The sequence below is a fragment of the Durio zibethinus genome, chromosome 12 (assembly GCF_047325235.1).
Source record: "Durio zibethinus cultivar Kanyao isolate XHJ-2024 chromosome 12, ASM4732523v1, whole genome shotgun sequence".
Classification (NCBI taxonomy): Eukaryota; Viridiplantae; Streptophyta; class Magnoliopsida; order Malvales; family Malvaceae; genus Durio; species Durio zibethinus.
Genome location: NC_143173.1, coordinates 15677727 through 15911138, shown reverse-complemented (window position 1 = coordinate 15911138; position 233412 = coordinate 15677727). Strand labels below are relative to the sequence as shown.

The window sequence follows — 233412 nt, the reverse complement described above, 5'->3', positions numbered from 1 at the left end:
GTAGATTATAATATTTTGATATTAATATTCTCCTTGAAAATTGCAGGTTCCACACTGTTTTAAAAAAGTTTGATTGTGAGGGCAGTGAGTGAATTTGACTTCGAATTGAATTTTATATTAAAAGAGTTTAATTTTTATATTTGTTTTTTAATTTAATTATTTACAGTTGAATTTGACTTCGTATTGATATATAAAATAAAACAATAAATTTTTAATTAAAATATTAAAAATTTATATTAAAATATATAAATTCGATTAAAAATTTATTTAGATATATAATGAGATTTGTAATGATATTATTAAAGATAGTAATGAAAATAAGATTAATTATTATAATAATAAAATTAAAATTAATAATAAGATATGTATTTAAATGAAAAGCAATATTGACGATAAAATGAATTATGATAAAAAAATTAAAAATATTAAACTAAAAATTGTATATGATAAAAATTTTAAATTACTTAATATTCATAAATTTTATTTATTATATAAAATTATTTATTAGTATTAAATAATAATTTTTATTTATTATTTTAATTAAGAAATTATTTTATAAATTTTAAATAAAAATCAAAATAAAAAAAAGTAAGACATTTTTGGTATAATTATAAAACTTCAAAGATAAAATTAAAAAAATAAAAAAATTTCACTGATTCGTGATAAAAAATAATCTATAGGTGATCGACCAATTTATAAATGCATCATACACGGTAAAGTTGATATTCACACATCTTTTAATCATAATCTCTTCGTTATCATATACAATTCAAAAGAACTCTAAGCTAATGAGCTGCTCAAGTCAACCAAATACTAAGTATGATAATAATCAAAATAAATTTAAATTTTATTTGAATCACCAGCTTAAATATATAGGCTACACCAACAGTCCGATCCCCTCTTGACCGTTCTGGTCTTGAACATTCGAAGCGAAAATATAAAAGATGAGAGGCTTTGGATTTTCGTGAATTGGATAAGTAACGGAGATAGTGATTTGGGCACTCAGCAACAAATCGATAAGTAATGAAGTTCGATTCCATTAGATGTAACTAAAGCAGAAGCATCAACTTTGGGCCACCATTTGGAAAAATAATAATGTTACAAGACACAGCACAGTAGCCATATAGCCTGTACCCGTCCTTTTTTTTTTTTTTCTTTTCAACATGAAAAATTACCGACAAAAAATTCTCTCTCTTAAAATCTATCCCCACTCAAATAATTTTGATTTGTTCAAATTTGGTCAAAAGTTTTAACTTTTATAAAGAAAAAACGTGAAACATGGAAATTTTTATCTCATTTTTATATAAAAGATAACACAAAAATTGCAATGGATGGCTCTGAAATTCCAAAAAAAAAAAAAAACTTTTTGATATAGATATTTTATTTAGAGTTTAAATTAATCAGTAAATTCGCATAATAATTATTCCTTCAAAGATATGACGAATATTAATTTATAATTTAATCGTCTTTAATTATTTATAGCAATTACAATCCAAAATATTACTTATATAAAAAATTAGTTTGCATCATATAATTTTTGTTTATTCTCAAAACATGAAATTTTGTATTTTATTTTAAATTATATTATGCATGGATTTAATCTGATTTTATATTAAACTTATTTTATTATATTAATTTATTAGTTAATTTGTTTGATTTAATTATATAATAATGAATTTATTTATTATTTTATTTTTAATATATTCATAATATAATTTTTTTAAATTTTTATAAATGAAATTAAAAATTGTAATTTTTTAATTAATTTTTTATTTTATAAATATATCTTAAAATATATTTTTTACTTTATTAATTTATTTATGAATTTTAACAAATTTGTTAGGTATAAGTGATAAAAAATTTTTATATTCATTTGTTGATAAAAAGTTTCTACGTGCGTTTCACTTTCAACGGTCACTTATTTATTCATAATTTTTGTACCAAAAAAAAAACTATAATTTAGTGACAAAATAATTATAAATATTAAAATTTACATTTTATACTAAATATTGCTTTTTAAGAGTAGATTATAATATTTTAATATTACTATTTTCCTTAAAAATTGCATGCCCCATAATCATATAAATATATAAAATTTAAATATTTTATAATAAATGTCAAGTTGTTTATACATAAATTTTAAGTTTATATATCCTAATTTTATTACATAAAATATAATAAAATTTTTGTTGCCTAGCATTTACATAAATTGTTGAGTTTTGATTTTCTTTTATTCGTGTTTTTCAAAATCATTATTTGCTAAATTTTATAATATCTTTGGTTTTCTAATTTTTTTTTTTTTACTTTTAATTTTTTTATGATTTATGATTTTTTATATTTTGTATTAGAGATGAGAGAGTTATGTAAATGTATTTCATATATGTATTATATTTTATTTTCTCTGTCACGAGGTTTTTTTATTGTGTTTTACTTAATAATTTTTATTATTTAATCATAATCTATGATTTTTTATTTAGCATTTCATGTGTTTTAGTTGATTGATATATATTTTTCGTGTTTATGTTTTTATTATTTCTTATGTTTTGTCATGATCATGGTTTTATTTATTTTAAAGATTACTTTTAGCCAATTAAAATATCTTATCATTGCTAAATTGAGTTTTGAAAAAAATGATTGGGTAATTAAATTTTTGTGATTGTCGATTGTGAGTTGTTTATAATTGTAAGATTAAGCAATGTGTTAGTGTATAAATGATGTTGGTTGACAAAAAAGTATATAAACACATTTATTTTTATTATATTTATGTTTTTATTTTTTATTTATTTTACTTTTTTTTACTTATGTAGAAATTTTATATTTATTATTATTTTTTGGGGTCACAATGTAATCAATTAAAAATAAAATTCACGAAAAAGGTTTATATTATATTAAAAAAATTCTATTGTAAAAAATAAAAATAAATATAAGGTAATTGATGCAAATGATATGATTTATTTTCTTACTAATACTGTCATTAAAAATAAGCTTAATAAATAATAGATGACAACAGGTCGGATTAAGATAAATTTTTGCTTACTTTGAACCGAACTCAATTATATTCAACATTATATAAAATCGTATCTGATTTGACCTAAAATTAATAAAATATTTTTTATATATAAATATAAAATTAAATAAATATAATATATATAATTAATTAATTAAAAATAAAATTTTATATATATGGGATCTGATCCGATTTGTCTAAAATCTGATATTAATATTTATTTTTTATTATCTGACTCAATCTAATATTTTATTTAAAAAGAATCCTAAAAGATGGATAAGGTTGAAACCTATCGGGTATGAATTAAATTACCTTTCTTATAATAAATGTATAAATATTTCATGACATATTTTTTGTTCGTAGTTTATGATTTTTTACATTTGTTTAACTAAGTGCTTAATAATTTCATTCTTTGATAATTTATTATAGATTTTGAGTTTTTGTGCTTTTCTTTAAAAATATTTTTTATTTCAAAAATTTTTATTAGATATTATTGATATCATTGTTCATATAGATTTATTTTATCATCAAACTATTGTGATGAGTCCGTAAATTATGTAGTGGCCTTTAAAATTTAAAGTATTTTTTAATATTTTTATATAAACAATATTATAAGAGCAATGATTTACTAGTACAAAGTAAATAATTAAGATTGATTTAAATAAAAAATATTAAAAAATGAAAGCCTAAACAATAAGTGTTACTTATACAAATAACTCATAAATTTTTATAACTGATTTTATCATCATTTTAATTATAAAAAAAGAAAAAAGTTGAGTACAAGTAATTTTAAATTAATAATAAATGACTTAAAACTCAAAAATATTATTTTTTTTATTTTCTTTAAAGACTCTTCAAAATATGTTATATTTAAACAACGTATTGCAATTAAAATATTTTATTCTTTTTGTATGTTTAATATAATTTGTTATTAGAAAATAAATATTTTGTTAAAGGTTAAAAAAATAATAATAATTTTATATGATTATTTAATATTTACTTATCTTTTTGTTGAGTTTCACTGATTTTTTTTATATAATAACATTAAAATATTAATAGAAATAAATAAATGCCAAAATTGAAAAAATATTTTAATAAATATTTTAAATTTTTCATTAGAAACTCTTCCATTAAATATTCATATTAAATTTACATGACTGTTTGATGATAATTAAGTCAATTTGAATAATGAGCTTTTTTTTTATTAGTTTTATAATTTTTTATACAAATACGAATGTTTTGCTAAAATCTCTTATTTTTTAAAAAATTGTTTCTACCTTAAATAAGTTGGATAAAATTTTTGATTTATTTTATTTTTTAAATTTCAAACTAAAGAATTTAATAAAAATAAGCATGTAAAAAATTAATGATTAATTTTTATTTTATTTTCTATTTTTAATTTTTACTTTTTATTTTGTTTTAATTTTAAAATTAAATTTTTGATAAAATGATAGGACACATTTCACATTTTTATTATCAATTTTTATCATAACAGAATTTTGATTAAATCATTATTTTTAAATTCTAAAATGATAAAAATAATATAATTTAAGTATCAAATTACTAATGCTTCTCTAAAATGTTCATAACTTCTTGTTTGTTTGCTCTATTTTATACGTCACCCTTGAAAAAAAAAGTAAAGTTCTTATTATTATTATTATTATTTGTTATGTGAAGACGAATGAATTAGGACAAATTTGAATTGTTTCATAATCACGTAGGTCCTACTATAAATGTAAAAAGATTCCCCAAACAAATCTTCACCGACAAACAGACAGTTTTATAGTCTCTGTAAATTGAAGCTAACCACAAAATATTGATTCACGGAAGACACGTTTTTAAGACGGTCAAATATAAAAGACCAAAGATTCTCAAAATCTTTTGACATATCATTTCATAAGAAAGGTTTTGGCCACTATTTGAAAAAATAATAATGCACTTTTGGCCCACTGTTCGGAAAAATAATAATCACTTACTGTGCCCATGGCCGTACTTTTCAACATCGATACTTTCAAAGAAAATGACACAAAAAAATCTCTGACAAAATATTTTCTCTCTAAATTTTGGTACGTTACTGATATAATCACTAATCAGTAATTTATTTTTTAATTGAAACTTTTTTCATTTAATAATAAAAGGAAATATAATATAATAACCGAACGTTTGGTTCTACGAATTCACTTTTTTTTTTTATTGTCAAGTATTTAGTTTTAACATTTAATTTAAAATAATTAATTTTTTTTTAAAAATTAACAAGTTTTTAATAGTATTTAAAGTCCTGAAATAAAAATTTTATATTTTTTTATGTTATTTTAAGATTTTGAAAAAAAAAAGTAAGTGTTTTTTTTAATTTGATTTGGTTAAAAATTATGAAATTATTATTATCATTTTAAAAAATATATCTAAAAATAAATACAAGTTAATTGTAAGTTTTTGCTAATAAAAATTTTAATTTATATATGACATTTGGTAAAAAAAATCCTTTCATTAATACTTTATAAAAAATTAAATGAGTTATTTAAAGAGTTTTTGATAAAAAAATGTTTTGAATAATTTTTAAAAAATTTTACGAATAGATTATTAAATATATTTTTTGTCAAAAAACGTTTTGAATAACTTTCATTCAAGTTTTTGTAAATGATTATTCAAGATTTTTTTGTAAAAAATATCTTAAATAATTTCCTCGTATTTTTTTAGATTATTTAAGATATTTTTTATCAAAAATAACTTAAATAATTCTCTCATAAAAATTGAAAGAAATTGTTTAAGATGTTTTTAGCCAGAAATATCTTGATTTAACCCTATTCAATTTTTTAAAATGAATTATTCAAAATATTTTTTGAAAAAAAAAAAAGAGACAAGATCATTCAAAGTGTTTTATGGATAAAAACACATTGAATAATCTCTAAACACTTTTAATTTTTATGAAGAGATTATTTAAAGTGTTTTTTTTTTTAAAGAGAATTATTCAAGGTGTTTTATGAGCAAAAATATATTGAATAATGAAAAAAATTAAAATGAATTATTAAAACATTTTTTACTATAAGTGTCTTAAATAATCTTTTTTTAATTTTTAATTAAAAAGAACTATTTAAGGTATTTTTTACCATAAATATCTTGAATAACTTAATTTTATTTTTGGTAAGAGATTATTTAAAGTATTTTTTGACAAAAAATATATTAAATAATCTCTTTTAATTAAAATTTTGATTATTTAAGTTATTATCATGTATACTAAATAGATTATAATAATTATTTAAAATTTAATATATGTGGTTTTTTTCAACTAAATAAGTAAATTTGAATACAGGATATCATAAAAATGAAAAATTTTTTTTGAAGACTACACTGTTTTTTCAAAAATTATGATTTCATGAAATGTTTTAGGTTTTTTATTAAGATAGTAAGTTTATAACTCATAATTACATTTATAAGTAATTTTAATTGGTTTTTGGTTTAAAAAAGGGCGACTCATTTTCTTTTTGTAAAATTGATTGTGAAATTTCGATGCATTTTTATCAGTAACGAATTTTTACTATATTGTAATTTATTAGTAATTAATTGTAAATGGGTTATTAAAATTATTATTAAATTAAATCTCATAAAAGTTATAAAGTTATTATATTTTTATATATAGTTTTTTCTTATTTAAAAAAAAATATATTGTTATTTTATTTTATTAATTAATATACTTAAAATTTTCTATTAGGAAAATTATAACAAAATAAATTAATAAATTGATGGAATTTAAAAGAATAAAAAATTTAATAATTAATTAAAAATTACATAAAAATGAATTTTTATAAATGCAATCGTTCTTAAAATATCAACGTAAAAAATAAATATATATTATTCAATATTTATTTTATTTTAAAATGCACCACATTTCTATTCATTGGAGGAAAATTGCAAAATACACAAATAATCATCCAAGTTTAAGTTTTAATTTAAGTTTAAATTTTTTTAATCTAATCACTTAAATTTATTTATTTTTTCACTCAATTATTAATATCTAATTGCATGCTAATATGATAATGTCATGCTTATCATGTGTTGCATAACGTTATGATAGATTTGACAAATTATATGATATTGTTGACGTGGTATTTTAAATTAAAAAATTTAATTTTTTAATTTTTTTAAAATTTTTATTCTGATCATTTTAAAAATTTGTAATTTAATCACTAACAAATAAATTTTTAAAATGTTTAAAAAATATAAGTATTTAATATTTTATTGCATTAAATTAATTTATAAATTTTTATTATATTGTAATTATACCATTTAATTTGAAATTTTGATGAATATTATTCAACTGCCGAAATTGTTAAAATAGTATTACTTCAAATTTTTGTGATTCATTTATCCAAATAATTTTAAGTAAGTGTTTTCATATTTTATAATGTCATAATTTTAATTTCATATAATAAAATATTAAAAAAATAGATAACATAAATTTAATGTAATTAGAACAATGACATTATGAAATATGAAATTTGTTAATATTTTAGTTTCCATTGTTAATAGTTCATTGTTAATATTTTGGTTTACAAAAAATTTTAATAGTTAATTAAAAATTTACTCAATAAATACTTTTGTATAAAAGCGCTCGTTCTTACAATATATTCAAGCATTTTAACTATTTGTGTTTTTTAAATAGAATATTTATTTTATTTTAAAATGCACAGCATTTCTATTTATTTAGGAAATTTATAAAATATAGAATAATCATCAAACTTTAAGAATCATTTTAAAATGGTCTTTAATTTTTCAATTTAATTATTTAAATTTGAGTTAATATTTTTTTAACTCAACTTCAATCTCTAACTACAGATATAACAATACCACATTAGTTGTTAAGTGCCACATGACACTACTGTGTCTCATACAAGCCACATGATACTGCTAGCATAATACTCTAATTTTTGAAAAAAAAAATTATTCACTTAACTTTTAAAAAAGTTTTTATTTTAATTATTCAACTTTGAAAATCTACAATTTGATCATTAATAAATAAGTTTCAAATTTTTTTAAAAATAGAAATAATTTGTTGATTTTTTTATTGCATGAAATTGAATTATAAATTTTTTATTTTGTTATAAGTAATACCATTTAAATTAAAAAAATGGATGAATATTATTAAATTATCAAATTTTATAAAATAGCATTACTTCAAATCTTTGTGATTCAATCCATCTAACTAAATTCAAGTAAATATTTTCATATTTCATAATATCTATATTCTAATTCCAATAAAAGTTCATAAGTTTAATTTCATTCAATAAATTATTTAAAAAAATATATAGAATATAAATTTAATACAATTAGAACATTAACATTATAAATATGAAATTTATTAATAATTTGATCTCCACTGTCATTATAAATTTATAATGAGTTGATCACTAACGTTTATAAAATTTAATATAATAAATTATTTTTATTATTTATTATTTGTTAAAATATATTATGATAATACTCAAATAAGTCATTGAATTTTATAAAAAATAGAAACAACCATTTAATTTTTTTGCATGAAGTTAAATTATGAACTTTTATTTTATTATAAACATACTATTTAAATTTGAACAATAGATGAATATTAGTCGATTGACTAAAATATTATTACTTTAAGTATTTGTCATTTGGTTAATCTAAACAAATTAAAGTAACTATTATATTTTTATATTTTGATCATCAATATTTTTAAAATTATTATTTTATAACGATTTAATCACTAACGGTTTATGAAATATAATATAATAAATTATTTTATTGTACTTTGTTATCTATATTTTCCTCAATATTTAATTACATGAAACTAAAACTAGATATTGTAAAATAAGAAATACTTACTTTAATTTATTTGGATGAGTTGAATAACAAATAATTAAAGTAGCATTATTTTATTAATTTTTAAAAAATGGATAATATTAATCTATTTTTCAAATTTAAATGGTGTAATTACTATAAAATAAAAAATTTATAATTTAATTTTATGCAAACCAAATATCAAATATTTATTTATATATCTTATAAATTTTGAGGGTCTTTTTTTTTGTTAATAATCAAATTATAAATTTTTTAATTCGAGTAATTAAAATATAACTTTTTAAATTTTAATTAAATAAAATTTATTTATTTTAAAAATTTTATAATATCGCATGATTTATCAGATGACGTGATAATATCACGTAACATCTAATAACTAACAAAGTATTGCCGAGTCAATTTACCTTTAGACATTAACAATTGAATGATAAAAAATACTTAAATAAACTAAGTAAGTAAATTAAAAATTTAATGTTTAAGTGACATTTTAAAACAATCCCTAAATTTTGGTGACTATTTATATATTTTATCATTTTTTTTTAATGTTAATTGGTATTTTATCCTATTTTTAAAGTGACCATTCGAAAGTAATCCCAAAAATTTGGTGATTATTTATGTATTTTTATCCTATTTTTTAATGTTAATGGTATACACTTTTCTTATATCAACAATCATTCCAATTAACAAAGATTAGAAAAAAAGTTACAATGCATTTTAGATCGATAAAAAAAGTTAAAAAGCCTCACATAAATTATTTTAGAAGAGATAAATTTATTACTAAATTTTCATAAACTCTATTGATTAAAAAAATTGTTTAAACTCCTAATTATTTTATGAACACTGAAATAGTTATTCATTTTAATATGCCAAAAGTTAACGTGCTTTACTTTTTGCAGAACAAATCAATTGTAATAACTAATAGAGAAATGTCGAGTTAAAATATTTTTGAATATTAAAGCAATATTGTTCTCGTACCAATTTACTACATAAATATATATTTATTAAAATTAAACTTATTTTGAAAATAAATAAAAGTTTAGGATTACGTTACTTAAAAGTCTATGTTAATTTATTGGTAATTATTTACTTTGAAATACCAAAAGGAAAAAGGAAAAATCAAATTGATATATAGAAGAGGTTGGAGAAAGAATTTAAATTTTTATTGAAAGTGAACAAGAAATAAAATTGTGAAAGACAAATATTGATTGGAGAGGCGCATGCAAGTTATAGATTAAGATGTTCATGTGCATCTCAAAATTAAAAAATAATAAACTTTGAAGGTTTATTTTTTCTTAGACATCTTCAAAAATTTTTTATGGATATTTTAAAATTTATGATTCTTTGTTGAATGATTGTTCTCTCATATATATATATATATATATATATATTGAAATGATATATTTAAGAGTATTAATAATAATTTAATTAATTTTTTTAAGATATAAGAATTCGTTGTTGAAAATTATAATATTACAACGAAATATTACTTTAAATTTTTTGTTTATAATTTTTTATATATTATAAATAGACACATAAAAAGATTTCTTTCGAATCCTTCATAGGTATAATTGATCGTACAAATCGATCAATTATTATATTGAAATAATGACTTATTTGTTTGTAAAATATATTAACTTTTGGTGCTTTTCGTGAAAATATAATTGTTAAATGTTTGTTAAATTATTATTGACAATCGACAAACTAGATGATCATGTTACTTAAATAAATGAAACATAAGTAACAATAAATTAATATTAATTTCTGTTCAATTAAAAAAATTTGTTAATCTTTTTCATATTTGATTTTATTATTGTAAAATATATTTGAACTCAAGGAAAATAAATACAATTGTGGATGACATCACAATGCTATCATCTTGCTTTCAAAATATACTTCTGAAATTAAATTAAAGGAATTAAAAAAATTAATTTTAGTTTAATGATTTTTTATCAAAAAAATTTAGTTTAATGATTGGTTAATATGTAAAATGTCCATGTATATTTAATATTTAAATATACTCTCTTGTTTTAAATTATTGGGTTCTTTTTTTTATTTTCACATAATATAAAAATTTTAATTTTAGTATATTTAATATTAAAATTTATTTTTTATAAAATTAATGTTTCATGCTTTTTAATATTAGAAAATAAAAAAAATAAAAATTAAATTCAAAATAAAAATTAAATATTAAAAAATAATCTAAAAATATCTCAAAAAGTTAAAAATAATATCACGAATTATTTTTGAATTATAATAAAATATTGAATGTGATACTTAAATAAAATTTTTTAATAAAATATCTAATTAAATTATAAATTTTTTAATAAAAAATGTATAAAATTTTTTCATCGATCTCATTTTCTTATTTAAAATAATTATATTAAAAATAAGTGTCACATAATTAAAAAATATATAATTCAAATATTACATTAAAATTTTTTAAAATTTATATATCATATTAAATATTTAATTATAATTAAAAAATTATTAGTGATACTAACTAAAAAAATAAAAAAAGGAGGAATAATATATAATTATCTATACAACTAGAATCTTATTATAGAAGAGTTTTCAACATATTTTAATATGTCGATAATATTAGAAAAAATTTTTTCACATAAAAATTTCTTTAAAATTACTACTCAAATTTTTTTAAAATTTTATTATTGAAAATTCATGTTTATTTTTCTATAATCAAGTAATGCACATGAGATGCAAATAATGAAACATAATAATCATGCATAAATATGTAAATATTTATTTATTTATTTTTATTCATATGTTTTTTTAACAAAAGTTTGTTTGTTGACTTTTTTTTTTATTTTAAAATCCTATTTATGAGTAGAAGAAAAATAAACTCATTTTTATATTGAAAATTTTTTTATAAATATTTCAAAATTTTAGTGTTATTAAAAAAATCTTTGCATTTGAAAAATTCATAAGAATCATTATTTAAATTTATTTACAATCTCATTATAAAAAAAATCTTCCCTTTTTTTTATTTATTTAGGAAAATTTCCTTTTTTGATAAAGTATAAATAAGTTGAATTTATTGTTTTTGAAAGCTAAAATTTATCATTATAAACAGTATTTTATTTTCTAAAAATGATATTAGATATTTATTTAAAAAATTTAAAATTTAAAATATGCATAAACTATAAAATGAATAATTTAATAAAAATTTGACATACAGTTTACAGTTATATAAACAAATAAAATATTTTTAAAATAAAAAATAATATCAATAATTATGAATAAAATTTTAAATATATAATGTTAGTAATTTGTGGTATTTATTTTATATTAAATACATATAAAATATAAAAATTATTATATCATAATTAATTATTAATGTGTTTAACATAAAATATATATTTTTTATTTTTTTAAAATTTATATTTTAATTTTTATTAAAAATTTAAAATATATTACTTGTATTTTCATATGTTTTTGTATTATATTATTATATTGAATCTGCAACTGTAACGTACACTTGTATAAAAAGCATACAGGTGAGACAGAATATTTCACACGCTTGATGTAACCTATCAATCGTAAAATCCCAACCTTATCTCCTTTTTTTTTTTTTCTTAATAATAAACATAAAAAATATTATAAAAATAATTGGAAATAAATGCATTAATATGCTAGTTGGCATAGGATTCTTCCCATCCTAAATTTAATTATCCATACATATCTATACAATATGGTTGTTGGTGTAGCATCAAGATGAAAGGGACATGACGGAGTCAGATGTGACTCATCACTACTTAACTTTTATGGAGACTTCACGCCAAGGCTTCTACAATCACTCTGTAATAATATAAGATATTATTCAAACTAAATATAATCACTCTCTACTCTACAGTGCGTTCTTTTTATTACTCTTCGCCCCTACCCTGAACCAATTTCACCGAGCCCTTTCACTTGAGTCTGAGCACCCTTCTTTCCATTGTTTGCGTTCACTTCTTTTGATCTTCTTTAAATTTCCTTGTCAAAAGCAAAAAGAAAAAAAAAATGGCCTGGGCTCTGGTAGGTGGAGCTTTTCTCTCTGCTTCCCTCCAAGTTATTTTCGACAGGTTGGCTTCTCGTCAGTTCTTGGACTTCATTAGAGGAACGACATTCGAAGATGGTCTTCTTAAGAAACTGAAGCCAACGCTCATGTCAGTTAATGTAGTGCTGGGTGATGCTGAAAATAAGCAGATTACCAACCCATATGTCAGGAGCTGGATCGATGAGCTCAAAGATGTTGTTTATGATGCGGAGGACCTCCTCGATAAGATCGATGGAAGTCACTTTTCTTCTTCTCCCAGTCCCAATCCTTTTGAAGAGGGGATAGAGTCAAAGCTGAACGATATCATTGGGAGACTGGACTATCTAGTCAATCAAAAAGATATCCACGGTTTGAAAGAAAGTTGCGGAGGAGAAAAGGCATTCCAAAGATCACCTGCAACTTCTTTGGTGGATGAGTCTGGTGTTTATGGCAGAGATGATGAAAAAGAAAAAATAATAAAGTTGTTGATCCCAGAAAATCCAACTAAAAATCGGATAGATGTGATTCCAATTGTGGGTATGGGCGGGGTTGGTAAAACCACCCTGGCACAATTGATCTACAATGACAAGAGAGTGAAGAAATCATTTGATCTCCGAGCTTGGGTGTGTGTTTCAGACGAATTTGATGCTGTCAGGGTAACCAAAACTATTCTTGAAGAAATCACTTGTAGCTGTGATGGTAGTCAGAACTTAAATCAGCTTCAACTGAAACTAAAGGAGAAGCTGTTGGGAAAGAAGTTTCTATTTGTATTGGACGATGTTTGGAACGAGAAATATGAAGACTGGGAAGAGCTGAGAAGACCTTTCACTTCTGGGGCAAAAACCAGCAAAATTATCGTAACAACACGTAGTGAAAGTGTTGCAGACATTGTGAGGAATGTTCAAACTAATCCTCTTGATAAATTATCTGATGATTATTGTTGGAAGTTACTTGCAAAACATGCATTTGTTGATGGAAGCCCAAGCATGCATCCAGATCTGGAGGTAATCGGTGAAGCCATTGCCAAAAGATGCAAAGGCCTCCCTCTAGCAGCAAAAGCACTTGGAGGTCTTCTGCGTTATAAAGAAGCTGATGAATGGAAGGAAATATTACAGAGTGATTTGTGGAACAAACTAGAAGAGGAAGGTACTACTATTCCTTCATCTTTAAAATTAAGTTATTATTATCTTCCTTCACAGTTGAAGCGCTGCTTTGCATATTGTTCTATTTTTCCTAAAGATTATGAATTCAAAAAGGAAGAACTCATTCTACTATGGATGGCTGAAGGTCTTTTGCAAATTTCCAAAAAATATGGCAACGCAGAAGGTAACAAATGCTTCAAAGATTTAGCAATCAGGTCATTTTTCCAACAATCAAAGGAAAAATCTTGCTTTGTCATGCATGACCTAATTAGTGACTTAGCTAAATCTATATCTGGAGAATTTTTTTGCGGATTGGTAGGTAGTGGTGGTGGTTCTTGTGAAATAACTGAAAAGACTCGTCATTTGTCCTATATCCCAGAAAGATATGATATGAGTGGGAAATTTAAGACATTATCGAGAGCAAAAAGTTTGCGAACATTCCTTTCCATTAACCCACCTGCATCGGATTGTTATGTTACCAGCCAACTGCTTGATTTGATAACAAATTGTAGATGCTTGCGGGTACTTTCTTTGGCTAATTATTATAATATCATTGAGTTGCCAGACAATATTTGCAATTTAAAATATTTGCGATATTTGAATTTATCCAAAACTAAAATTAAATGTTTGCCGGACTCTTTGAGTGCATTGTACTGTTTGCAAACATTAATATTGTTCAGATGCGTAGACCTTGTTAAGTTGCCCAAAGATATGTGCAAATTGATCAACATGCAACATCTCGATATTAGGGGCACAAGTTTAATAAGAATGCCAGAAGGAATGGATAAGTTGAAAGATCTTCGAACATTAACAGATTTTGTTTTGGGCGAGCAAAATGGTTCAAGCATTAATGAGTTAGGAAAGCTCAAGCATCTACATGGAAGACTTGCCATTTCAGGTTTAGAAAATGTTGCCTGTGAAAGGGATGCCAAAGATGCCAATTTGAAGGATAAGAAGGACCTTAAGGAGTTGGAGTTGCTGTGGAGTTCAGGTCATGATATTGATGATACAACACGTGAAAGAGAAATACTTGAACAACTGGAGCCCCATACAAACTTGGAGCGTCTTGTCATTAGTTATTATGGAGGTACTGGATTCCCGGAATGGGTGGGGCGTTCTTCATTCTCACATGTGGTATCTGTGGAGTTAAGCGGCTGTAAATATTGCTTGTTCTTGCCACCGCTTGGGCAATTATCATCTTTGGAATCTCTCTCTATTTCAGGGTTTCTCAAAGTAGAAACAGTCGGTGATGATAATAATGGTTTCTACGGGCCTTGTGATGCATCGAGGAAACCATTTGGATCTCTTAAAACTTTAATCTTTTCAGATATGCCGGAATGGAAAGAATGGAGGCTTTGCTCGAGAGATGATGCTTTCTCTAGTTTGCAAGAGCTAAGCATAATAAAGTGTGGCAAGCTAACCAATTTTCTGCCCAAGCACCTCCCATCTTTAACGAAACTTCGGATTGAACGATGTGGAAATCTTCGTGGCTTGCTTCCTAGTGCACCAAGCATTTGCAAACTTGAGTTATTGGGTTGCGATGAATTGCAATTGGGGTCATTGCCTTTTGGGCTTCGAGAGTTGGATATTTGGAATCAGGATATCAATGATTCCCAAATGGAGCGGATGATGGAACACTGCACTCTTCTTGAAAAGTTAACTATGTCTTATTGTTCTAATCTCAGATCCTTTCCTGAAGGTATCAGGCTGAAGCAATTGAGAATCTATTTTGGTGTCTTGGATTGTTTCAAAATCCCCTTGTATAAATCCCTTGAATCCTTGGAGATAGAAGGCGGAAGGTGTCGTCCCCTAGAATATTTTCCATTAGGATCATTTCCTATGCTAAAAAGTCTTTCTTTTCAGAGTTGTGACGACTTGAAGTGGATTGGTTCATCATCAGAGGGGCCTCACCACCAGCATCTCGCATGTCTCAATACTTTGCGAATCAATAGATGCCCTAATTTGATATCTTTTGAAATATCTGCCACCAATTTAAGGAGACTTATGCTTTCAGATTGCCAAAATTTGAAGTCATTGCCAAAGCATATGCACTCCCTTTTCCCATCCCTGGAGCAATTGGAAATATCAGATTGTCCAGAAATAGGGTCATTAGCAGGAGAGGGCTTGCCCTCCAAATTAAAAACTATTTCTATGAGAAGAAGTGAAAAGCTGATTGTGAGCATGACGAGGGGGGAATGGAGTTTGAAGACACTCCCTTCACTTACACACCTCGTAATCGAGAGTGAAAAATTGGAGTGTTTTCCAGATGAACATCTGCTGCCCTCTTCCCTTGCTGATCTTGACATTTTTGGTCTTCCAAATCTTAAGCTTTTGAACAACGAGGGCTTTCAACGCCTCACCTCTCTTCGTCGATTGCATATCAGCCATCCTTCGGAGCACGATTACTTGAGGGGAACTAAGTTCCATTCACTTACAGTTGCAAACGAGCCTTTTCCAGATGAACATCAGCTGCCCTCTTCTCTTACCGACCTGAGCATATCTTCTTTTCCAAATCTTGAGCTTTTGGACGACAAGGGCTTTCAACACCTCACCTCTCTCCGCAAGTTGCATATCAGCCGTTGTCGAGCACTCAAATCCATGCCGGCACAGGGGCTTCCTGACTCCCTTTCTTTTATTTGGATTTACGGTTGTCCTATGCTGAGTGAACGTTGCGAGAAGGGGAAAGGTAAAGATTGGCCCATCATTTCCCGCGTGCCTGTCATTTTTATTGACAATAAACTCATTTCATAGCAATACTCAGAAGCCAAATTTGTCAACGTGTCCATTTGCCATTATTAACGCAATCTAACTCAGGGTCAGGTACTCCTTCATTTTCATTTTATTTAGCTACTTATATTACTTAATTATTTATTCTTTTTTCTTTCAAAAATTCTTAATCGATTGAAGTTTGTGGACTGTTTTCTCATTTTTTTCTTGAATTCTAATGCCAAATTCTTCATTACTTTTATGATAAAAGGGTTGACTATTGCTTAATTTGCTTCAAAATCTTTTATAGGCTTCCTGGATTCTTTTTTCTTTTTAAGAATCAATTGCTCTTTTTTCTTTTTAAGAATCAATTGCAAATTCCAGTTTATGGTTCTCATTAAAGCGTAGTTCCCTGTTGTATGATTTGCTTTATTCTAGAGATTAATGGCCTCATTTTTCTATCCCAGAATTATCTGCATGAAAGTTTTCAATACTTGGATGGATTGGCATCAAGCTCTGCAAACTTCACTTGAAAATTTGGTTTCTTAGAGTTGCAATGTTGATGCGCTCAGATTTTTTGTCAGTAAAGAATAAGGATTTCAACTCCTTCCTTCTCTTGTCACGAAATCAGTGGCAACCATATTTTTTAATCAGACGGACCAGAATTATCATGATGTGCTTATCATGATGAGTCATTGAGTCCAAGGACCGTTCCTTTTGAAAGAGCTCCGAGTTTGAAGGTTTTCGATGGTGGTAACTGTGGATCCCAACTTCCATAGGCATGTCCTTTGTGCACCTAAGCCATCTAGATTCCATCAAATTTTAGATTTCATTCGAAAATCTCCATTTCATGTGGTAAGGCTCAAATACATGACTTATGTAATTCCATTTAAATACATGGATTTGTAAAATTTCTCTTGAATAATGAATTCCATATACATCTTTTTATACTCTTTTAGTGTAATGACTACAATAGTCGGTGAAAAAGGAACAACAAATCAAATTTATAATTCACTCTCTGATACTTGTTTACAAATGAAAACATTAAGGTTCTAACACATCTTGAAATGGTAGGAATGGCTTTTTTCTGAAGACAATAAAGAATGTGGGGCATTCTCACATGTTGAAGAATGGTACTGTCATAAGCTACTCGACATCTAAACCTTTCAATGAACTTGAGAATAATGGAGGACAAGTTGTGGGTAAACTTTGAATTGCGGCAATCCATGAATTGAAGTTGATTGAATTTTGATTTGTTGCCTTTTGAGAGACTGCTTTGTGGTCTGCACGAGGTGAAAATTAGAGATTGCAGTACTCCCAGCTCAAGGAAGTAGTATAGTGTCATTCAATTGAAGAGGTGGATAGCTCCATAATTCACTCTTATGTTGGCTGTCAATTGTTTAGTCATCACTGAGGTGCATTATTTCTCTATTTTTGTATAGCAATTTTAAAATTTATTGAATTGGAGTTCTTCAATCTTCGTAAAGAGGGAAAAAAAAGTACTTGTTGAGTATTGTTTTGGGTAGAACAAATCAAATATTGCAAATGATTTTGTGGCGTATTGTATTCATTTCAAGCACAATTAATGTAAATACTGATGATTTTGCCTTTAGATGGAATTAAATCTGCAACTGATACTTACTTTATGGCAAATTGCTTTACTTTCACGGGCTACCATCAACCTAGCTACTTTTGAGCTTTGTTGCAAATTCTAATTGATGATTGCCATCAAAATGAAGTTCTTCTTCCTAGAGTTGCCTTAGGCTGGAGGTGCAATAGCTCATTTTTTTATCCCAGAATTATCTGCATGACAGTTTTTGATGGTTCCAGAGCTTTGTCTCAAGCTTCGCTTAGTTCAATTCAAATTCCTGGAGCACCAATGCTGATGTGCATAGATTTTAAATCAATAAAGAAAAATTACCTTTACTCCATTTTTTTGTACCGTATGAAATCAGTGACTGCCATATTCTCTAGTTCATACCAGAAGACCTCTCTTCCTTTTCATGATTCATTCAGTCAAGGACTACTTAAACAACTTGAAGAGCTGCTTCTCTTAAAAGATCTCTCCACTTGAGGGTTTTCCTGAGTAGCAAGTATGGATCCTAACTTTCTTGGGTATGTTCTTTTAGCCAATAAGCCATCTAATTTCATGAAATTTTATGTCACATTTGTAAATTTACGGTTTAGAAGATATCAAATGTAGTAGAAATTATGCAGTAATACTCACGAACATATGAGTTGTATAATTACATTTAAATATATGGATTTATAGAATACCTCAAGGTAATGAATTTAAAATACCCAGATAACAAAGTGAATTCTAAATGCATCCTTCTATACTCCCTCAAATATAATGACTACACATCCTCAAAAAATTGACAACCAAATCAAACTTAAATTCATTATCTCAAATACTCGTTTCGAAATGTTAGAGTAGTATGTCTATGCTTTTTGTTGGTTCACTCTGCAACCATATGCTGTGTTTTGTATCATTAGGCTCACAACTAGTCCCCGATAGTGTCTCATCAGTAGCTGTTTATTTTCTCTTTTTAAAATATTAATAACTAAGAAAACTGTATTTCATCTCTCTTAACAGATATTCAATCCAATATGTTCCTTTTTTGGTCTTCCACTAAACGACGTACAGGGCTACAGCAGATCAACTGCAGCTATCTTGTGCCACTTATTTCTATCATAAAATTTGTGAGGGTCCTTTTAAAAGGCTTTTGTTCTAGTTTGAAAAAAGCCATAGCAACTAGGTTAAGCCATTAGTACACAGTTTACAATTATTAGAAGAAATTTTGTAACTTGCACCAATGCTTTTGTGGTTGATCTAATGAAGTCATGCACAACTAAGGCTAACATTAATGCTTTTCTACTTAGTGTCTTTTGCTTTCTGGGATACAAAGTAGACCTGCAACTATTGATCTTCAATTGCGGTGCTTCCTGTTCCAGGCTATCAGTTAATATTTAAGGAATGCCTCACCACTTGCATCCTGTTGCTTCTGAAATTCTATTGCAAATTTTAGTTGATTATTTTCATTTAGTTGAATATGTGGTTTTTCCTCTTATTTGACAATCTTTTGAATCCAATCCTTCTTATGATTAACCTGGTTTAACTATAAAATGTGTAGTGAGTTTTTATGATTTTTGCAGTAGGAGATTGATGCCGGATTGTTGTTCTTCTTTTCAAAGATATTAGTTAATTTGCACGAGCTAAGATAACAAACGGTCGCTAAAAAATTTTTAATATTTGCTTTTCTCTTTCTGGAGTAGAAATTTTTGTTAATATCATTACTTTGATTTGCTTTTCTTGATGAGGAATAGCTTGTGTATTTGGTATAGGGGATGGTATATGGAAGAGTATGAAAATAAAGTACGGGTAGATTTAAATATCGGTAGAACGGGAAAAAAGCACTTAAACTATGATTGATGCATTCGTGATAAAGATAATGGATTTATGTTGTGTAAAATTTTGTAGAGGAGAAGCTTCTCTATGGCACTTCGGCCTACAAATTCATCTCCAATTATTGGGTTATGCTACCTTGTTAATATTGGAAGTATGAATCTTTTATGGGCCCTAGTAGAGAGACTATTTAAGTTGGTTAATGATTTGATTTTCAAACTATAATGTACAATAAAAAATAGTTTTCTCATTTAATTTTGATTACTCAATTCTTCTTAATTCTGCGTCTGGAACCTTCAAAATATATTTTCTTCAAGCATGCAAAAAGTAGCATATTCTGTTATACAAGATTTTGCCAAATTTGAGTAAGTTGAAAAGTCCTTAATTCAAAGTAAACTAATATTATTTCTGGAGAAGGGGATGTGACATTAGCAACTGTTGTAGAACCTTTAATCTGTGTAGTATTGGATAGTTGAATCAAGTTAAAAAAGTGTTATTTAGTCACTTATTTGAGGCATTGCTTGCGCTACTAGCTTCAAATGCTTTTGCCTTCTGTTAATTTTTCTGGCAATCTATTGATCTGTATGGTAGTGTACCATCTCTGAATATCAGGTTTTTGGGTACTCCTGCACCTTCAAGTTTAGGCAGTTCGTTTCTTTCCTCATCGCCTCTTGGGCATCTCTACTACCAACAGTAGATGATCAAATGTAGCCTCAAAGACATGGTTCGCACTCTCTGTTACATCTGATCCATCAAGGAGACAATCTGTAAGAGTAAATGAGAAAACATCAAAGGTCTTCCATGAACATCCAGAGCTCATATGAGCAAGCTGTGTTAAATGGTTAGTTTGCATAACTTTGGTCCATCCCTCGAATTTTATCTATCATCTGGTTACATAATAAGTTATTATACTTAATCTGTCTTACAAAATTTGTAGGCATGGCAACTCTGACCCACTCATAAATCCTTCCAAAATGATGTCTTTCATTTGGGCTTGGCTTTAGCAAATATTGATGCTTCCACTAGTTTGAGAAAATTAATATCATAATGCAAGGATTGACTTGTGCATTTTAACTTTTAGATGGAATTAGATCTACAACGGATGTTTAATTTGTGGAAATATTTTTACAGCCTTCCATCTCCTTACTTCTGAGTATTGGTTGCAAATCCTAATTGATGATTTCCATCCAAATGAAATTCCTCATGCATGAGCTGCGATAGCCTGGACCTACAAGAGCACATTTTTCTGTACCAGAATTATGTGAAGGTAAGTTTTTTATGGTTCGACAGCTTTGCATCAAGCTCCACTTCATATGAAATTTGGATTTCTTGGTGCAGGGGCGGCAACAATGTGCACAGCTTTCAAATCAATGAAGAAAAACTTATTTCTTTCCTCTCTCCTTTATTGTATGAAATCAGTGACTACCATATTCTCTAGTCTATACCAGCAACACTGTCTTCCTTTCCTTGATTCGTTCAGTTCAAGGACTTCTCAAAACAATTCGGACAGCTGCTCCTCTGGAAACATCTCCCAATTTGAGGTTTTTCCTTGGTGCTAATTTGGACAAGGGTACATTCTTTTAGCTACTAAGCCATCTAGATTCCTTGAAATTTTTTGGATTGTAGTTTGAAATTCCTCTTTAAGAAGATGTTGGATTTCACCTGTAGAAGAAATTAAGTGGTAGTACTGATTAGTAAGTGAGTTATATAATTACACATTAATACATGGATTTATAGAATGATTCAAATAGTGAATTTAAACAACCTAGATAACAAAGTGTATTCCAAATGCATCCTTTTATTCTCTCGCAATGACCACCCTCATCCTCACAAAAATGAAAAACAAATCAAATTCAAATTTACCCACTCAAATACTTGTTTCAAAAGGAAGCATTAATATTTTAACAAATCTTGAATTGGTAGGAACTAGGTTTTCCTGAAGAGAATGAGAAATGTGGGGGCATTTTCTCGGCTTGAAGAACTTTACTTAAGATTGTCCTAAGCTAATCGACATCTTGCCCTCTTGATGAAACTTGAGAATAGTGAAGGGGGACAGTTTGTGGATTAACTTTCAATTACAGCAATCCATGAATTGGAGTTGGTAGAATATGATTCCTTGGTTATTGAGGGAAAATTAGAGATTGCAACCTCCCAGGTCAAGAACTAGAATCATCTCATTCCTATGGAGAGATGGATAGTGGAGAGATGGACAGTTCCCTAATTAACTCTAGTAATTTTGTGCACTCCTTGTTCTTTTTGTTAATCATCTTTGTTTCATTTCTGCATCACTTTCCAGTTTTTCCCAACTTAATGTCCCTTTGGTTTGTTTGCACCTTCTACACATGAATTTTTTCCAGGCTTTTTGTCCAACTAAACAGTTCAAGAAATAGAAGCTACATATTCAGATATGAAATAAAAACAGGGTTTTTTTTTTTCTTTTTTTCATTCCAGCTTTCTAATGGATCAAGAAATTTATCTATTAATAATTCATTATCATGCATCACAAACACAGCATTTCTGTTCACATGCATCCCTTTGTTAACATGTGAATATTGTCCTCTGCTTCATGAGAATTTGGATATTTAGTTTTTTTCACTTCTAAATTCATCTGGTATACTTGCATAACTTTATAGTATGTTAATTATTTGTTGCATTATATGTCGGAAATGGAAAAGGAGGTGCATTAGACATCTGTTCCCTGAAATGATAAAGTCAATAATTGGTGTCAAAGACTTGAATAAGAAGCATTAATTGTTGTCAGTATGGAGAAAATACTGTATGTTCTGTTTCTTCATTGGAAAACCATATTTGGTTTACTGCGTATACTGATCATTGCTATCATTTATCTCATGATCTTTTTCCAGGTTATTTATCCAAGTGTTCTTGCCAGATTTGAGGTTTTTTTGCAACAATCTTGTGTTAGAAACTGTGATCCACAAGCACTGAAATCAACCTCAAATTTCTTGTAATCTCTCTGAAGATTTGCTTGCCTGTTTTGTTTAACCCATTTATTGTACTGTTGTAACATAAAAAGTCTAAGAAAGAGAAGCTGTATTTTCAGATATGTATGGAGTAAATCAGGTAGCTTTTCTTTCTTTTTTCCTTTTTTCCTTATAATTCCAGCTTATGTGATGGATCAAGAAATTTATCTGGAAACAATTGATTAAAATACATCACTAACACAATGTTTTTTTTCACTAACCTTGTGATGAAAAAAAATAGACTTGGACACGTCCTTGTTCCTTTTATTTGATAAGTTTTCATTGAGATTATATCATTTGGTGGTTTCCATTATTTCCTTATTAATGGTGACTCAGAATTGCTTAGCTCTGTTAATACTGTTTCTATTATCCTTTCAGAGTTTTTCAAGTTATTGTGACGTATTATCAGAGTTTGAACTTTGTAGATCTCAGCAACTTACAGAACTTGACAAATGTAGGGTAATTTTATCCTTTCTGTGGGTTACTCTATAAAGATGTGATTTTTTGTTGTGCCAGAAAGGCTTTCGACTGTGTGTTTTATCACTTGCTGTTTATGTTTTTCTCTTTAAGTTCTTAATGGCCAAGTGAAAAGTATTTCACCACATTATTAACCGGTACTCTATCTAGCTCTACCAGTATAGGACTTACAGCAAAGGAAATGCAGACAACTTGTGCAACTAGCTAACTATTATTATCAAAATTTTGGAGGTCTTTTTTTTCTGGAAATTTTATACTAGTTTGAAGTTAAACCTATGCCGAATAGGTGAAGTCATTTGTGCACCATTTTTAGGACATTTTGTAACTTGAACAAATACATTTCTGATTGTTTTATTGAAGTCGGGCATAACTAAGGCTAACATTGTTGCTTCTTTGGTTAGTGCTAAAAGTAGTTTCCATAATACATTTGGTGACTTCTGCTTTCCGGGATACAAATTGGATGTGCAACTAGCGATCTTCAATTTTTATGCATTTTGTTCAAGGCTGCCTGTTGCTATTTGAGGTATGCCTCAACAATTGCTAGAAAATTTTGTGTTGATTGTCTCTAGGTAATTAGGACCCCCTTCTGATTTTCTTAGTTTCTCTTCATAGTGTTTCTATTATCCTTTCAGGGTTTTTGATGTTATTGAGATGCATCAGCGGAGTTTGGACATTGTAGATCTAAGTAACTCACAAAACTACGAAGGGTGGACAAGTTTGTGCTTTCTGTAAGTCTACTTTGTAAACATTAGCCTTTTATATAAAGGCTCACAGCTCCTATTGTCTCATTACTTGCTGTTTGATGATTCTTTTTAAATTCTTAATAGCCATTTAAAAGGATTTTACCACATTCTTACAGATACCTGATCCAGTATGTTCTTCTCTGATTCTTCTACTAAAGAACCTGCAACTAATCAAATGCAGGTAACCCTTGCAAGTAACTAATTATCACTATCAAACATTGAAGGTCTGTTTTCAAGAAATTTCATACTAATTTGAAGTTGAACATGTTATACAGTAAACTTTTGGCTCTACTGATGTCAGCCATAACTAAAGCTCACATTGGATGCTTTTATGGTTAGTGCTGAAATATATGTTCCATAACACGGAGGTGACTTCTACTTTCTGGGATGGATAGTATTTAGACCTGCAACTAGTGATCTTCTATGTTTGTGCATTGCTTTCCATGCTGGCAGGTTATATTTGAGGTATGCCTTGCTTCCTGTTATGAGAAATGAATGCAGATTTTAGTTGATGATTGCTGGTTAGTTAATAGGTTTTGGAGCTAACATAGAATCCTGTTTTTTTCAAGATTATACACCATGAAAATTTCGAGTGGTCTACTACCAGCTTCAGCAAGAGGTTGAATGCGTTTGCAGCATGTTGGATATGCTTCATCTTAAGTTTTGGATTTCCAAAAGCAACCTAAAGGATGATCTTACATTGTTCGTACTCTTCGTATTGGGATATTGTTCGTACTCTTCGTGTTGGCATATTGATTCCTTTCTCTTTGAACTATTAGAGTTGAATAACAATCACAATCCCGAGTCCACATCCGGCAAGCATTTTCAAGAGTGTTCTACAGGTTCAACAGAAAGGAGGGAAAGGAAGGTGTGGAAGAAGACTTTCTTAAACACGTTGTGTATGCAGAATCGTAAATGAAATGCTTTAAGTGATTAAAGTCAGATATCGATTATAATTTCTGGATTTTGTTCATGCTGTAGTTCACTTCATAAATTTTCATTATTTCCCCTTTTAATTGTTAATTTCTTGTAAACTTTTGGGCGATTCGTTTCTCCAAAGCAATTGGTATAGTTGGAGCTTTCAAGAACAAATGAATTATATCTGATAATTATCAATATGTTTTTTTTAATCCAGACTTGCGTTCTGTTTTTCTTTTCAGAGTGGTTAAAGGTAACAACTGAGCAAAATTATAGTTGGTAGGACTTGCATGACAAACAAGCTCATAATCAAACTGAAATGGTACTTGTTGAACTTCAATTGTTGTTCTCTGTCGTGTTCCAGGTTGCCACTTGCGTTCTGTTATAAGGTTTTATTGCAAATTCGAGTTGGTTATTGTCGTTTATTTAAGTTACTTCTGCATCAAAATCTACCTTTTACTTTTTCTTTTGGTTTTTTTTCAGATAGGGAAGTTAGATAAGGTATTAAGAGGGTAGAGTATTTTTTATTATAATCTTCAGATTTTTATGTTATATATTCATATTCAATCGGTGTTTTAAATTTATTTTTTTCTCATTTTTGTAGGTATTAAATAGATATGAATAATTATCATATTTGCAATTTTTTAAAAAAGAAATAAAAATAAAAAATATATTTTTATTTTTTTATCTTATATTTTAAAGTAATTTTTTATAAATATATATAAATATATATTTTTAATAAAAATATATTAATTTTAATTAAATTTTAAAAAATAATTTATCTTATTTAATAAAAGTTATATATATATATATGGGTATAAGGGGAGTTAAATTATCCGTTCGTACCTAATAAAAATTTAAAATAATATCAATTTTTATACTTATAATGTAATATATATATCTATCTTCATTTGGATAAAAAATTAAGTTTTTCGTTGGATAGAGATAAAATTGACATTTTTATTTCTAAATTATGCATCATGTCTGTTTTAATTGCAACGGGAATTTTTTTTCCCACTACAAATTTCTGTTGCAAATAATGGTTATTAATGACGTATTTATGATAAAAATGATGATTAAATGACTTCAATTAATGCAATGCGTAAGGCATGGCAATAGGTTGGTTCTAATGTAATGGATTATTATAGAATGCGCTAGAATTTTGAACTCCTTGAATAAGTTTCAATAATTGATGCGTTTTTCCTTTCGAAAAAAAGTGTAAAGATTAAAAACTTGAAACTGAGGTTTTTTAATTTGAAGGTTTCAAATTTAAATTTTCAAAAGATTAAAATATATCAGATAAAAATAAGTTTTTCTCACATTGTGTTATCTAAAATTATATATATCTATTCTAATAATTAGGATTATTATTTATATATAAATAATGAAAAGTTTTAATTTTATTATCTAGAATTACTAAGAAAAGTTCACTATTAGGCCCTATATAAAAGATCAATTTATATCAAGGTAAAGCTTTTTAATTTTATATTTTTTTAAATATTAATTTTAATAAATTCAAATAATGTTTTATAAATCCAATGGACGAAATTTTTTTATATTTATTAAAATTAATGATTAAAAAACCGTAAAACTTTTTAGTTTTCCTTTTATGTAAGTTGATCATATATATATATATATATATATATGAATAGAGATTTACTTATATTAATATAAGTGTTATATATTTTTTTGATCTTTTACATTTAACTATTTTGATTTAATAGTTTAAAAAATATATAACATTTATATTAATGTAAGTAAATTCTTTTTTTACACACACACACACACATATATATATATATATACATATATATATATATATACATATATATAAACTTTCCTTGCATATCGTTAATAGGAGTTGATTGAGATGATAAGAAAGGTAAAAGTTTGATTTTCACTATCAATAATTTTTTTTAATGAATAATTTGTAAATTCAAAAATTTTTTTTTATGAAACCTGCTGTCTATTTAATTTTTTTTAGAAATAAAAACTTTCATTGCACATCGTAAATTGAGATGGATGAGAACAATAAAATGTATATTTTTATTTATTGTGGCAAAGAAATTAGAATATTGGTGGTAAAATTAGTGTTGAGTTGGGCAGAAATAAAGGGACAAATGTGTTTTTCCTCAAAATATTTGTGGTTCTAGCGAAACTTTTCATGATGAGTCTTTTTGTTTATGTACTTTTTTTTTCTTTTCTTTTCATTGTTTTTCAACCTGTTGATGTTCTTAATTATGCCTTTGGGATAATTATTGGATCATTGGAGCAATGAATATTAAATTCGAAAACAATTGATTATATTTTATTTGGTCAAATACAGTTAATTTGGTCTTCTAGGAGATTTGCTAGAAAGGTCGGTGTTTCAGTGATTTCCTACTTGAAGTGGCGGGATCCCTAACCCTTGGGGCACAATTAATTGGAGACCTCCAAAAAAAAAAAGAAGATGCTATTAAAAAATTGTAAATTATGAAAAAACAAATCCCAAATCATTGTATGTGTTTATGAGATTTCTTAAAAACTCAAAATTATATTCTCACAAAACTAATAAACATTGAACGTTCAATTTTTAATTTTAATAATCAAAATTTAATCTCTAATTATCTCAATTATTACAAAAATAATATTCTAACAAAAATCCGATATTTTTGTCAATTAATTAGCACACACATTTTTTGTTTTATGAGTTTTTATATGTGGTAAATAACTATTTAATATGTTGAAAGTCAAATTTATTTAAGTTTATGACCATTCACAATAGTTTTAAATTATGATAAAAGACGGGAAAAGTTAGGCTATAATTTTTGTTACAGTAAAAAACTACTTGCTACCATCGATTAAAGAAAATAATAATATACAATTAATTTAGAAAGGATATAAAATTTAATTTAATTAATTTATACAATTATTTTTTAAAAATTAATATATAATAATTTTAAATTTTAATATTTATAATTTTTTTATTTTCAAATTACGACACTTTTTATAAAAAAAAACCACTGTATAAACATGAGAAAGCTGAAAAATAGACGATTTAGATGAACAATAAAAATTTAAAATGACATTCGCTTAGTTTTCATAACAAGATAAAATAAGCAATTCATTATCGAAAGTTTGATCCAAATGGCAACCCTTATTTCATTGGAAATTTGGTTTGAGCCCCAGGATGAACACATTGTGAGGCTAAACCTACTCCTCTCTATTGAAAGCTAAACACTATGTATTCTCTGCTTCCTATAGCTTCTTTAAGTTTATATTTTTCTAAGTTGATGGCTTATATTTTTTAAAGATTTAGTTTGAATATAGTTTCAATACAGAAACAATCAAATTTTAATTATATTCAATAATTATGTGGTCTGTTAATGTAAAGAATTAAAATTTTATTTTTATGAATAAATTAAAAATCAATCAAATGACTATAGGAACACTATTTTGCTAACCTTTTGTACATTAATTTAGCCTATTATTCCCATTTTTCTTTTACTTTTTTTCCTGTTGCTTTTATATGTTGTAGGTTTGTAGCAGACACTGGCATAGAAAAGGCTTACGACAAAACTAAACTTGGCTTTTTAAGATTTCTGTTTCCAACCAAGAAGCTAAGATATTCGGACATGGGCCCACCACTTTTGGGCGCCACGTATCATCTCCCATCACGTCCTCTCCTTTGGCGAGAACCACACAGTTGCTTTGTGGGGTCCAATCACACGGAGTTAGCAGAACCGGTTGTGGCAACGACTGCTAACATGACGCGTCCGTCAATTATGAATAGTGTCAAACGTCTACAATTAATTTAAGGACTTAAAAAAGATAAATTTACAAGAAAAGGTTATTTATACGATCAGTAATTTTCACCTTAGTAAATGTAGATAAATTAATAATGCTACATATATGGTTACCAATATTTGTTACTTCGAGTGACAAAAAGCTTAATTTTTTTTAAAAAAATTTTAATTTCAACTTTTATAAATAAAAAAATAGACTTAAAATAATTTATTTTTTTTATGAAATTTGATTTGATTCAATTTTAAATTAATCAGATCTCAAAATGATTATCAAACATCAAAAGATTTTAAATATAAAAAATGCTACATATAAGGTTACAATCCTTGAGAATAATATAATGTGTAAGTTTATTTTTTGGCTTTATTTATATGGTTAAAGATAAAAATTTTGATAATTTATGTATTTATATTTTATTTATTTTATATTAAATATATGTAATTTATAAAAATTATTGTATTATAACTTATGTTGACATGTTAAATACGATACATTTTTTATTTTTGTCAAAGACATATTTTTTTATCAATTTTAAATTATATAATTTATATATTATTTTTATCTTGTGTTTAAAATAATCAGGTAAAAGATTAAGACCAGTAGTGATGAATTTTCTATGTTTTCATAAGTTCTTTTTATGATCATATATATTATTCTTTACCAAAAAAATAAAAATAAAAATAATCATTCTTTATTTTTTTTATATATAAGCATAAGAATTTTAATAATTTTTCAATATATTATATATTATCTTAGATTATATAATGGGATGTAACACTCTTTATTATCATAAATTAAACCATTTCTTTCTCATTATTCAAATTAAAGATTTTTAAATTGAAATTTCAAGTTTCAATAGTTAGGGTATTTGTTTAAGAATAAGAATATGTAATAATTTTGCTTTGGGTAGATTTAAAAATAATAATAAATTTGATTTTTTAATAAAGTTTATATTAGTGGATCTTTTTTTTTATTATTTAGTGCCCAAAAAAGCATAATATAAAAGGGAAAAACAATCAATTGCAATGGACACATGTAAATTTTTTTATATTTAAAATATCAATCATTAAACTGAAACTAAAACTTCAATGTTTTATAAATAAAATACACGACTGTTAATATAGATAAAATTTTGCCATAGTGTAAATTGGAATCATCGAAAGCCCACTTCAAGAAAGACAATCAAAAGACAGTCCAGGATTGCGGTAGGGTGGTGCGAAGTCTAAGAAAAAACAATAGGGGAAAGGAAAGCAGCCTACCATTTTTTTTTAATTAAGTTTTGTTAGTGAAAAAGCCCACCTATATTGAAAGAGAGAGCGTGACTTAATAATTAATTGATGGGTGAAGGTTTTGTTGGGGAGGAGTTCGGGCAAGACAAGATTCATGTCATTTTCAGTGTTTGTTTCACCTCCAACTGCTTCTATCTGATCTATTCATGTTTATTTGTAGCAGATATGTCTGGTTAAAAGGTCACATTCATATCGCTCTGGATCAATTATGAGATTGTTTAGAATGTTTGATGACTTTTGGTGAGATTATCCCCTTCTAGTTACTTGTTAATTCATTGGAAAAAAGTGAGAAAAAATATTAAGAATATTTGCAAGTTATTATTATTATTCAATTTAACAATTTATATGTTTTTCACTTTAGGCTTGAGTGTACAAGTATATCATTATAGGATAAAAGCCCACAAATTTCATTTGATTAAAAGAGAATTTTTTGTTAATTAAGATTTTTTTAAGATATATTTTGAAAATAAAATTCTAAATGTATCAAATTAATATAAAAAAATACGCTTTTAAGATTACTTAAAATGGAATTAAACCTAATAGAATCTGAAAATACTTCTAATTGTGTTGTAAAAAACTTTAAAATTAAATAAATTATTTATAAGTAATATTTTCAATTGAAGACTTAGTTGGATCCTCTATTCTCTAAAAAAAAGGAATCTTATCAGAAAAAAAAAATCACAAATTCATATCATTTTCCAACTTTATTTTTAGTTATAGATGTTATTTGAAACATTGAAAGGGGCAATTGGCTTACCTTTTCCACGACCAATACTATCCTAAATGTTCATTTATAGTTTATATAGATTGGTTCTTGGTCTGTATCAAACAATTAATATTTGTAAAAATATGTTAATTTGTAGTTCAAGACTTCAAGTTAGCCTTTCATTAAGCAAAATTTGTAAAATATTATTTCATTTCATAACCAATAATGACATTTATTTATATGAATACTTAATATTTAATAATTTTTGAAACCCTAAATTATAAACTCTAAACCCTAAATCATAAAATAACCCTAACCATAACTTAAGGATTTATATCAAATTAATCTCTAACAACTAGCTTTTTTTATCTGAAAATAATCAAATTCAACCTAATATGAGTTTAGATCTCAATATATTCCAGAATTCACACATTCAACCTCAATATAAGTTGAACAAATTGCACAACAACTATATTTTTTATTTGTTGCCTCAAATTTTGATAGCCTAAAAATATGCTCCAAAACTAGACCGACCAAGGTCTTAATTAAGTATCGAATAATTTGGTTTTTTAATGAAACGCATGTCATCAAACATATTAAATTGTCCTAAATCTCAAAGTCGGCATCATATTACCAACTAAATTCCCTGATCCAAGCGTAGTATCTCGTTTTAATCTCTAACCTATAATCAAATATTAGCACACTGGTCTCTAGTTAGACTAAGACAAATTACCCGATTGAAAAAGTCTAAAGATAATTGCCTGTATGTTTGATCCATTTAGATTACTACAAGAGCTCATTCGTGTGACGGTAGCACGATTCAGCTTACATTTCATTCTATTGCAATAATTAAATAAGATTTTAAACCAATCCAATATTCAGTTGTATACATAATGGTTAATAGAGTTGAGTTAGTATATAAAAATCGGATATTTTATTTGTAAGATTTAAATTTTATTTTTATTATTAAGAGTTCTTTTTTTTTTTTTTTTTTTTTGTAGATTACCTGTAAGTTCAATATCAATTCTCTTTTGATAAAAGCTCTTGGGAATCATCGGCCTGTTATCTCCAGCATACCTTAGATTCGTTGAGTGGGAATTCTTTCACATGGGACTCCCAGATCACTATGGCTAACTTTCGTCCTTGTTCGAGCAGTCAATCTCACAATCAGGTAGGCTTATACCAATACGTTTACATGCAAAATCTTAGCTTGAGTCTACCTTGACACACTTTTATTATTCTTTAGGAGGCATCAGTCCCAGATAAATTACCTGTCTCGCAATGTCCCATCCTCCCCCAATTCTTGGTATAGTAGTTAGATATCTTTAGACAAAAGATTGACTTTTTTAAGATGAGATTTAGTGTATCTTCTGACCTTGAAATGAGACGATCTTCCTTTATCTGGATTTTTTTATTAAAAAATTGTATGCATGACGAATTTCACATTCGTTAATTGAAGTATATATATGTATATAATTTGTGATACTTGAGACCTTACCTAATTGAACATGCCCTAAGCTTTGAAATTATTGAGGAAGGAAACCTTAATTGCTGACTTTGAATGATAAATTTGTAATTTCACATTCTATATTAAAGTAAAAGTGTTTTTTAATGTTAAAGACAACCGAAATCTTGTCCCTAAGACCAACTGATCCGCAAACACACAAACAACCAGTGAAAAGAGCAGTCATGACGTTGACCAGTGAACACAAACCATGGTTAATTAATTGGTTTAATTAAAGTTTAATAAAAAAAAAAGTTAATTAACCATGGTTAGTCCCGAAGAGTTAGGGCCTCTGACAAGATGAAAACTCTAACTGTAGTCAGCCTGGATTTCAGAGCAACATGAAACTCGTGATATCTTACACCAAAATATCGTGATATTTAAAGGCGAAAACAAAATCTGTATTTTTTGGGATTATCCAAATAATTAATTTAACAGAGATTTATTAAATATAAAAATAAATTCTCTGATTTTTTTTTTTTATTAATTTGATGTTTCCCACTTACTTCTTTGACGCGTGGTGGATACTCTTTGTCAAAGAGTGGCCACAATCATGTGCTAGTTGAGTTGTATTTTAGGTTTTTTTTTTTTTTCCCTTTCTTTTTTTTGGTTAATATTTAATAGATTGTTTTCCTTTATATCATTAACATGTTAGGATAATATTAATATTTAAAATAATAATACCATTTATTCCAACAAAACAAATAATATTTATAGTATATATATAAATGTATTTGCGTTTTAAATCAAGTTGAGCGTAATTTCTTTAAAAATTTTATGAGAATTGAATATAAATGTTAAATTAATATAAGTGCAAAATAAGTTAACATTTTTTGATTAAGTAATTAAAAGTAAGAGTTATGACATATTATAAGATTTTGATTCGAGCAAAAACAACCTCAACCCTTATTCAAATATGAAGAAATAAATAAGTGTAGCATAGAAAAATATAACTAAATTATTTTTTTAATACAACAATAATAAATTAATTCTTAAATCTTATAACTCTAAAGTCGACTATATAATAAACCAAAAAAAAATTCATGTTAGGTCGTAGTTTTAAATTTTCTTACATAATTTATTTTTATCAAGTACAAATCGTGTTAAATCATAATTTTGAAAAAAAAAATTTAATGCTTAAAATTTAGATGTTGTACCCATTCAATGAGGATAATTTATCTTAATTATTAATATAGAATTAAAAATTTTATTAATTACTGGAATCTAAAGAAGTTGTGCTAGTTAAAAGAAGATTAAAAGTACTCTAAAAAATCTTCATAATTAGAAGGTGTACTACATTATACATATGTGTAAAACGAGACCTAAGTTTGAGATTTGATTAACATATATTGTAAAAAGTAAGAGAAAGTGTATATTACATAGAGTATATAGTACTTGAAATCCAAAGAATTAAAAAGAAGAAAAAAATTTTAAAAAATAATTATAAAAATATCATAAAAAGAAATTGAAAAAGATCCAATCAACTAAATTTTAGTTCTTTGGTGTTGTGCATATTTTAGTTTTAAATAAATCAAACAATTAAGGTGCAAAGATAAATAAAATTTAAAAAAGCACCAATTTATTTATTATACCTCATATAAAAAATGAAGGGATATTTTGAATAAAATTTTAATAAAGCACCAATTTTATTTATTATATCTCATATAAAAAATGAATGGATATTTTCAATCACTACAATTAAAAGCTAGCTAAAAAAATTTGTCATATAAACAAAAATAGAATAAAGATTAATGAAGTTCATTTAATTAATTAAACTTTGTCATCAATTTATTGCATAAAATAATTATAATTGATAAGGAGATCAAATTATTTGATACATCAAATTTTCAATTTCATTAGTGAGATTAAAATGATGACTTACATTCTATTTCATTTTTAAATTTATTTTTTTATTTTTTAAATATATATTAAGATATATCATATATGTATTATCATCTTAACTTCATTTGTTAAATTAAAAAATTTTACCATTAATATATTTAATAATTTCTCATTAATAAATTCAATAAAATACTTGGATAGAGTTTCATAAGTAGAGTTCCTTATATTATATGATGAAATTATTATATCATATATTAGAGTTTCTAATTCAACATTGACTCACAAATTCTTGAAGTTGGGATGCCAATTTTGACATAGACTAATGTATTTTATTGAAAAACTAACAAATTCCAATCGATAAAAAAAATATTTTGAAATAATTGAAATAGTGTAACTCATTCGGAGGATTCTCGGGTAATGAGTGTGGAAGATGAGATTTGTGTATTTATATTATATAAAATATTAAAATTTATATATTTATGTTATATTTTATATAAAAATTATGTCATTATTTATATTAATATAAAAATATAAAATATATATTTTAAATTTATTAAATTTATATATAATTTTTATTAAAATTTTAAATTATGTTATTTTTATATTTATTTTATCATATTGATATCTTGTAATGATGTTAATTTTAGGTTACGAGATATATTTAAAATATAAAAAGCAAAATGTAAAAGATAAAATTATATCGAAGAAAAGAAAAAAAAAAGCAAAATCACCTGAGTTTGTCTTTAGTCATGGAAACTTTGCCGTTCATGTCCACAAAAAAGAACTCTATGCTTTTTCTTATTTATTTTTATATATAAATATATTCCTTAAATGGGTTTGTTTTTTGGTCTCTACGACAGTCCTCCGGTCGGCAAGTTACCCAAAATCTTCACTGTTAAAGTCTCTCTTGCTTCTTTTTTCTTCTTTAAAACTCTCATCACTTTCTCTTCACTTTCCCTTTAATTCCAAGACTTTTTTTTTCTTTGTTTTTGAAACTGCGTTGTCTTTTCTTTTCTTTTCTCTTCCTTCCCAAAGTCTTTGAATTGATATACCTCTCATTTTCTATTTTGGCCTTAAAGAGTTTGGTTTCCCCCATTGTTGTGCTTATCTGGGTTCATTTTAATCTGGGTTGTCTTTCTTTTGGTAAAAAAATATCTCCTTTTGTTTAAAGGTAAGGTTTTTTAAAACTTTTTTTCTAATTACTCTTTTTTTTTCTTTCTTTTAAGTGATTTCTTTGAATGGTTTTTTTTTTCTGTGGAAAAGACGGTGTAATATAGCTATGAAAATTTTTGTTTTTCTTTGTTTAGTAACTTTTTTTTCGGATTTTGTTCAATAGTATGTAATTTATCCGTCGCATTTACTAAGATATGCCTTTTAATTTTCATTTACTAGCAGAACAATCAAGAAGTGAGAAAACAGAGCAAGGGAAGGGTAATTTTTTGATGCTTTAGACCACCGGAATTGGAAAATGATAACAATCATGGATTCTAGGAAGGAACTCATTAAGAATTCAGAAAAATGCTTAGATCCTCAACTATGGCATGCCTGTGCTGGTGGCATGGTGCAAATGCCATCAGTGAACTCCAAGGTGTTCTACTTTGCTCAAGGTCATGCTGAACATGCCAATGGAAATGTAAATTTTGGGAGTCTTCTGATTCCTTCACTCATCCTATGTCAAATTTCTGCCATTAAGTTCATGGCAGATCCTGAAACTGATGAGGTTTATGCTAAAATTATGTTGGTTCCTTTGAGAGAGAATGATTTTGGGCATGAAGATGATGGTTATGATGGAAATATTGGGATGGAGAGTCCTGAGAAACCTGCTTCCTTTGCTAAGACACTGACTCAATCTGATGCTAATAATGGTGGGGGTTTCTCGGTTCCTCGCTATTGTGCAGAGACTATATTTCCTAGGTTGGATTATAAAGCAGAACCTCCTGTTCAGACAATTCTTGCAAAGGATGTCCATGGTGAGGTTTGGAGATTTAGGCATATATATAGGGGAACACCTCGTAGGCATCTTTTGACCACAGGGTGGAGTAATTTTGTGAATCACAAGAAGCTTGTGGCTGGTGATTCAATTGTGTTTCTGCGAGCGGAGAATGGAGATCTTTGTGTGGGAATTCTGAGGGCGAAGAGAGGAATTGGGAGTGGATATGAGTATCCATCAGGGTGGAATTCTGGGGGTGGAAGCTGTGGTTCACATTTTGGGGGTTATACTCCCTTCTTGAGGGAGGAGGAGAGTAAATTGATGAGGAAGGATTCTAATGGGAATCTGAGGAGAAGGGTAACGGCTGAGTCTGTGATTGAAGCTGCAACTCGGGCAGCCAATAGGCAGCCTTTTGAGGTTGTTTACTATCCACGAGCAAGCACTCCTGAGTTCTGTGTGAAGGCCTCATCTGTTCGAGCTGCAATGCAAATCCAGTGGTATCCTGGGATGAGGTTCAAAATGGCTTTTGAAACTGAGGACTCTTCACGGATTAGCTGGTTCATGGGAACAATATCAACTGCTCAGGTTGTTGATCCTATCCGTTGGCCTAATTCTCTATGGCGTCTTCTGCAGGTATTTTGAATATTCTCAGAAGTCATCTTCATAGTTTTACTCCATAGATTGTCATTGATTTAGCATTGCTATGCACTTCATGTCCTTCAGAATTCAATTTAGTCCTCAAAAGTTAGAAACATCCATATTTTCTCAGCATTTTATTTTGCTCATAGGTTTGCTTCTAATATCTTTTTCTCGAATTAACATCTTTCAGGTAGCATGGGATGAGCCAGATTTACTCCACAATGTGAAGCGCATTAGCCCATGGTTGGTTGAATTGGTCACAAACATGCCAGCGATTCATCTTAATCCTTTCTCACCACCAAGGAAAAAGATGCGGCTTCCACAAGACTCTGACTTTTCTTCACTTGGCCAAATTCCAATGCCATCATTTTCCGGCAACTCTTTCAGGTCCAGCAGTCCCGTATGTTGCATTACAGACAACATTCCTGGAGGTATACAGGGAGCCAGGCATGCACCATTCGGATTATCTTCATCAGATCTCCCCTCCAACAAGCTGCACTCGGGTCTGTTTCCACTTGGTTTTCATCAACTTGATCATACTGCCCCACCTGCTAGACTCTCCAGTGACAACCTTTTTAGTGACAATGGGAATAATAGGAGTATATCTTCCTTGCTAACAACGGGAAATCCTACCCTTAGTTTGAAAGAAAGCAATGAAATAAAGACACCGCATATCTTATTGTTTGGTCAACCCATTTTCAGTGAGCAGCAGGGTTCTCAGAGCTGCTCAGGTGATACAGTTGGAAATAGTTCATCAGACGGGAATACAGAGAAGACCGCAATTTCTTCTGATGGCTCTGGATCTGCATTACATCAAAGCGCTCGGGAAAACCCTTCCGATGAAGGGTCTCCTTGGTTCAAAGAGCATAAAAAAACTGATCTAGGCTTGGAGATTGGTCATTGCAAAGTGTTCACGGAATCAGAGAATGTGGGCAGAACCCTTGATCTTTCAGTTCTTGGATCATACAAGGAGCTGTATGGGAAGCTGGCCAACATGTTTGGCATAGAAAGTTCAAAGATGCTTAGCAGTGTGCTCTACCGTGATGCTGCCGGTTCTGTTAAACACACAGGGGATGAGCCCTTCAGGTACTGGTGGTTCCTTAGCTTCACTTCCTTTTGCTTACTAAACATTTGCTTTTCATATGTTTTCTTAAAATGTTTTCTGTTTTGCAGTGAGTTTCTGAAGACAGCAAGGAGGCTAACAATTCTTATGGATTCAGGAAGTGACAACATAGGAAGATAGAGATCAAAGAAACTTCACTAATTGTACAGTTTCCAATACTTTGGTTTTTATTTTCATTTCATTTCTTCTCAGGCAATTGTGGGAAAGCTCCACTTCACTCATTTTTGGCATACTGTAAACCACATTTTGTTCCTTAGCTTGAACTTTTCTTTGGACAGAAAGGATCCATTTCCTTCATCATATTTCCTAATTCGAGTTCTTAGCTGCAAAATGCTGAATAAATGTTACCAGTTAAGGCTTTGTTGCATATCTGCTTGAGAAATGGAAATGACCTCAAGTTATTTATCAGTTTTATGATTAACCTGATAAATTATACATCAATTTCTTTGTTTCTCAGAAGAATTCATGCCAGCTTCTTCCTGTGCATTAAGGATGGAGTTTCTGACATTTGATTCAGCAGAGACATGTTGTATGAAGAATTTAGAACTCCTGATTGGTAGTTTCAATGTACTTGGACTATAGTAAAAAAAAAAAAAAAGTCATAAAAACTCGTAATATGATGAGGTTATCCTTTGTCAGTCTGAACATTTGATGGTCATAGTCTGATAAGGTGTTCTACTTTGAACATTGCAAGAATCAGACACAGCATCCATAACCACCTGTTGTTAGGTTGTCTTAGATTTTGAAATAACCCCCTAACAAGCACAAAAGTCAATGTTTTTAACAACTTAATTCAATTGAACCCTAGAGGACCTAGACCTATAGAGTGAATGGATTTATATTTGTTACTAGACGGGCGATACAGTTTCTATTGCCTAGGGTGGAATGTCTTATTAGCTTTTTCTTGCCTTTCTTTGAATCACTTTTTTTTTTTTCAGATTAAGACAAATAATTAATAGATATGATAATTTTAAATGTGATAATATGATATGATACGAAAAAAAAAAAAAAAAAAAGATAAGAGTTATGATTTTGGTAAAAATTAAATTTAACTTTAATAAAAACAAAAAAATATATTTCGTATTTATCAATACAATTTATAACAACAATTTTAACATTTTACGTACGTTGAATATAAAATAAATAAAAACGAATATACTAATTGTTTAAATAATAATCACATTTTTCAGGGACCTTCTTGTCCATGTCTTATTATGGAACAACTTGCACAATTCTAGATAACCCAACCACTCTGCATGGTGTTATCATTTCTGTCTGAAACTTCCCAGATTGGGATAAAAACCAATCCAAGAACCTTGCATAGAAAGTGGTCATCTGTTTCACATTTAGTGGGAACCATGGAGCTCGAGAAGCACAAATTAGACTGTTTATAACTTGGATACTCCAGAACTAAAAGGGGGTGAAATTTGTTAGGTAGCAACAATTTTTTACATTGACAAAATATTTATATGGATCTTGGCAAGAGTCGATATATAAATCAAACAAAAATATAAAATTTAGAATTTGATTCATGTGATTTTTTTTTATATAAAAAAATAAAGTAAAAACACTGATCCAATTTGAGTTGATAATTATTGTTCCAATTATTTTCATTTGTTATAAAAGTCTTATCCCTTATTAACAATGATGATTATATCTAAAATCAGGGTCCGATTAGTAATAGGTCTCAGTATGGTGGGATGCAAAATTATCTTATTTCCAAAGTTAAGACAAACTGTTAATCTATAATGGGATTTACAGATTTTTTTTTTTTTAAATTTTTTCGAACTTACAGATCGTCTCTTAATATGAAATTATGAAAGCTCGAATTTGCATACTTTTCATATAAATTCTAAATCTTAACCACTTGTGTCAATCCTAATTAGCCATTACACTACAGTTAATCTATCAAAATTCAAAATTATGTATTGAATAAAAAAATTCAAAATTACATAGAATTTATCAAAATTTTATATGAAACTCACACTTAAAAATGATGAATCCTATATAATTTTTTTAATTGTGATTGGATAATTATAATATTATAATAAAACATTGTAGGTGAAATGTTCCTTTCTGCATTGGGTTCTATTACTGAACAAGTTGTTAGTTGAACAATTTTTCCGTATCAAAACAAACAAATAGTAGGGATAAAAGTTAAGATCTTTACAAATCCTATATCCTTTTATATTTTAAGTTGCCATCCTCAAATGTGTGAAAGAACCAAGTTGGCGGAGAACAGGAAGTGGGGGTTGTCTTGGATCGAAGCAAACAAAGGGTTTTGACGTTAAGACATTTCAATATTTTAGAGGCTAAAACTTGGATCCTGTGTTGACCAAAGCAACAGATTGATGTGGGAGGTTTGAAAATTGATAGTGTTGTGAAAACAAAGCATGAAGATTCTGCGGAATTTCTGTTGAGATTATGACACAACACAACAGGAGGTGGATGAGCCAAGCCGGGTCTCAAGGCATTGGATGTGCAAAGATTATATTTTGCTCATACATCTCCTTGGGATTGTTAAATAAAGCATTTTAAACTAAGTCAACTCCCATAAGCCATGCACACACACTCTCTCACATGCACTTGATTTTTTCTTTTCTTATTTTTACATAAAATTTGAGATTAAATTCATTATTCAGTTTTTTTAAATTTAACATCAATAAAAGTTATCATCTATAAAGTTCAACTCAAAATCGATTATGTATAAAAAACAAACTTATTAATTAAGTTAATCCCTCCTGATTATGATCATGCACACTTGATGAAATTAATGCTAAGTTGGTAATTTTTACCATTTGTTTATGTCAATTCTGGTATATATTAGCAACCATAATTTCTTCTTACAAGCATATAGTTTCTTTTTTAACTAGGTTTAGGGTTTGAATTCATCTAATGATTAGATTGAAAGAATGGGACAAATTCCAAAAATGACAATCTTCATTGAATCCAAACTTAGTGAAATGGGATTTAAAAAAGCTTTAGATTTTCGACTCATAAAACAAAATCCATTTGAATCAATCCAAATAGACAAGTATTTCCTATGATACTTATCAAGCGATAATTCAAGTTGCAAAATAGACTTTATTTTTAACTTGTTATAACTTTTTTTGAATGATGAAAGATTCTTAAATTTCATTTAATACATTTTTATTTTGAACCGATTGAAAATAAATTTATTTATATTTAATTTAATGAATTCATCAAAAATTATCTTTGTTATAATCTGTTATTATATTCAAACTCAAGGCAACAAAAAAAACAAAAAAACTTTTTTACCACTTGTGCCAATACTTATCTACACAGCTATAATTTTATCCCTTCATTTTATTCACAAAATTAAGATAATGTTGTTATGTTGTATCATTTTTTTATATGTAGTTTTAATGAAATTATTAAACAATTATGTGAGATCCATGCAAATGTAAGCACAACCAAGCACGTAGACTTGGGATAATTTTAAAGTAAAAAAATGGTTTAAAAATTTCAACCACAAAAGTTTGACTCTTGTGGTGTACAACAACATGAACAAAACCATTGGGATTTGAACCCAAAAAAAATTGCTTAACCAGCTGGGGTTAAGGGTTTTAAAGATGGTTGCCGGTCAAAGCATCGAACGGGCTTCACTAGGAAAATGCACAAGGCAGACAAAGATTCGTGAGTCAAGGAATGCCGGCCCCCTTCTTATTGTCAAGTGATACTCTTGACATCAGAAAAAATTAGGCCGAAATCCAATATCTGTCTTCATATTATTGTGTGTTTTTCTCTTTTCCCTTTCATTGACTTATTACTCTTCTTAATCATTTCATATTCTACTCACATATCTAATAAAGAAAATTAGTTGAAATTCTTTTTATTTTAAAAGGGAGAATTTTGAATTTACTTTCTTTAAGCATAAGATATAAGATATATATATATATATATATATATCTGTTCATATGATAATGAAACTTTGTCACGAGTGCATGATAAAAGATTTTGAAATCTTAAGTATCATATTCAAATCTTATTATACATAGATTTAATCTAATTTTATGTTGATTTATTTGTTTAATTAATTTGTTTTTTTTTTCTCTATATATTAAAGATTATTTAATTGTAATGATGATTTTATAAAAAATAAATATGTATCAATGAAAAAAAATAAGTGAAAGTTGATTGATTTTGTGAATGATGGGACTTTTAATTTCAATAACCAAAATTTATTATTTGATAATCATTTTTAATATTAAGATTAATTATTCAAAATAATATTAAAATAAAAAAAATAAATCATAGAATTTAAGCAAGATAATTGAGGTACCAAAGTGAGTAAGGTATATTGTGGTGATTGCAATATGCCTTTAAAGTCAAAAGGCGAAATTATATAAAATAATTGTAAGACATATATTGTTATATAAGCTTGAGTGTTGAGTTGTTAAGAAACAATATAATAAAAAGTTGAGCTAGCTTAGATGAGGACATTTATATAGATATGTGATAAGATTAGAAAAGACAAAATAAAAAATAAAGAGAATTGAAAAAAAAATAGAAATAGTTTGAATTGAGGAAAAAAAAAAAAAGAAAAGGTCATTTAAAATGGTTTGAAGGTGTGAAGCATGGATTTATTTATGCATAAATGAAGAGAAACGAGCTCTTGGATTTGAAAGAGATAAAAACTTCTAGAAATAGATATAAGTAATAAAAAAAAATAATATGAGGATTAGGGAAGTAGATGAAAATTTTATTTTTAATAAAAATAAATGATATAAAAAAATTTAAAATTACGATCTAACAAGATTAATTTTCTTTCTATATAACTGATACTAAAATTATGAAATATAAACCTTGGTTTATTGTTATTGTTTATAGTCTCAATTGCTACGAAGTTAGATTTTAGGGAAAAACGAAGGGTACGTCCTTTTTTTTATAATGGATATTCTAAGTACTAAATTTTACTTCTTTGGCTAAACTGAAAAAAAGAAAAAAGATATTTTTCCTCCTAATTACACATCAGAAATATATTAATTATGAGTATCAAGCTTCATATCATAGCCCTTAGAACCAAGAAAAGCAAATTGTATTACCTTGGTCATCCATTTTAGAACAAACTAAATAGAATAGTCATTTTTTAGAACAAACTTTTGGGTTTGAAGTATTTTATAATATGATGTATTTGGAAAAAAAATAAAATTCATGATGTTTGGCTTTAAGTTTTACATAATGTGACTTACTTTTTTTTCCTTCTTTTTGCAATAGATATTTCAAATTTGGAGCAAGTTTTTTCATAAACGATCATGATTTTAATCAATTTTTACTTTTATTTTCCAGAAATGAGATAAAGTTAGCTTTTTCTAGAACAAAAAAAAATGTCAACAGATTATAAATGGTAATTATTATAGGTTAGACAAAGTGTTGAATTTGATAACTCATTGTTGATTTTTTTAGCATGAAATTAGAGACATTGGTGTTTATTGTTTGGTTTCAGAGGCCAAGATCCAAGAATTTCCATTGTTATATATGGTGTAGGAGTCAACTCCCTGGAAAAATTATGCTACTTCCGACATGGGATTTGAAAATTCTCCAACTTGCAAATAAACAAAATGGCGTGGGAAAACACCATCAGACCATCAAGATTTGATCCAGTTAAAAATGTCTTAAATTGGTTTAGGTTTATGAGTTGTGGCTTTGTTTGGGGCAAAAGTAAAATGCTTTCGGGTTATGCAAAATTACAACTTTAAGACCTTCCTACTGCACTTGTTTTATTTTATTTATTTTATTTGTTTTTCATTTAAGGCCCTCCTTTGCATCTTTCTCGTTGTGAGTAGCAACCAACTAATAAAAGGGATAAGAGTAAACTTGAATATTTATATATTTATGTCATGTAAAATATTAAAATTTATATATTTATATTATATTTTATACAAAAATTATGTGATATAATTTGTATCAATATAAAAATATAAAATATATTTTTTAAATTTTGTTAAATATATAGCTATTATTAAAATCTTAAACCATGATATTTTTGTATATTATATTTATATCATGTTTTAATTTATTAGGTTTAGATAAGAGGACATTAAACTTAGGAACCCTAATTAAAATTTTTAAGTAATTATTGATGAAATTTTTTTAATATAAAAATGGATATAATCTGAAAAATAAAAGAATGGATCATAATGATAAATTTTAAAATTTAAAGTTAAAAAATTGTTATGTCGTGAGTCAAAATTCAACTTTCAGGTGTGCGTGACTTCAAGATTCAGATATGTATTTTTTCGACTTCTTAAATCAATTTATCTGTCACGATTCATATTTTTATGAGGTATTATTCGTTCTAGTTCTCTTGATCTCATAATTTTGTCTTATAAAAGGCCCTCACAATGAGGAGAATGTGTGAACCATTATATTTTACAGCTAATTTTAATACACAACCGATAAGAGATTCGAGACTCTTTCTTAAATCCGTGACATCCTCCTTTACTCTAACGAAGACCCACCATCCTCGGTGGCATATCGCTAGTACCTCCAGAGCTAATTTTGATACCATTTATCACGGGCTGAGACTCAATTTCTAGACCTACGAGGCTCCATGACTCGGACATGCACTATTTCGACATCCTAGATCAATTTACCTATCACAGTTTACATCTTTATGAGATATTATTCGTCCTAATTTCTCTAGTCTCATGATTTTATCCTACAAAAAGTATTTCACGAGAAAAAAAATATGTGAACCCTTATATTCTATAATTAATTTTAGTATACAACTGATATAAAATTTAAAACTCCTCATTAAGTTTGTGACAACTACATCAACAAACTAAATAATAATATTTGTGAATTTCAATATTCACGTCTCTTTTTCAAGTGCCAAATTGTTGGATACAACCCATTGATTAAATTTATGAAGCCCAAACTGGCTGTCTGGCTCTTTGGGGTTTAGTTTTATATACGACTTCGACTTGGGTCACTGATTAAAGATTATCACTTAATAAGCCTAATAATAAAGCCACAAGCAGGCCCATAATCTTGGATTAATTCCACTGAATCAACTTTGGAAATATATTTTTTGGGCACATATTACATTTGTCTACATAATGCATGGTAATTTTCTCTTATTCCATAAATTTCATCATCGAATTCAAACTTTTAATATCAAATCTTCTCTCATTTCATAAATTTCATATTTAAATTCAAATGTTCAAGATAAAATCTTCCTCTCTTACTGCAAAATTTCATTTTCCAATTCAATTTCGAATTCAAAACTTTCAAGAACGAATCTTAAAACTCTAAATTATCAAAACTTTCAAAATCAAATCTTAAGCTCTAATAGAAGGATGCCTCCTCCTAAATTGATCCTATTAATATCAAATAATTTCTTAAAAAAATAAATGAATTTAACACTAAAATGTGAAATAAAAGAAACCCAAATCCATAACTATATTATTCCATTAAGATTGCTTAAAAAAGTAAACACCATCATCCACACATAAAATTTAAACCTTGTTCATACAAAAACCATACAAAATTACATAGATAAATAGTACTAATAATTATAAAATTTTAATTATAGTAAAGTTCGAGGCCCATGCCGTCGTGGATCTCGTAATCTTTGAGGGTAATATGATCCTTATAAACCGTATACCACTTCTGGATCCGGATCTTGTCGGCTCGGGTACCCGTTTGAGCCGCCACCAGCTTCTTCAGGTCTCCGATCGTGTCGTCGTCGTTGCACTTCACGCGCACCTTCTTCCCCAGCCGATCGTTCAACACCACCTCGATCATCTTCGATTTCTTTCAAGAGAAAACCCTAATTCCTAAATTCGCTAACCCTCGAAGTATGCGATAATTGAAGCGGTGGGTGCGGATTTATGTGGAAGTTTTTAAGGCCGACTCTCACCGTTGACTAATAGAGCTTTTATGCTTCGAAACGGTGCCGTTTATGCTTTTTATGTTTGATTTTACTCTTTTGTCCTTTGTTCTGTCCTTTATGTTATTGTTATCCATTTTTGTCTACTTTTAATGTTATTTACTATTTTCAATTTCATACATTTTATCATCAAATAGTTTTAATTATCTAAAAGAATGAAAAATGGGAGAGTAATTTTGAAATAATTTACAAAAGACAGAATAAAAAAGGGAAAATTTTTTAAAATGCTAGAATTAATTAGGAAATTTGAATATTCCGTGGAATAAAAGATATTTATAGATATTTTTTATAGGAGTAAAATTTAAAAAATATATTTTGATAAATTCATAATATGCTTTTAAATCAAGCCATAACATTTCCAAGAATCAATTCTAATTATTCTCAGATTTTCTTTATTTATTTATTTTTGGTTCAGAAAAGGGTAATACTCTATTACAAAAAAAGAATTGATTCCAATCAAATTTTAATATCTTTTTAAAATTTTTATTGTCGTTAAATCAAAAAATGAAAAACAAATTTTTTTATTATTTTATACTATAAAAATTAAAATATATTAAAAAATTATACTTTTAAACAAAAAATTTATGAATAAATAGATCATTCGATTTTCGTATAAAAATAAAATATGTCACACTCAATAATAATTATAAATTATATATACCAAACCATCTCAATAAAAAATTATCAATTAAATTCAATCTCAAAATCACTTTTGTTAAAAAAAAAATATATTGTATCGATAAAGCCGATTTTTCATCAGTTATATTAAAAAAAATATTTTGCAATGGCAAAAATATCCATGGTTGCTAAATTGTCTGTAGAAATATTATTAGCAAAATCCAGCAGGCGACTGCTGGGCATGTGGATTTTTTCACACACCTAACTCCTTCTTCCACATCTTTTTATTTTTGTTTCTTTTTCTTCTCTTTCTCTCAGCCCAATTTGTTTCTTCTCTCCCAGACAAAACCTCCCGCCTCTTCAAATGGCAGGTAAAAAGGATTCGTTTTCCCCCTTATTTTAACACAAAGAAAAAAAAAAGGGTTCTTTTTTTTTTTTAATCACATTTCCTATGACTAATTTTTTATGGGAATATGATGCCATCTTGTTTGTTGAGTAAATAATGATCAACCCTTTTGAGTTTATGAATTATATCTTACATTTGTTTAGTGTTTGAATTGATGTTTACTTTGTTTCAGAAATGGGTTTGGATTAAAATATTGAGCTTTTTTTTTTTTTAATTTGGATTTGTTGTTGATAAGTATTATGAATTTGGATTGAACTCCTGCTTATGATTGATTCAAAGTTTACGGAAGTTTAATAATGATGGGTGGTGTATGGTTCTTGGTTTTCTTAAAGATGCTGTCTTTGGATGAAGGTTTTGCTCATTGTTAGAGTACTTGCTTAGAGACCAGCACATTTCTTGTTGTTGGTTTTTGTTCCCTCATTCATTGGGATGGAATGTGAAAAATGAACTTTTTAATGAACACTTAAAAAACAAAGGATAGGAAAATGAAAGGATGACAGAAATGACAATTTTGATTGTTTAGAATAATAATAGTTGATGATGAGGTTAGGTAAATGCTAAAACCCATTGAAGGAACATGGTCAATAAAAATTACGGTTTTTAATAGGAGTTAAAAGAATTAGTAATTATTTAGATGAATCTGAACTATTAATTAAGAGTTTACCCATGTGAAATCTGATAAAATTGCAAATTTTATGCAGCAATGTCAGGGAAGATTGTTCAAAATGTTTTTATAGCACAGTTCTACCAACAGAATAGGCAGTTCGGGACCCAATATCAAAGGGACAGTTGTGCCCCTTATATGCGCACTTTGCCTCATTTAAATGGAGGGAAGTTAGCACGGACTGGCATCTCCTCCATGCAAGTGCGCGACTTATCAAAATACCAGAGTGGTTTTGTTAACCTACTAACAGTTAACTGCAACGGTCTGTTCTAGTCTCTCATTATCCAGGTTGATTGCAAATGCACCAATTGCATATTAAATGAACCCAAAGCACTAATATTCTTTTCCTTGCTATCATCTGCTGCTTTGTGTTTCTTTTTTACATTTCCTGTATGCTTTTTTTGGTTGTCAGGGCGGATTTCATTTGTTGGATGTCATTACAACTTTGAATTTATATTACATACAGTCCATTGAAATTTAAAATCATCTCTTTCTTCTTAAGTCTCATATTTCATTTTGGAATTTTTGCTGCAGCAGCTTCGTCTGCTACTACAGTTCCATCTCTGGACAAAGTTGATTTTCTGAAGCTTCAAAATGGCAGGTGAGGAGTCCATCCCATTGTGTCATGCATTTAAATTTATAATTTTCTTATTTTCTCTCAGCATGAAAGTTCCTCAACCACTAGTTTTCATGTGTTACTATGCTCTCAACTGCAGTAAAAGTCTATTGGAAAATCTTTTGGAATGATTTTAAGTCAGTTTTCTGTGGTTTGAATCTTAAAGATTGAATTGTTGTATACACTGTTATTAACAGTGGTGGGGTTTTAAAGTTGTAGTAGGATGTATGATAACTCCAAATAGCCGCAAGTTGCCAATGGGACTGACTTTGATGTGCAAGCTTTAACCGCTGGTACTGATTTGGAAGAAGAAAACCTTAATTAGCATTTGAGGTTTGCCTTACAGATTGAACTACTATATTTTTAGAATTCCTCAAACATGGGTTCACTATGTTAAGACTGTTGCAGAAGACTTGTGAATAAGGATAAAACGAGAGGGGAGAAAAGTATTTTCCATCACTTATCTATTTCTAGAGTACTGTATTATTATTATTATTATTATTATTATTATTATTGAATACAGCTGCTTATTACGGTTCATTTATTACTTAGATTCTTTTGCTGCAAGCATTTCTATGTAGAAATATTATTTCATTGAAACTTAAAAGAAAATTCTATCATTACCATCAAACCTAAATATTCAGTTCACAGCTTGTTGCTATCTTGGAAGCATAAAAGTTGTTTAACTAAAGGGTCTACGCTACGCTAAAGAGTGACATACAGCCTAATTACAAAAAATTATATGCCATGAACATAATTCTAAATGCCAAAATGATGCAGTTAATGTAATATAGCTCGACTGTAATACAGCCATTTGTATAATCTCCACTACTTTGCTTCTGTAGTCACTTTTTACACAGTGCTGCCACTTGGATTGACAGATCTATAGTAATTTTGCTTGGTGAAGCAAAAAGCCTTAACATTATTTTTGTTTGATTTTGTCATTTTTAGCTATGGTGATCAAAGAATGCTTTTTCATTCATTCCCCTGATGACCATGCAGTGATATTCGAGGTGTGGCTGTTGCTGGTGTTGAAGGAGAACCAGTAAGCCTCACTGAGCCGGTTACAGAGGCAATAGCTGCTGCTTTTGCTGCATGGTTGTTGGATAAGAAAAAGGCTGACACATCAAGACAGTTGAGAGTTTCAATTGGTCATGATTCTCGTATATCTGCACAATTGTTACAGGTATCTACCTTACGTGGGTACGTCTGGTCATGTTTGGTATACAAGATTATGATAGGACAGGATAAGCTGATATTATCAATAGAATTAGAGTAAATAATTTCATCCTATCTTATGTATGATATGTGTAAGGATTAAGATAGGGTAATTTATTTGTTGGTCAAAATTATCCCTCTTCAAAGTTTATACAATTTAAATTATTGATGTAATTTTTATGGGTATAATAGTACATTTAAGTCTAATCCTATGGATTAAAAATAATCCTCTCCACGTTGGGAGGATTGAATTATCCTATACCAAGAGGATAATAATCCTCCTTGAAATCCTATCCCTTTCAATTAGATACAAACCAAACATAATATAGAATGATTGTCATATTATCCTATCTAGCATCCTATGCACCAAACATGACCTTTGAGTCTAACATAAAATAAGTGTCCATATGAATCTTATCCATCTGCAATTAGTAGATCTGATAATTTACCTGTTTGTTAAGGTATCTTTTAAGGCCATTGGATCTTCTTATTGTTACGTTTATCATCATCGGTAGCATATGAAGTAAACACATACTTATTTAGATATGATACAACCTACAGTTGCAGTCTTTCGCACAGCTTTCTCATGTGATATTGGTAGATCTTTCCAAATTTTGTGTATTTTTAAAAAAGAAGAATTGTTGTTTTGTTAGGGATGGTACATGCTTTTCTGAATGCTAGTTCTTTTGTTTTTCTTCTATGGCAAGACTGTAGTTTGATTTTGTAAAGCATTAATGCTAGAGCAACTTTTTCCCAGAAAACTGCTGTGAATAAATTTCTTTGATTACTGAGAATTGGACAATTGGCTTTCCAGGATGCTGTTTCTCGAGGCATTGCTAGTGCTGGACTTGATGTTGTTCAATATGGGTGAGTGATGACATCCGATTTTTATGTTAATCGAGTAATTCGATGACATAAGCACTTATGATACATGTGATTGTAATGGGTCTAAACAGGTCTAGTAACTGTGCAATTACAGGTCTCAACCAAATCCTTGGATTGGATATTTGAAACTCTTGATTTCTTGTTGGTGACAGGCAGGTTTTATGTCGTGTTTTAAAGTGGTTAAGAGTAACCAATCTGAATTGTTTAAGCTTGTCTGAATTGTAACTTTTAAGACTGGAAAAAGTCATTCCTGTGAACTTTTATACTAGTTGTCTGAGCTGCTTTTGGTTTTTATGTACATAATTATCTATCTTACATTTGGTTGACTTTGCAACCTAGGTCAAGGTCATACTAGTCAAACTGTGGCTATGAATTAGGTGGCTCAGATATGAAATACTTCAGATAGTAGTAGCAAGAGTAGTTTCTCTGCTATTTCACTATGATAGTTGAGTACCAGTCTCGCTGTAGTTTATTTAGCCCTCATCATCATCCAAAATACTTGTTTCCCTTTTGTTGATTGATGTAACTTTTCCTTGTATTATTGTTTTTCTGTTCGCTGGATTAGTACTGGTGGTAGTGCATATTACTATTGAGAACAAATGTTTTCCTTTTTGATAGATATATACATAACTAATTGATATCTTTTTCCTTTTTTGTAGTTTAGCATCTACACCAGCAATGTTTAATAGTACGCTTACTAAAGACGATGCATTTTTATGTCCGGTTGATGGGGCTATAATGATAACAGGTAGTTTATGGCTATGAACTTCTGTTGATAGCATTCTTGAATATATAAAGAGTTCACATGCTTGAAATTCGGGTGCTGACTAGTCATAATCATTTCCTTGGATGAACTATTTTGTGGAATCAGGATTTCCTTTTGTTTAAATTAGACTACTTTTCTAAGATCACTTTTGCCTGATAAACTTTTATCTTGTGAACAGCTAGTCACCTCCCTTATAACAGGAATGGGTTCAAGTTCTTCACTAATGCTGGTGGTCTTGGGAAAACTGACATAAAAGACATCTTGGAGCGTGCTGCAAATATATACAGTATTTTCCTAGCTGAAGGGTATTCGGTAAAAAAGGCTTCAGCATTGCTTAAAAAGGTCGACTATATGTCTGTTTATACATCTGATCTTGTGAAGGCGGTCCGTAAAGCGGCTGGGAATATAGGTAATAGCTTCCTGAAATGTTTAATTAAGGGGGAAATTATTTATAAATCAGTCTACATTTCTTCATCATTAGAAGTGCAATATAAGCAGAAATGCATGTCATTCTTTGGTATTTATCATCTTTCACAAAGTTCGCTTAATTATATTTATCACTTCTCAAGTTCTTTCCCTTTTCTGCTGCTGAAAGTGCTTTGGTGTGCTTACTAATTGTTTTTTGGTGTTATCAACTTTTAGAGAAGCCATTGGACGGATTCCACATTATTGTTGATGCAGGAAATGGTGCAGGAGGATTTTTTGCAGTAAGTTTGATTTCTTAATTTATGTTACCTCTACAATTGAAACATTCCAATGTTTTTAATAAGATTTTATTGCTAAAGATAAGTCAAAGGCGAAAGGTGCAAACTGCCAAGCCCTGTTTTATATAAAGCATTAGGTTCCACTAAGACACCTTGCCTGAGTAAATCTGACTGCATATCCTTCATTATTTAATTGATATTATTGCAACTGCAATTTGTTTCCCTGTTTGGTCATAAGTTAATTCCAATTGCTTTTCCAGGCAAAGGTACTTGAGCATCTTGGTGCTATTACTGCTGGTAGTCAGTTCTTGGAGCCAGATGGTACTGTTTTATCCTGAAAACTTTCCTTTATGTTTTAATTTTGGTTTTACATATTAACAATTTTAATGATATGTGATTATGGGATCAGGAATGTTTCCAAACCATATTCCAAACCCTGAGGATAAAGCTGCAATGAAAGCTATTACCCAGGCAGTTCTTGACAACAAGGCTGACTTAGGGATCATCTTTGATACAGATGTTGATAGGTAATAGGTTCTCTACCTATATGTTCATATTATACTATTCAAATATTTTTTATTTTTCCTCTCTTATAAGCATTTTGTTGAAGGTCTGCTGCTGTGGATTCCACTGGTCGTGAGTTAAATCGAAATCGTCTAATTGCTTTAATGTCTGCCATTGTTCTCGAGGAAGTAAGATTTTTCCTGAATCCACTTTTTCAATGCCCCTTTATAGATAATTGAAAGTTTCAACCTTTTTTTTTTATCATTCAGTTTTCCTCTCATTTAATCTCCTCATGTTCTTCTCTTCAGCATCCAGGAACAACCATTGTTACAGATAGTGTGACTTCAGATGGGCTTACTTCATTCATTGAAAAGAAACTTGGTATGATAAAAACTTAACTGACATTTATGTATTTGCTTTGTTTCTTCTGGAGCAAACTTATAACTTGCAATTTTTTTTAGGGGGAAAGCACCATAGATTCAAAAGAGGCTATAAGAATGTCATTGATGAGGCAATTCGTTTGGTAAATTTCATTTTCTTTTATCTTGATTTTATTATTATATTTCTATCAGTTACGTGGGGTGCTAGAAGATGAATAAAAAAGAGCTTGGATCTGAATGACTTAATGGGATATTAACAACTTAATATGAACCATTTGTTTTTGCCCAAACACTATTCTGAGCATTAGTTATATGATCCATTGGCATTTAAAGGAACTTAAAACTTAAAAGATTGATATTGCTTTATACAGGGGTGAACAAAATTTCATCTGCATGCTTCATACAATATTTGTTGATCTTTTTCTACCATTAGTCATTGACAAAATTCTTGATCCCAATTTTCATCACTTGCTATGTTCACTTAAGTATGTTATAATTTCTACATAGCAACAGAATGCCTGAACATAATGTGACATATCCTGCTGTCATTGTTTGGTATTGGAGATCCTTGTCACCTATTATACCACAGCTGATCATCTTGTTTAACTTTCAGTTCTTTGTTATGTGTTGAAAAATTTTGAAACTAAAGTAAAAGAACTTCCCGCAGAATTCTGTTGGAAAAGAATCACATCTGGCTATAGAAACCAGTGGCCATGGAGCTCTCAAGGAGAATCACTGGCTCGATGATGGGGCATACTTGATGGTAAGCTTTTAATCTAGGTGGACAAGCCTCTTCTCGCATATTATTTGGACTGTATATTTCAACCAATGTATGAACTTAAATGCACATGGACTTATCCATCTATGCCATTTTATTTGACCTGCTGAGTGCAGGTCAAACTCCTAAATAAACTGGCTTCAGCAAGGGCTTCGGGCAGAGGTGATGGAAGCAAAGTCTTAACAGACCTAGTTGACAGTCTGGAGGAACCAGCTTTTGCCATGGAACTGCGACTAAAGATTAATCAGAGTCATCCTGATCTTAAAGGAGGGTATGGTGTTTTATATGGCTCCAATCTTTCTGTCTGCCTGATTTCTGTTAAAGTTGCTGAGAGTTCGAAACTTGCAGATCTTTCCGGGATTATGGGGAAGTGGTGCTGAAGCATTTGGATAACCATATTGCTTCAGATCCCAAGCTTCAGAAAGCACCTGTTAACTATGAAGGGGTAAGTTTGATATAGGCTTCAGACATCGAGTTGTCTAGGCTTCTTTGTTGAAATAATCACTTAAACTGAATGACAAATGTGGCCACAAAAAATAGACAGTTATAAATTCCACCATTTTACCAAACGGGTTTCACTAACTTCCTTCTGAAAACAGGTTCGAGTTTCTGGCTATGGAGGGTGGTTCCTTCTTAGGCTTTCACTTCATGATCCTGTCCTTCCTCTTAACATCGAGGTATGAAAGCAGTATCAACTTTAGCATAAGATGTTATAAACACTGTAATTTCTAAGCTGGATGATAATAAACACATTGCAGGCACCAAGCCATGAAGATGCTGTGAAACTTGGACTCGAAGTGGCAGCTGCTGTGAAGGAATTTCAAGCTTTGGACACTTCTGCATTAGACAACTTTGTCCAACCCTAGTAAACTGAGTGGCTACCTCTTTGAGCTCTTAAGAGTTTGTGTTGCAGTGGATGCCTCCTGTTTTGCAATGAGCTGACCTGCTAATGTAAGAATGGTAGTTTTGAGGTTTGAGTAAGTCTTTTTACACTTCTTTTCGGAAAGTGACTAGAAAATCAGTCAAGGACTTGTGCAAGAATACACAATTTTCGAGGTTCCAAATAATAGAGATGAGTCTGCACACGTTTCCAATCTTAACAGCAACATCTATTATCGTGCCTTACACTCTGAAAAACTTGCGAATTACCTGAGTTTTATGTACAATTTTTTTATTATCAATAACAATTAAGCTTTATATCTCATATTCTGAAGTTGATTGTATAAAAAATTAAATAAAAAAATCAAAATAGGTTATAATTAGAATCTTTGTGTCACATATCTCTGTCAATAAATTATGTTATAACAATTTTTTATTATAATATTATAATTCTAATTATAATAAAAATTATATAAGAATTCTTGTAAATGTGAATTTCATATTTGATGATTTTAATATAATTTTAAATCATAATTAATTAATTTTATCACAATTATTATAAATGATATGTTCCTTCAAAAGATGATGTTGGACCAGGCCCGATATTCCATCAACGTTGAACGGTGAAACAAGTGGAAAAGCGCTCGTTGGTGGTGCAGTCAATAAAGGGTGGAACATAGGATGGTGAATTAAGCGATATGCATTATCATTTAATTTGTTTATGTCATATTTGAATATTTATATGTGATAGATTTGAATAGATTTTAGATAATAGTTTTAAAAGGATTTACAACAGAATCAACCTTATATAGTTTGCTATAAAAATATATTTATTATATCTTACTTGAATATTTAATAATTATGTGTAATAAAATATATTAATAAATTATATTAAAAATATAATAATAAAATAATTATTAAATTAAATGAATAAAAATTTCATATTAAGTAAAGATGCAATTCTTAATAAGTTGACACATATGGTGTATGGTACTTTTGTAAAATGTACAAATTTTCAAATCAATTATCATATCTTTACACTCCATAAATGTAATTTTTGTACACTCAAATGATCTTTTATCGAATTTTATATAGATATTTTATCAAGTGTCAACTATCAATTATTTTAGTCAAACTATCACCTTTGATCTCAAATAAGAGATAAATAAAAAATTAAATACTCAAAATAATAAAGACTGAATTTCTCGTCTTTTGAACTTTTTTTCCATTAAAACTCGTCTCACATACTTTACCAGCATGATCTTCTTTTTTTATCTTAACCTTACCTCAAGCATAATATTAACTTAAGCGTCAGAGCACACATCGGATCAACAACACCAAACCCATTAATTATGTTTTCTGAGGTCACAGTTGTCTTGTCCTTTCTTAGATCAAAGACATCCAAAAACACTATCAGATTTTTTCAGAAGTTGATAATCTGAATCCTATACAACCAGCAACTGGAACCTCAAGTGAACCAACTCATTCTATTGCTGTAATGTGTACTATAGTTAATTATCGTACTAACCAGTGAGAAAGATACGCATGTCCCAAAAAATCTGCCGAATCTAATCGGTGAAGGCTAAAAGTGTCGATTTTGAAACTTTCGTTAATCATTTCTGGCACTAATTTGGAACCCCGTAACTATACACATGCTCATGAATATCGTCTGTGTTCCCCAGTTTAACCGGAGCTGGCCCATATCATCCCAGGTTGAAAACAAAAACGGATCAGACAGCTCAATTCTACTTGTGAGCAGTTGAGTAAGAGCTGCTCAACAAGCTGCTAGAGCTTAAGCCAATAAAGGGACGATTAATAAAATGTTGAATTTTTAATTTTAATGATTAAAATTAAAATTTTAATATTATCAAATAAAAAAAAAAATTTGCGAGAGTTTTGAAGAAGTGTCACCTGCCCTACAGAAAACTGATTTGTAGCATTAACATTACACACACAATAAATACAGTCACTACTGCAAATATTTGAAGCTAATTCCCATCAGTTTAAATTATATACTACTAATTCCAGACATCCTACGTATTTGCATCTTTGATGAGTTTTTTAGTTGTCTTTTTGATGTTTGTAAAGAATTAATATATGCCGTGGCAGGGGTGTTTTAGAAGCTTAATCATGAAGTTAAAGTTCATATCTCTTGGTGAACTTTTAATTAAATAAATTAATTTTATAACTAAAAAATAAAATTCTTCAATCTTAATTCATTTATAATAATTTATATAAATCATGAATTAAACTATAAATCTAATTATTTTATCAACTAAAAAATTTCAAATAGTACTAAACAGCTGACTTTTGAATTAAGAACTAAATCGTTCGCATTGCCCTGACCCTATCCACCTTCGACAGTTGGCGCGACAATGATAATTCGCGAGGGGTGGGCGTGTGGGGCCTGGATATTCTAGAAAGATCGGCGTTCAACGGGAAAGAAGTAAAGAAATCATTCTTTGGCGGCGAAATTAATTTGACCATTGATAAGCTATATGGAGATTGGTTAATTGGTGAAGAACGCTGTCTTACCAGCCATACAAGAAATCATTTCACAAATTATTTTTCAACGTTTTTATTTATTTATTTATTTTAAGCGTAGCCTAGAAGAAAGGTGAATATGTGGATATTTTCAACATATTTTGATGTATGAATCAAAATATAAATATAAAATATAAAATTTGAGTAATTAATATAATTTATTTGAAATTTTATCAAATAAAAAATTTAAAATAATCACAAAATATAAAAAAATAAATATAGTAAACTGAAATATATATATATTTTATGCTTGGTTGCAAATTTTGAAATATTGCTGAGAAAGTTAAAAAAGTTAATTATATATTTAAAAATAATATGAGTTTGACTTAATATTTATGATAGGTCTATTATTTTTAGATAATGTTTTATATTATTTTTAAGATCACTATAATAATGTAGCCATCAAGATAATTTTATTATCAAAATGATTTTATTACTCATGATTTGAAATTATTTTAGTTGGTTAATAATCATTAATTTATAAAAATTAAAGATTATTATATTTGATATTATTAAAAATTAAATATTATTTTATTTAAAAATACTAAAATAATCATGAATATTGTAATAATTCATAAGTTAATAAATTTAATGTTGTTTAATGATAATAATTTATAAAATATAGTAATATTTTATTTATTTTATATAATAAATATATAATAAAATTATTAAATTAATAGTTATATTTATTTATTAGGTAAATTAAATTTATAATTTAAATTATGTAAAAAAATATTTGTATTAGAAAAAAATATTCTATTAAAATCATACTAAAAGAAAAACAAAAACTATATTATATAAAACATTAAAAAAATAAAAAATACACAAATTATTTTTGAACATGTTATCATGAATATTTGTTTAAAAATATAAAAATTTATAACGTAAAATAACTATAATTTTATGAGAAAACAAGTTTTAATTCACATATTACATGAGTAATATTGACTATTATTAATTTTACATATTATTTCAACTGAATAATAAAAGTTTTTCACTCTTTTATATAAGAATTAAATCACTCTCCAAGGAAGTGACCTAATTATTCTTAATGATCCAAGGTCAATGTCACATATAATCATTAAATACTTATCAAACACATGATATAATTATCATATGTAAATCATAATGATATTTGGAGTGATTATTTCATATCAAACATTACCTTAAAAGTGTGTAAATAATAATTTTAGATATGATAGATAGACAAATAATAATATGATTTTAATTCTTCATAAATTGCAATACATAGAATTAAATTAAAAATAAAAATAAAAATAACAATTAATAATTTTAATGTGAAAGCAAATTTTTTTTTTTTTGCAAAAAAAAAAATCAAATGAACTAATTATAGGATATCATATATGTATATATATTATATTACAAGATATATGAATATCTGATAAGGTATGTCATGAAAATGCCTACATAGATAATCTATATTTTAAACTCATAGGACAGTAATTAATGTACCAAATAATCCTATTCAATTAATTATTTAATTTAAAAATATTTGAAATTAAAAAATTAGACTTATTCAAATCTTTCAACTCTTTTATCTTAATTTAAATTAAATAAAATTTATCAACTCCCTTTTTTTCAAATATATATGCACAATATTTAAAATGTAAATAACTTTTTTATATTAAATTCCTTAATATTTTTTTAGTTTCAAATGTTTTTATATTAAATAAATAATTGAATAAGATTATTTGATGGAGAATTAAAATTAATTACTGTCCTATATATCAAACTACCGAATTCATCTTAATTAAAATAAAATTGTCCATTCTGCTTAATTACCATCCAAGAAAAAAAAATTATCCATACATTATTTTAAATTAAAAAAGAATATCTAACATATGTGGTACATATAAACTTATTGTTTCCTTTCATTAATTAAACTCAATACATTTATTCTTACGTCTAACTTGTAATATTACGAAGCACTCTTTTTCGCTTTTTTTTTCTCTTTTTATGTTCTCAATAAATCATGTGAAAAGAATTACAGCTTTGATCAAATATTTACTAAAAACAGCTTATTTCTTATAGCTTTCTCACAAGTATAGTAAATCCACTTTAACGTGTCTCAGGTAATTCAATTTTAAAACCTTTTAGTGTTCTTAATTAGTTTTTGTACTGTCAATTTTCTTTTCCTTTTATTTTTGATTCATCTATTATTTTTCTTGGTAATGTCTTTCTTTTTATAGACGTGTTTTAGGTTGAAAAAGAAAACAACTATAGTTATGATTCAAGTAATGAGGTAAAATATATTTTTTTACGAAAATTTATCGAAGTAATTTTCTTATCTTTAATTATTCTTAGGTATAACTTTTTTCTTTTTTTTTTTTTTTTATATAAACATGTTATGACGGAGGTATAACATTTTTTTTTCTTATATAAACATGTTATGATAGAGGTATAACTTTTTATCTTATCACTAATGATTTATTAACAAATCACACATATTTATTGATTTAAAATTAAATAAATTTATTTTATCTTATCAATTATGATTTATTAACAATATCTTTTTTTTTAATGAAAAATCTTAAATAACTATAATTTTCTATATATTTTTTGATTTGTTTTTTATTTGTATCTTTGCGTCAAACCAATACTTTTAAAGATAAATATACAAAAAATTTTGACCTTTTAATTTAATGATTAAAGAAGTTTTATAAAAATATAAAGATTTTGATTTCGAATTTGGATATTCTTCCTTTTCCTCTTTGTAAGAACTATATCCCTTGGAACAGAAAAAAAAAAAAAGAAAGATAAATGTATAAATCTATAATGATCAAATCCCATTTTTAATATACGGTAAGTTAAAATTGGACATCATCTTTTTTATTATTTCTACAAACCAAATTAAATGTCGTATTTATATATTTTTACTCTGTGTTGATCATGAACTTAATTGATATTCTTACTCTAAGTGAATCAGAATTAGCAAGAATTATAATATTTTTTTTATTCTTTTTGGACAAATGAGATTTTTTGAAAATTTCATTTAACATATTTTTGTTATCTCTATATTAAATGAAAATTAGTCATGGAAAAGGAAAAGAGAGAGTATGTAATTATTACTATTATACTATTATATTTTTATATTTAATAATTGTTCTTATTAATTCATATTTACATTTTGTCATGATTATTTTACCTTTAATAAATTAACTCGAAATTATTGACCATCTTTTAGATTAGTTTGTATATCATTAAAATTAATATTTTAATATTGCAAGTTCAAAAAAATTTAAATGTGTAATTTTTTTTATCAGGTATATAATAAAAATTTAAAGATAGATTATAAACTTAACAAAAATAAACTTTACTTAAATTAAGTTGTAACCTAATTATTATATGTATTTTATGTGTACATTATACATGTAAATTAAATAATATTTATTTATATATTTAAATATATTTAAATAGGTCAAATGAATACAAATCACATGCTAATGGTGTGTACAAATCACCGACCGCTAGTTGAACGTGACCGTATCTTCGGTATTAACGTTTGGCTTGAGTGTCGAGCAAACAACATATTATCTTAGAAATTCAATAAAACATAGAAGGAGATACATGAGAGTAGGCTAATTTGGGTAAAAAAAGGCCTCTATGTTTCGTTTCAAAATTGAACTTAATTTGGGTAAAAAAAGGCGTCTATGTTTCAAAATTGAACTTGAAAAAATAATAGAAAGCAGATTAAATCAAATTAATCAACGTTTTGATCAAAATCTGATTAATTTATAAATATTATCTAGTGAAAAAGATTTTCTGAACATTGGAAAGGGTCTGTTTCTCTTGTCACATATAGCGCTTTAGAGACCTAATTCCATTGCCTCGTTAATCGAAGAAGAAGGAAGAACTTGAGAGATCCAATCTCATTGTCTTGTTAATCGGAGAAGAAGAAGAGAAAAAAAAAAGGGTAATATAACCTTTTTTTTATTTAGTATTTTTTTTTATTGAATCGATCTTGATAACTCTGTTTGTAACGTGGGTTTTGTTAAAACATGTGACTTTAATGTTGTTTTTTTCTTTCCTTTTGATTGCAACTGTGTACCAAATTTGTAATGAAATTGTCAATTTTTAAATTGTAGTGATGTAGATTTTTTTTTAATCAAAATTTTGGATTTGGCAATGACATTTTTGTCTTAGTTTTTATTTTTATTGGATGATTCTCTTTTATTTTAGAGCTTGGCAAGATGACAAAGATGATGAAGGATTTTTTATTCGAATTTCTTTGATTTTTTAAATTTCCTTTCTTATTGCTGTAGCAAAGGCTCAAACTCAGAACTCATCTTCCTTCAAATCGACAGGAATATCAAACAACTGCCTCTCTGCGCCCTCTATTTTACCGTCCCCTTTCTGCTTCTGCTTTTCTTGACAGTTCCATGAAGGGGCGATCATGGCGGATGGGTGGCTCTTTTGGGCCAGCCATCATCATCTATCTCAAAAATTTCCCCCAAACTTTCGATTCCCTAATCATTTCCGAACTCATTTTCCGTCAAATCGACAGGAACATCGTCATCTGTTTTACCGCACTAGTCCCCTTTTCTGCTTCTGCTTTTCTTGACAGTTTCATGAAAGGGCAACCATGGCTGATGGGTGGCTCTTTTGGGCTAGCACCATCGTCACCTGTCTCAAAAATTTCCACCAAACTTTCGGTTCCCACATGTACGAACTCATCTTCCTTCAAATCCACAGGAACATCGCCCTCTATCTTACCACACCGATCCCCTTTTCTGCTTCTGCTTTTCTTTTCCTACCTCCAATAACTCTTCCTTTTCCATACCTCTCTATCTGATATCCTATCCCAACCAGAATTCCATTTTTTTTTCTTTAAAATTCTTCCCTCTTTTTTTTTTTGCAGACTGGACTAGCTGTTTTTCCCAAAAGCATGAAGAAAGTTAGCAGTTTTGAACTCATGGGAGCCACGGCTTTTGCTTTGACTTTTCTGCTACTATGCCCATCAGTGAAAGCGGCTGACAAACCACCAACATTAGAGTATGGCATCATTAGGGGGAATAATAATGCTCCTCCGTCGACGTCAACGCACCCTCCACCAGTTAATGTCCCGGAAAGGGGTTGCAACGCCGTAAACTATTGCCGCGGTTTTACTCTGAGTGTTGAAAACCGCAGGTGGGTGTGAGAAATCGATTTTGTTTTGGTTGGGTAATTTCGAGTCTGATTTTTCATTCATTCCCTTAATCATGTTGATACAGTGGAACTCGAGTAGAAGCTGTTGCTATCGTTAAGGCAGGAGCACCTTTAAACAGCAGTGCGGCAGGTACAGAGGCAATAGCTACTGGCATTGCTTCATGGTCGTTGAACAAGACAAAATCTGGAATGTTAAGCGTTTCAATCAATGCAACTGCGGGTGCTGATTCTGCACAAATGTTACAGCTAAAGGTATAATCTACCCTCGCATGCATGAGTAATTATGTGTAATTTCAAAGGCATGTTTCTCCTAGGATAGAAAGGCAATTATGATATTTGGTACTTTTCTGTGAATTTGTTTATAACTCTAAGGAAGGAAGAATCTTGGATACTTTTAGAAAGGTATTTACTTTTGTCAAGTAGAATAGAAGCTTGGAAATAATTGCTCTCTGGGCCCTGTAGCTAAGGATGTTATGTCAGTGCCTTAGATGCTATGTGGTCTGAAGGGCCGAACGGCAGGTCCCTTCCTATGGGTTGGGTTAAATCAGGACACCCACGGCTGACCTCCGGTGCTGGTCCTAAATGGTGCTATAATGACACCCCACTGATTTACCATTTTTTATTGGCCAAAAAAAAAATGCTTACTGTAACACCATGAATGCAATTGTCACATAAATTTGTTTGATTATTGACTTTACAGGCTGTGTCTAGAGGTATTGCTCGCATGGGACTGGCTGTTCAATATAGGTGAGCATGATTTTTCCATTTTTTTTATGTTAATGATCTGTCATTCAATGGTAATGGGTCCAAGCAAAGTCTCTACCTAGTATGCAGTCCCAACCAAATCTTGGGATTGGACGTTTCAAGAGTTTGATTTCTTGCTGGAGACTTGTGCTGTTGGTTTAAAATGTTTATCAGCAACACATCTGAATTCTTAAAGCTTTGTCTGAGATGTACTTTTTGGCCTTGGGAAGTCAATTTCCAGCCAAACACTCGTTTTCTTTCTGAAAAAACATACAAAATCATATTGCCATTGTGAACAAATGTTAATATATATAACTCTTTGTACATATTGGGATGTATAGGAAGAGCGGAAATTCAAACTTTGGATCTCAATAACAACCACTAGGTGAAGTCTGAGTTATTAATATATATACATGTAACTAGGTAAAGGTAATTGACGTGCTTCTTTAAAATCGTCTGGAAAGAAAGTTAGGCATAGGTAAAATATGATGATACACTGATCATATTATATAAAAAAATTGATATCATTTTCCTTTTTTTTTAACAGGTCTGCGTCAATGTCTAGTGAAAATATGGCATCTTTACATCCAGTTGATGGGAGCATTACAATAACAGGTAGTTTACAAATATGTTCTTCTGTTATGTTTGGGTTTATGTGACTACATTTGCTTGAATGAACTATTGTGTGAAGTGAGGTGTTTCATTTTGTTTACCTTATTATTTTTTTCTAAAGATGGTTTTTAATTGTTGAACTCTTATCCTGTGAACAGTTGATGCTACTTCTAACCAGGTGGATTTGAAGTTCTTGACTCAAGTTAAAAGGTTTGGAGAAACTGATATCATACAGATCCTGGAGTATGCTAAAGCTATATTACCAGCCATTCAAAAATAAACATCTAGGATTATTTTGGAGGTTCAGATTTGGCTTTTAAATTATCTGAAATTTTTTTTAAAGTGAGATGTATGACCTTTATTATTATTATTTTTTGTAATTAAGATTGTTAGGATTTGAATTCTGTTTGTTAAAATCTTAATTGTAGTATTTATGAACATTGGTAAATTTCTTCCCCTTTAAGTTCCGCTGCTAAAAAGTGCTTTGCCAAATATCAGATAAAGCATTAGTTGGATACGATATTGGATACCTTTGGCACCTTAATGCAGTGGAAACATTGGAGGGATTGTTCAAATCTGGGTTCAAAGCAATGCCATGGCAAACTCCCAGCTCCTGGTTGAACCTCTGACTTGATTATATATTTTCACATGGATTATCCAATTTTTTATGTAGGTCTTTGGAGATATCAGGGCTGAGTTAGGTCTGAATCAAAATAAATCTCAAAAGTTAATAAAACTTGGGCACTATGTGATCGAGTACATGGATAGCAGTGGATCGGAACAAAACGGGTTTTTTGCTCGACTTGCATATATTTAAATTCATAACCGATCCAATCATAAATTAATAAAATATTAATTTTTTAATATAAAATATTATTTTTAAAATATAAATATGAAAAATAAATATAAATATAAAAAATAAAAAATAAAATAAAATATTTATTTATATATATACCGAGTTGAATAGGAGTGGGTTTGTATAAAATCCAAGCAATATTTTTTTTCAAAAATATTCGATCTGATATAAAATTTGATTAAAAAAATTCAATCTTATAAAATTAAAACGAATCGAAATCCGTTCGATCGCAATCCTAATTGAACGAGGGAGGATCTCGTATAGGAAAAAGATGAGATAAGTCTTGGACTTAAAAGTTAGGGCCTTTATCCACCTAATAAGCATATTTTTTTTGGGTTAAAAACGTTGGCACTTGACATGGACCAGTCCAAGAAATGAATTTAACTCTTCGACCCGTCATTCAACAAACCGGGTTCATTAAGGTCCAAAGCCGGTTTGCATATTGATTCTATGAGGACAATACAGTGGAAAAAATTCCATTTCTGAAGTCATTCAATCTGAAGGAGTTCGCCTCTGTGTATCCTATATTTGATGCAATCTTGAGCAAATTCCACGTTTTTCTTCAGTCTTGGTTGATATTTCAAAGTTGCGCATTAGCATGTGGCTTGGCATATTTGAAACTTGTGCCAGCATTTGACAGAGGCAACGTTTTATGGCCCTGTTTTGCACGTATAGATGATATATTTAAGGATTTCACAGATTACAAGGTTCGAGTTCTGTAACAGGAGCAATTATTTTGGACAAAACGTATGAACGGGCGAGTCGCTTGTGCTAGTTAGAAACAAGAAGAGTCTTTTGTCCTTTTCATTTTTGAGTGAATATAATCACTTTTTATCCCTCTGTTGTTTCCAATGCCCTTTTTGCATCCATGTATTAATGTTTAAGAACGTAAAATTTGCTTCTATTTACTTTTTTAATCCCACTTCGCTCTCTATCCCCATAACTCCAATCTCTTGATATCTTTGTCAGAGATTTTGTGTTAGTTTATCTTTACTTCTTGGGTCTTTTCATTCATATGTCGTTTTCCAATTGATGGAACTTCAATGAATGCTATTCCTTGCAGTTCAGGATGTTAAATTCAAATTGTATAACATTTTCCAGGATTATCTTATATGTTGAAGTGAATTCACTAAGCTTCCAGCTTACGAGTGTCTTTACTTTCTGTTTGTTGCTGCAATTAATAATGCATCGTAGCGAAGGGATAGAAAGGGACGAACTGGAACTTCCCACATGGGAAAAGAACAAAGATGAGGAAGACCATGTATGTGCCATTAGAGAAGTAAGCTTCTTTCTCATGGAAGTTTTCGTGCACATTCAACTTATCTGTATTTTAGGGCTTCTCCTCAATTTTTGTCTATGCTTAAATGAGCATGTCTGATGATTTAGTGGCAATTAGGCTTTATTATTGTTGACCAATTTAGTGTGAAGGACTGGAAACTGATTCTTGACTAATCAGATTGGAAATGCATTTCCTTGAACAAGTGGTTTAACCTTTTGCACACAAGATGAATTTATGCAGTGTTTTGTGTTCTTCAGATGGTTACAGAGTCAAAGATTACTTCAGAATGATCTTGCTTTCTTGTTGTGAGTGACAGGGACGAGGAAGCAATGTGTAACCTACATGAGTTTATTAACTAGTTTCCCATGTCTCTTCATTCACCCCTCAAAAGGAAAAGCTAGAGTAGGGTTGCCACTTGCCAATCTCTCTATTAAACCTGTCATTAAACTTCATCAGCGGCATGGAGCCGTCGTATACATATATTATTATCTGTCATTTATTCACTGCATGTTTCCCTTCTAATTTGCAGAAACAATAGAGTTTATGGTACCCAAAATGATGTGTTCAGTTTCTGATAATGGAATCCAAATGATTACTGATTACACTTTGAGTTCTTTATCTCCCTCTTCTCTCTCTTTTTTTTTTTCTTATCTATGATTATGTACTTTCTATGAAAATAGGGGTCTTAGAAGAAACTGGCTTCGATGTTTCAGGCTCCTAAACAAAGATGAATACATTCAAGTAATATTTGGGCAGCGGAGGGTGCGGATCTATATAATTTCTGGTGTAAAGGATGATACTGTGTTTGCCCAACTTACAAAAAAGGAGATCAGTTTATGTGTTTCTTTAATTGATAAGTGCAATTTATTTGTTCATAATATTTTGGAAGGTTACATAACATCAATGGCCTCGTCGGAATCCAATTTTAAGCAACCTTCTATATGTAGTTGCAGTTTTCCTCAACTTGGGATCGTATATCTAATTAGCTTGTGTTTAGTATGCTTGATTCTAAAAGCAACTTCACATTTGGGCTATTTTTAGTGCCTAGTACCTGTCAACAATAGAATCAAACCATCTTATTGGCACATTCAGTCTGCAATGGACTCCAGATATTAGCTTTGCCTGTCATTACTCGGTCTTTCTCTGCAATGGAAATGAAGAAATTAAAAGAGATGTTCACAAAACTGACGCTTTCATCCAAAGTTGTCAACAATTGCATATTGCTCTTGTGTGTGTGTGTGTGTTTGGATGCTTTTTTATTTTTATTTTTATAAACTGCATTGTTTGCTTTATATATGAATTTTGCTGCCTAGGAACACTAAGGCAGAATTGCTTCATCGATATTTATTGCATTCTTCCATAATGACTTTTGATAACTTTTCATATAGCGTAAAAGAAATTATAGTAATAGCCTCGAACTCGGGCAACACTCCCAAATGCCAAAACCTCATGCCGCTGAGCCAAGGGGTTGCTGGCGGCTCGATAGATCATCTATTGGTAGTAGCCAGTTGAAGCCTTTTGGTTTTTACTATAAAAAAAGGGGAAGGGGGGGGGGGGGGGGGGGGGGGGGGGGGGGGGGGGGGGGGGAGAGATGCTATTTCTATGATGGAAATGGTTAGGCAAGTGCTCTTATAACATTGTGGATCCTACCATGATTAGATGGTGGTCTGTGGCACTAACTTTGCTTCCTACTTTTAGGAAGTAAAATGTAAAAGCTATAACCAAAATTTTTTCCCTTGAACTTTTTGCTTTCAGAATTAAAAGGCCCAAAGTTAAATTTGTTATGATGTGATAGTATCTACTTTTTGCATGTTAAGAAATGGTAAATTGTACCTTAGTCTCATGGGTACAATGATCAGAAATTTTAGATCCAAAGTATAGACAAAATATCTACTATCAAGTAAAATGACCTGCTGCAGAATAGGATTTTCAAGTAGTACTTGATCTGTAACTTTTTCTCGTGGCTATCCTGCATATCTAGTTCATCTGTCTTTGCCAGGTGATGAAGAGGATGTCTAAGACCTTGTACCTTTTAGAAAGCAATAAAATTGACATTTAGCCTGCTATTATCTGGTTGCAGGAAATTGCGTGGCGCGGCTTGATGATCTACAAGCAGCAAGCAATGACGTAAAATCTCGTGGGATCACTGGCCTAAAGCTTTATACGGTGGCCCCCTTTTTAGTGTGAGTCTGTATTATTACATTATGATTATTTTTCAAAAGCCTTTACATTGTTGGCTAAATTGCGCAAATATGATGTGCGCAGATCTTTAAAATCATGGATTTCAAAGCATCCGTCTCCGATACCTCTTGATAGGAAGATGATTTAGAATAGGAAGGGGATTTTCAAAGCATCCCCTAGAATCCGTTGAGCTAACTGCACATTGTTGTCAACGTACAATAAGTTTATCATATACTTTATCAAAATCAATCAAACGGCCATTAATTAACTGGTTAAACTGTGAAATGGCCTCTGGTTTGTGTCTCTCTCTGGGGAAGTTTTGAAAACCACTGGACAGAGAGAGATTTGACAGTATAAAGCTGGTTATGTATGTCTTCATGCATGTCTTAAACAGAGTAAAAAACAGTTGAATTTATCTTCGGACAAATTCAGTCTTCTATAATGTCCGCATGAAGTATAACTTGAAGAAAGTAAAAACTGAAACAACTTGATATTGCATCTGGAAATATATATTTTAAGCTACCTTTGACCCCATGAAAGATAAAGGTACCATGGAAATCTTTTGGTCTGTGTTTTCTGATGAGTTCCTTTTTAACTCTTGTCAAGGGATCTGTGTGTGGAAAGCAAAGAACAGTTCTATAGGAAGATTGAAAAAAAAAAAAAAAAAAAGAGAAATTGATCTCTTACTCCATTATCTGGAAGGAACAAAACAAGAGAATAATAGCATGACAAACGATTCGGTTCACGTGCCATTTAGGTAAGAGTAGGATCAAAATTGAACCTATCATTAATTAAAGATATTTATAGGGTGAATACCTAGTTTATTTAATGTTAGACATTACGACTATAAGGATCCCAAATTTTCATTTTTCGTCTCGTAAATTTTAAGGTATATGAAGTTTTATTTTTGATTTTTTAATCAGGATAACAGAGACTTGTTGATTTAGGTCAGAAGCAGTCCTAGGTCAAGATAAATTTTTTCATTTTTGAAACATTTTGATAATATTTTTATATCAGCAATGAATTAGAGCACGTGGAACCATTTTACAAACAGTGAAAAGATTGAAAAAAAAGTTGGAGAATTTTTTTTTGAACATTTTTAATTTTTTAAAAATATTTTTTTAATGAATAAAATTAATAAATTTATTGATAATTATATATATATATATATATATATATATTATAATAGATGCTCTTAACGAAATTTTGGAACCACAACTAACACTTTGCTCAACCACTATACTTTCAAATTTGAAAAACAAAACTAGTTAAAAGTAATAAAAATGCAGTGCACAACTGCATTTTGGAACCATTACAGAAGTTATGAGCTTATGTAAACCTGACAACCACAACTGCATTTTGGAATTATTAACAGGTTCCCAGGACATAGAGCACATAAATCATTTATTGATAACATTAAAGTGGCAGAAACAAATTAAGACAAAGCTATGGTAAATTTGTTGAGGATGCGCTTGTTCAAACTGAAAATTTTCAGATATTTTCATCTTGCAGCATAACTAGTAAATGGTTAATAAAAAAAGTTTGACTTAAATATAAAAAAAATCCATTGAAATAAAATTAAATAATTATCCAAGTATCTATCATTTTATTATAATTAATTGAATGTTTATATATTTATTTTCATTCAATTGAATTTTTAATATTTATTTTTACACAATTAAATTCTTATTAGCTGAAAATTGATAATAATAATTGATAATTGATCAATTTTCGTCCAATAAGAGATAAAAAAAATAGATATGTAAAAACTGCAAAATTTTAAATAATTATTTAATTTTAATTCAAATATTTTTTTTACTAAAGCCAAAAAGTTTCTGTATAGTCATTTTCAAGTTGAATGTCACGTCTTTTAAGTGACATTAGTTAAACTAGTAGTTTAAAAAGGCAGGAAACATTAGTTAAACTAGTAGTTTAGTCCTTTCCCACGAAGAAAACCAAGAATGGTCTAAACTGTTTAATAACACTTTTAGGAATCTTTGATTCTTTCAGATTGAACATCCTTAAAAAATCAATTTCTTGCTCTGGAAGAATCAATAATTCAACATATATAAAATAATAAGCTCATTTATTAAAAATATTATTATTTGATTAGCAATTTATATATATATATATGTCAATAAAGAAATATATATTTTTTTACATAGGAACTAAAGCCTACGAGAAATTAAGGGAAAAATTTTTGCACCTGTTAGGGATCAAATTTTTGTTTTTTTGAAAATTAATTTGTGAATGAATAATTTAAATTAAGCTTTAGATTTAACAAAAAAAATTTACTTGTAATTGTAGTTTAATCTCATAAATTTATTTTTGCACATACAATAATAAACCAATGGCAGATGCAAATTTACATTTTATATATTTTTAATGATTAATTTCAACAAATTTAAGGATGAGATTAAATTATTTTTTATGTTTTGGATATTTAAAATTAAAATATTTTATATCAGTATAAATTGATTGTGTCCCACACTTAATTTATTGTTAATTTTTCAATAATAGTTTTCAATAGGTATTGTTAATTTATTCTCGAAAATTTAGCACGAAGTGATCAATTCACACTCCAAGACGTGCTTGAATCCAAACAAAGTTTTAAAATATTTTTAATGTAGAGAGTAGAAAGAGACATTGCATTTTATAACATTAAAAAGCTTTTAAATAAATAAATTTAAGCTTTAGTCTTCATGATTTGGTCACGGATTAAGCTACCAACCTTTCCTTTTTTGTTAAAGATCAGGTAATCAATGGTTTTCAAAAGGTATTGTTAATTTGTTTTTGTAAATTTAGCAAAAAGTGCTCAAATCACATTCCATATCAAAATGGGTTTGAATCCAAACAGATTTTAAAAATATTTTGATTGTAGAAAGTAGAAAGAGACATTTCATTTTATAATACTTGAAAGCTTATAAATACTTTATTCGTTTCTATTTATTTGTTTTATATTGATTTTCAGAATTTTAAAAAAAAATTTTTGATTTGAATAATTTAATATTAAAATTAAATTTTTTATAAAATTAAATTTTCATAATTTTTAATATTAAAAAGTAAAATAATTTTAAATATTAAAAAAATAAAAAATAATTTTGAAACATCTAAAAATTTAAAAACAAAAAGGAGACAAAGAGAATAATTAAATTTAAGCTTTGGTCTTCGTAATTAAGTCAAGATTAAGCTACCAATACGTTTCCTTTTTTGTTAAAGATTAGGTGCCAACTTTTCAATGCTGGATTTAGATTTAATAATTTGAAACATATAATACAAAAATAATGCGAATATAAAATACGAATATAAAACGATTTAAAATTTTAAAAAAATATAAATAAATTTAATAAAATTAAAATTTTATATTTTATATTTTTATATCAAAATAAATTATGATATATAATTTTTTTTATAAAATATAATATGAATATAATATTTTACAATATACGATAATACAAATTATCAGGTTAAGCTAGATTGAATCAATGATTTCCCAAAATTTGTTTGTCTGTCAATTAATTAACCATTTCCTTTACTTTATTTCTCAGGCAATCCTCATCCATAAAACCTGGCAAGTTTTAATTTTTGACCAAAGAATAGTTTAGCCTATACTAGAAGAAAATATTCAAACGAGAACAAACATTTAAAAGCTAATTATTTGTATATTTGTTTTTATTTATTTAATGTATAACAAGTGTAAAATATGATTCGAGTCAACATATTAAATATAAATTATATTTTTTTTTTATTAAATTTATGTATAATTTTTATTTAAATTTTAAAACTTATCATTTTAATTTTTTTCTATAATATTTTAATATTTTATAACTATGTTTTATTTAAAATTGTTAGCCCTGTTAATTAGTTATGGAAGCAGAGTAAATTACAGCATTAGTTTTTTTTTTTTTTAATATTCTGTTTTCATACGAAAAAAATAATTGTTTTTGTTTGTGATTTTTTGAATTTGTTTTAAATAATCCATAGGTCAATAATGCATACATCTATTTATTTTATTTATGCCAAAAATTGTTTTAAATATTTTTTGAAAAAATAATTATTATTTTTAAATAATTCATACATCTATTTTTTTTAATCTTAAAAATCAAATTATCATTGTCAGATGAAATTTATATTAAATTTATAAACCATACAATATATAATGAAATTCCAAAGAATAAAACGATAAAAAATCTCTGAACTAGATAATTTTATTTAAATAAATATATATTTTTTGCATCAAGATAAATCCTATATTTCTAGAAAAAATCAAAACAGCAAAACCCCATCTCAATTTACCATATATCATATTATATCATATATAATATTACATTGCAACATATATAGAAATTTGATAAGATTTGTTTATATAAATATTTAGGTGGATAGGATTTTTTGGATGAAACATAAAATAATAATAAATAATTATATTATATATTATAATCAAATATTAAAAACTTTTAAATTAAATCATTAAATAATAATAAGTATTCAAATATTAATTTGAAAATGGATAAAAGGATATATAATTATTTACTTTATCTAGTATTATTCAAATCCATTTAAAATATTTAAATTTATTTAAATTACTAAGAGTATGCATGAGTTATTATTTAAAAATTTTGGTTTAAATACTTAAAAATATCGATCCTAATTCATTTTTTAAATCTTTTTAAATAAGAGAATAAAAACAACCATTTAAATAAATGGATAAAAACATACTCAATTATTTACATTTTAAAGAATTTGATAAAGAATTGAAAACATAATAAATTTTTATTATTCTATTTCATCGAAACCTCAATTCTTTACTCTTTCTATTATAGAGTTTTTCAAATTATTCATTTAAAAATATTTTTTTTATTCATATTTCTTTTTTAAAACTCTATTTCCTCTCGTAAATTTTCCTATTTACATTTTCTTTTTCTTTTTACAATAATTTATAGGATCAATAAAAATAAATAATGGATATTTTCAGAAAAAAAAACATTTTTTTTCATTTTCTTAAAGTATGTGATTTATTTTTAAAAAAATTTTCATTTCTTTATTTTCATGTAATTTTTTATTAACATATATAAGTTTTATTATTCTACTCTAAACTAAATTTTAAATTGGAGTTTTTTTATTTTTTTATTATTATTATTATTTTTTTGTAATGAATGGAACTTTCTTATCATAGGCGTATGCATAGATAAGATAAACATTTAGGGAATTAATGAATGGTTTAGAATTTGACAAACTTTTCTCAATTTGACTTCCTAAATGATATTTTTGTTTTTAATTTCAAATTTTTTATTTTTTCATCAACTACATTATTAAATTTCAGTTATATTTAATTATCTATTTGTCTTATTTTTCCTCATATTTATAAATACTTACTACATTTGGATTTTATGTAAACATTTTTTTTATAAAAAAATTATTTTTTATATCAATTAAGCAATTAAATTTATGAAATGAATTTAATTAAAAATTTCAATGTCTTAAATATTTACTAATATACTTTTCTGAAATAAAATAGAGGTAAAAAAGTTATGTGAAAAATTTGTTGCTAAATTATATTTTTATTTTAAATTTTTTGTACTTCATATTATGAAATTAAAAATCAAATCAAAGATTTTAGTATTAAATATATAAATTTAATAAATAAATATAAATATAAATATTTAATGATAAAAACAAAATTTTGAATTTAAAAAATTATCTCTAGATTTTTAATGAATTAAATTAAATATTATTATAAATATGAAAATACCGAATCCATTTTGTTCCTATCAATTAAGCAATTAAATTTTTTTTTTATTATTCAGTTTTTCCTCTCATTTAATCTCCTCATCTTCTTCTCTTCAGCATCCAGGAACAACCATTGTTACAGATAGTGTGACTTCAGATGGGCTTACTTCATTCATTGAAAAGAAACTTGGTATGATAAAAACTTAACTGACACTTATGTATTTGCTTTGTTTCTTCTAGAGCAAACTTATAACTTGCAATTTTTTTTAGGGGGAAAGCACCATAGATCCAAAAGAGGCTATAAGAATGTCATTGATGAGGCAATTCGTTTGGTAAATTTCATTTTCTTTTATCTTGATTTTATTATATTTCTATCAGTTATGTGGGGTGCTAGAAGATGAATAAAAAAGAGCTTGGATCTGAATGACTTAATGGGATATTAACAACTTAATATGAACCAGTAGTTTTTGCCAAACACTATTCTGAGCATTAGTTATATGATCCATTGGCATTTAAAGGAACTTAAAACTTAAAAGATTGATATTGGTTTATACAGGGATGAACAAATCTCATCTGCATGCTTCATACAAAATTAGTTGATCTTTTTCTACCATTAGTCATTGACAAAATTCTTGATCTCCATTTTCATCGCTTGCTACGTTCGTTCTTAAGCATGTTATAATTTCTACTCAGCAACAGAATGCCTGAACATAATGTGACATATCCTGCCGTCATTGTTTGGTATTGGAGATCCTTGTCGCCTATTATACCACAGCTGATCATCTTGTTTAACTTTCAGTTCTTTGTTATGTGTTGAAAAATTTTGAAACTAAAGTAAAAGAACTTCCCACAGAACTCTGTTGGAGAAGAATCACATCTGGCTATAGAAACCAGTGGCCATGGAGCTCTCAAGGAGAATCACTGGCTCGATGATGGGGCATACTTGATGGTAAGCTTTTAATCTGGGTGGACAAGCCTCTTCTTGCATATTATTTGGACTGTATATTTCAACCAAAGTATGAACTTAAATACACATGGACTTATCCATCTATGCCGTTTTATTTGACCTGCTGAGTGCAGGTCAAACTCCTAAATAAACTGGCTTCAGCAAGGACCTCTGGCAAGAACTTGAGAGATCCAATCTCATTGTCTTGTTAATCGGAGAAGAAGAAGAGAAAAAAAAAATGGTAATATAACCTTTTTTTTATTTAGTATTTTTTTTATTGAGTCGATCTTGATAACTCTGTTTGTAACATGAGTTTTGTTAAAACATGTGACTTTAATGTCGTTTTTTTCTCTCCTTTTACTTGCAACTGTGTATCAAATTTATAATGAAATTGTGAATTTTTAAATACTAGTGATGTAGATTTTTTTTTTAATCAAAATTTTGGATTTGGCAATGACATTTTTGTCTTAGTTTTTATTTTTATTGGATGATTCTCTTTTATTTTAGAGCTTGGCAAGATGACAAAGATGATGAAGGATTTTTTTATACGAATTTCTTTGATTTTTTAAATTTCCTTTCTTATTGCTGTAGCGAAGGCTCAAACTCAGAACTCATCTTCCTTCAAATCGACAGGAATATCAAACAACTGCCTCTCTGCGCCCTCTATTTTACCATCCCCTTTCTGCTTCTGCTTTTCTTGACAGTTCCATGAAGGGGCGATCAAGGCAGATGGGTGGCCCACAGATGGGTGGCTCTTTTGGGCCACCCATCAGCATCTATCTCAAAAAATTTCCCCCAAACTTTCGATTCCCTAATCATTTCCGAACTCATTTTCCGTCAAATCGACAGGAACATCGTCATCTGTTTTACCGCACTAGTCCCCTTTTCTGCTTCTGCTTTTCTTGACAGTTTCATGAAAGGGCAACCATGGCTGTTGGGTGGCTCTTTTGGGCTAGCACCATCGTCACCTGTCTCAAAAATTTCCACCAAACTTTCGGTTCCCACATGTACGAATTCATCTTCCATCAAATCCACAGGAACATCGCCCTCTATCTTACCACACTGATCCCCTTTTCTGCTTCTGCTTTTCTTTTCCTACCTCCAATAACTCTTCCTTTTCCATACCTCTCTATCTGATATCCTATCCTCAACCAGAATTCCATTTTTTTTTCTTTAAAATTCTTCGCTCTTTTTTTTTTTTTTTTTGCAGAATGGACTAGCTGTTTTTCCCAAAAGCATGAAGAAAGTTGGCAGTTTTGAACTCATGGGAGCAACGGCTTTTGCTTTGACTTTTCTGCTACTATGCCCATCAGTGAAAGCGGCTGACAAACCACCAACATTAGAGTATGGCATCATTTGGGGGAATAATAATGCTCCTCCGTCAACGTCAACGCGCCCTCCACCAGTTAATGTCCCGGAAAGAGGTTGCAATGCCGTAAACTATTGTCGCCATTTTACTCTGAGTGTTGAAAACCGCAGGTGGGTGTGAGAAATCGATTTTGTTTTGGTTGGGTAATTTCGAGTCTGATTTTTCATTCATTCCCTTAATCATGTTGATACAGTGGAACTCGAGTAGAAGCTGTTGCTATCGTTAAGGCAGGAGCACCTTTAAAAAGCAGTGCGGCAGGTACAGAGGCAATAGCTACTGGCATTGCTTCATGGTCGTTGAACAAGACAAAATCTGGAATGTTAAGCGTTTCAATCAATGCAACTGCGGGTGCTGATTCTGCACAAATGTTACAGCTAAAGGTATAATCTACCCTCGCATGCATGAGTAATTATGTGTAATTTCAAAGGCATGTTTCTCCTAGGATAGAAAGGCAATTACGATATTTGGTACTTTTCTGTGAATTTGTTTATAACTCTAAGGAAGGAAGAATCTTGGATACTTATAGATGTATTTAGTAGAATAGAAGCTTGGAAATAATTGCTCTCTGGGCCCTGTAGCTAAGGATGTTATGTCAGTGCCTTAGATGCTATGAGGTCCGAAGGGCCTAACGGCAGGTCCCTTCCTATGGGTTGGGTTAAATCAGGACACCCACGGCTGAGCTCCGGTGCTGGTCCTAAACGGTGCTATAATGACACCCCACTGATTTACCATTTTTTATTGGCCAAAAAAAAAAATGCTTACTTTAACATCATGAATGCAATTGTCACATAAATTTGTTTGATTATTGACTTTACAGGCTGTGTCTAGAGGTATTGCTCGCATGGGACTGGCTGTTCAATATAGGTGAGCATGATTTTTCCAATTTTTTTTATGTTAATGATCTGTCATTCAATGGTAATGGGCCCAAGCAAAGTCTCTACCTAGTATGCAGTCCCAACCAAATCTTGGGATTGGACGTTTCAAGAGTTTGATTTCTTGCTGGAGACTTGTGCTGTTGGTTTAAAATGTTTATCAGCAACACATCTGAATTCTTAAAGCGTTGTCTGAGATGTACTTTTTGGCCTTGGGAAGTCAACTTCCAGCCAAACACTCGTTTTCTTTCTGAAAAAACATACAAAATCATATTGCCATTGTGAACAAATGTTAATATATATAACTCTTTGTACATATTGGGATGTATAGGAAGAGCGGAAATTCAAACTTTGGATCTCAATAACAACCACTAGGTGAAGTCTGAGTTATTAATATATATACATGTAACTAGGTAAAGGTAATTGACGTGCTTCTTTAAAATCGTCTGGAAAGAAAGTTAGGCATAGGTAAAATATGATGATACACTGATCATATTATATAAAAAAAATGATATCATTTTCCTTTTTTTTTAACAGGTCTGCGTCAATGTCTAGTGAAAATATGGCATCTTTACATCCAGTTGATGGGAGCATTACAATAACAGGTAGTTTACAAATATGTTCTTCTGTTATGTTTGGGTTTATGTGACTACATTTGCTTGAATGAACTATTGTGTGAAGTGAGGTTTTTCATTTTGTTTACCTTATTATTTTTTTCTAAAGATGGTTTTTAATTGTTGAACTCTTATCCTGTGAACAGTTGATGCTACTTCTAACCAGGTGGATTTGAAGTTCTTGACTCAAGTTAAAAGGTTTGGAGAAACTGATATCATACGGATCCTGGAGTATGCTAAAGCTATATTACCAGCCATTCAAAAATAAACATCTTGGATTATTTTGGAGGTTCAGATTTGGCTTTTAAATTATCTGAAATTTTTTTTAAAGTGAGATGTATGACCTTTATTATTATTATTTTTTGTAATTAAGATTGTTAGGATTTGAATTCTGTTTGTTAAAATCTTAATTGTAGTATTTATGAACATTGGTAAATTTCTTCCCCTTTAAGTTCCGCTGCTAAAAAGTGCTTTGCCAAATATCAGATAAAGCATTAGTTGGATACGATATTGGATGCCTTTGGCACCTTAATGCAGTGGAAACATTGGAGGGATTGTACAAATCTGGGTTCAAAGCAATGCCATGGCAAACTCCCAGCTCCTGGTTGAACCTCTGACTTGATTATATATTTTCACATGGATTATCCAATTTTTTATGTAGGTCTTTGGAGATATCAGGGCTGAGTTAGGTCTGAATCAAAATAAATCTCAAAAAGTTAATAAAACTTGGGCACTATGTGATCGAGTACATGGATAGCAATGGATTGGAACAAAACGGGTTTTTACTCGACTTGCATATATTTAAATTCATAACCGATCCAATCATAAATTAATAAAATATTAATTTTTTAATATAAAATATTATTTTTAAAATATAAATATGAAAAATAAATATAAATATAAATATAAATATAAAAAATAAAAAATAAAATAAAATATTTATTTATATATATACCGAGTTGAATAGGAGTGGGTTTGTATAAAATCCAAGCAATATTTTTTTTCAAAAATATTCGATCTGATATAAAATTTGATTAAAAAAATTCAATCTTATAAAATTAAAACGAATCGAAATCCGTTCGATCGCAATCCTAATTGAACGAGGGAGGATCTCGTATAGGAAAAAGATGAGATAAGTCTTGGACTTAAAAGTTAGGGCCTTTATCCACCTAATAAGCATATTTTTTTTGGGTTAAAAACGTTGGCACTTGACATGGACCAGTCCAAGAAATGAATTTAACTCTTCGACCCGTCATTCAACAAACCGGGTTCATTAAGGTCCAAAGCCGGTTTGCATATTGATTCTATGAGGACAATACAGTGGAAAAAATTCCATTTCTGAAGTCATTCAATCTGAAGGAGTTCGCCTCTGTGTATCCTATATTTGATGCAATCTTGAGCAAATTCCACGTTTTTCTTCAGTCTTGGTTGATATTTCAAAGTTGCGCATTAGCATGTGGCTTGGCATATTTGAAACTTGTGCCAGCATTTGACAGAGGCAACGTTTTATGGCCCTGTTTTGCACGTATAGATGATATATTTAAGGATTTCACAGATTACAAGGTTCGAGTTCTGTAACAGGAGCAATTATTTTGGACAAAATGTATGAACGGGCGAGTCGCTTGTGCTAGTTAGAAACAAGAAGAGTCTTTTGTCCTTTTCATTTTTGAGTGAATATAATCACTTTTTATCCCTCTGTTGTTTCCAATGCCCTTTTTGCATCCATGTATTAATGTTTAAGAACGTAAAATTTGCTTCTATTTACTTTTTTAATCCCACTTCGCTCTCTATCCCCATAACTCCAATCTCTTGATATCTTTGTCAGAGATTTTGTGTTAGTTTATCTTTACTTCTTGGGTCTTTTCATTCATATGTCGTTTTCCAATTGATGGAACTTCAATGAATGCTATTCCTTGCAGTTCAGGATGTTAAATTCAAATTGTATAACATTTTCCAGGATTATCTTATATGTTGAAGTGAATTCACTAAGCTTCCAGCTTACGAGTGTCTTTACTTTCTGTTTGTTGCTGCAATTAATAATGCATCGTAGCGAAGGGATAGAAAGGGACGAACTGGAACTTCCCACATGGGAAAAGAACAAAGATGAGGAAGACCATGTATGTGCCATTAGAGAAGTAAGCTTCTTTCTCATGGAAGTTTTCGTGCACATTCAACTTATCTGTATTTTAGGGCTTCTCCTCAATTTTTGTCTATGCTTAAATGAGCATGTCTGATGATTTAGTGGCAATTAGGCTTTATTATTGTTGACCAATTTAGTGTGAAGGACTGGAAACTGATTCTTGACTAATCAGATTGGAAATGCATTTCCTTGAACAAGTGGTTTAACCTTTTGCACACAAGATGAATTTATGCAGTGTTTTGTGTTCTTCAGATGGTTACAGAGTCAAAGATTACTTCAGAATGATCTTGCTTTCTTGTTGTGAGTGACAGGGACGAGGAAGCAATGTGTAACCTACATGAGTTTATTAACTAGTTTCCCATGTCTCTTCATTCACCCCTCAAAAGGAAAAGCTAGAGTAGGGTTGCCACTTGCCAATCTCTCTATTAAACCTGTCATTAAACTTCATCAGCGGCATGGAGCCGTCGTATACATATATTATTATCTGTCATTTATTCACTGCATGTTTCCCTTCTAATTTGCAGAAACAATAGAGTTTATGGTACCCAAAATGATGTGTTCAGTTTCTGATAATGGAATCCAAATGATTACTGATTACACTTTGAGTTCTTTATCTCCCTCTTCTCTCTCTTTTTTTTTTCTTATCTATGATTATGTACTTTCTATGAAAATAGGGGTCTTAGAAGAAACTGGCTTCGATGTTTCAGGCTCCTAAACAAAGATGAATACATTCAAGTAATATTTGGGCAGCGGAGGGTGCGGATCTATATAATTTCTGGTGTAAAGGATGATACTGTGTTTGCCCAACTTACAAAAAAGGAGATCAGTTTATGTGTTTCTTTAATTGATAAGTGCAATTTATTTGTTCATAATATTTTGGAAGGTTACATAACATCAATGGCCTCGTCGGAATCCAATTTTAAGCAACCTTCTATATGTAGTTGCAGTTTTCCGCAGTTTTCCTCGACTTGGGAGCGGATATCTAATTGGCTTGTGTTTAGTATGCTTGATTCTGAAAGCAACTTCACATTTTGGGCTATTTTTAGTGCCTTGTACCTGTCAACAATAGAATCAAACCATCTTATTGGCACATTCAGTCTGCAATGGACTCCAGATATTAGCTTTGCCTGTCATTACTCGGTCTTTCTCTGCAATGGAAATGAAGAAATTAAAAGAGATGTTCACAAAACTGACGCTTTCATCCAAAGTTGTCAACAATTGCATATTGCTCTTGTGTGTGTGTGTGTGTGTTTGGATGCTTTTTTATCTTTATTTTTATAAACTGCATTGTTTGCTTTATATATGAATTTTGCTGCCTAGGAACACTAAGGCAGAATTGCTTTATCGATATTTATTGCATTCTTCCATAATGACTTTTGATAACTTTTCATATAGCGTAAAATGAAATTATAGTAATAGCCTCGAACTCGGGCAACACTCCCAAATGCCAAAACTTCATGCCGCTGAGCCAAGGGGTTGCTGGCGACTCGATAGATCATCTTTTAATAGTAGTCAGTTGAAGCTTTTTGGTTTTTACTATAAAAAAAAAAGGGGGGGGGGGGGGGGGAGGGATGCTATTTCTATGATGGAAATGGTTAGGCAAGTGCTCTTATAACATTGTGGATCCTACCATGATTAGATGGTGGTCTGTGGCGCTAACTTTGCTTCCTACTTTTAGGAAGTAAAATGTAAAAGCTATAACCAAAATTTTTTCCCTTGAACTTTTTGCTTTCAGAATTAAAAGGCCCAAAGTTAAATTTGTTATGATGTGATAGTATCCACTTTTTGCATGTTAAGAAATGGTAAATTGTACCTTAGTCTCATGGGTACAATGATCAGAAACTTTAGATCCAAAGTATAGACAAAATATCTACTATCAAGTAAAATGACCTGCTGCAGAATAGGATTTTCAAGTAGTACTTGATCTGTAACTTTTTCTCGTGGCTATCCTGCGTATCTAATTCATCTGTCTTTGCCAGGTGATGAAGAGGATGTCTACGACCTTGTACCTTTTAGAAAGCAATAAAATTGACATTTAGCCTGCTATTATCTGGTTGCAGGAAATTGCGTGGCACCGGCTTGATGATCTACAAGCAGCAAGCAATGACGTAAAATCTCGTGGGATCACTGGCCTAAAGCTTTATACGGTGGCCCCCTTTTTAGTGTGAGTCTGTATTATTACATTATGATTATTTTTCAAAAGCCTTTACATTGTTGGCTAAATTGCACATATATGATGTGCGCAGATCTTTAAAATCATGGATTTCAAAGCATCCGTCTCCAATACCTCTTGATAGGAAGATGATTTAGAATAGGAAGGGGATTTTCAAAGCATCCCCTAGAATCCGTTGAGCTAAATGCACATTGTTGTCAACGTACAGTAAGTTTATCATATACTTTATCAAAATCAAACAAACGGCCATTAATTAACTGGTTAAACTGTGAAATGGCCTCTGGTTTGTGTCTCTCTCTGGGGAAGTTTTGAAAACCACTGGACAGAGAGAGATTTGACAGTATAAAGCTGGTTATGTATGTCTTCATGCATGTCTTAAACAGAGTAAAAAACAGTTGAATTTATCTTCGGACAAATTCAGTCTTCTATAATGTCCGCATGAAGTATAACTTGAAGAGAGTAAAAACTGAAACAACTTGATATTGCATCTGGAAATATATATTTTAAGCTACCTTTGACCCCATGAAAGATAAAGGTACCATGGAAATCTTTTGGTCTGTGTTTTCTGATGAGTTCCTTTTTAACTCTTGTCAAGGGATCTGTGTGTGGAAAGCAAAGAACAGTTCTATAGGAAGATTGAAAAAAAAAAAAAAAAAAAGAGAAATTGATCTCTTACTCCATTATCTGGAAGGAACAAAACAAGAGAATAATAGCATGACAAACGATTCGGTTCACGTGCCATTTAGGTAAGAGTAGGATCAAAATTGAACCTATCATTAATTTAGATATTTGAAGGGTGAATACCTAGTTTATTTAATGTTAGACATTACGAGTATAAGGATCTCAAATTTTCATTTTTCGTCTCGTAAATTTTAAGGTATATGAAGTTTTATTTTTGATTTTTTAATCAGGATAATAGAGACTTGTTGATTTAGGTCAGAAGCAGTCCTAGGTCAAGATAAATTTTTTCATTTTTGAAACATTTTGACAATATTTTTATATCAGCAATGAATTAGAGCACATGGAACCATTTTACAAACAGTGAAAAGATTGAAAAAAAAGTTGGAGAATTTTTTTTTTAACATCTTTAATTTTTTAAAAATATTTTTTTAATGAATAAAATTAATAAATTTACCGGCAATTTTTTATATGTATATTATAATAGATGCTCTTAACGAAATTTTGGAACCACAACTAACACTTTGCTCAACCACCATACTTTCAAATTTGAAAAACAAAACTAGTTAAAAGTAACAAAAATGCAGTGTACAACTGCATTTTGGAACCATTACAGAAGTTATGAGCTTATGTAAACCTGACAACCACAACTGCATTTTGGAATTATTAACAGCTGCCCAGGACATAGAGCACATAAATCATTTATTGATAACATTAAAGTGGCAGAAACTAAGGCAAAGCTATGGTAAATTTGTTGAGGATGCGCTTGTCCAAACTGAAATTTTTCAGATATTTTCATCTTGCAGCATAACTAGCAAATGGTCAATAAAAAAAGTTTGACTTAAATATGAAAAAAATCTCTTGAAATAAAATTAAATAATTATCCAAGTATCTATCATTTTATTATAATTAATTGAATTTTTATATATTTATTTTTATTCAATTGAATTTTTAATATTTATTTTTACACAATTAAATTCTTAATAGCTGAAAATTGATAATAATAATTGATCAAATTTCGTCCAATAAGAGATAAAAAAAAAATAGATATGTAAAAACTGCAAAATTTTAAATAATTATTTAATTTTAATTCAAATATTTTTTTTACTAAAGCCAAAAAGTTTCTTTATAGTCATTTTCAAGTTGAATGTCACGTCATTTACGTGACATTAATTAAACTAGTAGCTTAAAACGGCAGGAATAATTCAAGCCACGTTTCCTTTGGGAGTGGTCCTTTCCCGCGAAGAAAACCAAGAATGGTTTTGTGGGTGGTATGGTCTAAACTGTTTAATAACACTTTTAGGAATCTTTGATTCTTTCAGATTGAACATCTTTAAAAAATCAATTTCTTGCTCTGGAAGAATCAATAATTCAACATATATAAAATAATAAGCTCATTTTTTTTAAAATATTATTATTTGATTAGCAATTTATATATATATATATATGTCAATAAAGAAATATATTTTTTTTACATAGGAACTAAAGCCTAAGAGAAATTGAGGGAAAAATATTTGCACATGTTAGGGATCAAATTTTTGTCTTTTTGAAAATTAATTCGTGAATGAATAATTTAAATTAAACTTTAGATTTAACAAAAAAAAATTTACTTGTAATTGTAGTTTAATCTCATAAATTTATTTTTGCACATATAAGAATAAACCAATGGCAGATGCAAATTTACATTTTATATATTTTTAATGATTAATTTCAACAAATTTAAGGATGAGATTAAATTATTTTTTATTTTTTGGATCTATTAGAATTAATTATTAACAAATATTTTATATCAGTATAAAATTGATTGTTTCTCACACTTAATTTATTATTAATTTATTCTTGAAAATTTAGCACGAAGTGATCAAATCACACTCCAAGACATGCTTGAATCCAAACATAGTTTTAAAATATTTTTAATGTAGAGAGTAGAAAGAGACATTGCATTTTATAACATTAAAAGGCTTATAAATAAATAAATTTAAGCTTTGGTGACGGATTAAGCTACCAGCCTTTCCTTTTTTGTTAAAGATCAGCTAATCAATGGTTTTCAAAAGGTATTGTTAATTTGTTTTTGTAAATTTAGCAAAAAGTGCTCAAATCACATTCCATATCAAGATGGGTTTGAATCCAAAGAGATTTTAAAAATATTTTGATTGCAGAAAGTAGAAAGTAGAAAGAGACATTTCATTTTATAATACTTGAAAGCTTATAAATACTTTATTCGTTTCTATTTATTTGTTTTATATTGATTTTCAGAGTTTAAAAAAAAATCTTTGATTTCAATAATTTAATATTAAAATTAAATTTTTTATAAAATTAAATTTTCATAATTTTTAATATTAAAAAGTAAAATAATTTTAAATATTAAAAAAATAAAAAATAATTTTGAAACATCTAAAAATTTAAAAACAAAAAGGAGACAAAGAGAATAATTAAATTTAAGCTTTGGTCTTCGTAATTAAGTCAAGATTAAGCTACCAATACCTTTCCTTTTTTGTTAAAGATTAGGTGCTAACTTTTCAATGCTGGATTTAGATTTAATAATTTGAAACATATAATACAAAAATAATGCGAATATAAAATAATTTAAAATTTTAAAAAAATCATAAATAAATTTAATAAAATCAAAAAATTATATTTTATATTTTTATATTAATATAAATTATGATATATAATTTTTTTTATAAAATATGATACAAATATAATATTTTACAAGATATGATAACATATATTATCAAGCTAAGCTAGATTGAATCAATGGCTTCCCAAAATTTGTTTGTCTGTCAATTAATTAACCATTTCCTTTACTTTATTTCTCAGTCAGTCCTCATCCATACAACCTGGCAAGTTTTAATTTTTGACCAAAGATTAGTTTAGCCTATCCTAGAAGAAAATATTCAAACGAGAACAAACATTTAAAAGCTAATTATTTGTATATTTGTATTTATTTATTTAATGTATAACAAGTGTAAAATATGATTCGAGTCAACATATTAAATATAAATTATATATTTTTTTATTAAATTTATGTATTTTTTTTTATTTAAAATTTAAAACATATCATTTTAATTTTTTTCTATAATATTTTAATATTTTATAACTATGTTTTATTTAAAATTGTTAGCCCTGTTAATTAGTTATGGAAGCAGAGTAAATTACAGCATTAGTTTTTTTGTTTTATAATATTCTGTTTTCATACGAAAAAAAATAATTGTTTTTGTTTGTGATTTTTTGAATTTGTTTTAAATAATCCATAGGTCAATAATGCATACATCTATTTATTTTATTTATGCTAAAATTTGTTTTAAATATTTTTTGAAAAGATAATTATTATTTTTAAATAATTGATACATCTGTTTTTTTAATCTTAAAAATCAAATTATCATTGTCAGATGAAATTTATATTAAATTTATAAACCATACAATATATAATGAAATTCCAAAGAATAAAACGATAAAAAATCTCTGAAGTAGATAATTTTATTTAAATAAATATATATTTTTTGCATCAAGATAAATCCTATATTTCTAGAAAAAATCAAAACAGCAAAAGCCCATCTCAATTTACCATATCTCATATTATATCATATATAATATTATATTACAACATATATAAAAATTTGATAAGATTTGTTTACATAAATATTTAGGTGGATAGGATTTTTTGGATGAAACATAAAATAATAATAAATAATTATATTATATATTATAATCAAATATTAAAAACTTTTAAATTAAATCATTAAATAATAATAAGTATTCAAATATTAATTTGAAAATGGATAAAAGGATATATAATTATTTACTTTATTTAGTATTATTCAAATCCATTTAAAATATTTAAATTTATTTAAATTAATAAGAGTATGCATGAATTACTATTTAAAATTTTTGGTTTAAATACTTAAAAATATCGATCCTAATTCATTTTTTAAATCTTCAGTTAAATAAGAGCATAAAAACATACTCAATTATTCACATTTTAAAGAATTTGATAAAGAATTGATAAAGAATTGAAAACATAATACATTTTTATTATTCTATTTCATCGAAACCTCAATTCTTTACTCGTTCTATTATAGATTTTTTCAAATTCTTCATTTAAAAATAATTTTTTTATTCATATTTCTTTTTTAAAACACTCTCGTAAATTTTCCTATTTATATATCTTTTTCTTTTTACAATAATTTATAGGATCAATAAAAATAAATAATGGATATTTTCAGAAAAAAAAAAACATTTTTTTCATTTTCTTAAAGTATGTGATTTATTTTTAAAAAAATTTTCATTTCTTTATTTTCATGTAATTTTTTATTAACATATATACGTTTTATTATTCTACTCTAAACTAAATTTTAAATTGGAGTTTTTTTATTTTTATTTTTATTTTTTTGTAATGAATGGAGCTTTCTTATCATAGGCGTATGCATAGATAAGATAAACATTTAGGGAATTAATGAATGGTTTAGAATTTGACAAACTTTTCTCAATTTGACTTCCTAAATGATATTTTTGTTTTTAAATTCAATTTTTTTTTTATTTTTTCATCAACTTCATTATTAAATTTCAGTTATGTTTAATTATCTATTTGTCTTATTTTTCCTCATATTTATAAATACTTACTACATTTGGATTTTATGTAAACATTTTTTTATAACAAATTTATTTTTTATATCGATTAAGCAATTAAAAAAAAAATTTTATTCAGTTTTCCTCTCATTTAATCTCCTCATCTTCTTCTCTTCAGCATCCAGGAACAACCATTGTTACAGATAGTGTGACTTCAGATGGGCTTACTTCATTCATTGAAAAGAAACTTGGTATGATGAAAACTTAACTGACACTTGTATTTGCTTTGTTTCTTCTAGAGCAAACTTATAACTTGCAATTTCTTTTAGGGGGAAAGCACCATAGATTCAAAAGAGGCTATAAGAATGTCATCGATTAGGCAATTCGTTTGGTAAATTTCATTTTCTTTTATCTTGATTTTATTATATTTCTATCAGTTATGTGGGGTGCTAGAAGATGAATAAAAAAGAGCTTGGATCTGAATGACTTAATGGGATATTAACAACTTAATATGAACCAGTAGTTTTTGCCAAACACTATTCTGAGCATTAGTTATATGATCCATTGGCATTTAAAGGAACTTAAAACTTAAAAGATTGATATTGGTTTATACAGGGATGAACAGATCTCATCTGCATGCTTCATACAAAATTAGTTGATCTTTTTCTACCATTAGTCATTGGCAAAATTCTTGATCCCCATTTTCATCGCTTGCTGTGTTCGTTCTTAAGTATGTTATAATTTCTACTCAGCAACAGAATGCCTGAACATAATGTGACATATCCTGCTGTCATTGGGAGATCCTTGTCGCCTATTATACCACAGCTGATCATCTTGTTTAACTTTCAGTTCTTTGTTATGTGTTGAAAAATTTTGAAACTAAAGTAAAAGAACTTCCCACAGAACTCTGTTGGAGAAGAATCACATCTGGCTATAGAAACCAGTGGCCATGGAGCTCTCAAGGAGAATCACTGGCTCGATGATGGGGCATACTTGATGGTAAGCTTTAATCTGGGTGGACAAGCCTCTTCTTGCATATTATTTGGACTGTATATTTCAACCAAAGTATGAACTTAAATGCACATGGACTAATCCATCTATGCCGTTTTATTTGACCTGCTGAGTGCAGGTCAAACTCCTAAATAAACTGGCTTCAGCAAGGGCCTCTGGCAGAGGTGATGGAAGCAAAGTTTTAACAGATCTAGTTGACGGTCTGGAGGAACCAGCTTTTGCCGTGGAACTGCGACTAAATATTAATCAGTGTCATCCTGATCTTAAAGGAGGGTATGGTGTTTTATATGGCTCCAATCTTTCTGTCTGCCTGATTTCTGTTAAAGTTGCTGAGAGTTCGAAACTGGCAGATCTTTCCGGGATTATGGGGAAGTTGGTCTGAGCACTTGGGTAACCATATTGCTTCAGATCCCAAAGCACCAGTTAACTATGAAGGGGTAAGTTTGATATAGGCTTCAGACATCGAATTATCTAGGCTTCTTTGTTGAAATAATCACTCAAACTGAATGACAAATGTGGCCACAAAAATTGGACAGTTATAAATTTCACCATTTTACCAAACGGGTTTCGCTAACTTCCTTCTGAAAACAGGTTCGAGTTTCTGGCTATGGAGGGTGGTTCCTTCTTAGGCTTTCACTTCATGATCCTGTCCTTCCTCTTAACATCGAGGTATGAAAGCAGTATCAACTTTAGCATAAGATGTTATAAACACTGTAATTTCTAAGCTGGATGATAATAAACACATTGCAGGCACCAAGCCATGAAGATGCTGTGAAACTTGGACTCGAAGTGGCAGCTGCTGTGAAGGAATTTCAAGCTTTGGACACTTCTGCATTAGACAAATTTGTCCAACCCTAGTAAACTGAGTGGCTACCTCTTTGAGCTCTTACAGTTTGTGTTGCAGTGGATGCCTCCTGTTTTGCAATGAGCTGACCTGCTAATGTAAGAATGGTAGTTTTGAGGTTTGAGTAAGTCTTTTTACACTTCTTTTGGGAAAGTGACTAGAAAATCAGTCAAGGACTTGTGCAAGAATACGCAATTTTCCAGGTTCCAAATAATAGAGATGAGTCTGCACACGTTTCCAATCTTAACAGCAACATCTATTATCGTGCCTTACACTCTGAAAAACTTGCGAATTACCTGAGTTTTATGTACAATTTTTTTATTATCAATAACAATTAAGTTTTATATCTCATATTCTGAGGTTGATTGTATAAAAAATTAAATCAAAAAAATCAAAATAGGTTATAATTAGAATTTTTGTGTCACATATCTCTGTCAATAAATTATGTTATAACAATTTTTTATTATAATATTATAATTCTAATTATAATAAAAATTATATAAGAATTCTTGTAAATGTGAATTTCATATTTGATGATTTTAATATAATTTTAAATCATAATTAATTAATTTTATCACAATTATTATAAATGATATGTTCCTTCAAAAGATGATATTGGACCAGGCCCGATATTCCATCAACGTTGAACGGTGAAACAAGTGGAAAAGCGCTCGTTGGTGGTGCAGTCAATAAAGGGTGGAACATAGGATGGTGAATTAAGCGATATGCATTATCATTTAATTTGTTTATGTCATATTTGAATATTTATAATGTACAATTATAATAAATTTATTATATGTGATAGATTTGAATAGATTTTAGATAATAGTTTTAAAAGGATTAACAACAGAATCAACCTTATATAGTTTGCTATAAAAATATATTTATTATATCTTACTTGAATATTTAATAATTATGTCTAATAAAATATATTAATAAATTATATTAAAAATATAATAATAAAATAATTATTAAATTAAATGAATAAAAATTTCATATTAAGTAAAGATGCAATTCTTAATAAGTTGACACATATGGTGTATGGTACTTTTGTAAAATGTATAAATTTTCAAATCAATTATCATATCTTTGCACTCCATAAATGTAATTTTTGTACACTCAAATAATCCTTTATCGAATTTTATATAGATATTTTATTAAGTATCAACTATCAATTATTTTAGTCAAACTATCACCTTTGATCTCAAATAAGAGATAAATAAAAAATTAGATACTCAAAATAATAAAGACTAGATCTCTCGTCTTTTGAACTTTCTTTCCATTGAAACTCGTCTTTTTTTTTTATTTTAACCTTACCTCAAGCATAATATTAATTTAAGCCTCAGAGCACGCATCGGATTAACAACACCAAACCCATTAATTATGTTTTCTGAGGTCACAGTTGTCTTCTCCTTTCACCTTACCCCTTTTCTTAGATCAAAGACATCCAAAAACACTATCAGATTTTTTCAGAAGTTGATAATCTGAATCCTATACAACCAGCAACTGGAGCCTCAAGTGAACCAACTCATTCTATTGCTGTAATGTGTACTAGTTAATTATCGTACTAACCGGTGAGAAAGATACGCATGTCCCAAAAAATCTGCCGAATCTAATCGGTGAAGGCTAAAAGTGTCGATTTTGAAACTTTTGTTAATCATTTGTGGCACTTATTCGGAACCCCCAACGATACACATGCTCATGAATATAGTCTGTGTTCCCCGGTTTAAGCCCAGCTGGCCCATATCATCCCAGGTTGAAAACAAAAACGGATCAAAGAGCTCAACTGCACTTGTGAGCAGTTGAGCAAAAGCTGCTCAACAAGCTGCTAGAGCTTAGCCAATAAAGGGACGATTAATAAAATGTTGAATTTTTAATTTTAATATTACCAAATTAAAAAAAAAAAGTTTTTTGCGAGAGTTTTGAAGAAGTGTCACCTGCCCTACAGACAACTGATTTGTAGCATTAACATTACACACACAATAAATACAGTCACTAGTGCAAATATTTGAAGCTAATTCCCATCAGTTTAAATTATATACTACTAATTCCAGACATCCTACGTATTTGCATCTTTGATGAGTTTTTTAATTGTCTTTTTGATGTTTGTAAAGAATTAATATATGCAGTGGCAGGGGTGTTTTAGAAGCTTAATCATGAAGTTGAAGTTCATATCTCTTGGTGAACTTTTAATTAAATAAATTAATTTTATAACTAAAAAATAAAATTCTTCAATCTTAATTCATTTATAATAATATATATAAAACATGAATTAAACTATAAACCTAATTATTTTATCAAAAAAAAATTAAAATAGTGCTTGAACAGCTGGCTTTTGAATTAACCGTATCCATTCTTGGACAGCTGGCTCCAAAAGTGATATTCGCGGGCCGGGGGCCGGTGTGGGGGGCTGGATATCCTAGGAAGACCGGCGCTGAACGGGAAAGAAGGCAAAAATCATTCTTTGGTGGCCAAATTAATAAAGGTAAGAATATAGGCAAAATCTTGGCCATTAATAAGCCATATGGGGATTCGTGCATTGGAGAAGAACGCTCTCTCATCAGCCATACAGAAATCATTTTCACAAAATTTTTCAACGTTTTTACTTTTTTTTTTTTTAAGCGTAGCCTAGAAGAAAGGTGAATATGCGGATCTTTTCAATATATTTTGATGTATGAATCAAATATAAATATAAAATAAAAATTTTGAGTAATTAATATAATTTATTTGAAATTTTATCAAATAAAAAAATTAAAATAATCACAAAATTATAAAAAAATAAATGGAGTAAACTGAAATATATATATATATATATTTTATACTTGGTTGCAAATTTTGAAATATTACTGAGAAAGTTAAAAAGTTAATTATATATTTAAAAATAATATGAGTTTGACTTAATATTTATGATAGGTCTATTATTTTTAGATAGTGTTTTGTATTATTTTCAAGATTACTCTAATAATGTAGCCATCAAGGTAATCTTTTTACCAAAATGATCTTATTACTCATGCTTTGAAATTATTTTATTTGGTTAATAATCATTAATTTGTAAAAATAAAAGATTATTATGTTTGATATTACTAAAAATTAAATATTATTTTATTTAAAAATACAAAAATAATCATGCATATTGTAATAATTACATAACTTAATAATTTTAATGTTATTTAATGATAATAATTTATAAAATATAGTAATATTTTATTTATTTTATATAATAAAACATAATTAAATTATTAAATTAATAGTTATATTTATTTATTAGGTAAATTAAATTTATAATTTAAATTATGTAAAAAAATATTTGTATTAGAAAAAAATATTCTATTAAAATCATACTAAAAGAAAAACAAAAACTATATTATATAAAGCATTAAAAAAAGTAAAAAAATACACAAATTATTTTTGAACATGTTATCATGAATATTTGTTTGAAAATATAAATATTTATAACATAAAATAATTATAATTTTATGAGAAAACAAGTTTTAATTCATATATTACATAAATAATATTAACTATTATTAATTTTATATATTACTTCGACTCAACGGTAAAAGTTTCTCACTATTTTATATGAGAATTAGAACATTCTCCAAGGAAGTGACCTAATTACTCTCAATGATCCAAGGTCAATGTCACATATGATCACTAAGTACTTATCAAACACATGATATAATTATCATATGTAAATTATAATAATATTTGGAGTGATTATTTCATATCAAACATGACCTTAAAAGTGTGTAAATAATAATTTTAGATATGATAAATAGACAAATAATAATATGATTTTAATTCTTCTTAAATTGCAATACATAGAATTAAATTAAAAATAAAAATAAAATTAACAATTAACAATTAATAATTTTAATGTGAAAGCAAATTTTTTTTTTGTTAAAAAAAAAAGATCAAATGAACTAATTATAGGATATCACATATGTATATATATATTATATTACAAGATATATGAATATCTGATAAGGTATGTCATGAAGATGCCTACATAGATAATCTATATTTTAAACTCATAGGACAGTAATTAATGTATGAAATAATCATATTCTATTAATTATTTAATTTAAAAATATTTGAAATTAAAAAATTAGACTTATTCAAATCTTTTATCTTAATTTAAATTAAATAAAATTTATCAACTCCCCTTTTTTCAAATATATATGAACAATATTTAAAATGTAAATAACTTTTTCATATTAAATTCCTTAATATTTTTTTAGTTTCAAATATTTTTAAATTAAATAAATAATTGAATAGGATTATTTGATAGAGAATTAAAATTAATTACTGTCCTATATATCAAACTACCAAATTCATCTTAATTAAAATAAAATTGTCCATTCTGCTTAATTACCATCCAAGAAAAAAAAATTATCCATACATTATTTTAAATTCAAAAGGAATATCTAACATTTGTGGTACATACAAATTTATTGTTTCCTTTCATTAATTAAACTCAATACATTTATTCTAACGTGTAACTTGTAATATTACTAAGCGCTCTTTTTCGCTTTTTTTTTCTTTTTTTCTTTTTATGTTCTCAATAAATCATGTGAAAAGAATTGCAGCTTTGACCAAATATTTACTAACAACAGGTTGTTTCTTATAACTTTCGCACGAGTATGGTAAATCCACCTAAATATGTCTCAGGTAATCCACTTTTGCAGCCTTTGAGTGTTCTTAATTTATTTTTGTACTGTCAATTTTCTCTTCCTTTTTATTTTTCATTCATCTATTACTTTTCTTCGTAATGTCTTTCTTTTTATAGATGTGTTTTAGGTTGAAAAAGCAACTGTAGTTATGATTCAAGTAATGAGGTAAAATATATTTTTTTACGAAAATTTATTAAAGTAATTTTTTTTATCTTTAATTATTCTTAGGTATAATTATTATATTTTTGTACGATAGAATTAAATTTATCATATTATTATTAATATTTAAATATTAATCTTGATGAAATTTATTTAATATAAATTTTTTAAATCATAATTACAATAATTTTTTTAATCACAATTATAATAAATTTTATTATTATTTTTAATGATATCAAAATTAACCTCATCACTTATTCTAAGTAAAACCTAAGTTATACATGTGTTTTTCATTTCACCTAGACAATGGTAACCTAAAGCTAGAGGGGAACTAGGGACGGCAATCAAACCCGTTCCGACGGGTTTCGGCTCTATTCGATTCTATGGGGTCGGATTTTTTTTTTTTTGAATTTCGGGTTTAGGTACGGGTCGGGTCGATCAGGTATAGTTATGGAGCAGTCGAGGTCGGGTAGGGTTCGGGTATTCCTAAAACCCGACCCGACCCGACATTATATAAAAAATTATTTTTAATTAATTATTTAATTATATATATTTATATAATTATATTTTTAAATATTTATATTTAAAAATAATATTTTATATTTAAAAAATAATATTTTATTAATTTCGGGTCTGATCAGATCAGATACGATTTACGTAATATCGGGTCAAATTGGGTTCGAGTATAAAAAAATCGAGTAAAATCGAGTTCGGGTTTAATAAATCATAAAATCGGGTCGGGTTCGAGGCGAGCAAAACTCGTTCCGAACCGACCCGATGCCATCCCTAAGGAAAATGCGCAATCAAGATTAGGCGAGATTGAGAAAATAAATCTTTACAAATAGTCAAAAGATTGAAAATTTTTTTCTTTTGAACATTTTTAAAATTTTTTAAAAAATATTTTTTAGTAAATAAAATTAATAAATTTATCAATAATTATGTATATTATAATAAATACTCTTAAAAAAATATTGGATCTATAATTAACATATATTTATATAATATAAAATATTAAAATTTATATATTCGTATTATATTTTATATGAAATAATATATTATAATTTATGTCGATATAAAAATATAAAATATATTTTTAAAATTTTTAAAATTTTTAAAATTTTTAAAATTTTTATATAATTATTACTAAAATTTTAAATTATGTTATTTTTATATTTTTTATTCATATTATATTTAAAATTATTATATCCAACCAACACTTTGCTTAACCACCATACTTTCAAATTTGAAAAACAAAACTAGTTAAAAGTAACAAAAATGCAGTGTACAACTGCATTTTGGAACCATTACAAAAGTTACGAGCTTATGTAAACTTCTTAACTAACAAATGCTGACAACCACAACTGCATTTTTGAATTATTAACAGGTTCCTAGGACATGGAGCACATAAAAAATTTCCTTGTACTTCTTTTCAAGTTGAATGTCACGTCTTTTAAGTGACATTAATTAAACTAGTAGTTTAGAAAGGCAGGAATAATTTAAGCGACCTTTCCTTTGGGAGTGGTCCTTTTCTACGAAGAAAACCGGAAATGGTTTTGTGGGTGGTATGGTCTAAACTGTTTAATAAAACTCTTAGGAATCTTTGATTCTTCCAGATTGAACATCTTTAAAAAATCAATTTCTTGTTATTCAACATAAGTAAAATAACAAGCTCATTTTTTTAAAATATTATTATTTGTCTAAAAATTTTTGTATATATATATATATATATGTTAATAAAGAAATATATTTTTTTACATAGGAACTAAAGCCTAATAGAAATTAAAGGAAAAATATTTGCACATGTTAGGGATCAAATTTTTGACTTTTTGAAAATTAATTCGTGAATGAATAATTTAAATTAAACAAAAAAAAATTTGCTTGTAATTGTAGTTTAATCTCATAAATTTATTTTTGCACATATAAGAATGAACCAATGGCAGATGCAAATGCAAGATTAGGACAATCTCAAACCATTTTTTTAAACATATCTTTTTTAATTTTTTATTTACTTCGCCGTTGTAACCAAATATCTAAGACCATCCTTAGTCAACATTCAAACACTCACTATAATTTTTTTAAAAAAAAAAAAAAGAAGCTAGATTTGGGTGGAGTAAAAATGCCGTTTCTTATTCTAGAAACTTAATTATATTAGAAGGTATTTAATTTCCAGTATTTTTTTAATATTATTGACTTTTATAATGAACGAACACTTGGACCGTGGCATTAATCACATGCAAATGCTTCTCCAACTCCACAGCCTCTAATTCTTTTTCTATAGCACAGGGAAATGATATTTTAATATATATATATATATATTACATTTAATGATAAAGAATCAACTTATATAAAAAAAATTTACATTATATATATTTTTTAATGATTAATTTCAATAAATTTATGCATAAAATAAAATTATTTTTTATATTTTGGATCTATTAAAATTAATTATTAAAAAATTTTAAAACAAAAATATTTTATATCAGAATAAATTGATTGTGTCCCACACTTAATTTATTAGTAATTTTTCAATAATAGTTTTCAATAGGTATTGTTAATTTATTCTTGAAAATTTAACATGAAGTGATCAAATCACACTCCAAGACACGCTTGAATCCAAACATAGTTTTAAAATATTTTTAATGTAGAGAGTAGAAAGAGACATTGCATTTTATAACATTAAAAGGCTTATAAATAAATAAATTTAAGCTTTGGTCTTCATGATTAGGTCACGGATTAAGCTACCAACCTTTCCTTTTTTGTTAAAGATCAGGTAATCAATGGTTTTCAAAAGGTATTGTTAATTTGTTTTTGTAAATTTAGGAAAAAGTGATCGAATCACATTCCATATCAATATGTGTTTGAATCCAAACAGATTTTAAAAATATTTTGATTGTAGAAAGTAGAAAGAGACATTTCATTTTATAATACTTGAAAGCTTATAAATACTTTATTCGTTTCTTTTTATTTGTCTTATATTGATTTGCAGATGACTTTAAAAATTTTTTATTTCAATTATTTAATATTAAAATTAAATTTTTTATAAAATTAAAATTTCATAATTTTTAATATAAAAAAGTAAAAATTTTGGATATTAAAAAAATAAAAAATATTTTTGAAACATATTAAAAAAATAAAAAAAATATTTTTGAAACATCTAAAAAAATTAAGAAAAAAAGGAAACAAAGAGAATAATTAAATTTAAGCTTTGGTCTTCATAATTAAGTCAAGATTAAGCTACCAATACCTTTCCTTTTTTGTTAAAGATTAGGTACCAACTTTTTAATGATGGATTTAGATCTAATAATTTAAAATATATAATATGAAAATGATACGAATAAAAAATATAAAAATAAAATATTTTAAAATTTTTAAAAAATTATAAATAAGTTTAATAAAATAAAAAATTATATTTTATGTTTTCATATCGACACAAATTATGATATGTGATTTTTGTATAAAATATGATATAAATATAATATTTTACATGATATTATAACACAAATTATCAAGTCTAGCTAGATTGAATCAATGGTTTCACAAATTTTGCTTGTCTGACAATTAATTAACCATTTCCTTTACTTTATTTCTCATGCAATCCTCATCCATACAACCTGGCAAGTTTTAATTTTTGACCAAAGATTAGTTTAACCTATCCTAGAAGAAAATATTCAAACGAGAACAAACATTTAAAAGCTAATTATTTGTATATTTGTATTTATTTATTTAATGTATAACAAGTGTAAAATATGATTCGAGTCAACATATTAAATATAAATTATATATATTTTAATTTATGCATAATTTTTATTTAAAATTTAAAATGTATCGTTTTAATTTATTTCTATAATATTTTAATATTGTATAACTATGTTTTATTTAAAATTGTTAGCCCTATTAATTAGTTATGGAAGCAGAGTAAATTACAGCTTTAATTTTTTTTTTTATATAATATTCTGTTTTCATACAAAAAAATAATTGCTTTTGTTTATGATTTTTTGAATTTGTTTTAAATAATCCATAAGTCAATAATGCATACATCTATTTACTTTATTTGTGCTAAAAAATGTTTTAAATATTTTTTGAAAAAATAATTATTATTTATAAATAATTCATACATCTACTTTTTTTAATCTTAAAAATCAAATTATCATTGTCAGATGAAATTTATATTAAATTTATAAACCATACAATATATAATGAAATTCCAAAGAATAAAACGATAAAAAAATCTCTGAAGTAGATAGTTTTATTTAAATAATTTTTTATATATATTTTTTGCATTAAGATAAATCCTATATTTCTAGAAAAAAAAAATCAAGACAGCAAAAAGCCATATCAATTTATCATATATCATAACATATCATATTATATATAATATTATATTACAACATACATAAAAACCTGATAAAATTTGCTTACATAAACACTTATGTGGATAGGTTTTTTTGGATGAAACATAGAATAATAATAAATAATTATATTATATATTATAATCAAATATTAAAAACTTTTAAATTAAATCATTAAATAATAATAAGTATTCAAATATTAATTTGAAAATAGATAAAAGGATATATAATTATTTACTTTATTTAGTATTATTCAAATCCATTTAAAATATTTAAATTTATTTAAATTAATAAGCGTATGCATGAATTACTATTTACAAATTTTGGTTTAAATACTTAAAAAAATCGATCCTAATTCATTTTTTAAATCTTCATAAAAAAAACCATTTAAATAAATGGATAAAAACATACTCAATTATTTACATTTTAAAGAATTTGATAAAGAATTGAAAACATAATAAATTTTTATTATTGTATTTCATCGAAACCTCAATTCTTTACTCTTTCTATATAGAGTTTTTTAAATTCTTCATTTAAAAATATTTTTTTATTCATATTTCTTTTTTAAAACTCTATTTCCACTCCTAAATTTTCCTATTTATATTTTCTTTTTCTTTTTACAATAATTTATAGGATCAATAAAAATAAATAATGGATATTTTCAGAAAAAAAATATTTTTTTCATTTTCTTAAAGTATGTGATTTATTTTTTTTAAAAATTTCATTTCTTTATTTTCATGTAATTTTTTATTAACATATATAAGTTTTATTATTCTACTCTAAACTAAATTTTAAATTGGAGTTTATTTATTTATTTATTTATTTTTTGTAATGAATGGAACTTTCTTATCATAGGCGTATGCATAGATAAGATAAACATTTAGGGAATTAATGAATGGTTTAGAATTTGACAAACTTTTCTCAATTTGCCTTCCTAAATCACATTTTTGTTTTTAATTTCAATTTTTTTTTATTTTTTCATCAACTTCATTATTAAATTTCAGTTATATTTAATTTTCTATTTGTCTTATTTTTCCTCATATTTATAAATACTTACTACATTTGGATTATATGTAAACATTTTTTTATAACAAATTTCTTTGTTATATCAATTAAGCAATTAAAATTATGAAATGAATTTAATTAAAAATTTCAATGTCTTAAATATTTACTAATATACTTTTCTAAAATAAAATAGAGGTCAAAAAGTTATTTGAAAATTTTGTTGATAAATTGTATTTTTTATTTTAAAATTTTTGTGCTTTCAATTTATGAAATTAAAAATCAAATCAAGATTTTGGTATTAAATATATAAACTTAATAAATAAATAAAAATATAGATATTTAGTGATAAAAACAAAATTTTGAATCTAAAAAATTATCTATAGATTTTTAATTAATTAAATTAAATATTATTATAAATATAAAAAATACCGGATCCATTTTTTTCCTATTCAAAAATCAACCCTTTGTCTCTGTGCTTTCACATTGAGAATCCTTTGCACGTGGAAAAATGTCGAAGGGGCTTCTTACTTTCCAAATAGATTCTCCTACGTCTATATATAAGTGCTGGTTTATCAAAAATCTACCAAAAAAAAAAAAAAAGCTCTTCGAATTATTAATTCATCATCGAAGATGACTCAAAACCAATAGTTCATTATTTAAAGAAATTTTACGTTTTAATACTCCGTGAATTATCAATATTTATCAAATCTGTTCTTATCAAACGAAGGATTATTAAAATCAAATGACAAAGACATTGTTAAAAAAAAAAAAAAGACTTTTTCCTACTAAAATAAAAATTGAATTCATATGAGAAAGGTTTTCCATTACTCAGCCGAAACATACGCGGCCATGAAATAATAATTAAACGAAATGAAATTGATTGGGTGGAAACACCTATTTCTTTCATATATGAACCGTGCACGGGTAAAAAACTTATTTTTAAAAATATTTTAATCAATTCATTTGAGCACCTGGTTGTCTGTTATATGTGAGGATTTGTTTTTGGAAATGTCACCTTGCATTTTCAAAGATGTGATAGCTGTCTTTCTTTTCCTTTGCTCCATGGGGTAGAAAACACGGGTTTAGAATATTCCTATCTTTCCTTTCCTTAAACCCTCTATATAAAGTGCAAGTGCAAAAACTTTATTTGGAACGTACCACTTTGGGCTCCATCAAAGATTGTTCAATCTTCTTATAGGTATGTATTCAATTTCTTTCTTGCTTTTTCTTTTTTTTTTCCCGAGAAAATTCATCTTTAAAATACTTTGAAAAATAAAAGAAACCTTCCCACTAACCAAACCTAAATTTTCTTACACTTTCTCTCCATTTTTTCACTAACCAAACAACCTATGATGCAAAATCCTACCTCTTTTTCTCGTAATCAATCTCATCTCATTAAAATTCCTTTTCCAAATCTCTAACAAGAATCAAAGCAACAAAAACCCATATCTAACTTGCTTTTTTTTTTTTTTTATAGAAAAAATCCATCATTAAAATACTTAAAAAAATAAAAATAACCTCACACTAACCAAATCCAGATTTTCTTGCTTTTTTCCCTATTTTCTCACTAACCAAACAACTTAGAATGCAAAATTTTTAACCTTTTAAAATATTTAAAAAAAATAAAAACAATCTTACACAAACCAATTCCGGATTTTTTTTTCACTTTCCTTCATTTTCTCACTAATCTTTTTTTTTTTCTAAAAAAAATTCCATCTTTTAAAATGCTTAAAAAATGAAAACAATCTTCACACTGATCAAATCCAAATTTTCTTACACTTTCCTTCATTTTCTCACTAATCAAAGAACCTAATTCTCTATTTTTCTCAAGCAAATCAATCCCATCTCACTGAAATCTCAACTTGCTTTTTAATTTTTTTAAAAAATGTCCATCTTTTAAAATACTTAAAAAAACCAACATTCACACTAACCAAACTCATATTTTCTCGTGCTTTCTCTAATTTTCTCACTAACCGAAATTCCTATTCCCATATCTCTAACAAAAATCAAAACAACAAACATTCATCTCAAATTTTGTTTTAAAATTTTTTTCCCAAATAAAGTCCATCTTTAAAATACCTAAAAAAAAAAAAAAACTTCAAACTATCCAAACTCTTTTTTTTTTTTTTTGCATTTTTCGACTAAAGAAACAACATACAATGCAATATCTTCCATTTTTTTTTCTCCACGAATCAATTTTATCTCATTAAAATTCCTTTTCCCAAATATCTAGCAACAATCGAAACATCAAAAACCATCTCATAATTTTCCAAATTTAAGCAAATGAAAACATCCACAAAACGTAAAAAAATATGGCAACTAAATGGTTTTAACCAAAAATTTAATTAAATCGAATTTGATTTTTTCGAATTTACCGATTTTGTCGATTAAGGGATTAGTTTAGGCTATGTAATTGGTCGTCGAACTGACAAAAAATAAAAAATTAACACACCCATTAATGATATGAAACCCTAGATTACCTTCCCTTCGTTTTCGTTCTCTCTCTCACGCGCGCCTCTCAGCCCTCTGTCCCTCTCTGACTCTCACCCAACGATTCTCATGGCTCCGGCCTCTCAGCCCTCTCAGCCCTCTCAGCCCTCTCTCAACCGTCATGTTTCTGTCCTCTCAGCTTTCACGCCTCACATTCCCCTCTACCTTCACGCCTCTCAGGCCCCTCTCAAGTGTCAGCCCTCACGCCTCTTATCCCTTGCTCGACTCTCAGCCTGGTATGTCTGGTTGGACAGTAATGTCTAGTTTTTAATGTTATTGTTTCTGGATTTATGATTTCTGGTGTGATTGTTTGATTCTTGTGTTCTGATTGGGTGTATGATTGCATTTTTTCAATGCTTCTAAAAGCAAAATGTAAACAAAAAAAAATAGAAATCTGCATTTTTCCTTCATTCTTCTCTCTTCTGAATTGTGTTTTACTACCATCATCTTTGAATGAACCGTTGAAACTTCGTTCTTTTTGAGTTGTGAATGGCCTTTATTTTTAATAATATGGTATATTAAATTAATCTTCTCTTAACGTTTCCTTTTCTTTCATTTAACGAATGTTTAATGTTTTAAGCCTTGACATAGCACTTAGTTTATAACTTTCTTTGTGTGGGTGGATCTCTAGCAATTGTCTTTGTTTTCTATATTCCGCCATAGCCAACTCTAAAATGCTGGCATTTCAGTGAACTTCTTTTATTGTGTTGGGACTTCATTTACTTACAGAAGTGACACTCATAATCTTGTTTCATTTTTTTTTTTAATTTCATTTAAAAACCGAAAACACGATATATTTATAAGCTTATTTCGATTTTATTGCTTTAATCGGTTGATTTGGTTTTTTAATAAACTTATTGGATTAAATTGGTTTTGAGATTTTTATAATTAAATTAACCAAACTGAATTGCTCACCCCTACTCAAGACCAGATCTGGCAATTGTACATTTTTAAAGTTGAGGTAGCTAAATTGTACATGTTTGTAGTTCAGTTCCAAATTTGATAATTTCACATACTTCAAGTACCTTTTGTCTGTAATTAACTCTTTCAAAAATTGTAGTTATCCCGCCTGCTTTGTCTGTCAACGTCGCACAAAAATTGTACTTCAAAATTCTCCACTCTTTTTATGCAGTTTGGACTTGTGTTTCCCAAAAACATGAAGAAAGTTGTTGAAACAATGGGTTTTGTTCTGATTTTGCTGCTGCTGCTGCTGCAACAAGTGAAAGCAGCTGATAAACCACCAACATTAGAGTATGGCATCATTTCGAAGAATAATAATGGTCCTCCGTTGACGTCAACTCACCCTCCACCTGCTAATGATCCGACCAGCGGCTGCAACACCGGAAACTACTGTCGCCATTTTACTCTCAGTTTTGAAAACCCCAGGTAGGTGTGAAATCCATTTTCCATTGATTTTGTTTTGATTTGGTAATTTCTGATTCTGAATTTTCTTTCATTTCTTGTCCATACTGATGAAGTGGAATTCGCATTGAGGCTGTGGCCGTTGAGTTAGGAACACCTTTAAATAGCACTGCACCAGGTACCGAGGCCATAGCCGCTGGTTTTGCTGAATGGTCATTGAATAAGACAAAATCTGGACGGTTAAGCATTTCAATTAATGCTTCTGGTGCTGAACCTGCAGAAATGTTGCAGCTAAAGGTAATATCTCTCCTCACATGCATGAGTAATTCTGTGCAATGTCAATGACATGAATAATGAATGTTTGCTATGAAAGAACAGCTTGTTTCTACCTACTTTATCATCATCTGTCATATATATGTCTATGATATGCATTTTTTTTGTTAGTATCAGTTATAGTTTGCTTCCTTGGTACATTTTTCATACGAGATTTGGTACTTTTCTGTATATTTGTTGGATGATGTGGTGTCCGAAGGGTCCACTGATGCTCAAATGGCAGGTCCCTTCCTATAGGTTAGGTTAAATTAGGACTTAAACGGCTGACCACCGGTCCTGAGCCTAAACGGTGCTATGATGACATCCCAGTGAAGCACCATTTTCTTATTGGCCAAAAAATGCTCACTTTAATATCATGAGTGCTATAGAGTATAGAGCAATTGTCAAATAAATTTATTTGATTATTGATATTTTTGACAATTTGACTTTCCAGGCTATTTCTCAAGGCATTGCTCGCATGGGCCTCGCTGTTCAATATAGGTGATTACTATTTTCCATTATTTTTATGTTAATGATCTGTTATTCAATGGATATGCATCCAAGCTAAGATAATTTTTGTTGACAAATGTTACTGTAATATATAAGTGAAGTCTGAATTGTTAATTTATACATATAACTAGGTAAACATAATTGTTGTGCACTTTCAAAATTTCCTAAAAATGGAATTAGGCATAGGCGAAATCTGAGGATTACTCTAATCTTGTTATATTCTCTGTTATATCAGGCCTGTGTCAATGTCTAGTGAGATTGATGGGAGCCAAATAACAGTTACAGTTAATGGCACTTTTAAGGTGGACCTGAAGTTCATGACTGAAGTTGAAAGTTTTGGAGAAGTTGATGTTATACAAATCCTGGAGGGTGCTAAATCCATGTTAACAGCCATTCTGAATGAAAACTGAATTAAACCTTGAAGTTTAATTCAGTTAGTTCATGTAATTATCACTCAGAGATGTTATCTACACAGTTTTGAAACTCAAATTCCAACATCATCTATCTATTTCCTTGTTTTTAGATATTATTTTTTGTAAAAAAAAATAAAATAAAACTTTTGACATTTTGGTTGTTTTGGAGGTTAATATCATTTTGTATTTCAAGTTACTTGAATAATTTTTTAAAGTGAGCTGTATTACATTATACATCCCACGTAGTTGTTAAATCCAAGCATCTGGTAGATATTGGTTTCTTGGAACTCTTTCACTTCCATTTGTCTCTGGCAGTGCTAGCTATCATTTTCATATGGCTTTCTGTGTTTACGTATAGCTTACTGTGCACAATGACCAACCACTTGCCTCAACTATTACCAATTTAAAAAACTGAGATTATCCATATTCACTCATCTGCTTCTTCTGCATAATGCCAGAAAAATTGAATATTGCCAATGAATCTAACATAAACATCAAGACCCCCAACTACATGCCCAGCTGAACGGACTTCAAATTTGTATGTTAACGACAATATTAACCATGTTTCAAAAGGATTCTTGTGCAAAAGACTACATAGCATGAAACTATGGCCTATGCAATAGTTGAACTACGAATATGGAACTTACATTCACAGCTCTGGCAGTGTCCTCAGTGAATGCCAGAATGATACCGGAAAATACCACAGCAAGCGACAAAACAAATAGAATACAAGTTTAAAGGACAATAGATGTTTTTGCACCTACAAAGCGGCCACACAACACTAAGAGAATAAACAAGAATTTCAAATAATAATTTATATATATATTTTTTATTGCACATAATGGAGAACCTCAATGAAAACATAGGAAAATTGCAGGCTGAAAGTAATTGACTCTGGGAATAGAAAAGATGGTTAGCCACTCAAAATATTTTCATAGAAATAAAGAACTCAAGAAGCCCTAAATCTTCACTACATGGGTGATGGCACGACAGTAGCTTTCTTAGATCATGGTTTCTTCATTAAAAAAGTTCTGGTCCAATGTAACTTGTTTGTAGTTAGCAGGCAAGTATTATACTAATAGTTTATGAGTTCAATCAAGTTTCCAAGTCCAGAGGACAGAGGTAATTCAGTGACATTATGGGCTTCAGTTCTGGTTCATTGGGTTTTCTATCTAGTCAGCCTATTAGGCTTCTATATAGTCTTTAGTCTATAACATTGGCCCTTATTCTTATGTCCCATAAATTTAGGAATCCTACCCCAGGAATGACTAGTTGATATTTGCCTATTTATATCTTTTATTAAAAATCTGAGTTATTAAGTTTAACTGTTCCTTTTCTTTTTCTCTACGCTTCTACAGTGCCTTGGACTACTATTCATATTATAGGAACTGTACATAAACTGCTTTATTTAGTTTTGTTGCTGCCTCACTATTTCCAGCATCCTTTATCCTTAATGCCACCCCTCCCCCCCCCCCTTTTGTAATCAAATCTCAATTGAAATCAAAACCCAATTTTTATTTTTAATATTTAATATTTAAATTTGATCCGAATCAAATAAAAAAAAATCAATTCAGATCTAACCAAAATCTATAACTTCGAATCAATTTTTATTTTTATTTTTATTTCATACTTCTAGCGTATATCATTGCCTTCACTAATAATGAATATTGTTTTATCATTGGCATGTAACGTAAAAAATCCTATTATAACGAAATCAAAACAATTTCAACAAGGAAACTAACGAAAGTGGTAGATTAGTTACGTCAACTAGATTGCGTATCCATATACACCCCCACGCCGTCATAGCCTATGCTCATTTCTAACAAAGCACTCTCTCTCCTGTCCTAGCATTTGCAAATCCAATTTTCATTTTGTTCTTTAACCCAATTTAGCAGTTGCTAGGGCATGGCAAAGAAAGGAGAGCATGGCTCGTTTCATGCTAAGGACTATGTTGACCCTCCGCCAGCACCTTTGATTGATGCAGCAGAGCTGAAGAAATGGTCATTATACAGGGCTTTGATAGCTGAGTTCATTGCAACTCTGCCCCTCCTTTACATCGCAGTCTTGACTGTGATTGGATACAAGAACCAGATTGCCATCTCCTCTGACTCCTGTGCTGGTGTGGGTGTTCTTGGTATTGCTTGGGCCTTTGGTGGCATGATCTTCATTCTTGTTTACTGCACTGCTGGTATTTCTGGTATGTTAATTCATTATATCCCTTTTTCTTTGCCTTGGGTTTCATAGTCTAATAACACTTCAATGGTCAAAATTTAAGGTTTTTTCTTTACAAAGAGATCGTGATTTGGGATAGAAAAATGAATTATAAGTGTTGAGATTTAAATTAATATTTTAAAAATAATTGAACAAATTAATTGAATTAATCTTTCAGTTTAAATCTTAAGCTTTTAATAGGAAGTTTTGAAGTTTAAAATATAAGAAAAGAGATTAAAATTTGCAAAACCAAAAAGGGTTATTTTTGTTATGAGCTCAAAGCCTAATGAATTGCTAAATATATTAAAAAAATTATTGTTTCATTGTATTTTTCCATGGCAAGCTCCACGAAAAAATTTCAACAAATTTTCCTACTCCCTACTCCCTACCCACCACCCCCCCTCCCCCCCAAAAAAAAAAGAAGCTGATTTATTCTATATCTTTTAATCTATTAATTTGGTCAATTGATTTCTGACCTTAATTGACAAAATTTTCTGGCCATGCAACAACAGGGGGGCGCATTAACCCAGCAGTGACATTCGGTCTGTTGTTGGCTCGCAAGGTCTCATTGATCCGAGCCTTGCTTACATGGTGGCTCAGTCCTTGGGAGCCATCTGTGGGGTTGGCCTGGTTAAGGCTTTCCAAAAATCATACTACAATAGGAATGGAGGTGGAGCCAACACTCTTGCAGATGGCTACAGCACTGGTACTGGTTTGGGTGCAGAAATTATTGGAACCTTTGTTATGGTTTACACTGTTTTTTCTCCTACTGATCCCAAGAGAAAAGCTAGAGACTCCCATGTCCCATGTCCCAATAAGTACCTTAGCGTTTCCTTCCATTCTAATTAATTTTCTTCTAAAACTTCTTTCAAATAAACTTTATCCGAAAATTCAAGATAAATAATTTGTTCAATCTATCCGCAAAAATACACTGAATTTTTGTACCATTTGTGCATTTGAGATTAGCGTTAACCTAATTTTATTATAAAATTAGGTTGACGCTAGCATTCCTCCTGTATTTATATAGAAACTAGCGTCAACCTAGTTTTATAATAAAAATGCAACGAATTTTTGTACAAATCATACATTTGAGATTAGCGTCAACCTAATTTTATAATAAAACTAGGTTGACGCTAATCTCTATATACATACATGAGAAATGCTGCTAGCATCTAGCATTACTCGTGTATGTATATGGAGAGACCCAATCTAAATTGGAGAATAAGGAAGAACTTGAGAGATCTATCTGATCTCCGTTCTTCAACCAGAATTCCATTTTTTGTACTTTAAACTTCTTTCACTCTTTTTTTCCGCAGACTGGACTTGTTGTTTTTCCCAAAAGCATGAAGAAAGTTCGCAATTTGGAACTCAAGGGAGCAATGGCTTTTGCTTTAACTTTTCTGCTGCTATGCCCATCAGTGAAAGCGGCTGACAAACCACCAACATTAGAGTATGGCATCATTAGGGGGAGTAATAATGCTCCTCCGTCGACGTCAACGTTCCCTCCACCTGTTAATGTCCCGGCAAGGGGTTGCAACGCCGAAAACTATTGTCGCCATTTTACTCTAACAGTTGAAAACCGAAGGTGGGTGTGAGATATCCATTTTGTTTTGATTTGGTAATTTCGAGTCTGATTTTTCATTCATTCCCGTAATCATGTTGATACAGTGGTACTCGGGTAGAAGCTGTTGCTATCGTTAAGGCAGGAGCACCTTTAAACCGCAGTGCACAAGGTACGGAAGCAATAGCCACTGGTATTGCTGTATGGTCATTGAACAAGACATTATCTGGACCGTTAAGCGTTTCAATTAATCAAACAGAAGATGCTAATTCTGCCCAAATGTTACAGCTACAGGTATCTCCCCTCGCAAGCATGAGTGACTCTGTGTACTTGTAAATGACATGCATAATGTAATTTTTAGTGTCCCTTTCAATCTTATATCCACCTGTTATTATTAGGAGTTTTGACAATTTCCTGTTTAAGTTATGTTGCTTCGACTTTCCATATTTCTTATATTCAATAGATATGAGTATGGAAGTACATTCCTCTTAATATACCCATATCGGACACATTTGTATCCAACACTCTGTCTTGAGTGCGATTAATATATCATTTTAGTCCTTAGAGCTTTCCTTTTGTTACTTTTATCATCATCCATCATATACATATACTATGCTTTTTTAGGTGCGTTCAATTAAAGATTGCATCCTTGGCACATGTTTTCACATAGAATAGAGGGGAAAACTTATATGAGTTTGTAGAGTTCTCCAATAAAGTTGGAACATTTGTCAAAATTACCTTAGTCAGCAAATAACTAACTTAACATTTATTTTTGCAGTTAAACCCTCAAACACTCTTCATTAAAATACAGAGCATGCTTATCCTCTTTCCCCCTTCTTCTTATACTTGTGTTTCTTTGCTCTGCATCTCACTCATCTCAGCTATAGACCTTGCACCAAAAGCAGAGAACTTCATCTTGTTAAGAGTCATCACCAACTCTTATGGTATGCTGCTACTTGGTTTTCGTTATTGACATTTGTAGCTTGAGTTGTCTTAGTTTACATTGCCTGCAAATAGATTGTAAAGTCTGACTAGTTTTGTGATTGGTTGTATTTATATATTTGTTAGCTTAGTTAGAAGTATGTGTAGCTTATGTGGCATTATGCTATAAGTGTAGTGTCAAAAACACTTTGTAACTATTTTGTAAGTGCTGCAAGGAGTCCTTCCCAAGCACCATATACTCTGTTTGTGTGTACTAATGGCACTGCTTGCTCAGGGTTTGATAAAATGCCTAAGTGAATTTCCAGCACACACTGTCTTTGAATTGTGTTCTGTTTTGAGTTGTTTTTAGCCTTTGTTCTGTTTGTTTTTTCTTTCCCGTGTTTCACCCCACATCTAAATCAGAAATCAAACATCAAACCAGATTGTTATGTTACTTTAGTTTTTCAGATCAAAATATAAGTTTTGCTGACAGAGGAAGGGTTTTGCATTGTAAAATTTTCTTACAGAGGGGCTTTGTTTTTGGTGTAGAGCTTACTAGTGAGATACAGAGCAAAGAACTCAAGTATATGTGTGCGTGTGTGTGTGTGTGTGTATATATATATATATATATAGAAGAAGAAAAGAAGATGAAGAGTTTGTGAGTGTTTAATGGCAACATTAAGTGGATTATTTGTGACTTAGCAATTTTGACAGATGTTTTAATTTTATTGGAGAACCCTAGGAACTTAAAAACCTTCGTGTAAGTTTTCTGTAAATTTTGTTATTTGGTAATTCTCTGTAAATTTGTGTATAACTTTAAGGAAGAATCTTTGTTGCTTTTAGAAATGTATTTACTTTTGTCAATTGTAGAATAGAAGCTTGGAAATAAATGCTCTCTTTGGCATCATTAGTGATATAGAGCAATTGTCAAATAAATTTGTTTGATTATTGAGATTTTTGACAATTGACATTCCAGGCGCTTTCTCGAGGCATTGCTCGTATGGGACTGGATGTTCAACATAGGTGAATATGATTTTCCATTTTTTTTATGTTAATGATCTGTCATTGAATTGTAATGGGTCCGAACAAAGATCATTGTTGTTAACAAATGTTAATATATAATAAACCACTAAGTGAAGTCTGAATTGTTAATGTAAAGAAAATTGTTGTGCACCTTTAAAATTGCCTAAGAAGGAAATTAGGCATAGACAAAATCTGAGGATAACTCTAATCATGTTCTATAAAAAAATTGATGTCATTTCCCTTTTTTTATCAGGTCAGCATCAATGTCTAGTGAGAATATGGCATCTTTACCTCCGGTTGATGGGAGCATTACAATAACAGGTAGTTTACAAATATGTTCTTCTGTTACGTTTGAGTTTATAAGGCTACATTTCTTGAATGTTCATTGTGTGAAATGAGATGCACCAAAAAATAAAAATAAAAAGAAAAGAACTATTGTGTGAACTGAGGTTTTCCCTAGTGTTTACCTTATCAAAAGATGTTTTTTAATTGTTGAACTCTTATCCTGTGAACAGTTGATGCTACTTCCGACCGTGTGGACTTGAAGTTCTTTACTCAAGTTAAAAGGTTTGGGGAAACTGATATCATACAGATCCTGGAGTATGCTAAAGCTATATTACCAGCTATTCAAAACTAAAATAAAAACTTCGACATCTTGAGATATTCTGGAGGTTCAGGTCATTTTGGATTTTAAATTATTTGAATATCTTTTAAATTGATCTGAAACCTTAGATGAGAAAAATAAGATAAATTATGCTTAGTTTAAATTTCAGTTGTTCTTTTATTCAGGTTTTCATAGGTTGATGCAAGATAAGCTAACTGCATGCCATTATTTAGTGTTTAACATCTTTTAATTAGGTCACTTTGGTTGCATTGGAAGTGCAATGAGAACTCTTTCCCACTGCGTTGGAGTATCGAAATGGTATTGGATCCATTGCCAAAATGATGCTCCAACATGGTGGTAAGTACAGTAAAAATCCTCTTACTGTGCTTCCTAATATAAGCTTAATTGTAATACTTATCTGCATAGATAAATTGCTTTCGCTATTAGTTCCTTTGCCAAAGCGTGCTTTACCAACTATCAGAGAAGGCATTAGTGGGATAGGATTGGATACGTTTGGCACCATAATACAGTTGAAACCTCGGAGGGATTGTTCAAATCTCGGAGCAAAGCAATGTCATGGCAAATCCCCAGCTTCTGGCTTGAACCTCTGCCTTGACTACGAACCTTATAATACAATTCTCTTCTATAGAATTCACCTTGAAACTACCTCAGTCCTGTGAGAAAAGAAGTGCCAACAATCATTCTGAGCATTCGAGTGATGGTGATGTCTCCTGCTCAAAGAATTGAGTTAAAACCTCCCTTCCAAATCGAAAAAAAAAAAAAAAGGAAAAAAAAAAAAACACATAAGATATCTCTAAGAAAAGCCTTGAATGAGCAACTACGCATATGATTTTCCTTAAGCAAAACTAAAGTATCCGAATTTTAACTCAATTGATGCAATTATCTGAGATAAATTTTTAGCATGTTTGCAATTTAAATTTCAGCACTTTGAATCTTTTCTAAATATCTCTTTTAAAAGAAAACAAAGACAAAGAAATATCTCATAATAGAAAAGGGTATTTCTTTTAAGACACTGACACCAGCCTTGGCATCTTTCCTGATGCTTCCCACATAGTTAAATCCAAGCATCTGGTAAATCTTGGTTACTTAGAGCTCTTACACTTCCATTCTTCCCTTAAAAAAATGAAACTTCTTTCCAATCCATACAACTGGAACAATGAAAATTTTGAGAAGATGCAAAGAAGGATTGTGTTTTGAAGAAACCATATGAGGTTTAATTCTCTTTAAGCCTGAATCAGGGAGAAATTGCAGTCCTCTGACCTGGACCCCAAAGTACCTCTGGAATTTCTCTAATCTTCATCTCTTTGTTCAGCATTTCCTAGACCTGATGAATCATGAAAGCAATTAGAAAACCAGATTCTTGTGCCAAAGCCCCAACAGGTAATAACAAATTTTTATCATAAGAAATTCATATACAAGTAATTTTTTATGCTGAACAATTTTTTCTACATTTAAAATTATCAAGATTTGAATTTCGATTATTAAAATTAGCAGTTCAAATTTTTTTTTTTTATTTACAAAGAACGCGAGAAAAATACAATAATGAATCCTTTCTCCACTAACTCATCCTATGCACTCATACAAGAATTCTAATTTTCCTACTGATAAAATGAATTAAATTTAAATATGTTTATAGTATGTAAAGCCCAAGTCAACGAACTATAAAATTAAATCGATATATGGCCAACTTAAAAGCTAAAAACAGGCAGAAAATTGATTAGAAAGAAGTAATTGGAAGTGGGTTACGAACAAAATTGATGAAAAAAAGAGAGATTTTGATGAGAAAAGGAAGGAGAGAGGGGAGACTTACAGCGGAGACTTGTTGCAGAAAAGCAGGCGATGTTTTGTTTGTCAGAGTGGGAGCGTTTTATTTAATATCTTAACGTGTGTACAAGTAATGAAATATTAAAAAAATAATAGTGTTTAATTTTTTAATTAAAAAAGACTTATGCATAAAATAAAAAGATCAGAGGAAAATTAAGTTTAATTAAGGAGTCGTTTGACTAGGAGAAAATAAAATTTTCTCTTAAAACTTATTTTTTATAATTTATTTTTTAATTTGGTTCAAGGAAATGTAATTACTAAATTTTTTTACAATTTCTAGTAGTGTCGAAAATGGGAAAGTAGGAGAATAAAAAATTTTACTCCTCTTAAGGTTTTTTAAGATCTCGTAAATTTTTTTCCCAATTTGTTTCACTTAATTGTATTTTTAAATTATATAAATAATGTTACTTATTTTAGAAATATAGTAATTTTTATAAAATATTATGAAAATAATTTTTCATTAATATATTTTAAACAAAATAACATTTTTAAGAAGGTGTTATTGAAATTCTCTCAAAATTTATGATTAAAACAACGTTTTTTTTTTTTTAAGATGAAAAATTTTTTTTTTTTATAATTTAGCAAAAACACCATTTTAAAAATAAAAAACATAGTTTTTATTAAAAATATAAAAAAAAATTATTTTTTAAAATTTAACAAAAACGACATTTTTAAGATTAAAAAATCATTGTTTTTATTAAAAAGATAATATTTTTAATATAAAAACGTAATTTTTATTGTAAATATGAAAAAAAAGTACTATATATAATTCAACAAATACGACATTTTTAAAATAAAAAATACAAGCTTTATTGAAAAAAATGATATTTCTAAAATAAAAGTATAATCTTTGTTAAAAATATAAAAAATTATATTTTTCTGAATTCACCAAAATTAATGTTTTTAAGACAAAACAATGTATATTTTTTTTAAATATGAAATTTATTTTTAGAATTCAATAAAAATGACGTTTTTAAAATAAAAACGTAATTTTTATTAAAAAAATAATTTTTTTAAGATTAAAAATATAATTTTTATTAAAAATATGGAGATATAAAATATCTTATTTAATATTATTATATATAAAAATTAAAATATATTTACTTAATATTATTGCACAATTATGGGGAAACTTGAGTTTACTATGCCCTCAACTCCCATGTCTTATTGTAAAAGTCAATTCATATGTTTTCTTTACATAAGGATAATAACATTAGGATTGTAACTAGATTTGTAAAACTATATTTGTTGAAAATATAAAAATTTATTTTCAGAATTGTTTAGTTTTCATGACAAATAAATGCTTATATAAATGTTAGCTTTTAAAACACTAGTAGAAGAAAGGGAAAAAATAAAAATAAAAAAATAGAAAGAGAATTGAAAATGCTTTTTAAACATAAAATGAATTTAAATGTGAGATCTATTTTCAAACATACAAAAAGATAAATGATAACATGAGTACTTATTTTCATATATTTTTATTTTCGTGCAATTTTATCTAAATTTGACAAAGAAGTTATATAAATGAATTAATATAGAGGCATAGCACATGGAAAAAGTAATATGTCAATTTTATCTAAATTTGACAAAGAAGTTAATTTTTTATTCAAATAAAAATAAAGATAAGTATTAAATTTTAAAGATAAAAATGAAAATGAATATAGATATGAGATAGATAATATAGCAACTGTTTCATATCCAATATATATATATATAAAATAAATTTTTTTAATAATATAAAATGTTATTTTAGATTAATTAAAATTAATATATTTTTATTTAAAAATATATTTATAAAAATACATAAATGTATAAGATAAAAATAAAAAAAATAAATTTTATTTTTTATTTTTTAAAAGCTAGGAGATGGGAATTTTTTATACTATTAAATACATGTGGAGATGGGAATTTTTTATACTATTAAATACATGTGGAGATAGGAATAAAGATAAATTTAAAATATTTATTGAGTATGAATACAAAAATAAATATAATATAAAAAATCAAGAATGGGGATGAAAAATATTTTACTCATCTCATACCTTACTTATTGATGTCCATGGAGATCTTTGTTAGAAATCATTATAAAGGGAAATTGCTAGAAGTATTTCCTAATGTAATGGTTTACATTTATAATTATACATCGCAGGAAATGCCATTATATCTAAGCTTTAAACCATTTACAATTGTCTTTAATTTTAAGCAATTTGGGTAATAGACAAGTAAACTATAAATGAGAAAGAGTTGTTATAATATGCGTCGTAACGGTTTTGAAATCATCCATTAAATTTGGAAATAAAAATAAAAAAATAAAATCTTCATCAATCTTTTTTGATTAGGTGCGATTGACCACCTATTAAAATAAATCTTTTTAATAAAATTTTAAGATTAATGAAAATTTATTAAAAAGATGATTTTAGGGTCTGAAAAATATTTTGGGCCCAAAAGTTGTTTACGTGTAGAGAAAGATTAGCACTCTTATAGTGTCTGTTTAAAACGGTTCCAATTAAATATATGTTACCTTTTGATTTGACAAAAACAACCTTAATTTCGATGTTTGAAAAATAATTTCCTTGACTTTTTTTGTTTATTGAAATTTTATTTTTTTTTCTTTTTATATTATTATTATTGTTGTTTTGTTTTATTTGAGAAAAATTTTTTAAAATATTTCAGTATGTTGGTAATATTAAAATAATTCTTTCTCATCTAGAGATTTTTTAGGCAATACTTCTCGAAATACATTAGAATCTTATCATCAGGGGTTCATATTTACTTTTTTGTAAAAATGAAAACATGTATACAATGCAAATAACAATATGTTGATGCACACATTTTTTTTTTAATTTATTGGTTTTTTTAACTTTTGAATTTTTGAAGAAAAAAAATTTTTATCATATTGAGGATTTTCTATAAATATTTCAATACATTAGTAATATTTAAAAAAATCTTTTTACCTAGAGATTTTGTAAAGCATCTTTACTTGGAATACTTTTAAAACCTCGTCATTGGATAAAATTTTTTTTTTCTGATTTTTATTATTTTATTTTTAACAAATTAGTTAATTTTTATTTACTATTTTTTAGCAAAATTTTTTTTATTGTATTAAAAACTTTTTATTAATACTTCTATATTTGAATAGTATTTAAAAAAAAAATCTTTTTGTTTAGAGATTTCGTAGGTATCACTATTTAGAATATCTTTGAATCTCATCGTTGGATAAAAAATTTTTTTTCCTCACTTTTACTAATTTTTAAATTAATTTTATTAATAATTTTCTTATTTTTTAAAAAAAATTTATAAAAGGTTAAAAACTAGTTTTTATCATTATTAACATTATAATCATTAATTATTATTATTGTTTTTTATAAGATTTATCCTAAATTTAAATAAAATTATCATAAATTTTAACAATATTTTGCTTTATTTATCTTTTTTTGTTTTTATTTTTGCTAATTATTATTACAAAAACAACAAAATTTTATTCTAACCAAATTTAAACATTTTAACATACATAAATATTAATGATAAAATTCAAAATAAAAAAATAATATTAAAAAAAAACCAAAAAATTCAAAAAAATTTTTTTTACTTGAATCAAATCGATCAATGGGTCTAGTGTCGATTCAACTGGATCGACTTGGGCTAAAGGCTGGGGCGGGTCACAAGTAGACTAAGCGATCTTGGGTCAGGTCATTTGGTCATGCACAAATCCTCCCAAGCCTAAACGACATCGTTTTTATAAGTAGCCCAAATTTGATTTTTTTTTATTTTTTATTTTTTCTCTTTTTTTCTTCCCTCAAATTCTCCCACCTTTTCTCTCAAACTTACAAGCAAATTCATATAAACCTAGATTCCAATAGATTTTGTAAAAATCGATGGTTGAAAAATTCAATGGTAGTCGAAAAATTCAAAAAACTTAGATTTTGGTGATTGAAAAATTCAATCGTCACTGAAATTTCAAATTTTCAGTTTTTGACAAGGCCATAAAATTTTTTAAAAAAATATCAAAATTTTTTAAAATAAACCCCAAATCAAGGTTTTTATTTTCTGTTGAAAACTTTTTTTTTTTGCTACTTGTTTGGTTTTTTTTACTGGGTTTGTGTGGTATGGTTGTAGATTTTTTTTGTGATTTTCTTTAATTTTTTGGTTTTGATGGAATGGGTTGTTGGTGTTTGGCACAGGGCTAGTGCTTAGTGGAAAGAAGGTTGACAAGGCTTAAGTCTAGTGGGAATGGATTAGTAGTTAGGTGGTGAAAAGGGGACTGGTGTTTGGCACATGGCTGGTTTTTTTTTTTCTATCCCTTTTTCTTAGTTCCTTGCATAGTTCTATTTATAGAGCCTATGAAAAATCAAATCCTAGAAAATCTAGGATTTGAAGAAGAAAAAAATGATACTAAAGGAAGAAAATGTGGTGGCAATTGGTGACTTATTCCACCAAACCCAACTTTTTTGAAAATTTTGTTACAGAGTCTGACAATGCATTTAATGCACTAAAGACTCTAGCCAAACTAGATAAGAAAGAAAAAAGGCAATAAGAAGAAAAAAAAAAGATGATGATGATGATGATGATGATGATGATGATGATGATAATAATAACAAAATAGGTGTTTACATTGCCCTTCTTTGCCTATTTTTGAGAATAAGGAATAAGGCAAAGATAAATAGACAACCATTTTATTTAGAAAGATGAAACTTTGAACACAAAGTTTTTCTCTTTTTTCTTTTTTTTTCCTTAGTTTGAAAGGCTTTTCTAAGTAGAGGCTCGATGACTTTTGAAAATTTAAAAGGACTTCTTTAAGCAACAGCTCAACAACTTTTGTTTGAAAATTTAGCACATTTTACCTGAAGGATTTATGAATCTTGATAATGAAAGTTCCTTTGAATAGAACCTCAACAACTTTAAATCATCTTAGAAAAACTTCTCTAAGCAAAGATTTAACAACTTAAACAGTTTCATCTTGAAAAAAGCTAATCTAAGTAGAGGTTTAACAACTTTAAAAAAATTTACATTGGAAAAGCTTATCTAAGTAAATGCTCAACAACTTTAAAAATTTCATCTTGAAAAAACTCTTATAAGTAGAGGTCAATAATTTTAAAAATTTCACCTTTTTTTGAAACTAAGATTTCATCTTTGAAAAAGCAAATTTTCTTATTTTTGAGGATTGAAGTCTTATATTAGATGTTATCATTTTAAAAAGGCCAAAAATCTATTTTTCATTAGGGAATGAAAATTTTTTACAACTTGTGATATTAACCTTTTCATGAATGCATGTACCAAATACACTAAATGCAATGCGTGTAATGCAATCAAATTATTTCCTTCCAATTATGGTAAAAGATTCTTAGAATCTCTCATTTTTTCTACTTTAATCATCAAAAGTCTTAATAATTATCATAGAACCAACTCATCCTTAACATCTAATTATCACATTTTCTTCAATAATATCCTTTCCTCTTTTTCTACAACATTAATTTCTTATCATGCTTTTCTTGTCATTTTTACTTGCTTTTATCAACTTTTAAAAAGTAATGCTGGGATCTTTCATGTTATTGGTTAGTTTTCATCACTTTAAGTTTAAAACAAAAAAAAATGCATCATACATTTTTCCTATTCATTTGTAAGATGGACAAGGATAGCAAATGAGATAAAGGAATGGATAAGCATTATTTTCAAAGAAAAGAAAGCATATTTAATCCAACTAATAAAGTGCATGGCAACAAAAATGTTTGGTTATGAATAAAGGTACCCAAGTAATGATTACAAGATAATCATGAATAAAATATTCTCAAATTCTTTCTCCAAAACTTAATTAGATGACATTCTTAATTTTTTAAAGTTTGTCAAACTATATTTGCCCTTGTATTGTGAGGTCATATCATGATACTACCTTTTATTTTTATCTAAGTCACTTTTTCAGGTTTTTAACTTAGATTTATCATTTTTTTTCCTTTTATTCTTTCTTTAAGCAAATCATTTTTTTCACAACGTCTGAGTTTATTAGATTAGGCAAACTTTCTTCACCACATATAGACTTTTCCAATTTAATGTCCGTTTTTTTTATTATCATGTTGATTTGGAAGGATCCTTTTTAACACTAAATCTCCTTCTCGAAAGTGACGATGGTGAATTTTCTTATCATGTACTCTCATCATCTTTTTTTGATAGAATTGATCATGGAAAAGTACTGTAAGTCTCTTCTCTTCAATGAGGTTTAATTGTTCGTAGCAATTCTAAACCCATTTTACTTCCTGTAGCTTTATTTCCATTAAAACTCTCAATGAGGGAATCTTAACTTCAATCGACAACATTGCTTCCATTCCATAGATCAAGAAAAAGGGGGTGGCCCTAGTAGAGGTTCTGATTGATGTTTTGTAAACATGCAAGGTAAAAGATAATTTCTCATACCAATCTTTGTAAGTATCAGTTATATTTGTCATAACGTCTAGATCCGGGGATCTATCGCCAGACATTGACTTTAGGGAGTCGCCACCAATCTTTTATCCAGGTGTGATTGGCCACCTAAGGAATCTGCCCTTTTAGGGAACACCTAAGCTTAAGGGTCCCTAAAAGAATAGGTTCGGGTCTGCTTAACCAGAACAGAGTTCGGGAGTTCGGTTACGTGTGAGGAAGGTTATAGCACCCTCACAACGCCCATCAAAAGATGGTACCAGCTTGAATTTGTGTTATCCAAAAGCCTTAAAATTTTACCAAGTAGTTAGTTGTTGAAAATTATTCTCAATTGACTCTAATACTTTTAGCAGAAAATTGAGAAAATTCCCTCACCTCAAGAGTATGCAAGAAAAACTACTGTTTCACTTGCAGAGGCTCCGTCGTCGGATTATTTAAAGAAAAATCAAGATCAACCAATTAATTAATTATCGAAAATTATTCTCAATTGACTCTAATACTTTTAGCAGAAAATTGAGAAAATTCCCTCACCTCAAGAGTATGCAAGAAAAACTACTGTTTCACTTGCAGAGGCTCCGTCGTCGGATTAATTAAAGAAAAAAAAAATCAAAATCAGCCAAGTAATTAATTATCGGAAATTATTCTCAATTGACTCTAATACTTTTAGCAGAAAATTGAGAAAATTCCCTCACCTCAGGAGTATGCAAGAAAAACTACTGTTTTTACTTGTAGAGGCTCCGTCGTCGGATTAATTAAAGAAAAAAAAAATCAAGATCAAAATCAAAGTCAAATAAAAAAAAATTCAAAAAAAAAAAAAAAAAAAAACTGGAGCGGCTCGGATCGCGGCTCGGCTTGGTGCGGCTCGGCTCGGCTCGGCTTGGAGGGGCTGAAACGCGCGGGTCAGAAAGCGGGTCGACGCTTCGGGTCGGGTCGGGTTCGGCAAAACGCGCGGATCCTCTTATTAACTTAAAGCCAAAACGACGTCGTTTTGGGAGGGTATAAAAGGCAACTTCCTCCGTTTTTCAGCAGACCGTTCCTCCCCTCTCTCTCTCTTCTTCCCTTCTTCTCTGCCTTCTCTCTAGAATTTGAAGAACGCCGGTGCCGGATTCTGGAAATTTCGCCGGAATCTGGGAATTTCGCCGGAAATTGGCCGGATGGTCGCCGGTTTCTGGGATTCTCCGCCGGAAACTTCAAAGTTCGCCGGAATTGTCGCCGGAAAATTCAAAAGTCGCCGGAATTTTCGCCGGAATCTGGAAATTTCCAGAAAATTTTTTCGCCAAATTTTTCTAAAAAATTTTTTCTCACTGCCAGAACACTCCTAAACTTTTCCTTAGCTCTCTAAACACCCCTATTCTCTCAATCAGTAGCTTTTGCTTCTGTTTTCTCTGTGTTCTTGACTGTTCCAGGGGGGTCCATTTTATAGGGATTGATCAGGAGTTTCTGATCAATCCCAATTCCTCTTTGGACGGGAATTCAGTCTTTGAATCCAATTGGACTCTTCTGATTGAATTCCCCTTCAGAGTGGGAGTCTTCAACTTTGAATCCTAGCCCTCCAAAATAAAAATTAAAATAAAATTAAAAAAAAAATCTAGATAATTGGAAAGATAAATCAAAAGATAAAAAATTTTCAAATAATATCTGAAAATCAGAAAAAATCAGAACAGATAATTAAAAAAAAAGATAAGAATAATAATATAATAATAATAAATATATAACTATATACATATAAATCTATTCTAATGAAAAAAAAAAAAATATATATATATATATACATATATTAATACATAATAATAAATAATAAAATACACAAGAGAGAAAAAAAAATAAAATAAAAATAAAAAATAAAAAATACGGGTAAAAATTCAATTGGGCCTTGCCCATTTGGGGCAGGCCCAAATGATCTGGGTCAGGCCCAATTGATCCGGGTCAGGCCCAATTGATCCGGGCCCGGACCTGATTGGGTGTCTACAATATTTTTTAAAATCCTCTTGATATTTTTATTTACAGTTTCTACTACTTCATTTATCTTCGAACGATATGATGCTAAATTATGATGATGGATCTTGAACTAAGTGCACATTTTTTTCATTATTTTATTGTTCAAGTTTTTGACATTATCATAAATAATCCTCTCTGAAAGTTCATATTTGCATATCTCTTTCTTTATGAACTTGCATACCACAGATCAGGTCATGTTAGTATACGATGCAGCTTTTACCTATTTTTGTGAAATAATCAATTATCATAAAGATGAATCTATGCCCATTTGAAGCTTTCAAGGAGATAGGACTAATGACATCTATGCCCCTTCATAAAAAATGGCTATGGAAGAGCCCAAACATGTAAAGCTGATGGAGGAACGTGAATCTTATTAATATAAATTTGACACTTATGGCATCTTCTATCATAATCACTATAATCATTCTCTATTGTCCACCAATAATAGCTAGCCCTTATAATTTATCTAGCCATAATGTGACCATTCACATGTGTCCCGCAAACCCTCATCATGTATTTCTTCAAGAATTTTCTTTACTTCAATTGCATTTACACATCTTAGAAGTACTTAATCTCAACTTTTTTTATAAAGGATATCTACATCAAGGAAGAATCTCATAGCTGGCCTTTTGATAATCTTTTTATCATTTTCTATTGCATGCTCTGGGTTTTGTTGACTTTTGATATATTGAAAAATATCATGACACCATGACTTTCCATCGACTTCTTCGACACTTAAGCAGTGTGCTAGTACATCTTTCACGTCTAGCTTGATGGGTTGGATCTTGGTATTTGCACCTATTTTGATCATTGCAGCCAAAGTAGCTAGTGCATCAGCAATCTAGTTCTCTTCTCTAGGTATATGCTCGAATTGAACTTTTTAAAATTGCTTGACTAACTCAGAGATGTATTTATGATATCGGATCAACTTTGAATCTCTCATTTCCTATTCACCTCATAACTGATAAATGACCAGAGTTGAATCTTCAAACACATATAATACTTTGATCTTTTTTTCAATTGCTATTTGCAAACCCATAGCACAAGCCTTGTATTCAACCACATTGTTTGTGTAATTAAAATTCAATTTGACCGTAATGGGATAACAATGTCCATCGAGAGATATCAAAATTGTCCTAATACCAGAGTAGCTCCATCAAAATACATCATACAAGACCTTTTAATAGATTCATTCTCTTCAATAACTATCACATCTTCATTAAGAAAATCAAGCTTCATTAGTTCATAATCTTCAGCTGCACGATCAAAAAGGAACTTGGCTATTGCACTTTCTTTAATAGCCTTTTAAGTTACATAAACAATATCATATTCTAAAAGCATAACTTGCCACACACTATTCTCTCTGTCAATGAAAACTTCTCAAAGATATACTTAATGGGTCTAACTTTGCTATAAGCCAAGTAGTATGATAAAGCATGTATTGTCTAAGCTTTCGAGCTGTCCATGTCAATGCACAATATATCTTTTCTAATGGTGAATAATTGGACTCATAATCAGTGAACTTTTTACTCAAGTAGTAAATTGCTCGTTTTTTCCTCTTAGTTTCATCTTTTTGCCCTAACACACATTTCATTGAATTTTCATGTATTGTTAAGTACAAAATCAAAGGCTTTCCAGGAACTGATGACACCAACATAAATGGATTTGACAAGTATTCTTTGACTTTATCAAAAATTTCTTAGCATTCATTATTTCATTTTTCGGGATCATGTTTTCTAAAAAGCTTGAAAATGGGATTGCACTTATAAGTGAGTTAAGAGATGAAATGAGCAATATAGTTCAATCTTCCCAAAAAGTCTTGCATTTCTTTTAAGGTAAGAGAAGAGGATAAGTTCTGAATAGCATATATCATATCCGAACCCACTTTGATTTCTCTTTCACTAACCGGATTCTTGCATTTCTTTTGAGGTAGGAGAAAGGAATAAGTTCTGAATAGCAAGTTTTACATTTTAATTCACTTTCGAATTTTAACTCAGTTGATGCAATTATCTTAGATAAATATTTAGCATGTTTGTAATTTAAATTTCAGCACTTTGAATTTTTTCTAACCATCTCTTTTATAAGAAAACAAAGACAAAGAAATATCTCATTACAAACCTACTCAAAAGCTAAGCAAATGATCAATATGATCATCAAAAAGATAAATTTATTTTCTTTTTTTAGAAAAAAATACAATTGATTTGTTAAGTTTGGTTACCAACAAAGTTATAAAGTATTTTCTATAAAATTAGCTGTCATTCAATTATTAAAATTAATTGAAAAATCAGTAGAACAAATTGTTTGGTGCATATAGCTCATTGTCTCAATAATTTCTAATCACTGGCATATCAAAATTTCTGGATTAAATTAATTATTTTCTAGGAAAGAAATCAAATTTTTATGATTTACAACCGAAAGTTTGGTTGGTTTTAACATCATCTTGTGGGGTGGTTGTGCTTGGGCCATGGGAATGGTTTTGTATTGTATTTTTGTTGAAAGTGGAAGGAATTTGAGACATGTTCAAACCATATTTCCAAGTCATGATTAATTAATTTTTGAGAGAATTCAGGAACATCTTAGAATTAAAAAAAAAATTGTCAGTTTCTTGTCCACATGGTGCTCTATTTCTAGTAATCATGGAATTTGATCTTTGGACAAGATATGGCATATCATACTTTCAGTTGATGTTAAATTTATGGGATTTTTTTGTTCTTATGAGAATAACATGAATAAATCCAAGATTCCGTCTTAGCAAGTTGTATTTTTTATTTCTCTATTTTTTTTTATGAAATTTGAAGAAAAATTTTATTGATGCAGAAGCAAAACATGGACTTACAACCAGGCTACTAAATCAGAGTTTCTAAAGATACCCGACTTAGCTAAAGAATTGGCAAAGCTATTTGATTCCCTAAGAACATGAAAATGTAATATAAATTAATTTGTTGGAATTTACATGTAAAAATTTTGCATGAAAATGTAATAAAAATTTTACATGATAAAATACAAAAGATATTTGTATTTTATTTTATTTTATTTGTATTATTCTTTTTATTCCCTATTTGTATGTTATTTTATGTAGCCCAATGTTCTAATCTCTCTCTCTCTCTCTATATATATATATATATATTTATAAATGAAATATTAAAGAGTTTGAAAATACAAACCCAAGACTTATAAGCTTAATTGGTTTATGCAGTTAATTCTTAATCAATAGGAAATTCAAATCTTAATATTTGTAATATCTTTTTTTATTCCTAATTTATAATCTTTTTTATAAAAAAAATTGTAAATATATTTGGCACGAATAAGATAATATGGTATTTACAAAAATTTGAAAATATGTTATTTATGTCTCTCCCTTTCATATATTTGGAACCGTTTAGCTACCACAACTCTATTAAAAATTGGTATTTGCTTCCTTTAATTCTCTCTATCCACCTTAGTATAGATGTAACCGGTTAGGGCTTAGGGCACAAAATCAAATTAAAATGATAGAGAATATCAAATCTAAGTAAAAGTGGCGAGATCAAGCAACTTAGGGTTTCAGGTTATGGCTCATAAGTAGTCATCACTTGGTTCTTGATGCACATCAATCAAATAAAATATGAGGAAACGAAATATATATTTTTTTATATTTGAGATTATTAGTGATTGAATTTTAATAAATTTTCTTTGCTCACTCACATTTCTTTGCTTTTCAATCCCTGATCATTCAGATAAACAAATGTATACAAGTTTATAATAATTAGATAACAAAGGTCTTAAGTTTTTATATGAATGTGATCAAATGCTTTAATCATGTCGAAATAAAATTGTAAGGATTATTTTATATATCGAGAGATAAAAATATAAATTTTATGTTAAATTTTAATTTAATTATTATTATAATAACACAATTTTAAAGTTTGTTAAAGATTAACAACTTGTTTTGGTTCTGACATCAATGGTAAGATTCAAAGCCGCCGACAAAAATTAGAGGGATGCCATTGCCAATTATGCCTCCAAAGATTTCAAGAAAACCAAAAAAAAATAATTTCTTTTTTTAAGGCCAATTTGTATTAGAAAATAGTTAATTTCCCCAAAATTTTACCATTGTTTTTCTCATTCATATTCCATTTCCCCCTACAATCCAAAGGGAAGTAAGAGTTCAGATTGGATTCCCTCTTTTTTCTTTTTTTTTTTAAATTCTAAAAACAAATTGTGGTTAAGCTTTAAAAAGGGCGGAAAAAAAGTTGCTTTGCAAAAGCTGCGTTAAGGACGGGCCAATTTTATCACCTTTGGTGGCCTTCCATGTGCTAGTGGAGGTTGTTTTGCTGTCTCACCGACCAATAACAAATGTCTTTCTGTCAATGTGGGACCCACTTTTTTTGGGATCTTGACAATTTTAGGTGCATTTTTTTTTATTTTATTGATTTTTTTGAAAATTTTTATTTGTTTATGTAATGTTAAAGAGTCCAATAAAATATATAGAATAAGTTCGATTGATTTATTTAATGGATAATATTTAGTAAGTATGAAATTAAAATTTTTGTAAATTTTTGAAAATTAAGATTTTTTTATAAAAAAAAAACACTTTAAATGATCCAAAAAATAATTTTTTTAATTTCTTATTTGTTTATTTATGTGATGCTAAAGATGAAAAAATTAAAAGAAAAATAAGGATTTCTATAATGGGATGAGAGAAAAGATTGTATTTAAATAAATTTATATATAACGTAATTTTATAAAAATTTAAAAAATACATAAATTAATAAATATATATAATTTGATTTTATTTTTTTTATTTTTTATATTTTAATCCAAAATTTAATTCAAACTTAATATATATATGTAATATTTGAATTTGATTTAATTAAATGAAAAATTGATTCAAACCAAATTAAATAATATAATTTTGAATCAAATTTCAATTTTTTCAATTTTTTTTCTCGTCTTAGACCTCAAGCATATATCATTGCTTTCACCAACAATGAATTTTCTTATCATTGGCATGAAACAAAAATGTCCTACAATTCAAAGTTATTCTATCTGTCCCATTTTGTATGTTCTTATTTGATTTTTTTATCAAATGAACTCAATTTTCATAATTACTTTTAAAATATTATATTAAATTAAAATTTAAAAATATTTTAAAAAACTTTAAAATTCAAAATTTATAAATCTTATTTATAAATTTTATGATTTTGTTAAAAAAAAGTCAAAATTGACTTCATTTGACCAAAAAACCAATAAAAAAAAAACGTACGGGGAGAAAAAATGTATTTTATTTAGCTATAATGCAATCAAATAAAAAGAAGGGAAAAAAAAAAATAAAACAACTTGAAAACTTAACCCTTAGTTTATTTGCCTTTAGGTTAAAACAAAAAAAGAAATGTTAGGCAGAAAAGGCCCGCAAATAGAACAACAAGAATAAAAAGACAAAGTAAGTGGCAAAGATCAGAGAGATTGAACGCAAGTGGGGTAGAACATGGTGGCATAGTAATGTCAAGCAGGGTCGGTGATAGTAAAACCACCCCAACGTTAACTTAGATTTATAATTTTTTTTTTTTAGGTACAGTTTTAGATTTTACAACCAAAAGGCAATTTTTATTTTTATTTATAAAAGTCACACAAAGTTGTAATTATAAAAATTTGAATTTAAATTTATTAGATATTATTTTTAAATATAATTGTGTCATAGTGTACATGCTTGAACACCGAAAGAATCAATCTTTGAATTTAGAAGCTATATAAGATTAGAGTTTGAGTTTTGACTTGTAAAAATTACATGAATCAATAAATTTAATTTTTAAATTTTTATTTTTTTTAGATTTTAAGATTATAATTTGATCATGAGATTTCATAATTAAAATCTCTATTTCTAATTGTTGAAGTGATCAATTTTATAAATTAACAATTCTATAGATAAATCACATTATTCTTCGAAAAAGAAACCAAAATCATGTATGTTACGAGCTATGGTTTGAGATTGTTCTATTTTTACTAATTAAAACCTTTTGCTAACAATGAAAGCAATCAAGATAATAATTACTTGTATGTTGCTTATAATGGCAAGTTATAAGTTTACCTATATATCAATTTAAACAAGGGACAAAAATCTAAGTTTCAAGTTATTTATCAACTTATACAAGAAATAAAGTTTAGGTACCTTTATAATGATAATCACAAATCACCTCACTTACAAAAGGAAGTCATCTCAAACTCGAATTGTCTTTTTCCTCCAATGTTTTTTTCTATATATAGAAGGTGCTATTTATTTTTTGCATTTTAGGTTGTAAAAAATTGAACGTTGATAATTAAAATTAAAATTAAAATTTTAATATTTTATTAACGGACCACAATAATAATTTAAAGATGCTATGATATGATTGATATATCAGATAATGGTTTGATGACACCTATCATTTTTTAAATGCTTAAGAAAATTTTTAAATGTAAAGTTTAGCGGTAAAATAACTAATATATAAATATATATTATCTAATCTCATGAAATTAGAAATAATCCTCTCTTTTTGGAGAGAGTAGTAATTCTCTTCACAATTCAATCCCGAATCCTCTTTTAACGTATAAATTAAATATACGATAATCATCCTCTCTTGCCATCATTTATTGCACAAACCTTGCCCTTTACGTATTATATTAAAAAATGATTTTACATATAATGTAATATTCTCATCAAATTCAACAAGAGTAATATATTAATTATAAATTATTTTCATTTATAAATTATAATTTTTTATTTCAAAAGTTTAAACATTAAACCTTGAAGTTAATTATTTGTAAAATTAATTATTACAAATATAATAATTTTAAAAATGTAGCAATCAAAAAATAAAAAAATCTGCAAGGTTAATCTAATTGATAAGGAAAAGGATTTTTTTTAAAATCAATTTTTTATTTCAGTTAAAAGTATTTTAGAAGTAAAATTCTGAACGTACACTGATATGTACATTGTGAAACAAAATTAAACTCAAATAAAACATAAAGAATCTTATTATAAAAAAAATTTAGAAAAAGGAAAAGAAAGGAAAGTAATAAAAAATAAAAGAAAGGCCTCATGTCTAGCACATTCTCTCCCCATATATACCCCCACACCCTCATAACCTATGCTCATTTCTCAACAAAAAGAACAAAACACACACTCTCTCTCTTCTGTCATAGCATTTGCAAATCCAATTTTCTTTTGGTTCTTTAAGCCAATTTATCAGTTGCAAGGGCATGGCAAAGGAAGGAAAGCATGGCTCATTTCATGCCAAGGACTATTTTGACCCCCCACCAGCACCTTTGATTGATGCAGCAGAACTGAAGAAATGGTCATTTTACAGGGCTTTGATAGCTGAGTTCATTGCAACTCTGCTCTTCCTTTACATCACAGTCTTGACTGTGATTGGCTACAAGAGCCAGATTGCTATCTCCTCTGACTCCTGTGATGGTGTGGGTGTTCTTGGTATTGCTTGGGCCTTTGGTGGCATGATCTTCATTCTTGTTTACTGCACTGCTGGTATTTCTGGTATGTTAATTATTTATTTATTTCCCTTTTTTCTTTGCCTTGGGTTTCATTTTGTTTTTCTAGATGGAAAATGGTTCACTATTTTCTCTTGGACCTAATTTTCATATATAGAATTTCTTGAAAACACTGGAATTTAGAACATTTATTTTTTCTTTAGTTTTGTATTTTTTTCATATTGTTTTTATAACACTTCAACGGTTAAAACTTCACAGTGTAAAGTAATTTTGGTTCACAACAAGTCAACTGATTTCTTACCATAATTGACTAATTTTTCTTGCCATGAAACAACAGGGGGTCACATTAACCCAGCAGTGACATTTGGCCTGTTGTTGGCTCGCAAGGTCTCATTGATCCGAGCCATTGCTTACATGGTGGCTCAGTCCTTGGGAGCCATCTGTGGGGTTGGCCTGGTTAAGGCTTTCCAAAAATCATACTACAATAGGAATGGAGGTGGAGCCAACACTCTTGCAGATGGCTACAGCACTGGTACTGGTTTGGGTGCAGAAATTATTGGAACCTTTGTTTTGGTTTACACTGTTTTTTCTGCTACTGATCCCAAGAGAAAAGCTAGAGACTCCCATGTTCCAGTAAGTTTCTTAACATTTCCTTCCATTCTAATTAATTTTCTTCAAAGCCTTCTTACAAATAAATTTTACTCGAAAATTCAAGATAAATGAATTGTTCAAGCAAAATTGAGCCGAATTTTTTACTGATCGTGCATTTGAAATTAGCTTCAACCTAACTTTATCATAAAAAGTATATATGACCTATACTATATTTTCACTCTCATTATTTGACATGTAAAATGATGATGGAATCATTAGGGAAAAGTTTTTAATATTGGTATTGATAGATATTCCAAGGTTCTGAGGATTCATATATAAAAAAATATTATAGGCAGATAATTCTAATTTTTAATTATATAAAAAGTATTTATTTTTGGATCCAAAGATAACGAGGATGTGAATCAGATTTTCTACCCTATTGACAGATGAAGTTAAAGAAACAGACACTGGCATGAGCTGGCCAATCTTAACTCTGTGGTTACCTATAGAGGGAATTGTAATCTTTACTTACGCAAGAATTTCGTTTTTTAATCCAAAATTTAATATAATTGATTCATATAATTATTTTTAAAAAATAATTTTAAATTTTAATATCTATAATATTTTTTCTGTTTTCTTTTAAATTTGGACCAAAAGTTTTGATTCCAACTTTTTTTTTAGTGCTTTTGTTTGCTTTCTGGTTTTGTCTTTTGCCCTTAACAAAAGGGCAATGCTTTGTTTGATCAAATCTTTTTGGTCGTTTTCAGTCCCAAAGTGAATGGTGGGCTTAAATCCTAATTTAAAAATCAAAGCAAAAACGTCTTTCATGTGTCTTCAGAGGACAATGTCCTTTTTAATTTCCCCCTTTAGTAAATCTGTGAGAAATTTTCATCTGCTTAATTTTGTTTAAAGTATAATTTTAGCTTGTGGGCCTTTTTCATGCTTCACATGTTTGTAAGTGTCACAAGCACATAGTTCTAATTCATGTAATTTTTATTATTATTTTAATAATTTTTTGATTTAATCACATTAGCTTGTGAATAAATTTTTAATAATGTTTTTTTCCAGTATATATAAAGATTTATTAGGTATTTACCTACAAAATAATTTGAAAAAAAAAAAAAAAAAACAACACAATAAGAGATAATCTCCAATCAATTCAACAGGGACAAGAACATAATTTAATGTTGTTAATTAAGTTTTAAATCTTCAAATTAACTCAACATATACATTATTTAGTGTATTAAAAAAAGTCCTTGCAAAAACATCATTTCAATTTTATCACAAATCGATTGCACAATTATCAATAATGCATTACAAATGATTTGACTTATTGTGCTAATTTTTTTTAAGGTATTGGCTCCACTTCCAATTGGGTTTGCTGTTTTCATGGTTCACTTGGCTACCATCCCAATCACCGGCACTGGCATCAACCCTGCTAGGAGTATTGGAGCTGCTGTTATCTACAACAACAAGAAGGCTTGGGATGATCATGTTAGCATAATTCGGATCATGTTATTTTTTATTATGTATTTCTTTTTATATATATAATATGGTCAGAGACATTCTCAGATTATATATTTCTTTTTAACGACATTCTTTTTTTTTTCAGTGGATTTTCTGGGTTGGTCCCATGATTGGAGCAGCCATTGCAGCTTTCTATCACCAATTTATCTTGAGAGCAGGAGCTGCTAAGGCTCTTGGGTCATTCAGGAGCCAGGCCCATGTTTGATCATCTTTGACTTTTTTAGAGACAAAAAAATGTTTAGGAGAAAGTGAAAATAATGAGGGAAGTTGCTTTTCTGATTTATGTATGGTTATTGCTGTTCCCCAAATCCCCCTTTTTTTTTCAACTTCCCTTTGTGGAAGTTGAAAAAACTAATCGGAGACTGAAGGTCATGAAAATGTAGATATAAGTACTCTTTGAGAAGTATGGGGCTTCAATATCGCTTTTGTCATTTCAAGCACTTTCCTTACAATTTGCTTCTGTTCTTATTTTGTACTATATACTTATGCTTTTAAGAAAAGTGTTGGTCATTGTTATCTTTAGTTTACTTATGTCACTTATTGCTCATTGGTTAAGGGTTCATTATCAAATTCCTACTCACTCCAAACATGAAAATGATACAAAAATTTTTGTACACCCTCAACATTTTGATCATCATGTCAGCATCTATTAATTGTCATGTTGACGACCACCTAAACTAATTCAATACTTATCTAATATCGTATGAGTTAATTGGTCACATCAACATAAACTTAATAAAAAAGACGAGAATATGCCACGGATATCTCATTCTGAACCCTTCACTTTCATTCAATTTACTTTGATCTGTTCGCTTATTTTTTTTCTCTCTTCTTTCGCTTTACATTCCCTCACCTACTACAATTTATTCGCACCTCAAAATCCTATTTTCAGTGTCTCTTGATCGTTCTCTCTATTACAGATCACTCTAGCTTTTAAATTAACCATTTAATTCGCTTTCCAACAAATACTTAGTCACCAAAGTTAAAAAAACCATCAATGAAAGTATTGGGTTTTTTTTAGTTATTATTATTCAAAGAAGTAAAAGGAAAAAAAAGAAAAAGTAGCATGAGAATCCTCATTGAAAGGAGAATGCAAAAGGATTTTCTCTACTCTTGCGAAGAAAAAAGTGTTGGAATATTACTATTTATATGGCAATTTCTCCTTTTGAAGATAAGGAAAGTGCTTATAGTACTATATTCTAGCATGATTGTTTTCATTTTGCAAGCTAGTTTAAAATTATAAGTGTTTGAAATTAATGAGAGTTGAGTAAAGGAATAGAATAAGCTCTTCTTCCTTGACCTTCACTGATAATATTAATGCAAATTGTTTATTAAACAAGTTGCATTACATCGTACGTTTAACCCGTTTAGTTAAACAAATTTTTCTAAATAAAATGACATAACATGATACAATTAACTTATTAAGTCACAATTAATTTATAAATTTTAAATAAATGAATTTAGCAAATTAGACATATGGAGTTACATTTAAACTAACATGTTAAAATGAGTCACACATAAATTAGATATGGATTAATTCATATTAAATACGAAAAGTTTCATGTTGTAACTGTGACATATTGGTTAATTTTTATGTAAAATATAAATTCATGTCATAATCCTATTTACTTTATAAAACAAAATTTAAACTCATTTAACGACTTTATATATCATAAATTGTCACTCCTAATTTTTCTGTCTTGATTTAGCAACAAAGGATTTTTGGGCCTCACTCTGTACATTCCATTTTCGAGTCTAGTCAAATAGATTTATTTGTACCAAATCTAATGAATATATGAAAAATTATTTTTTTATAGCCACTCAATTAATTCGAATACAAAAAACAAAAAAAAAACATTTTTTTGTCACTAAAAGCAACCATCGTTTAGTGCCACTCCTAATTTTTAACCCAACCAAATTTCATAGTATAAAAATGCTACAGAATTTAATGATGTAGTGGGGCTTGGTATGAAAATCAGAATTCCGAGAGGTGTCCAAAACAAATTGTTGGTCGACCTTACCAAATCAAGACGAAAGAAATTGCTTGATTTGGTGAAATCAGTCCACATGACCATTGCACATTTAGACATATTATTAATGTATTTTGTTTGATGTCAGCCTCAAATTTCTAAAACATATGGACCCAATTCCTTATATGTTCTTCTCATCATCTCAAGGTACAATTATCTCTTATGGCCACAACTTAATTGCATTATTATTGACTTTGTTCATGTAATATGCTTATTTATGCAGTTATCATTGAATCAAATATTTGAATGTACATCATACTCATTTATTGATGAATCAATCAATATTAACTTCACCTAATTATCTATTTGTGTTTAGAATTTTTAATTAACAATTAAATTTTGAATTTATAGTAATTGATATATATATATATATATATATCGTTGACACAATAATAAGCTTTTAACTTCCAAGGTCTAAATATATATATCTTTATATATATATATATATATAATTACACGTAGATTTAGTGATTCGTGTATTTATATTATGTAAAATATTAAAATTTATATATTTATATAATATTTTATATGAAAATTATGTATCATAATTTGTATTGACATAAAAATATAAAACATAAATTTTTTAATTTTATTAAACATATATATAATTATTACTAAAATTTTAAAATTTATTATATTTTTATATATTTTTTGTATCGTATTCGTATTTTATTGTTTTATTTTAGATTACCAAATTTAATCAGTGGACTGTTTAGACCTTGGAAGTGAAGTCCATTATTGTGTCAATGATAGACAAATTGGCATGGTTTCTTGGGCCAGGGTAGAGTATTCCAACATGGCTAGGCAAGGCTTTTTTGGATAGGCTCACTTCATTTTTCACTTTAACAATAACAGGCTTGAACAAAAATCTCTACTTGACGACCAAAAAGATGCAAAATATAGCTTTATTAGCTGGCCCTCTCCCATCCAACCACCAAAAGAAATCATAGCTTCATTTTTCCCACAGAAATAAGCAACCCATGCAATCGCTTCCATCATTTTGTCTAAAGCTTTTGAAAGAGCTAATATCTAAACACTAAGCAACTTTTTTTTTCTCGCAAAACAAACACTCCAAGCAACAAAGTTTCAAAATGGCACCTATCACTACAATCTTCTTCTTATTCATTGACGCTTTTTCTTTTGTTTTCAGTCCTGCATTCCATATTCTTGCTTCTCAGAACTCTTTGGCCATATCGATGCCCGGATTGGATTTCTTGCATCCAGATTTTTCAACCTTTCAACTCTTGCAAATTGGATATTCACTTTCATGAAAAGGGTAATTTATACAGGGGAAGAGCTGCTCAGCTGCAGCCTGCAGGCTTAGTTTGGTGCCATACACAAATAAAGGCTTTTCAAACCAAGAAGTTTCAGTTTCAGCTGATGAATGTAAAAATTTTATTTGAATTTTAATCAATGGTCCATTTATTTGATCTTACATTATATGGAAATTTCATATTCTTGATGCTTAAAATTTTCTTTTTTTATTTGTTTTACTTCTTTCATCCCATTAATATAATTTTAGTTCAAACTTTTTGAATTAAAATTTTTCAATTTTGTTCTTAATTATTTTAAAATATTTTTAATAATTTGAAGCTCACTAATAGTGTATATTCAGAAACTATTACATTCATGTTAAATATTATAAGGACAAAGGAATATATTGCTTCTAGCGTGTAATTAAACAAGTGAATTAAAAAAAAGTTGAGTCACATGTACATTAACAACTTCATATAAAATTGGTATTACAAAATGCACCTTTGCTTCAAACAAAATTTGTCTTTCAAATATACATACACATCTAGTAAAACCCATTGTACTGTTTTAGGCAAATTTGGTTGGGAAGGCCTCTCTCTCGAATTGGTTGTGAGAAATTATTTCATTCATTGTGAGTGAAATTCTTAGATTTTTCAGAAAAAAACAGCAGAATGCCATATACCTTCTGAAGAATTAAAAATAAAAGAAATTAATTAGAAAAAAGAATATCTATTAAAGTTTTAATTCATTTATGAAATTAAAAAATTTCATTAATGATGTCTCCGAAATGAACCGTATGTGTTACTTGTTGCCATATCCAAGATTTATACTATATATGCAATTGTCTTTTTCAAAATGTTTACATCACTAATTAAATCCTAATTTAAAGAAAACCCAAGAATGAGGTGCAAATGCAATTCTTGCTTTAAAAATTTTATTCCCTTCATGATGAATGGTGAAGCTTCCTATTTATTTTCAAAGTGCCTTAATGGGAAAAAATTAGTTAATATTTTCATATCTTAGTGACATGTATCATAGAAATATCCTTAACCTTAGAAAGTTGGAAGTGGTTAATTTAGGAATAGGCCGATAAGATCAAATTTTGCAATAAGTTAGTATCTGTCAAATTGACATGTTAAAAGCAAAAGGTAGAAGCTTCTTTAAAAAAAAAATAATAATAAAATCTTTTTTTGTTGATTTTTAGGATTTACTAAAGTACATTTTTTTATCGATTTAAATAAATTTATTTATTTTAAATTTAATAAATTCACGGGAAATTAAGTTTTTATAACTTCTCAACACATAAAAATAAAAAGCTTTGATTATATAAAAAAAATAAAACCTTAAAAAAAATTTAAAAATTTAATTAAAAAAATTAAAGGTGGAAAGAGGATGAGTAGTTTGGACGGAGTAATTTTGAGTTTTTTTTTTTTTGTTAATTAATTTTGAGTTTAAAAAGTAGTTTCATGTTTGAATTTTTTCAGATTTTGATCATTTTAAATTTCAAATACTATTCTGAGTTTCAAGTTATTTAGATAATTAATTTTTAAATAAATTTAAGATTGGTTTGATTGAATTTTGAAAATAATTTTGTTTTTATTTATTATTTTTAATTAATTAAAATTTAAAATAAAAATAAAAATTACGACGTCGTTTAGAAGCAGTCTTTCAAAGTTTCAGTCTTTCTCAGTTTTTCACCGTCTAAAGTCATTGACTCCCGCTTTTTAGTTTTTATAGTTCACTTCTTCTCTGTCTGAATATTCAACGGATCAAAAGAGAAAGGAAACAGTAAGTGACAGATGCATCTATGGCCATCGGTTCGAATAAGAGATTCATTTAAAATCGCATATTTAAGAGAACTATAATGGAAGCAGAGAAACGATCTTCTTCTTCTCCAACGATCCCAAGCAACCAACAAAAACTCTTGAATGACCAAGAAGCTGCTGATTCTGAATCTTTTTCTTCCAATTCAGCTCTATGTTTTATTCTGATATGTAGAGCGATTTTCATGGCCCTTTCTTGCTGTTTCTGTTGCTACTGCTGTGAAGGTAACTCTAAATTTCCCCTTTCACTTTTCCTTTTGGAAAAATTTTGTGGAAAAGATTTGTTTTTTCGACATGGGTTTTTTTTTTTTTTTTTTTTATATCGGTTTATTGTGTTTTTGGACTTTGTTTTTTGATTTTATGTGATTTTATTGTCTCGTTCTAGGCTGTAGCCATTCTTGTTCTTGGCTTCATGTGGGCTTATTTTATGTTTTATGATTGATTTAATGTGATTCTAGTTGTCTGCCTGTTTCTTTGGAGATGAGCTCTCTGAATTCATTGCATATGCTTTGTATTACCTTTGTTTTTAGTTTTATATGATGAATCTTAAATTTTTTTTTAGTTCTATATGATGAATGATCAAACTTTTATTTGTGTTTTCATTGATTGGCTTAGGAAAGTTAGGTGGTGCTGTATGAGGTTCTGAATTTAATAATTCCAACCTAGCAATTCAGTAAAAATTTTAAAGTAATTCTTCACTGATTCATTTATGTGTCTTGTATCTTAAACTGAAAGGCTTGCAGCCAGTTAAACATGACTTGCTCTCCCTTGTGTATTATTTGTAAAAATTTCTCAATCACTCAAATGGAGTGATGGATCCTATGCTTATAGTCTAATTCACGGATGAGCGTGTTAATGATCCTTGGCTGGGTTCATATTTCAGTGATCCTGCTAAAAGAAAATGGCTTAGGCTGTTTGGTTTAGCATCATAATAATGCAAAGCATTGTAGGGTCAAAGCTTGTGCTAGTATTGTTAAGTTTGTCACTGAGTTTGGTATCACAAACAAGTGAAAATTGAGTTGTGTTTGGTTCAACCTCAAGCTTGACTTGTGGATGAAGAGATGAGTGAATTGAGCAAACGAAGATAGCCCAATTTTTGCTCCTCAAATGGGAGATATAAACTTAATTTTTGGAAGCCTAAGAGCCCAAATGTACGAAGACAATGGAGTTTGAAGATGGAGAATTTCAGTAGTCATAGCACTAGTTATAGTTGAGAATAGTGTTTGAAATTTGTGGAAATTATTTTTCTTATCCATGTTCTGCTTCAAATTTAATGAGATGAAAATCCTGAAATTGATTAGTTGGACATTTATTACCCACCATTTTAAGCTCTCAGTAGGTTGATCAGTCCTCCTGTTACACCTACTTTGTAACATGTGCTGGTCTAATAATAGAGATTCAGGGAAACTTTCAAAACAATCTAATGCTAGTTCTTCTCATTCAGTGTATGAAATTTAGAGTAATGGTGATTTCATCTATGAACCCTTCACCGAGGATGTTTATCATGTGGTTTTACCATGGAAAGTTCCAGAGGGGCCCATATCAATTTGGTTAGACTGCCTATAACATAATGGTAGTTGAATGATGGTTAGACTGCCTATCATTGGATGTTGATGTCCTTAACAAGTATCAGAGAAGCATCTCAAAGCTGGTTTTCTTTTGATGTTGCTTCTGGGAGTTGTTGCACTTGAATGATGAGTCTTTGGGGAAGGGAATATTCTGGCAATGCTTGCAATTTTTTCTTTAAAAAAAGCTTGCCTGAATTGATGCTTCTATGCTAACAGCCATGTGGTCTGTTGGTAGAGTGCTGAATTATTAATTTTAGTGATCAAGATTCAATCCTTGCCAGTATCAAGTACCAAAAAAAAAAAAAAATGGAATTGATGCTTCGAGGGATGTCTATATATGCACAATGAATCCCTTTATTTTTTTCTTCTAAAGGCAAATAAGTAGAAGAAAGTTAAGCTTTTGAACTTTAAAGATTTGTAACTTTGCATATTCCTTTTTCTCTTTGTTTTTGTTCAGTGAGCCTCGGCAAGAATCAAAGATACTGGCAATAGCAACCTGCCCACACTCATATAAAGTTTTAACTTGTTTAAACAAAAACAAGAAACCTGAAAAGCATTGTGTGAAGCTTTGCTTCCATTGAAGCATGTTTAATTCTTGTGATGATCTTTATTTTACTATACCAGATATTCTTTGAATTTCAGTGTTCCATATTCTGTTTCTGCAATTTCTTTGATCTTTGCTACTCAATCACATTTCACCACTGAAGGATGTCAACTTTCAGTGTTCTCTTCATACCGGCTGCTTATTTTCCTTTTTTTTTATTTGTCTATTTTTCCCTTAACGGCTATATATATATATATATATGAGAAAGAATCAACTTATATAGTGTAAAACTAAAAAAGTTTTACATATTTTTTTAATCTTTGATTTCAAGAGATCCAAGGGATGAGAGAGACAAGTAAAAATAGGAACAAATGGTTTAATTTTATCCTTTGGATCTATCGAAATCAATGCTCAGAAAAATGTGGTAAACATTTTTAATTTTACAAGATGATCTCTCCTATATATATGCACCTTTGCTTGCTTGTGCATTGTTTAATTTGTTATCATCACCTAATATTGTGAATTAACCCTTTCAGATTGTATTGATCAAGAAGACAACTGATGCAGAGGTCATGGTTTTGGTCACTGAATCCATCCCTTGACCGCAGAATAGTACAAAATGACATAGCAAGAAATAATCTGAATAATATTTTGTTCAAACAGAAGAGAAGTGATTGTATTCTTCACGGTAGTAGTCTGGTGACAATCTTTGGCCTATTGTTCTCTTATAAGACATATTTTTGATTGTTATAGGAGTATGAATGCATTTGACTCGAACTCTTCTTCTGCCACCCGTCATGTGATTTTTTGACGGAATGCTGACTTAATCAAATTCTTACAGCTTCAAATACCAAAAAAAGGAAAAAAAGGAATGCAGTCGTCGGGATCTTCATCTCCAGTCTAGGAGTAATGTATGGTTTGCTGGATCCTCAGATAATCTGTCAATGTGTTATATTTGTCGAAACTGTAAACTTTTGTTAATTCAACTGGAAATTACACCTTCCAAAGGTAGTGGCAGCTAACCCCTTACAGATTTTTCTTGTTAAAAACAAGTCATCTCAACTCTCAAACAAGGTCCCTCTCCTTTGCGGGTTAAAGAATCAGTGTAACGATAGTGTTTGACAATTAGATAAAGGAAAATGTCATGAATCTCACGTCGAAGAGAGATGGACTGGTCTTTTGCTTACAAGTCACGAGTCTTTCTTCATCCAATAAATATATGTTTTGGATTGAAAACGTGGTTCCTGAGGGTTAAACTTGCCAGCAACCTTTAGAATAACCAACGATTCTTGTAAACCAACAATTCTTGTAACGAGAAAGGTTAGTTTGTACTCACCAACTACCCCCTTTAATTGAATTACAACTTCAAACCACCTCTCCTTTTAAAACTTAAATGCACACGTCTCCAAATTTTATACTTTTTTTGTTTTATTGGTTTAATACATGGACTTTTATGCTCGACAAAATTAAAGGCCTAAACAAATCAAGGTATTTGTCATATATTTCAATTAGATCTTTCATTGTTGAGTTAAATTTCCATTTGGTTAAAAGTTTTTAAGTGATTAATCGAGTTGAGTTTGAATTTTGTATTATTAGATTCAAGAATTTGATTTTATGAAATTTTTTAATTTTTAAAATTTTTATATAAACATTTGTTTACATTTTTATTAACTTTTATTTAAGATTTTAAGAAGTAATTGAGTCAGAGTTTAAATATTTTGTTGACCTGAGTTAGGGTACTAAAAATAAAAATTGATGGAGCTCAAATTTGATACTGTTTCATCTCGTTTAATTTTTTGAATGGAATTTATAATTGAATTAAATTCGTATCTCAAATAATCAACAAAGATTCACAATCAATTCACTTACCTGTTATGCTCAAATGGATGGTGTGCATGACAAAAGAATTGTACATAAAGCAGCAGATCAAGCTTCCCTTACACTATGACTCAATAAGTATCCCCCAACGCTCAGCAGAAACTGTACTCTAAAAAACTTAAAAACTTTGTTGAAGTTATCCTCTAACACTGGCCCATTTTAGCAAAAATGGCGCGGCATCCGATAGCTGAAGCAAACGAGAAGAGCCCTTTCGGCATCTTGACTCCGGACGAGTTCTACGCGCGCCACTCAGTGAGTCACTCCTCCGAGATCATCACCAACGCCCGTGGCCTCAAGCTCTTCACTCAGTGGTGGACACCACTCGACACTCCGATCTCTGGCATCGTTGCTGTTGTCCACGGATTCACCGGTGAGTCAAGCTGGTTCGTCCAACTAACCTCCGTTCTGTTCGCGAAATCGGGATTTGCCGCGTGTGCGATCGATCACCAGGGTCATGGCTTCTCCGAAGGCCTCGACGGACTCGAAGCTCATATTCCCAACATCGACAGTGTTATCGACGATTGTATTCAGTTTTTTGACTCTTTCCGTGCTCGTCACTCGCCGGATTTGCCGGTGTTTTTGTACTCGGAATCGCTTGGCGGTGCCATCGCGCTTTATATCTCGCTCAGACAAAAAGGCACGTGGGATGGCTTGATTCTCAGCGGCGCTATGTGCGGGATAAGCGCTAAATTCAAGCCTCCATGGCCGTTGGAACATTTTTTATTCATAGTCGCCAAGCTTATCCCTACCTGGCGAGTGGTTCCGACGCGCGGGTCTTTACCGGATGTTTCATTCAAAGAACCGTGGAAGAGGAAGTTGGCCATAGCCAGTCCTAGGCTAACAGTGGCGAGGCCACGCGCTGCCACAGCATACGAGCTCATTCGTATATGCAACGACTTGCAAGGGAGGTTTGAGGAAGTGCATGTTCCATTGCTGATTGTTCACGGTGGTGATGACGTGGTTTGTGATCCGGCTTGCGTGGAGGAGCTTTATAAACGCGCTGCTAGCGTGGACAAGACATTGAGGTTTCATCCGGGGATGTGGCACCAATTGGTTGGGGAGCCGGAGGAAGGTGTGGAGTTAGTCTTTGGTGAAATAGTGGAGTGGCTTAAGAGTAGAGCTTCACGAGCCGCCGAGGCCAAGAGTGTCGGTGTTCACGCGCCACCTTTGGTGGCAATGGTAGCGGATAGTAGGGTTGCTAATTAGTTGGGTATCTTAAATTTCAAAGTAACAGAATCCTTATTTTGCCAGTTACAGCCATTAACAAATAGAGACTGCTAGTATTAATTTCATAAAAGTCAGAAACTCTTGAACGTGACTAATAAATGACACGTGTCCACCTGTTATACGTCCCTATTCTTGTTACCAATGCTTTAATCTGTATCAAATTCCAACACATTTCAGTTGCCGAATTTGGCTATGCTGTTTTTGTGTGTGTCACACTTCCTTATGCTCACAGATTTTGTCACACATTTCCTTTGTCTGCATAAAATATCTTTGTCTTTGTGTGTGTTTGTCTGAATTTGCTTTACCGATGGCTCCCATGAAAACCCTTCTCACTCTCTATTTGTATTGTTCTTTTAACCCTTTCCCAAGGATCTAAAGACTCTAAACTTGATGACCTTGAAGAAGACGTTGCATTTCTTGAGTCACAAGAAACCAATGACTCACAACAATCCCATGAAAACTTTGGTACTATTTTGGGTGACCTACGGAATAATTTTACCAATCTTGAAGAGCAATTGTCATGGCCTAGAGTCGATGAGAAAGATGTGATTGTACTAAACAAAGAGAAATTCAGCGAGTTCATTGAGAAAAATGGGTATACCCTGGTGGAGTTTTATGCGCCATGGTGCTGGCATGATCAGGCACTGACATCGTAGTATGCTGTCACAGAAGGGAGAAGTTGTGTTGGCAAAGGTTGATTGCACACAAAAGGCTGAGCTGCTGCAAAAGTTTGATATAAAGGGGTTCCCTACTTTGTTTCTCTTTGTTGAAGGAGTTCATAAGGCTTGTGAGGGTAAAAGAACTAAGTTTGTTTATATGTAAATAAAAGTGTAGATATTCTTGTGTATTGTTGCATATTTTTGGTTGATATGGAAAGGTTTGAGGAGAATCCGAAATTTAGCTCGTTTCATATAATTACCCTTAAGAAATGACATCTAGCAATTTGGAATTCGAATCTTTATTCATGCAACCCTTTCTTTATTTCAAGTTATGACCTCTTTTGTATAATAAAAAATAAAAAGGGTTGGAGGAAAAAATTCACTTTGGATTATACAAAATGATAGCAAACAAATGCAAAATTGGCTTTAGTTTCTTATGAAATTCAGTAATCAAGCTAGAAGAGAATTTGATTTACTTGATGCGAAACAAGATGTCTTGATAATTGAATGTGAATTTTTTAGCGTATTGAAAGGCTGATAGTTTGATGCATTTCCTTATTCAGGGATGGTATTGTGACCTGGGTGAAGAAGAAAACAAGACATGGTGTTTACAACATAACAACAAGCGAAGAAACCATTCTGGCTACTGAAGCTACAGTTGTTTTGGGATTTGTTGATTCTTTAGTGGTATTTTATTATCAGATCATTCAATTTCTCTGTTTCATCAGTTTTAACCTACTCAAGTCAATGATTAAAGGGGCAGATTCAGGATTTTTCTCCAAGATTTCTACTTATAATAGATAAAAAAAACTACACGGACTTGCCAATCAAAGGAAAGAATGTCCTGAGAAAAATTTTAGGGATATCCAGGGAAAATTTTTTATTCAAATTCCCCATTTGGATCTGTCTCTGTTTATCAATACATGCAACTTTGGTCACTGCAGTATTTTTAATGTTCTATTATGTTGTTTTAGTATTTCCACTTGTCTGGTTTTTTGTTTAGGGACCTGAGAGTGAGGAGATTGTTGCTGCTTCGAGATTGCAAGATGATGTCAAGTTCTATCAAACGTCTAACCTGATGTTGCAAAGCTTTTCAGCATTGAAGCCCTAGACAAACGTCCCGCATTGGTCTTGTTGAAGAAGGAAGATGAGAAATTAAGTTATTTTGGTTAGTTTCTAGTAATTCAAACAGTTTTTGACCTCAAAAGAAAATCTATTTCATGAACTCCTTGTACAACCATTTCTCATGTCTGCAGATGGTCCATTCTCCAACTCGGCAATTGCTGAATTTGTGTCAAACAATAAGCTTCCTTTTATAGTTACTTACAACAGAGAGAGTGCTATGCTCATGTATGATAATCCAATCAAGAAACAGGTAAGATCTTATGCTAATGCCACTTCTAATTCTGTTAAGAAATTTCAATAATTTCTGTTATTCTGAAATGTCTGCTATTTTCAATAAAGTGTTGCTTTTTGCTACTTCACATGATTCGGATACGATTAAGCCCACATTCCTCGACGCAGCAAAATCTTTCAAAGGAAGGGTGATACTCTTTACTCAGTTGTTCTTTGAACATTCTATGACTAAAGAAGTTTTAGTTCATTAGACCATGTTTCCTCAGAGAAAAAATCAGGCTGCAATGCATTTGTGTCAGGACTTTAGGCAACATTGCTACATCTTATTGTTTGAGTTGAAGTTTTATGGTCATATTTTCTCCATGATCAATGTTGGTAACAATGGTTTTAGGCTTCTGTTAGTGAATATTCTCTACAGAATGAACAGATTTTCCCATGATTTTAGGTTTTATAGTTTTGCAGATTGGAAACTGAAGAAACCGAGAACATACCTCATGTTTTCTCTCTCATATTGATTTTTTTGCAACTTATCAGTGTTATAATTCCTCTGAATTCTTTGCAGCTTGCTTTTGTCTATGTGGAAATGGACAACCAAGACAATGGGAAACAAGTTTTAGACTACTATGGTGTTTCTGGAGATTCACCTTGAGCGAGATAGCCATACGGGTAGTTTCCATTACATTAATATTCGTGCAGATCAGTGAAGTTAACTCTTGGATGATTGCTGCTTGCTTTAGGTTCTTGCTTTTAGAACTGATGATGACAATAAGTATTTAATGGATGGTAATTTGACATTGAGCAATATGAAGGTCTGAATTTCCTCTTACATCTTTTGGTTTTCTGCAGAACTATGGAATTAATATTTTGTTTGTGTTTCATATCTGTGGGCTTGACAGATTCATGGTATGTTTTTATTTTGTAGTCATTTACAAATGATTTCCTGGAAGACAGACTGCGGCCTTTCTATAAATCAGATCCAATTCCAGAGAAAGTAAGTTGTTGGGAATTCATTGTTCGATTGATTGACATGAACTTCTATGCCTGTAAATCTAACATTCCTTTGGATCTTTTATTGAGAATCAGAATGATGGGGATGTTAAGCTTGTTGTGGGCAAAAACTTTGATGAAGTTGTCCTGGATGAATCCAAGGATGTTCTTCTTGAGGTAGCTTTTCTTTATCAACAATTCAGCATCGATTAAATCTCAACTTCAAACTCATCATTCAATCTTCCTTCCATTGATGTCTGGTTTTGGATCGTATATATGCACCATGGCTCGGGTATTGCCAGGCTCTTGAGCCTATTTATGATAGGCTTGGAAAGCATTTAAGAGGCATTGATTCCCTTGTCATAGCAAAGATGGATCAATGACCATCCCAGGGCTAAGGTACTCATGAAGAAATTTGCAAATTTTCAAATATTTATTATCAGAATATTCATATTTCATTTGAGAACTTTTTTTATTGATTTATTTAATTTTTTATACATTCAAATGTAAATGAATTTTTTTATGTTCATAATTTATTTGTTTAATTAATAAATCTTAAAATATTATTAATAATCATTTATTAAATTTAATAAACAAATATAAACAAAGAAAAATGAGAATATTCCCGTTTCCCGAATGTTATGATAGTTTACACCCTAAAATGATGCATGTTTTAGATAATAAGGTGGCATTCTGGTTGTTTTAGCTCAGCAAATCCTAAGCTTAGGTACGCGGTATATTTTCAGAAAACTATTAAACAAAAAGATATTTTCAGGAAGGAAGAGGGCGTTATGGAAACAACAGATAATATAATTTATTGCTAAATGGACTATTAATAGAATGGAAAGTATCAATTAAGTCATTGGTTTCCTAGGACTATTGCTGTGTTTATCCTTCTCAGAATTGCAAGATCAATTAATCTTTGATATTTACGCCAAGCAATTATGCATTGAGTTAATTACATTTTTTTTTTATATTTAAACTTTCATAAGAGTTAATTACATTTTTTATACTTAAACCTTCGAAAAATATACAAATTGATACTCAAAAAATTAAAATGTAAAATTTGTATCATAAACTTTTAAATTAGGTATCATTTTAATTCAAATTCTAATTAATACTATTAATTTAACTTGTTTATGTAATATTTAGTCAGTATAATTTTATTATATGCATGTTATATATTAAATAAAAGTGTTAAATATTTTGTAAAATTTCATACAGATATTATGTGACAAATAATAATTGATCAATCCTAAATAATTTTACGGTTTAGGCAAAATTATATTTTTTATTTATATTGAAAAAGATGTTAATAGTCTGTGTGTTGAATACAAAACTTAATAATACTTATTAAATATGACATATATAAGTTGATATGATTAGTGGGATTAAAGTTTGGGTTACCATAATATATGATTCTTTAGGTGCTAATTCATATATTTAGGTATCAATTCGTAATAAAATTTGGGTAACATAATATATATTTTAATTCTTAGATATCAATTCGTATATTTTCTCAAAATATAAGTAAAAAAAATATAATTAACTCTTAAGCATCACTAAGCAAAGCAAATTGAAGAAATGACATGAAGGAAAAATATGTATATATATATATATGTATATATATTCTAACTAGATCTGTGTCATAATCAATTTTAGATTCGTTTGTAGAATTACAAAACTCTATCAATCCCATATATTTGATAATATTTCATATAGACTCTTTTGATAGAAGCAGATTTGATAAAGAACTGGTTAGTTCCTATTTTGTTACTCTTTCTAAGTGGTATTAAGTCATTAAAATGATGGAAGCACAATGGTTCCATATTTCCAATCTCATGGGTTTTTTTTTTTTTTTTTTTTTTTTTCTACCATTTCGTGGCTAAAACGGCAATTACTTCTAAAGGAAACCAGTTAGTCTTAATTGACGACATGTTGGCTCCGGAACCAATTGGCAGTCAAGAGAGTAATTTGAAGATGAATGAACACCACGCCACCAGCGGCAAATTAATTCCTTTGAGACCACCACGTCTAATTATTCAGCATATAACAAAGTCCCATCATAATTAATCCTCCAAAAGAAAAGTCGCCGGTAGTTGTTGATGACTAAGACTGATTGAGCCAGGTTTTCCTTAATATAGACGGTCTTCAAACGCTATTATACAGATGCGGAAAAGATGCCCCTTAATATGAAGCTATGAGAGAGCAAAAATAATTACCAAAATCATTAAGGAAAGGAGCCTTATGGATTGATCTTTTTTGAAGGACAAAATTTATATGAAATTTAATAGGTAAAGTTTGTAAAATTTTTTATTAGAAATGATTAAATAAAAATTTAATAAAAAAAATTTAAATTGATAGATTAATAAAATTCAATATGAAGATCAATAATATTTGTAAAAATTATTAAAATTTTTTTTATAATTCAAATTTGATCGATATTTATTTAACGATAAAAATTTTGTTAATATTTTTATTAAAAATATCTATTTAATAAATATATCAAAATTTATTAAAATTTTTTTAAAATTTATATAGTTGATTTATGTGATGAGATTTTTTAATTTTTAATTTTTAATTTTAATTTACTTATTTTTTATAAAAAGTGGCACGTATGTAAGTCTTTTTATCTTGGGTGTTATTTTTGTTTAAAGTTTCCTACTAATTATGGCAATAATGAACAAATTACAGAATTGGCACAATCTTTTAACAGTTTCAGTACTTTGATCTCTTTTTTGATGCATGGCTTTGCCACTATGATCTCTTTTTTTATGCATGTTTTTACCAAGGCAAATTGGTACGGGGAAAAGTTGTGTCTTGGAAATATTTCCCAAAATGGACTCGTTATGGCTAATTTTGGGATATTTTGCAATCCAAACCTTATATGGCTAATTCTGAAAAAATACAAAAAAATCAATTGGATTAAGCTCATTGATAAAACAAATGTTAATTTGTTTAGATATTAAAGTCTTATCTTTTTTTTTTTCCAAATTTCTAATCTTCTCTTAATTCCTCTTACTTTGTTATATATCTGGCTGAAAATAATATTATGGGACTAAACTTTCTTAAACCCATGATTTTAAAATGTCAACTTTAAATAACATGTTAATTTATCCAAGAGATAGTCGGTATTAAAGTCTTATCTTTGATCAACTGTTGATTGGTTTAATTAAGTGATAAAGAGAATGTGATTTTTTTATTATTTGAATTCAAATTCGGTGAGATATTATAAAAAATAATTTTTTATGAATTAATTAAACTCGATACATATAAGTTAATTGGATCGGTCCATGGACAAAATGAGCTAAAATAAAATCCAAAAATCCTTTGCCACGAAATAAAAAAAGTCTTATATTTGACCATATCAGCAGTCTATTGTCAACGTTTATGGCATCCAAAGCTGGGAAAAGAAAGAAAATTGAGAAAGAAAACAAGAAAGTTTATGAGAAATTGTATGGTAAATTCATAATCCAAGTCCTTCAAAACTTCTATATAACCAGGCCTTGCTGCCTGCAATTGTGATCACTCACCCCTACAAAAATCCCAGCCTATAGCTATAGCAGCAGCAATAGCGAAGTAAATATCTTCGCTAATTCCCGTCATTAGTTGTACAATCCACAACAATGAAAACTTTGTTCTTTATTGTCAAATTAGTTGCAATCGCTTTGCTACTATTTTTTATACTAATGAAGCCTCTTGAAGCTGTAGATAATCTGGGTCCGATGCCACCTATAGGCTGTGATCCATCAAAACGCAGACTCCTCGGTTCTCCAATTTGCAAACCACCTCCATAAGCCTGATATCCGCCGCTCTATGTTAGCTGCTCAGGTTCTCAATATAATATTCAACACATATATGGTATTTTTCCCTTTTTAAAAATTTTCTACTTTCAATAAATTTATAGATTGTATGCATGAGATGTTTCAATTGTGAGAGTTAAAATCTTCACTTTAGAGGTCTCTGTTTCAAATCTTACGGAAGAAATAATGTAATTTTTTGTTTTTGGAATCGGGGTCTCTTTTCAAATTGTCTTAATGTGCATTAATTTTATTTTCGAAGTACTTACCATAAAAGTCAAACCTGGTTGACAAAGAAAAAAGAGCTCCCTCAACTTAATTATGTTGTAGTTGCTGTATGTTGGGAGTTTCACATTCCTAATTAAACTCATGAAAATAAATACCAGGAATTTTTATAATATATATATATATATATATATATTGAAGATTTACCATGGGCATTCATAATTTGGATTGTTCTTCTCATTAATTTGTTGAAGCAATAAAAAATCTAGAATCTCCTCCAATTGTCCTGGCAATGCCATCTTACAGAAATTATGAAGGCTTCAGCCACCATGAAACAAATCATATGTTGGCCTTTTTCCAGTTATCATCTCCAATAGAAGAATTCCATAGCTGTAAGTATCGCCTTCGGGAGAGGTCGGATCACCCACGCCATATTATGCGACAATTTGTTACAACTAATTACAACTTAGAGTTGTTTTTAGTTGCAGAATGTTCTAAAAAAATTAAAAGCCAAATGATTTAAAATAAAGTATATATTAAACGCATTGTCAAAATTAAATGTGTTTGGTTAACAAAATATGATTGGATGATTTGAAATTTACCGAGGCCGAGATAACCAATTGTTCCTTTGATGACTGAGGAAGTTGCTTGCTCACTATCCAGATTATTACATGCAGCTCTAGAAAGGAGCTTAGCCATCCCAAAATCACTGACATGTGCAACCATGTCATCATCTATAAGAACATTGGTCGGCTTTAGATCACGATGAACAATTAGCGTTTCACAATGGTGGTGAAGGTAATCCAACGCATTGGCCACATCTATAGCTATGAACAACGATTGATCAAAGTTAAAATATCGTAAGCCATATTGATGACCATGCAGCCAGCTGTCTAAACTTCCATTAAGCACGATTTCTAAAACTAGAGCTTTGAAACCAATGCTTGAGTAAGAAGTTATCAACTTGACAAGATACCGATGTTGACTTTTGCTTAAAGCCTCACATTCAACCGCGAAACACTTTCCAGCCCCAAGAATTTTAAGGTTCAATACTTTCACTGCAACGGGGTTTTTGTGTCGGTGAAGAATTCCTATATATACAGAGCCAAAACTGCCACCCCAAATGCAGTTGGAGGACGCAAAATCATTAGTGGCTTGAAGAAGTTCATTATATGATACTCGAAAGTAGCCAACAGGAAGCAAGCAAAGCCACAGGGATTTTTTTCCCTTCCAAACCATTTTATCCAACAAAGGAAAACAAGAAGCACAACCAGAATTGAGGCAAGTGGAATACCGAGGATGATAATAACAATGACTTTGGTTGACAAAACATTTCCCTTTTTCTTTGCTTCCTGATTGAAGCATTTTGGAAGTTTTATTTCAGGAATCTCCCCACAAAGCTCTTTGTTCCCAATAACGGAAAATTCGCTAACATTTTGGAAAACCCCTTTTTGTGGAACTTCACCTCCCAATTGGTTGAAGGAAAGGTTTAAACTCACTAAAAATGGAAGCTTTTGAAGATCAACCGGTATTTTGCCAGAAAAATTGTTGCCAGAGAGATCCAAGTTTTCAAGACCTCTTAGAAAGCCAAATGATAGAGGAATGCTACCTAGAAAGTAGTTTCCCTGCATTAACATGTTCAAGATTCTTAATGCAGAAATCCCACCAAGATTGCTAATTCCTTCACGAGCGCTTCCAGAAATCCGATTCCCTCCCATGTAAAGAAGATCAAGCTGGGTTGATAAATTAGCTACAGATTCTGGTAACACCCTACCTAATCTATTCTCATGGATGGCCAAAAGTTTCACCTGACTGCAGTTGCTTAAAGAAGAAAGAAAATCCAGGTCTCCCGCATTCCCAATTCCAAGGTGGTTATAGTCAATGGTAAACAGTTCAAGATTCTGAAGGTTTTCCATATTGTCAGGAACTGATCCACTGAATCCATTTGATTGGATGTCAAACTGTTGCAGACCATGGATATTAGTTACTGATCTTGGAATTGTTCCAGTGAATTGGTTATCTCCTATATACAGTATTTCAAGTTTTGGAAATGCAAAACCTATTTCAGGTGCAAGGTTCCCAGATAATTTATTTGTACCCATGTCAATATATGCCATGGAGGGAAGATTGTAAATTGAAGAAGGAATAGTACCAGACAGGTTATTTCGGCCGATAGCAAGTATTTTCAAGTTTGATATTCTAAGCATTGGGTATAATTTCCTCCAAATGATTACCTGCAAATTGGGAGTTTATTCAAGGATGAAAGGTTTCCAAAAGAAGATGGAACACCCCCAATCAAATTATTGTCAGCAAGAGAGAGTGTGGTGAGATTCTTCATATCATCATCACCAAAGTTGAAAGGAATTTTTCCAGAAAGGCAATTGTCATTTAAATTAATCAATTGAAGGTTTGGGCTATTGCTGAGCTCCACATGGATGTTACCATGGAGATTATTGTAACTTAAATTTAGAAAACAAAGCTGCATCAACTGCCCAAATTCCCAGGGGATAAGTCCTTGCAGCCTGTTATCAGATAGGTTAGCCTCTCTAAGGAACCTTAAATTTCCTATTGAAGGAGATATGGAGCCACCTAATTTCATACTATTCAGTTTCAAACTGATTACCCTCTGCTGCTGCCGACCACATAGAACACCTTGTTACTCACAAAAGTGGAGAGAAGCATTCCATGAAATTAGTGCTCCGGGATCAGAACCATCAACAAGCTGATCCTTCAAGGCAAGTAAAGCTAGTCTGTCCGTTTCGTTCCCAAAGGCCAATGCAAGTTTGAAGGACACCGATTGGAAGGTGATCAGTTCAACAACGCAAAGCGAAAATTTAATCTGAATAATACATTTGTTTTTCAAGCGAGATTTATCCATTACTAGCTGGAATTATTTCAAAATAATAATAATAATAAGATTTGCAACAAGTCGTTTTGATTAAAAAACAAGAATATAAGGGATAGGAAGACATAACTGATTTATAGGAAAAGTCAACATGTGTTTCTAATAAATCTAATTCTCTGTGGTATTCAAGCCTTCGAGTCATAAAAATGATTTCAAAATCTGACCAAATTAAAGAAAAAAGGAAAGGAAAAGAAAAGAAAAACTAACTACCAAATATTAAAGAACAGCAAAAGAAATTTGGATCAATCCCATTCAAGTAAACTCAAGTAAGCCAGAACAGAGTTCTATCTAAGAGCAAAAGTCAATCTACAATTAATATAGAAAGTTTCTTGTCTAAATAGGAAGCCATTTAGTCTTAAAAAATGACATGTTGGCTTCGGAACCGACTGGTCAGACAGACAGAGTAGTTTGGAGATGCATCAACACCACCAGCGGCAAATTAATTCCTCTGAGACCTCCATTATCAACCATCTGTTATCGACGTTTATGGCATCAAAGTCATAACGTACAATATGGGGAAAAAAAGAAAATTGAGAAAAAAACAAGAAATTACATGATTGAGAAATTGAATGGTAAATTGGTCATCCAACTCCTTGAAAACTTCTATATATAAAATCAGGCCCTGCTGCCTTCATTTTCAATCACTCAGCCCTACAACAATGAAAACTTTGTTCCTAATTGCCAAAGTAGTTGCTATCGCTTTACTCCTAATTTTTATACTAATGAAGCCTCTTGAAGCTCAAGTTCAAGTTGAGGGTCCTATGCCACCAATAGGCTGTGATCTAATAAAACGGGGATTCCATCGTTCTTTGATTTGCATATTACCACCTTCATGAGCCTGATCTGCGCTCTCTATGTTAGCTGCTCAGGTTCTCAATAAAAAATTCAAGACATATATGGTCTTTTTTTTTTTTTTTTTTTTTTACTTTCAATAAATTTATAAATTTCATGTACGAGACGTTCCAATTGTTAAAGTTTGAGATTTTTAATGATTTTTTTTTCTTTTTTTGAAATTAACTTAATGATGCTTTATTTGCTATATGTTGGGAGTTTCACATCCCTAAACTTTGTATTTTAAATTGGCCTTTGTAGACACCCAATTTGGTCCAGGCCCGGATCAATTGGGCCTGGCCCAAATGGGTAAGCCCAATTCGGTTCTTATTTTGTATTATTATTTTTTTGTATTTTATGTATTTTATTATTCATTTATTATTACTATGTATTAATATATGTATATCTTTATTTATTTTTTTTTCTGTTAATATTTATATGTATTTTATTTATATAGTTATATATTTATTATTATATTATAATTTATTTATTATTATTATTATTATTTTTATCTTGTAATATTTTTTGGATTTATCTTATTTTATTTTTAATTATCTGTTAATTTTTTTTATTTTTTTCGTTTATCTGATTATTATTATTATTATTATTTTTTTTTTTGGGGCTGTGATTGAAGGCTGAAGAATCTTACTGTGAATGGGGATTCAATCAGAAGAGTCCAGATTTGATTCAAAGATTGAATCCCCGTCCAAAGAGGAATTAGGATTGATCAGGAACTCCTGATCAATCTCTATAAAAAGGACCCTCTGGAACAGAAGCAATGAACAGAAAAAAAAGTAGTGAGCAAAGCTACTGATTTGAGAGAAAAGGGGCATATAGAAGGCTAAGAAAAGGTTTAGAAGTGTTCTGGGAATTAGCAGAAAATTTTTGAAGATTTTTGGCGATTTTTTTCTGGGAATTTCTGAAAAATTCCATATTCCAGTTAAATTTTTCGATGAAATTTACATTTTTCGATGAAGATTTCGGTCAATTTTGAAGTTTTCGGTGAGCTGCCCAGTTTTCGGTGAAGGATCACAGAAACCGACCAACTTCCGGCGAACTTCCGACCAACTTCTGGTGAAAACCTAGATTCCGACGAAATTTTTCAGAATCCGATGAACATTCAATCGGAGTTTTTCGGCCTTTTAGAGAGAAGCAAGAGAAAAAAGGAAGAAGAGAGAGAGAGGGGATGAGCTTTCTATCGAAAAACAGAGGGAAGAGCCTTATATACCCTCCCAAAACGACGTTGTTTTTACCTTAAATGACCTAGAGGATCTGCGCGTTTTACCGAGATCCGACCCGACTCGAGCGTCGACCCGCTTCTTGACCTGCGCGTGTCTTCCCCCCTCCGAGCCGAGCCGAGCCGAGCCGTTTCCCGAGCCGCTCCAGGTTTTTTTCTTAAATTTTTATTTATTTATTTATTTTTTGGTTTTTTATTTATTAAATTAAGATTATTTGATGTTCTTTTATCTTTATGTTATTTTTATTTTTGGTTTTACCTTTTTTTATTTTTTTCTTTTACTTTATTATTTTATTTCCTTTTTTTTAAAAAAAATCCAAAAAAATAAATTTTCAAAAAAAAAAAAGTTTTTGAGGAAAAGTTGAAAGTATCAATTTTCCTTAAAAATAAATTTCCAAAAAAAAATATTTTTGGGGAAAAGTTGAAAGTATCAATTTTCCTTAAAAATAAATTTCAAAAAAATCAATCTTTGAGGAAAAGTTGAAAGTATCAATTTTCCTTGAAAATCAAAATTTCCAAAAGAAAAAATTTTTGAGAAAAAGTTGAAAGTATCAATTTTCCCTACACAAAAACAATCATTCTTTTCTTTTTATTTTTTTTATGTAAAATAATCCGACGATGGAGTCTCTGCAAATAAAACAGTAGTTTTTCTTGCATACTCTTGAGGTGAAGAAATTTTCTCAATTTTTTGCTAAAAGTATTAGAGTCAATTAAGAATAATTTTCAATAGTTAATTACTTGGTAAAATTTTAAGGCTCATTGGATAACATAAATTTAAGCTGGTACCATATTTTGATGGGCGTTGTGGGGGTGCTATAACCTTCCTCACACGTAACCGAACTCCCGAACCCTGTTATGGTTAGCAAACCTAAACCTATTCTTTTAGGGACCCTTAAACTTAGGTGTTCCCTGAAAGGACAGATTCCTTAGGTGGCCAATCACACCTAGATAAAAAAGATTGGTGGCGACTCCCTTAAGTCAATGTCTATCGATAGATCCCCGGATCTAGACGTTATGACAGCTTGGCGACTCCGTTAGGGACTTTGAGAGTCAGGCTAGCAAATAATTTGTGTTATCCAAAAGCCTAATAAAATTGAACCTGTTTGTATATATGCGTTATTATTCATTCATATTTATTTACCTTGTTAATTATGTCATTCATATGCATGTGCATAACATGAGCTCTATACCCGAGCTCCGTCCCTCTAGGAGGGAGTAAGTACCTATTACTTTCATGAGGTCTAATGCCTCCGCAGTGGCTAGCGAAATACTCCCACTCAAATTGAACCTTTTCCGCTTGTAGCCTATAATGGGTGAGGATTAAGGTGCCTTACTAGTCTGTGACGGACAAGGATGTAAAAAATAATTTGAGGACCTTTAGACTTTGACCTTAAAATCGCATATAGTGAACCTTAAGAATGCCTAAACCTAGGATAGAGCCCTTTCTACTCAATGATGATATACCCTGAAATTAAGACATAAAAAAGGGTGTTTATCTAATCATTTTGAATGTTTAACTTTGTGTATCATTTTCATTATCATATGTAACATTATGCATCAATATCACTTTCATTTCATCCATTGAACTAACTATGTTGTTTGTCTAATTGTATGCATCTGCATTATTTTCATGATCATGTTTTAACACAATCATTTGCATCCATTTCATACTAGATTTCATTCAAGAAAATGTACATTTCATTCGTGCATCAAAGCATCATACAAAAAGCATAGCATAACATTTCTAATCATAAGTATGGTACTCAAGGTCCAAGGATAGCTCCGTCTAGCGAGAACCCTGCCCATCGATACAACACAAGATCCAGAGCAAGACAAATGGAGCAAAAAAATTCTCATAGATTTGAAAAGATAGAAAAAGCACAAGAGAAGATTGAAAGTGAGCTGAACAAGATTCTGGAGGCTCTTAATAACATGAATAAAGGAAAAGAAGTTGAAAAAAATGCAAGCCAACAAGTTCCCTCGTTGCAAGAAATGGCTGACCCTTTATATCCTTCAGGTTTTGGCCCACTTTAAGCCCAGTCTGCTCAAGAGGTCCCGTCACAACACTTCGCATATCCAACTTATCCTGGAATGCCATCAGCTTTTAACCTAGGGTAGTATAACAGCTATGTAAATCCTATCTTCACTGAAAAAGTCACAGAACCAATTCTTGATCTAGATGATTTAAAAGAGAAAGAGAAAGAAAAGATAAGAGTGAAAGTTCAGGAAAGCTCCAAGATTAGTATGCTAAAGCAAAGGTTACGGGCTGTGGAAGGATTTAACTTTTATGGGTCAGTTGATGCTGCTGGGCTCTGCCTAGTCCTTGATGTGGTTATTTCCCATAAGTTCAAAGTACCAAAATTTGAAAAATATGATGGTACAAAGTGCCCCAAAACTCACATCATAATGTATTGTCGAAAAATGACAGCTCATGCTCGTGATGAAAAACTCTTGATGCATATATTTCAGGATAACCTTATAGGCTCAGCGGCCAGGTAGTATGTTCAGCTAGACAGAACCCGCATTCACTCTTGGAGCGATATGGCACATGACTTCATCGGTCAGTATCGACATATTATCGATTTGGCCCCTGATCGTTTGTCTTTATAGAATCTGGAGAAAAAGGCAAACGAGTCTTTTAAGGAGTATGCCCAGAGGTGAAGAGATGTTGCTTCTCAAGTACAACCTTCTTTGATCGAGAAAGAAATTATAGTGTTATTTGTCAGCACTTTGAAGTCTCCCTATTATGAAAAGATGATAGGGAATGCAACAAAGAATTTCGTTGACATGGTAATCTTTGGAGAAATTATTGAAAGTGCCATAAAAAATGGCAAGTTAAAAAGAGGAGAAACCAAGAAGACATCAGAAAAGAAAGAAGCTGAAGCTCAAGTTGTGAGTTTTGATAGACAACAATTCAGGGGTTATCAACCCTATCCATCCCAAGGTTACTCTCCATACTATCCTGCTGTGAATAATGCCTCATCCTACCCATACCAGCTAACTCCACAACCACCTTATTCATCCACACACTAATCAATTTTTAGCCCCCAAGATCTTACATACAGCCTTAACATTCAAGCTCCTGCAAGAACCTAAATTTGCCCTATTAACCCAGCAAGTGGTTCACGAGAACAACGAACTACTCGAGAAAAACCTGTATTTGATCCAATCCCTATGACTTATACAGAGTTATATCGAGAACTCTATAATAGCCATTTGATTGCCCCCAACCATGTGGAGCCGCTTAAACCACCATACCCAAAGTGGTATGATCCTACAGCCCACTGCGACTATCACTATAGAATTACTGGCCATTCTACTAAAAATTGCACTACTTTAAAGCATAAGGTGCAACGGTTGATCAATGATGGAATGGTAAGTTTTGATCAAGGGAAAGCAACAACACCTAATGTTAGCATTCTGAGTGAAAGTCAAGAACAGAAAGGGTCCGGAGAGTCACAATGAATTGAGGGGCAAGATGTCAATAGAGATTTTTCACCTGATCGCATAGGGGGACAATTTTAAAGAATAGAGATAAGGCTGGTTGAGGGTTTCTTTTGTCATGTTAGGATTTTTTTTCTAGTGATTGTTGGATTTCTTTTTGCAATATGATTTCATTTGTTATCATCTTAATAAAGGCAAGTTAATGCATTTCATTACATTTTTCTTTTTCACTTGACCATTACTCCATGCTCTGTTACCTTTCATAACTTTATACTCCCATTCTCAAATTTCAGATGATGAATATTTAGACAATGATAACAATAATTCTGAGATTTAATTATGAGAACTCATCCACATTAATATGAGGAGATGATTTGAGCAAAAAAAAAGCAAAAAAAGGGTAAGCCATTACCAGAGGTGAAAGAGATATGTCTTGAAGATATCTTTTATACAGGATATTGAGCTTTGTTCAATAGATGATGTTCAAGAAAAGTATTCATAATTGAGATGAAAAATGGCCATCTTTCTTTTATCATTCGAAAAACCATTCATTGCTACCCCTTTGAGCCTATCATGATTTTTTTTTCTTGAAGAACCCCAACCAAGGATCACCCTCTACACTGGAGGGTAATTTTTGAAAAAAAAAAAGAAAAAAGAAAAAAAACACCGTAAAAGGTCTCAAAGATGGAAAAAGAAATAAAAGCAAAAAAAAAATAAATGCCACACATGATTTAGGGCAAAGTAATGAGAATCCTTTGTGTGAGGAAAGAAAAAGCAGTGAAATGATGTGGGGCAAAATGTGGGGAAAAAGATATCAAATGAAACTTGTTTTGAAATTTGTTAGTGCTGAAAAATTCATTGAATGATGGTCAAGTGATGATCGATTGATGAAGCTTATTTCAAAGTATTGAGAAACTGAACAAGGAAGAATGTGAGTGGAAAAGACAATTGAGAGCTACACTGGTTCGATCTTAGAAGAACAGTGTAATCGGATCTCTGAAGAATCAAAGGGCTTGATGCCTAAGAAAAGAGCTTGAGAAATTTGAGTACCATACATTGAACAAGAATTAATTGGCCAACATTTGCATAGCATGCATTGAAATTCATATGCATTTGCATAGCATACACTACTTTCAGAAAAGTATAGTGTATAAACTCAGAAAGCAGGGGTGTTTCAACATCCCACATAGAGAAGACAGATATGAAGATATTTTACAAAATTGAAAAAGAAAAAGCTTGTCAGGTAAGTTCCTAATCCTTGAAATAGGATGTCTTTTGGTATCAGGGTTGATTTGTAAGACCTTTGGGCATAATCTCCTGAAATTCCTTCAAACACAACTTTCAACTCCTTTGGACATGATTGTCAAGGAGCAATTTACTTTTTCAAAGTCGTGGTGCCTCTGTTTAGATGAGCAATTTACTTTTCCAAAGCCTCTGTTTAGAGGAGCAATTTACTTTTCAAAGTCGTGGTGCCTCTATTTAGAGGAGCAATTTACATTTTCAAAGTCTTGGTGCCTCTGTTTAGAGGCGCAATTTACTTTTCAAAGTCGTGGTACCTCTGTTTAGAGGAGCAATTTACTTTTTCAAAGTCGTGGTGCCTCTGTTTAGAGGAGTAATTTACTTTTTCAAAGTCGTGGTACCTCTATTTAGAGGAGCAATTTACTTTTCAAAGTCGTGGTGCCTCGTTTAGATGAGCAATTTACTTTTCCAAGTCATGGTGCCTCTGTTTAGAGGAGCAATTTATATTTCTCAAAGTCGTTGAGCCTCTGTTTAGAGGAGCTTTGGTCAAAAACAAAAACAAAAAAAAAACAAAAAAAGAAAAAAAAAACACAAAAAACAAAAAAACAAAAAATGAAAATGTTGAGTTGAGTCTTGATTGGGTGTCTACGTCTTTGCGTAATTTCTGTTTCACAGAAAATGTGCAAAGAGGGGCAGCTGTAGACACCCAATTTGGTCCAGGCCCGAATCAATTGGGCATGGCCCAAATGGGTAAGCCCAATTCGGTTCTTATTTTGTATTATTTTTATTTTTTTTCTTTTATATTTTATGTATTTTATTATTCATTTATTATTACTATGTATTAATATATGTATATCTTTATTTATTCTTTTCTGTTAATATTTATATGTATTTTATTTATATAGTTATATATTTATTATTATATTATAATTTATTTATTATTATTATTTTTTTTATCTTGTAATATTTTTTGGATTTATCTTATTTTATTTTTAATTATCTGTTAATTTTTGTTTTATTTTTTCGTTTATCTGATTATTATTATTTTTTTTTTCTTTTTTTGGGGCTGTGATTGAAGGCTGAAGAATCCTACTATGAATGGGGATTCAATCAGAAGAGTCCAGATTGGATTTAAAGATTGAATCCCCATCCAAAGAGGAATTGGGATTGATCAGGAACTCCTGATCAATCCCTATAAAAAGGACCCTCTGGAACAAAAGCAATGAACAGAAAAAAAAAATAGTGAGCAAAGCTACTGATTTGAGAGAAAAGGGGCGTATAGAAGGCTAAGAAAAGGTTTAGAAGTGTTCTGGGAATTAGCAGAAATTTTTTGAAGATTTTTGGCGATTTTTTTTCTGGGAATTTTTGGAAAATTCCAGATTTCGGTTGAATTTTTCGGTGAAATTTGCATTTTTCGACGAAGATTTCGGCCAACTTTGAAGTTTTCGGCGAGTTGCCCAATTTTCGGTGAAGGATCCCAGAAACCGACCAACTTTTGACGAACTTCCGGTCAACTTTCGACGAAAACCCAAATTCCGACGAAATTTTCCAGAATTCGGTGAACATTCAACCAGAGTTCTTCGACCTTTTAGAGAGAAGCGAGAGGAAAAAGAAAGAAGAGAGAGAGATGAGAGGAGCTTTCTGCCGAAAAATAAAGCGAAGAGCCTTATATACCCTCCCAAAACGACGTCGTTTTTGCCTTAAATGACCTAGAGGATCCGCACGTTTTGCTGAGATCCGACCCGACCCGAGCGTGTACCCGCTTCTTAACCCGCGCGTGTCTTCCCCCTTTCGAGCCGAGCTGGGGTCCCAAGCCGCTTCTCCGAGCCGTTCTCTCTTCCTCGAGCCGAGCCATTTCCCGAGCTGTTCCAGGTTTTTTTTTTAATTTTTATTTATTTATTGTTTTTTTTATTTATTAAATTAGGATTATTTGATGTTCTTTTATCTTTATGTTATTTTTATTTTTTGTTTTACCTTTTTTTATTTTTATTTTATTTTATTTTTTTCTTTTACTTTATTATTTTATTTCCTTTTTTTTAAAAAAATCCAAAAAAAAAAAATTTTTTAAAAAAAGTTTTTGAGGAAAAGTTGAAAGTATCAATTTTCCTTAAAAATAAATTTCCAAAAAATATTTTTGGGGAAAAGTTGAAAGTATCAATTTTCCTTGAAAATCAAAATTTTCAAAAAAAAAAAATTTTTTGAGGAAAAGTTGAAAGTATCAATTTTCCTTAAAAATAAATTTTCAAAAAAATAAATTTTTGAGGAAAATTTGAAAATATCAATTTTTCTCGAAATTAAAGTTTGGGAAAAGTTGAAAGTATCAATTTTCCCTACACAAAAACAATCATTCTTTTCTTTTTATTTTTTTATGCAAAATAATCCGACGATGGAGCCTCTGCAAGTGAAACAGTAATTTTTCTTGCATACTCTTGAGGTGAAGAAATTTTCTCAATTTTTTGCTAAAAGTATTAGAGTCAATTGAGAATAATTTTCAATAGTTAATTACTCGATAAAATTTTAAGGCTCATTGGATAACACAAATTTAAGCTGGTACGATCTTTTGATGGGCGTTGTGAGAGTGCTATAACCTTCCTCACACGTAACCGAACTCTCGAACCCTGTTCTGGTTAGCAGACCTGAACCTATTCTTTTAGGGACCCTTAAACTTAGGTGTTCCCTGAAAGGACAGATTCCTTAGGTGGGCAATCACACCTAGATAAAAAAGATTGGTGGCGACTCCCTTAAGTCAATGTCTAGTGATAGATCCCCGGATCTAGACGTTATGACAGCCTTTACTTGAAAATTGCAACCCAAAGTAGTTGGAAAGGAAACCCAAAACTATAAAGTGAGGCACCCCAATTAAATTATTTTCAGCAAGAGACAGTCTGGCGAGATTCTTCATATCATTATCACCAAAGCCTACGGGAATTTTTCCAGAAAAGGCTATTGTCATTTAAATTAATCAATTGGGAGTTTGAGAAAGAGCTGATTACACCCTGGTGCTAACGACCACATCGAACACCTTGCCAGTCACAAAAGTGGAGAGGCATTCCATGAAATTAAAATTCCAGGAGAACACATCAACAAGCTGATCCTTCAAAGCAAGTAAAGCTAGTCTGTCCGTTTCATTCCCCAAGGCCACGTCAAGTTTGGAGGACATCGATATCAGTACAACAATGCAAAGCACAAATTTGATATGAATAATACATTTTTCATGAGATATTTTTCCATTACTAGCTGGAATTATTTCCAAAAAAAAAAAGTTTTGCAACAAGTCGTTTTGATTTCAAAATAAAGTATAAGGGATATATAGGAAGACAGAGCTGATTTACTGTAAAATCCAGACTGTGTTTGTTTTGACAGAAGAAGATTTGATCAAGAACTGGTTAGTTCCCCAATTTCTTACTATGTTTATGTGGGATTTAAGTCATAAAATTAAATGACAAAGGTTCCATATTCCATTCTCATGTTTTTTTTTTTTTTTCTCTATTTGACTTGACCACTTCAATGCTAAAACGGTAATTAAACCTACAGGAAACCAATTGATCTTCCTAAACGACCTGTTGGCTTCGGAAACTATTGGTCTGACAGTCAAACTAGTATGAAAATGCGTCAACATCCTCCAACAAATTCGAAACTTAATTTAATTAATTTATGTAATTATTTTTTAAAAATTATTAATAAATTTAGAATTTGAATCATAACAGTTGCAACCTCCATTCTAATTTTCAGAATGAGATCTCCTATATATAAAAAACCACTGGCAGCAACAAATTAATTCCATTGAGACTTCTAGCATCATCAACCCAACCCGCCCCCGGCAGGTTCCGACTCGACTCGACCTTATAGGGTCGATTTATTTTTTTTTTAAATCAGATTTCAGGTCAGGTCGGGTAATGTTAAGAAAAAATCGGGGTCGGGTGGGTTTTGATTTTAGGCAAACCCAATCCGATATTATATAAATTTTTTTATTAATTATTTATATAATTATATATTTAAATATTTATATGTAAAAATAATATTTTATTAATTTTGGGTCGGGTCAGGTTTGGGTTTGATGAATATAAATTTGGGTTGAGTTTTGGGCGAGCAAAAGCCCGCCCCACCCCAACCCGACCGTTGTCAACTCTTGAAACTTCCATCACCATGTATAATTATTCAACATACAACAAATTCCATCAAAATTAATCCTCCAAAACAGAACTCACCCGTAGTTGTTGATGGCTAAAACTAATAGACCCAGGTCTTCCTTAAAATTGACGGTCTTCAAACGCTATTATACAGATAATGGAATATATGCTAAAAAAATAATTAAAGTTATGTTTGGTTAATGATTTTGTTATTTTGCTTTTGGCTTTTGAAAATGATAATAATAAAAAAAAATTAAAGCATGTTGTGAGAATACATTTTTTTTTTCAAAAAATCATATATAAAATATGTAATTTTAAGATGATTAATGTTTGACTTACTTTTATATAGATTGATTATGTTATAGGTAGTATTGCTTTTTAATTATTTGGCTATCAAATCAATTGTGATGTTACTTTTTATTTTTTATTTTTTTTATATTGGGTAGGTTGTATAGATATCAAAGTTTGATTTTTTGAATCCAAACTTAATTCAATATTCATGCAATTATTGATAAGAGATGGCATTTAAGTTTGAGATTTGAATCTCAACACTTACCATCATCTTTTCAATTTTAATGTTACAGTCTTTTTGTGCAAAATAATAAAAATTTTGTTCTTTGACGATATCAATCTTCCGTTGTCAACATTTATGGCATGGAAAGTCATGACGTATATGGAAAAGGAAATTGAGAAAAAAAAATTTAAGAGAAATTGTATGGAAAATTAGTAATCCAACTCCTTGAAAACTTGTATATAACCAGGACCTGCTGCTTGCTTTTTCAATCACTCAGCCCTACAACAATGAAAACTTTGTTCCTTATTGTCAAAGTTGCTATCATTTTTCTCCTAATTTTTATACAACTGAAGCCTCTTGAAGCTAAGCGTGAGGGTCCAATGCCACCAATAGGCTGTCATATGCTAAAACGAAGACTCCTTGATTCTTCAATTTGCAAACCACCTCCATGAGCCTGATCTGCGCCGCTCTATGTTAGATGCTCAGGTTCTCAATAAAAAAATTCAGGACATACATGGTCTTTTCCCATTTCTTTGGTTAATTTTTTGTACTTTCAATAAATTTATAGATTGTATGTTTAGAGTAAAAAATTTTAATTTAGAGGTCTCTCTTTCAAATCTTATAGAAGAGAGAATATAATTTTTTTTTTTTATGTGAGTTTTGGTGGTCAAGGAAGAAGAAGAAGTCATGCGCTTGGTATTCAGGGAAGAAAAGGAGAGTCTGAGTATGGGAACTATGTGGCAATTGGAAATGAATGGTCTATAAATGCAAGAATCCCGCATAGAATTTACAAACTTTGATTGTTTGGCCACAAGATTTTTTTTTTTATTTTTTTATTTCCTGCAGGTGTTTGAGTGTAGGAATGTTAAATAAGTAAAAGGTTAAAGATTTACGATCTTATGAAAAAAGTTTATCAGATTTGAATCCATTAACTTTGATTCTAAGAAAAATTAAAAGTATAAATTTATGTAACAACAAATACCAGAAATAGGTAACGGATATTTTCTTCTTTATGAGAATTTTAGATTCGTTAAGTATAATTTTTTCAAAGTAATTATATGAATCAGTTGAGTCAATCTTTTACGATCAAACTTTAATTGTATAAATTTAATTATTAATAAATTTATCCATACATAAATTTATGGTATGCATGAATCTAATTAATTGTAGATAAATATACTTAATTATTAATGTAATTTAAGTTTAATATATCTATTGAATAATATTAACACTCATGAATCAAATTCAAATTGTTATATTTTAGTTTGGCTTTTTTTTTTTAAAATGTTTGAATATGCTGTTAAGGTTATAAGTTCTTATATCGTTAAAAATTAATTTTTTATCTTTAATATATGCATCAATTAAGTTTCAATTGAATGGATTTGTTGATTTGTTCACATAAAGTATTATTTTGCAAATATCTAATATTTTTTCATACTTAATGAAATTATGACTCGAACAAAGCCGGATAAATTATTCTAGTTCAAATTAAAAAGGAACCTAGCTGTATTCAAAACATAACATTCTATCTTTTGCATTGCAAGATTTGAAAAGGAGAAATATAAATTAAAAATTTTGAACTCTAACAACCGGAACGTCTCGTGCACATAATCTATAAATTTATTGAAAGTAGAAAAATTCACAAAAAAAAAGGGGAAAAGACCATATATGTCTTGATTTTTTTTTTAAATTGATAACGTCATGAGCAGCTAACATAGGTCGGCGCAGATCATGCTCGTGGAGGTGGTAATCTGCAAATTGAAGAATCAAGGAGTCTGCGGTTTGAAGGATCGCAGCCTATAGGTGGAGGAACTGCATCAGATGTCACGAGAGCTTCAAGAGGCTTCATTAGTATAAAAATTAGTAGTAAAGTGATAGCAACTACTTTGGCAATAAGGAACAAAGTTTTCATTGTCGTAGGGCTGAGTGATTGAAAAATCAAGCACAGGGTCTGGTTATATACAAGTTTTCGAGGAGTTGGATTACGAATTTTCCATACAATTTCTGCTAAATTAACATGTTTTCTCTCATTTTTTTTATATTGTACATCATAGCTTTCGATTGACAAAATACTGTTGATATGGTCAAAGAATAAGACTTTGATATCTATGCAATTACAACTTGACATTTGTTTTATTCACGGATCAGTTCAATTGATTATAAAAAAGGTGTTTTTTTTAAAACAAATTAGCCATACAACATAAGATTTGGATTGCAAAATATCCCAAGATTAGCCATATTCAAGTGCATCCTAGGAAACATTTCAATGGAGCAACTTTCACTGAACTGAAACTATGCATCAGAATTGTGGCAAAAAAAAAAAAAAATCAGAAAAGAGATCATAGTACTGAAACTGTTAAAAAATATAATTGTGCCAATTCCGTAATTTGCTTAATAATGTCATCAATTACTAGGAATCTAGACACAAAAATAAAATATAATTAGTTTATACAAAAGAAAATTCGTGCATGTCATCTTAAAATTACAAAACTTTTATATTCAAGTAGTGCTTTTCGCTTTTTTTTTTTTTTTTCAAAAGCAAAAGGCAAAATAACAAAATTATTAACCAAATATAACTTTAGTTGTTATCTTTTTGTTTGGTTGAACCATAAGGATTCTTTAAGTTTTTAGTGCATCCCTTTCCCAGTACTTCGTTCATAATTTTAAATTTTTTTTAACAAGTATTCTTAATTTCATCCAGCACATCTCCTTCCCAGTATTTCACTCATAACTTTATTTTTTTTTTCTATAACAAAGATTCTTAAATTTTATCTAGCACATCTTTTCTTCAGTACTTCACTCGTAACTTTAATTTTTTTTTTAATAACTTAAATTGTTAGTTGAATTTTTTTTTCTTATAATGGATGACATATCTTCATTTTAGTAAGGGCATTTTTTCCAAGCACATCTGTATTTTAGCGAAGACGATTATTTTAACGAAGACCAGACTCAATCAGCTTTAGTCAATTGGATGACTAATTCAGATAGGATTTGTCGCATGCTGAATAATTAGACATGGTGAAGGAGCTCACAGTGAAATTTGGCAGATCTTCAAACTAAATCTGTCTGACCAATCGGTTTCCGAAGCCAACATGACGTTTAGGAAGACTAATTGGTTTCCTACTTAGACAAGAAACTTTCTATTTTAATTATAGATTGACTTTTCTCTTAGATGAAACTCTCTTCTGACTTCCGTGATGTCACTTGAATGGGATTGATCAATTTTCTTTTGCTGTTCTTTAATATTTGTTAGTTAGTTTTTCTTTTCTTTTCTTTTTCTCTTTAATTTGGTCAGAATTTGAAATCATTTTTATGACTTGAAGTCTTGAATACCACGTAGAATTAGATTTATTTATACGAAAAGCTTGTTGACTAATAATTAGTTCTGTCTTCCCTTCCCAAATATTCTTGTTTTTTCTAAACCTTTTTTTTAAGTAATTCCAGCTAGTAATGGAGAAATCTCACTTGAATAACAAATGTATTATTCAGATTAAATTTCTGCTTTGCATTCTTGTTCTGACAATCTTCCAATTGATGTCCTTCAATCTTGCCTTGGCCTTGGGGAACGAAACCGACTGACTAGCTTTACTTGCCTTGAAGGATCAGCTTGTTGATGGTTCTTCTCCTGGAGCTCTAATTTCATGGAATGCTTCTCTCCACTTCTGTGAGTGGCAAGGTGTTCGATGTGGTAATCAGTTTGAAACTGAATAGCATGAAATTAGGTGGCTCCATATCTCCTTCAACCGCAAATTTGAGTTTCCTTCGAGAGGCTAATCTATCTAATAACAGCCTGCAAGTGTCACGGGCTTCGACCTTAGACTCAGAATCTGTATGGCCTTAGGCTTGGAATCTCCTCTTTTATGCCTAAGTCAGCTTAAAACACAAGCGTGCGGGCACTAGAACAATAGGAAGGACTGATTACGCAAGTTAAAGAGAAACAGGATAACAAGGCAGAATGTTGGAATATGCTGTGTATTCACTGAAACAGAAGTGTTTGATGGTGTACAAATGAGGGTGGAGCAGCCCTTTGTTTATAGTTGAGGCTCCAGCTACACTTAATGGCAATATCCCTAGAATAAAAGCTAAAATCATGGGATTACACAGATTACAATCAATCAGGATTCTAACTCTTGATTTCTAGGGTCAACCAAATCTGCCAAGAGGCTCATGCTGATCCTACAAGCTTCCAAAATGTTCACTTGCGTATCTAGCACCTTGGGCCCTTCTGGATGTGGTGCGGGCAGCCTGAATGCCAGGCCTTGGCCTCACAGGTTGGCCTGTAAGCTGGGCAGGCGTTCTGGCCTCGTCTCCTAGGCCTTGTGCACCAATACCCACCAGCGCGCCTGGTCTGTGGGCCTCAACTTCTGGCTCGCTTGCTGGTGCACTTGATGTGCCTGGCGTACCCGTCTAGGGCGTGACATTCTCTCCCACCTGATTGTACAACGCCTTCATTGCATCTTCTGCATGGTACTGCCTGATCTGGTCCCCAAATTGCCATAAGTCCTCTGCTGGTTCCCAGCTCATCTCATTGTCTGAAAATCCCTTCCAGCGCACCAAGTACTCTTGTCTTGGTTGATAGTTCTTTCGTCTCACCTTCCGGTCAGCTATGATGCTGTGGACCTCTTTTTCATATGAGGCCCTTGCTCCCAATGGTGCACGCTTTGACTCTGCCCGTTCTGGATCTCCCTCATCCTCATAGAATGAATTGAGCATGCTCACATGGAACACCAGGTGTACCTTCGACTTGGGTGGCATATCCAGCTTGTAGACAACCTTGCCTACCCTCTTAACTACTTGAAAAGGTCCGTCATACCTCTGGACTAGGCCTTTGTGCAGCCCCTTGTGGCGCACAATGGGATGCAGCTTCACCAACACCAAGTCTCCAACCTGGAACTGCACATCCCGCCTATTCTGGTCTACCCACTTCTTCGACCTCTTTGCCGCCTTGTGTAGATAGACTCTGGCCAAGTCAGTTTGCTCTTGCCATGCCTTGGCAAACTTGTATGCTGCTGGATTCGGCCCTGTATAACCTGCAGCAATTGAACTGGGTGTTAGTGGTTGTTGCCTTATCACAACCTCAAATGGGCTTTGGTTCGTTGCTTCACTTTTTTGCAAGTTGTAGGAAAACTACGCAACATCTAGCAGCTTTGGCCAGTCCCGTTGTGTGGCACTCACATAGTGCCTGAGGTAGACCTCTAATAGTCCATTCACATGTTCTGTCTGTCCATCGGTCTGCGGATGCATGCTGGTGGAAAAGTTCAAGTTTGACCCCAACAGCTTGAACAACTCAGTCCAAAACCTGCTCGTGAAACACCCATCCCGATCACTAACAATGGTCCTCGGCACTCCCCAGTACCTAACCATGTTCTTCAGGAACAATTGAGCTGCCTCCTCGGTTGGGCACTCCTTGATTGCTGGAATGAAAATTTCGTACTTGGAAAACCTATCCACCACTACCATGATGCTTCCAAACCCCTCTGTCTTGGGTAAACCGACTATAAAGTCCAGAGAAACACTCTCTCATGGTCGCTCTGGCACTGGCAATGGCTCCAAGAGACCGCCTGGTTTCTTGAGCTCCACCTTGTCCTGTTGGCACACAAGATAAGTCTTCACATAGGCCTCCACATTGTCCCTTATGTGCGGCCAGTAGTATCGATCCTTGATCAGCGCCAAGGTACGGCTCACTCCGGGGTGTCCAGCCCACCTTGAATCATGACATTCTTGTAAAACTTCTTTGCGGAGCTTCTCGTGCTGCGACATAAATAGTTTACCGCCCCTGGTGTACAACAAACCATCCTGCATCTAAAACCGCCTAGTCTTACCTTGCTGGGCGTACTCCATAAGAGCCTTGGCTGTAGGATCATGCGCAAGTCCCTCCTTGATGCGCGGTACCAGTGACCGCTCTAGTTGGCTAATGGCAGCAAGGTTAACCTTCCTGCTCAGGGTGTCTGCCGCTAGGTTCACCCGCCCCGGCTTGTACTCTATATGAAAATCAAATTTCATAAGAAAATCTTGCCATCTCGCCTGCTTGGGAGATAGCTTCTTCTACGTCTGGAAGTAGCTAGTCGCCACATTGTCCATTATAACCACGAACTTCAACCCCAACAAGTAATTACGCTAAGTGTGCAAGCAATGCACCACTGCTATCATCTCTTTCTCTTGGATCGTGTACTTACGTTCAGTCTTGTTCAGCTTTCTGCTCTCGAACGCGACTGGATGTCCCTCCTGCATCAACATGCCTTCTATGACAAAGTCTGATGCATCCGTATGCACCTTATACAACTTAGCATGGTCTGGCAAGGCCAAGACTGGCTCTTCGGTCACAGCCTACTTCAACCTATCAAAGGCTTCCTGGCACCCTGCGCTCTACTCTCATGCTCTCCCTTTCTTGAGCAAGTCAGTCAATGGCATGGCTATTACTGAGTGAGCTTTGATGAAGCACCTATAGTAGTTAACCAGCCCAAGGAATGATCTCAACTCAGTGACCTTGGTTGACGGTTGCCACTTCAGGATGGCATGCACCTTGCCTTCATCCATGCGTATCCTGCCACCTCCCACTATGTGGCCAAGGAACGGGATCTCCTGTTAGGCGAATGAGCACTTCTCCCTCTTGACAAACAGCTTGTGTGCCTGCAACACCTCGAACACCTATCTTAAGTGGTCTATATGGTCTCTTAAAGTCTGACTATAGATCACAATGTCATCCAAATAAACCACAACAAATCGATCAAGGAATGATTGAAGTACTTTGTTCATAAGGGTGCAGAATGTTGCTGGGGTGTTCGTGAGTCCGAAAGGCATCACCAAGAACTCATACGAACCATACCGAGTGACACATGCTATCTTTGGCTCATCTCCCTTCGTAATCCTGACTTGATAGTAGCCTGACCTCAAATCCAGCTTAGTGAACCACCTTGCACTCCCAAGTTGGTCAAACAAGTCCGTAATGAATGAGATGGGGTACTTGTTCTTGATGGTCAGCTTGTTCAAAGCCCGATAGTCTACGCACAGTCACAACGACCTATCATGTTTGTGCTGGAATAGAACTGGTGCACCATATGGTGCCTTCGATGGCCTGATGAAGCCAGCATCAACTAACTCTTTGAGCTGTTGCCTTAACTCTTCCAACTCTGGTGAGGACATTCGGTAAGGGGCTTTAGCTGGTGGCTTGGCCTCGAACACCAGCTCGATCTTGTGGTCCACCTCCCTCTTAGGTGGTAGCTTGCTAGGCAACTTTATGGGCATCACATCGCTAAAGGTCTTTAGCACCTTTAGCACCTCCAAGGGTGACTCGGTCTCCTTCTCCCTTGGCTCATCATATTTCAGGGCTACCAAGAAGGTGTCTTCTTCCCTGCTTACCGTCTTGGCAAATTAGATGGCTGACACCACCTGTGACCCAACTCCAAACCCTCTCTTCAATGGCACTAGGCATTGGTACTGTGCATCCAGGATGCAAATAAAATCGATAAAAGGCACAAGGAGGGCGTTAATCCGAACAAGGAAATCCAACCCAATCACAAACTCATAGTCATAAAGGGGTATTACCTCTATGGTCTCCTTGCTTTTCCAGTCTCCAAGCTGCAACTCCACTCCCCGTACTACTCTAATGGCTAGAACTTCCTTGGAGTTCACCATTTTAATGGTACCAATCCTTTTCTGCACCTTTAGTCTGAGCTTTCGGGCTCCATCACCTGAAATAAAAAGATGTGAGACACCTGTGTCTACCGGTGTGCTCACCTTCTGACCCGCAACCATCAGATCCGTAAACATCAAGCCCTTTGGCTTGCGGCTCCCTTTACTCTAGACAGCATTGAACACCAACGACCCAAGCTTTGCTGGCCCTGACTCTGGTTCCTCATCAGACTCCTTGTCTACAACAGCCAGCTTGCCCTTCTGCAGGCAATTGAGTGCTATGTGGCTCCTTCCACATAGGTAGCATGCTAATGGTTCTCGATCCCCTTTTGCTTTCCACTTGCTTGCTGGTGGCTTCCTCTCGCCATCCTTGATTGAACGGTCTCGATCTCTATCCTTGGACTCTCGGTCATTGTCCTTCCCTTTGGACTATTTTTTCTGGTCCCTATCGTCCCTGCCCTTACCCTTGGGCTTGGTAGACTCGAACTTGTTCAGAGGCTTGAACTCTATCAAGGACTCAGTAGTAGTTATGGCTTTAGCCAAGTCATGAACTCCCCTCCGTTGTAGCTCATGCTTCACCCATGGCTTCAACCCATCCATGAAAGCAAATAAGGTGTCCTTCTCGCCTAGATCCGAGATCTGTAGCATCAGTTCAGAGAATTTCTAGACATACTTCCTTATGTCCCCTTGCTGGCTCAGCCTGCGCAACTTTGCCCGTGCCTCATCATCGGTATACTCCGGGTAAAATTGCTCTATGAACTCCTTTTGTAACTCTGTCCAGGTTCAAATCTTGGCGCTCCCACGCCTGACACATCACACCTACGCCTCCACCACAATAAGGCTACATCAGTGAGATACATAGCAGCGGTGCTTACCTTTATCGCCTCGTCTTGCATGCCCATGGCCTGGAAGTACTGCTCAATACCCCAAAGGTAGTTGTCTACTTCCTTGGCCGCCCTAGTCCCCTTGAACTCCTTAGGCTTGGGGACATCCAACCTGGATTTGGACACTCCAGCAAACATGCCATTCCTAATGGCAGTCTTGCAAGAAATGAGCTCACTGGCAATCTCCTCCATCCGCTGGCGCATGGCCTCCATGCCATTGAGCAAGGTCAGCACTTCAACCTCCAAGGCCTTATTCCTTTGAGTGATCACGTCTATGTCTTTGTTGAGAGTAGCTTGCAGCTCACCTTGGATCTCCTCCCCCATGGAGTCTAGAGATGCAATGTGAGTCTCTACCTCCTCAAGCTTCTCCCCCATGTCGCCCATGGTCACCTCCACCTTGGCCAGCCTACCGTCCATGGTAGACCATATATCTCTTGAACTGGCTTTCCTACCTCTTCCACGCCCCTACTCCTAGGCCTCTGGTTGTTGGTTAGCAATGTCGCTTTGGGATGCCATCTCCTCAATCACGATCTAACCTGCACAACACAAACACGTAGAACCGAACTTGCTTTGATACCAACTGTCACGGGCTCCGACCTTAGACTCAGAATCCGTACAGCCTTAGGCTTGGAATCTCCTCCTTTATGCCTAAGTCAGCCTAAAACACAAGCGTGCGGGCACTAGAACAATGGGAATGGCTGATTACGCAAGTTAAAGAGAAACAGGATAACAAGACAGAATGTTGGAATATGCTGTGTATTCACTAAAACAGAAGTGTTTGATGGTGTACAAATGAGGGTGGAGCAGCCCTCTATTTATAGTTGAGGCTCCAGCTACACTTAATGGCAATATCCCTAGAATAAAAGCTAAAATCATGGGATTACACATATTACAATCAATCAGGCTTCTAACTCCTGATTTCTAGGGTCAACCAAATCTACCAAGAGGCTCCTGCTGATCCTGCAAGCTTTCAGAATGTTCACTTGCGTATCTAGCACCTTGGGCCCTTCTGGATGTGGTGCGGGCAGCCTGAATGCCAGGCCTTGGTCTCATGGGATGGCCTGCAAGCTAGGCGGGCGTTTTGGCCTCGTCTCCTAGGCCTTGCGCGCAAATACTGGCCAGCGCGCCTGGTCTGCGGGCCTCAACCACTGGCTTGCCTGCTGGTGCGCTTGATGTGCCTGGCGCACCTGCCCAGGGCTTGACACAAGGACATACCCCCAGGGAATTTGGGCAGTTGAGGCTGCTTCGTTTTCTAAATCTAAGTTACAATAATCTCCAAGGTAACACCGCTATGGAGCTCAGCAATTGCTCAAACCTCAAATTGATTAATTTAAATCACAATAGCCTCTCTGGAAAAATTCCATTCAGCTTTGGTGATGATAATATGAAGAATCTCACCAGACTCTCTCTTGCAGACAATAATTTGATTGAGGGTATTCCTTCTTCCTTGGGAAACCTTTCTTCATTGGATTATCTGCAACTTGCAGGAAAATCATTGGAGGGAGCTATACCCAATGCTTTAGGGAGAATATCAAACTTGAAAGTACTTGTCATTGGTCAAAATAACCTATCTGTTACCATTCCTTCTTCAATTTACAATCTTTCCTCCATGACATATACTGACATGGGTACAAATAAATTATCTGGGGGCCTTGCACCTGAAATAGGTTTTGCTTTTCCAAAGCTTGAAATACTGTATATTAGAGATAACCAATTCACTGGAACAATTCCAAGATCAGTAACTAATATCTCTGGCTTGCAACAGTTTGACATCCAAACAAATGGTTTCAGTGGATCAGTTCCTGACAATTTGAGAAACCTTCAGAATCTTGAACTGTTTACCATTGACTATAACCACCTTGATATGGAAATGCAGGAGACCTGGATTTTCTTTCTTCTTTAATTAACTGCAGTCAGTTGACACTTTTAGCCATCCATGAGAATAGATTAGGTTGGGTGTTACCAGATTCTGTAGCTAATTTATCAATCCAGCTTGATCTTCTTTATATGGGAGGGAATCGGATTTCTGGAACTATTCCTGAAGGAATTGGCAATCTTGTCAAGCTGACACGGTTATATAAAGGGATAAATTTGTTTACAGGCAACATTCCTACTTCCATTGGAAAGCTTCAAAATCTTGGACGATTTGACCTCTCTGTGAATTGCTTTTCTGGTAAAATCCCATCCTGCATTGGTAATTTCTCTCAATTGTCTTATCTTTATTTAAATGACAACAATTTTGAGGGAAGTATTCCATTGACACTCTGGAAATGCAAGCGTATGCAGATAATGGATCTTTCCCAAAATAAGCTTCGTGGTAGCACACCAGATCAGTTGATTGCTGGTTTTGAAAGTTTGATTACTCTGAATATGTCTCAACTCTTTCACTGGTGTCTTTCCAGCAGATATTGGTAACTCGAAGAATCTTGTAGAATTACGAGTTGATAACAATAATTTCACAGGTGAAATTCCTGAGAGACTTGGTGAGATTTCTGCATCAAGAATCTTGCACATGCAGGGAAACGACTTTCAAGGTAGCATTCCTCTATCTTTTGGCTTTCTAAGAGGTCTTGAAAACTTGGATCTCTCTTGTAACAATTTGTCTGGCACAAAACCAGTTGATCTTCAAAACCTTCCATTTTTAGTGAGTTTAAACCTTTCTTTCAACCAATTAGAGGGTGAAGTTCCACAAAAAGGAGTTTTCAATAATACAAGTGAATTTTCCATTGTTGGAAACAAAGAGTTTTGTGGGGGGAATTCCTGAAATAAAACTTCCAAGATGCATCAATCAGGAAGAAGGGAAAAAGGGAAAAGTTTTGTCAACCAAAGTCATTTTTATTTTCATCCTTGGCATTCCACTTGCCTCAATTCTGGTTGTACTTCTTGTTTTCCTTTGTTGGAGAAAATGCTTTGGAAGGGAAAAATCCCTGTGCCTTTGCCGCCTGTTGGCTACTTGCGAGTATCATACAAGGAACTTCTTCAAGCCACTAATGGTTTCACATCCTCCAACTGCATTGGTAGTGGCAGTTTTGGCACTGTATGTAAAGGAATTCTTCACCAACACAAAAACGCCATTACAGTGAAAGTATTGAACCTTCAAAACCTGGGGGCTGTAAAGAGTTTCAAGGAGGAATGCGAGGCTTTAAGAAAAATTCGACATCGGAATCTTGTCAAGTTGATAACTTCTTGCTCAAGCATTGACTACCAAGACAGTGATTTCAAAGCTCTGGTTTAGAATTTATTCCTAATGGAAGTTTAGATAGCTGGCTGCATGATCAGCAATATGATCAGTCACGCCATTTGAGCTTTGGTCAAATGTTGGACATAGCTATAGATGTGGCCAATGCGTTGGATTACCTTCACCACAATTGTGGAACGGTGATTGTTCATCGCGATCTAAAGCCGACCAATGTTCTTATAGATGATGACATGGTTGCACATGTCGGTGATTTTGGGATGGCTAAGCTCCTTTCTAGTGCTGCAAGTAATAATCTGGGTTGCGAGCAAGCAACTTCCTCAGTCATCAAAGGAACAATTGGTTAGCTCGCTCCAGGTAAATTTCAAATCTTCTAATCATATTTTGTTAACCAAATACATTTTATTTTGTAAATGCGTTTAATATGTACTTTATTTTAAATCATTTGGCTTCTAATTTTTTAGAACATTCTACAACTAAAAATAGTTCTAAGTTATAATTATTTGTAACAAACCGTTAACAAATCGTTGCAGAATATGGCATCGGAGGTCCGACCTCTCCCGAAGGCGATTTTACAGCAATGGAATTCTCCTGTTGGAGATGATCACTGGAAAGAGGCCAACATATGACTTGTTTCATGATGGCTTAAGCCTTCATAGTTTCTGTAAGATAGCAGTGCCAGAAGAATTGGAGGAGATTCTAGATGTTCGATTGCTTCAACAAATTAATGAGAAGAACATAGACGGTAATGAAATATGGAAGTGTTTGGTTTCTTTCGTTCAAGTCGGTGTTGCGTGCTCTATAGAAGTTCCTGTTGAGAGAATGAAGATTGAAGATGCTATAACGGAGCTGCATGCAATTAAGGCAAGATTGCATGCACGGAAACAAGTTGTTCCATGAAAAGGGATAAAAGATATATAGGCAGCACCAAACGGTGAAGATTAAGATATGATTGAATTTATGGAGTTATGTATTAAATTTATCTTTCATTTTTGAAAGTTCGTAATTTTATAAATGTAAAAGTATGTGTGCATAAGTCACAGGCTTGGGTCTTAGGCCAAGACAAGTGCCTTTGCCTTTAGAGTGTTCGTGCGAGCCGTGATACATGCACAGACTTAGAAAAATAATTGTCAGATCTTATAATTTGGTTGAATAATATAATCGCTTTAGAAATTAGAACAAAAAATTTATTTAGATTTCGCATGTGTTTAAACATCTATTCGTACTAAGGTAATTTTTTTCCAAGCATCGTAGTTGGTTATGTATATATCTTTGAATATCGCAATTGAAGTTTTAAAGAAAAGGCAAAAAAAAATGAAAAAATGAAAAAAAAAAAGAGAAAAAGAAAAGTAAAGAAAAAAAGAATTCTTTTGCTTAAATACTTACTCCGATATTGCTTCATTTTGGCGATCAGAAAATGCTAACTCGCGCCTCGACTTTGAAAGGATTTGCGCGCTAATCCAAACTTGATCCAACTCGTACTGTAGGTCTTTTTTTTTTGTTTGTTTTTTTTACTTATTTTCCCTTTTTATTATTATTTTGCTATTTTATTTTTTATTATTTTTTTTCTTTTCTTTTTTTCTTAATTTTGTTTCTTCAGTTTTAATTTTGATTTAATAATGAGAAAAAAGAAAAAGAAAAAGAAAATTTTGATAAAAATTTTTATGTTGTGATTGTTTTGTATATTTATTTTGAAATTACTTTGTATATAATATTTTTAAATAAGTAAAATGGGATGTAAATAAATTGGGTTTCTTTCATAAAATATTGAATAAATTTGAAGACAGTCTTTTTAACAAAACAACATGTTTTTTTTAATACTTCTGAAGTGAGAAACTTTTTTTTTTTTGTGAAAGCTTAAAGAATTTTAAATTTTTTTTTAAAACTATTTTAATTAAAATTTAGACAAAATATTATAAGACTAATTTAATAAAAAATTTGGATGTTGTAGGAGTGTTAAAACTTTCTTTATACATAACCAAATCCTGAACCTACATCTAAAGATATAAACTAGAACATATTCTTTTTTAGGGATCTTCAGTTAAATTTAGGATAATTTTATAAATGATAGATTTACAAAGGTGTTTGATCACACCTAAATATATATATAAAGGTCACAATGTTATATTTTTTGTGTCTAATTATCAAGTTTTTAGACTTAAATATTATGACAGTTTGATGATTATACTATGAACATTAAAGAATCAAGCTAGTTATTAGTCATATATTATTTTAAGCCTTATTTTAATGGTTTTTATGTATTATGTGATTACTTTTTTTTTTTATGTGTAATAATTTATTTGTATAACATTTAATTGAGGCATGGGAGATTTGGATTTGTTAATATAAAATATCAAAGAGTTTTTTGTTCATTCACACACATTGTACATGCACTTTCATATATAAACTGTAAACCTGAACTTTGTCCTTTATTTGCCTCTGGTCTTGCTGATCACACCGAACACCTTGCCACTCACAAAAGTGGAGAGGCATTCCATGAAATAATTAGAAGTCTAGTAGAAGCATCAACAAGTTGATCCTTTAAAGCAAGTAAAGTTGGTTTGTTGATTTCGTTCCCTAAGGCCAATGCAAGTTTGAAGGACATTAATTGGAAGGTTATCAATGTTAGAAAAAATAAATAAAAAAAGATAAATAATAGAAAAGAATTTTGACTTTAAGGTGTGAAGAACACTTTCTTAAAGGCAATTATGCTTTTAAGATAGCCTCAAACTATCCAATCAAAAGTAGTGAAAATAGTTATATTAAAAGATTTATTTATAATGAAAGAATAGACATAAACTTCTATTTAGATTGTAGACACCCAATTTGGTCCAAGCCCGGATCAATTGGGCCTGGTCCAAATGGGTAGGCCCATTTTTTTTAATTTATTATTATTATTATTATTATTATTTATTGATTAGATTAGAATTGTTTATTACTTTTTATTTTATTTTATTTTTGTTTATTTTTATTTTTTTAAATAAAATTCAAAAAAAATATTTTTAAGAAAAAGTTGAAAGTATCAATTTTCTTTGAAAATAAGTTTTTCTAAAAAATATTTTTGAGAAAAAGTTGAAAGTATCAATTTTCTTTGACAATAAGTTTTTCTAAAAAATATTTTCGATGAGAAGTTGAAAGTATCAATTTTCTTTAAAAATAATTTTCTAAAAAAGGTTTTTTTTTTAGGAAAAGTTGGAAGTATCAATTTTCCTCGAAATTAAAGTTTCAAAAAAATATTTTGGAGAAAAGTTGAAAGTATCAATTTTCCTTGAAAATAAGTTTTTTCTAAAAAATATTTTCGATGAGAAGTTGAAAGTATCAATTTTTCTCAAAATTAAAGTTTCAGAAAAACATTTTGGGAAAAAGTTGAAAGTATCAATTTTCCTTGAAAATAACTTTTTCTAAAAAGTATTTTCGAGGAAAAGTTAAAAGTATCAATTTTCTTTGAAAATAATTTTCTAAAATAGGGTTTTTTTTTTAGGAAAAGTTGAAAGTATCAATTTTTCTCGAAATTAAAGTTTCAGAAAAACATTTTGGGGAAAAGTTGAAAGTATCAATTTTCCTTGTACAAAAGTAACGAATTTTTGAAGAGAAAAGGATTTAAATCTAAAATTGAATCATTTTTTTATTTTATTTCTTTTCCTTTTTATTTTCTTGAATTTTCTTTAATGTTAAATAATCTGACAATAGAGCCTCTGCAAGTGAAACAGTAGTCTCCTTGCATACTCTTGAGGTGAGGGAATTTTTTCAATTTTCTGCTAAAAGTATTAGAGTCAATTGAGAATAATTTCTAATAATTAATTACTTGGTAAATTTTTAAGACTTATTGGATAACACAAAATTAAGCTGGTACCATCTTTCGATGGGCATTGCGAGGGTGTTATAACCTTCTTCACACGTAACTGTACTTTTGAATCCTATTCTGGTTAGTACACCTGAACTTATTCTTTTAGAGACCCTTAAGCTTAGGTGTTCCTCGAAAGGATAGTTTTTTTAGGTGGTCAATCGTACCTAGATAAAAAAGATTGGTGGTGACTCATTTTTAAGTTAATGTCTAGCAATGGATCCCTAGATCTAGACGTTATGATAGTTTGGCGACTCTACTGGGGAAATCTAAGTCAGGCCAGCAAATAAATTTGTGTTATCCAAAAGCCTAATAAAATTGAACCTTTTGTATTGATTTTTTTATTCATTCATGTTTATTTACTTTATTAATTATGTCATTCATATGTATATGCATAACATGAGCTCTATACCTGAGCTCCGTCCCTTTATGAGGGAGTAAAGTACCTATTGCTTTCGTGAGGTTTAATGCCTCCGTAGTGGCTAGCGATATACTCCTACTCAAATTGAACCTTTTTCGCTTGTAACCTGTAATGGGTGAGGATTTGGGTGCCTTACTAGTCTGTGATGGACAATGATGTAAGGAGCAATTTGGGAACCTTTAGACTTTAACCTCAAACCGCATATAGTGAACCTTAAAAATGCCTAACCTATAGATAGAGCCATCATTCTTCCCTTTTAGAATTAACCAAAAGCATAGGGTTCATTCTTTTTATTCTGTGTGATGTTTTAATTTACTTAGTTATTTATTCCTTTTTTTCTGGGCATACTAACCTTTTCTCTCATTCTTTTGCATTGGTTCATGCTCATATCATAAAGTTACATAAAGAACATTTGCTTGAAAGACAGTATTCAATAAAATATTTCATGAATTTCACAGAACGACTGGTTTGTTCTTCATCTGTATTAGCACCTTGTGAGTCACCCAATGAAGTAAGAGTCCAGTCAGAAAAGATTCAACTGAAGATGAGGGATTGTTTACCAATCGGATATGATTCTACCTTGTCTTAAGAAACATCTATCCTTCTCAAACAAAATAATCTAGAGGATTTGGTTGACATATGGAAGAAGATGAGTCTGTCAAGACAAGAGCAGTTTTGCCAAAGACACGGGCATATAGCACACCTTCTTGCAGTAGTTATCAACGATCAACTAATCAGAGCTGCAGCGTAATTCTGGGATCTTGCATACAAGTGTTTCATCTTCAATGAAGTTGATATAACACCAACCATAAAAAAATATTTGATTTTATTGGATTTGCACCTCAAGGCTCCTGATAAGATATATGTCAAAAAACATAAGTCAGAATTTCGTAAGGGTTTGGCTCAACTCATGGGGATAGACAAAGAAGTTATGGATTCTCATACAAAGAAGAAACAAAAACAGGTTTGCCTACCTTGGTCCCATTTTTGGGTTTATGAGAAGTAACAAATTATGCACCACTCCTAGTGAGACGGCAGTTTAGGGCAGAACAGTTCATCCCTATGATGCATGGGCTTCATCAGTTAGATTTCTCTTACAATGAGCCAAAAGTATTTCAAAGGATGAATGATATGATTAAAGCATGGAAAAATCTTTGAAGAGTGAGTCATGAACCGTTTACTGATAAAGTCACTCTAGGGTATTTGCTTTAGAGAGCAAAGCGAAGACAAGAAATGGTATTCATTTATGAAAGCTTTCAACTGCCAATAGGAGGAAAGCTTAAAAAGATACGATCAGAATTAGAGCTTGTGACAAAAGAGTTTGAGTCTGAAAATGATAAGTTAAAGCAAGAAATCTATAAGCTTTGAAAAGAAAAAGACCAGTGGAAAGATAGAGCTGAAAGTCATGAAGCCAGAGTTTCCAAGATTGCTAAAGAACGTGATATAGCTATTGAAGACTTAGCAGAGCTACACCAAGAATATAAAAGGTTATGTGTGAGAGAAAGGGCCAAAGAGATAACCATTGTTGAGCTGACTGAAGAGAATACAAGATTGAAGCAAGAGTATGCTGAATTGGAAGAAAAAAGTACCCAAGTACAGACAGAGAATAACATATTGAATAGCTATCTAAGCAGGCTGAGATAAAAGTTGAATAAACAAGAAGACCATATTGCTGCATTGGTTAGAGAGCATAGAGAGTTATCATACCAAGTCTGGTGTGGTAAAAAAGAGAACTTAAGAAGACAGAAATACATTGAGCACCTAACGACCCAAATTTGTAAAGGGGCATGCAAGGTAAGAGAGATAGTGGAAGAAGTAGAGGCATTAAAACAAGTGGTGACCCTAGTAGGAGAGCATGGGCAGCATCTATTAAACTTCATCGAAGAAGCCAACGCCCAGTATGAACAGATCAAGCAATTTTATGATTATAATTCTAGGATGATAAACTCAATGTAAATAAAAGTTTTTTTGGAATAAATGAAATCTTTTAGTTAAATACCGTCTTAAGGTAAATGTTTTTTGCATACATGCATTTTCATTCATTGCATTCTCACTCGTTACACTTAACAAAGTAACCATGAGATAGTCATATAAATTTGCTAATTCTAAGATATGATATTCCAGTTTCAAGGATAGCTCCATCTAGCGAGAACCCTGTCTATCGATATAACACATGAGCCAGAGCCAGACAAATGGAGCAAAAAAATTCTCATAGATTTGAAAAGTTAGAGAAAGCATAGGAGAAGATTGAGAATGAGTTGAGCAAGATTCTAGATGTTCACAATAAGCTAAACAATGGAAAAGGAATAGAAGAAAACACAAGCCAACAAGGCCTCCCATCACAAGAAGTGGCCGACCCTTTGTATCCTCCAGGTTTTGGTCCACCTCAATCCCAGTTTACACAAGAAGTTCCACCACAACACTTCGCATATCCTACATATTCTAGAATTCCATCAGCCTTTAATCCAAGGCATTACCATAGCTATGTAAATCTTGTCTTTACTAAAAAGGCAGTACAACCGATTTCAGATTTAGATGACTTGAAAAATAAAGAGAAAGAAAAAGTAAAAGTGACGAAGTCTCAGGAAGATCCAAAGATTAGTATGCTTGAACAAAGATTACGAGCTATAAAAGGGATTAGATTTTATGGTTTTATTGATGCTGCTGGGCTGTGCTTAGTCCCAGATGTAATCATTCTGCCAAAGTTTAAAGTATCAAAATTTAAGAAATATGATGGTACGAAGTGCCCAAAAACTCATATCACCATGTATTGCCGAAAGATGGCAGCCTATGCCCATAATGAAAAATTATTAATGCATGTTTTTCAAGATAGCCTTATAGGCTCTGCTGTTAGGTGGTATGTCTAGCTAGATAGAACCTGCATTCATTCTTGGAGCGATATGGCTCATGACTTTATCAGCCAATATCGACATATTATCAATTTGACTCCCGATCGTTTATCTTTACAGAATCTAGAGAAAAAGGTAAATGAGTCTTTTAAAGAATACGCCCAAAGATGAAGGGATGTAGCTTTTCAGGTACAACCTCTTCTGACTAAGAAAAAGACTACAGTGCTATTTGTTAGCACTTTGAAACCTCTCTATTATGAGAAGATGATAGGGAATGCAATAAAAAATTTTGCTAACATGATAATTTCAGGAGAAATTATAGAGAGTGCCATCAAGAATGACAAGTTGGAAGGAGGTGAAGCATCCAACAAAAGAGTCTCAAAGAAAAAAGAGACTGAAGCTCAAGCTGTGAGCTTTGATAGACAGCAATTTGGGGGTTATCAACCCTACTCACCACAAGAATACCTTTCATATTACCCTGCTGTAAATAACACTTCCCCTTACCCATATCAACCATTTGTACATCATCTTATCTCTAAACATATCAACCTCCTATTAGGCCTTAGAATACCACATATAGTCTTAACATTTAGCCTACCCCAAGACCCTAAACTCGTCCAGCTAGCCCAATTGGTGGTTCACGGGAGCAACAAACTACTCACAAAAAACTTGTATTTGATCCATTTCTAATGACCTATATAGAATTATATCATAAGCTTTACAACAGTCACCTGATTGCTCCTAGTAAATTAGAGCCCTTCAAGCCACCTTACCTTAAGTGGTATGATCCCACAACCCATTGTGACTATCACTATGAGATTGCTGGTCACTCCACTAAAAATTGCACCGTCTTGAAACATAAAGTGCAATGGTTGATCAAGGATAGAATGATTAGCTTTGATATAGGAAGGGTGACTACACCAAATATTAGTGGCAATCATTTACCTAATCATAATGTGAATGCTTTGAGTGAAGAACATGAGTGCCATTTGAAAAAAGAAGTGATAGATATTAAGATACCTCTTAGTCAACTGTTTGATAATTTTTGAAAAGCTGACATGATACAACCAGTGAGTTCACACAGCTATCATGGAATATATATAACCGACATTAGTTGTAAATACCATAGTGGGGCAATGGGTCACTCTATCAAAACTTGTGAGCAGTTCCATCAAGAGGTGCAAAAGGTCTTGGATTCATACCAAATGAAGGTTACGAAAAAGGAGAAGACTCAAAAAGTGTTGAAGTGTCCATGATTGATAAGCCTACAAAATTATTTCCAAAGTTGGTGACAATTCATTATGGGAACAAGCCAAAGTCAATCATAGATAAACTCACTCCCAGGTTGATAACTTTTAAAGTTCTGACTCCCTTCCCATATAAGGATGATAAAGCTATATCCTAGAAATATGGCTATGATACAGTAGTTCAGGGATAAGAAGGGGATGTCTCTAAAACTGATGCCTCCAATATAACTGGTGTATGAGGCATTACCTAAAGTGAAAGGTGGTACACTTCAAAAATATTAGAAAAGGCTAGAAAAGAGAAAGCCAAGGAAAGAGAAAGATAAAATAACCTTGAAGTAGAACCTGAGAAAGATCACCCAAAGCCAGCATCAGAAAAAGAGGCTTATGAATTCCTAAAGTTGGTAAAACATAGTGAGTATTCAGTTGTTGAATAGTTGAACAAAATGCCAGCATAAATCTTATTACTATCACTGCTATTAAACTCAAAGCCACACCGAAATGCCCTGCTGAAAGTATTAAACCAGACATATGTGGCATATAATGTATCTGTTGAATATGTGAATCACTTGGTTGGAAATCTAGTCATACCGAATTATATTTCATTCAACGATGATGAGATTCCCTCGGAGGGAAAGGGAAATGCCAAGGCTTTGCATATCACGATCAAGTGCAAGAGCCATATCATAGCCAAAGTCTTTATTGATAATGGCTCCGCTATCAACGTTATGCCTATGTCAACTTTGGCAAGGTTACCCATTGACTATTCTCATATGAAAAACAGTCAGATAATCGTGAAAGGTTTTGATGGGACCAAAAGAGAAGTCTTGAGAGATATCGAGATGCCCTTGCAAATTGGGCCATACAATTTTAATGTGAAATTTCAAGTGATGGATATCTCTTCCTCCTACAGCTGTCTACTGAAAAGGCCATAGATTCACATGACAGGTGCTGTGCCCTCTACCTTGCACCAAAAGATCAAGTTTAATGTAGAAGGTCAATTGATAGTGGTAGTTAGGAAAGAAGACATGTTAGTGACCTAACCGTTGAATGCTCCATATGTAGAGACTGTCGAAGAAACGGTAGAATGCTCATATCGATCTTTTAAATTAGTTAATTCTGTAGGTGAAGGGCTTAAAAATTAATTTTTTTCAAGGATAGTGATGAGTCAAGTCATCAATAAGGGCTGGTATCCAAGATTAGGGCTAGGCAAAAACTTGCAAGGAATAAAGGAACCCCTGACAATGGTAGACAATAGTGAAAGGTTAGGCCTAGGCTATGAAGTAGTAGAATGGGAGATCAAAGAAGGCCAGCAGGTAAAATAGCAAGACTAATGGTTATTTTACATCTGTATGGGACTTTCAAACCTAAAGGATTCATGTACCCAGATACAAAAAAAAGCATGGAAAGAGCTTTTGCCTAGTTAACCATTCATGCTATCGAAGATGAAGTGGGGCTTAATCAAGAAGAGTGGGTCCATCTTTATCCATCAGGTTATGAGCTGAACAATTAGAGTGCCATTGAAGTGCCTTTGACCTTTGAAACTAATTCAATGTAATTGTAACTGTCATAACGTCTAGATCCGAAGATCTATCGTTAGACATTGACTTTTAGGAGTCGTCACCAATCTTTTTTATCTAGGTACGATTGACCACCTAAGGAATCTATCCTTTCTGGGAACACCTAAGTTTAAGGGTCCCTAAAAGAATAGGTTCAGGTCTACTAACCAGAACAGGGTTCGGGAGTTTGGTTACGTGTGAGAAAGGTTATAACACCCTTACAACGCCCATCAAAAGATGGTACCAACTTAAATTTATGTTATCCAATGAGCCTTAAAACTTTACCAAGTAATTAATTATTAGAAATTGTTCTCAATTGACTCTAATACTTTTAGCAAAAAATTAAAAAAATTTCCTCACCTCAGGAGTATGCAAGAAAACTACTGTTTCACTTGCAAAGGCTCCATCATCGGATTATTTAACATTAAAAAAATAAAAAGGAAGAAAAGAATGATTGTTTTTGTGCAGGAAAAATTGATACTTTCAACTTTTTCCCAAAATATTTTTTAGAAATTTTAATCTCGAGGAAAATTGATACTTTCAACTTTTCCTTAAAAACCTTTTTTTGAAAATTTATTTTTAGGGAAAATTGATACTTTCAACTTTTCCCAAAAATATTTTTTGGAAACCTTAATTTCGAGGAAAATTGATACTTTCAACTTTTTTCCAAAAATATTTTTGGAAACTTTAATTTCGAGGAAAATTGATACTTTCAACTTTTCTCCAAAAATATTTTTTTTGGATTTTATTTAAAGAAAATAAAATAATAAAACAAAATAAAAATGAAAATAAATAAAATAAATAAATAAAATAAAGAAAAGTAAAACAAAAATAAAAATAAAATAAACTTAAAAGAATATTAAATAAACCTAATCTAATAAATAAAAAAACAAATAAATAAATAAAACCTGGAACGGCTCGACTCGGCTCGGCTAGGCTTAAGGAAGAAAAACGGCTCAGAGAATGCAGCTTGGAATGTTAGCTCGGCTCGACTAACGGCTCGGGGAGGCAGATCACGCGTGGGTCGAAAAGTGGGTCAACGCTCGGGTCGGATCTTGGCAAAGCGCGCGAATCCTCTGGGTTATTTAACGTAAAAACGACGTCGTTTTGGGAGGGTATATAAGGCTGATTCCTTCATTTTTTCAGCAGACCGAACCTCTTCTCTTTCTCTCTCTTCCTTTTTTTTCTCTCCCCTCTCTCTAGAACACCTGAAGAACTCCGGTTAAATATTCATCGGATTCTAGAAATTTTTGTCAGAATCTGGGTTTTTCTTCGGAAGTTCATCGAAAAACTGATCGATTTCTGGAAATGCTACCGAAAATTGAGAAGTTGGCCAGAAACTTCAAACTTGGCCGAAATTTTTCATCGAAAAATTCAATGTTCGTCGAAAAATTCATCGAAATCTAGAAATTTTTCAAAAGTTTCCAGAAAAAATTCACAGAAGAATCTTCAAAAAAATTTCTCTGATTCCTAAAGCTCACGCCTCTGAACCCATTTTTAGCCTTCAAATCTCTTCTGTATGCCTTTTTCTCTCAACCAGTAGCTGTTTTTCTCTGTTTTTTTCTGTGTCCTTCCTTCTGTTCCTGAGGATCTCTTTTATAGGGATTGATCAGAAGAGTTTTTGATCAATCCCAGTTCCTCTTTAGATCGAGATTCAATCATTGAATCCAACATGGACTCTTCTGATTAAATCTCAATCCAATCTTCAGTCGGATAAATAAAAAAAATAAAAAAAATCAAATAAAAATATTAATGAAAATAAATCAGATAAATAAAAAAATCAACAGATAAATTAAAATTAAATAACAGATAAATTATAACATATAATCTGATATACATATAAATATTAACAGAAAAAAATAATAAAGATATATATTAATAAATAGTAGTAATGAATAAATAAATACATAAAATAAAAATAAAAGAAAAAAATATAAAAACAATAATAATAATAGAAATAAAAATAAAATAAAAATGTAAAATACAAAAATAAAAAAAATAGACTTACCTATTTGGACCAGGCCCAATTGATCCGGGCCTGGATCGAATTGAGTGTCTACAGCTGCCCCTCTTTACACATTTTCTGTGAAACAGAAATTGCGCAAAGAAGTAGACACCCAATCAAGACTCAACTCGACACATTTTTTTTTCAAGATCTGATCAAAACTCCTCTAAGCAGAGGCTCAACGACTTTGAAAAAATAAATGGCTCCTCTAATCAAAGGCTTAATGACTTCGAAAAAATAAATTGCTCCTTTAAACAGAGGCACCACGACTTTGAAAAGTAAATTGCTCCTCTAAACAAAGGCACCACAAATTTGAAAAGTAAATTGCTCTTCTAAACAGAGGTACCACGACTTTAAAAAGTAAATTACTCCTCTAAATAGAGACACCACAACTTTGAAAAGTAAATTGCTCCTTGACAATCATGTCCAAAGGAGTTGAAAATTATGTTTGAAGAAATTTCAGGAGATTATGCCCAAAGGTCTTATAAATCAACCATGATACCAAAAGACATCCTATTTCAAGGATTAGGAACTTACTTGACAAGTTTCTTCTCAAATTTGAAAATATCTTCACATCTGTCTTCTCTATGTGGGATGTTGGAACACCCTTGCTTTTTGAATTTATACACTATACTTTTTTAAAAGTAGTATATGCTATGCAATGCATATGAATTTCAATGCATGCTATGCAAATATTGGCCAATTAATTCCTATTTAATGTATGGTACTCAAGTTTCTCAAGCTCTTTTCTTAGGCATCAAGCCTTTTGATTCTTCAAAGATCCAATTACACTGCTCTTCTAAGATTGAACCAGTGTAGCTCTTAATTATCTCTTCCACTCACATTTTTCCTGTAAGAAATCTTTTCCCAGATTCAATGTCCTAATCAAGAACTGAACATCTCGATTCTACCTTTATCACTTTTGACTTATTTAATGTAATGTAAAAAAATCTTTCATGTTGTTATTCATTCATCAATCATTATTTCAAACTCAAAAAGTAAGAATCCATTTGCACATTTCTTCTATGGTGGGGTATTAAGAAGAAAGGAATATGAATGGTTGAGAAACAGTCATCAGAAAAAGACACAAAGAATGAAATATAATGTCTCTTATTAGCAAAATGTTGGCTAATTTCAGCCAAGGGAGAATTACAAGGATAAGTATGGGGGTAAAGCCCAAAATGAACAATCAGATAATCATGATAACACATCTCAAAGTTTTTTTCTGAAAACCCAACCCTCTGATGTACTTAACAACTTGAAACTTTTCCAAATTTGCTAGCCTCCATGTTAGCGGACTTTTAAATTCGATGTTGTATTCTCCTTATCTAAGCTACCTTTTCAGGTTTTTAACTTAGATAAATCCCCTATGACTCAAACCGCCCTTTTAGGGTTTTCGCCTTGAGTACTCTTTTTTCATTCACTTTTTTTTTTCACTTTTTATTTTTTTCTTTTTTTTAAGCATAGTATTTCTTCACAGCATCAGAATTTATAGGATGAGGTAAATCATTTCCATCCATCTCAGTCAGTATCAGCGTTCCACCCGAAAAAGCCCGTCTCACCACATACGGTCATTCCTAATTCGGAGTCCATTTTCTTCTACTATCATGTTGGATTGAGAGAATTCTTTTCAAGACTAACTCTCCTTCTCGAAAGCAACTGGGCCGAATCTTCTTACCATGAGCCCTTATCATTCTTCTTTGATATAACTAACCATGGCACAGTGCAGTCAATCTCTTTTTTTTTATGAAATTTAACTGCTCATAATGTTCTCGAATCCATTCAGCTTCTTTCAACTCAACTTCTTTTAAAACTTTTAAGAAGGGGATCTCTACTTTCACTGATAGTACAGCTTTCATCCCATAAACCAAAGAAAATGGGGTTGCCCCAGTAGAGGTGCGAACTGACGGTTGATATGCATGCAATGCAAATGGCAACTTCTCATGCCAATTTTTGTAAGTCTCGATCATTTTCTCCAAAATTCTTTTTATGTTCTTATTGGCTGCCTCAACTGCTTCATTCATTTTCGGACGGTATGGTACCGAGTTATGATGCATGATCTTGTATTGAGCACATATTTCTTGCATCATCTTACTATTTAAATTCTTGGCATTGTCTGAAATAATTCTCTCCGAAAGTTTATATCTACAGATGATCTCTTTTTTTATGAACTTACAAACTACAGAGCGTGTCACACTTGCATATGATGCTACCTCTATCTATTTTGTGAAGTAATCTATCATCACAAAAATGAATCTGTGCCCGTTAAAAGCTTTTGGGGTGATTGGACCAATGACATCCATGCCCCACATTAAGAATGGCCATGGTGGTACCATAACATGTAAAGCAGATGGCAGAGCATGGATCTTATCAGCATATATCTAGCATTTATGGCATTTACGAGCATAGTCAATGCAATCATTCTTTATCGTCAACCAGTAATATCTTACTCTTATGATCTGTCTCACCATCATATGTCCACCAGTATGTGCCCCACATATTCCATCATACACTTCTTCAATGATTTTTCTCGCTTCAGTCTTACTTACGCACCTTAATAATACTTGATCTCTGCTTCTTTTGTACAGGACATCTTCATCTAGGAAAAAGCTCATAGCCAATCTTCGGATGACCCTTTTATCATTTTTTGTTGCTTGAACTGGGTACTACTGATCCTTAATATACTGTAGGATGTCATAATACTAGGGCTTTCGATCCTCTTCTTCTTCTACATTAGAGCAATAAGCTAGTATATCTTTAACATCTAGCTTGATGGGCTGAATGTCAGTATTATCATTAATTCAAATCATTGCAGCTATAGTAGCAAATGCATCAGCAATCAAATTCTCTTCTCGAGGTAAGTGGTCAAACTGGATATCTTCAAATTGTTTCATCAACTCTAGAATATACTTATGATATGGAACGAGTTTTGAATCTTTTGTCTCCCATTCTCTTTTCAACTGATATATAACTAGAGCTAAGTCTCTAAACACTTTCAATACTTTCACTCTTCTATCTATAGCAGCTTGTAAGCCCATGACACATGCCTCATATTCAGCGATGTTATTTGTGCAATTAAAATTTAAAATTACTGTTACAAGACAGTATTGTTCTTTTGGAGAGATCAAAATTGCCCCAATTCCATGCCCTAAGGCATTGGCAGCTCCATCAAAGTACATTCTCCAACATTTTTCCCCATGCTCCCCTTCCTCCAGTTGGGAAATAGTCATTAGGTCTTCATCAAGGAATTCCAGCTTCATTGGCTCATACTCTTCAGTAGCACGATCTGTAAGAAATTCTGCTATAGCACCTCATTTTATTGCTTTTTAACTCATGTATATAATATCATATTTTGAGAGCATTACTTGCCATCTAGCGATTTTCCCAGACAAAGAAAGCTTCTCGAAGATATACTTAATTGGATCCAGTTTTACTATACGCCATGTAGTATGATAAAGCATATACTGTCTGAATCTTTTAGCAGTCCATGCTAATGCACAACATATTTTCTCCAATTAAGAATACTTTGATTCATATTCCGTGAACTTTTTACTCAGATAGTAAATTGCTCTTTCCTTTCGACTAGCCTCATTTTGCTACCCCAACATACATCTCATTGAATTTTCACATACAGTTAAGTATAAAATTAAAGGTTTCCCTGGAACAGGTGGCACTAATACTAGTGGGTTCAATAAGTATTGCTTAATTTTATCAAACACCTCTTGACATTCTTCATTCTATTTCTCAGAATTATTTTTACGAAGAAGCTTAAATATGGGATCACATTTGTAAGTAAGTTGAAAGATAAATCGAGAAATGTAGTTCATTCTCCCCAGAAAACCTTGAACTTCTTTTGGTGTGCTGAGAGGTAACAGATTTTGAGTGGCCCGTATCTTATCGGGATTGACTTCAATTCTTCTTTCACTGACCATAAAGCCTAGCAACTTTCCTGACTTTACCCCAAAAATGCACTTGGCTGGGTTTAATTTGAGCTGAAATCTTTTCAACCTCTCAAATAACTTTCTGAGACTGGTGACATGATCTTCATCCTCACACGACTTTACAATCATATCGTCTACATACACCTCGATCTCTTTGTGCATCATGTCATGGAAGAGTGTTACCATGACCCTTTGATATGTTACCTCAGCATTCTTTAACCTAAAAGGCATGACTTTGTAGCAAAAAGTTCTTCACATGGTCACGAAAGTAGTCTTTTTCATATCATCTACAGCCATTTTTATCTGATTATACCCTGAGAAACCATTCATAAAAGAAAAAATCAAATGCTTAGCCGTGTTATCTACCAGTGTGTCGATATGAGGCAAAGGAAAGTTATCCTTTGGGCTAGCCTTATTCAAGTCTTGATAGTCTACACACATTCATACCTTTCCATCCTTCTTAGGAACTAGGACTATATTGGCTACCCACTCTGGATACTTAGCCACTTGTAGAAAACCTGCATCAAATTGTTTCTTCACCTTTTTTTTAATCTTTAGTAGCATTTCGAGCTTCATCCATCTCAGTTTTTGTTGAACTAGCTTACATTCTGGCTTTAAGGGTAATCTGTACTCTACTATCTCTGTGCTCAGCCCTGGCATATCCTGGTAAGACCAAGCAAATACATCTACAAATTCTCGAAGTAGGTCTGCCAATCGTTGCCTATCTTCCGATGAAAGTGAAGTGCCCATTCTGACCTCTTTCTTATTCTCTTCATCTCTCAGATTCACTAAGTCCACTACCTCCTAATGAGGCTCAATTGGCTTATTTTCTTGTTCAATCAATCTCATTAGGTCCGGAGGCATAACATATTCTTTAGAATTCTCTTCATTATCAAGTTCATTAGTGTTAATTAAATTCTCAAAGCTAACCTCTTGATTGTTATCATGATTATCTTCATGTTCATTTAAAGACCTGAAATTGAATGAAATGGGATATGTTGGCAAGATGTGCTTGGAAAGATGGAAATAATGAAGACACAAGAAGAAATGAATGAAAATGCATCTTTCTTATTTTTTATTAAAAATAATAAAAGACAAATGGTCCAAACAAAAAAGATCACCCCAATGCCTTGGGCAATAGCTATTGAGATGTTACAATTACATTGTATTAGAATCAAAAGTCACAGGCATCTTGATGGCATTCTAATTATTCAGCTTATAATCTGGTGGACAAAGGCGAACCCACTCCTCTTGATTAAGCTTCACTTCATCTTTAACAGTATTAATGGTTAGTTGGGCAAAAATGTTTTCCATACTTTTTCCTGTCTCTGGGTACATGAATCTTTCAGGTCTATAAGTTTCACACAAGTGTGGGATAAACATCAGTCTTGCTGTCTTTCCTAATGGCCTTCTTTTGACTTCCCATTCTGTTATCTCATAGCCTAGGCCTACCCTGTCGTTATTGTCTATCACCATCAGGGGGTTCTTTTATTCCTTGCAAGTTTTTACCTAGCTCTAGTCTTGGATACTAGCCCTTGTTGATGACTTGGCTCATCACTATCCTTGAAAAATACTAATTTTAAAATTCTTCACCTATAAAATTAACCAATTCAAAAGATCGATAGGAGTATTCCAATGCTTCTTTGACAGCCTCTACATATGGAGTGTTCAATGGTTGGGTCATTAGTATGTCTTTCTTTCCAACTACCATTACTAATTGACCTTCTACATTGAACTTGATCTTCTGGTGTAAAGTAGAGGGCACAGCTCCTGCCATGTGAATCCATGGTCTTCCTAACAGACAGCTATAAGATGGAGAGATATCCATCACTTGAAACTTTACATTGAAAGTGTATGGCCCAATTTGTAAGGGCATTTCGATATCCCCTAAGACTTCTCTTCTAGTCCCATCAAAGGCTCTCACAATCATCTGACTGTCCTTTACATGAGAGTAGTCAATGGGTAGTCTTGCCAAAGTTGACATAGGTATGACATTGATAGCAGAGTCATTATCGATAAGGACCTTGGCTATGATATGGCTCTTACACTTGACTGTGATATACAGAGCCTTAGCATTTTTTTTTCCTCTAAAGGAATCTCATCATCGCTGAATGAAATATGATTTGGCATGACTAGATTTCCAGCCAGGTGGTTTACATATTCAACAGATACGTTGTGTGCCACGTATGCCTGATTCAACACTTCAGTAGGGCATTTCAATGTGACTCTGAGTTCAACAGCAGTGATAATAATGAGATTCAAACTGGCATTTTATTCAACTGTTTCACAACTGAATACTCACTATGTTTTACCAGCTTTAAGAATTCACAAACCTCTCTTTCTGATACTGGTTTCAGATGATCTTCTTCAGGTTCTATTTTAGGATTATTTCATCTTTCTCCTTCTTTAGCCTCTCCCTTTTAGCCTTCTCTAACATTTCTAGAGTGTAACACCTTTCACTTCGAGTAATGCCTTTTACACCAGTTATATTGGAAGCGTTGACTTTGGAGACATCTTCTTCTTACCCCTGAACTATAGTGTCATAGCCATATCTTCAGGGTACAGCTTTATCATCCTTATACGGGAAAGGAATCGAGACTTTAAAAGTTACCGACCTGGGGATAAGTTTATCTATGATTGACTTCGATTTGTTCCCATACTGAATTGTCACTGGTTTTGGAAACAGCTTTACAGGCCTATCAGTCATGGACACCTTAACGTTCTTTAAGTCTTCTCTTTTTTCATAGACCTCCATTTGATGTGAATCCAAGAGTTTTTGCACCTCTCAGTGAAACTGCTCACAAGACTCAATGGAATGGCCTATTGCCCCATTATGATACTTACAACTAGTACCAGCTATATATGCTCCAGATAGCTATGTGAACTTACTAGTTGTATCATGTCAGCTTTCCATAAAACATCGAATAGTTGGCTGAGAGATGTCTTAATATCTGCCACTCCTTTCTTCACATAGCACTCTTGTTCTTCACTTATAGCATTCACATTATGATTCAGCAAAGGATTGTCACTAACATTCGATGCAGTCACCCCTCCCGTATCAAAGCAAATCATCCCATCCTTGATCAATCGTTGCACTTTGTATTTCAGGGTAGTGCAATTTTCGGTGGAGTAACCAGCAATCCCATAATGGTAGTCGCAGTGGGCTGTGGGATCGTACCACTTAGAGTAAGGTGGCTTGAGGGGTTCCAATTTACTTGGAGCAATCAAATGACTATTGTAAAGCTCCTTATATAATTCTGTATAAGTCATTGGAATTGGGTCAAACACAGGTTTCTCACGGGTAGTTCGTTGCTCTCGTGAACCACCATTGGGGTTAGTTGGGCGATTTTGGGGTCTTGAGGTAGGCTGATTGTTAGGACTGTATATGGTATTTTGAAGCCTATGAGGGGTTTGATATGTTTGGGGATATGGTGATTGTATAAATGGTTGGTATGGGTGAAGGGAAGTGTTATTTACAGTAGGGTAATATGACAGATATCCTGGTGGTAAGTAAGGTTGATAGCCTCCAAATTGCTATCTATCAAAGCTCACAACCTGAGCTTCAATTTTTTTCTTCTTCGAGACTCTCTTGTTAGATGCTTCATTTTCTTTTAGCTTGCCATTCTTGATGGCACTTTCAATAATTTCTCTCGAAATTACCATATCAGTAAAGTTTTAAATTGCATTCCCTATCATCTTTTCATAATAGAGAGATTTTAAAGTGCTAACAAACAGCACTGTAGTCTCTTTCTCAGTCAGAGAAAGTTGTACTTGAGAAGTAATATCCTTTCACCTCTGGGCATACTCTTTAAAAGACTCGTTTGCCTTTTTCTCCAGATTCTGTAAAGACAAACGATCAGAGGCCAAATCGATAATATGTCGATATTGACCGATGAAATCATGTGCCATATCGCTTCAAGAGCGAATACGGGTTCTATCCAGTTGAACATACCACCTGGCAGCAGAGCCTGTAAGGCTATCCTGAAAGACATGCATTAAGAGTTTTTCATCATAAGCATGAGCTACCATCTTTCGGTAATACATTGTTATGTGAGTTCTGGGGCACTTTGTACCGTCATATTTTTCAAATTTTGGTACTTTGAACTTATGAGGAATGACCACATCAGGGACTAAGCAGAGCCCAGCAGCATCAACTGACCCATAAAAACTAAATCCTTCCACAGCCCGTAGCTTTTGCTCTAGCATACTAATCTTGGAGCTTTCCTGAGTTTCCACTCTTATATTTTCTTTCTCCTTCTCTTTTAAATCATCTAGATCAGGAATTGGTTCTACTGTCTTTTCAGTAAAGACAGGATTTACATAGCTATTATAATGTCCTAGGTTAGAAGCTGACGGTATTTCAGGATATGTTGGATATGTGAAGTGCTGCGGTGAAACCTCTTGAGGAGACTGGGCTTGAGGTGGGCCAAAACCTAGAGGATACAAAGGGTCAACCACTTCTTGCAATGAGGGAACTTGTTGGCTTGTATTTTCTTCAACTCTTTTTCCCTTATTCAGCTTATTGAGAGCATCCAAAATTTTGCTCAACTCACTTTCCATCTTCTCATATGCTTTTTCTATCTTTTCAAATCTGTTAGAATTTTTCTGCTCCATTTGTTTGGCTCTGGATTTTGTGTTGTATCGATGGGCAGAGTTCTCACTAGATAGAGCTATCCTTAAACCTTGAGTACCATATCTTAGAATTAGTAAATTTGCATGACTATCACATGGTTACTTTGTTAAGTGTAATGAATGAGAATGCAATGAATGAAAAATGCATGTATGCAAAAAACATTTGCCTTAAAAATGGTATTCAACTAAAAGATTTCATTTATTCCAAAAAAAACTTTTATCTACATTGAGTTTATCATCCTAGAATTATAGCCATAAAATTGTTTGATCGTTCATACTAGGCCTTGGCTTCTTAGATGAAGTTCAACAGACGTTGTCCATGTCTCCTACTGGGGTCATCATTTGTCTCAATACCTCTGCCTCTTCCACCATCTCTCTTGCCTTGCATACCCCTTTACAGATTTGGGTCGTTAGGTGCTCAATGTATTTCTGTCTTTCTAAGTTCTCTCTTTTACCACACCAGACTTGGTATGATAGTTCTCTATGCTCCCTAACTAATGCAATAATGTGGTTTCCTTGTTCATTCAACTTTTGACTTAGCCTGCTCAAGTAACTGTTTAGCATGTTATTCTCTATCTGTGCTTTGGTACTTTCTTTTTCCAATTCAGCATACTCTTGCTTCAATTTTGTATTTTTCTCAGTCAGCTCGATAATGGTTATCTCTTTGGCCCTTTCTCTCACACATAACCTTTTATGCTTTTGGTGTAGCTTTGCTAGGTCTTCAATAGCTGTATCACGTTCTCTAGCAATCTTGTGAACTTTAACTTTATGACTTTGACTCTATCTTTCCACTGGGCTTTTTCTTCTTGAAGCTTCTAGATTTTTTGCTTTAACTTGCCCTTTTCAGACTCAAATTCTTTTATTGCCAGCTCTAATTCTGATGGTGTCTCTTCAAGTTTTTCTTCTGTTGGTGGTTGAGAGATTTCATAAGTGAATATCATTTCTTGTCTTCTTTTTGTTCTCCAAACCAAGTACCCTGGGGTGACTCTATCAGTAAATAGTCCAGGACTCACTCTTCGAAGATTTTTCAATGCTTTAATCATCTCATTCATCCTTTGAAATGCTTTAGGCTCACTGTAAGAGAAATCTAACTGATGAAGCTCATAAGTCATAAGAATGAATTGTTCTCCCCCAAATTACCTTCTCATTAGGAGTGGTGCATAATTTGTCACTCCTCATAAACCTAAAAGTGGGACCACTGTACTATCCCCATATTGATACAACATAGGCTCACGATTCATCCATGGGGCCAACCATCTCACCTTGGCACTTTTTAACTTTTGTAAGAAAGTTATCCATTTTTGTTTAGACTTTCTCTTTGACCACCCACTTTCACAGAATTCATTAATCAGAGCTCGATTACAGATATAAGCTTCGAGAAAGCACCATTTTCCTATTCAAAATGGTTTTTCATCCATAAGTACAATAACTATATGCCACCTATGAAGCACCCTCCATTCTGATGATAATAACTCAAAGATCTGATAGTCTCTGTTAATATTACCGTTGAAAAATTACAGCCATTGATCACACTCTCGAAGAAGTCAACCACCGCTATCTCAATATATCTCAAAACCTTTTAAAAAATCACCAATCCGTATACGGCCAAGGCAAATACATCTAACCCTCGTTCTTCATTGGTATGTTGCATCAGAAACTCATGAAAGAACTTCTAAGGTAGGCAAACATGTTCTTGTTTCTTCTTTGTATGAGAATCCATAATTTCCTTGTCTATCCCCATGAGTTGAGCCAGACTTTTATGAAATCTTAACTTGTGTTTTTTGACATATATCTTGTTAGGAGCCTTGAGGTGCAGACCCAACAAGATCGAACATTGTTCGATGGTGGGAGTCATATCAGCTTCATTAAAGATGAAACACTTGTATGCAGGATCTTAAAATTGTGCTGTAGCTCTGATTAGTTGATCATCAACAACTACTGCTAGAAGATATGCTATATGCCCGTGTCTCTGGTAAACTACTTTTATCTTGATGGACTCATCTTCTTCCAGATATCAACCAAATCCTCTAGATTGTTCTGTTTGAGGAGGATAGATATTTCTTGAGACAGAGTAGAATCATACCCGATTGGCAAGCAATTTCCCATCTTCAGTTGAATCTTTTCTGACTGGGCCCTTACTTCGTTGGTGTCCCACAAGGTGCTAATACGAATGAAGAACAAACTAGTCGTTCAGTGGAGTCCATGAAAAAAATTTGTTGAAGATCATTTTTCAAGCAAATGTTCTTTATGTAACTTTATGATATGCGTATGAACCAATGCAAAAGAATAAGAAAAAGGTTAGTATACCCAGAAAATAAATAAATAACTAAGTAAATTTAAACATCACACAGAGTAAAAGGAATGAATCTTATGCTTTTGGTCAATTCTAAAAGGGAAGAGTGATGGCTCTATCTATAGTTTAGGCGCTCTTAAGGTTCACTATATGCGGTTTTAAGGTCAAAGTCTAAAGGTTCCCAAATTGCTCTTTACATCCTTGTCCATCACAAACTAGTAAGGCACACTAATCCTCACCCATTACAGGCTACAAGCGAAAAAGGTTCAATTTGAGTGGAGTATTTCGCTAGCCACTACAGAGGCATTAGACCTCACGAAAGCAATAGGTACTTTACTCCCTCATAGAGGGACGGAGCTCGGGTATAGAGCTCATGTTATGCACATGCATATGAATGACATAATTAACAAGGTAAATAAACATGAATGAATAATAACACATATATACAAAAAGGTTAAATTTTATTAGGCTTTTGGATAACACAAATTATTTGCTAGCCTGACTCTCAAAGTCCCCAGCAGAGTCGCCAAGCTGTCATAACGTCTAGATCCGAGGATCTATCACTAGACATTGACTTTTAGGAGTCGTCACCAATCTTTTTTATCTAAGTGCGATTGGCCACCTAAGGAATCTATCCTTTCTGGGAACACCTAAGTTTAAGGGTCCCTAAAAGAATAGGTTTAGGTCTACTAACCAGAATAGGGTTCGAGAGTTTGGTTACGTGTGAGGAAGGTTATAGCACCCTCACAACGCCCATCAAAAGATCGTACCAACTTAAATTTATGTTATCCAATGAGCCTTAAAACTTTACCAAGTAATTAATTATTGGAAATTATTCTCAATTGACTCTAATACTTTTAGCAAAAAATTTAGAAAATTCTCTCACCTTAGGAGTATGCAAGAAAACTACTGTTTCACTTGCAGAGGCTCCATCGTTGGATTATTTAACATTAAAAAAAAAAGGAAGAAAAGAATGATTGTTTTTGTGCAGGGAAAATTAATACTTTCAACTTTTCCCCAAAATATTTTTTAGAAATTTTAATCTTGAGGAAAATTGATACTTTCAACTTTTCCTCAAAAACCTTTTTTTGAAAATTTATTTTTAGGGAAAATTGATACTTTCAACTTTTCCCAAAAATATTTTTTGAAAACCTTAATTTCGAGGAAAATTAATACTTTTAACTTTTCCTCAAAAACCATTTTAAAAATTTATTTTTAAGGAAAATTGATACTTTCAACTTTTCCTCAAAAACCTTTTTTTTTTTGAAAATTTATTTTTAAGGAAAATTGATACTTTCAACTTTTTCCCAAAAATATTTTTTTTTTGGATTTTATTTAAAGAAAATAACATAATAAAACAAAATAAAAGTGAAAATAAAATAAATAAATAAATAAATAAAATAAAGAAAAGTAAAACAAAAATAAAAATAAAATAAAGATAAAAGAATATTAAATAAACATAATCTAATAAATAAATAAATAAATAAATAAATAAAAACCTGGAGCGGCTCGACTAACGGCTCGACTCGGCTCGGTGTAAGGAAGAAAAACGGCTCGGAGAATACGACTTGGAATGTCGGCTCGACTAACGGCTCAGGGAGACAGATCACGCGTGGGTCGAAAAACGGGTCGGGTCGGATCTTTGCAAAACGCGCGGATCTTCTGGGTTATTTAACGTAAAAACGACGTTGTTTTGAGAGGGTATATAAGGCTGATTCCTTCATTTTTTCAGCAGACCGAACCTCCTCCCTCTCTCTCTTCCTTTTTTTTCTCTCCCCTATCTCTAGAACACCCGAAGAACTCCGATTGAATATTCACTGGATTTTGGAAATTTTTACCAAAATCTGGGTTTTTCGTCGGAAGTTCACTGAAAAATTGATCGATTTCTGGAAATGCTACCGAAAACTGGGAAGTTGGCCGAAAACTTCAAACTTGGCCTAAATTTTCACCGAAAAATTCAATGTTCATCGAAAAATTCATCGAAATCTAGAAATTTTTCAAAAATTTCCAGAAAAAATTTGCAGAAAAATCTCCAAAATTTTTTTTTCGATTCCTAAAGCTATTCTCATGCCTCTGAACCCCTTTTTAGCCTTCAAATCTCTTCTGTATGCCTTTTTCTCTCAACCAGTAGCTGTTTTTCTCTGTTTTTTTGTGTCATTCCTTCTGTTCCTGAGGATCCCTTTTATAGGGATTGATCAAAAGAGTTTCTGATCAATCTCAATTCCTCTTTGGATCGGGATTCAATCATTAAATCCAACATGGATTCTTCTGATTGAATCCCAATCCAATCTTCAGGCGGATAAATCAAAAAAATAAAAAAAATCAAATAAAAATATTAATGAAAATAAATCAGATAAATCAAAAAAATCAACAGATAAATTAAAATTAAATAATAGATAAATTATAACATATAATCTGATATACATATAAATATTAACAAAAAAAAGAAAAAAATAATAATAAAGATATATATATATATATATTAATAAATAGTAGTAATGAATAAATAAATACATAAAATAAAAATAAAAGAAAAAAAATATAAAAACAATAATAATAATAGAAATAAAAATAAAATAAAAATAAAATAAAAATGTAAAATATAAAAATTAAAAAAAAAAATAGACTTACCTATTTGTACCAGGCCCAATTGATCCGGGCCTGGATCAAATTGGGTATCTACAATAACATCCCTAATAGCTACTGCCTAAGGCATTGGGGTGATCTTTCTTGTTTGGGTCATTTATCTTTTATTATTTTAATAAAAATTAGGAATGATGCATTTTCATTCAGTTTTTCTCGTGTCTTCAACATTGCCATTTTTTCAAACAGATCTTGCCAATATATCCCATTTCATACAATATCAGGTCTTTAAATGAACATGAAGATAATTATGATAACAAGCAAGAGGTTAGTTTTGAGAATTCAATTAACATTGATGAACTTGACAATGAAGAGAATTCTGAGGAGTATGTTATGCCTCTGAACCTAATGATATTGATTGAACAAGAAAATAAGCCAATTGAGCCTCATCAGGAGAAAGTTGACTTAGTGAATCTGGGAGATGAAGAGAATAAGAAAGATGTCAGAATTGGCACTTTATTTTCATCTGAAGATAGGTAAAGTTTGGCAGATTTACTTCGAGAATTTATAGATATGTTTGTTTAGTCTTACTATGATATGCTAGGACTGAGCATGGAGATAGTAGAGCACAGATTGCCTCTAAAACAGAATGTAAGCCAGTCTAGCAGAAACTAAGGTGAATGAAGCCTGAAATGCTATTAAAGATAAAAAAAGAGGTGAAGAAATAGTTTGATGTAGGTTTTCTACAAGTGGCTAAGTATCCAGAGTGGGTAGCCAATATAGTACCATTTCTAAGAAAGATGGAAAGGTTTGAATGTGTGTAGACTATCATGATTTGAATAAGGCTAGTTTAAAGGATAACTTTCCTTTACCTCATATCGACACATTGGTAGATAACATGGCTAGGCATTTAACTTTCTCTTTTATAGATGGTTTTTTAGGGTATAATCAGATAAAAATGGCTGCAGATGATATGTAGGGAACCTTTTGTTACAAAGTCATGCCTTTTGGGTTAAAGAATGCTGGAGCAACATATTAAAGGGCCATGGTAACACTCTTCCATGATATGATGCATAAAGAGATTGAAATGTATGTAGACGATATGATTGCAAAATCTTACGAGAATGAAAATCATGTCAACAGCCTCAAAAAGTTATTTGAGAGATTGAGAAGGTTTCAGCTCAAGTTAAACCCAGCCAAGTGCACCTTTGGGTCAAAGTCAAAGAAGTTACTAGGCTTTATGGTCAGTGAAAGAGGAATTGAAGTCGATCCAGACAAGATACGGGTCATTCAAAATTTGTCACCTCCGAGTACACCAAAAGAAGTTCAAGATTTTCTGGGAAGATTGAATTACATTTCTCGGTTTATTTCTCAGCTTACCTATAAATGTCATCCCATATTTAAGCTTTTTCGTAAGAATAATCCTGAAAAATGGAATGAGAAATGTCAAGTGGCTTTTGATAAAATTAAACAATACTTGTCAAATCTTCTAGTGTTGGTGCCACCTGTTCCAGGGAAATCTTTAATTCTATACTTGACAGTGTGTGAAAATTCAATGGAATATGTGCTGAGGTAACAAGACGAGTCTAACCGAAAGGAGTAAGCTATTTATTATCTGAGTAAAGAGTTCACAGAATATGAATCCAAGTATTCCTTATTGGAAAAAATGTGTTGTGCATTAGCATGGATTGCCAAAAGACTCAGACAGTATATGCTCTATCATACCACATGGCTCATAGCAAAATTGGATCCAATTAAATACATCTTTGAGAAGCCTTCTTTGTTTGAAAGAATTGTTAGATAGTAAGTAATGGTCTCTGAATATGATATTATATATGTAAGCCAAAAGGCAATAAAATGGGATGCTATAGTGGAGTTCTTTACAGATCGTGCTACTGAAAAATATGAACCAATGAGGTTGGAATTCTCTAATGAAGATTTAATGACCATTTCTCAACTGAAAAAGGGGAAGCATGAAGAAAAGTGTTGGAAAATGTATTTTGATGGAGCTGCCAATGCCTTGGGACATAGAATTAGGGCAATTCTAATTTTTCTAGAAAAACAATACTATCCTGTAACAGCAAGGTTAAATTTCAATTGCACAAATAACATCGCTGAATATGAGGCATGTGTCATGGGTTTACAAGCTACTATAGATAGAAGAGTAAAAGCATTAAAAATGTTTGGGGACTCAGCTCTAATTATATATCAGTTGAAAGGGGAATGGGAGACGAGAGATTCAAAACTTGTTCCATATCATAAGTATATTTTAGAGTTGATAAAGTAATTTGAAGATATCCAGTTTGATTATTTACCTTAAGAAGAGAATTTGATTGTCGATGCCTTGGCTACTCTAGCCATAATGATTCGAATTAATGACAATATTGACATTCAGCCTATCAGGCTAGATGTTAAGGATATGCCAGCTCATTGCTCTAATGTAGAAGAAGAGAATGATGGGAAGCTCTGGTATTATGATATCTAATAGTATATTAAGGATCAGCAATACCCAGTTCAAGCAACAAAACATGATAAAAGGGTCATCCGAAGATTGGTTATAAGCTTTTTCCTGGATGGGGATGTTCTATACAAAAGAAGTCGTGATCAAGTATTACTAAGATGCATAAGTAAGGCTAAAGCAAGAAAAATCATTGAAAAGGTATATGATGGAATATGTGAGGCACATGCCAGTGGACATATGATGGTGAGACAGATCATGAGAGTAGGATACTACTGGTTAACAATGAAGAGTGATTGTATTGACTATGCTTATAAATGCCATAAATGCCATATATATGCTGATAAAATCCATGCTCCGCCATTTGCTTTACATGTTATGGCACCACTTTGGCCATTCTCAATATGGGCCATGGATGTCATTGGTCCTATCACCCCAAAGGCTTCTAATAGACATAGATTTATTTTTGTGATGATAGATTACTTCATAAAATGGGTGGAGGTAGCATCATATGCAAATGTAACACGATCTGTGGTTTGTAAGTTCATAAAGAGAGAGATCATTTGTAGATATAGACTTTCAAAGAAAATTATTTCAGACAATGCCAAGAATTTAAATAGTAAGATGATGTAAGAAATATGTGCTCAATACAAGATCAAGCATCATAACTCAGCACCATACCATCCGAAAATGAATGGGGTAGTTGAGGCAGTCAATAAGAACGTAAAAAAAATTCTTGAGAAGATGACCGAGACTTATCAAGATTGGCATGAGAAGTTACCATTTGCACTGCATGCATATCAAATGTCAGTGCGCACCTCTACTAGGGTAACCCCATTTTTTTTGGTTTATAGAATGGAAGCTGTACTACCAGTAAAAGTGGAGATCCCATCCTTGAGGGTTCTAAAAAAAGTTAGATTGGAAGAAGTTGAATAGATTAGAGAATGCTATGAATAGTTAAATTTCATAGAAAAAAGAGATTGATTGCATTGTACTGTGGTCAGTTATATCAAAAAAGAATGATGAGGGCTCATGACAAAAAGATTCGACCTCGTTACTTTTGAGAAGGAGAGTTAGACTTGAAGAGAATCCTTTCAACCCAGCATGATAATAGAGAAAAATGGACTCTGAATTGAGAAGGGTCGTATGTGGTGAAATGGGCTTTCTCGATTAAAGCACTGATACTGACTGAGATAGATGAAAATGATTTACCCCATCCTATAAATTCTAATGCTGTGAAGAAATATTATGCTTGAAAAAAAAAGAAAAAAAATGAAATGAAAAAATGAAAAGAAAAAAATGAAAAGAAAAAAGAAAAAAAAATGAATGAAAAAGGACAACTCAAAGCAAAAATCCTAAAAGGGCAGTTTGAGTCATAGGGGGTTTATCTAAGTTGAAAACCTAAAAAGATAGCTTAGATAAGGAGAATACAACATCAAATTTAAAAATCCATTGGCATAGAGGCTAGCAAATTCGGAGGAGCTCTAAGTTGTTATGTGCATTAGATGGTTGAGTTTTCAGAAAAACCTTGAGATGTGTTATCTTGATTGTCCGATTGTTCATTTTTGGGCTTTATCTCCCCATACTTATCCTTGTAATTCTTCCTTGGCCAAAGTTTACTAACATTTTGCTAATAAAAGACATTCTATTTCACTCTTTGTGTGCCTCTTCTGGTGACTGTTTCTCAACCATTCTTATTCTTTTCTTTTTAATACTCTACAATGGAAGAAATGTGCAAATGCATTCTTACTTTTTGAGTTTGAAATAATGATTGATAAATGAATAATGGTATGAAAGATTTTTACATTACATTGAAGAAGTCAAGAGTGATAAAGACAGAATCGAGATGTTTAGTTCTTGATAAGGACATTGAATTTGGAAAGAGATTTCTTACAGGAAGAATGTGAGAATTGAGTGGAAAAGATGATTGAGAGCTACACTGGCTTGATCTTAGAAGAACAGTGTGATTTGGTCTTTGAAGAATCAAAGGTTTGGGGCCCAAGAAAAGAGCTTGAGAAACTTGAGTACCATAATTGAATAGGAATTAATTAGCCAACATTTGCATAGCATGCATTGCATAGCATATTCTACATTCAAGAAATATAGTGCATAAATTCAAGAAGCAGAGGTATTCCAACATCCCACATAGAGAAGACAGATGTGAAAACATTTTCAAATTTGAGAAAAAGCTTGTTAGGTAAGTTTCTAATCCTTGAAATAGGATGTCTCTCGGTATCAGGGTTGATTTGTAAGACCTTTGGGCATAATCTCTTGAAATTCCTTCAAACACGATTTTCAACTCCTTTAGACATGATTGTCAAGGAGCAATCTATTTTTCAAAGTTGTGATGCCGCTGATTAGAGGAGCAATTTACTTTTCAAAAGTCGTTGAGCCTCTGATTAGATGAGCCTTTTATTTTTAAAAGTTGTTAAGCCTCTGTTTAGAGGAACTTTGTTTATTTTTTCAAAAATCGTTGAGTCTCTGATTAGAAGAGCCTTTTATTTTTAAAAAGTTGTTAAGCCTCTGTTTAGAGAAGCTTTGTTTATCTTTCCAAAAGTCGTTGAGCCTCTGATTAGAGGAGCTTTTTATTTTTAAAAGTTATTAAGCGTTTATTTAGAGGAGCTTTGTTTATCTTTTCAAAAGTCATTGAGCTTTTACTTAGAGGAGCTTTGATCAATTTTAAAAAAAAAAAACAAAAAAAAAAGGTGTCAAGTTAAGTCTTGAATAGATGTCTACGTCTTTGCACAATTCTTGTTTCACAAAAAATGTACAAAGAGGGGCAGCTGTAGACACCCAATTTGGTCCAGGCCCGGATCAGTTAGGTCTGGTCCGAATGGGAAGGCCCATTTTTATTTTTTTTAAATTTTTTTAATTATTTTTCTAAATTTTTATTATTTATTAATATACATATATATTTATTTATCTATTAACATATATTATTATACATATATTTTTTATTATTATTTATCTATTATTATTATTTATCTATTATATTATATTATTTTTATTTTTATTTTTTTTCTTTAAATAAAATTCAAAAAAAATATTTTTAAGGAAAAGTTGAAAGTATCAATTTTCCTTGTACAAAAACAATGAGTTTTTGAAGAGAAAAGGATTTATATCTAAAACTGAATCATTTTTTTTTATTTTATTTCTTTTCCTTTTTATTTTCTTGAATTTTCTTTAATGTTAACTAACCGACGATAGAGCCTCTGCAAGTGAAACAATAGTCTCCTTGCATACTCTTGAGGTGAGAAAATTTTCTCAATTTTTTGCTAAAAGTATTAGAGTCAATTGAGAATAATTTTCAATAATTAATTACTTGGTAAATTTTTAAGGCTTATTGGATAACACAAAATTAAGCTGGTACCATTTTTCGATGGGCGTTGTGAGGGTGCTATAACCTTCCTCACACGTAATCGTACTCTCGAACCCTATTCTGGTTAGTACACCTGAACCTATTCTTTTAAGGACTCTTAAGCTTAGGTGTTTCTTGAAAGGATAGTTTCCTTAGGTGGTCAATCGCACCTAGATAAAAAAGATTGGTGGCGACTCTTTTTTAAGTCAATGTCTAGCGATGGATCTTTGGATCTAGACGTTATGACATAGATGATTATGACTTTCTATATAATCATGACCTTTACGAATAATAATCTATTTATATTCAAATAGTTATGACTATTTGTCATATGATAATTGTTTTGTTCAAATATAATTATTTAAAATATGAATAAAATTAATACAAAAATTAACTTTATTCATCAATAATTAAATCTTTCTATCCAATGTGGGATGCACCACATTTTAAATTACTAACAATCCCTCACCAATTTGGAATATTGGTGCTTAATTTTTACCTTCATACAAATAAATATTATGAATACAAGAAGGTATCTCTCATTTAAACCTTTAATTAGCATATATATATTAGAATTCTAACAAAGTTGATGGTGTCCGTAAATTAAACCTTAACTCCTATTGTTAGAATTAAAGATATAACACACATAATACTTATTTATTCTTCTGTCAAAGGTTTATTATCGCTTTTAGCACTATTATAGCCATGCGCTTATCCTATTCATAAACATTTACAAGAGAGACCTTAATTTTTCTTGTTGAAGCGGCACCATTTTTATATTTATATAAGTAGAGTTTTCATTGTCTCCATTGCTTTAGACATTTAAAACTCCATTAAGAGTATAAAAACTCATCTTTTCCATGTAATGGATTACACTAGTTTCTAAAATTTGAATGGATTTTACTAGTGTTTAACAGAAATATAACAATAACTTATTTTTACCTATTAAATTTTGTAATTAGAGGTTACTAATTTAAAGTTGGATTCCCATTGTTGGTGTCTAATAGTAAGGGTTTAAAATCCATTCTACTTGTAGTATTACTAACCAAATATCTAGGAATTCGATTTTCTTTTATGGTAATTACCTCCACTTGAGATTGAATCTCTAATATAATCACTTTAGGCTAATATGTCTAAACTTTTCATTTTGCATATCATTTATATGCTCCAGACATTTTTGCTTTATTCTTATCATTTTAAGAAATAATTGGTTTTGGTTATGGCAACAACTCTGCATTTATTTATTAATTTCAACCATTCTATGTCATACTTTCATACATTTTTAATACAATGAATAAACCAAATGATTTTAGCCCTTTTAAGATTCTGAAAGACCTTTTTATGACTTTATTTTATTAAGTGTCTAAATTTATTAGCTTGTATAATTTGCTCATAAATTACACTAAAATCCTACAACATTGTGGTGGCAATATTTATTTTTTTATTCTTATCACCCCTACCATGTGCAAGTATGCATTTTTTTTATTAAAGAATATCTCATTCAATTATCAAGATATCATATATACTTAATCAAGTTACCATTTCATTTATCTTTTCACTGTTTGGTGAATTTTTTTTAAAGTAGGAGGTCTCCAAATCCACCATTAGTGAAAGATAACTAGTTGATATCTTAATATTTTAATAAAAGTTCCAAAACTTTTATATTTTAACTCAATATAAGAGTTTACATCAATAAGTAGATTTCAAATATAATCATGCTTCTATAGTCTCCTTTTAAGACTTTTATGTCAATTAATAAATATTTATATGAATTTATTTCATTATGGACACTATTAATAATTTTTTTTATTGCCATGAACAAAACCATTTCCATCACCCAAATGGATCAAATAGCATTCTTTTTGCTATTATAAAAGTTTTTAAATTTACAAGATTTTTAAATCACTCATGGCTTCCAAAGTAAATATACGTTGAAATTTTCACTATATAAAACCATAGATGATAAATCATTTGTATAATCTATGAAATATACCATATACATAACAAAAAATTACCACAACATGATCAAGATTGTGCCATCAATTTTGGCTTATGGCTATTCTACGCCAACCATAATAATCCACCTTATACCTATAAATCGTGTAGATTTAGCTATTAAAGTTGTCTCATTTATAATGATGGCTTTTAGTGGAAACCAACTATCTCAAATGTTATCATGAGTTTTCAATGCATATAGTAATTGCCTAATGGCCAATTCCAAGTTCATGATTATTGAAACCTTTAAACTTGATTTCAAAATTTTATGAGAACTTTATTTCTCCACCATTGTGTACCTTATATATCTCTGTTATTTACCACTTTTAATTGGTCATAACATTTTTCGATATATAATAAATTCAAACTTTACTCATAAGACTAATATGCCTATATACAATAAGAGTCCACATAGTATATTTAACTCCAATTTCAAATACTTTTACAATCATTTTGTGACCAATATGTTCATATCTAGATCATCATATCAATGTAAGTCATGAAACATGAATCCAAAGAATCATTTTCATAAGATAGTATAAGCAATAATTATAATATGAGTTCTACTCATATTTCATGCAAAAATTTGTGATGAATTTGCATTTGTTAAATCATTGATTGGCTAACTCTAAGGCTTATGACTTTCACAAACCAATGTTATTAGCTAAGCCCATATGTTAATATGGTATATAACCAGCCATATCCTTGCCATTGTCATGAAACTATTGAAAACTTTGGAAACTTGTTCACTTTTTCATTTTAACAGCCTGTAGAATGGCATTTTTTTAGGTACAAGATGCAAAAATATCTTCACTGTCTTTAACCAATTATGTATTAATTGGATGATGGTATTCTATCTCCATAGTCCATATCTTTCTTATATGTATAAGAAAGAAAATTCCCTCCCATTCAGTTCATTTTTATAATATGTGGCAAACTATACCAATGTTTTTCATGCCATCACAAAATGAAATTAAACACATGCATGTATCGGTGCCTTTGGAACATTGAATTTGCATGTTCTTTTCTAATTTATAAACATGCCTAATTAGACATTGATGAGCATCCTTCAAGATGCTAATAATTGACAAATGCTTTAAAATTTTTTAATGGCATGCCTTTTCGTTTAATCAATATCCCATATGCAAAAAGCAACAATGCTTTTTTATAACCATTGATTAACTCTTTAATGATTTTTTATGATTTTTACTTTGTGATTATTCACAATAAAATTTTATTTTGTAAAATCACTTTTAGTGTAATACACCCTGTAGGCAAAATACATATCACACTACCCATATTTCTAATAATAACCATTATTTGGTTTATTATCCACCAATTAATCCATGAAACACCATATCTTAATAATAATTATTTACATATATCAATTTAATTTTAATTGGTTTTCATGAAAATTAAACACTAGTCAAAATTTGAACCAATAATAAATTTTAAAAATATATATATCAACATTTGATTTATAAATGACCAACAAAGATAGAATCATACAAATAGCTTGACTCAACTTATTATCTCAATTTTGGTGCCATGATTTAATAATAAAACTAATATTGTAGTCAAATCTTATTTTCTGTATATATTCTCTACTTACATCTAATTTCTCATGGTAAATTCCTTTACCTGTTTTTTATTATTTTCATAGAAACTATGGGACAATTTACCTATTCTATATATAACCAAGACATGACGATTAAACAATCGGTCATTTCATTAGAACCTAATTTAATTCGTTACTTGATAACAAGTGACAACTTTTTTGGTCATAAATCAATTCATGTATCTCTCTTTTATGTTTTCAGGCTATTTTCCATCCTGGTCTTTATAAGTATTGATTTTTCAAATAAATACAATACAATTCATTAAACCCAATTGTAGAGTCAATTTCAGTATATGCATAAACTTATGTAATGTAATCAATATTTTACATATTGTGTTTTGACTTTATACACTAATGAAATAAATTGTTAATATGCTTATTCGATCAATCTTTTTACTAGCAATTATGCAAAAAATAAAATATATACCTCTAATGAAGATCTTTATGAAAATTAACATTTTGGTCCATAGAAACATTAATCTTTTGATACCTTGAGTTTTTTCTAATATTGATCTCCAGGTCATGCTAATTTCTTTTCCTTGTATCTTCTTCATGTGAAATATAAATTTCTCATAATTGCTTTTAAATTGTTAGAAAAAATAAATAAGAGAAGAAAAATAATAGGAAAAAAATTTTGGCTTTAAGGCGTGAAGAACACTTTCTTAAAGGTAATTATGCCTTTAGGATACAACAAAGCATCAAACTCTCAAATCAAAAGCAGTGAAAATGGTTATACTGAAAGATTTATTTATAAGGAATGAACAAACATAAACTTCTATTCAGATGATTATGACATTCTGTATAATCATGACTTTTATGAATAATAATCTATTTATATTCAAATAGTTATGACCATTTGTCATATGATAATTATTTCTGTTTAAACATAATTATTTAAAATATGAAATAAATTAATATAAAAATTAATTTTATTCATCAATAATTAAATCTTTCTATCCAATGTAAGATGCACTACATTCTAAACAATCAACAATTAGTACAACAATGCAAAGTAGAGATTTAATCTGCAAGTGAGATTTCTCCATTACTAGCTGGAATTATTTCCAAAAAAAAAAGAAGTTTTGGAGCAAGTCGTTTTGATTGCAAAACAAGAATATAGGAAGACAGAACTGATTTACTGTAAAATCCAGACTATTTTCTTACTATGTTTATGTGGCATTTAAGTCAAAAAATGATAAAAGTAGGTAGATAATGGTTCCATATTTCCATTCTCATGGGTTTTATTTTTTCTGCTTGACTTAATCACTTCCTGGCTAAAACGGTAGTTAATCTTGTGGGAAACCAATCAGTCTTCCTACACAACATGTTGGCTGCGGAACCCATTAGTCAGACTGACTGACTACTGACTAGTTTGAAGATGCATCAACAACACTAGCAGCAAATTAATTCCAATGAGACCTCCATTGCCATGTCTAATTATTCTGCATACAACTAATTCCATAAGAATTAATCCTCCGAAAAAGAATTCTCCCGTAGCTGTTGATGACTAAACTGATTGACCCAGGTTTTCCTTAAAATCGACGGTCTTCAAATGCTATTATACAGATGCAGAAAAGATGCCCTTAATATGAAGCTATATATGTCATCCATTGTACTTGGTGTGGCATTTTATTTATTTGTCTATCAAAGCAATTTTGATATTATTTTTTATCTTTTTTTAATTGCGTTAGTTTGTATAGTTATCAAAATTTTATTATTTGAATAGAAATTTAACTTAATTGATCAGTTGAATATTAATACCTGCAACAGATGATTAAGACTGTAGCCGTTTGTTAAAAAAAATTTATTCTTTTGACCATTTCAAGCATCTGCTGTCAACATTTATGGCATGGAAAATCGTGATGTAAATGGAAAAAGGAAATTGAGAAAAAAGAAGAAAATTTATCAGAAATTGTATGGAAAATTCGTAATCCTTTTCCATCAAAACTTGTATAAAATCAGGCCCTGCTTCCTGCATATTTTCAATCACCCAGCCCTACAACAAAGAAAACAGTGGTCCATTGGTAAAAGTAGTTGCTATCACTTAACTCCTAATTTTATACTAATGAAGCCTCTTGAAGCTAGTTTGACACCTTACCATGCTCGTGGGGGTTCAATGCCACCTATAGGCTTTGATCAAAGCAGACTCGATGATAATTCACTTCGCAAAATACCTCCATAAGCTTGATCTGCTCAGCTCTATGTTCGCTGCTCTGGTTCTCAATTAAAAATTCAAGACATATATGGTTTTTTTTTTTTGTTAACCCTTTCTACTATCAATAAATTTATAGATTGTATGTACAAGATGTTTCAATTATTAAGAGTTAAAAAATTTTACTTTAGACGTCTCTCTTTTTCAAATCTTATAGAAGAGAGATTGTAAATTTTTTATATGAGTTTTGGGGTCAAGGAAGAAGATGAAGTCATGCAGTTGGTATTCATGGAATAATGGAGAGTCTGAGTATGAGAACTATGTGGAAATGGATGGACGGTAAATGCAAGAATCCCAAATAGAATTTACAAACTTTGATAGTTTAGCCACAAGACATTTTGTATTTTTTTTTCATTTCCTGCAGATGTTCAATGATGAATATTGGAATGCTCAATGGTGCCACTTTGGGCTTTGCAGTTATGTTCTTGTAGAAAATCACCTGTCAATTCATCTATTTTAAAGATGAAAATAATACTTTTGATTAAGCCTCTATCAAGATCCATTAATCTTAATTTAATTAACTAATTTTCTTAATTAGTCAATTTCAACCCATTTACCATTTGGTTATTTTCCTTAATTTTGTAAATGCAAGGCATAATGGGCAACAGTAGTGGTATTTGTCCTCTCCTGGCTCCTATCTTTTAATGGAATTAAAATTATTAATAAAAGAATCCTTTACTGATAACTAGACAACCATATATAGAGATAAATTAATTTAATAGAGATAACAAAATTGGTCATTATTACACCAAAAAATTAAAAGTCATTGGAAATGAATAAATGCCAAAAACTTTTAAAAAACAATATTTAGGCTCTGGTATTTATTTTCATGGGTTTTTAGATATTTAGGCTTACTCATATTAAATGATGTTTTTAAAGTAGTACAGAGTTTAATTAGGGATGAAACTCCCACCATACAGCAACTAGAACTTCATGGAGTTGAAGGAAACATAAAACCAAAAGAAAAAAATGATGCACTTTAAGATCATTCAAATTAAAAAGGACCCTGACTGTATTCAAACACAAAATATTTACATTCTTTTGTAAATTTGAAAGAAAGACCAATAAACTAAAAATTTTAAACTCTAACAACCGGAACGTATCGTACACACAATCTATAAATTTATTGAAACTAGAAAAAATTAACCAAAAAACAAAGGGAAAAGACCATATATGTCTTTGAATTTTGTTATTTAGAACCAAGCGGCTAACATAAAGCGGCGCAGATCAGGCTCATGGAGGTGGATATTTGCAAACTGAAGAATCAAGGAGTCTGCGTTTTAATCGATGACAGCCTATGGGTCCCATTGGACCTTCATTTTTAGCTTCAAGAGGCTTCATTTGCATAAAAATTAGGAGTAAAGTGATGGCAACCACTTTGACAATATGGAACAAAGTTTTCATTGTTGTAGTGCTGTGTGATTGAAAAAGCAGGCAGCAGGGCCTGCTTATATACAAGTTTTCAAGGAGTTCAATTACGAATTTACCGTACAATTTCTCCTAAATTAACATGTTTTTTCTTTAGCTCAATTTACTTTTTTTTTAATATTGTACGTCATGATTTCGATTTTTGGTTGACAAAAGGCTGTCGATATAGTCAAATACTAAGACATCGATATCTATAAAACTTAACATTTGTTTTATTCACGATCAGTTCAATTGATTACAAAAAAATTAAAAAAAAATCTTTAAAAAAAAAAGCCATATTCAAGTACATCTTAGGAAACATTTCAACGGGGCAACTTTCATTGTACTGAAAACATGCATCAGGAAAAAAAAAAAAAAAAGCAAACATGCATGGAAAAGAGATCATAGCACTGAAACTGCTAAAAACTATAATTGTGCCAATTCTGCAATTTATTCAATTGTGTCATCAATTACTAGGAATCTAGACACAAATAATACCCGTAATTTCAAAAGGACCAAGCCTATAATTTTCAATGTCTTAAGACTCTTTCTATTGTCGCTTTTGTTATTTATTTTTTTGAAAGTAAAAAGTAAATTTAATTGTCTAATAATTAAAGTGTAACAGTAAATATAACATAATTAATTTATATAAAAGAAAATTCTTGCATTTATCATCTTAAAAATTACAAAAACTTTTATTGTCGAGACTGCTTTTTGCTTTTTTTTTTCTCTGAAGTTAAAAGGCGAAAGGCAAAACAACGGAATTATTAACCAAACATATCTTTAGTTATTTTCTTTTTCTGATAAACAACAAGAATTCTTAAATTTGGTCCAGTACATCTCCTCCCCAGTACTTGGCGAACAACTTCAATAATTTTTGTTAGCAACGATTTTTAACTTTCTAGTTTCTTCTAGCACATCCCCAGTACTTCACTCATAACTTTAATTTTTTTATTACGTAAATTGTAAGTTGAGATTTTTTTTTCCTTATGATGTATGAAATAACTTTATATTAAGGCATTTTTTCCACGTCTATGCATTCCAGCGAAGACTGATTATTTTAACGAAAACCTGGCTAAATCAGTTTTAGTAAAAAATTACAGGTGAAACCCTATTGGAGGACTATTTCGGATGGGATTTGTAGTATGCTGAATAATTAGACATGGTGACGGAGCTCACAGTTGAATTAATTTCAAACCAAATCTGTCTGACCAATCGGTTCTGAACAAAGATACTCTCTATATTAATTGTAGATTGACTTTGCTCTTAGATGGAACTCTCTTCTGGCTTGCTCCAGGTCACTTACAGGGATTGATCCATTTCTTTTCTTTTTCTCTTTGATTTGGTCAGATGTTGAAATCAGTTTTACGACTTGAATATCACATAGAATTAGATTTATAAGAAATACTTGTTGACTTATAAATTAGTTCTGTCTTCCTATCCCTTATATTCTTGTTTTTTTAATAAAAGACGACTTGTTCTAAACCTTTTTTTTTTTTTAAAGTGATTCCATTTAGTAATGGAGACATGTCGCTTGAAAAACAAATGTATTATTCAGATAAAATTTCTGCTTTGCATTGTTGACTGACCATCTTCCAATTGATGTCCTTCAAACTTGCCTTTGTCGGGATCACGACGGCCTAATACCTCTTATTAGGTAAAAAGCCTCTATTCAATCTAGCCAATGCAAGCATAATTAAATAATTAATTAATCACACAAAAGATAATAATTTAACGTGGTTCGACCCAATCGATCTACGTCCATGAATGAGAAATAAGATCCACTAGTTATAGAAAATTACAAATATATATCAAAACGTATCAACCACTCAACAATCAATACCCATAAACTCTTTCAATCTCCTCTAGTCTTATGAAATATTCTCAACCTAAATAAACATATACCCATGTGCGCCCTTTCAACACAAACAAACATATACCCATATGCATCCATGCATCATACCTATGTGGACCCTCCTAGTCTCCTCTAGTCCACTCATAAATATTCACACCACTATACCTATGTGAATCATCTCATTCTCCTCTATTCCACTCAAACATACACATCCACAAGGATATTAATCTCTTGTAGTCCTATGGGGTGTCTATCCCATAAAACTCTACAATTCTCTTATAACTTTTTCTTATACCTAACCCTATAGAGACTTCACCTATTTATAAGCATACAAGCTTGCCTATTAAGAACTTATTTCCTCTTAGAATTCTTTTTTTGCAAGTCTTTTTATCCATTAAGTAATATCTAGCCAATCCCAAATAAATCTTTTATGGGATTTGAGTCACTATTGCCAACAATCTTCACCTTGACTCAAATCTCATCAAATCATCTATCTTTATGCTAGACATGCCTGGCCCCACCTGTAATGAAAGTTTCATAATTATTTTCTTTTATTTGTCTTCTCGTTTTATGCAAATCAATCTTTAAAACACGAACTCAAACTTCTTCCTTAAGAAAGTTCTTCCAGACTTGCCTTTTCCCATGGCTCAAACCATCAGCTATGATATCACTTGTTGATAATCACCATAGCTCTAATACCACTTGTTGGGATCACAATGGCTCTGATACAACTTGTTAGGCAAAAAGCCTCTATCCAATCAAGCCATCAAAAGTATAATTAAACAATTAATCAATCACACAAGATATAATAATTTAGCATGGTTCGGCCTAACCGACCTGCATCCACAGATGAGAAACAAGATCTACTAGTTGTAGAAAATTACAAACATACATCAAAACATATCAATCACTCAACAATCAATACCCATAAACCCTTTCAATCTCTTCTAATCCTATGGAGTATTCTTAACCCAAACAAACACATATTTTTATGCACCATTTCAACACAAACAAACACATACCATATGCACCATGCATTATACCAGTAGACACCCCAATCTGTCTAGGGGTCTACAAGATCAAATTTGACAATTAAAAAATTAAAAAAATAATAAAATGAAAAAACAAAAAAAGGTGTTTGAGTTTGCATAAAACTGGGCTGGTAGAGTTTGGATTGGATTCAAAGATTGAATCTCAATCACAATAAGGAATTGGGATTGATCAGAAACTCCTCTAATTAATCCTTATAAATAAACGCTAGAACACACAAGAAGGGGGGAGAAAAAAATTGATAGTAGGCAAGGGAACGGGAAGCTACTGGCACCAAAAGAAAAAAAAAAAAGAAGAGGAACCAAAAAGAAGATTGGGCAGCAAGAACAGAAAAAGCTAGCAGGAACCAAAAAACAGTGGAAGGCAATAATGGAGGGGAACCACATGCGTGTGGAGCAAGTGCCTTAGTGTGCTTTGATGCCTTAGTGTCATGTGATAGGCTAGCACATTGGTTTGGTAGAATTTCATCCCAAAGGCTCACGTCAACTTTGGTACTTTTACTTGCTTTTATTTATTTATTTTTTTCAAATTCTTTAATTGTTTGGTACTTTTTTTCTCTTTATTTGATTGTTTATTCATTTGTTTTGTTTTATGCATAATTGTTTATTTATTCACTTTGTTTTATGGTTTTCATTATTTGATATTAAATTTAATAAAATAATAAAACATAAAAATTTTGGGAATAAATATTAATCATCCAATGATGGAATTTATAAAAATTTCAAATGGCAAATTTTTATGAAATTCCTAGGTGAGAAATTTTGTTTAAATTTATCCCAAATGGTGGAATAATTTAGATAAAATTTCAATAACAATAATTAATATTTATTTTCAAACCAAAAAAAATAAAAAATTAAAAATAATAAAAAACATAAAAATATAAAAGTTTTGGGATTAAATACAAATTACCTAAGGATGAGATTCTTAGAAATTTTAAATGGTAAATTTTTAAGAAATCTCTAGGTAAGAAATTTTCTCTAAATTTGGCCCAAATGGTGGAATGATTTAGATGAAATTTCAATACAAGTAATTGTATTCTTTTCTAAATAAAAATTTGGATTGAAAATATTTGATAATTATCAAAGATGAGATTCTTAGAAATTTCAAATGGTAAATTTTTAATAAATCTCTAGGTGAGAAATTTTCTCTAAATTTGACCCAAATGGTGGAATAATTTAGATGGAATTTCAATAAAAATAATTGTCATATTATTTTCTTTCCAAGAAAAAAAAGGAATTTCTAAATAGGCCCAAATGGTGGAAATTTTAAAAATTCAAAAGAAAAAAATATTTCTAATTTGGCCCAAATGGTAGAATAATTAGATTTATTTTCAACGAAAATTGATAATAATAAATAATAATAAATAAATCTTTTTTCGACGACAGAGTCTCTTCAAAAAATCAAATGGGATTTTTGAATACTTTTGAGGTGAGGAAGTATTTTTTAAGAGTTCTACCAAATTGATGGAGAATCTTAAAAATTGTTTCCAATATTTGAAACCAATAGACTTCGAACCTTCGGATAAATTTGAAATAATATGGTACCATCCCTTGGATGGGCATGTGGGGGTGCTATAGCCTTTCTTATATGTAACCAAACTCTCGAACCCTATTCTGGTTAATAGACCCGAACCTATTCTTTTAGGGACCCTTAGTCAAGCTTAGGAGTTTTTTAAAAGGATAGATTCCCTAGGTGACCAATCACACCTAATAAAAGATTGGTGGTGACTCCTTTAAGTCAATGTCTAGTGATAGATCCCCGGATCTAGATGTTATGACAGTTTGGCGACTCCACTTAGGACATTAGAGAGTTAAGCCATAATTTCTGAATATATCTTATTCTTTGAACTAATGGCTTTGAGTTATTTGTTTACTAAAATTTTTCCTTTTTTGGTTTCTTATTTGATTTATTGGATTGATAATTTTGTGTTCCTTCACACAAACTACCACATGCATTTGCATTACATAGGCTCTATACCTAGGTTCAGTCCCTCTTAGGAGGAAGTAAAGTACCTACGCTCTCGTGAGTTGATAATCTCCACAATGGCTAGTGAAATACTCCCACTCAAATTGAATCCTTTCCGTTGGTAGCCTGTGATGGGTGAGGATTAGACTGTCTTACTAGTCTGTGATGGACAATGATGTAAGGAACAATTTGGAAACTTTTTAGTGGTCAAAATTTTCTAACCCTGCATATAGTTCACCCCTAAGAAACCAACTTAAGCCCTTCCTATCCATCAATAGATACAACCTAAAATTAAGGCACAAAAAGGAACAATTTGTTATCTAACCATTTTGTCTGCTTGATTTTGTGCATCTATATGTCATTTCATTCTCATGTTCTAACATTATCATATCATGATCATATTTAACACTATTATTTGCATCATTTTCATATAGGAAATATTTGCCACATATCAGTTATTGATAAATCAGATCTCACACTTACATCCATGGAAAGCCAAATGTAACCAAAGTCTACATCAGTCCACTATGAGTCTACTCATCAATTGAAAATTAAGTCAGAAAAAAGGGTCAAAGAAAATAAGGAGATTGCTTACCTAAGGATTTTATTTCATCATTACCCAAAAGAGTTCATCTAGAGCTACAACAAAATGATCTATCCGACTTAAGTAGTATATAGGGATGTATGAATAGAATAAGATAGGAGGAATTTGAGAATAGATATGGAGATATAGCTTCACTGCTACAGGTGCAAGTGGATAATAATTTATTAAGGCTATCATTCAGTTTTGGAATTCTTCATATAGATGTTTTGTTTTCAATAAAGCAGACATGGTGCCCATAATTGAAGAGTATATGGTCCTACTTCATTTTGATCTAGCAAACCTAGACAAGATTTACTGGGCCAACAAGGTGGGCTATCATAAAAAACTAGTGCAAATGCTTGGACTTAGTTTGCCTCAAGTCAATTCATGTGTTAAGATAAAAGGTGAAAGTAAGGCTATTCCATGGAGTTTTCTACGAGATTTCATCCAAGGGCATATAGATAACGATCATGGATTAGTAGCTATAGCTATAGCTTTATATGGATTGGTGATCTTTTCGAAAGTCATCGGATATGTTGATGTTGTAGTGGTGGATTTTATTGATCAATTAGCATATTAGGTCAATGCAGCACCAACCATTTTGGCAGAAACCATTTGATTTCTAAACTTTTGTCACAGAAATAGTAAAGGTCGATTTAATGGATGTTTACAGTTGCTTTATGTATGGATCAAAAGTCACATGGAATGTAAAGAAAGTTAATTTCGTAAGCCATACCTTCGTTCCAGTATCCCTATCAAAGAATTTTGTTACAGCACATGGCCTCAAGCAAAGTCAAAAGAGGAATGAGTTTTCTATTTTTGAGCCCTTGATAGTCAAGGAATAGTTTGGAGAGCACCTTGGATGCATCATGATACGGTGTTATATAGTTATGGAAATTAGCCATGGGTGTTTTTATTAGGCCTATAAAGTGCTGTTACTTATGCTCCAGCTTTAGTGAGAAGACAATTCGGGTGTGAGCAATTCATTCCAGAAACCTATGGACTTAACCAAAGAGAGTTCTCATTCACTGATAAAGGGGCATATGGAATGGTTGAAAAGATCAAGAAAGCATGGAAGCAAACCACTAGGGTTAACCAAGGGAGGTTTACTTATGACGTCACTCTAGAATATAGTGTATGACATGCAAGAAGGGAAAAGACATTGGGATTCCCAGTGAACAGTTAGGGCATTCCCCAAAACCCATTCTTCAAGATCCTTTGATTAAAATGGAAATAGCTAAGAAAAAACTTCAGTTTGAGAAAAATGAGTTAGAACAAGAAAACAAGCGATTGAAGATAGAAATGAGAGAGTGTTCACGACTTCAAGAACTGAAAATCCAGAGCCTTACAGAGCAAAAAGATCAATGGAGAGCCTTATTTAATGATTTATATATGACACATTCGTCAGTCACACCTGAGCTTGTCCGACCTTTAAAAAAAATGAATTGTTAAAAGTGAGGGTGGAGAAAGAACAAAAGGCTATTGTTAGGGCACATAGACATAGCCAAATGCTACAAGAGATAGTGGATCGACGCACAACATAAGTAAGAGCTTTGTCTGATGAATGCAGGAAACAAGCTTAATAGAGTGAGTTATAGAAAGACATGTGTACAGAAAAACAAAGGCATCTAAGGCATTTGTTTGATCAGATATGCATTGTTGCAGACAAAGCATCAGAAATGGAAGAAAAAGTGGAAAGTTTGAAGCTATGGTGCAAACAGTAGGAGTGCATGGGTGATATTTACGTGATTTCCTAGATGAGGCACAAAATCATTACCAACAAGCTAGGAAGTTTATAAGGAGGCATTAGAAATAAAGAATGATGTTTAGGACTTTAGAATATTGCTTTGACTTTATTAGGATGTAATTTTGAAATTTTATTTAATAAAGTTTCAAATGGAGATTTCTTTTATCAATATCAATGATGTGACAAACATTAGTACATTTCATGCATACATTTGCATATCATACATAGTTTCTAATTGTAATTATGATGCTAAAGGTTCAAGGATAGCTCCATCCAGCAAAAACCCTATCCACCGATATAATACAAGAGCCAGGGCCAAACAAATAGAGCAAAAAAATTCTCATCAATTTAAAAATTTGGAAAAAGCTCAGGAAAAGATTGAGAATGAGTTAAGTAAAATTTTGGATGCTCTCAACAAATTAAATAAAGGGAAAAAAGTAGAAAAGAACACAAGCCAACAAGGCCCTGTATTGCAAGAAGTGACTGACCCCCTATATCCACCTGGCTTTGGTCCACCTCAAGCTCAGTTTACACAAAAGGTTCCACCACAACACTTCACATATCTTTTATATCCTGAAATTCCATAAGCCTTTAATCTAGGGCATTATCATATCTATGTGAATCTTATCTTTACTGAAAAGGTAGTTAACCAATTCAAATCTCTTATTTGGATGAACTGAAAAGAAAAGACAAGGAAAAGATAAAAACGGAAGCTCAGGAAAATTTTAAAATTAGTATGCTAGAACAAAGGCTACGGGCTGTGGAAGGAATTGGTTTCTATGGCTCAGTTGATGCTACTGGGCTTTGCTTAGTGCCTGATGTGGTCATTCCTCCTATGTTCAAAGTATATTACCATGTATTGTCGAAAGATGGCAGCTTATGCTTATGACAAAAAGTTACTAATGCATGTTTTCCAAGACAGTCTTACTGGTTCTTCTGTTAGGTGGTATATCCAGTTAGACAGAACACGCATCCATTCCTGGAGTGACATGGCCCATTATTTTGTTAGTCAATATCAACATATTATGGATTTGGCCCCTGATCGTTTGTCTTTACAAAACCTGGAGAAAAAGGCCAATGAGACTTTTAAAGAGTATGCCCGGAGGTGGAGGGATATTGCTTCTCAAGTACAACCTCCTCTGATTGAGAAAAAAACTACAGTGTTGTTTGTCAGTATTTTGAAATCTCTCTATTATGAAAAGATGATAGGAAATGCAACAAAGAATTTCACTGACATGATGATCTCTGGAGAAATTATTGAAAGTGCCATCAAGAATGGCAAGTTGAAAGGAGGAGAAACCAAGAAGGCATCAGAAAAGAAAGAAATTGAAGCTCAAGTTGTGAGCTTTGATAGACAACAATTCAGGGGTTATCAACCCTATCTACCTTAAGGTTACTCTTCATACTATCCTGTTGTGAATAATGCCTCATCCTACCCATACCAGCTAGCTCCACAACCACCTTATTCATCCACATACCGATCAATTTTTAGCCCTCAAGATCTTACATATTGCCTTAACATTCAAACTTCTACAAGAGCCCAAATTCACCCTACTAACCCAGCAAGTGGTTCATGAGAGCAACGGATTACTCGATAAAAACCTGTATTTGATCCAATCCCCATGACTTATACGAAGTTATATCGAGAACTCTATAATAGCCACTTGATTGCCCCCAGTCGTATGGAACTGCTCAAGTCACCCTATCCTAAGTGGTACGATCCTACAGCCCACTGTGACTACCACTATGGAATCGTTGGCCATTTTACTGAAAATTACACTGCTTTAAAGTATAAGGTGCGACGGTTAATCAATGATGGAATGGTAAGTTTTGATCAAGGAAGAGCAACAACACCTAATGTTAGTGGCAACCCATTACCAAATCATAATGCTCTGAGTGAAAATCAAGAACACGTTGGTCAGAAAGGGTCTGGAGAGTCATAATGAATTGAAGGGTAAGATGTCAATAAAGATTCTTCACCTGATCGCATAGAGGGATAATTTTGGAGAATGGAGATAATGCTGATTGAAAGTTTCTTATCATTTTAGGATTTTTTTAGAGTAATGTTAGGTTTTTTTTAGACAGTAGGATTTCATTTGTTATCATTTCAATAAAAGGCAATTTAATGTATTTCATTACATTTTCTTCTTCATTCAACTACTGTTCTATGCTTTGTCACCTTTCATAACTTTTGTTCCCATTCTTGAATTTCGAACGATGAATGTTTAGACACTGACAGCAATAATTTTGAAATTTAATTTTGAAAACTCATTCACATTGATTTAAGGAGATTATTGGAGCAAAAAAAAAGCTAGCTACTAACAGATGTGGGATTAATATATCTTGAAGATGGGTAGTTTTTTTTTGCAAATCCATGAGCTTGTTTTTGCTCAATAGATGAGGTTCAAGAAAAGTATCCACATTGAGATGAAAAATGGCCATCTTTCTTTTACCATTTGAAAAACCATTCATTGCTACCCCTTTGAGTCTATTGTGATTTTTTTTTCTAAAAAACCTTGACCAAGGATCACCCTCCATACTATGGGGTAATTTTTTTGAGAAAAAAAAATAGTCTAAAAGATCTAAAAAAAAAAACAAAAAAAATGCCACAAATGATTTGGGGCAAAGAAATGAGAATCTTTTTATGAAGAATGAGATAGAAAAAGGGAAAAGTAGTAAAATGATATAGAGTGGGGCAAAATGCCAAGCTGCATCAAGTCATGATCCTTTGGTTTTGAACCCTTTAAACATATATATTGAGCCTATTTTATCCATTTCTTTCATTACCCCATACCATGGCCTACATTACAACCTTGAAAAGTCCATTTGGATCAAGTGTGAATGCTCAAATTGAATAATCATATGTTGGGCAAAGGTGTGCTCATGATGGAATCATGTTATTGCCCTAAAGATTAACGTGTGAGAGATATCAATAATGGATGAAAGATGAGAAAAAAAAAAAAGCAAATGGTGAAAGGTGAAAAGTGGAAAAAAGAAAAAGAAAAAGAAAAAAAGGGGGGAAAATAAAAAAAAAAGAGAAAAAAAAGATGAAAGGAGGAAAAAGGAAGACTCAAATTAAAAATTCGAAAGGGCAATTTGGGTGGACCAAATCTTTGAGCTGAAAGAGATGAACAGTTTAAATATATAGAAGATTAATGCATCTAAAGATCCTTCAAAACTGGGATAAAGTTTGATGAGCTCAAAATGATTTTGACAATCAATGGAATGAGTTTTTAAAAAAAATCTTGAATTAATGTTCAAAATTGTTTGAATATTCATTTGTCTCAATGTCATATATCCAACTTGTTTCTTTCCCCATTTGCTTTGGTACCAAGACTCACTTCTCATTCTCTCAATGCACCTTCTGCTCTTTTATTCTCGCATCTCTAAAATGAATTGAGAAAATGCTTGATTGCATTGTATTTGTCAAGAATTGAAATGATAATGAATGAATGAATATGTGCTTAAAATAGTCTTGCATTCATTTGAAAAGAAATCCAAGATGATAAAGAAAAATGAAGAGATCGTAGAAGCTTGAGAAGGATGATTTAAGATAACACATGGTGTGGTCAAATGATGAAAATGGTGATGGGTTGGCCAACAAATTAAGAAAATGCAAAAATTTGAAGAGATGATATGACCAAGTGATGAATTGGTCAACATGGCTTGCGAGTTATGATTGAATGATGAAAATAATATGGATCAGTGGATAAAGTGGTTAGGGTTGAGAAACCTATGAGTGTAACCTAGTGACAGACGATGAAGTTTGTTTGAAATGGTTAATGTTGAGACACCTATGAGTAATGACCCAGTGATGGTGGGTGAAACTTGTTCTGAAATTTATTAGTGCTGAAAAGCCCATGAATGATGGTCAAGTGATAATCGATTGATGAAACTTGTCCTAAAATATTGAGAAACTGAACAAGGAAGAAATGCGAAATGGTGGAGTTTTGAGAGCCATATTACCACAATTATTTGGGATTTCATGACATTATTAATATCCGCATTATATGTATCATGTTGGCATCATTGCTTGAATAGTACATGCACATAATTTGATGAATTAAACCTAGGTTGTTGCATTTGCATCATTAAGAAGGGATTTGCATTTTTGGTCATAACATTCATTCATGCAAATTTTTGAGTCACTTGAAAAATAAATTGTGAATATTTTCATGAGAATTTTTTAGAACTCAAATAAGAATCTTTGAGTTTCAAAATGAGAATCTTTGAGGAGTGAAATCCTAAAGTTCATTGAATGTGAATCTTCGAACAAATGAAAAGTTTTGAACTTTTGGATATGAATCTCCAAAATACAAAGCTTCAACTTTTTTGGATATGAATTTCTAATGTTTTAAATGAGAACCTTTGAACTTAGATGTGAAATTCTAAGTTTTATTGCATGTGAGCCTTTGAACTCAAATGAGAAGCTTTGAATTTTTGGATGTGAATCTCCAAAATTCAAATGAAAAGCTTTTGATTTTTGGATATGAATTCCAAGTTTGCCAAATGAGAACCTTTGAAAAGCCTTGAACTTTTGGATGTGAATCTCTAAAATTCAAATAAGGATCTTTAAATGTTGGATGTGAGTCTTGCAAGTTGCAATTGCAAATATCGAGATATTACAAATTTGAATGAAACTAAAATTTTGAGAGTCAAATTTTAGTAAATTCTTACGAAGTTGAAAGATTCTTGCTAATCTGAACCTCTGAATGTTGAACTCAAATTGTGAATCCTTGAGTTCCCATTACAAAATTCCTTTAGTCACGATCTATAACTTTTTTGGACATGATTGTTAAGGAGCAATTTATTTTTCAAAGTCGTGGTGCCTCTATTTAGAGGAGCAATTTACTTTCAAAAGTTGTGGTGCCTCCATTTAGAGGAGCAATTTACTTTTCAAAGTTGTGGTGCCTCTATTTAGAGGAGCAATTTACTTTCCAAAAGTTGCGGTGCCTCTATTTAGATGAGCAATTTGCCTTTCAAGAGTTGCGGTGCCTTTATTTGGAGGAGCAATTTACTTTCAAAAGTTGTGGTGCCTCTGTTTGGAGGAGCAATTTACTTTCAAAGTTGTGGTGCCTTTATTTAGAGGAGCAATTTGCTTTCCAAAGTCATTGAGCCTTTGTTTAAATGAGCTTTGTTTATTTTCAAAGTCGTTGAGCCTCTATTTAGAAGAGCTTTGTTTATTTTCAAAAGTCATTAAGCCTTTATTTAGAGAAGCTTTGTTATTTTTTTCTTTTCAAAAAAAAAGTATCAAATTGATTAGGTTGTCTACATCTTTGCATAATTTTTGTTTCGCAAAAATACGCAAAGAGGGACAGCTGTAGACACCCCAATCTGTCTGGGGGTCTACAAGATCAACTTTGACAATTAAAAAATTAAAAAAATAATAAAAATGAAAAAACAAAAAAAAAGGTGTTTGAGTTTGCATAAAACTGGGCTTGTAGAGTTTGGATTGGATTCAAAGATTGAATCTCAATCACAAAAAAGAATTGAGATTGATCAGAAACTCCTTTGATCAATCCTTATAAATAAATGCTGAAACACACAAGAAGGGGGGAGAAAAAAAATTGACAGCAAGCAAGGGAACGTGAAGCTGCTGGCACCAACAGAAAAAAAAAAGAAGAGGAACCAAAAAGAAGACTGGGCAGCAAGAACAGAAGAAGCTAGCAGGAACTAAAAAATAGTGGAAGGCAATAGTGGGGGGGAACCACATGCATGTGGAGCAAGTGCCTTAGTGTGCTTTGATGCGTTAGTGTCATGTGATAGGCTAGCACATTGGTTTGGTAGAATTTCATCCCAAAGGCTCACGCCAACTTTGGTACTTTTACTTGCTTTTATTTATTTTTTTTTTCAAATTCTTTAATTGTTTGGTACTTTTTTTTTCTCTTTATTTGATGTTTATTCATTTGTTTTGTTTTATGCATAATTGTTTATTTATTCACTTTGTTTTATGGTTTTCATTATTTGATATTAAATTTAATAAAATAATAAAAAATAAAAAATTTGGGAATAAATATTAATCATCCAATGATGGAATTTATAAAAATTTCAAATGGCAAATTTTTATGAAATTCCTAGGTGAGAAATTTTATTTAAATTTATCCCAAATGGTGGAATAATTTAGATAAAATTTCAATAACAATAATTAATATTTATTTTCAAACCAAAAAAAATTAAAATAATTTAAAATAATAAAAAACATAAAAATATAAAATTTTTGGGATTAAATACAAATTACCCAAGGATGAGATTCTTAGAAATTTCAAATGGTAAATTTTTAAGAAATCTCTAGGTGAGAAATTTTCTCTAAATTTGGCCCAAATGGTGGAATGATTTAGATGAAATTCAAATACAAGTAATTGTATTCTTTTCTAAATAAAAATTTGGATTGAAAATATTTGATAATTATCTAAATATGAGATTCTTAGAAATTTCAAATGATAAATTTTTAATAAATCTCTAGGTGAGAAATTTTCTCTAAATTTGACCCAAATGGTGGAATAATTTAGATGGAATTTCAATAAAAATAATTGTCATATTATTTTCTTTCCAAGAAAAAAAAATTTCTACATAGGCCCAAATGGTGGAAATTTTAGAAATTCAAAAGAAAAAAATATTTCTAATTTGGCCCAAATGGTGGAATAATTAGATTTATTTTCGACGAAAATTGATAATAATAAATAATAATAAATAAATCATTTTTCGATTAGAAAGCCTCTTCAAGAAATCAAATGGGATTCTTGAATACTCTTGAGGTGAGGAAGTATTTTTTAAGAGTTCTACCAGATTGATGGAGAATCTTAAAAATTGTTTCCAATATTTGAAACCATTAGACTTCGAACCTTAGGATAAATTTGAAATAATATGGTACCATCCCTTGGATGGGCATGTGAGGGTGCTAGAACCTTCCCTATATGTAACCGAACTCCCGAACCCTGTTCTGGTTAATAGACCCAAACCTATTCTTTTAGGGACCCTTAGTCAAGCTTAGGAGTTTTTTAAAAGGATAGATTCCCTAGGTGACCAATCACATCTAATAAAAGATTGGTAGTGACTCCTTCAAGTCAATGTCTAGCGATAGATCCCTAGATCTAAATGTTATGACAATACTTATGTGGACCTTTTCAGTCTCCTCTAGTTCACTCACAAACATTTACACCACCATACCTATGTGGACTATCTCATTATCCTCTATTCCACTCAAACATACACACTCATAAGGATGTTAATCTCCTATAATCTTATGGGGCGTCTATCCCATTAAACCCTACAACTTTCTTACATCTTTTTTTATACCTAACCATATAGAGACTTCACATATTTATAAGCATACAAACTTATCTATTAAGAATCCCTTTTCTCTTAGAATTCTTCTTCTATAAGTTTTCCTATCCAACAAGCAATATCTAGCCAATCCCAAACAAATCTCTTATAGGATTTGAGTCACTATTCCCAACAGCCTTAGCCTTAAGGAACAAAACAGATATACTAGCTTTACTTGCCTTGAAGGATCGACTTATTAATTGTTATGAACTTAGAGCACTAATTTCAAGGAATGCTTCTCTCCATTTCTGTGAGTGGAAAGTGTAAACCTATTAAGTAGATATTTATAAAAACACATAAAGATTAAGTAGCAAAAATAGAAAGCATATCTCTAGCCATAACTTTTTAAATGAAGTCAGAACCTTTCAAATTTTTTAATCTAAAGTAACCATGCTAAATTGCTACTACATGTATTTCTAATTACAAGACTAAGGGCCTGATTGATGGTTATTTATAGATTCTTCCCATCAAAGAGACAATTACCACTTACACCACAAACACTGTGAAAACATTGATAGACTATATTAGATATTAAAAGGATAAAAATAATCTTTTCAAATAGATATTAGATTTATTTCAAATTCAAATTAATCTAAAAGATAAATATCTAATATTCTCTTAGTTCAAACATTTTCACCTTAATACTTACAATTTGGTATTGTAAAATTTCATGCTTAAATGAAAAGATGAATTGTAGGTCTTTTTCAAATGAGTATTGCCTTCCAAATATTACAAATAATCTCCTATTTCGATTAAACCATATATGTGGTACTTTATACTTTATGAATAAGCCTTAACTACTTATTCAAGGTCCTCACAAGATATTTGTCAATCTTAAACAAATCTATATATGAAAAACTTAAAGATGAAGGCAAATTAATCATTTATGTCATAACGTCAAGTTCAAGAACTTGCCCATTAAATACAAAAATATGGAGTCGCCGCCATTTTTTTTATTTAGGTGTGATTGGCCACCTATGTGAATTTATCCTTTTTAAGGTTATTTTAAATTTAAACTAAGGGTTCCTAAAAGAAATAGATTATGATCTACATTAACAGAATTAGGTTCGGGAGTCAGTTACATGTAGGGATGATTTTATAAAATACTCAAATATTCTTTTTAGTTAGTGAAATTCTTTCCTATTATGAAATTTAATTAAAATCATAAGTTGTGATTTTATTGAAAATTTTTAGGTGAAGAATTTTTTAAAATATTCTAAAAGTGTTAGAAATATTTTAGAACTTTCCAAAAATATATATTTCTATTTACTTTGAATAATAAATAGTAAAAAAATTTAAACTTTTTCTAAAAAATAAAAAGCAAATGAAAATAAAAAAATAATAATGATGGGATTCCCTATAATGGAATTAAAATAAAATCACAAGAGGTGATTTTAATGATAATTCATAGGTGATAAATTTTCCAAAATTTTACCAAAAGTGTTGATAGAATTTATGGAAATCTTTCCAATAAAATATGTATAATAAAAATTGAAAATATAATTATAAAATACTTAATAACAAAATTTCAAAGTGTCATAATGGTTTTGGAGACTGCTAATTGAATTAAAAAAATATACAAAGAGTCGTCACTAATTTTTTTTGGTTAAGTACGATGGGTCACCTAATAAAATTTATCCTTTTAATAAAATATTAAAATTAGTCAAACTTATTAACAAAATAATTTTTGAGTCTGCGAAAATAGTTTGGTTCAGGAGTATGGTTACATGTGGAGAAAGATTAATACCCTCATTGCACCTATTTTAAAAAATAGTACCAATTAATCATGTGTTAGCTTTTAACATTAACAAAAGGGTTTTAATTTTGACATTTGAAATTAATTTTCTAACTCCCTTTATTTATCATAAATTTGATTTTCTTCAAAAAATGGCCTTTTTTTTATAAAAATTATTATTTCATTTTTATTTAAGAAATAAATAGGAACCTGGTTATTGAAAATTTCTAAAAATGTTCCAGTACTGTCATAATATATAGATCCGAAAATCTATAGCTAAACTTAGCAAATAGAGTCACCACTAATCTTTTTTAACTAGGTGTGATTGGCCACCTAATGAATCTACTCTTTTTAAGGAACTCTTAAGTTTGACTAAGGGTCTCTAAAAGAATAAGTTCTGGTCTACTAATCAAAATTGAGTTCAGGAGTTCAGTTATACGTGAGGAAGGTTATAGTGTCACGGACCTAAAGAAGAGTCCTGAATCCCACATTGAACATAATAGGAGGGTCACTAGGGTATAAAAGGGTTCACACCACCTCTTCCTTGTGAGGCATCTTTTGTAGGATAAAACCGTGAGGTCAGGGGGGGCCAGAGCGGACAATACCTCACAAGGGTGTGAACCGTGGCAGGAAGGCTGATCTGGGACACCGAAAGGGTGAATGCCCTGGTCTCAGAGCTGCACGGGTTCGGAGTTTAAGTCTTGACCCGTGACAAGTGGTATCAGAGCTAGCCCTAAATCGTTCGATCCACGCCAAGCACCTCGAGGGAGGTAGGCAGGGTGGCCAGCCTCCGTGACGAGGACGTCACGAGGTTGAGTGGGGGAGAATGTCACGGACCTAAGAAAGAGTCTTGAATCCCACATCGAACATAATATGAGGGTCATTGGGGTATTAAAGGGTTCACACCACCTCTTCCTTGTGAGGCACCTTTTATAGGACAAAACCGTGAGGCGATGGGAGGCCAGAGCGGACAATACCTCACAAGGATGTGAACCGTGGCAGGAAGGCTGATTTGGGACACCGAAAGGGTGAAAGCTCGGGTCCTAGAGCCACCCGAGTTTGGAGTTTAAGTCTCAACCCGTGACAATAGCACCCCCACATACCCATCCAAAGGATGGTACAATTTTATTTTACATTTATCCTAGGGTCTTGATTCTAATGGTTTTAAGTTTTAATGTTTAAATATTGAAAATAATTCTTAAGACTCTCCATCAATCTGGTAGAACTCTTAAAAATATTTTCTCACCTCAAGAGTATTCAAGAATCCCATTTGTTTTCTTGAAGGGGCTCCGTAATTGGAAAAAATGTTTAGTCATTTTTTTTATTTTGGTTTTTATTATTGAAAATATATCTAATTATTCCACCATTTGAGCCAAATTAGAAATATTTTCTTTTTTTAATTTTTTTGAATTTCTAAATTCTCCACATTTTGGACCTATTTAGAAATTCTTTTATTTCTCTTTTTTTTTTGGAAAGAAAATAATATGGCAATTATTTTTCTTGAAATTTCATTTAAATTCTTCCACCATTTGGGACAAATTTAAAGAAATTTTTCACTAGAGATTTCTCAAGAATTTACCATTTGAAATTTTTAAGAATCCCTTCCTTAGGTAGTTATCAAATATTTTCAACAAAAAATTTTTATTTGGAAAAGAATACAATTACTTTTATTAAAATTTCATCTAAATTATTTCACCATTTGGGATAAATTTAATGAAATTTCTCACCTAGAGATTTCTTTGAAAATCTACCATTTGAAATTTTTAAGAATCTCATTCTCGAATAATTAGTATTTAATCCCAAAATTTATTATTTATTATTTATTAATTTTTTCTCTTTTTTTAAATGAAAATAAATATTAGTTATTATTACTAAAACTTTATCTAAATTATTCTACCATTTTTGCCAAATTAGATAAAATTTCTCACTTAAGAATTTTATAGAAATTTACCATTTGAAATTTCTACAAATTCTATAATCAGATAATTATTATTTATTCTTAAAAATATTTTATTTTGTTTTATATTTCTTATTTTTCCTAAAATTTAATCATAATAAATAAAAATAAATAACTAAATAATTAAAAAATACCAATAATAGAAACGGCTTGGCTCGACAGCTTCGGTGCAGCTTGGCTTCAAGCACAAAATTCGACTCCAGGGACACGGCTTGACTCAGCTCGACTAAATGAGTGGGTTGGAACACGGGTCGATAGAAGCGGGTTGCACTTGGGTTGAGTCACTCGAATAAAAACGTGTGGATCTCGAAGCCTTTTAAATGCCAAAACGATGTCATTTCGGTGAGGGTATAAAAAGATAGTTCCAAGCTTTTTTTTCAAATTTCTCCTTCCCCCTCTTTCTCTTCTCCCTCCTTTCTCTCCCTCTCTCTCTAGAACTGGATGAACTCTGGTTGAATCTTCACCAGATTCTCAAAAATCTCGTCGGAATTTGAGTATGTTTGCCGAAAGTTCACCAAAAAATTCTATTTTTGTCAGAATCTTCAACCGGATTCTGGGAAACCTACTAAAAAATTTAACCTGCACTAGAAAACTCACTTAAAAATTCAACCGACACCAGAATCTGGGAATTTTCTAAAAAATTCTTGAAAAAAATCTTTTTAAAAAAAAAAACCCAAGAAATCTTCAAAAATTTTTTTGACTGTTTTCTACTTTTTTGTGCGATCTGTCTCTAATTTTCGTGTCCGTTGTTGCTTGCCATAACCATGTATTTATAAGGTTTCAAATTTGAGAACCCTAAACTGGAAAGGAATTTGAATCCCTTTCAAATTCAAACTTTAATTTTGATTTTAACCTAGATTGATAACCACAAAGAAACAAACCTAAACAAATTAAACCACCCTAAAATTTTCCTAATTTTTTGTTTTTTCATTTTGTTATTTTTTTGTTTTTTTATTTTTTATTAACAAAATCTAAACCTAGTAGACCCCTAGATAGATTGAGGTGTCTACAAGTACATTGGTAACAATAGGAGAGTTTTTCTTACCTAAGGATTTCTTAAAAGTTACTATTCAGATTTCCTTAGCATCCCTTCAGGAAAATAAGTGATTTTTTATATATTTTTAAGGTGAGAAAATTTTTTAAGTTATACAAAAAATGTTGAAAATAAATTAAAAAATTTTTAATATTTAAATAATAAAATAAAAAAGAAAAATTAATAAAATCTTACATAAAAGACCATTCAAGTGAGACCATTTTAGGATCATGTAAGATTAATTTGTACCATTTTCAAATGGAGGTTGTAGGGGTGCTATAATCTTCTCTAGGCATAATTGTAATTCCAAATCTAATTTTAGTTTCATATATAAAAAATTTTTTTGAGTAAATCTTAATTAATTTTAGGATTTATTAAAAGGTAGGTTTTTTAGATAGCCAATCACACAAAAAAAAATAGTAACGACTTCTACTTCTGTATTTAGAAATTGAAAATTTGTTATTACAACTTCTATACAAATCTCTTATGAGATTTAAATAATTATTTCTTATATAGTATTGGACATTTTCAATAATAAAGGAGTGGGATCGATATAATTCTATGAGTTTTCAAAATAGAAATGAGGGAAGTTCTTCATATAAAAAGAGGTGTTTGAACCTATTAGTCACTCTTAAAAGATGATATTTAATAAATTAAAATTAAACCTTAGTACCTATAAATCTCCTTTCTATAAAAGTGTCCAAGTGGTTAGAAATTGGATTAAAGTAGCTATTGTTTAGGTTAAGCCATGGTTAATTATTCAGCATGCCAAATTAATTCCACTGTGAACTCCACCAATATGTCTAATTATTCACCATAGGACAAATCCCATCTGAGTTAGTCCTTTGACAGAGATTCACCGGTAATTGTTGACTAAAATTGATTGAGCTTAGTCTTCTCGATCTTCGCTAGAACACGATGTGGAAAAGATGCCTCCACAATAAAATAAAATAAAAAACTCAAAAAAAAATCTCAACTTCAAGTTTAGATTTTTTTCTTATGATGTATGACATAGCTTCATATTAATTGCATTTTTTTCCACGTCTCTGTAGTCAAGCGATAACCGATCATTTTAACGAAAACCTGGCTCAATCAGTTTTATTCAACACTAATAGCTCGTGAATCTCTATTGAAGGACTATTTCAAATGTGATTTATCGTATGCTGAATAATTAGATATGTTGATGGAGCTCACAGTAGAATTAATTTGCTCGATCTTCAGGCTAGATCTTTCTAACCAATCGGTTCCGAAGTCAACATGTCGTTTACGAAGACTAATTGGTATCCTATTTAGACAAGAAATCTTCCATATTAAATGTAGATAGACTTTTTTTCATAATGTTTGGTATGATTTTTAAAGCTATCGTAGTCATTTTATTATTATATTGATAAGATCACAAAAGTGATTTGATCATCAATTATTTTAAATTATCATATTTGATATAATATTATAAATCACTTATATTTTTAAATTATTGTGTTTGATATTATATGAAAAAATATATATAATACAAAATATTTAAAATAACCTGGCAAAAAAATAAAATATTTAATAATTATTGAATCAACAATTTATAAAATAGTTAAACATTATTTTATAAAAAGCTATAAATTAGAAATCAGTTGTAATAAAAATAGTTTTTTAAAAAATTATCAAATAAATTCATTATCATTTTTCTAATCAATATAAATTTATAATATAACATCTTTTTAGAATAAATGATTAGAAAACCGATTTTTTAAAATTTTTAGAGGTTAGCTTATTGGGGTAATGTTAACTATAATTTTCGTTAAGATAAATTTGTCAGAAAATAATATTAAAAATTATTTTCAAATGGTAATAAAATTTTCTTATCTTTTAGATTAGAAATTAAATCACTTTTCAAGATAATAATTTTATCACCTTAATAATTTAATATCACTATCACATAAAATTTTTAAATTTTTATCAAATAAAATGATATAGTTGCTGAGTACAAATCATCTTGTTGACATTAACAAACAAATTATAGAATTGCCACAATTATAGATTTTAAAAGTTTCGAACTATGATCTCTTTTCTGATGCATGTTTTTTACGAAGGTAAGCTGGTACAGTGAAAGGTTGCCTTTGCAATCGAAATGCTATGTGGCTAATTTAAAAAATAATAATAATATTTTTTTGAAATGAAAAAAAAATTTATTAATTGAACTAGATTATTGTAGGCGGTCTGACTTCCTTCTTATTTCAGAATGT

The 233412-nt window shown here is 30.7% G+C and overlaps 12 protein-coding genes, 4 long non-coding RNA genes and 5 pseudogenes across 35 annotated transcripts; 18 read left to right on the top strand and 3 right to left on the bottom strand.

Annotated features, from left to right (window-relative positions):
* The first annotated feature begins 12691 nt into the window (after positions 1 to 12691).
* LOC111297329 (putative disease resistance RPP13-like protein 1 pseudogene) lies at positions 12692 to 25293 on the top strand (annotated as a pseudogene). 3 transcript variants are annotated; one of them, XR_016325965.1, is made up of 13 exons: positions 12692 to 16834; positions 17188 to 17499; positions 17795 to 18135; positions 20739 to 20967; positions 21258 to 21393; positions 21465 to 21696; positions 22991 to 23207; positions 23486 to 23561; positions 23986 to 24107; positions 24217 to 24312; positions 24444 to 24508; positions 24603 to 24792; positions 24897 to 25293. The product of XR_016325965.1 is annotated as a putative disease resistance RPP13-like protein 1 pseudogene, transcript variant X2 (transcript). The 3 variants fall into 3 exon arrangements; XR_016325964.1 differs by having other exon boundaries at positions 17795 to 18835; positions 22991 to 23561; XR_016325966.1 differs by lacking the exons at positions 20739 to 20967; positions 21258 to 21393; positions 21465 to 21696; ... (5 more) ...; positions 24603 to 24792; positions 24897 to 25293 and having other exon boundaries at positions 12711 to 16834; positions 17188 to 17575; positions 17795 to 18365.
* Positions 25294 to 35215: 9922 nt separating this feature from the next.
* Positions 35216 to 38469, top strand: LOC111296447 (auxin response factor 18-like). The gene is made up of 4 exons (XM_022890758.2): positions 35216 to 35540; positions 35765 to 36932; positions 37129 to 38024; positions 38112 to 38469. The coding sequence occupies exons 2-4, from the start codon at positions 35838 to 35840 to the stop codon at positions 38179 to 38181; spliced, it is 2061 nt and encodes a 686-aa protein (XP_022746493.2). The 5' UTR covers positions 35216 to 35540; positions 35765 to 35837; the 3' UTR covers positions 38182 to 38469.
* Positions 38470 to 45457: 6988 nt separating this feature from the next.
* On the bottom strand, positions 45458 to 45929 carry LOC111296467 (ubiquitin-like protein 5). Its single transcript, XM_022890785.2, has one exon. It carries the CDS (start codon positions 45829 to 45831, stop codon positions 45610 to 45612), a length of 222 nt encoding a protein of 73 aa, XP_022746520.1. The 5' UTR covers positions 45832 to 45929; the 3' UTR covers positions 45458 to 45609.
* Positions 45930 to 46828: 899 nt separating this feature from the next.
* On the top strand, positions 46829 to 54719 carry LOC111296799 (phosphoglucosamine mutase family protein). 6 transcript variants are annotated; one of them, XM_022891266.2, is made up of 18 exons: positions 46829 to 46965; positions 47702 to 47926; positions 48202 to 48265; positions 49283 to 49466; positions 50313 to 50365; positions 51043 to 51131; positions 51328 to 51558; positions 51792 to 51856; positions 52114 to 52174; positions 52263 to 52380; positions 52464 to 52545; positions 52666 to 52738; positions 52819 to 52880; positions 53405 to 53500; positions 53632 to 53786; positions 53864 to 53960; positions 54115 to 54192; positions 54274 to 54719. In XM_022891266.2, exons 1-18 carry the CDS (start codon positions 46959 to 46961, stop codon positions 54379 to 54381), a joined length of 1848 nt encoding a protein of 615 aa, XP_022747001.2. In that variant the 5' UTR covers positions 46829 to 46958; the 3' UTR covers positions 54382 to 54719. The 6 variants fall into 6 exon arrangements, with proteins under 6 accessions (XP_022747001.2, XP_022747000.2, XP_022747004.2 ...); XM_022891265.2 differs by having other exon boundaries at positions 48199 to 48265; XM_022891269.2 differs by lacking the exon at positions 47702 to 47926.
* A 5870-nt stretch (positions 54720 to 60589) lies between these two features.
* LOC111296574 (uncharacterized) lies at positions 60590 to 64121 on the top strand. 2 transcript variants are annotated; one of them, XM_089740744.1, is made up of 6 exons: positions 60590 to 60872; positions 61818 to 62086; positions 62170 to 62356; positions 62805 to 62851; positions 63396 to 63463; positions 63619 to 64121. In XM_089740744.1, the coding sequence occupies exons 2-6, from the start codon at positions 61845 to 61847 to the stop codon at positions 63738 to 63740; spliced, it is 666 nt and encodes a 221-aa protein (XP_089596870.1). In that variant the 5' UTR covers positions 60590 to 60872; positions 61818 to 61844; the 3' UTR covers positions 63741 to 64121. The 2 variants fall into 2 exon arrangements, with proteins under 2 accessions (XP_089596870.1, XP_089596871.1); XM_089740745.1 differs by lacking the exon at positions 60590 to 60872 and adding an exon at positions 61095 to 61621.
* A 569-nt stretch (positions 64122 to 64690) lies between these two features.
* Positions 64691 to 74664, top strand: LOC149515772 (mRNA-decapping enzyme subunit 2-like; annotated as a pseudogene).
* Positions 73638 to 77717, top strand: LOC149515771 (uncharacterized). Of its 3 annotated transcripts, XM_089741634.1 has the most exons (9): positions 73638 to 73696; positions 73777 to 73838; positions 74360 to 74455; positions 74587 to 74693; positions 75663 to 75931; positions 76015 to 76201; positions 76639 to 76685; positions 77231 to 77298; positions 77454 to 77717. In XM_089741634.1, the coding sequence occupies exons 4-9, from the start codon at positions 74691 to 74693 to the stop codon at positions 77573 to 77575; spliced, it is 696 nt and encodes a 231-aa protein (XP_089597760.1). In that variant the 5' UTR covers positions 73638 to 73696; positions 73777 to 73838; positions 74360 to 74455; positions 74587 to 74690; the 3' UTR covers positions 77576 to 77717. The 3 variants fall into 3 exon arrangements, with proteins under 3 accessions (XP_089597760.1, XP_089597763.1, XP_089597762.1); XM_089741637.1 differs by lacking the exons at positions 73638 to 73696; positions 73777 to 73838; positions 74360 to 74455; positions 74587 to 74693 and adding an exon at positions 74941 to 75459; XM_089741636.1 differs by lacking the exons at positions 73638 to 73696; positions 73777 to 73838; positions 74360 to 74455; positions 74587 to 74693 and having other exon boundaries at positions 74941 to 75931.
* An 820-nt stretch (positions 77718 to 78537) lies between these two features.
* Positions 78538 to 81757, top strand: LOC149515770 (mRNA-decapping enzyme subunit 2-like; annotated as a pseudogene).
* Positions 81758 to 87045: 5288 nt separating this feature from the next.
* Positions 87046 to 88246, top strand: LOC149515769 (uncharacterized). Its single transcript, XR_016326276.1, has 5 exons — positions 87046 to 87118; positions 87197 to 87258; positions 87771 to 87866; positions 87997 to 88151; positions 88229 to 88246. It is a non-coding gene; the product is annotated as an uncharacterized LOC149515769 (long non-coding RNA).
* A 26-nt stretch (positions 88247 to 88272) lies between these two features.
* LOC111297080 (uncharacterized) lies at positions 88273 to 89073 on the top strand. Its single transcript, XR_002691053.2, has 3 exons — positions 88273 to 88315; positions 88470 to 88547; positions 88629 to 89073. It is a non-coding gene; the product is annotated as an uncharacterized LOC111297080 (long non-coding RNA).
* Positions 89074 to 99925: 10852 nt separating this feature from the next.
* LOC111297079 (uncharacterized) lies at positions 99926 to 104169 on the top strand. 4 transcript variants are annotated; one of them, XM_022891675.2, is made up of 6 exons: positions 99926 to 100106; positions 101538 to 101634; positions 102531 to 102784; positions 102877 to 103057; positions 103527 to 103573; positions 103818 to 104169. In XM_022891675.2, the coding sequence occupies exons 3-6, from the start codon at positions 102555 to 102557 to the stop codon at positions 103990 to 103992; spliced, it is 633 nt and encodes a 210-aa protein (XP_022747410.2). In that variant the 5' UTR covers positions 99926 to 100106; positions 101538 to 101634; positions 102531 to 102554; the 3' UTR covers positions 103993 to 104169. The 4 variants fall into 4 exon arrangements, with proteins under 4 accessions (XP_022747410.2, XP_089596869.1, XP_089596868.1 ...); XM_089740743.1 differs by lacking the exon at positions 101538 to 101634 and having other exon boundaries at positions 99927 to 100106; XM_089740742.1 differs by lacking the exon at positions 99926 to 100106 and having other exon boundaries at positions 101050 to 101634.
* A 1638-nt stretch (positions 104170 to 105807) lies between these two features.
* LOC149515768 (uncharacterized) lies at positions 105808 to 110478 on the top strand. Of its 3 annotated transcripts, none has more exons than XR_016325959.1 (8): positions 105808 to 106192; positions 106719 to 106912; positions 107523 to 107791; positions 107875 to 108061; positions 108546 to 108711; positions 109665 to 109711; positions 109965 to 110032; positions 110227 to 110478. XR_016325959.1 is itself a non-coding variant. In XM_089740740.1 (7 exons), exons 1-7 carry the CDS (start codon positions 105901 to 105903, stop codon positions 110346 to 110348), a joined length of 1179 nt encoding a protein of 392 aa, XP_089596866.1. In that variant the 5' UTR covers positions 105811 to 105900; the 3' UTR covers positions 110349 to 110478. The 3 variants fall into 3 exon arrangements, 1 of the variants encoding a protein (XP_089596866.1); XR_016325960.1 differs by having other exon boundaries at positions 105810 to 106192; positions 108649 to 108711; XM_089740740.1 differs by lacking the exon at positions 108546 to 108711 and having other exon boundaries at positions 105811 to 106192.
* Positions 110479 to 110623: 145 nt separating this feature from the next.
* Positions 110624 to 112231, bottom strand: LOC111297215 (uncharacterized). 3 transcript variants are annotated; one of them, XR_016325961.1, is made up of 3 exons: positions 112147 to 112231; positions 111354 to 111660; positions 110624 to 111046 (listed from the first exon to the last, which is right to left on the bottom strand). It is a non-coding gene; the product is annotated as an uncharacterized LOC111297215 (long non-coding RNA). The 3 variants fall into 3 exon arrangements; XR_016325962.1 differs by having other exon boundaries at positions 110624 to 111074; positions 111436 to 111660; XR_016325963.1 differs by having other exon boundaries at positions 111436 to 111660.
* Positions 112232 to 127672: 15441 nt separating this feature from the next.
* Positions 127673 to 130675, top strand: LOC111296103 (putative aquaporin PIP2-5). The gene is made up of 4 exons (XM_022890156.2): positions 127673 to 128076; positions 128368 to 128663; positions 129975 to 130115; positions 130234 to 130675. The coding sequence occupies exons 1-4, from the start codon at positions 127785 to 127787 to the stop codon at positions 130351 to 130353; spliced, it is 849 nt and encodes a 282-aa protein (XP_022745891.2). The 5' UTR covers positions 127673 to 127784; the 3' UTR covers positions 130354 to 130675.
* A 4490-nt stretch (positions 130676 to 135165) lies between these two features.
* LOC149515767 (uncharacterized) lies at positions 135166 to 138144 on the top strand. Its single transcript, XR_016326275.1, has 2 exons — positions 135166 to 135480; positions 137904 to 138144. It is a non-coding gene; the product is annotated as an uncharacterized LOC149515767 (long non-coding RNA).
* Positions 138145 to 139157: 1013 nt separating this feature from the next.
* On the top strand, positions 139158 to 142506 carry LOC111296394 (caffeoylshikimate esterase-like). 2 transcript variants are annotated; one of them, XM_089740738.1, is made up of 4 exons: positions 139158 to 141265; positions 141695 to 141818; positions 142135 to 142299; positions 142388 to 142506. In XM_089740738.1, the coding sequence occupies exon 1, from the start codon at positions 139414 to 139416 to the stop codon at positions 140449 to 140451; it is 1038 nt and encodes a 345-aa protein (XP_089596864.1). In that variant the 5' UTR covers positions 139158 to 139413; the 3' UTR covers positions 140452 to 141265; positions 141695 to 141818; positions 142135 to 142299; positions 142388 to 142506. The 2 variants fall into 2 exon arrangements, with proteins under 2 accessions (XP_089596864.1, XP_089596863.1); XM_089740737.1 differs by having other exon boundaries at positions 141695 to 142299.
* Positions 141130 to 142679, top strand: LOC111297643 (protein disulfide isomerase-like 1-3). Its single transcript, XM_022892295.2, has 6 exons — positions 141130 to 141278; positions 141695 to 141818; positions 142135 to 142187; positions 142229 to 142299; positions 142388 to 142506; positions 142596 to 142679. The coding sequence occupies exons 1-6, from the start codon at positions 141130 to 141132 to the stop codon at positions 142677 to 142679; spliced, it is 600 nt and encodes a 199-aa protein (XP_022748030.2).
* On the top strand, positions 142557 to 144027 carry LOC149515766 (protein disulfide isomerase-like 1-3). The gene is made up of 5 exons (XM_089740739.1): positions 142557 to 142675; positions 143050 to 143296; positions 143410 to 143478; positions 143571 to 143651; positions 143777 to 144027. Exons 2-5 carry the CDS (start codon positions 143264 to 143266, stop codon positions 143855 to 143857), a joined length of 264 nt encoding a protein of 87 aa, XP_089596865.1. The 5' UTR covers positions 142557 to 142675; positions 143050 to 143263; the 3' UTR covers positions 143858 to 144027.
* A 1350-nt stretch (positions 144028 to 145377) lies between these two features.
* On the bottom strand, positions 145378 to 150377 carry LOC111297642 (putative receptor-like protein kinase At3g47110; annotated as a pseudogene).
* Positions 150378 to 165249: 14872 nt separating this feature from the next.
* LOC149515765 (uncharacterized) lies at positions 165250 to 180834 on the top strand (annotated as a pseudogene).
* A 19150-nt stretch (positions 180835 to 199984) lies between these two features.
* LOC149515764 (uncharacterized) lies at positions 199985 to 201367 on the top strand. The gene is made up of 3 exons (XM_089741792.1): positions 199985 to 200244; positions 200725 to 200967; positions 201286 to 201367. Exons 1-3 carry the CDS (start codon positions 199985 to 199987, stop codon positions 201365 to 201367), a joined length of 585 nt encoding a protein of 194 aa, XP_089597918.1.
* Positions 201368 to 233412: the final 32045 nt, after the last annotated feature.

Coding starts and splice junctions, on each gene's coding strand:
- LOC111296447 (XM_022890758.2), top strand. CDS start 35,838: ATGATAACAATCATGGATTCTAGGAAGGAACTCATTAAGAATTCAGAA. Junction 36,933..37,128: donor CTCTATGGCGTCTTCTGCAG/GTATTTTGAATA, acceptor AACATCTTTCAG/GTAGCATGGGATGAGCCAGA. Junction 38,025..38,111: donor ACAGGGGATGAGCCCTTCAG/GTACTGGTGGTT, acceptor TCTGTTTTGCAG/TGAGTTTCTGAAGACAGCAA.
- LOC111296467 (XM_022890785.2), bottom strand. CDS start 45,831: ATGATCGAGGTGGTGTTGAACGATCGGCTGGGGAAGAAGGTGCGCGTG.
- LOC111296799 (XM_022891265.2), top strand. Junction 47,927..48,198: donor ACTAACAGTTAACTGCAACG/GTCTGTTCTAGT, acceptor TTTTTGCTGCAG/CAGCTTCGTCTGCTACTACA. Junction 51,559..51,791: donor TAAAGCGGCTGGGAATATAG/GTAATAGCTTCC, acceptor ATCAACTTTTAG/AGAAGCCATTGGACGGATTC.
- LOC111296574 (XM_089740744.1), top strand. CDS start 61,845: ATGAAGAAAGTTAGCAGTTTTGAACTCATGGGAGCCACGGCTTTTGCT. Junction 62,357..62,804: donor CACAAATGTTACAGCTAAAG/GTATAATCTACC, acceptor TTGACTTTACAG/GCTGTGTCTAGAGGTATTGC. Junction 63,464..63,618: donor TGGGAGCATTACAATAACAG/GTAGTTTACAAA, acceptor TCCTGTGAACAG/TTGATGCTACTTCTAACCAG.
- LOC149515771 (XM_089741634.1), top strand. Junction 76,202..76,638: donor CACAAATGTTACAGCTAAAG/GTATAATCTACC, acceptor TTGACTTTACAG/GCTGTGTCTAGAGGTATTGC. Junction 77,299..77,453: donor TGGGAGCATTACAATAACAG/GTAGTTTACAAA, acceptor TCCTGTGAACAG/TTGATGCTACTTCTAACCAG.
- LOC111297079 (XM_089740741.1), top strand. CDS start 102,525: ATGCAGTTTGGACTTGTGTTTCCCAAAAACATGAAGAAAGTTGTTGAA. Junction 102,785..102,876: donor CTCAGTTTTGAAAACCCCAG/GTAGGTGTGAAA, acceptor ATACTGATGAAG/TGGAATTCGCATTGAGGCTG. Junction 103,574..103,817: donor GGCCTCGCTGTTCAATATAG/GTGATTACTATT, acceptor CTGTTATATCAG/GCCTGTGTCAATGTCTAGTG.
- LOC149515768 (XM_089740740.1), top strand. CDS start 105,901: ATGGCAAAGAAAGGAGAGCATGGCTCGTTTCATGCTAAGGACTATGTT. Junction 106,913..107,522: donor TGCAGATGGCTACAGCACTG/GTACTGGTTTGG, acceptor TTTTTTCCGCAG/ACTGGACTTGTTGTTTTTCC. Junction 107,792..107,874: donor CTAACAGTTGAAAACCGAAG/GTGGGTGTGAGA, acceptor ATGTTGATACAG/TGGTACTCGGGTAGAAGCTG.
- LOC111296103 (XM_022890156.2), top strand. CDS start 127,785: ATGGCAAAGGAAGGAAAGCATGGCTCATTTCATGCCAAGGACTATTTT. Junction 128,077..128,367: donor CTGCACTGCTGGTATTTCTG/GTATGTTAATTA, acceptor ATGAAACAACAG/GGGGTCACATTAACCCAGCA. Junction 130,116..130,233: donor AGAAGGCTTGGGATGATCAT/GTTAGCATAATT, acceptor TTTTTTTTTCAG/TGGATTTTCTGGGTTGGTCC.
- LOC111296394 (XM_089740738.1), top strand. CDS start 139,414: ATGGCGCGGCATCCGATAGCTGAAGCAAACGAGAAGAGCCCTTTCGGC.
- LOC111297643 (XM_022892295.2), top strand. CDS start 141,130: ATGCTGTCACAGAAGGGAGAAGTTGTGTTGGCAAAGGTTGATTGCACA. Junction 141,279..141,694: donor TGTGAGGGTAAAAGAACTAA/GTTTGTTTATAT, acceptor TTCCTTATTCAG/GGATGGTATTGTGACCTGGG. Junction 142,188..142,228: donor AGATTGCAAGATGATGTCAA/GTTCTATCAAAC, acceptor AAAGCTTTTCAG/CATTGAAGCCCTAGACAAAC.
- LOC149515766 (XM_089740739.1), top strand. CDS start 143,264: ATGGATGGTAATTTGACATTGAGCAATATGAAG. Junction 143,297..143,409: donor TGACATTGAGCAATATGAAG/GTCTGAATTTCC, acceptor TTTATTTTGTAG/TCATTTACAAATGATTTCCT. Junction 143,652..143,776: donor CCAAGGATGTTCTTCTTGAG/GTAGCTTTTCTT, acceptor GGGTATTGCCAG/GCTCTTGAGCCTATTTATGA.
- LOC149515764 (XM_089741792.1), top strand. CDS start 199,985: ATGATTGCAAAATCTTACGAGAATGAAAATCATGTCAACAGCCTCAAA. Junction 200,245..200,724: donor AGATTGAATTACATTTCTCG/GTTTATTTCTCA, acceptor TATATATGTAAG/CCAAAAGGCAATAAAATGGG. Junction 200,968..201,285: donor TACTATCCTGTAACAGCAAG/GTTAAATTTCAA, acceptor TCAGCCTATCAG/GCTAGATGTTAAGGATATGC.